Source organism: Falco punctatus (genome assembly GCF_963210335.1).
Source record: "Falco punctatus genome assembly, chromosome: 7".
Taxonomy (NCBI): domain Eukaryota; kingdom Metazoa; phylum Chordata; class Aves; order Falconiformes; family Falconidae; genus Falco; species Falco punctatus.
This window is the reverse complement of record NC_137587.1, coordinates 28,730,275-28,937,322: the sequence shown is the minus strand read 5'-3', so window position 1 is coordinate 28,937,322 and position 207,048 is coordinate 28,730,275. Positions and strand designations below refer to the sequence as shown.

Genomic DNA, 207,048 nt, shown 5'->3' with positions numbered 1-207,048 from the left:
ACCGCAGGAGGTATGTCAGGGAGGCAGCAGCTCAAAACTCCAATTCTCTATTCAGTGGCAGTGAAAGCTTTGAGTTTTCCTGGTGGGGCATCCTGGAGATGTCATTTCCTCTTCTGTGCTTTTCAAAGCCTTGAAACACTTCCATCTTTGTCTGTGGTGGACAAACAAACACAGGAGAACAGCAGAATTTGAACAGTTTGCAGGAATATACTGTTCTGCAACTTACTGTCATAGCTGTACAAGGGCAGCAAAGTGCACAAGAGACCAGAGGTATGTGTATATTGGAGCAAAAGAATGCCACGGTGCACCTGAGAGCTTTCAGATCAGTAAAGGGACTTTTTGTGTCTGTGCACTTAATGTATTGAAGGTGCAGGCTAAATATGGCTCATGAGCAGTTTCCTGTCTCTGAGACAGGGAAGCATGCTGTGACATTTCTTGTCTTGTATCTACACTGTAGATACCTGAAAACCCAAAGACGTCCAAGGCTTTCTAGCTGCAGTCTTTTTTGGCACCAACTTAATTCTAAATGGCACAGTCTTGAAATCATTGAGAATTATTTTTATAGGTTTAACAGAAATGAGAATCATTATCTCTGGACCTGAGTTTGGACAGAGACTTCTGATTCTGGACTCAGCTGTGGCCTAGTTTGGATCCACAAGCTCATAGTTTTCTAACTATGTTTTGCTAGTAAATTTATGTTTCTTTGTGAGTGTAAGGAAGACTACTTAGCTAGTGCTTGATAGTTTTGTTCCCCATGTTGTCAGCTTATCTTTCCTCCACCTCTGAAATTGCCCCATCTATTTGATTCCCAGGATTTAATTTGTAAGACTCCCTATTCTTCTGAACAGACAGGTCATTTCTGTAGCCAAACTCACTGTTGTTAGAAGACCTTTTCAGAGCTCATTTCCAGTTCTGTTACGATGAATTTATGGTGCAGGTTTACTTTACGTTTTATTTCCAATTCCAAGCCCTAACTGATCTCACACAAACCCTTTAGATGCCTAGTTATATGCAAAGCACCTCTGTTTGCGTGCTGATACAAAGGTATGCAATATCACTTAGATTATTCTTAGGGTTCTTATTAATGGAAGGGATCCTCCATTCCTTTGCAGCATTCACTGTCCACAGCTTAGTCTGTGACTCCTCTGCAATGAATGCCTGTCATATGGAGGTGAAATGACCTCTAGCAATTTGACATTTGTTTCCTGTAAGCTTAAACCCTGATTATTCAAAAAGCCCTTGCATTCTTTCCACCCGCATCAAATACTCCTCTCACGTCAGATGAGTTCATTTATTTCCATTAAAGATGAAAGCCCCAGCTTTATGAGGATGTGGTTCAACAAACCCTTTTACTAGCATTTTTTTATCCAATGGGTTTGATATAAATGCATGTTCTACAATAGGTACTATCCCCTTTCCTTTTCCTCCACCTTAGTTGCAACTTACCAAAATGGTACAGATCAACCTTTTGCTGTACTTTTTTTTTCCTCTTTACTTCCTACTCACATAGAAATATGGGGCCATTTAATTTTTTATGCATATATTTATGGACACATTTACTTTCTTAATTAAGCTATTATTTTATTTTAAGAGGATGCCATCACTATAAAAATCATACTAAAATGCTAAAGTTACCAGCTAGTACTGAAAGAATGAAAATGATTTACTTATTATTAGCGGTGTTTGGTTTTTCACTCATCTCAGGATATGCATGCTGAAAATAGACTAGTAAGTTTCACTTCTGCTTAAGACTTCACTTTTTCATACTTTTACATTAGAACAAGGCCGCTTTGAATAGGCTGCAAACACAGCAGAAAACAGTATTTGCCTTAGATTCTCTATGGAATTACAGAGTAAGAGCCAGTTCCAAAAGACTGTTCTGTGTATTTTGGGTTTCACAGAACCAAAGACTTGGTGTTCTACCAGAACACTGAGTTTTAAATTATCATCCAAAAGGTGCATCAAGCTGCTTGTTGATATTTTATTTCATTGTACCAGAGGAAAGAAAACAAAGGTAAAGTGAAATAGATTTTAATATTTTCTGACTTCTTATATGTGCCTGAGTTGTAAGATGTCTATCTGAGAAGTTCCATCCTTTGGATGCTGCTGAGTACAAGTTTGTACTTCATTCAGAATAATCTACGCCTCAATCTGGGTTGGTATTAATTATATCTTCAATTTGGCTTATGAATGCTAAACCTTGGGTAGCAACTTGGCTGTGTAGTAGGGGCTTATCCAGCCAAGTAAACCCAAATGGCAATAACACCTGCGAGTTTTGGGCTATTACAAATGGCTCATTAAATCTCTGTTAGTGTTGAAATGCATTTCTGATCGTAAGAAAAAGATAGGACATAGGCTGTTGTTGCAGATATAGATTTATCTAAAACTGTCAGGGTCTGCCTGGAGCAGCATCTCTTCTCTGATGTCTGTTGGCTGCTCTCTGCATGCTGCGAGGGAAAACTAACAGACCTGCAGGTAAGAGGGGGTGATTACTCCTGAAATCTTTTCCTCTGATTTGTTAGTTTAGCACAATGTCTCGCTTTCTTCCCTGCCTATCCTGCAGCTGGCCTTGTCTTTGTAACAGTTGGTTCCCACCACAAGGACAGCACCACAAAACTATTTTGGATCATCTTCATTTAATGATAGTCACTCTGCCCATGGAATCCAAGGAGCCAAAGTAGCTTTAGAAGCTCTTGCATAGTAAAGCAGCAACTAAACCCCCTGGTGCTAAAAAATTTTTGCTTGTGAGTATAAAAATAACAATCCCTTTGCAAAACTGATTTTGAAACAGATCTGTCTGTGCAAGGACAGTCTTTAATCTCAGCAAGAGCAACAATCTCACATGGCATGTAAACCAGTGATGGAAGTGCTGAAACACTTTTTTTTTTTTTGGTTTTTTTTTTTTTCTGGAAAGATTATGTATTTGCCCTTCTGTATAGGCTACTGGAAGGGTAAACTTCACTTATCTGATCCTCTGATCCATCTTATGAGCTATATGTTCACAAGCACATATAATAAATTAATTCTTCACATCTTTGCACAGAATGGAGACATCACATGCCATATTAGGAGCTTTGTTGATAAGGAAGACAGATGGAAGATTTATTTAACACATGAGAAAACAGTACATGCAAAGGATCTGCCCCTGTCCAGGTATACTTTCAGCAAAGGCATCTTCTGGAAATACAGATCTGAATATTCTTAAGAACAGTCAGTTGTATATTCCCTGAGATCTCTTTTGCTGTGGAAGAACTATTTCAAGTTTGAAAAGGAATTGGTAAGAACTGGTTCCAATTTGGTTGTTTGAAGTGTACCTACCAAGCCTGCAAGAGTTCCAGATTTGCTCTGGAAGAAACTTCTGTTTACCACCAGCTAAAGTTGTAGATATGATGCTGAAGCTACAGGGACATGACTTTCCCATAGAATATAAATAAGGGAGGAAATATGGATTTCTTGAGTAGGATGATAAACAGATCAATACTACATGAAAGAGATATTGATACGTATGAAATTTATGTAGTGAAGCAAGCTCCTTTTATAATTTCAAAATTAACAGAATTTCACATTGGAACTTAAATATATTTTATTTAGCATAAACTGAAATTTTACAAGGATGGTCAGAAGAAAGCAGAGATTTAGAGCACAAACTGGTATGATGTCAGCACTTCAAGGAAGAAATTATTAAGGCAGGCATTTTACTAAAAGAGGAGTGAGTGATTATCCTAGTAGCACAGACAAGAAGTAACTGCTGACTTATAAACTAGCCATCTAGGAAAAAAAAATGTAATCAAATGAGAAGTAGTATTTCATTCCACTTGAAAGGAGCATTCAGATAAGATACAGGGCAATTTAATATGATACATGTAATTGCTTCTGAAGAGAATAAACAAAGAACTGATCTATATTAATGAATACCTGCAAAAATCATAGCAAAATCTGGAGAAGGGGTCTTACTTTGAGAATGATAGAGGAATGTATTTATGGCTAATTGAATTATATTCTAAAGTCATTAAGCTGTGAGAACTGTTGAATGCTGATTTCTGAGATAAAACCAGAATTTGTAAGGCAGGAAAATTGGAAGGTTCTGAGAACTGACAGGGAGCACCAGCTCTCAGCCAGAATTTCAGACATCCAGTAAGATCTGCCGGTTCCAGCACAGCCTTTTCTTGTCAATGTGTCCTCAGAATAATAAGAAAGCTGAGAGAAACATCACTAAAAGAAAACTAAGCATGACAATACAAAATTCAGATTTACTGCTTTGTTGATCTGCAAGATGAATATGGATTTTATTTTGCAAGATATCTCCAAATATTAGGTGTGCACTTAGACATGGAGGAAAAAGAATACACAAAAAATCTTATCTGGCAGATACACCAAATCTTTTAGTCAAACACAGAATTAGAACAAGTTTTTCCAAGAGCTACAGAATAAGTAGAATAAGTCTGATTTCTTATGGTTCGGTATACTTTGTACAACTTCCTCCCCCCAGCAATAGCCCTAGCCATCCCCAAGATCTATGTCTGGTCCAGAGACTGGCTGGCTTTGAGCCATTTGCTAACAAACAGAATGTGTAATGGTTCAGTTCTTCCTGCCTCTCCCTTGGGTTTCTCCTGCCTACCACAAGACATGTAGAAATGTAATTAACCTTGATACTTCCACCATTCTTTTAAATTTATACACCAAATCTGAGTCCCAACTTATATAATACTTTGTGGGAGATGGATTAAAGACAAACAAACAGCTTAGGGAAGGAGTTGAAAAAAATCTTGGATCATCATAAATATTGTAACATCAGCTGTTGTTCCTGTTGTTAATTGAGAACGTCAAGGATTATTAGGTACATGGGGAATAACAATTGATTCCTCAGATTCCTGACTGCAGGAAAAAAACCAGCACCTACTTTGCAAATTCCTGAGATTCTTGGAACAGATTGTAGCAACAGCAGTGAAAATACTTAGTATATAACTGCATAAGTATATGAAAAGCTATAATAAGTGCCAATGGTTTGTGTTTGTCTTTTCACATTCTTGCCAAAGATCAGTTTTCCCTCCAAGGACATTACTGAAAAAAGCTGACTGTGAATGTTAAGGCCCTACAGCTACTGCTTGGAGGAACAGGCAGAGTAGGAAAGAAAGAATTTAACATACTCAGTTGATGCCTTGGCTGTTACTCCTACAGAAATGTAAGGAATTTTGTAGTGGGATGCATGCATCATCCTATCACCCTTTCATAATATTGCTTGACTGACTAAGAACTTGTTCCAATAGGTAGATTTTATGTTGCTTACCTTTCAGTTATACTGAGGACTGTTAGGACTTACATGAATTTTCTGGATGTCAAATACCTTGTTAATAAATTACTTTTCACTGGAGAAGTCTTTTCTATTACTCCTGAATTCCCTAAAAAGAAAAAGATTCAGGATTTACCAGATGAGTCACCAGTGAAAAAAAAAGGACATTCATGACTGGTTAGCATTACACAATGGAAAGCAATCTGCATTTAAAACTTCAGCCATTAGGAGCTTGTATTAATGAAGGGCCCTGATACCCAAGTTGATAAAGGACTGGTCCCAGGCAGATTTTGTAGAGGTGATATATGTACTTTTAAATGTCTTGCCATATATCACAGAGCTAAGCCTTGTATTTCAAGAGCTGGAATTTGACATTGCAATTGTACAGGTGTTAGTAAATCATTGCCTGTCATCTTCAGAGAGAAGTAAAGATGACAGCCACCACGGGATGGGTAGCAGTCTACTTTATGTTATATACAGTGAATGCAAACTGAATTGAAAACTGATTAAATGGTGCAGGGGGTACTTTTCATTCTCTCCTTTTACAAAGCATGGTAGATCTGTAGAAGAAATACAATGAGATGTTCAAATCTATAATATTAGCAATTAATGCAGGGTACCCATGTACTCTGTGTAACAAAGCTAGAAAGCCATTTGGAGCATCCTGAGTTTTCATAGCAGGATACCAGGGCGACATGACAACTGGGGGAGAGACTCCTCTTGGAAATGAAGGCCATTGTGTTGCTCAGAGCCTGAAAATGGGATTCCCCCCGCTGTGGGAAATATCTGCATAGTTACCCTCCCCTCCCCTCCCCCTCAATAATAAATCTCAAATAGTGGTAAAGAGTTGCTATTGTGTTTTTTGTGCAACAGAAAGTTCTGAAAAGTCTCCACACACAAACACTGAAACATTCTGGTGTGGCTTGGCCTGACAGTGAAATACATCTTTGTGGAGTTTCATGTGTCCTTGAGGCATGAAGTTGCAGAAGAGGACAAGAGATCATCTTCAGCAAACATCACCTTCCTACTCTTGTGATCACTTCAGTGCAAAACCCTTAGGAAGCCAAATCAGGGAAGCCAGCCCTTCAGGTTAACATAAAGGTGTGAGATGCCACAGGTGCCATGCCAGCTAAGGCAGATGCAGGAAAGACCCAACAGGGAACATTTTCACTGGAACAGTGCAATCCGGGACTTGCTGGTGAGGGATGAGGGTGGCAGGGTGCTACTGTCAGAAGAGCACAGCAGCTAATGTGGTGTCAGCCCCTGCCATCTGAGACCGAGCTGTGCCTATCTCTGTGGCACTGCCTCGTAGTGGGCCTTTCATATTCCTGCCAGCTTCCAAATTCATTGAGCTTAGGTGGTGCTGTCCCCATGCCTGCTCGGCTCACTTGGCACAGCTGTTCATGATGTGCTGCCAACCCTAGAGCATTTTTGCCTCTCTTCTCCCCATCAGCTGCTTCGGTGTAGGTGGGGTGCCCGGTGTGCCCTGTCCCACTCACTTGCCACCACTGTGGCGGGGCTTCACCCTCCTCAGGCCTGGCTGTAGGCAGAGGGAGGGGGCATAGGCCCTCTTCTCTCGGTCACGCAGCAGTGTGAGGGAAGGAAGAGACAAGGATGAAGAGGCCGTGAGAGGGAGGGAAAAGCCAACTCCTTTTTACCAGAGCAGAGAGAGGGAAGCGCTCCCCTGAGCAACAGGGCAGTTCCGGCTCCCCTTCCCTCATGGCTCAGGTGGAAGTGCTCCTGCACCCCACGGGCCCCAGAACAGGGAGGCAGGGCAGGCCTGGAGCAGACGAAATTCCTGCAGAAATGGTAGGACCACTGTCTAGTTTGTGGGGAGATCTGGAAAAGCATATGTTTGCACTCTGTGCCCCTTCCCTCAGGGGGCAGGGGTGGCCGGAGGGAAGAGGCCATCTCCTGGACCCTCTGTCCAGCCCCTCTGCCTCGCTGAGCCTCCTGACCCCTTTGCTTCCCAACAGATCTGAAATCACCCTTTTCCTTTGCAAAGATCACAGAGAAAGACAGGGATAGAGATAATCAAAACCACAGATGAGGTTTCATTGAAACAAGACGTGCCTCGCCTCCCTCCTGGTTTTCTGAGTGGCTTGCAGATTACTTCTGGGCTCTAGGATTTTCACTTCACAGATTCTAAGGACGTGTCTTTTCATTGCCAACCCTGCAACAGTGTGACCAGAATAGTGCCACTGCTCCTGCTGCCCTTGCATCAGGCCAGCAGTGTCTGACTGAAGCAGGTCACCCTTTCCCGACTACTGCTGAGTGAGCTGGGCCAGGCTTAAATGAGCTCTGTTGATATGGTGTGGCAGGCACCTTTCCCCAGCTATAAGGAAAATAGGAGTATATGTTAAGAGACACTACAGCAGTGGGCGATAATAATTTCTGCTAAGAAAAAACCACTTAGAATGGCCAAAAGTGGGTAGATATTTTGAAATGGACTTGGTTAGGCTATTGCAAATCTGTGAATAAAACCCGGGCCTAGCAAAAGAGTAGTTTCAAATAATGTGAGATCAGGAGAGGTAGCTGCTTCTTACTGAATGAGTCTCTATAAAAAAAGTAATTGTCATCTGTTTTCTGCTGCTTTCCTACAGAGAGGAAAAGATGGCAGTGTTATGGTACAAAGCAAAAAATGTTTCTCGACCAAGCTGAAGGTTTGATTGCAAGCTTTGTGCAGCTGATTGGCACAGACAAGCAAAAACATGCTTAGTGCTGCAGTGGCAAAACCCATGCAATTGATGATTTATGATCCAGATTCAGCCTCTCAGCACAATTTACTTAACTTGCAACCTCATCCCAAATATTTCCTTCCTGAGGACCCCTTGGATACGGCCATGTGCCGCACCTTATGCTACAGAGAGTTGTACCCATTTGGGAAAAACACAAGGACGTGGATGTGAATATTGGTCATGTGAATGGGGTATGTCTGGACTGCTTTCAGTGTGCTGGAGATGTTTATGCTGTGGGAAGACTGGCTTTTAGCCAACAGTGGGAGAGCTTTATATCGATTTCCATTGGTAGAGGCTAGTATTTTCACTATCTGTTTTAGCAAAAAGCCCTGATACTGTTAAGGCATCTTGTGTCTGGATATATAGTGTGAGTCTACATTTGTCTTTGGGTTTCAGCTGTCCTGTCAGCTCAGCTGCAGACAACTAATTAGTTATTTGTGGGGGAGAAGGAAAAATCAAAGGTGACTGGACAAGCTGGTGGCTAAAATAGTCCCTTCTGTGCTGCTGGCTGTAAAACCTGGTGTGTCTCAACTATCACACTGCTTGGGCACAAGATGTGCCTCCAAAGAACAGGAACAAGTAGATTATGACCTCATTTGAGCCTCAGATGGTGGACATTCATGTCTTACACATATGACAATTTAGTCCAGTTTTTAGAATTATCTCAAAAAATGCAGTCTTTGAGTCACTGCGGAGTGAATTGCTTTCTTGCCTCTGAAGCTAGTTATGTCAAATGACAGGTGAGGTTCTCTGTGGGAGGGCAAACTTAGACTCCCGTAGTTCCTGCTGTGCCTAGAAGTCTGCAATTGCAATTATTTTATTCCTGTGTTGTTGATGTCAATAAGGGTGCTCTGTATGAGCACAGGAAGACTTTATTTGCCTTTACTGCTGTAGATACAAATAAGCACTGATCTGGGGCTGCTGTCACCCACACTAAGCTGCCTGCAGGCCTGCAGGAACAGGGAATTACTGTAATAATATCTTCTCTCACCTTGGCCACATTCTGCCTCCCAACCTAGCTCAAGGAAGCTGTTGAAGGTTTAGCAGGCCAGGCTTACACTGGTTGTGGAGACTTGTTATGCAGAAAGCATTTTTGTGGGTTCCTTTTCCACCCATCATTGTGGTCCCACCAAAGATGAGCTGCAGCTGTCAGCAGGTCCCAAAGCTGTAAGAGTAACACTTTCCACCCTTTCTAAGTCTCAGCATGAGAAAGTTTAGAGAAGCAGCGTGGTCTCTTAGACACCATGATATCTAAGAGACATGGATTAATTTTCTGACATTGTTTTCACTTAGGGCAAATTTTGTCTGTGAGATTTTGATTCTATTCCATGTGTCAAAGACTTTTTTTTAATAACGCTTGCAGAGCTGGCACCAGCATAATGGAATGTCTAACTGAAAAGGATCTGTATTTCTCTTCTGCTTTATGTATTTTTAAGGCCTATATGATTCTTGCCTGTTGTGTACAAAGAGACCCCTCTATGCTCAGCTGAAGTAAGACACAAGCACACATGTACCTCGTCATGCCTGCTTGGGAGTAGGTGGTTCATCTTCCTCTGCTGTGCACTGCCGCACCACCTGCCTGCTGGCCCTCAGGGTGGCTCTTGGGGCTGTGGAGCCTTTGGCCCTGGTGCTGGGTGGCCAAGGAGGTAGCACATACAGTGAAAACAAAGCTTGTAGCACCCTATTGACACAGCAATTTAGTGCACTGGAGATATAGGGCATAATTTTACAATATTTAATTTCCATTAGGTGAGTGTGGCAATAGGAGTGTGATCATTGTTCTTTGCCTGACTAATTATCATCTCCATGTGTCAGCAGCCTGTCTTTTATCCATTCTGACAAAAAATAGAACCATTATTTCCAGAACTTTATCAAATGTATTTCTTAAGGGTGAATAACTTGCTGTCATTCACCCTTCTGATACTTGCCTGTTCCATGATTAAAAAAAAAATAATCCAGACTTTTATGCTAGAAAATAATATGTTGTGCAAATCAGAGATCACCTGGACTGACACATATTGCTTGGGAAATTTCTGTTGGAGTTTTCCATGTACGTATCAGGCATTTTGGCTTCCCATTACAGTATTGCCTCCCTTGTATCAGTCTCTTGTCCTCACTTTTTCAAGGTAAAGGACACAAAAGACACTAAAGCTAAGCAGTCTAGAAGATATTAGAGGGTAGAACACTATAGAAATTCTGGCCAAGTAATTGTAAAAAATCTCAATGTATTTTACTGAAAATCTGCATCAAATTCATATTCTTTGTCCTTGCCTTCGAGGCTGTAAACAACTCTGCCCACACATCTTTCTGCCTACAAGTCCACATGTTGTTTTTGCCAATCTTGTCTCTCAGCTGCTCCTTTTGTGTCTCTCCCACACAGGATTTTGTGCCGGGATTCCTCCACACCCTAGGGCTTCCAACATCTGTGATATAGATGTGTGTGTATATATATATATAAAAATATATAAAACATATATTTATGTATTATCATATGCATGTATCAAATATGATCTCCCTTTCAATTGTTCCTTAAAATTGACATCTTTCTCCAAAGGGGAAGGGTCCACTACTCCCTTCACTTACTTTGTGATACATAAATTTATTCCTGAATGAGAACTTTGCATGTCTGCTTTGTAACTCTGGAGAAAGGTTTGCATTTATTTTTTCTAAACCATCAAATATGCTTAAAGTGACATGTATATGATAAGGCATAATAACAGATGCAAGTGAGTTGCTCACAGTCCCTGAACTTGGAAGGACAACTACAAGTAGCCTGAAGCTAAAACTCAAACAGTTTAGTCTACCAGTCAGGGGAAGTCCTTACAGATGTTTCAAAGCTGTATGTAACATTTTGGTAGCACAGAGAACATGCTGGCAATTGCTCCAGGAGGAATTTATAGAATAAGAAATGTGTGGTATAGAGTAAGAATCTGTGGAATGCTTTGCCAGTGACATGCTGATGATGTCAATCCTGATGGGGTATACTGGCAGGGGGACTACCAAGAGGTTATCTATATGATATAGACATTTCCCCACATATATCTCTAGTATGAAGCTGGAAGAACTGCTGGCTGCTCATTAGGTTGTTTTTGTTTGTTTGTTTTTTTGTTTGTTTTTTTTGTGTGGAAGCAAAGTGATCTGGGGTTTCCCACTGCAAGAACATTCAATTATACAATTCTACCTGAATGCTTTCACCTGATGCTAAAAGTACTGCACAAACTGACCAAGAGATTATTACTAAAAAGGACTTCCTCTCACTGATCTTTTCCTCTTCCAGTTTGGTAACACTTCAAATATAATTATCCTTACTGTTTGGCCTATACAATCATTTGTCTTTATAACTTGAAAAAAACCCATTGCTTTTTCATTTATCTGAGCCTCCTAAAGTAGTGAGAAAAATGACAGTAAAGCCAGAAGTTAGACAAGGAGACTGAGAACCAGTGAAATAGCTTGAAGTGCATCTGCTTTTGCAACATGAAGAATCAGGATGACAGTCTCCCTTTAAGGGCATTGAGAAATATTCCAAACACTTTGTGTTAGAGAGGATATTGTGGTTTGGGCTTTTGCAGAACTGTAATTGCTTTTATTTTTTGTGAAATGAAAACCATGTGAAAATTTGGAGCTGAGCTCCTTGGCATCAGTGCCCTCAATTTTTTTGGTAGACTATTTTAAAATTACAGCTTGGGTTTTGTCCCTTTAATTTATTTTTTTACCCTGTCATCATGCTTTACTACAATTTCATGAGATCTGTGCATATTTAATCTTTGTTTTTATGTCAATTTTCCATGAAAAATAATTTTAGAGTTGCAAAGCTAAGCATCCAGAATTAGAAAAAAATAAGATTAAATCAATAAATTATTTTTCCAGAATATGTCTCCTTCTGCTTTCCCTATTTATTTTCAAGATCTCTTGATTTTAAATTATATGCAAAGTATGCTTTGACTCCATGGGGAAAGATGTGCATCCCTGTGGAGCTGCAGTGAGTCATTGTCAAGAAAAACTGTGCATAGGTCTCCCAAAAACTTGACATCTATTTTTGTATAGAGTAGAGAAATTAGAATGAACTGAAAATGTTACTGTGAGAAAGTACATCATGAAAGTTGTGTTGCTCTTTTTGGGAAGTTAGAGGAAATTCTGGGGTGGATAAAATGATCCTTTGCAGTGTTTGCAGAGGACATTATGCAGCAGTGCATGCTGTGTTTGTGGCACAGGGTGGTTTCTGTAGTGATGCTGCAGCTTGGCCCAGTCCAGTCATGATGGTGCACATTGCAGTAGCTGTGTTAGGTAGCAAGGCAACGACTCGGTTTTGTACCTGTTGGTTCTTAGCCCCTTGCATTCAAATGTGATGTTTCATGTTACACTGTGACTTAAGAACAATTTCACTTCAAGAAGCTGTCACGTGCCAAAATGCAGTTAAGGTAGGAAATGTAAAGGACGGCTATCTAACAGCAGCAAGGCTGCTGAACTGGCATATTGGAAAGGTTGGTTCCCTTGCACGTGCCAAAAAGGAGAACAGATAACCCTTCAAAGTACTAAACAGTATTATTAATGATCTGAAAGGACTTACATTTCCTGAAGACCCAGGCAATGGAGACAAGGAAACCCACAACCCACCTGATCAGAGCCATCAGGCATATCAGTTTCTGTAGGGATAGTCAGAAAAGATTGAAATATAACTTCTTCCTGGAGGTTTCAACTATCTTTTAATGAATAAATTTTTCTCCAGCTGGTGGGTGGAAACAGGCTAGTGGAGCTGAGCTTCAGTACTCTCACCAAGAGGTTCCCACAATTTGAAAAGCTGATAACTTAGGAGCTGATACTAATGCACATATTTCACTGTGGTGCAAAGCAGAAAGCAGTCTGCCAAAGGATATGTGGCTTGTCGTACTGGTCTGAAAGCAGTAAAGGAAAGATACACAGGTTCTTGTAAGAACATTTGTTTTCTTTTTGTCTTGGTCCTTGAGTTGACCAGTGATTGCCTGGAAGGCTCAATATTTCAGTGACATTTCTGTAGCTAATCAAATATCTCTTCAGGGCCTGCCTTTGGGGAAAGCATAAACATTGGCTCATAAAGTTACTTTGTATACCTCATAGATAATGCTTTCTTGCCGGTATTTGAAATGTTAGACTGGGGGGTGGCATATGGAGTGAGCCCCTTCAGAGTGGCATGAAGTCTGTCCATCCAAAAACTGCAACAGCCAGCGGTGGTAACTGCGACTATGACCACTGCTGGTGTTAAATCTGACATTAAAGACTTTATATTTTGATACAGATGGATAACCCACATGATGCTACTACTTTACTATGTGTTTACAGACAGTAGTGCCCTGTGCTTCTGTTTTCCAGCTGTGCAATAGGGTTGTTTTGTACATTATCAGCTTGTTGTGAACTGTAATTCATTCTTTGTGTGAAGAACTTTGAGAATCTCTTGGAATAACTGAAGAAATGCCAGGTATTAGAAACACTTAACGTGAATTATTTTATCACATCATTGCACTGCCAATTTGGTCATTACCTTGTAGTCTATGCTTAATGCTTTTGAGAGCAAGGTATAATATCCCTGTTAAACAGGAATGGAGAACGGTGTGAGATCTGAATGCTTTTCTTGCTCAAAATATGTCTGGAAATTATTCAGTTAGTCAATGAATGGTATTGTCAGCTTGCCTTTATGCTAACATACCTTAAATCATTCATTTTTGGTACTCCTTCCTCTCCTTCATCAGGTTTTTCTATAATCAACACTGTCTTAATTGTATTTCTTGCTTCTTACTTGAAATGCCAGTCCTTTTGCCTACTCATTTCTGACCCCGAGGTAAAGGGGAGGCGTCTCAGCTATGAAGCCAGGATCCTCCTATGTAGTGGGTTTGCTGACTTCGTCAGAAAGCCTGGACTTTTGTAACTTATGATCTGTGGTTATGCAGTGAGTTCAAGCTAGCACAGGCCCATGCTTGTCATGGAGAGTGGTAGCCCTCCCATCTTCCATGCTTCTGGAAGTGTTTCTCTGACTCCCTTGATAAGTCACTAGCATTTGTGTGGTCACATAATCTAAATCAGGAAAGTAATCTAGTTTGTCCTTTCCCTCTCCACCCTTTTCCACTCACCCCTCTCTCTTCTCTTCTGTCTCCTTTTCCTCTTCCTTTTTTTTTTTTTTTCCTTGTTGTGATTTTCTTTGTCCCTTTTTCTGCCAGACCAGGTACCTGATCTAGTTCACCATGTACCTGTGTGGGCTCATATACCAAGACAAGGGACATACCAAGACCCCCACACATGGCAGGACCATCTCATTCAGCACTGGCATGCATTTAGGTTACATTAATGTGACTGTGTAATCACAGAGAGAATTGTTATAGGACTAATGCTTTTCCAACCCTGACCTCTTTAGAAGAAGCAGAAAGCTGTAGAAGATGCTGTCACTGGTGATAGGAGTCAAGACGTACTTGCTTTTGAAACCAGGGAGAAGTCTAACACTTGGGGTACTAATCCCCAAATGTTTCAGTGGATTTTTACAAAAGGAATTTATCAACCCTACTTCACTTTGTCTTGTTCCCCAATCATAACATTTACACTCTGAAATTGGAAACAAATACTTGAAATTCTACATAATGCTTAAACAACTAATTGACCTGACACTCTGGACTTCCCATGTGCTTTGCCAAGCTATGCTTTTGAATAATTTACCAAAAGAATGGAAATAAACCATAAAATATTAATCAGGCTTTCTACAGGACATAAGTTGAAGGGTTTTGTTTAAGTTGCAAGTGTGTTAATTTCTCAGACAATCAGTATAACTCTTTCAACATGACTAAACCTGGTTTGCAAGTCTGCCATCTTTCATCTGAAAGGGGCTTTTTGCTGGAATAGTATGTTACGGCATTCCAGCCTTAATGTTGCTCCTGCTCCACCGGCATGGAGCTTGCTGTGTCTGAATATATTGTTGAGTCTAATAAAGTAAATATGAGAACATAAAACCAGCCATACCAGGGTAGTCCAATAGTCCAGATAGGTCAATATCCTGTCTTTAACAGTGGTCACAAATAAGTGCTATTTCAGCAAATGACAAGTTCTGTGATCTTGGAGACAGTAGGTGGCTGGACGACATAAATGGCTTACAGTGATAAATGTAAAAAATTATTTTCTCTATTTAGAGAACTACTTTTGGTAGAGGAGCTTGGCATGTTTTAATGTGTTTTCCTATCAGGGAAAAAACTGTTTTAATTGTCATCCCAAATGAACTGATCATTGAAAATCTGTGCAATTGCTAGTTTACTGGAATGTCCCCCTTCAATTCTTGAATGCGTATGTATCTCCCATTTTATATATAGAGAGTAGTCAACTTCTGTGGTTTGAAATAGCGGCTGGATGCTAAGAACATTTTTTTTTGAGAAATCAGTGAATATTGACTGTTGGGAAAAAGCGCCTTGCAATCCCAACCTCTGAGTAGTCTGCTTTTGTCCAAAAGTATTAAAGATAGATCCTTTTTATGAATTTACTTTTTGTGTGAATTCCCAGGAACAACTACTGTGAGAGGAATGCTTGTGTTTAGTTAAGTCTGACCAACCTTTTGTTTTTCACTTGTCTTGTGAAATATTGAGAAGGGCACCTGTTTATTCTCTTTCTCAGATAGATAACATCTTATGGGTGGCAGTCATCATAACCTCAAAAATCACTACTCTGTTTAGGAGGCTGAATCAACAACCCTTAGTAGGCATCTCCTAAGACTTTTAAAATTGAATTAATGTAAAGAATGTTGAAAGTATTTCTGATTTTATTTAGTCGGTTTATTATTCATGTCCTTTACCTATGTTTGCTTTCACCTTTCATTTTTAGATGGTCAGATACATTGTCCGCGTTCTGTTCTCTGCCCACTCTTTCTCAGACCCCATAGGAGCAGAGCTACAGTAGCAACACTATACTGATTCTGAGCTTAAAACTTACAACCAATAAAAATTTTCACACACGTAGCCTGAAAGCTCAGATTCTCCATCGGTATGTGTAGGGGGACATCAGGAAAGGTGGTGAGAGTTTGAAGTCCCAGTATTCTGTGGATGATACCCCATTCTAGGCTGCCTAATATTAGCTGAAGCTATCATGATCTCATAGCTTTCAGTTGCCCTGAAGAGTTGAGCAGCTGGCTCTGGCTGAAGTTAGATAAAAAAGTAATGAAGCTATGGAGAAGAAGTGCTCAGACAGAAATGCTCTTCCCCAATAACAATCACTCCCATTGAATGCAAGCCTTAGGGTCCTCTTAGCCTGTACTGCACAATCAATAGCTGTGGAGGTGAAAAATGTTAATTATCATCTGTGGCTGGCAAGGAGATTGTGCTGAATCCTATTAATGTAAAACTGGCCAGTGTGACTGATGGAGTTCTAAGATACAGACTGGAACTATTGTAAGTATTAATATATAGGAGCAATTTGTCATGGAATGAAATGGAAAGACTGAAAAGGGCACAAATCTTTGAATATGCAAAAATTTGAAAGAGTGGGAGACTGATTAACTAGACTGTATATCCATTAAAACTGTGATAAAAAGTTATTGTGATGGAAGAACCAGCTTAGAGGGAGATTAGTGATGGAGCTTCCAAAGGAACAGTTTTGGGACCAATCCAATTCGTTGTTTTCCTTATGATATTGACATAAACCCAAAATTATGCTGATGAAATTACTGGTGGCCCAAAGTAGGGAGATACCATCAGATAACAAACTGGGAGATGGTACAGAAAGAATCATATGACCTTAAGGATCTGAGTCTGAGGAACAGGCTGATTTTAAATATTTCTAAGTATTAAGATCATTGCATAGAATTAATATGTTGGGGTCTGCAGCAGGTCTGCAGATAAGTTAGTTGACCTCAAAGACTTAGCTGTGTACCTTTAAGACAGCCACAAATTGTCAGGTATGTAAACAGGATGTGAAAAATCGGAACTTAGAACTGCAGCATACGGGCACCTACAGCAACAGCAAATAGCAAGCAAGAAGAAGGACACAAAAACCTATCAGGGTCTAACACCTGCACTGTCTAAGATATATAAATAGTTTGCATAAACAATAAAGGCCATTTTGTCTGAACCCAGCCACGCAGACATAGTGTTCTTTTAAGTCCACCTCGACTTGTGTCACCACATTAATAACCAGAAATTTTGGGACATGCTCAGAGTCCGTGAGTTGGAAATGACAAAGGGGCAGAAAGATGAAGGATATCTGTCAGCTGTCAGTGTAATAGAAATAAAAAAAGTAAGTGCAATCTTAGGACTGGTATCAAGCAAACAAAAGAAGAAATAAAGTACTAGGAGTAAAGGACAGGGCATGACTGCGTAGACTTCTGAGCAAGCATGTTCAGGAGACAAGAATGAAAGCAAAACAGATGATAATGGGAATGGAGGCTTTATAATACAAAGAGGATTAACAGAGTTTGTCTGGTTTAGCCTCAGTAAGCCAAGGGTGAGAGGGCAGAGGTTCTGGAAACCGATAATGGACTCTAGGGAAGGCAGACATGAGAGAAGAAGAGATCTTCCAGCTAAAGGGCAATGTTTGCATTGGAACAGATAATACAAACCTGCCAAGAAAAACTGAATGTCCTTCTAATTTCCTGACTTCTGACAATCAGAACAGTGACATTCTGGGACAGAATTTCAAATGGACTTGTGGGACAAGAAACACAAATGGTTTTACAGAATCACAGAATCACAGAATGGTTGGGGTTGGAAGGAACCTCTGGAGATCATCTAGTCTAACCCCCTGCTAAAGCAGGTTCACCTAGAGCAGGCTGCACAGAATTGTGTCCAGGCTGGTTTTTCAATGTTTTTAGGGAAGGAGACTCCACAACCTCTCTGTTCCAGTGTTCTGTCGCCCTCAAACTTCCTTCTTCTTTTTGAGTTTTGCCAGAAGCTCCTTGATTACCCATGCAGGCCTCCTGCCCCCTTTGCTTGATTTCTTACTCCTAGGGATGCACTGATCTTGAGCTTGGAGGAAGCGATGCTTGAATATTAATCAGCTCTCTTGGAGCCCCCTACCTTCTAGAGCCCTAATCCATGGGATTCCTCCAAGTAGGTCCTTGAAGAGGCCAAAGTTAGCTCTCCTGAGGTCCAGGGTTGTAATCCAACTTGATGCCCTGCTTCCTCCATGCAGGATCTGTTCAGGTGGGATATAAAAAGGCTGTTAATGATCCCTGTTATTGCAAGAACCATATAATACAACCTTCTCCTAAATGGATCACAGTCCTTCGTAAACTGTACTGTGATCCGTTTAGGAGAAGGCTGTATTATATGGTTCTTGCAATAACAGGGATCATTAACAGCCTTTTTATCTCTCATCTGACATTAAAAGGTCAAATTTGTGTTTCCAGCAGCAGTGGAAGCAATAAAACCTGAGATTTTTGTCTTGGGGTAGGACTCTCCTGTAGACCCTTTGGTGTCTGAAAAGAGGCTACTTCCTGCATTCCTGCATTTCTCTACCTGGCTGCCTAGTTTCACAATCCTAGTAAGGAATCTATACTCTTTGATGGATTTGGTTGAAACTGGCTAACAGGTTTTTGGCAGAGATTTGTAATAGTACGAAGAAAATGACTCATTTCCTTTGAAAAACAGGCCAAACCCCAAAGCTGTTGGGGGAATAGATTTCTTATGTTAGGGGTGATTCAGTTGGAGGGCTTAAACGTCATCAGACCCAATTTGCCTTCCAGTAGAATAAACACCTCACTGCTCTGACAGACTCTCTGGTAATGGGAAATTGTGTAAGCAGCCTACTGCTCACCACTGGATCCCTTGTCCTGTCCACCTGGTTTGCTCTTCAGATGCACAGGAAGAAGCAAACTGTTCCATAATAAAGCTGAGTAGCTTACTTTCTTGTCAGAGGAGGAGTGGTACTCATTGTTCTCTGGATCATGCTTTATCTTCAGGGCTAAGAAACACAAAATCCAGGAAATGCAAGGTGGAAGGAGAAGCAATTAGTAAGTTACTGTACTTGACTCTCTTTATTATTTACAAGCAAAGGCTCATGAATGAAGCTGCCCAGAAGCTGGCTGCATTTTCATTCTGAATGAAAAATATAACCTTTAAAAAACTGATTTTTGGGTTTGTCTTCTCCTAGTCCCCTTTAATTTAAAAATTACTATTTGAAATTTATGGTCATGTGATCCTAGCCTAAATCCCAGGCAGAGGCTGGTTGTCATTTTTTGTGCTTTTAAATGAAGCCTCTGTTATTTTTCGAATCTCCTGAACTTTACACCAAGGGAAGCAGATGGAGAAAACATTACTTCAAAAGCATTGACATCCAGCACAGACACTGAAATACTGAATCCTGAAGAATATGCATTTGTGGCTTTTCAGTTTGCTGCCCAACCTGTCTTCTTGCCTCCCCATCCCTGTGACAAACGCTCTCAACCATAAACCCATAAATGTATGGCTGTTATGTGTGGGAGGGAGCATGGAAGGAAGAAGTAGTTAAAGGAAGTGTTTGAAGGGACCTGGATTTATTCCTTTGTTGGTGTAACTGTGGAATGTAGGAATGATAGATGAATGTCAAATTAGAACGGAAAGAATGCAGGTGGAAAAACAAATGGGTTGGGTAGGATTGGTCATGAATACAGGTATGTGAATACATACCTTCCTGGCTTGGAGATTACCAAGCATCCTGAAGTACTGCTTAGTCAGGTCTTTGTGAGCCTGGAATGCAACTGATCAGCGGTTCTAAGTAGGCAGTGATAACATGCACAGCATGGAGATGCTGTACGCCTGACAACCGGTTTAACTTCTGGTGCTGTTTGTGAGTAAAGCAAAGGAAGTACTTGTGCTCACACAGGAAAGGTGCTACGTGGATGGAGATGATATGCATGGTTTAGGCTGCAGTTTCAGAGTGTCTATGCATAAGATCTGTTTCTGCTGCCAGTATAGTTGTGGTAAAAACTTCACAGGCTTCATTACTATAGGAGCAGCTTCTTTCTGAGAACAATAAGAATTATTAGTAAATTGGCACTCAAGCCAATATAACTAGGTATTATTAATGACTGATTTTGCATGTCATGTTTACAAAGTAGTCCAAAGAGTTTTGAGATTCTAAGCAGCAAAACCAAGCCCTTTAATTATTCTTTTCTGTCATTCACTTAGAATAATGTTGGAATACAGCAGTCTAGTTGTGAAAGACCTTCTAGAAGATACTGCAAAATACTTTAAGGACACAACAGACTACACTGGCTCCAGTTGGTGATGGATTCTGATGCTGTCTGAATGCTTTAGCTAAGGCCTCCTCAAGCGCCTTAATCCTAGTGCCTTTAACAACAACTCCAGCTCTTGAATCAGCCTTGTATCCACATTCCATCCTTGAATATCAGCTCCCCCAGAAATGTGTTTTAATCAAAGCCTCTTCTCAAAATAATAATAAAAAAATTGGTCATTTTTCTATTTTTCTTCCAAAGATAATTGCCTACACGTAGGCTGCAAAATGTCACATTACCATACAAAGACCCTTTAAGAAAACACTGAGCCCTGTGGAAAGCACAGTCTGTTAAGGAATTCAGCTGTCTTCTGTCTTTAATAACATTTAAACCTAGTTCTGGGAGCCTGAAAACACTTAAACAATGCCCAATTTATAAGCCCTGTCTTGAGATGGAAACAGAACACCCTTGTCAGGACTACTTTGTCTCTGCTTTGCAACTGAGAAGCCTGAGATATGGTGAAGTTAAATGGCTTGGTCAAAGTGCTGTGACAGCTCTGGGTAGACAGATTTGGGATACTGCCTGCAAATTCTGTGGTTTTATTGGAGAGACATTCCTTCCTGCTGATTTCTCAGCATTCCTCTGTCTTTCTAGAAGGACTCTGCATGGAAATAAACTATTCTTTTCAAGATCATTCATTCTTGCCACGGGGCACTACCCACTGCCAGAACCTTTCTGGTCACATAATTATCCCTGAAACTTCCAGCAGTCTATTACAGAGGATTATGCAGCAGGAGCAGATGAACTGCTAAACAGATCCTGTTTTCCTATAGATGGTATCAGAAAGGAATAAAGACAAGGAGTAAAATGGGAATATCACAGAAAGAGGCACAGAATCATAGAATCATTTGTTGAGATCATCAAGTCCAACCATTAACCCAGGACTGCCAAGTCCATCGCTAAACCCTGTTCCTAAGCACTGCATCTACACGTTTTTTTAAATGCCTCCAGGGATAGTGATTCAACCACCTCCCTGGGCAGCCTGTTCCAATGCTTCAGCATCCTTTCAGTGAAGAAATTTTTCCTAATATCCAATGTAAACCTCTCCTAATGAAACTTGAGGACGTTTCCTTTTGTCCTGTTGGTTGTTACCTGGGAGATGAGACCTACCCCCACCTGCCTACAGCCTCCTTTCAGGGAGCTGTAGAGAGAGATAAGATTCCCCCTGAGCCTCCTCCAGATTAAACAGCCCCAGTTCCCTCAGCTGCTCCTTGTAAGACTTGTTCTCTAGACCCTTCACCAGCACCTCAGTATCAGTCTTGTAGTGAGGAGACCCAAAATGAACACAGCATTCAAGGTGCGGCCTCACCAGTGCCCAGTACAGGGGGACGATCACCCCCCTAGTCCTGCTGGCCACACTGTGTCTGATACAAGCCAGGATGCTGTTGGCCTTCTTGGCCACCTGGGCACACTGCTGGCTCATGTTCAGCTGGCCACCAGCCAGCACCCCCAGGCCCTTTTCCACCAGGCAGCTTTCCAGCCGCTCTGCCCCCAGCCCGTAGTGCTGTGTGGGGCTGGTGTGACCCACGTGCAGGACCCGGCACTGAGCCTTGCTGAACCTCATACAACTGGCCTTTGTCCATTGGTCCAGCCTGTCCAGATCCCTCTGCAGAGCCTTCCTGCCCTCCAGCAGATCAACACTCCCTACCAACTTGCTGTCATCTGCAAACTCACTGAGGGTGCACTCAATCCCCTCACCCAGATTGTTGATAAAGATATTAAACAGGACTGGCCCCAATACCGAGCCCTAGGGAGCACCACTTGTGACTGGCCACCAGCCAGATGTAACTCCACTTACTACCACTCTTTGGGCTCGGCCGACCAGGCAGCTTTTAACCCAGCGTAGTGTACACACGTCTAAGGCGTGAGCAGCCAGTTTCTCGAGGGGAATGCTGTGGAGATGGTGTCAAAGGCTTTACTAAGGTCCAGGTAGACAACGTCCACAGCCTTTCCCTCATCCACTAGGCACATCATCTTGTCACAGAAGAAGATGAGGTTTGAAAGGCAGGTTTTGCCTTCCATAACCCCATGCTGGCTGGGCCTGAACCTTGTCTGTCCTGCACGTGCCATGTGATGGCACTCAGGCTGATCTGCTCCACAACCTTCCCCGGCACTGAGATCAGGCTGACAGGCCTGTAGTTCCCCAGATCCTCCTTCTTACCCTTCTTGTAGATAGGTGTCACATTGGCTAACTTCCAGTTTGCTGGGACCTCCCCAGTTCACCAGGACTTGATAAATGATGGAGAGTGACTTCGTGAGCTCCTCCATCAACTCCCTCAGCACCCTCTGGTGGATCCCACCTGGCTCCACAGACTTGTGTACATCTAAGTGGAGCAGCAGGTCACTAACCGTTTCCTCCTGGACTGTGGGGACTTCATTCTGCTCCTCCTCATCCACACCTTCCAGCTCAGGGGGCTGGGTACCCAGAGGGAAGCTGGTCTTGCTATTAAAGACTGAGGCAAAGAAGGCATTAATTACCTCAGCCTTTTCCTTATTCTTTGTGGCAACGTTTCCCGCTGCATCCAGTCACGGATGGGGGTTATCCGGGTTATCCTTGGCCCTCCTTTTGTTTCTATGTATTTGTAAAAATATCTTTTGTTATCTTTTACGGCAATGGCCAGCCTGAGTTCTAGCTGGGCTTTCACCTCTCTAATCTTTGCCCTGCACAACCTCACAGCATCCTTATAGTCCTTCAGAGTTTCCTTCCCCTTCTTCCAAAGGTGGTAAACTCTCCTTTTTGCCCTGAGTTCCAGCCAAAGCTGTCTGTTCAGCCAGGCTGGTCTTCTTCCCCACCGGCTTGTCTTTTGGCGTATGGGGACACCCACTCCTGTGCCTTTAAGACTACCTTTCTGAAGAATGCCTGGCCTTCCTGGACCCCTTGGTCCTTCAGAACTATCTCACAAGGGACTCTGTCAATGAGGCTCTAAAACAGGCCAGTGTTGGCCCTCTGGAAGTCCAAGGTAGTGGTTCTGCTGACTCTCCTCCTTACTTCTTTAAGAACCAAAAAATATCATCCCATGATCGCTATGCCCAATACATCCTCTGACCATCACATCACCCACCAGTCCTTCCCTGTTTATAAACAGCAGGTCCAGTGGGACATCTCCCCTAGTTGGCTCACTAAGCACCTGTGTCAAGAAGTTATCTTCAACACACTCCAGGAACCTCCTAGACAGTTTCCTCTGTGCTGTGTTGTATTTCTAGCAGACATCTGGTAAGCTGAAGTCACCCATGAGAACAAGGGCTTAAGCATAGCTGCTCCTCAGCTTGTGTCTTTCCCTGGTTTTGAGTTGATGGCTGCAATGCTGTAGAGGCAGCGCAGAATTGAAATTAACTCTCCAGAGCTGTAAATTAACATTAATTAGAGCTCATTTGCAATGAAATAGGTTATCCTTATTCATCTTAAAACTAGATGAATCAATCCCCAGAAAAAGGAATGAAAATTATTCCTTCTTTGGCCAACATATAGGCAAGATGTCAATTAATAGGGCTTATAATTTTAATGATTCTTTGACAGTGCCCTTCAAACCCCTGCAGGATTAATCAGTAAAAGGCCTGTAGTTCTATTGCTTGGGAGTCTTACAGAATACATTTACTGGGTATGCAGTTGCCAGGAGGAAATGTCCAGACGTGCATGCTTCATCAGCAAGATGTGAATACAGCACTCTTGTTTCTGATTCTACCTCTGGGTTTTCAATTGAGGTCAGTATTTTTCAAGTCAGAAGCTAACATTAAGCAACCTACATTTTGAGAAGTCTCCTGCATGGAAATCTTGCTACGTTTATGTAGAAGCCCTTCACGCAGATTGAAAGACCAACACTAGGTACCTACAAATTATTTTTTCCCACAGACCACTCAGATTAATGATGACATTACTTGAATAATTGCCATTTGGCCAGAGTTAGGGTTTGTGGCAGACAGGAAGGTATTCTTGCCACGCTGAGTATACAGCCTTCCCACTGACTACCACAAATGTCTTCTTCGGATCTCTTTCTCTGCAACAGAAGCCAGTGTATTCTTTTGTGTACAACATTTCTGCAGTGTGATAATCCCTAGTTGTTTTCCTTTCTTTGGATCTGGACTGAGAGCTGAGATGAAGGTGTCTGACTAAATTATACCAAAAGAAAGAGAAAATCCTTCAAAGTTGATGGTAAAAATGAAGAAGATAAGTCTTTCCTTGTAAAGGATTGCACTTATTCTCAAAATGTTGGTTTTGTGTCTTCTACAAAGTAGATTCTGCAATGAATGGGAATAGCGTCCTGAAGGTATTTTCAGACACATTGTATCTGTTACATTGCTATAGCTGCAAAAGAGTTTGGATTTTTGTTACAGTAAATGCTGGAGTTGGTTCTGCCTTGACATACAGTTTAAATGAACATGAAAATCTGGTTCTTGCTTTACATGTGGTGATCATTCAGACATACATGAAGATGAATGCAGATATAATCACTCTTTGCATGATAGTACCAGCCATTTAAAGCCTCCAAAAGGATGACGGTGTGGGAAGCTAGTGTCTGAGAACTTCCCTGTTCTCTGCCTTTTCAGAGACTGGCTGACAGCATATACACTGACACTTCACTTTGTAAGAATTAATGTTTTTTTTAAAAAATAAAGCAGATGGCAACATCAACAGTGTTTATGAAGTGCAGTTTGCAAAGACTACAGTTCCCAGTATGTGGTATCACATACGTGTTCAAGTGGAGGATCCTTAGAGAGTAATAACCAAGCAGGAGCAGCCACATATACCACACATCTAGTACAGAAGCACTTTTTCAGTAACCTCAATGGAAGCTTGCAAGTTGGTTTCCATCTAACCATTTAAATATAAACAGAATATAAACATTCTGTGTGCCAATAGCTTGATGTATTGGTAAAGCAGAATTCCCCTCTGTCTGGTCCTGTCTCCCTGCTGTTCTGATAGCTTAGAAGTTAAGGCCCATATCTAAATAGGATTTTTATAATAGAAACTAGAAATAACAAAATTTATTTTGCTAGAAATAACAAAACAAATCTAGGACTCTAATAGGAAATATGAAAGAGACATCTGATGAAGTAAGAGGTTTTCAGCCAAACAGATTTGCTAAGAGTTTATTTTTGCAGACAACTTCCATTGAGAGGGGAAAAAAACAAACGACTGAACATTTTTTCAAGCAATAAAATGGGTTTAGAAAGTTATTTTCAACCCCTGGATTGGTCTGTCAAACTTGATGGCACCTACACTATGGAAAAGAGCAAGAAGGGAGGTCACCATGCCTCACAAAAGGTGTAGGATGATGGAGAGCTTAGCCTCCAGGGCAGAATGGGCATGAAGCCTGTGCTAGTTTAGGGAATTGTGGTTTGATGTTATGCTGAGACCAAGCAAAATACTCTGCTTCAGTTTTGTGTTTTTGAACTTATGATTTCACTTTGGCAACAGTGAAATGGTTAATATTTTCACCTTTAAGGAAAAAAAAAAAAAAAGCAGGACTATTAGTCTGGCAAGTCTGAAAGTCCCTGTTCTCCATGAAAAAAAAACCACCCCAAACCTCATTATGTAGAAATTTATTCAAAAAAGAAACAATGTTCTGTCCAGCCTTTATTGCAGTAGGAAACTGTTGTTAGCTTGTGTTCAGGAGAGTAAGAGATGTGCTAAAGGTGTTTCAACCTTCAGAAAGTGTTTCTGCAACTTGGAAAAAAGCACTATGGGGAAACATCTAGAACTAACAGGCAGGTATTAGAAAAAAGTCTGGCAATACTGCATCATATTCCCCCCTCCCCTCCTCCTCCTCCAAAAAAAAAAAAAAACCAAAAAAAAAACAAACGCAAAAGGAAGAGGAGGCCTCTAATCAGGTTTTGTCTGCGTAGGATGAAATCTTGTAGACACTGATGGAGCACCAGCATAGTAACCCAAACCCAGTGGGGCTGTTTTTCTCAGAACAAAGCTTCTTTCATCAAGGTATTACTTCTGTTTGAGAATATTGTGCTCTGGCAATGAAATCTTCTTGTGTTTTATGCATTCTGCTGTTTGTCAGTCAAAGTGCTTGATCACACGTTTGTCACCCGGCAGGACTCAGGCCCAGGTCTCCTCTAAGTGGCTAATGCTATCACCTTTCGGTCCGTGTCTGACAAACTCACAATCCTGTATTAGTGTCAGTGTTGTGGGTATGCTGGAGTATTAAAAGCTCTTTCTTGTGCCATCAAAGGAAGAATTAACCTTTTGATTTACTTTGCAGCATTCTGAACCCTGGGTTGTTTGTTTCATGTTAATGAAATTCAATCTCTGTGCAACAGCAGAGGCTTCTTAAGTCTTTACAATTCTTTAGCAGAGGCTGGGAACAGAAACCTGATCTCACAAGTATGGTCTGGAGCCTTGTTGTCAAGGTCATTCAGCCTTTCCTGTACAGAAAGAAACAGCAGGAAAAAGAATGTAAACTGTTTTCTAATTTATTTTTGACCATTTATTGGATAGAAGTTATTTTTTCCCCCTGCATCTTAATATTAGGTCTATACCAGTCCTATATACAACCTCTTGTCAAATAATTGTCTCGCAGCAGTCCTGTGAAACAGTCTTCTATTCTTAACTCTGCATTGGAGAATAGCTGGGAGGTCTGTAATGGATTAATTGTATTAGAGATTATTCTAGGTATTTCTAAGCTATGTATGAATTTGGTCCAGCTCTATGTATCAAGAATGTGTGTAGAATAGGATTACTGGTAGCTTTCTTGAAGAATCCTTATGGATGGTCTTTAGTTTGAGAGTTGAGGATGACAGAGAGGAAAAGTGATGACACTAGATTCCTTATTAACCATTAAAATAGTAGAGCCGGGCAGGAAAGATGCTAGCACACCAGCTGATAGCACAGGGTTGTTTTCCAAAGCATAGTTTGCAGTGCTTTGCCATGAAATATGATGTATGAGGAAAAGACACTGGTTTGCTGTTTGCAGCAATTTTCCAGAGCCGTTTTAACTTGTTTGGGTCCCTTGGGTGGGAGACATGCAATTCTCATGATGTCAGAGCATGTATCTTATTGCTTAAAGCAGATCAGTTCTGTGCTTATGTGGGGAATGCACTATACTTGCAGGATGGTGATCTCATAAACCTTTTTGATTCCTTTTTTATTTTTGGTAAGCTGTACAGAAGGCAACTTGCAGTTTATGGACTCGTAAATCCTTGTGCTTGTAATAAAAATATTGAAACGAAGCTTTCACAAGATACGGTTCAGATAATCCCAGAAGAATTTGGGAGCTTTTTTGGAACTTCCTTTGGCTGTCAGACTTGTGCAGACAGGTGTCTTAGTGTGCATGCATGTGAGTGGGCAAGGGAGGAAGAGAGGGATGGAGTTTCTAATATGATTCTAGGTGTCACCTAATTCTAGACAGGCTGGCAATGCTGAGATTAGCTTTCATCCGTGTATATTGGCACTTGCAGTTCAGACTCTGAGCACAAATACAGAGGCACAGCAGACAGCAAAATTCTTTGAACAGCAGCAAGACAGAAATAGGATTGTTTTGGTGTCTACATGAACAGGCAGCAAGACTCAGTCCCTGCCTTACAATTTAAAATGTAATAAATTGTATGCAGTTGAGTATGACTGTCATATTACTGCTTCTGTACAGACAGAAATTGAGGCCATGAAGAGGGAAAGTGACTTACTCGATGATACAGCAGTTCTTCCGCAGAGGCTGGGAATGGAAACCTGATCTCACAAATATGGTTTGGAGTCTTAATAACAAGGTCACTTGGCCTCATCGGAACAGAAAGAAACTGCAGAAAAGAGAACATACATAAACTATTTCCCACTTAATTTTGAATTGTTTATTGGACAGAACTGCATGTTTGCCTTACCATTAATACTGCTTCTTCAGCAGTACTGTGAAACACAAAATACTTAAAGACATGGAAACTCTGAAATTGGGAACTATTTTTTTTTTCGTTGCCTTGAATCACTATTTTTTCCCCTTCTTTTTGGTTTGTTTCTGTGTGGAAAGATACACTTAAAAGCTGGTATAGATGCTTAATTTGTATACTGTAAAGAAAAGATATTTGGATAGTTACATCGATACTGTGTGGGATTGTGTTATTCCCAGTGCAGTTCATTCTTGCATAGAAATCTAAACTCTGAATGCACAGAGGATACCAATTCCTTGTTTCACTGATGGCAGGATTTTGCAGCCATATAATAGCATGGCATTTAGCCTGCATGGACCTGAGCTGCAGAGCAGAGGTGCCTCACACGTTTTAATGCCTCTTCATGCCTCTTGGAAGCAAATTCACAGGTAGAGAGGCTGGATGTGGTACAACGGGCTTCCACTCACCTCTGCTCTCATTCCAACCCAGGTGTGGACTTTTGCCTCTCTTGACTCAAGCAAGGGAAGATCACAGATGGGAAAGATTGGTTCTAAAATGAGATTTCCAAAAAAATTTAGTAAAAGTTTCTGACAAGTGTGCTTTCTACTGACAGAAGTTAGAGTCCTCTTTCTCCTGGTCACATGTAGCTTTTTAGCCAGGCTGTGTTTGCTTCTTTATTTTCACCTAACAACTCAATTGCTTAAATAATTACAGAAGCTTTACTGACTTGATTTGTACTAGTTACTTTGAAAGTGTATATACAACTGCAGTTTACACCTGCAAACCTTGGAATAAGTAAGGATGTAGTGCCTCTGAAGAGTTTCACCCATGTGATAACCTAGTTCTAAATTAATCTGAGCAGCCAGGGTGCTGGACGAAGAAAGTTGGTTTTGATCTGCCTCACTATGTTAATTTTTCTTTGCATCTCTTTGCATATTAACTGTCTATTGGTCCTCTGTAAATTGAAGCTCTTGAGTAGGAAAATACAACAATGAAACCAAGAAAAGAATGCTTTGGTTGGGAAATTAGAAAAAAAATGTTTTCAAAATAAAAAGTATATAATTTTAGCCATTTGCAATAAACTATCTCCATTGTAGTAACTGTGGCAGGCATTAAGACAACTTTCTAAATGATTAAGAATACCTAACTGTATATTGAGTGTAGATCTTCTGTTTTCAAATTATATGAATACTACCATAACTTGGTATGAATATTTAACCTGTTCTCTTAGCTTTCTGAGACCTTTATTGTGGTGCTGACTATTTGCTAGTATGGAGGAGGTGAAAATGCTTTGGAAGAGAGGCAGTATGGAATATCAGAGAAGGAGGACTATCCAATTAAATTATTTTGCCCTTGGAATGTTCTTTGTTTCTTTTCATTTCACAAGGTTATACTATCTATATAAAAGCTTCCCATAAGCTTAGTATTTCTGCTGTGTCATCTTTTCTTTGCAAGGTATACCACTACTTTTGTCCATTTTGGAGAGTTTGCTTGGCACTATTCTTACAGAATATGTCAAGTCTTCCGTTATTAGATACTGTACTAATAGTTTTTTTCCAGCGATATATAGTGGGAGCTGTTGCCTGGGTCCATGGTTATAAGATTGCTTTTTTTTTCCCCCTACAAAGAACAACAAGACTAGCTTCCCTCTGCCCATCTTAAATCTTCCGAATGGACCAAATCCCAATACACGTGTCTATAAGTCCTGTTCAAGTTCTGTCTCTAGCAATTTTTTATTGCTTTCAAGATGGATTTTCAAAATATTTTTACCATCTAGTATTCCCATATTGTATGTATGAAGGAAAACCAGACTGTTTTGCATTTCATATAGACATCTGGGGCAATATTATATATTTTGTGAGATAACAATGGAGAAATACATGTTCTGTAAACTAGATAGTACTGAATTCTGTGTGATGGTTAGTTTGGGAGCAAGTATTTATCATCTGCATGATCTCGTCTCAGTCTTTTGCTGTTATTTCATATTTACAGTCCAGACTAAATAACTTAATGGTTTTTATGCAGTTTGTCTTTTAAAAGCAGCAATGAATCATATATTCTAGACATAATCTTGATCATGGAAACTTCAGCCTTTGCATTATACTTTCTAATGAAGCTAGCCTACTTTGTTTCTTGTCTGGAAATATTATAAATAACATAAGCAAAGAGCATACATTTATATTGAATATCCCCCTTTCTCCTTCCCTTGCCTCTCCCCTTCCTCCTGGTAGGAAATCATCTATTTACTACACTTTCTTTCAATCAAGATATGAAATTATTTTTATTTTCCTGTTGATTAAGATACATTTCTGAGATCTGTTATAATTTTTATTCAATAGCTTGTCTCTTCTGTGACCAATTAGTAAATACAGTTTTAATTACTAGGTGATATTTCATGGGTGCCAGAATCTTGGAGGAAAAGTCTTGTAATTGTTAAAATGAGAATTAGCTTGTCATTTTATGATCTAGTCATAATTCTCTCTTAATGCCTCATTCCATAGAGTATCTGACACACATGACCCTAACATACTGTTTAAAAGATGCTGCCACTGGATTTTCCATCTTATCCCCTCTCCTTTTATGTGTTCTAGGTTACTATGTTTTATTCTTGGCCATTGGAATCTTTCTGAAAATTGTTTTCTTACTTTTTGGCTTGTTTGGTTTGTTTTGACCAGAGAGAGGCAAGAGTTTCTGGATTTTACCAGATAATTCCACCTGCCTGAGCTACCGCATTAAGAATGGCTTAATACTTCATTTAAGTTCTTCTTACTATAAACAGTGAGATGCTGCTTAAATGTTTCATTTTATTATCGACTACATTCAGTAAGTGTTCACTGTTTTTTAAGCGTTTCATGGACCCAAGGTTAGAGTACTGCAACATATATCTGCTGAGGGTTTTTTGTTCAATTATTACTTACAACCTTTTAAGAATTATTTCTGTGCTCACTGTGCTCATTTCATGATTTTATTCAATATCTCTGAATTTTAATGATAATGTTTGGGTAACCAAATCAAAACAAGGAGATAATAAGGGTCATTTTTATCTTGTTCTACCATACAATGATTTTTGAAAGTTTTTTTGATTTTTTCCCTTCCAGGATAAGTGAGAGGATTTTTATAGATAATTTTGATCCTCATTTGAAAATGTCTCCCAAAATAATTTCTTCAAAATATGAAGCACTTAGCATTGATAGCTAAACTGTTAAAGTTTTCTTCTTCATACTCTAGGTGCTATTCCATATGGAGCAATCCTCTTTTATATTAACCAAAGAGCTTCTTTCTTCTATAAAGCCTTTTGGGTGCTGTTTCAGCTGTGTAAGTATTATTACGTACAAACCTCAACAGCAGCATTTTAGTCTCTCTCATTTACATTAAAGAAGGAGGTCTATAAGACTCTGGATTTTTAAAAAAATCCATGCTTGATTTAAGTTTTAAAACTGCATCTTTGTGACAAGTTGATGATCAGCAAACCTTCTGTCACCAGAGTGAAATGTTCTTACAACCAGGGAGCTGATCGTATCTCAAACATTTTATAACATTTACCAGCATATCTATTTGTTCAAGAGTAACCTCTGTTTTCACAATTTTATTGTCTTGCTGAGATGACCTAGTAGCTCTTTCATTATATTAGAATCAGGACATTTTGAAATCTGTTTCATATTAGCTCTTGCAGCATAACAAAACTTCTTGATTTGTTTGTCCCTAAAATGCTCTAGAGTTGTGAATAGCCTTGCTTTTTTAATATACCATTTTTTTCTTTATAATATGGTTGGCTGGAGACATTTGTTTGAAATCACTCAAACTCGTAATCTCTGTGACTTCTTGCCCACTTAGAGAGTCCTTCTTTGCTAAATAGGTGAGCTGTCTGGGATTTTCCTGATATCAGTGGCTTTTATGTGATCTTCACATTCTTCACCTCTTGCAATAAGTCTGTATCATTCTGTAGTCATCTTGCATTTTTGCACAGCCCATGGTGATGTACCGGGAGGTCTCAGGCAGCACCTGGATCCCAACTAGAGAAACAAAATGGGACAAGACCAAGAAAAGTAATACAAAATAGTGTGAGGTTAAAATTAAGCACTACTGTTTATCTAAGAAAGTGTTGAGTTTTCTTGCATACAGACAATGAAATAATTTTTGTGAATCATTATGTATGATACAGTGGTGAAACTTTATTTAAGTAGAATTTGTGAGCACCGACAGGGAAAAAATGGGTTTATGAATAGGAATCACTTGCGTCCATTGGTATCCAGTATTTTGGAACAAATATCTGGTTTATTGCAATTGACAAAGACCATCAGAATTATTCAGAAGGCTGAAATGAAAATATTTAACATTAATCAGTAATCACTGCAGTGGCAATGAAACACTATTTTGTCTTCAAGTGACAGTTAAATGGACAGGTGGCAAAAGCTGTCCATGATTTTCTTTGTATTAGCTTCTCTATGCCTCTTCACAATAGCTCTTATAAATGAAGAATTTGCTTCCTTAACTAAATATTATTTCAAATGAAAAGTGCAAGCTGCTTTGTTATACAGCTCTGGGCTTGTCAGTCAGCTAGTCAGATTGCTTTGGGAAGTTGAAACACGAAGCACGTTAAGCTTCTAGTAAAGACCGAATCTGGGTAATCAGTTTGCGTAAATCTGCAGAGCCCATTTGACTTCAGTAAAAGTCTTGCTGTCTAGGTCTGATTCTCATCGATGCCCTTGTATTTACATGTCTAAAAACTGGGAGTTGCAGAATCCTACCTCATCACGGTAGTAGTGTTTTTTCCCTGTTAAATGCAAAGCAGTGGAGAATGCACACAGTCCCACCTTCCAGTCAAATTTGGAAAATGGGAACAGCAGTGGGAGACAGCTTTTAAATATATTACAAAGTAAAACAACTATAATGCACTCTTCATTTATTTTTCATCACCTTCCTTGTATGTGTGAATAGTCACACTGAGGCACAACTATATTTAATCCTTTTTTAAGTCAGCTTCTGTCAACGTAAACTGTAGAGCAAGGCCAAGACAGTAAAACCTCATCCAGGATCGGAAGCGACTGTAGCATGAATTGCATCAACTCCCTGGCTTTTCCGGGCACAAAAAGAAAACCAGTGCTGCAGTGCCTGGGACCTGACCAGAACCAGCTCTAGGGCAACCAAGGAGGGCATTCTTCAGTGGGCTTTTGGTTCATAACACAGTGTCCTCTCCCAGCAGAAAGTCAAGTAACAAAGCAACCTCTCACTCTTGTGAGGGCAAAACCCCATTGTGACCAAGGGCACTGTTGACAGAAGGAAGTATGATTCATATTTTGGCCTCAGTAACCTGGAATACCGACAGGGTGTTTCTGTTCCTACCACAGCAAGGACTGAAAGTCTTAGGAACTCTAGGTCTTAGTAGCATTTTTATCTTCATACACCGGTAAATGTAAAAGAGACGTTATGAACTGCAAGTCAGTTAACTCTTGACCTAAATAAGAAAATGGTAAATTATGATGGTATGGAAGCAGTGTAACAGATTCTTAATCATCTGATGTACAGTTATTATGAGATATGTAAAGAATAATTGACTGTCTTAACTTTGTGGCTTTGTTCTTCATGTTCCTCTACATGAAACAGCATGCAAAACAATTAGTGAATGAGACATTAGCAAAAAGAAAACTTCATAGGTCTGAGAGAGATGTTTGAATTGCAGGTCTAATGCTGCTGCATTCATACAGAGCCTCTCACAAATCCTGACTGATGTCATGAGGTAACATCATAGTGGAACATTATACAAAGCTATTTCAAATGTTGTAAAGTCCCAAAGTAGTAGTGCACTAGCTGAGAATAAAACCTCAGGACACCCAGTCATTTTTTTCCACAGACTTCCTGTGGAAAAGATCCCTTCAGCTCTGTTTGCAGCTCTTTAGTTTGCTCTTCTCGTAGTGAGGATAATGTTTTCCCTAGCCCACCATGAGCAGGCAAAAATGTTACTTTGTGTATTAACATAGTTTTGAAGACACAGAATGGTGCATGTTATTATGCTAATATTACTTTGCATCATCTTACTCTTTTATTTTTTTAATTGGTGAGTTTGTCTATTGCAAGACTCTCCCAAAAGAGTTAAAGGCAAGAATGCCTCTGTGCCCTTATGCAATTCTACCATTGTTTCTGTAAAGGTCATCCCATTAAATAGAAGCTGCAGTGATCTTTATGAAGGCAAGAGAACCTGCCTAAAAATGATAAAAGAGCAGCCACACACAGAGCCTTCGGTAACTCTGTCATCCAGCGAATGAGTTCCTTGACCTCTTGGGATTACTTCAGCATATTTTTGCCTTGGAGTGAGGCTTGGTTTAAACCATAAACTAGTTTTGTCAGTGTAGTTACTCAAAATGTAGAAAAAATCAGAAAGATATATCCCAGTCAAAGAAGCATGGCTACTAAAAGCCTTCGTAGCGATACACTTCTGTGTAAGGGACAAGGATGTCAGTTCTACTCAGCTGCTGCTAAAGCTGCTGAGACTGTGGCTGTCTTCCCTGGAAACAGACCAAGGCATAAAACCACTGGGCTCTGCTACTCCTTGTTTGTATGGCTCTCCAGATAGACCAGGACTCCGCAAGACAGGGTATCTCTGGTCTGGCCTGTGAGCCTGCCGTGGAGCCTGTGACACTGACCCATGGCTTCAGGCTTTGGGGGCTATGCCAAGCTCTGGCACAGCTTGCTGCTTCCAAACCTAAGAATCTGGGAGCACTGTGGTCACTTGAAGACCTTCATGAGTCCAGAAATTGATTAATGCCCATCTGTAGAGCCTAAAGGGTTTACAAGCAACTGTTTGGGAATCAATGAATGACTTTTATTTTCAATTTAAATGCTGTTTTGTAAAGAAAATTCTACCCTGCTCAAGGGACAGTCGGTCAGACTGGCATCATTAGGAGCCCTGAGTTGTTCCACGCTGGAGACAGTGCCTAGATCTCAGGTATATCTAGAGCTTGTTTGCTTTCCTGACACCCCACACTGACTGGGTATCAAGAGGCAAGAAGAGACAAGCAGGCAGGAGTAGGTCTGCATCTCATCTTGTCTGCCACTTGCCCTGACATTTAGACTCTTGTTTACCATTTGGTCAGCTTGTGTGCACTATTCAGAGAAGATGTGAAGACTGCATCTCTGTTTCACTTGCAAGGGATACCAAATTTGGAAATCTTTCAAAGACAACACTAATATTGTTAGATTTATGGAATTCCAGGATACGGTTTACTACCACAGAAGGGTACCTACTTCATGCCTCAGTTTACCTCCAGTACAGGTTGTCTACCTCTAAGATGTGTGCTAATGGATGTTTGGAGACATACATCAAATGGTACAGAGCAGAACTGGGACCTTCACCATCTTCAGAGAAGTGTCTGTAGGTAGTAGATGCTCCCCATACCTAGCTTTGAACTTGGCATGAGACAAGAGCTGCTACTAATCATTTGCCTTTAAGAGGCAAAAATGCTGTTGAGCTTCTAGCAACATGCCTAACCTCTAACTTTGGAATAACTGATTTCAATACAGCTAGAAAGCTGAACGAGGACTTCTCCACTTCCATCCACGATGTGACACTTCACATAAGGGTCTGTGAAGTAAAATACCAGAGAAGTCTATAGATGAGGAATTGGCCAGAAAGTGTAATTAGAACAGTTTGGCAGAAAAATATTTCAAAAGAACATTTTTTGTGAACTTACACATTTCAGTAAATACTCCTCTGGAAAACTGAATAAAATGAAAACTAAATAAAATAAAATGAATAAGTTCATTTCAGAATTTCAACATGTCACTTAGCGTAGGATGTTTTTACTTTAACACTTTGGTTGTTTTCTAAGCTTTAACTACTGGTGAAGATTTTATGTTACTACTGCCATGTGCCATGATCTGATAGAAGAGCTGCATTTATTTAAAAAATAATGAATTGAGGTTGCTACTTTGTAATGGTTGAAATATTTTATCTTCTTTCTAGATCAGAGTATTTTCTGTTTGCATCATAATGAAAGGAGTAATGAAAACAGACAGCACTTTGATCTCGAAAAAGTATTTGTTCCAACGAGTAGGAACTTACTGTTATTACAGATTTTTAAAATGCGGGAGTATCTGTGTTTCTCCAGGAAACTTTTCCTGACTTCCTTTAGAATTAAACTGTAAAATAAATACACTATTTTTCTAGCACAGCATAATGTCAGTGAGACAAAGGTTAAGAAGAATTTTGCACTAGTAAAAATGCTGCATTTGCAGCTCATCTCAGCATTTCTGCAAGAAGCAGAGATCAGGGAGATGAAATGCCAGTGTCTTTTTCTGATCAGATGCATGTGACCAAAGCCAGGTGTCTCACGCTTTTGACATCTTGCCTGCTGTTGTGAGAGACAGTGCTTGCTATGCGTCTGACCCAGCTGTACTGCCCCGTTTTCCCCAGCCCCACAGCCGGGTTGTGGAGGGGTGGGGGTTGTTTCTGTTTATGAATCAGCACAACCGGCCAGCCACTGCGTTGGGTAAAAAAGGCTTTTTTCAGAGGCTGCTGCAGAGTGCAACAGACCAAGAGCTGTTCACTCTGTGCTAGTGGACTCTGAACATGGGTTGCTGCAAAATTGGAAAGAAAGCAAGAGGGCTGAACAGGGTAGCAGGAGAAAGGGAGGATGGATTTCTGAACTGCCCCAAACTGGGGTAAGAGGCAAATGTTACTGTTTTTTCAATGAAGGAGGAAGTCATTCTTGAAGCATCAGCTAGCTGAAATGCAAACCAAGCCTCTTGTACGATTCTGGGGAAGAGAATATTGCTAAAGAGAAACTTAGCATTAAAAAGGTTCATGGCTTCTGACAACGATGGCTATAGAGAATGATTAGGAGATCTTGTGTGGAGCTGAATATGAGACCCAACTAAGCAGAACCACATAAAGTGCTGACAGAGAAGATATGTGCAAGATTAAAAGTAAGCACTGCTTTTTTCTGAGTGATTTTTGCCAACTGCTGGGAGTAGCTCCCTATCCCTGCTGGAAAATATTTCAGGATGTTCTCATCTGCTTCGCTTTTTCCCAGCAGGTTAGATTACTAGAAGGCATATATCTGTCTTGGTATATGATTATGCAAGGCATTTTCTAGTGGTTAGAAACTAGTAGTATCAAGATTACATTTGTTAACCAAGGGAAGATGTCAAGGTTTATATGTATGTCTTTCACCCACAGAATTATCTCATGCAGATCAATGTAGAAGAACAACAATGACGAAGTCTGGAGGGAAGCTTGTACAATTGCTGTCACACGTCTGTGGTTATGTTGAAGATTTCAGCCTCAGCAACCACCAACTGTCACCACCACCCTCTCTGCCATTACACAATATATCTTTTTCTTTTGTTCAGACTGGTGTGAGCAAGGTGCTGTTTGCAGAATTCTGTGTACTATTTGTAGGTAAAGGACTTCTACAGTTGAATCTATTCATAGCTAATCCAGTTAGTGTCATCTTGAAAACAAGGAGAAAAGCAATATAGACAGTAGCAGGTGTGACACTAATATATTTAGCAATCATATTCTCTTCTAACATGCTGTTTATTAAATGTCATGGTTGCACACAATTACTCACTTTTTTGTTACTGGCTATTGGTCATCTATTCCTTGTTTAATTTTGCAGACTTGTTAATAGTTACTTGCAACTTCATTCAGGGAGCTTAACCTAGTTTATCCAAATGTCCATAGTCCTGACTCTATTTTCTTGGGGTTTTTATAATGTTCAACCTCCATTTCCTGCACAGCTGTGCACACTTCTTGCAGATGAAAGTTCTGTACCATCCTATCTACTTATTGATTATAAGACTCTCATTGCTTGGGAACAGGAAGGAAAACAGCAGTCAGTGGCAGGTGAAACACTTTTTTCCAGTTACAGTTGAAATGTCTTTGTCATTAGTTCAGTTATACCCACCACATCTCTCTTTCTCTTAGAGCATTCTGGACTGACCTGCCAGCGTAGCTTCCTTGGAAAGTTTTCTCATCCACAGCTGCATACTGAACAAGACTGTGAAGACTGCATACAGCATTATGTGTTCCTCTGAACTGTCTAAACACTTTTCTCCTACATGTATGAAATCAAGAGCTGCAGATTCATTACTGGAATTGACTGTGAGACCCGTGAGAGAAAGCACAAGTGGTTGTTTCAGCAAGTTGATGTCTTTTAGATGACCCTTTCTGAGTAAAGGACTGTATGCTTGGTCATTATTTCTATTTTTCATAGGCCGGAAACTTGCTATAAAACCCTCGTCCCAAAGCTCATCTTTATATAACTCTATACACATAAATAATATAGGGAAAATATTTATATCTCTAAGAATGATTGTATCTTATAGATACCTGAAATGTGAGATAATAATGATAGGCACTAGATGGTACTAGTAAAGATAAGCTTACAGTTACATAGTACTCACATTTAAGGATTGAATATTTTTCCTGTATTTTCCATTTTGTGATTACATCCTAAAAACAGATAAAGAAGGCCATTTTTCCTTGTAATAGAAATATTTCTTTCTAAACTACAACATGTGACGTGATAAGATGACATTTTAGACTTGGTCTATGTCAGAAAGATACTGAAAGAACAGTTAAGAAAACAGCAAGGAGAGATTGTGTTAAAAGCAGCTAACTTCTTTCTGATAAGTAATAAGGAAAGGAGCTCCTGCCAGCTTGTCACTACAAGAAACAAACCCTATGATCTTAAACAGTTTTCAGCTTCTGTGTTTCAGCAGCGGCTGACAGAGAAGCAATCCTGTTTTTATCGTCCTTGTGCAGGCTGCTGTAACATCACTGTGGCTAACCTCTGATTGTGTCAAGGACAGGACATGCCAGTAACCTCAGGACAGAGAAATGCAACAGAGAAAGTCAAATGCTATAAATAGGGAGAGAGAGGAAAGCTTTTAGAAGAAAAGTATCTTTTTAATTTTGTGTTGTCTTTTGCATGCTCAGAAAGTTTGATTTTTAGTCAAGCTGTGTCTGAACAAAGAAGGATTATTTTTCTCCTACATGCTGTTTCCAAGAAAAGACCCATAGGCATTTTCTGACCTATGTATATGTTAAAATTATTGGCATTGCCTCTAGGATTATAGAAGCCTGTTCCCTATTTACAGATGGTCAAACAGAAGTGCAGCAAGTTGTAGGTTGAAAATTTCAAAACTTCCCTTGAATTGAGTTACCAATGTTCACTCACTAAACATCAGTGATGAATGTTTGCAGCTTATTGACTTGGTTTGTAGTTGCATCTGTTCTTCACTTTTGCTGATGTGGCCCAGAGGCAGGCAGAGGGTCTTTCCTCCTTTACATGAAGTTTGTTTCAGAAGACTCAAGTCATGGCAGACTGTTTTTATGTTCATTATCAAATCAGTGATATATGTGGGAGAAAGATGCACAAATTACCAAGTACAAAAACTTTTTAAGAATTCAACATGACTAGGAAACCTATGATCCTGCAAGCAGCAAATTCACATGGCAAGCAAGTTGGCCAAATCTTAGAAATACTGATACATTTTATTCAGACTGGGAAAGACAATATTTTCTGATGTTTTGTGAAAGCTGGAATTTCTGTTGAAAAAGAAAGTCTGCAAATACCAACACATGGGATTTTTGAAATGAAGTATGATCCTGGGCAGCTGCTGGCTGAAACTGATATGGTGATCATCAGGCTCAGTGCTGCCCACCTCCTGAACAGCAGATGTGATTTTCACTTGCGCATTAATTTTGCTCAGTGTCTGCTCCCTTCCCAGGTCTGGATCGCTGGGATGGGTCTGCCCTCTGGGTTGCCCTGTGGTTTCAAAATTTCTAGGTCCCCGAGCCAGCTGGCTCCCTTGCTCGAAGGGGCTGGATACCTGGCAGTCCCCTGGAATTCCACTCCACAGTTCATCAAAGATGCTGATCCCAGTGCTGATACCAGCTTCCTCTGATGAAGCCATGTCTTGCTGGAGAGTTCACAACCAGCTTTGACTCGTACAATGATTAATCGATACTTCCAGAGACACTGACGCACAGGCAAACCATTATTTTTAGTTCCCTTGTTGTATAATTACCAGATGTAATTCAATACTTCTCTGATGAACAAAGCATTTACCAGTTATGCTCCACCTGCCCCTTTGGCAGCATTCACAAAACAAAATAGCTGAGCAGGCATGCCAGCCCCTCTTCCAGCCTTCCTCCTCAAGCTCTGGCATACACAGTTGCAAAGCAGAAGTGATCTAATGCCCATTACTCAATTTTCTTCACACAGTTCATCCTTATGTCAGATTATCCTTTACCCATATCCACATCTCTGTCCTTGGCCGCCTGTGCCCACTGCCTTCTGTCCCTTCAGTCAGATGGCACTGCTGTATTTCCCACTGCTGCATATGCTCACTATTCTTCTCATCTCATTATCTCCTCCTTCAGTTTACTGACCTCTCTCCTGCCTTCAAACATCTTCCTCCGTATTGCCTGTCACTGGGGAGCGGTGGAGAGTGAGAGCAGGAGTGGGAGAGGTTCCTCTTCCTCTTCTTTCTTCAGAACCTGCCAGCCACAGCCTTTTCACATCCTATCCCTTCCTCTCCTGCTTTTCAATAAATTGCTCTCTTCTGCCTTCTTTGTGGTTCTCTTTCTGTTAAACACCATCTCAATATATCTTACCTCCTCTTTTACCATTTTTCCTGAAGCCATGACAATGTCAGCTTTCTCTGTGTCTTGCCTCATTCATCTCCTTTCCACTCAATAACCACAGCTCTTCTTCTGGGATTTGTTCCACCCAATTTGTTTTATTTCTTAAGGCTTATTTGATTCAGCTATGTGTATATTTTGTGAGCATCTAAACCTAATGACCCATTTTTGAACCCATTGGTAAGCTGAAACCTCAGTGATAACAGAGTAAAGGTCTTAAAAATACCAACTTCCTGCAGTTTTCATGAAGATTGATGACTGGTTAAAGAAGAGAGATCTGCACTTGCCTTTACTGCTGGAAAGACTGCAACATGTGCTCTGTCCAGTTAATGCACAATTATTAATTATTATTAATGCTCAACACCAGGAAAATCTTCAATCAGCATTCACATTTTCCTGGACAACAGAAAATGAAATCACAAACCACAAATTTGTAAGAAACCAGACATCAGGAATTCTGTTGCTCACAAAACTGCTGATTTTTCACTCTTTCATATGACCTAATACTCAGCATTTCATTGTTTAACGTTGAGATTTGTCTTTCTTTGTTATTTCAGATTTCCTTTTATCTTGGTTGACTTCCTGAATCAAAATGTCTCATACAAATTTCTAGTCACTCAGGTTTCTGGTTTGACCTCCATTTGTGAATCCATTATTTCTGCATCTTGGCTTCACCTTCCACAAGGAATCACCCTTCAAGTCTCCAAGTCCTCCTTTATACAATGTCTTCTCCTGTAGTGTTTCTTCCTTTTCTCTTGTTTTCTGTTTGACCACTCTTCTCATGAATGTCAGTTCTTTAGTTTTGTAGCTGCTGGTGACCGCCATCATCCCTGAGCACTCTTATTATAATGTGGCCCTCTGTAATTGAGAAAATCGAGATGGGGGAAAAAAAAAAAGAAAACCCCTAGATTTTTTTAGGGAAGGGAAGAATATAGTATCTTTCTGAAACTTCATAAAATTAATTCATAGCCACAGTGAAAATTCAGCTGCCCTTTTATCAGCCTTGATAAATTTTCATATAAATGTTCACATTTCTGTCACATACATAAGAAATATTTCTCTTGTTACAGGTTAAGATGCAAATTTATTTCTGAGCCATGTAAAGTTATTCTGCACTAGAGTTCATGTAATGAAGGGGCTGTATGACTTACAAGTCATACAAATCTGATTTTGGCTTATTTTTTATTATTTGCTCAATGACCTTTCATTGGTAGCTAATATTTTAAAAAAATAGTGGGCAATGATGTTGGGACCTTCTGAATAGAGGAATATCAACACTTCACACGGAAATACCTCTAGCAAAAAATTACAAGAATAGAAATGGGGGGGGGGGGGGGGGGAAGGGGAGAAAGCAGGATGAATTGTTCTTTCACCCTAGACTTTCAGCCAAATTGTTTCAGAAATACCAACAATGAATTAAAGTCAGCATTTCAGAAGCAAGATCCTAAATCAAATATTGGCAGAGAGAATTTCTTACATCCCTAAATAAAAATACAACTGATGCAAGAAATCAAGGAGAGAAGTCTTTTATAATTGAGTGACAGATAATGAAAGGCAGTAGAGAAGAAAAGTGCTCTCTAGCGGGCCTGATTATAAGGGATGCTACTCATTTTCAATCCAGGAGCATATAGAGCCATCTCTCCAGAAGAGTTTTCAATCACTGTATTTCATAAATCCCAGAGACCACTGCCTGCATAGGAGTGAAATTAAGATCCTGTACTAAGTGAGGATTTGATTTTACTCTAAGCAATTTCTGCAGAAAAATTTTGTTATTAATTTTCAGACTGTGAAGCATTACAGGTATAGCACTTCAACAGACAGCTTCATTTCCACAACCAGTAACAGCTCCTGAGTGACAGCAGGTGCAGCACCCAGTTTCAGACCTAAATCAAGCAAAAAGAAATCAAGCAAATAGGAGTAAGGAAATCACAGCTTACTTGCTTACTATCAGATCAGATCATGACTCTTACACTACCATGAGATAAATGGGCACATCATACTTGACAGGCAATAACCCAATAACCTCAGTCCTGACCAACAGGTGATGAGTTTTGAAATACTATTTTTGTTACCTGGATCTTTATACATGTCTTTATGTCATGCCTAGGCTAGAACAAGAAAGCTTCTCAAAAAATGTTATATACCATATGTGTCAAAACCTACTGTGCAGGTAGTAGTTTATGTTTTAAATTTGTAATGGCTGGCTGCCTTGTAGTGTACTACTGTTCATGTAATTGCTATCAAACCCTACTGTTTTGGTCGAACAGTTAATTGCTGTTAAGTCACAATCTGCTTCTTATGTATTGCTTGCAGGGAACTACGAAATTATCGGTCTATGGTAAAACAGCTTATGGAAGTGGATTGCAGTTGAGGCTAATAGTAATAGTGATATAATTGCAGTACAGTCTAGAGAGCTTCATCAGGTCACTATTTTTCTAGAGACTGTACAAACAAGTAGTTAAAAAGTGCCTACTTCAGTTACAAGAAACATTAACTACACGAAACATGCAGGAGAAAGGGAAAGCAATTATCGGTATACTTAAACATAGCTTAAAAAGAAAAACATCTACCTGTTTTGTCAGTGAGAATCTTCCAAATCCAAACGTTTCAAGTGAATTCCACCAGCTGCTGCAGACAGCCTGAATCAACTACTGGGAGAAAAGTATAAATTGCTTCATATTGTCTCAGCAGCATTGATTTTATACCTCAGTTATCACAATGTTCATTCTTTCCTCCAGTCTATTCTAGTGAAAACACTTTAGAAGCACACTTGCCCTATTACCTTAAATTCTTAGGTATCCCCAAAACCTCCCTTGCCCCTGGATTAAATGCCAAACCTTCCCTCACTTGACTTATTTTGCTTTTCTTCATTTGTTTGTTATTGATTCCAATTTGCTAACATTTCTTTTTAAATTTGTGGGATTTTATTCAATGAAAGATCTCCAGGAAAGCAAGTGAAATGCAACCACTTAGGTGGAATATTTTCCCCCAGATCTTCAGTAGAAGAAAATAAAAGCAGTGTAAAACTGCCATTATCTCATTAAAATCTGTTTCTGCTTTCAGCTTATAACCTCACTAAATTAGCATAAGAGGAACAGACCTTTATGTTAAATTCATTGCAAACTTGTGCCAGCAGGACTAGCTGCATTTTAGTGGTCCCTCATTGCCTGTTTGCACAAAATTATAGCAAAAGCCTGAACAGTAAATTAAAATGGAACACAACCTTTTTACGTTGAACTTAGAGTTGAAAGCTTAAGCTTCTGTAGAACTCTATTATTATTGCATAAAGCATGTTTTCCATATTTAAAATTCTGAATGATTGATTAATTAAAAACACTTGCACTCATTAACATGCATGCTACAGGAAAGCCAGAAATTATTTATGCAAAATTGCTTATGGTTTATTTTAGTGTACATAAAAGAAAACTTGAGATACTGACTTTCTTCTAGGACTTCTGACTCCATGAACTAACACTGTCTGGGTGCCTGATTTTAAATTATTCCTTGCAGTAGATTTTTCTCGTACAGGCAGCTTCTTCAAGTAGAGTTCTGCCTTGTATATATTTCATCTCTCCTATTTGTGACCCAGCAGTTTGTGACCATGTTCTCCTCTTGCTTACTACCTCTACCTTTTTTTGGCAATGAGCCCTTCTTTTCCTCCTGACATGTGTTAATGTATTAGTATAATACAATACATTAAGACACGGTAGGAAATATAATGCCTGTCTTATAACTGTTGCTACAAACTACAACGTAACCCAGGTTGTTGAAAAATGTTGCCAATGTGGTGAATGCAATGGCACTTAACAGTAACCCACCCTGTTTGGCTCTCACCTTGTTGCACGCCATGCACTTCCCTCACAACAAGGGTTCTCCAGGCCATAATAAGATGAAGTGTCTATACATAATTTAGGACTACAAATTGCTAAAAGTATATATATAAAAAATCAGTTTTATAGCCCCGCATCCGTGTCAGCTCCTGTTTTACCTGACAGTCTGAGCAAGAGCAAGGGTTACCAAAGGCAATTTAAACAGTAAAGATACAGTGCTGGTTTGTGCAGTGTTTTAACAAAATCTGCTCTGTAAAACTGATTTATTTTGACAGCTAAAGTGCAAATGGACACTGACTGGAAGGTAAGATGTCTGAAATGGCTTTAATTTTTTTTTCTAATTATAAATAAGATTATGGTCTATATAAGCTTGTACCAGAAGAAGGGCAAAGATTTTAATTCACAGTTTGGTTTGTTCTTGCTTGTGTCTGGACTATTCAGGAACATACGATTGTATGGGGACCAGGAAGACCACTGAACCTGCTTCACTATCATCACATCTCTTTGTGTAATCTACATTTTGAGTGGATCAGTTGCTTTTGATGAGACCTGCAAAAGACACTGTACAGTCTGTGGGAGATCAGTTTGTTCAGAGTGCATGTGTCCAAGCACATATGCTAAACGGAGTTTGTCCATGTCATAAAACTGGCAGAAGGCAGATCCTGAGTCTGCAGCTCCCCTGAAAACTCACCCAGAGTTGCAGAGGCAAGTCCACCCGCAAAGACTGCCTTTGTGGATCTGGGCCTTCTACCTATTCCTACTGATGTAAATTCAGTGTAGCGCTGTTAGATGGAAGTTCTTGTTATTCTTCTCCCCCAGATTCCTAACCAAGGAACCACTCTGTGCATGGATATGCTACTTATGGAAGAACAGTCTATAGAAGACAAGCTTGATGACTTTTAAAGATGTTTTAAAGATGTTTGCATTCTTCCAGTTAAACCCAGCACAGCCCCCATGAACTTTACAATTAAGAGTTGTGTAAGTATTTCAAAGGAAAATGTTTCTTCTTTATATGCAGGATTTCCTCTTAAAATTACCTCTGCCGAGTGCCTCATACAGGCAACTATATATATACACATATAGGAAAAAGATTTTATGGGACTAAAGATGATTTTTAGGCAATTGGTCTTTAGCAGTTGGAAAGGAGAGATCATGATGATTCTCCCAGTGTCTGTGACTTATAACTTTGGAGGAGTCTAAGTTGTCAGGTGTAAGATACCGTGACATTGGGTTTTTCCTGCATGTAGAAAAGGACCATAATAGTTATTGCAAGCTGGCTAGTGTGCTTTGAATTTATCTCCTGCTTTATCACGCGCTGATTACCCCTTGCGGACAAGCCCATTAGTCTCTGTTAGTGTGTTTATGGCTTCCCCAGAACACTCTGCAGCGGGACTTGTGATGATGAAGTCGCCTCACTTTACAAGTGAAGCAATTTGAAACATCAGCCCCAGTGCATTTAAAAAACCCAGCCCAACCCAAACCTTTCCTAGAGTAATTACTTATCCCTCCTCAGTCTTTTCTCCTGGAAGTGTATGAAGATGATTTTATACCACATCACCACATAAGTTTCTCTCAATGTTTGCGTAATTGCATAATTCAGTCATGAATAATGTAACCAGGATAAACTCAAGGTGATGATGCCTTGTAATACTAAACTGTTATGTCTTCGATGCATTATGCAAAGTATGATTAACTCCTTGGGGTTATGTAGAAATCAGTTAGCCAGACTGTAAAGGTGTGAGACTACTAGGCTAGGTATTTGCTGGTATTTCAAATTGGCAACTGAGGTTAATTTGTTTGATTAAAAAATTAGCATTTCCAAGTTTTGCTGTGCTGTGATTGTGAGGGCTCATTTAGCAAAAAATTGAGAAACAGGTTTATTTGTAGAGTGTTGCCCTAGAATAGGCAGGGAGAGATGGTTAAGCTTAATATTACATGGAATGGAGGAGGCAAGGCTTCATTTACTCCGAAAGGCATCACTGATGCTTTTCTTTCACCTAAGAATCTGTATTGGATGTACTGGGTCAGACAAAAGCCCAGTTAGCCCAGTGTTTCATGTCCAGTGCTGGCCATAGACACCTAGGGAAGAATAAGAACAAGGCAAACAGGAGTGATACTTCCCCCTAATACATTCCTGCGTTCCAACTGTTTTCAGCTCCAACACTTCTTGGGCTGCATGTGGTTTTGAGGTATAATGCTTAGGAGACTTCTCCTTTGAGCTCAAGTGAGCTTTATGATCTACAATGTCTTTCCAGCAAGAAGTTGCACAGGTCCACCACCTGTCATATGAAAAACCACCTTTCTTGTTTGCTTTGAACCTGGCTGCTGCCAGCTTATTCTCTTTTCCAGACCTATGAGTTCTAGCTAACTTAAATCATTCTCCGAATGGAAACCTTTCCTTTCACCTTTTAACATCACTGCTAAATTAGACCCTTTTGCCCTTTGATAGTACAAATTATTTAGTAGCTTTTCCAACAGTTAACCCCACAACTTCTATTGCATGGAAACATTTCATTTATTTGTATTCCTATATATTCATATATACCTGTCTGTCAGATTCTGAACTGGTGCAAACCTGTCAGTTTGCTATTTCAAAGAAGCTCTATCTGTTTAGACCAAATGAAGCTGTGATCCAAGATTTGTTTTTCTTTTCACAGAAACACAGGTTTGTGATCCAAGATTATATTGCCAGTGATATAAATGTAATAAGCATCTGAAGATTTTTACAACCTTAGTAGCCTATCTTAAAAATAATCAGTGATTTAAGTGTTCAAAATAATCTCCCTACAGAATTAAATGATAAAGAGAAGTTTGTAAAACAAAGTAGAACTGTGTTTTTTCCTGTTTTGAATTTAGACCTACTTCCCAGTTGAATTTAGTCCAGTGTCACTGCTTTGGTGAGAATTAGGATTATGAAGACAGTATATGCGCTAGAAGTGCCTTATGTAGCTTATTCTGTGGAACACTGAATATTTCAATAGTGAATACTTAAATGTGAGTACGTTCGCAATGGCTAGCGTGGACAAGTAACCTCTACAAATGAAAAGTCCCGTAAATTGTGTACACTTAGGAGGAACATTCAGTAGCATTCAAAGTAAATGAACTTTTATGAACTGAGACAAAGAAAGATTGTAAAATAAGCAAAGTGGAGCTAATTAAATGCTTTATACAAGGAGTCTGTGGAAGAAACAGGAAAAGGTGTAGGTGCAGCCTGCCTTTCTAACCACTGTGTTAAAAATCAACATGCAAATTGTTTACGCAGAAGTCAAAACCAAAGCAAGCAAACTGCTTCAGAGCTGGGCAGCATTCCACCCACGTAAGTCTTGTTACATCATGCCTTAAAACTGCCAGTGAGAGCTTCAGGGTATATTAGGATTGCAATGTTGCAATAATCCAAGCACCAGCTAATGAATCAAAACATGGAGCACATAGCTGGGGTTACTTTGCTTTGTAGAGTTGGTCACACTCTTATTGTATGCGCTCACTATATAAATATTAACTTTGATACAGACATATGCAATTTTTTAATAGTTTGATGATTCCTCTGAGTCAATCATGCAATAAAGAGTTTGTTTATGAATTGCAAGCATGATAGCATTTAACAGGAAGTAAGTTACACAGCTGACTTTTGTGTTCAAACCTGCCAGGTGACGAACTGTATTTCACATTTAAGATATTAAACAGCTCTGTCATTCCTGGTAACCTTTGTGCCTTTATGAGAGCGGATTTTAGCTTCTTTTTGGCCTAATAAACTTTGGGCAGAAGGTAGCAAAGTGAAAAATTTGCTGATATAATTTAGTTTCCTCTCCTTCAGAGATCCAGAAGTCCAGTTTCAACCAGCTGATTTTGTTAAAGCAATGAATTTAATGGTTGATCAGTGATATAGAATCATATACTTCACTAACTAAATACCTTTAATTACAGAAAAGTGAATGGCGACACTTGCTGTGGGAGGCAGGTTATTTGGTAACTGTTAGTGGCAGAACCTTCTTAGGCTTTTCTATAAAGTATCTTGTGTACAATTCCTGTGCTCCTGAGAAAGATGAAATATATTTCTGTGTTGCAGAAGCAGAGCAAGTATGTTTCTTTAGAATAGGTCTATTAGTCTCAGCTTACAGGGAACCATAGAGCCCTCAGCATAGCTTTCAGCAGACACAAGGAATGCCGAGACGCTACAGCAAGTCACAGTATGGGCAGAGCACTGGATTGTGGATGGCATGCTTCCAGAACCGTTGCACTGCTTCTGTGCTGTTTCATTGTGCCAGCTTTAGACCTAGGTGCCTCTGCTGCTGTCCACTAGTTACTTAATCAATCAGCTGATTTATCAAATAAGATTGTTTTCTACCAGTTTGCCTCAATTCTGCAGGGCCACAGGGTGCAAAATTTTTCTAAACTATTTATTCCTACCTTCCTTCAGTGTGGATTCTGGGCCATATCTTCCTCTTGATGTCAAGGAATAGGACCAATTCATAGAACCATAGAATGTTTTGTGTTGGAAGGGACCTTAAAGATCACCTAGTTCCAACCCCTGGCCATGGGCAGGGACACCTTCCACTAGACCAGGTTGCCCAAAGCCCCATCCAGCCTGGACTGGAACACCGCCAGGGATGGGGCATCCACAGCTGCTCTGGGCAGCCTGTGCCAGTGCCTCACCACCCTCACAGTAAAGAATTTCTTCCTTATATCTAATCTAAATTTACCCTCTTTCAGTTTAAAGTCATTCCTCCTTGTCCTATTACTTACATGCCCTTGTAAAAGGTCCCTCTCCAGCTTTCTTGTCAGCCCCTTTAGGTACTGGAAGGCTGCTGTAAGGTCTCCCTGGGGCCTCTTCTGCAGGTTGAACAACCCTGACTGCCTCCGCCTATCTTCACAGGAGACGTGCTCCAACCCTATGATCATCTGTGTGGCCCTTCTCTGGACCTGCACCAACAGGTCCATGCCCTTTTTATGTTGGGGGCCCCAGAGCTGAACGCAGTACTCTAGGCGGGGTCTCACAAGAGCAGAGTAGAGGGGGAGAATCACCACCCCGGACCTGCTGGCCATGCTTCTTTTAATGCAGCCCAGGATTTGGTTGGCTTTCTGGGCTGTAAGTGCACCTTGCTGGGCCATGCTGAGCTTCTTGTTAACCATCACCCCCAAGTCCTTCTCCTCAAGGCTTCTCTCAATCCATTCTCTGCCCAGCTGGTATTGATACCAGGGGTTGTCCCGACCCAGGTGCAGGAATTTGTACTTGGCCTTGTTCAACTTCATGAGGTTCGCATAGGCCCACCTCTCAAGCTTGTCAAGGTTCCTCTGGATGCATCCCTTCCCTCCAGCATGTCAACTGTACCACTCAGCTTGGTGTCATCGGCAATTCTGCTGAGGGTGCACTCAGTCCCAATGTCCATGTCAGTGACAAAAATGAGGAGCGTCATTCATCAGTTCTTTATGGAAGTACTGCCAGTAGCATATCGTCAGCTGGAAGTAAGCTAGGTAGCCTCCTGCAATGAACTGCCTTCTGTTCTACATGATCTTTTAATTCGTGAGATCTTATTTTAAATCGCACATGGTGTGCCAGTTGAAAACAGCTGCATGGGGCTCAGCACCCTTCACACTTACATGAACACTGGGATTATATTTACATTATTCTGCATCCACATTCATGCCATTTTCCTTAAGAAAGCTGGTAGCCAGGGAGTTTTCCCTTGGTGTGTACACAGCAGCGTTTTGGGAATTGTAGCTTTGTATTCTCTTTCGACTTCTAAACCAGCTCAGTAGTACCTGAGGTGTATTACACCACACCATCTGTGTAACAGCTAATATTTTCAACTATTCACCCTCCAGGATCCCAGGGCATTTTTCAAAATAATATACAAGTGCCATTTCCTGAGCACTGTATGAGGCTTATTAAATAAATAACATCTGAATCTTACAGCTGAGTAAATACTCCACCCATTCAATAAAGCCTAAAGTGACAGTCTCCATAGGGCGGGTCTCAGTAAGAGTTGAGGAGAGTCAGTATTACCAGAGAATATAAAACCTACTGAAATGAAATTTGAACCAATAGGTCTGTTAACAGCCAGAAAGAACACCCAGGAATAGTGGGTGTGATGAAATCTTATCATAAAAAAGCAGCTCACCTGAATTCACTACCAGTTTGAACTTTAAAACAAAAAACTTCAATGCAATTAACCCCCTGCCACCAAGATACCAAGAAAAGAACAAATTTGTCGTGCCAACAGAGAAACAAAACTTTGCAATGAGTTTTGACAAAAACACGGTAGTGTCCAATATTATTTAAAAAGAAACTATAACATCAGTACTTGTTACATCCCATTGCTTTCCTCTGAAAGCCACCACCTATGTAATGATCTCAGAGCTCTCTTGCAAACGTTGGCTCATTGCCTTTGAGAAAGTTATCTTGCCATTCAGCAGGTAAGGGTGGGAAAGGTAATGATGAACAGACTCATAAAGCTCATCAAAGTTCACACAACAAATCAACAGGAGAGCTTATAGGAGAAACATCTTCATTCCAGTTCATCCACTGTAGCTGTATTCAACTATATTTATAAGGTATTTCTAACACTGAGTTTATCCTGCTAGGTTAATATATACAAAATGTGTTAGGTTTTGAACAGCTGCCCTGCCAGAGGTTTGGGTTAATCCAGCACAGCCACACTTCTATAGGACAGCATTGTGCACTTCTTCAGAGTAATGAAGTTGAATTTTACCATTTACTTTGCACAAAATTTCAACAGTAGCCATAAAATTAATTTAAAATCTGGACAGAATAAACTGGAGAAGAGTAGATTGAAGAAAAGTACCAGGACAGGAAATCCAGATCAGTTTTACTGTGCTGGTGAAGCTGATAGGCACTCGCTGATCTTACTGAAAGACAGATTGCATGATTATCCAACAAAACTAGCAAAACCCACTTCACATGTTTATCTTTCAGCCACTTCCCATATTTCTCTTTCCTGTAGGAAGAAGACTACTGGCACTTAAGAGTAACAAAATAGCTTGAAGGTTTCTCTCCACTATCCACCAATAATAATTTCTGGCAATAGCAGCTATTTGGTTCATGTCAATTGACATTTTGAAACATTTAAAAATATCACAGTAGAGATTTAAAATGTTCTTTTACATGTGTTTTTTCTATCTAAGAATATTTAGAAAGTTGTCTGTTTGTGACAACAGCCCTACCATTTCAAGAGGTGAAATGGTCAAAGGTTTTGTTTGTTTTCTTATAGCTGTATTGATATTGAGAGAATGAGGTATGGCTGGCTGCCATGCAGAACTCAGAGGAAGTCATTGTCAGATGACACATATGACACATGACCTGCATAATTTGTTAGGTGGGAGCAGAAGCTGCTTTGCTCTTCCTGGATGTGCAGAATATAATGTCAATCAAATGGGCACAGGCATTTCTTTCCAATAGGTGCCGTTGGTCAACTTCTAGGACTCTGCCTCTAGAAAATGCTTCTTAGTTGCTTATGCCTCCAAATCTTTTTCAGGTTTTTACACACTGATATGTTTGCAGTATGTAGAAATGCACAAAAATGTACTTCATAATAAAACAATTACGTAATTCTCTAATTCCATTATTTTATCTGTGTAAAGTTTTGTGTTACAGAAGTGTGAAAGAGAGAATAAAAATATAACGCATATAATAATTATTATTATTGAAGCTGTCCTGGATAGTGACTGCTCTTTATGGAGTGGCTATAGAGGAACTCTGGAATGATTAAAAACTGCTATATAAATCCTGCTGCTCCAAGATCTGTGTTGCCATTAACATGCTTTTGACTTCTCCGTGCTTAAGAAGTCTCTACATATGTCAGTTCTCACCAGTTCCCTCTCATGCCATTCCTGTTTCTGTTATCACACATGAACTTGGCTGTAGGACCAACAGGAAACAGAAACATCAAAGGAAATAATAATTTGTTTTAAATTATGTTTGTAAAAGATTATGTAAACTTTTCATGCTTGATGCCTCCAATGACAGAGGATCTAATCCGTCTTCAACCCTTCCCTGGAGGTAACTCTGAGAGTTCAAACAAATAGCAAGTCTCATTTGAACGTAATGTAAATATATAACATACAGACTGTGTAAGATTTCTTTGGTGCACTAACCATGGTAAAGGGTAGTGTAAAATATGTTGCTGCCTATCAGCTGTTCTGTGGCCACCCTGCAAAGGTAAATTCAGTTAGGTGGAATTGATAGAGAAACTTTGCTAATATAAGACTGGATGGGTTATATATAAGATAGATTATATATGAGAGAGATAGGAAACTACTGGAAGGCTTTGAAGATGGCTTTGGGCCTGGAGCATGCCTCTTGTGAGGAAAGGCTGGGAGAGCTGTGCCTGTTTAGGCTGGAGAAGACTGACAGGGGATCTCATCAATGTCTACAAATATCTTAAGGGCGGGTGCCAAGAGGATGGGCCAGGCTCTGTTCAGTGGTGCCCAGTGACCGGACAAGGGGCAATGGGCACAAACTGCAACACAAGAAGTTCCATCTGAGTGTGAGGAAAAACTTTACTTTGAGGGTGCCAGAGCACTGGGACAGGCTGCCCAGAGAGGGTGTGGAGCCTCCTTCTCTGGAGGTGTTCAAAACCCATCGGGACATGACTCTGTGGCACCTGCTCTAGGAGAACCTGCTTTAGCAAGGGGTTGTACTAGGTGGTCTCCAGAGGTCCCTTCCAACCCCAAATGTTCTGTGATTCTGTAACTATTTTGTGATATATGTGTTTCTTGTTTAGTCTACCACCTGCAGTATACATGAGAAGAGAAGAGCAAAAAAAGAGGCTCACCCGTTTTGAGTCCTTATGATAAAGGAATTCTCATATGCTTCATCCTTTTGGCATAACCCTGAAATTAATAAAGCATTTCTCCCTAGATTCTCTGTACAAATAAAAATGTTGTGGTACCATTTAAATAAGATTAAATTTAGTCTCACACATGCACTGGCTTCACATACAAATTTTACTTCAGAACTGAAAAAAGTTTGCCTGCAGTAGATATCTTACGATTACTACAAAAAAACACTACTACAGTAGTTAAGCACAGATTTGCTTAAAAAGAGAAAGTGGGTCTTTTAGCCCTCTTTAGTAATGGCCAAGTCAGTAACTGCCTTTCTAGTAACCAGGTCCTAAACTGGGCAGAGCTCTGCTGATTTTTTTGTTGCTAAAAGGCATTGCAGCAAGTCAGCTTAATCTGGCCCAAGTGGCAGAAGAGAAAGCTGCTGTGAACAATGGTTGAATACTTCATCTAAGAACTATCAGACTTTTCAAAAATAGTAACTGTACATTACAATGTCGAACAAAGTCTGGCTGATTGTCGCAGATACAACATAAATACATTTCAAAATTACTAGAGATGTCTGAATAATTCGGCTTTTCTAACTATATTGAATCGTATTTTCCTTCTTTAAGGTTAGAACTAATTGATTATCAAAAGGATCTAGAGAAAGAAATGAGATAGCCAGTTCCGAAACTTAGTAACAGTGCAGTGACTCTCAGTGTTACTGCCAAAAGCTTTGTTTCTCCCCACTAGCTGACAGTTTCCTGGTTACAGTGGGACACCAAGGGAGCTGCCACCAAGTGGGAATGTTTGTTAGATGTTAGAAGCAAAACCTCAAACAACCTTGGCATTTGGCGGAGAACACACACAGACAGGCATGCCAGAGCAGCGTGCTGACAACAGCCCTTCGTTCCCAACAGCCTTTCGCTTCCAGCAAAGAGCCTGGTATGCTCTGAACCAGCTGGAGTTTTTTCCAGGCGTGGTGGAGTTAAATAAGTAAGAAAGAAAGTCCTGAGTACATCTATCACTGTAGCTGCAAGTAGATGTTTTACCTCAATTGTAAGGGAAAGGCTTGTTCTAGTTTCTGCTGGTGGAAGTGAAGGCTGTATTTCTTTTCTGGTAGATACTTTATGACTGTGGGGAGGTTATTTTATTTCATGAGGTACAAAGTCGCGCTTTATACTTGTTTGTTAGCCAGTCTTTGCTTTGTGCCCATGCTGCTAGAAACAGTAACGAAATTCAGCTGAAGGCCCTGCATAACTTTCTAATTTCCAGGTAGGATACAGTATCTGGTTTATCAGGCACTTGCTAGGGAGGTAGATCCTTTTTCTTAATGTACTTGCTAGTGGAAGGAAAAACTGGTCATTCAAGTTACATGCAGCACATGTGACTTGAGAACAGGCTGATAAGTAAACGGTACTGATAATTGATTTTGCTTGCTTATTAGCTGTTTTTCCATTTGTGGCAAATACTAGTAGATTTAATAACAAAGAAATGCTCTTGGGACATTTAAAGAACTATTTCACCTGTAGCTACTGATGTAATAATAAATTAACAGAAATTAGTCAAAACCAAAATAAAATAAAGTTAATGAAAGCTTCATTGAATAAAATGTGCATGTCTTGTGTGGTTTTGGTTTACAGAAGCATTTATGTTGAGAACTCAGCAGTTTCATGTGACATGCTGGGGCCGGTGCTATGGACTGTCTTTCTCTGGCAGATCTTTTATTAGCTGATCATCCTTTGAAAGCATGTGCATAAACCATTTGCAAAGACAATGCTGAGAAAGAGGACAGCTGGGGTCATTATTTGAAAAGGCGCTAGTATTTTTCCTATGAGCCACATAAAATGTTCCAGATTTCTGTTTCAGGCTGTAAAGCAGACCAGGCTGTTCTTGAGTGTAAGTTTACCTTCACAGGAAATCCATTGTTTGGAAAGCTAATGGAGCCACCACACCCCTGTGTGCACACAGATGGGCTCTCGGATAAGTTCTTGTTCTCTAAGGGACACGAATATCTAGAAATTATCTGATAATGTTATTGTTCAAGTTCCAATAATTGAAAATCCTACAAGAAATGATACATTAATTTGCATGAATTTATTGGAGTAGGGAACTTGATCTGAGTGAGGAAGGGAATTAGCAAGTAGGAATTACAATGTCCAGTCCAATGCAAAGTTCAATCCAAATTCAGTTTCAGATTAGGTCCTACTGAAACAGTAGATCATGTGCAATACATTCAGCATCTTTGGGCAATTCAGTTGGAAAACATAGTTGCGAAACTCAATTTGTTTATATGACACTTCTGATGGTTTGAAAAAGCTAGTTTTCAGTCATACACTTCCCTTGCTCTTTATACAAATAGCCTGGCTAAATACAAGTAGATTTTTAGAGGAAAAGCTAAAGGCACATTCTTACCACCTGCATAATCCTGAAAAATTTGAAACTCTTACCTCAAAATTTAAAGCACATGAAAGAAAAGAGATGAAGCTTTAAAAATGCTGGTTCAAATGGGTGGTAATTTATGAAATCAAATATTTCTGCTATAAGGAACTGAAATGGGTTCTTAAAGTGGGAAGTGATGGGCCGACTTCAGGTGACAGTGTCCATGCTGCAGCTAGCCCAGCTAGTAATGCAGGTTGCATTGTTGGATTTTAATTTTGAAGCAGCTTTTACTATCCATAGTTTTGGATGATCCAAATCACACTTTTGGATAATTTGTATTTTACTGATTCATCTGCAGGGACAAATGATTGTGCTTACATAGCTGTGCTACTTGCAGCACAATTTTTAAAAATATACAGGGAGAAGATCCTTTTGTCTTTGCATTTACAGTGCTGTCTTTCCAATATTATGAACACACCGTCTGTACTCTGCAGAGATGCGCAGACTGCTGCTGTGACAGTGAAGCTGCCCCTGTTTCATTCACTCAGAAGAGATACCACAGTGCAGCAATATTTTCCACATAACCACAGGCATCTCTGATGTTTATTGAACATTCACAATGTGATTTTTTTGACTATGTGACCTGCCCGGCTCATTTTAAGTGTTTGTACTTCGCTCCTTTTGACATTTAAGTCTGCTTGTTACAAAACCAGTGTGTGGACAGAAACAAACTGGTATGACACATTAAACCCCATCATAACTCAAAGGGAAGTGTTGTAAAAGTGGAAGTGTCAAGAAAGTACAGGTTTACACAGATTTGTATAAACACTTTATTCAAATGCTTTGGATACAGATAAACAGTCCTTGTGCAATATTTGTTATGGTTTCACCTGCTTTCAGCTGGAAACTGAAAGTGTTTTGATAAATGGGACAGAAAAGTTTGTTGAGTTGCTCTGCAGCTGCAAGTACTTCTGTACATTATGCCGAAGTGCTATCTTACAATTTGTAACAGCAGTCTTGGTAATACATTTATTTTATTTTATTTTATTTTTTTCCAGAGAGGAGGAACCATTACCTTGTACTGCACTTGTGATGATTGGCTGGACCTGCTGGCATTTCCTGAAAAACGAGAAATAGGGGTTTTGGTGATATTCTTTAATGAGCACAGATGTAAGTCTTAGTTAAGATGTTTTAGAAAGTTTTTTATAATTGAAATCCTATTTTAACTGAAACTGAGACTTAACAAGTACAAGATCAGATTTCAAATGGGTGGAAAAGGCAGGGAAAATTGAGGGCTACAAAATAAATATTTGATGGACCCTTTAAAACATTCTTTGGAATTTAAGAAATTTGGTTTTATATCAAATGGTTGATAATATTCTTAGGCATTTTTTAAAAAGTTATATTCAACTTTGTCAGTTTCTGTAATCTCACTGCTAAATGTGATATGATTTTCCTTTAACCCTCATGACATGTTTTCTTTAATTCTTATTTTCTGGTTGCATTTGTGCAGATAAAAGCATCTGGCTTTCCTGACTGGTACAGTGTCTGGGTACTCATAATGAGTTGACTTCTAAATGGAGGATAAATGAACTCATTTACATGTCTATATTCTTTCCCAGCTCCTCCTCCTCCCCAATATATGCAATTTTTATATAGGAGGGACAATGGTGTAACACCCGCCTACTCCAGTTCCATTTTTTCAAATGTAATTTCTAAATTTGTTTATTAAATATACTGGCTCTAAAGCTGTTCCTACCCATGCCTTATTCCTACTTTATATGAGGAAATAACATTTGGATAAATTATGCTAAAAAGTATATCATTCTTTGTAGCAGCAAGAAAAAAAAATGCCTGTAACCCTCTCCTGTTGTGATTTTGGTTTTAGTGGTACTTGTGCTCTACTCTTTTATAGTGGTTTGCAATAGGTAATATAGAATAGCTGGCATGAAGTAAGCTGGTTTACACGCCCAAGCTGCACATGCAGGAATTCAGATGAATGTGTGGTTTAACTCTGGTGTCACCTGTAGAACTGGAGGTCTTTATAAGTGAAGTATTTGCGAGGTACAGTTATAAATAAATAAAATAAATAAAAAGTGTTTAGAAAACCTATGGAAACCAAAACCCCAAACTGATGCTTAATAAAAATACCCAAATCAATTCCAGAATTAGCTTTTAAAATGCATTCCAGCTCTGTTGATTCCTCCTTTCAAGCATACTCCTACTACTGTGATAGATAAAAATTCAATCTGCTTCTACAGTTTTTGAGGCCATCATACAACTCTATAGGATAAGGATTTAAGAAGTCAGGTATCTTTATAGAAGTTGGTAGTATCCATTAAGGCTGCTGTATGACACTGGGGTCTGGACCTAGTGAAGAAGAGGAGACAGCTAACATTGCATGGAGAAAGAATTTGTTCACAGAAGTAAAGTTTTGTCTCCTGGGAGGGTCAAATGTGGACTCCAGAAGGTGTTCGTGTATTTGGGGGTGGGTGGGTGGGGGTGGAGCTGGGGGTGCAAAGTTAAAATATCTTTTCATTTTAACTCAAATGCTACTCAGAGTAACTTCTGAGACAGGTGGCAGGATGTCTCATCAAAGTGAAACTAAGAGTTGCCCTGCTGAGACTCCACCTGCTATGTAAAAGTACTACCACCTTCTTGCCAAATGGAGAGAATTACCTGACTCCAGCAGACTTTAAGTCTGTGTCAGTTAAAAGTGATTCATTAGGGCTGTGAGATTAAGCACTACAAAATTACAAAAAATCTACTGGACAACTAAACTAGAACCCTCCACCTTGAAACTGCAGAATTAACGTAATCAGTTTCTTAATTATAGGAGTGAAAAGTGTCCCATGTTCTGGTGTAAATTTCCCTTCCCAAGGGTTTCAGAGCATCCACAAACCAAGGCTCTGACCCTTGGCCACCTGATGAAGGAGTTGGTGGAGTCAAGAGTGAGGTTCTACACTTAACAATGAGATTTTTGTGATAAAAAAAAAAAAATAGCTACTGGCCCTTTAGTCTGGTTTGGGAAATGTCCTTCTAAACATTATGTACCTGCTGCATTTAGCATTTGTAAAAAGTTAGTGCTCTGTAAGAGCACGACCCTCTGAAGCTTTTCATCTCTCTCACTAGTCATTTAATTAGTCACTAGTCACTGCTCAGGTCACCAATTCCTCAAAATAAAAATGCGGCTGATAGCAGTAGCTGCTATAGCATGGTTAGAACCAGAACACAAATAAAAATAACTCATAACTGTACAAGTTATGGGCAGATTGACCACATCTCATCCACTGGTATCTCCAGTGGATACTGGGTCAATCCTAGTACTATAATGTTTTCTTTAAGATAATATGCCTATAGCACAGAGTATCATGGACTTGAAAGCAAATAAACCAGCAGTAATATCCTCATTGCATCAAGCAATCACTTGAAATGCATTTAATTTCACACCATGGTAAGTACAACTGAAATCATCACAAGCGTATTAATGAAATAGCCCCTTTTATTTTAGTCCTGATTTTCATTCAGTTTGCGGACATTGTATCTCAGAACTGTTTGCATTGAAAGTACCCTAATATTTTGTGGGTTAGTAGACAGATTAATGTCTATAAAAGTGTTTTCCTGTTAGACAGGGAAGACATATCAGAAGCAGCTCTTCAGTTTTCAGATGATTCCCTGACATTTTATTTTCTTTCAGAATGTTTCTTTAGGTGAGATCCTCCAAGCAAAAGCAACATGCAGTTAAAAGTGTAATTTGGAAAGCTGTGCCTCAGTTATGGTTCATCTTGATGCAGCTTAGAATCATAGAATGGTTTGGGTTGGGAGGGACCTTTAAAGGTCATCTAGTTCCACCTCCTCTACAATGAGCAGGGGACATCTTCAAGTAGAACAGGTTCCTCAGAGTCCGGACCAACCTGACCTTGAGTGTTTCTAGGGATGGGGGCTTCCTTCCCTTACCTGTACTGCATGCACTTTTGGCCTTTTTGCATGTATTTAGACTTTGCAAATGTTTTTGATTTGTGGTACTGTGGTTTCTCCCCCGCCAAGAGATGGTAGGATAGCAAGTTTAATGTTTTTAATAATACTTTAATTTTTCTTACTTTTTTCCTATGCATGCCTTAGCAATAGATCACTAGTGGATTTATATCACAAATGGAAAATGTCTCTAAGCTCTTCTGAAACAATAACTTTTTTTTTCTTTTACCTGTGTAAATATTATACCTAACCCAACGGGTTTCTGAATCCAAATCCCTGACTCTGTTTGAAGGTGTGATCACAATTTAAGTGTTACTTGCAACAACTATGATAGCAATAGGGGCTAGCAGCAGCAACTCAATACTTGACAGCCATTGGCAATCTGCTTACAATTTCAATTTCTAAACTAATCTCTAGTGCTGTTAGTTAGGAATTAAAACCTTAGGGAAAATAGATATATTCATTATTTTTGCATTTCCAGATCTCTCTGGAAGGTTGCTATGGGCACAGAATATTATAATTCTTCTTTCTGTCCCCCAGACGATGCTTGCAGCAGCTGTGCCCCAAGCTCCACGTTAGCAGGTAGCTGACCCATAACACAGAAAGTCAAAAGAAAAACCAAGAAACGCTTGCATAGCCCTTATAAGCACATTTGTGAATGTTTACAGTTCTGGGGAAAAAGAAGAAAGAAAAAAAAAAAAAAAAGAGGGCTTGTGGAACAATCTGGAGAAGACAAGTGTGAACAAATACGTGACAGAGCACTGATTTGCAGGACAGCTCTTCTGAGACTGGTAGGGGGTGTAAGAAGGATGCGATAGTTACAAAAAAATCCATCCCTATCAGGTCTGGCTTTTATACACAAATCGTAGCAGACTGAAACACACTCCTGCTGCGAGTTCCACTCCACATGCTACCTTGCCACCTCTGCCATTTCATCACCCAAGAACACTGGAACATTCCCAGCGCATGTAACAAACTCTGAAAACGTGTATAGTTTTCTCATGTGAATGCTTAGGATATTAAGTTACATTAAATGCCCTGAAATCTTGCATCTACCTCAGTTCACCTGTGCTTATGTGCACTTTCATGAAGTATTCTGATGAGCGACAGGAACAGAGGAAGCCATAGGTGCTAAGGCGGCGGGCAGGCAGGGGTGCCAAGACAGCGCAGGCCTCCTGCTCTCGCCCAGCAGCCGCGGAGCACGCCTTTTACTCTCTTAACACGGCACCGTACCGGATTTCTCTCCTTTGCAGGGACCAGCGGATCAGGAAAAAACCAAACACACCACACTAAGCCGCTCCCGCGGGCAGGGTGCGACGGCACCGCGGGCGGCGATGCGCCTGTTGCGGCGGCCGCTCCGGCGGGGGGCTCCGGGCGGCGCCTGCCACCTCCCCGCCGCGCCCTGCCCTGCGGCCGCGGCCGGCCCTACCCGCCGCCCGGGAGCGAGGCCGGCCCCGGCGGAGGGATGTCTCACGGCAGGGCCCGACCGGCACCGAAGGGCCGCCCCGCCCGCCGGCGCCTCACCCCTCGGCACTGCCTCTCGGGAAGGGGCGCCGCAGCGGCGGCGGCTCAGCCGGGCGCCGCTCCCCTCACACGCCCGTCGCCGGGATGAGCGCCGGCGCTCCCCCCCCGCGCCCCCCCCGCGGGGCCGCGGGGCGGCGGCGAGGGCCCGCGGCCGGCAGGGGAGGCGCGGCGGGCGCCCCCGCCCGGTCCCCGCCGGGGGGTGTGGGGGGGACGGACACGCCAGCCCCGTCCCGCAGGCCCCGGGCCGCCCGCTCCCGCCGGGCCGCGGGGTGCGGGGCGCGCGGCGGCGGGGGCGCTCCGGGAGGCGCTCCCCCCACGCGCATGCGCAGCGCGCGCGCCAGCGCTCCGTGACGAGAGCACTCCGGCGGCACCAGGAGCCCGACGCGCGCGCTCATAGGCTGCCTGGCCCCGGCCGGCGCGCGCCCGCTGCGCGGCTCTTCCTAGTGCGCTCGCGGGGGCGCGCGCGCCGTCGCTGGCGCCGTCGGTTGCTGTCGCCGCTCGCTGCACGGCGTACGCCGCTCCTCGCTGTCAGCTGCTCGCGCGGCGCTCCCCGCCCTCGGCGCGCGCGCTGTCCGCGTCTCGCGCTCCGTCGCCTCAGTCCGCCGGCGGCTCCGTTAAGCGGCGGCGGGTTCCTGCTTCCGTCTCCTCGCCGCGGTGTCCCCCCGCCCTCCCCTCCCCCTCGCCGCCCCGCCGCTCGCCCCGGCGTCTCCCCGCGCCCGGCACCCTCGGCGACGGCAGCGCGGGCCCTGCCAACGGCGCCGGCACTCGGGTAAGGGGATGCGGGGGCAGAGGGGAGCCACGGCGGCGGGGAAGCGGGTGCCGAGCCGAGACCGCGACCGCGCCGCTCCGGGCAGCGCTCCCCATCCCTCCTCCCGGGCCTGGCGCCGCCGCCGCTGCGACTCGGGCGCTGCTCGGCAACGGCTGCCGCCGGGGTGGCCGTGGCGGGGAGGGGGCCGGTGCCCCCGCCCTGTGCCGGGGTCCCCCCGCCCTGTGCCGGGGACCCCGTGGGCTCCCTCGCCTGAGGGGCGCTGGCGGGGCCTGAAGCCGCCGGCGAGCGCGGCGAGGGAAGGGGAGGCCGGGACTCGGTGGGCGGCCGGGGCATCACCATCGGCAGCGGGGCCGGGCCGGGCCCAGGCGGGAGGTGTTGCCCTGGGGAGCGGCGCGGGCAGCGGGGTCCCGCGGCGGGGAGCGCGGCCGCCGCCGTCCTGCGCGTCGCGGCCGCAGGGCGCGGGGGGCGGCCTCCAACTTTCCTTGTCCCGGGAGCTGGGGCCGCCCGGGGGCCGCACGGGTTTGGCAGAAGGAGACGCACGGAAAGCGTGGGCTTCGTGCACGGACCTTACGCTCCAGGGCCGCTCGGTAGCTCGAGGAAGTGCTGGGCTTACAAGGGTGCGGAGCCATCGGTTGTTGCCTGGGGTTTTTCCCACGGCGACCCTTGCAGCATCTCGGCACGTTTAACCGCTTTGGTCTTGGATTCTGTTACTGATAAGGCGCCGGCGATTTTTTCTCTAGACAAGTATGTGCACAATGTATGCTCGGGTCTTTCACACGCATGTGCGGGTGTGTACCTGCTGTGTTGTAGATGCTCTCCAAAGACCATGCTGTGACCCTCTGCTTTCAGAAACTCATGATTGGGGGTACAGGAATAGGTAGACTGTAATGCCGTGGTGGAGGTTTTGACAAAAAGCCTACGGGCATAGACATCTGATGAAAAATTGCTTGTTGAAAGACCGTAAGTTCTTTGGGGCTGTACCTGCTGTCCTTGTGTCCTCAATGCACACATGGTGCACTGTGATACACATGCTGTGCGTGTGTGGATGTGGAAAACCACAGTGTGTTCAGAAGGTTCTTCACTTCCTGTGATCTTGTATTAGCACTTCCCACTGCCTTTGTGTGTGTGTACTGAAATATACAAGTCTGTTGAAATGTGTATGTTTCAGTATAAACATGTATACTGAAACATACAAGTCCACTGAAATGTGTTTCAGTATCTGCATGTACACATGTAATTTCTCTACCCCAAAATGCAGCATTTTAATGTCTAGACCTTAACTGAAAGCTGATAGAATAAATTCTTCAGAAAGGGTGCTTAGGCATGAATTTTTTTTATTATTATTTTATAGTATTAATCTTTTTTTTCCTCTTTTTCTAAGTCATTTTCACTGTAAATTGTCAAAAACTTTAGAATCTGAACTGCAAAAGCAAACAAATGGCCAACATTGCCTGTGCTGCTGGTGCTTGGGGTAGTTTTACAGAAGGCTCTGTTACAGTTCCTTCCATTATTAAAGCAAGCTAGTTAGCAGGAGTTTGTGGCTATGCTTTGATGTATTTCCAGCAGCGTCTTTTTCACTGGTTATTACAGGTATGCCTACTGCCAGACTCTTATTGATACTTGTTAGGGTTTCATGAATTAGGTTACATAGGGTTACATAGGGTTACACTGACAAACTAGTGTACTGCAAAGTTTGCATATTTTCCCATCAACACGTAATGAGACAACCTTTTTTCAGTGGTGAAAATGTAATTAATTATTCATATTTTCTGAGCAAGCAGTTCAGTAATGAGGGAAGGGTAGGAATCAACTTGGAGAGTTGCATCATGCAAATTCACTCTTTTAGTGATGCAGCTGCCAGGACATTTGACAACTGAGTAATACAGGGTCAGATTAGAAGTTGTAGCTTGCTTTCTCTTTTACTCTTGCGTCTTTGTTTAGTATCTTTTAAACTGTCAAGATTTTAGTTCTAGCTAATATTAGAACAAGAAAAAAATGTTAAGTATACTTGCTGGAGTAGAAATGTAGCTAATTCACCTTAAGTGAATTAGTAAGGGTAGTACTAAACCACATAGGGACTTCCTTTTGTTTTGGAACCTGTGGTTTACGATCACTTTATTGGGACTGCAAACAGAGGCTTCATTGTGTAGTGGAATGTTTATATATTACAAATATTGCACACCATTGATAGGATTAAACAGGAAAATTGTAATTTTGGTCCATTCCAGTTTCTCTGTAGCTGTATAGAATTGTTGCTTTATCGGTCAGATCTGTTCTAAACCAAATGATTTTTCCAGTCTTGGAATTTATGTACAGTAAAAAATAATCAACAATAATTTGACTTATACATTATCTGATTAGCCTGTTCATTGACATTTAAGGGGATAAAGATGAGGAAGATTTGGACTTTAGTATTTAAATCTTGTTGGAGAGTCAGAATGTAAAATAAAAAGTAATTACTATAATCTTAGGCTGTCTGGAGGGGGAGCTAGTGTCAAAGCAAAATGTGACCATTTTTTTCCAGAGGTATTCAAAAGCTTGCTGTTTGGTCATAGAGTATGCTTCTACTACAATAACAAAAACAAATGTAGATGATGCATGCTATGTATGATTGCATTAATATGCATCTCTTATATGATAAACATAATCTTCAAGTGAAGTGATGTGTGTGTTTTTTAGGGAAATTGTGCGTATGTTTTGCTACTATGCGACAAAAACTATCTTCAAAGAACTCTGAAGTTGTGAGATCAAGCTCTGATAAATCATCAAATGCCAAAGTAGGGATTCTTTTAAGAACTGTAGCTTGGCCTGTACGTGGCTAAATGTTACACTTTCCCCTACAATGTTTCTTTTAGTATACAGCATGGAATGACATAATTGTGTTCAGTTAGCAATATTGAATCTTTTTCCTTGGTATAGGATGAGGTGTGGCCTTACTATTTGTTATGTGCTGTTCATACTGAACCTTCATCACTTCCTCTTGCTGTTTCATTACCTTCAGTCTCTAGTGCTTGCATGTTTTGCTAGTAATATTTTCACAGAAGTCTCTGGAGATGTTATGTGTCCCTTCATGCTGAATATCCAGTTTAGGGCCTTTATGATACTATTTTTCAAAATAATCTATCAAGTGTTTTAATGATTTGCATGTTCTAAAATGTTTTCTCATAAAGGTCTGTCTCCATATGTAATTTACTCTAAAAATAACCTGGCTTTTTTTTTTTCATTTTTTTTTTTTACAGATCCCTTAACAGGGATCCATGAATGCATATGCTAGAGAAGACCTCATAGTTTTAGTGTTTTAGTATGGTGTCTATTGATTTAGACTGCAAGTATAAATAGTTAGGTTTGCTGCAGCATTAACCCTGAGATACTAAGTCCAAAATTTTGATAAAGAGTGGATTGCCCATTGAAAGTGTGTGTGTGTGTGTGTGGGGGGTTTGTGGTGGTGGTTGTTTTTTTTTTTTTTTTTTTTTTTTTTTTTTTTTAGAGGTGAATTGCTTGCAAGGGACAAGAAGAAAATCAGATTTCTCTGGGACAATATTAATTCCCTTTCTTTTCCTGCAAGACCTGTCTTATTAACAGCATACTTGCCAACATTTGCAGTGTACATAGCAAAGTCCTTTTATATTATAGTGTCATTGTTTAAATATTTTGTAATATCTTGTTCAGTAATACACCAAGAGTACCTTGTGCACAAGGGCACAGAGAACAAGATCAAATAATTTTAAATTTTTACGATGCGGCTATAATTTATTTTTTTAAACCAAGGGCTAGTTTTTTGGTACTTACCTGTTTTAAAAAAATAAAATTCTTTGCGCATAAACAAAATGTTTCAACATGCTAGATCAAAAAATGCAGCAACCCTGATGGACAGGAGGAAGCCTATTAAGTGGGATTGCATTATAGCATGTAAATCTTTAGAAAGGCTGAAATTTGTATGTTTTTCCATGAGACTTATGCCACTTGAGCTAGCAGAGAATGTGGTACTAGTAGTTTCTAATTCATCTGTGGTCCAAGTGCTATGGTCTTGACATGGTTTTCTGAGATTTTCAAGTGTTTCAAGGCAGTGATGAAACTTGGGAATCTTGGGTTCTCTTCCAGGCTCTGGGAATGAACATGTTCTGGTTTTTGCTGACTTTTCTGCTTATTTCTTCTGTGATACCTACTTAAATATCTTCCTGTCCCAGTCTTTTTTGCCCTATTCCAAAATTTTTGTTTCTTGCTAAAGGGCTTCTTATCTGAGATCCAGAACTGTTGTGCAGGAAGAGTCTAACTAGTAAATTGTTTAGCCCAGTGTTCTTCCACTGTTTGAATCCTAACTAGCTATTTGCACTCCTGTCTGCTGGTCTCAGGCTTCAGTCCACTATCCTCAGCTTCACATCCAGTTCTCTTATTATGGCTAGGATCTGTCCTCTCTGTGTTCTGCATTTCCACTGGCTTCTGTTCTATTTTCTGAAGTTTTTCAACTTCAGTGTTGTACTTCATTCTGGTTTTCCGGCCTAGCTGGTCTCTCATCCAAATTTGTTTTTTTCCTTTCTTGCTGGTCTTCTCACCCATATCAGATTTGGTTTGTATCCCAAATTCAAGATTCTGTTCACAGTGTCAACTGTATTGGCTTTTTCCCTGCATTGCAGTTCTTTCTTCAGTCAAGTCCAGTTGGTCCTCCTCTTTTCCACCCTTTTGTTCATGTGTACAGCTTATCTCTTCATGCTTGCTGGGTCCAGCAGGATATCGCTGAGAAGCAATTTAGATGCCAGTGGTCCATCCTGATACTCAGGGAAACAAACAGGCCTATCAAGAGATGAGCTTTGCTCAGCAGGGAACTCATGTCTGAAGCTCCAGTGCAAAAATAGTATATACAAGCAGTGGAAGCTGGGATGGGCTACAGAGGAGAAATTTAGAAACATTGCCCTGGTATTTGGGGACGACATCAATGCCTACCTAGAGATGACACTTGCAGGGGAGGTCAAGGGCAGCAAGAAGAGTTTCTTCTAGTACTTTAGTAGTAAAAACCTGGACTAGTAAAATATGGGCTTCTTTCTGAGTGTGATGTGTCATTTAGTGACAGTGGACATGGGTAAGGCTGAAGTATGCAGTGCCCTTTTTTCCTTAGTGAGTCTTCACTGACAAGGTCTCCCCAGGTCTCTGTGCTTAATGGCAGGGTTTTGAGAAGAGTAGCTACCAGCAGTGGATGAGGATTGAGTCAGGGATTATTGAGAGAACTCAAATCATACAAGTCCAAATGGATTGTGTCTGAGGCTGCTGATTGTGCTGGACAGAGACACAGTGGGATCCCTCCCCATCATCTTTGAAACAACTTGGATATCAGGAGAGCTTCCCGATGACTGGAGAAAGGCATATGTTTTACCTTTCAAAAAAAGCCAAAATACAGTCCAAGGAGGTACAAAGCTGGCTAGCTTCCTTTTCATCCCCGAGAAAATAAAGGCATGGATATTCTTGGAATATGTTTCTGGGTACAAGAAGTAGTTGGGAACAATTGGCATGGATTTATCAAAGGTAAATCATGCATGTCTAGCCTGACTGCCTTCTGTGGTAAAATGGCTGAATTTTTGGATGCGGGGAGAGCGGTGGATTTCCTTTACCTGGACTTTAGCAAGGCTTTCAACTCTGTCTCCAGCAACGTTCTTGTACTCATATTTGGACGTAACAGTCTGAGTGGATGGAACACTAGATGAGTAAAAGACTGGTTGGATGGATAGACTTAGAGAGTAGTGCTTAAATATGTCTTACCGAGAGGTTGGTAACAAGTGGGGTACTGCAGGGGTTCAACCTGAGAAGGTGATAGAGTATGCAGTTGTGCTTGCAGATGACACCAAACTGGGGAGAATAGGTGGTATGCATGAGGATGGGGCTGCTATTCAAGGGGACTTCGGTACTGTGAACAGAAGGCCCATCTGGAGCCTTATGAAATTCAAGGACAAATGCAAAGCTCTGCACCTGGGAAGGAAGAGTACCTTGGAGTGATGCAAGCTGGGGACTGACTGGCTGGGAAGCAGTGCTGCCAGAGAAACCTGGGATCCTGGTGGACAGCACTCTAACTGTGGGCCAGCAGCAGCATGCCCTTGCAGAAAAGAAGGGCAACAACATCCTGGGCTCTATTAACAGGAACATAGCCAGTAGATGGAGGGAAGTGATTATCACTCTTCATTAGACCACATCTAGAGTACTGCACCCAGTTTTGGGACCCTCAATACAGGAAAGACATCAATAAACAGAATTTAATTTGGTGAAGGGCTACCAAGATGGTTAGGGACCTGGAGCACTTGCCCTGTGAGGAAGGCTGAGAGAGCTTCGGTTTTTTTCTGCTGGAGAAGAGGTGGCTTCAGGGGATCTAACAACCACCTCCTGGTGTCTTTGAGATCTCTGAGAACATGGAGTCAGGCTCTTTACTGAGGTGCATGGGAGGACACGAGGCAGTGGTCGTAAATTGAAACAAAGTTAGTTCAGACTGGATATAAAGGAAAACTTTATCAGTGTAAGCATAGTCAAGCTGTGGAAGAGGTTGCCCAGAGAAGCTGTGTAGGCTCTGTATTAGAGGTTTTCAAGACTTTCAAGTGGATAAAGCTCAGAAATCTGGTCTGTTCTCATAGTTGACACTGAGCAGGAGGTTGGAGTGTGGACATCTGGAGGTCCTTTCCAGCCTGTGTTATCCTATTAGTCTACAACTGCAGGTGCTTAGCTTCCAGAAGCCTCATACTGGAATGGAATCAGTACAGACAGAATGTGTAGGTGACTCAGCTATTGTATCTCAAAACAAAATCAATAATAGTAACATTACAGTGAGCTTGACAAAAGCATCATTTGTGTGTCAAGATATGCATTTTACTTCTCTTGGGAAGATGCATGTCGAGCTTAAAACATGCAAGTGATTAAACTTTTTAAAGAAAAAACCAGTCTTTTGTAATGGGGCAAAAGTGTTTTTTTGTGGCTTTCCTCAGAAAGGGGGAAAATATGTTTTGCATACAGTGAAAACATTGAAGTAGTAGCTCAGCTTTGATGTGGATGCCTGGCACAGAATGGGTCATCTTGGAAAGCCTTTGGTAACTTAAAAGAAACTGAAAAATGAATCTTCAACAAGGAAGTATCTGGCAACCTTAAAAATAGGTGATCTTTCTGGGTCATTTGTCATGATATGAATTTAAATTCATATTATGTAGCTCATAATGCATCATTTCAAGGTGGTGATATTCTGACTTAGCTGTAGAATCAGTTGCAATCAATTCTAATTTTCCCCCCTGCCCCAAATACATGATATTCTAGCTCCCTCACATGATTATTGTTTCTTCCTGTTCTTTTCTGCTCTCTTTCCCTCCCTCTCTATGTTTTCAGAGTGGGAATGGAGAATAAATAGAGGAGGAGAAGCAGTCTTAAGATATGAGGAGCCCAGTAACTGTTTTGGAAGACTTTTGGCTACAAGCCAGCAAATCAGAAGAGTTGCCTGTAGCAAAGAGCTACTGTTAAGTGGCAGGCTGGGGACTTTTTTTTCTTTAATTTATTTTTCATTTTTCTTATTCAAGTATGAGATGCTACATGAGGAAATTTTTGAATGACCCTTTTCTGCGGTTTTTGCTCCTTTATTTGTTTTTGCTAACCTGTAGTCTTTAGGGATCTTCCCTAAGACAAGTGGTGATGCCTGTAGCAAATTGTAGTTTCCAGTGAATCAACCATTTTACTTAGTTCCTTCAAATATTGGATATTAAAACCCCATATATTATATTGCTCGTTTTCAGGTGTAATACATTCAAAATGAAATGAAGCACTTCAGGTTTTGGTCATTCTAGAATTTGGTGCAGTTAGTGCTGCTACAGTTGCTTTATGGCAGCAATATTAATTCTGAATGTAAATGCTTTTTAGGAGTTTACTTTCATTTTGTGTTTGTTTCACAACCTTATAGTGGGAAGGTGAATAGTTTTCTGTAGTATCAGGATGTTTCTCCTGTAAGTCAGTTAATAACAATGAGTATCACCATGACATCATTAATAAAAAGATAAAGACTGGGTTTAGAAGTTTGAGGAACATTGCTGTGAATCTCTTATGGTAGTTAATTCTGACTTGCTGTGTTTTAAAATCTTTCTTCAAAGTATTGATCTTCCAAAAGGTTTTGTAAAACGAGTAAGAATTCTGTTCAAACAGCCTCCCAATGTTCATCTTTAGTTATTAAAATGCTTATGTTGAACTTCACCATAATTTGATTAGAACTTGCACAGTGTCATAATAACTTTACGGTAAGTCTGATTTGTATGGGAACATACATTTGTTAAGCTTCTTGGATATTTTTAAAAAAAAAATTGGAGGTGTTTATGTGCATGTATGTAACATTAAAGTGTTTATCTGACATGCTGTTTATTGAACAGTGCATAAAACTTTTTTATTTTTAAATAATTCTTTAAATTGTTAATCTATACAATTACATAGATGTCTTCTTTCACCTCTTTACCTGTAAGGAGATTTCTGTTGACCAAGTGACTTGTTTCAAAATGTGAGCTTTCAGATTGCCTGGAACCTTTGTCTTTAGCTCTGTGCCTCTATTTGTGATGGTAAAATACATCATATACTTGAAACACATATACAGGTTTCTAATATGCTGTACTTAGCTGACATCTTGTCTCTTTTTGGGTGTTTGCTAAGCAACTTCCTCTGTTTGACAATCAGTATGGATATTCACATGTTAAATGATTGTATATGTGACACTGAATGGTTTTTGCCGTTGCAGTGTATGTGACGTGTTGATGGTCTCTTTTTCTTTCTCTCATTTTTCTCCTACCCCAAGTTGTGTGAGCATGGCAGGGCACGTTGTGTCTTTAGCTTTCTCTCAGCTGCCTAGGCAAGCATTTGCTCCTTATTTAAGGCCAGGTTTCAATGCACAGAAGCAATATATTTTTAAATAAAAATATATTGTTTCCCCTACTTAAGGTTTTGTTTCACTGAGGTACCTTTGTGGTGTTGTGCTATCCTTGGATAGTCTCTGTACTTCCTTTTTCTGTGGTCTGGGATTTTTAGCTTTTACAAAGGTTTGGAAAGACTTGCTTACAGTTTACTATCTTCTGGATGCATGTCTTCACATTTCTGTCCATTAAATAAGTCTGTTTCACAGTTCTGTTGGGATTTTTTTTTTTTGTTAATATTACAACTTCTTTTTGATTGGTCTGTTGCTTGGGGTGTTTTTGAATAATAGCAGTTAGGACAGTATGAATTACACCTTTTTCCTGATGTGGCCCACTGTTTAGGACACGATGATGTTGAAAGATGTTCTCCTTGAGTTGTTCTTCATTGTAGATGACTATTCAACACTCTGGATTTTGGGTTGAACTGCTAGACATTGTCTCTACAACTTTTGTTGTCTTTTAACTTCAGTGAGGTAGTGCTGGACTAGATATCAATACTCTTTAAGTTTGCCCTACCAGACTGTAAAGATGGATGTCAATTTGGGTAATGTGACAGCTTACGTTATACCCTAAGACAACATCTTCAAACTGCAGATATGGGCGTGCTTTGTGTACTTCCTAGGGAGCAGGTGATGCTGTCCCTTAACAAGTTGTTGATGTTTTTTTCTGATAAAATTTTTCTCCTTCAGTGGCAGCAAGACTCGTGGAATGCATGTGAGAAATCTCTTTTATCCTTCTTCTCCACTTGATTACAATGGATATTGCTTTTACAGGATGAGGAGTTCGGTATAACCTAGAGCAAAGAAATGATGGTCTCTCGAAGAGCTAGACATACATATGAGATACAGAGAGTGCAGCATAATTTAAGATGCTTGTTTGATTTTCCTGTACAACGTATTGCAGTGTCATGCATAGGTAATGACAGATAATAATTTTGCAGATTCTGTGTCTATGGAAGTGCTGAGAGAACATTCTCTCTATTCAGTGGGTTGCTCTTCAGACCTCTCTGTGGGTGCATAAAGTTACTTGCTTGTAGTTTATCCTTGGGCATGCTGAACACATCTCTGGTATACCCCAGTTGCTTCAAGCTATTGGGCCCAGAGTAGGAAATATCCCAAGTACTGAAATCTGGCAGTAAGGTCATAAAACTGTGTCTTGAGATGTAATGGGACATGCTGGTATCTCTCAGCCAGAGATTTTTTGATTCTAGACTCTCCGCAGAATGAGTTTGATACACCATTTTACAGAGCGTTGATTTTTGCTTACTTCCAAGTCCACTGTTTTCTAAGTCCTACAGGAGATAAGATCCTGCTTTTGTGTGACCAACAATATTTTCAGTTAGAACTTTCAGGACTCTGCCTTTCATGGCATGTTTTCTTATATAGATTGTGAGTGCATATACTATTCGAAGTGTATCGATCTCAGGTTCATGATTTGAATGTTGTGGCTGTTTAGGGTAGGCTTGCTCATTCTTCACAAGTGTAGAAGGGGAACTGTTGGATTTGAATGCTTGCCTAAGTGGGTTAGTTAGCCAGATGCATGTCTCCAGTGCTGGTCTGTTCATAGTCACAGTTGACTCCCTGCTTAAGCAAATGCAAACAATTTTTTTTTTTCAGTGTAACAATTTTTTCTCATTGGTTTTACTTTGTGAGTTTGTCTGTGCCCTCTCACTCTACGGTTCTGGTATTCAAGCAGGTAACATTCATGCCATTTTCCCCATAAAAAAAGCTCCATTTATGGGGATACCAGAGTCTGCTGCCCTTTTATAAAGACGTTTTTTGTGTTTTGGCAACTTGCTCTCTTTCTTCCCTTCCATAAGTTATTTTTTTGGCTACTTGTAGACAGTATGGAGGGTCAACCATTGCAAGGCCACTCTCAGTAATCTTTGAATGATCATGGCAATTGGGAGAAGTGCCTAGGGACTGGAGGAAAGCAAATGTCACTCTGATCTTCAAGAAGGATAAGAAGGATGATAGAGGGAACTACAGGCTGGTCAGCCTTACCTTGGTCCCAGGAAGGGTGATCAAATAACTAATCCAGGAAACCATTTCCAGGCACATAAAGGACAAGAAAGTAATTGGGAGTGGTCAGCATGGAGTCACCAAGGGGAAGTCATGCTTGACCAACTTTAACCTTCTGTGATGAAGTGACTGGCTTGGTAGAGAGTGGGAGAGCAGTGAACATTGTCTGTCTAGACTTCAGTAAGGCTTTTGTCACTGTCTCCCATAAGACTGTCCGAGAAACTGATGAAGTATGGGGCTGGATGAGCAGGTAGTGAGGTAGGTTGAAAACTGGCTTGATGGCTGAGCCTAGAGGGTGGCAATCAGTGGCACAAAGTCTAGTTGAAGGCCAATAACTAGCAGTGTACCCCAGGGTACTGGGTCCAGTCCTGTTTAACTTCTTCATGAATGACTTGGATGTCGGGGATGGAGTGCCCACTTAGCAACTTTGCCGATGACACAAAACTGGGAGGAGTGGCTAATATGCCAGAGGACTGTCCTGCTATTCAGAGGGATCTTGACTGGCTGGAGAAATTATGATGGGAACCTCATGAAGTTGAACAAGTGGAAAGAAATACCAAGTCCTGCACCTGGGGAGGAACAACCCTCTTTGCTGGGCACTGACTGACTTGAATTACCCTTGCAGAAAAGGACCTGGGGTTTCTGGTGGACAAAGTGTGAACATGAGCCATCAATGTGCCCTTGCAGCTAAAAATTTTGGCTAACAGCATCTTGGGCTGCATTGGGATTAGTGTTGCCAGCAGTTTGAGGGAGGTGATCTTTCCCTTCTGCTCAGCACTGGTGCAGCCACACCTGGAGTACTGCATCCAGTTCTGGGCTCCTTGGTGCAATAGAGACAAGAATGTACTGGAGAGAGTCCAGCAAATAGCCACAAAGATAATGAAGGAGCTGGAACTCTCTCCTGTGAGGAAAGACAGAGAGTTGGGGACTGTTTAACCCAGAGAAGAGAGAGCTCACAGGAATCTTACCAATGTATATAAATGCCTGAAAGTGGGTACCAGAGTGGGGGTGAGGTAAGAGAGACAGTGCAGCGTACTTTCTGGATCTTAGTCAGAAAGGTCCAACGACAAATGGCTTAAGATAACTGCAAGTGGCCCTGCTTGAGCAGGGGGTTGGACAAGATGACTTCCAGAGGTCCCTTCCTAGTTCACCCATTCTGTGATTCATTGCAGTGTTGTGGTTTGATGTTTATTTTCTCAAGGGAGGATGCTTTTCTGTTGGCTTTGAACACTTTTCCTTGTAGTTGAGACTGGATTCCAAAAAGGGTTGTGTCAAAACCAATATTGAGACTACTCACCTCATGAGTGTGCAGGGCACTAGTGTTTAAGCTGTGTATGGGTCTTAATTACAAAATAGCTTCTTGGGTTTCAGTTGTGCTTTTGACAAGCATTTTGTTGTTTATTGCATAAGCACTAGGAATGATTCTCTCTTTAACTGAATGTCTTCTGATACCTACCAGCTTCTTTCCATTGTCCTGTCTCTGTCATAGCCTTGCTGCTTTTTTTTTTTTTTTTTTTTTTTTTTTTTTTTTTTTTTTTTAAAAAAAAAAAAAAACAAACCCCAAAACTTACGGAAAGAATCTGAGGATGTTAATGTTCTTTAACTTATGTCAGATGCAGGATGGAAAGCAGTAGACCTGAGAAAGGGTTAAATGAGTTATGAAGGCAGAGGGAGCACAAAATTATTAGTTGAAATGCCTGAAGCATTTAGTTGCTGAAGGTCTGAATGTGTAACAGAATTCTGATTATTGGTTGGCAGTTTTTACTATTATGGTTAGCTTTTGTGAAATAATGTTTGATAAATACATTAACATGTAATAGGACTTGATTTTCCTTTGCTTTTGTCATTAATTGTAATAATTGTAAAGGAGTTTTTATACTAGGTTAGACCTATTGGCAATAGCCACTAGTTCAAGAGCTAGTGACACCTTTGCAAAAGATAGGGAACTGGTAGGCAGCAGTGTGGCATTTCTGTAGGGGTGATGTCATCTTGTTCAGGTAAGTAGAATGATTGAAATTAATTTTTTTAAATAAGAGTCTCATTAGTTTTTGTCTGAAGACATAATTGCAGTGTTTTCTATATTATTACTTGGGAAAGTTCTTTAGTTTTTGAGGGAGTTTTAACTGAATTCGTAGGTTAAGTGCCTGAATTGTTGAAATTAACCCGTGCTAAGTACTTGGGGATACTATTCCTTCTGGACAGTAATTTAGGCAACTAAATATTTTGATTTTATCTGACATTAAGATAGCCTTTAATCAAACTTTTTATGTCACGTTGACATCAGTTGACCAAATATAAATCCTTTTTATCTGCAGTTTTTGTTGATGTGATGTGTTTTCCCTGCTGACCAATGTTTGATCGGTCCTTTAATATAATGTAAATTTTTCTTGTTGTTAACTTTGGGGATCCCTTCTGTAGTACTTTGACCTGATTCAAGGTCAAGGTTCAAGGTTTGCTCTTGGTTAAATAACATCCTGCTTTCTCAGGCAGGGTGCCCTCTCCTTGTAGTAGAGATTTGTGAGAGAATTACGTATTTTGGAAGACAAGCATAAAATTGGCTATGATACAGTGTAGTGAAGCTTTTCAAGTACTATCAAGTCATGCCATGTTGGTTAAGGCATTCATGTGGTATTTTGAGTGTATTTTGCTACAGATTGTTTAGGAAAATAAAAGATTAATCTTGATGGCTTTTTGCTGCGATGGAGAGACGGGACACTGTTTGATGCAAGCAAATGTCGATTTATTGTACAGAAGCACGAGTTTATATATACTTTCAGAAGCTGCGCGTTTTAAACAGATTGGTTCTTGAAGCTAAGCATTGCATCCTAGGCAATCCCCGATTGGTGGTTAACTACCATCAATTAACAGCAGGGTGTGACCTTTCTTTGGCGCCATCCTTGACGCCATCCGTCCCCCACTCCCCTATGCTCTCTCAGCATGACTCTGCATGTTAATTGTTGTGTCTGTACAAGCTCAAGCGCATTCCCCTCAGCTAACTGATTGCCACGCATGGTCCTAATTTCCAGCCCGCTCTTGCAGCTTTCTGTTTTTATGGATTTAAAAACATTAAAAAATTAGTTATATAAGAATATGAGCTAGTAGATGGAGATGTGGTTTAGTTGGCCCATCAGAAATGTTAACCAAGGTGTCAGTTATGTGGTTATTTTTGAAAATAAATGTGAAAAATAGTACACAGAATTGTATCTTGTTCATTTGAGAGTGCTATCTCAAAAGTGCATATTGAACAGCTTTCCTCTTAATGTTTATATAGCTAATATAAACACGGAAACAGTTTTTCACAGTTTTTCAGCATTTATTTAAATGTATTTTCTCATGACACTGATGTGAACTGTTGCAATATGCTCACAGTGTGCTAGACAGCAAAGGTGCATCCTGGGATTTAATGAAGATTATTGTTTCTTGCTGAGAAGTTTGTAAATAATGGCTGTAATTCAGTGGCAACTGCAAGTCAAATGTATTTATCCAATACAGTTTTTTGTTTATTGAGGGGGTTTCCATTGATCTGACTTCTGGGACAGTAAGGAACTACTTGTGTACTTAATGTTTCTCTGTGCCATTTCAGTTCTTCAAGTGCTCCTCAAAGTCATAAACAGAGAAACTTTAGATTAATAACCTTTGTTAGTGGCTTTTCTCCTGAAGTCTCTTAGAAATATAAGGTATTGATGCTCAAACTTCTTACCTTCCCTGGCAGAAGCAACCACAAGGAGACTGATTATTTATCTGGCTTAGACATATTGAAAGAGGTGATAGCTTTAACTGTGTCTTTTGAAATCATGAGTGCTTTGGAATGGAAACACATGGAATGTTCCTTTGGACAGTTCTTTTCTTGATTGTTGCTTGAAAATGTTGTATCAGTGGTGTTTATTAACCTCAGAGCCTTTACGTTATGGTATGCTTATATTTATATGTTAGGTCAAATGTGATGATAGAGGAAAAAAGTGTTGTGAACTGTGGTTTCCTATCTGAGAGTTCTTCAGCTGTGTTTGCATGTGCTGTGTGAAGACTTACTGTTATTTTGAAGGTGGATAGTCCCAAGTGTGCACAGTTGCTATGTACTAACATTAAAAGAACCCCAAAATACAGTGTGACGGTATTTAATAATCAGCGTAAACACTTTTTGTGGTGTATTAGTAGCACATATGTCAGTGTGAAAAGTTTTTGCTGGAATGTAGTAAACCAAAATGGAATATTGTCTTTTGAACTGTGATTTCTAATGGCATTTACAATATTGTGGGGACCCATCTTCAAGCTGCACTTATTACATAGGTGTAATTGGTGGCAGTTACTTGGTCAGCATGTGTAGTGTGTGGAGAAAGATACTTGGAAGGAAGAGTCGTCAGTTCTTGAGGATGCGGTTTGAGCCTCAACAAAACATTTGTCTCTCAGCTATCTTTTATCTTGCTCTTTTTTAGCTTTCCTGATGGAGTTGTATGAAGCATAGTGACAAGTTTGTCCTTCTTTATCCAGTAGGCTCTCTAATGAGTTCAATGATGGGCAGCACTGATTTCAGACCATCTCTGTAAAGATATCTCATGTATAGTGGAAGCTGCTACAAAATGTGCTTTTAAAACAGGCTTAAGGGTACATCTCAATGTTTTTTAACGTTGTCTCAATACTTTTTCTTTCATGCTTCCTGGAGTTCTTACGTATACTGCCTTTTCCTTTCCAGCTGTCCTCTTACTGGGATCAGGGTTTAGCAGAAAACCCAATTTCATGATTCTCTATCCGTTGGTGTTTGAATACTGCCTTGTCTTCCTTGCATGGTGTCTGTCAGCACCTCTTGACTGCTGTGGGAAACTGTGATCTAGGGCTAAATGTAGCTGCTGTTAGGAAGGAAAACAGAAATTGTTTGGTATAATTTGTAAAGTTCTTTGCATATGAAAAGTAGCTTATACATATAGTATAGATTATACATTTCCATATTATATCTATAGATATACATGTATACAAATCTGTATAATTATGCTAGATTATATCTAATACTGGTCACATAGGGTAGCTTGTATCACAGTCATTGGGTAGTGTAGGGAAACCTGAATTGCTACCAGTATATACTTGTTCTGGGAATGAATGAAGAGCTTTAAGTTGTGGAGCCTTTAACCCACAGTAAATTCATTGCAATGAGTCTGTTTGCTTTCTTTCATATATTATAGACTGAAAGAGGTAAAAAGATGAAATTCAGCTTAATTAAACTCAACATCTAACTTTAAAAATGATATTTGCTTTTTATCTCTAAGTGGGGAACACATATGTATGATTTTCTAAAAATTTCCTTTATAAATTAAGCATCAGAGGAACGAGAGAGGAATGCAAGATTGCCTAATGGGTAGTAAAAATGGGAGATATGAAAATAACCACTTCAGGAGGAACCTTCATGCATACGTTTAGCAATAGCATCTTCTTAATATCACACTATTTTAGTCTGTGTGGTGAAGCACGCTTAAGGAAAAGATGCGTCAAAAATTATTCAAATATAAGCAACTTAAAAGACCTGAAACTTCTCTGAAATGAAATGTACCAATGTGTTAGTACATGATTTTCCCCTAACATTTAGGCTCTATAAAGCTTGGTATAAAGTGTAGTATCAAGGAATAGTTTCAAAGGCATTTCCTCGTGTGCTGTGAAATACATAAATTGTGTATTTTTTTGTGTAACATTCATGCTAATGGAATTATAGTCAAAACAAATTTTCAGCTTCCTTTATTGTCAGGCACCACCAGCCATGAACAGACAAATTTCAAAAAGGTCTTTCAGATTTTTCTTATTGAAAATCCCTGACCGCTTCTTTGATCTGAATAGCTAGAATCTCAGCTTTGATAGTCTTCTTGACCTTTGTTTGAAGATCTACCTTTGATTAGCCTGTGTCTGATAAACATGAAAGCTGTAGTGCTGTCTTGCCTCAGGGGAAGTAGTGTTGTGTCTTCCTTTTTTCTCAAGCTTCCAGGATGCTGAACGCTGCTTGCATCTGTTCATAGCCTTCCCATGGAGCAGCAATGGCAGCAGTATGAAGTTGATACCATCTTTGAAATATGCACAACTGCTGATGTGGTTCTGAGTCACAGCAGCGAAGTTGACCACAGTTGTGTTAATGTCACCTTACTGCTATTTGACCAATCAGTTAATAAAAGCAGAATTACTCAAGCTGTTTGAGGATAGACTTTGGACTAAAATGCTATGATTTTTATTTGGTTCTTTGAAAAACTTAAAATAAAAGATGAAATTATGTATGAATTCCTATTGTAATTTCCATAGCGGTATCAAACTGTGTGCTCACTGTGGGCAGGTTTGAAGAATTCACCTTTTCAAGAAGGAAGGAAAAAAAAGAGAAGAAGGAACAGGGTAGGCATCTAAGGCACAATAGAAGGTGCTGTTTCTTTTAATCTGCTACTACATGAATTGTCTCAATACATGCATAAAGGATTCTTAGTAATTCTGTTGGTGTTCCTATTTCTCTTGTGTATTCACTTCTCTTTCAATATAAATTTCTCGAACTAAAAGAATGTGTAATGGTATCTGTAGGAGTAGCTGTTACTTGTAGTGGGTAGTAAGGTATACATTTTTTGATTATTTTAAAAACTTTACCTCCTTTATGTCTGAAGTTTGATAGGCTGAATTAAATCCCGCAGTTTAAAATAATCCCTCATAATTAATAGCAAGGTCCTCTTTTTTTAATATAAATATGAAATAGAAACAAAAAATTGTGGTGGTGTGGTTTTTTCTTTTTTAGCTTACAGCCATGTTCCTTTTTGTTGTGTTTTCAACATCACAATTGTTTTTCAGTGACATCCATAGTACTGTTTTACTTCTTCTGTAAAGCTTACTGATTTAGATATTTTCTTTTGCTGGGACTGTCAAACATTGTATTCATAGCCTTGTCTTTTGATAGGATGGGTTTTCTCTTTTGAACTAATTACTGGAATCACAAAAAAAAAAAACCCAACAAACTATTTCCTTCCTCAAATTCAAACACAGGTTTGTTTCTTACTGGGTTTCAGACCTTATTTCAAGAGAACAGGTTTTGCCAGCATTTCAGCCTTTATTTCTTCTTTGTGTTGTCTGTACTCTCACTTACCACCTTTCTCAATTGGGCTTTTCTGAGAGCTTTTTCAGTTTCTTCTCTCAGTAGCCTGTGTCTAGAGAGAGCGTTCTCTGTGTGTGATTTCCTTGCCTCTAAATGTCCTCATTATTTTGGTTAAATTTCTAAAGACTGTTACTACTTTCCCCTTTTCTTAGTTTTGTGTACTCTTGCAGACTTTATCTACGCTTAGGTTTTGTTTCCTTAAGCTGGTTTGATTTCAAATCCCTTTTGTCTGCATCAACACTGATAAAGTGGACCATTGTCTAATATTGAGGACAACTGGCAGGGATTGAGATTTGTCCTTTATGCTAATCTCCCAGCCTTCAAAACAGGTAGCTACATGCGTGGTAACATTTGGAAGTCTTCCCAACCATGTGATAATGCTCAGACTGTTCCCAGAGGTTGGAAGGGTGCAGATGGCCTTTATCAGAAGTATTTCAGGGCTCGTTCTAACATGATAATTTGCATTTCAGTGTCTGGGAAAGTTTCAGGCATTAGTATATTGATGTAAGCTTTTAGGTTAACTTTTGTAAAGCAATAGTCAAGCTAGTTACCAAACAGAGGTTAACTGAGTTATATCTGTGATCTGCTTCCTGAAAGGCCTATCCTGTGAATTATTAATATTAAATCTTGTGCTTTGAATGATTCTGTTAGCCGTCTAGAAAGAATCCCAGAAACCAAAAGAACCAAAAAGAAAAAACAGGTTCTCTCAACAGTCCCTCCAAACCCTCATCCACTAAAATTTTCTTGTTTAGTAATTTATAGGAGATCTATACTTCCTTCTTACTGTAGCTTTCTCATTTTAATGTTCCGTGGAGTGTTTGGCTTCTGGATCTCAGAACAACTATACAAACCTTAGATATTTAAGACAAGATCTCCTGCTCCGCCACCTGTATCTGTCCTTCCTGAGCCAAGTACACCCTCTAACTTTATGTAGTATCCCACTAAATATGTTGTGGCAGTTGAGTCATATTTTTATTTTCTTTCTGAGATTTGCAGCTCCTCTTGTTTTATTCCTCATAGTTTTTGCATTAGTTTACAGAGATTAAGGAAGCTCTGAAGATAGTCTACTGTTTGCCACCTTTTCCTCCCTGTGACCCTTTAACTAGCCATGCTTGCCACTCGTCACTGTGGAGCCATGATCTAGATTACCATTTCTAAGTCTTGTTATTTTATTAAAGAGGACAGTCTTTACCTTTAATTTGCTCACTGGTGATATAAATGACAGCAGATTTTTAGTTTGCCAGAGAAGCACAGATGGCACTTCACATGGCTGAGAAGAAGTGGGACTCTGGGGAAAAGAAACATAACGTATGTTTTCCTGGATTTGGGAGAGCTAAAAGAGGTGCAGTGCTTGCACTGTTTCCTCAAATTTTACCCAAATTTGCACTACACATGGAAGTGTGTAATGTGTTAGCAATGTCACGGTTGCATACATGAAACTTTGTAAAGGCAAAAATGTAGGGCTGGGGGCACTGAACAACAGTGACCCATCTTCTGGGAATATTGGGTATGTGTCAGCTAGGGTCATGTATTTTTTAAATAAAAGGGAAAAATGAATCAAGTGGTTGGGCCAATGTGTCTTGGAGGAGGGGAGCAGGAAAGAACTTTGAGAACTGTGTTGGTTTTTTACATTCTGGGTGACCTACTTTCTAGCAAGTGAATAGTTTTAAGTATGATTATATTTGGGATGTTATTAAATAATATAATTGTTTGGCCCTTTAATATGTCCATGAAATAAATCAGATTATGTACTGTTCTGTGTATTGTATTGGTTTTGTAGACTGTTCTTGATTTATACCTTGAGAAACCAAAATCACAGTATCACAAAGGGACTTTATACATTATAGCAGCTGTTTTATATTTTCTTCTGGTACTGAATTTTGCTCTTAAATACAATTTGTGCCATTAAAAATGGTCTACTCTTAGAACGAGGTCTAAGTGGCAAAGTCCTATCTGATATGGAAAAAGAAGTGTGAGGAAATCTTTGTCTTTTAGTCTTGTTTTAAGGATTTCTGAGGAATAGTGCTTCCAAATATGTATCTTGTGTGATTAAAGTAGAATTTCATTGAACAATTGTATGTCCTTCTGAAAACTGTGGTAGTCAAAGCTTGTTTGAAGGGGAATCTTCTCTACAAATTTGAACTGCAGAAAGAATCTTGTGCACTTAACTGCAAAACAGCTAATTCCTGAGAGCCTTTCTTCTGTGTGCAGTAGAAGTTAGATAATTTGGCTTTGATCCTTGCATATTATGGATTAAGTATATTCCAGCTTTTCTTTAGCTCTTAGCAGTAAGGAATCTCAAGGTAAAACTAGAAAAAGACATTTTACAATATATAGAATTTATCTATATCTAGATAAATTTTTATTTATATATATATTTATATATATAAGATTATCTTTCCCTCTGTTCCCCTCAGATGTTCGTTCTTCCCATATTTAAGGAAACTTGCTTAGTATTAGCAACTAACAACGATGCCAGACAGATGGATTGATGGGCTTTTCAGCTAAATAACCATTTCTTCATTAGAAAACCACATTCTCTCTTGGCTTAGAACTGGGAAACACTTTTTCTGCACTTCACTTGGCTTACAGAAGGAATTATTTTTCATTTGTTTTTTTTTTTTTTTCTTTACTAATAATGAAAAAACATTCAGTGTAACATTTTAGCTGGTTTTGTTGTTTGTTTGTTTTAAGTGGTTCTGTTGTTTAAACAGATTCTTTTCATATATATTTCCCCTAACATAGGTTCAGGCACTTCTCTGCCAGCTACTTGAAACAGTAGAGCCAGCACTGAAATAAGCAAGTGACTTCACTAAAAAGCTGGTCTGGTTACTTCTGAAATTGCTGATACTGGAGAATGCAGGATTATCACACTTAGTAGTAGAGGATGGTTTATGTGTTTGGAGTTATAGACAATGATTTAAGTTTAATTAAAAAAATAATAATTGCAAATTCACATACTCAAGTGCTGTTAAGAGCTTCTGGTATAACTAGACTGCTAATCAAAGGTAGATTGTTGTTTGACCCAGATCCTGATCTGTTCCCTTCTCAGATCATGTGGCTTTGTGACAGTAACATGATTCTAAGACACACCAGCTGGTTTCTAGCTTTTAAAAAAGGTTGTTAGGACCAGGCAATAAAGCATCGGTTGATTTGCATTTAGGATGGTATATAGCTCTGATTACAGTCATACTCAGAAAAGATTAAGTCATTTGGAAAATAAAGAATTGTTATGTGATTATGTTGAAGTTGAACTTGCCTTCTTAACGGAAAGTGAAAGAATTTGGCATGTAAAGCCTGGGAAGAAATAAGAATAGTCTTTCTTGCGTGTGAGTGCACATATGAGAGAGAAATGACTGAAAATAAATACATCTGAGGGATAAACGTAATACCAAATCTTGTTTGAAAATCAGAGAGTGAGGTCTAGTCTTACAGAATCAGTAATGGGGAGAAAGAAACTTAGTGGTTCAAGACGGTGTTTTATATGTTTATACAAAAGACTGTGTAAGATGATAGGGTTGATCCTGGAGTCAGAAATTAAAAATGAGCATATGAGATTTCTTGGTACTGGAATAAAAGAAATAGCTGAGAAAGAAGATAAAATAGCCAAGAAAATACTTGTTTGTTATTCATCATAAAGTTTACAATTTTACAAATTTTGTTATTCAGGGCTGCTGCTGGTATCCAGTAGAGATCAGAAGGGAATATTTATTTTTTTATTTTTCTGTTCTTGGTGCATAATTTATATTCTTCTGAAGTAGAGGCGATTTGCCAATGACTAAAGGTGGGATTCTGACTGATGTATCTGATTCTTCCTGTGGTATTGGGAAAGTAGTCTTGGCCTGGCATATGGGTCTAGTGTATGTATTCAAAATTAAATCAGTTTGCCCCAGTCAAATGGGGAAGGGAAGGGGGAAGTGTTTCTTTTTTTTTTTTCTCCCCCCTACCTCACCCCTCTGTATTCCTGAGGTGATGTAAGTATTTTCATCTAACACTTCTGTAGTTGAAGGCACTTAGAGTGTGCCTGGTATCCTTGAATTTTATTCTCTTGCTGTTGTGTATTCAAGTTTTGAGTCTCTTTAAAATTCAACTTTAATTACATGAAAAGTGTTGATAAAATGTTTTGGACTTTGTTTTGAATGGGTTCTTGTAATGCAGGAGACTGGATTAAACACACCAGGCGGTATCTGAACCCTTTATAAGGATATATTTATTTCATAAAAAGATTAATTTTTCTAAAAACAAAAGGTAGTGACTAGTCCATGTTCACCCAGCAATTCAAAGTCAGAATTAGGCATATAGCTAAAATTTCCTATCTGCAATAACCTTTCATGATCTCTATTTCCAAAAAGATCTCTGCAAGAGGTGCAGACTTACCTGGAAGGCACCATTGTCTAATTAATCCAGAGATATTTGTAAATGCTGTTGAGGTGGTTGAATAACAAAGGCAAAGATTTTTTTAAATAATTGTAATTTTTACACTATATATAGAATTGCATTGTCAGGGATATATTAGCAATAGTACATTGGAAAATCGTAAGGATTTTCATGGTTTTAAAGTTTTGAATGACTCGGAGTAGGTTGACTGTTTTTTCCCATGGTTCCATAAAAAGATGCTGGGATAGACAGTCACTTTACACTAGTTGTGATGATCTTGAAACAGAGGACTTTATTTCTTTCCTTTTATTAATAATTTGCAGACCAAAAAAATAATTGCTGGTCTCCTGCATCTTTATTTCAGTACAGCATTTCTTCTTTGTGAGTAGTACTCTGAGCAGACTATGTGTTACAAGCAAATATTTGAAAACCAGTGCATAATTGGTTGCAAAACAATACTTGGAATTCAGATTAAATTTTCATTATCATATAGGTGGAATCTGTTGAGTGGAGCTACAGATGACTTGACCAGGCTAGGCTGGACTGGTATGTTAAACCAACATAACGTATCTCACTGTTTGGTTATGTGTATATATATATGTGTGTGTGTGTATATTATATATATATATATTTATTTATTCATGTTGTGGACAAATTTTGCATTGGAACTATGGTTTTTTCCCTTTTACTTTGTCAACAACTGTTAAGTAGCTACTTCACTCTGATGGTACGTTAGTACGGAAAAAAGACCCAAATATTCATGCTTTCTTTTTATTGTTCTGTGTGCTTATATATATTTTAAGATACCACAGTTTAAGATTTTTGGGGAGCTACCTGTAGGGCATGGTGAATTGCCCAGGCTGATAGGACTCTGGCCTTTTTGTACTGTCTGTAATTCTGTTGCTTAAAGATAAATCAACTTGTAAATCTAGCAATAGTTCTTTTCATTACATGAAATGTACACTTCACGTTTGCTAGAGTCAATCTGTCTAAATCTATTTTCCATACATATGACTCGGATAATATGCTGCCTTCTACCTGTTATTGGGGTTGCAAATACAGTTTGTAAGAAGATACAGCGTGATACTTCATATAAATGAAAAGTAACCGTCATTCTAGACTGTGCTTTAATGGATTCACTGTAGGGCTACCGCTTGGAACAGGTGGGCTCCATGTTCAGTTTTGCTTGGCTTTCTGACTCTCTCCTTCAGCTGTTAGTTTCACCTCTCCATGTTTGTGAAACAGGTGGTGTAACTGATTTGATGAGAGGTACAATAAAAGTTTTTTTCGAAAGCTAAACCCCTGATATTACTTTTTATACATGGGGTAACAGTGTTGTATGTTTTTGTTGTTGTTGTTTTGTTTGTATTTCTGAGATGCTTTATCACATGGAAAACTATATCCTTTATATTGAGTGCAACCCTAGCTGAAGTATACCCAAATTACCAATCTAAAATGGAAATAAAAATAGGCTATCTCACTCTGTCCTCAGAAGTTTAAGTTTTGAAAGTTCATGGGCTCTGACCTTGTAGGTGCTGATTATTTTAAATAATTTGTTACATAAAAAAGAAAATACAGAATTTAATCTTTTTTCCATTTTTATCACTGTTGCTTTTGAGATTTTTAGAGTTGCTGGTTCATTTAACAGTACAGCTGCTGAAGCTTCTCTTTGAAATACAGTCACTTATTTTTCATTCAAACATAGTGATTTGGCATAATTCTCATTGCAGTGAAACACAATTATCTAAAGCATTTATAATTTTTAATTCACTCCTATTCCTGGTGCTATTGTTGCTTTAATTGATTTCCTATTTATTTTTCTTCCCCAGTTTTATCCCTTTCCTAGAAATGAGGTTCACAAATTAGCCTTTTCAACATCCAATTTACTGCTGTTTCAGAGTCTGGTATGTGTAGCTTTTGCTTGCTTTTCTGTTAAATGACCAAGAATCAACACTTGGTTCAGTAGTATACAGGCATTCTGAGTTAGTGAGATCAATGTTATAAAATGATGTAACTCCATACCTTGATAACTCAAAAGGAAGAGTTTGTTTAAAACAATCTTTTCTTCACCGAAAGGGTTGTGAAGCATTGGGACAGGCTGCCCAGGGAAGTGGGTCAGTCACCATCCTTGGAGTTACTTGAAAGACGTGTAGATGTGGCGTGGCACTCAGGGACATGATTTAGCACTGGACTTGGCAGTGTTAGGTTTGCGGTTGGACTCAATGATCTTAAGGGTCTTTTCCAATCTTGGATTCTCTGATTCTAGGTCTACTATGTATGTTATGTTGTGTTATGTGTAAACATAAATGTACAAGTGGTACAAACCAAATTAATTTGCTTACATCTATTTGAAAGGTAGAACCTATTCTTTTCCAACTCTGGCAACTATTTCCGTTGGAGGAATTTGCTATTTTAGTTTTTGGCATCTGGTTTTAGGATCTTGATCGTATAAGTTTTCTCAGCTTTTTATTCCTAAACCCTGGCTATATATATATATCCCAGGAATAAATCGACTGCTTTCCCTCCCTGCCCCTTGCTTGCTTTATTTGTTTTCACAGACACCTTGAGGGACCATGCTTAACCTTTGTTGATGTTTTTGGCAGCAAAGCAGGCAGTTTCTATTTCTTTGGACCTCAGTATAAATAGAGGTTGTTTATATATATAAATTTCTGTTTTCATAATGGTTTTGCTACAAGTAATCTAACCACAAATCATAAAATTCTGAACAATATTTTTAATAGAAGTGTTCGCATGCATCTTTTGAGTGCTGCATATAATAGTCAAAGGATGAAAACATGAATAAGATAAAAAAGGATAAAACCTAATGGTTGTTATCTCCTCTTCTACTTTCAGAGAATTTCATAGGCTTCAAAATGAAAGTGAGGAAGAAGAGTCCCCAAAAGTATTAATTTGAAGGATAATTATTGCTGGTAAGTAAGTACTTCTCTTCCTCTGTGATGTTGCCTCCACTGGGATGAAAACTAGATGTAAAGAATCTATATGAAGACCTGTGCTACATAAACAGCAACTGAAAACTGCCCTTCTGTTCATAAATTCTTGTCAGCTGGGTGAAGCAAACTTTGCAAAAGAGAGGTCAGGTCCTTTGCATTTATGTCAGATCACTGACAAAACTGGGTCAATAAACCACCTGTTTCATCTTTCTTTTCTCCTTACACCCATTTCTCTTCCTTCTTCTTTTTGCCTCTTATCTCTAAAAAGAGAAATTATTTGATAGATTCATTATGTGTTCTCTGTCTTATGTACAAAGCCTTTTCCTTGGCACTATTTTTGGGCCCTTTCATCTGTATTGCAGATACTACATGTATTTCTCAGAGGTAAGCGCTGCTTCTCTAGAAGCTGGGTGCAGGCCCTGTTTGATGAAGTTCCTCGTGAGAGAAACTAAACTGTTGTGGCTGAATATTATTGTGTGATCTGGGATATTCTAGATCAAATGCTAGATTTTCTCAAATGGTCACGAGTATTAAAATCCTAATACTACAGATTCTAACAGCTTTGAAGGTCCAAGCAAGTACCATAATACTCAAATAATTAAATGTATCATAAAAGATACATCTTAGAAGAACAGTAACTCTCTTCTTTTTGAGAAGTTGATTAATGAATGAAGAAAACTTCACCGAAACATGAATTCAAGTGTGAATTTGGAAACCAAACATGTTATGATGTTATTCTGTTTTAATGCAACTGCAGGCAAGACTTAGAAGCAGTGTTGTTAGTTATGGTAAGGATAAGAAGGTTGTGAAAGTTTATTGAACTTTCACAGTTAAACAAATTAGACTGTCAGCTCAAGTGAATTTGTTGCAGATGAGATGCTTTTACTGTTCGCCCAGCTTCAGTAATGGTTGTCAAGCTGTAGACATCTAAAGTATTCTCAATTATTATGATTTTTTTATGAAGTTATATCTCTTGAAGTACTTTGTTAGCTTATGAATTTAACTGATGGGTTTTTTTTGTTTTTTAAAAAAAGGGGGGGGGGATTTCAAATTATGTTCTTTCTGAGGACCTCATGGCCAGGACAGAACAAAGAATATGGTGGTAGCTTTCCAAGCATCCAGTTTCCAGTTAGGTTTCTTGGAACTGGGTTAGCTGTTGTAACTGCTTACTGTTGCTGGAAGGGGTTGTTTCCATTTCCCAAACCCTGCTCTCTTCTGTATATGACGTCTGCTGAAACCAGTTAACTGATTTATCTCAGAAATGTGTGGAAAAGATGGCTAGTTTGTTTCTTGATTTCTGGGTTGAATCAACTCAGATAAGCATTCAGAAAGTATTAAAGAGGTGCAGAGGAAGAAATGAGACTCTGCTGGCAGGAGCGAAGAGTGTGGGAGTATGGCCTGACCATTCAGCAGCAGCCAGTCAGTGGATCTGTCCAGCAGTTTGAGGTTAACGCTGTGTTGAAGTTGCCAGACTGGAAATTGATTTGACTTTGGAGAACAGATGGTGGCTTCTGTGAGAGCTTTAGACTGGAAATGGCTAATCTTGCCAGATTCTTCCCAGCTTTTGCTATTAGTAGGAGTGACCTGTCCATACCGAATAGAAATAATGATTTAGAGGGGAAAAAAATCTTATCAGATAACTAGAAATTCTGTAGTAGTCTTCTCTCCAGGTGGTGGAAATGAATGAAAAGTATGTATGAAGAACTTGCACAAATTGTCCAAACCTCACTTCTTATCAGAATTGTCTGGTCTGTTGTGCATGATGTTACATAACACAGCAATTTGTCTTAGTTTACGGTTTTGTAAACTAATTTTTCTTTTTTGGTTTAGGTGTGAGCTTGGATGCATGCATATATGCTTGCTTGTACTTAGTTTTTATCCTTCATTTTGTACTGTGTTCACTCTGCCTTGATTTGTCTGTAAACTGTGGTGATGGTTGCATCTTTTATAGAGTTGCAGTCCTTCCTTTAGCAACAATGACAAAGCACAGTGGTTGAGAACTGCATGAAACCTCTTTTTGCCTTCTCTGTTCAATTTGTGCGGGAGGATCATCAAATGGATTTGTGCAGGTCTGTATGGTTAAGTCAGTGGTTTTTGTATGCATTGCTCAACTATTAAGGGAGATTGAGCAGTGGAGGAAAGCTCATTTGAGCTTAATATCTAGGTGAGATCTAGATAGTGCTGGTAGGTTGAGGCAAGTAACTAAGTAATAGAGCAAAGGCGATACCTTTCCCATATTATTTGATCATGGCTTGTGTTGGATTCCTGCCTCCTGTCAGAGTGTATAACAAACTGCATGTGGAACTATTTTCTGTTATCAAAGTCCAGCTGGGAAAAACTGTATTTAATTTATCTACCTATTAATATGTTTTTCTTGATGCTTCTCACATGTAAAAACTTTCTAGTGGTAGTCGTTCATCCCCCCCCCCCCCCCCCCCCCCTTTTTTTTTTCTTTCTTTTTTTCTCATATCATATTTCACACTTGATCTAATCCATTCCATCTATGAACTGTGGTTTTCTAGTTTACTAAAACAGAAAGATCAACTGAGCATTTTTTATTAGATTCTAAAACACTTTCTTATCCTTTATTGGATATACTGTTAGATTTACCAGTGGTAGGCTTTTGAAGATAAACTATTCTCTGCAGAAGGCTTTTATATTTTTAAAGTTTGTTGTAGGGACACCTGAAACCTTGGATAGTTATTTTTTTATTTCTACATATCGAAATCATTCAACATATGATTCCTGATGGAAAAGGAAAATATTTTTTCAGAAGGGTATGCTGCTGATCTAGCGCTGCCCTTTATATCAGTATCAAAGCTGGACCATCCCTCTGTGTTTCTGGAGTATCTACTATCTTTCATGCTTACTACTTCCCACCTCACCTGAGGATCAGCGAAGTCTGTTTCTTGTTCTAATACAACTTCAGTTCACTGTTTCATTCTGGTAGTCATTTAGCTTGGATTCTTGTTTGAAAGATGGCTTGTTGCTTGGCTGGCTCGCTGAAATACGTTCTTTATTAAAAGTGTGTTCTAAGTCAGTTCTGCTGCAGTAGTACAAACAACAGTCTTTCATGTCTTTTTTTTTTTTTCTCAAGAGAAGAGGTTACTAATGTATCCATTGACTTGCACGTTTGCTGCAGTGAAAAATGATACCAGGCTGAAAGACTGCAGAGAAGTTGGAAGATTGGATAAGAATTTAAAATGAACCAACAAATTAGAATGACCTAAGAAAAATGGGATACAAGCCATTGAGGGCAAGCTCAAAATACTGCTTTTAAATTAAAGAAAATAAGCAAAAGGCTGAGAGTTCTGAAGAAAAAAAGGGTTAAGAGCTGACCTTAGGTCAATGGTATCATACACAAAAAAAGTTCTGAAAATGTAACATCATACCAGGATATATAAATGGAAGCACTGTCAGAAAACACTGTGTAAACGCCTCTGCTCAGCTTAGGGTAGAAATGGAGTCAGCTAGCTGATTGTGTCCAGTTTTGAGCCATGCACTTAATACATGCAAACAAATCAAAATTACCTTGCCAAATTGGGAAGTCCAGAAGACAACAGTGATTGGAACACTGGATCCGTGACCTATGAGGAGAGGCTGAAAAAATTGAGGTTGATTTAATGTAGAGTGTAAGTGCTGTTCTAGGTCTTTTGGAACACACCAAATCTAATAAGCTTAATGTTTTTACCAGCGGAGATTAATGTAGTGTGGCTTGTGAAGTGCTGCCATAGACTGGGAAGTCCATAAAATGTAGTAATACACACGAGTATGTGTGACCTCATCTTAGAAGGGAGGGGTGGTCTAATAACCTTCTGATAACCTTACTACATTTTATGATTTAATGTCTAGTTTCTGGCTGTGTTAGTCTTGCCTTTTTGTTGTTTATTAGAAGAAATTTTAGTTGTCATGGAGAGAACAGGATGTGGATAAGTGCCAAGGGTACATCTACTGTATAGAAATATTCTGCAATTGTTTTGGTTTTACCTTTTTTTTTTTTTTTTTTTAATGTTGTAATCAAGCTACACTGATAACTCAGTACTTCTTTATTGTGTCTATGTTGGGATTATGTTAAATAGTGGCTAATAAACATTTCAGATATCGGCAGAACCTGTTAGCGTAGGGTAATCTTAATTTAATTGTTTTTACAGTTCAGTTGAGGCTTTTTTTTTTATTTTGGCGACCTCTTTTTTTGTTTTTAAACAAATATTGAAATAGCCGAAGTCTAAAGCGAATGAGAAAAATTAGATGTCTTGCCAGTATGTAGAAAAAACAAGAAAAAACCTTGGGTTAATTATAGGGTAATTCCCTTGAAATTGATCCTAATGATACTGTCTTTTAATCAGATTGATTTTTCCTAAAGATATTTGTTGTAACTCATGTTAATTGTATTAAAATCAGTTAATGAAACCTAAAAACTGTCAGCAAACTGGTAACTTTCAAACACTAAGGAAGGGTCCCTTAAGGCTGCATGGCAGGGGGTTCTTGGTCATCGTCTTTGGCTCTTAAGGAGAGTATATTGTTTCTAATAAAGCTCTAAAAGTTGTAGTTTTAAAGATACAGTGATTTTAATGAATCACTACTAGAAAGAGATCACTACCTTAAAGTGCTTGGCAAGTTGAACTTGAATAACTTGTGTTTTGATTGAGCCAAATTATGCCATCCCAGGTCTAGAGACCAGTATTGTAGATGGCACTTACAGGTTAGAGACTAGTTTTGAATGAACTACCAGGAGGAGGGATGTAGGGGAGGTGATATTTCTGCTTTATGCAATATGAATGGACTGTTGTGGGTGTACTATGGTTAGCTTGAAGGTCTAGTCTTCAGAAACCATCTTAGGAAGTAGGGAGGGGTTTAGAAAAGAGCTATAAAAATAATTCAGATTCTGGGAAAGCATCTTATTTTAGTACTTGAGAAAACTTGAGAAGTTTTGAAGATTTGTACTTCAGTCCTATATGAAAAGGCATTGGTAAAAAGCTGAAAAAAAAGTGTTTCATAACTAGTTGAGCCGTTTTTCTGGGATTCATTCATTCTCTCTCATTTAATGTGTTGGAATCACGTGAATGGCTTTAGTAAAAGATGCATTGCTTTGGACAAAATGTATGGTTCTGATAGGAAAAAGTTTTAGTGATCATTTGATTTCAGTGATCAGTTTGTGGGATGTCAGATTATGTTGGAGACAGTATTAATACAGTCTGTATAGACATAATCCCCCCCCTTCCCCCCCACCCCACCCCACCCCCACCCCCCGCTTTTAAAATTAACCCTAATGGTACTTCGTTCATCAGAAAATTCAGAAAGCATAGAGACTACTGCAGCTGGTCTTCATTCATACTATATAAAAATAGGCTTGTAAGTGGTTGAACTTGAATAGGCTTTTTATTAAAATGGCTTCCTTTGTGGTATGGCCATAATTTTTAAACCAATTTATTGCAACTGGAAGAATGTAGATTTGTAGCAAAGCACGGAATTCAACACTTGCCTTTTAGGAATAACAATTATTTATGGTAGCTTTGCATGTCTCAGTTTCAAAATTCAGCTTTTTCTGATAAAGCCTAATCTAGTATTTAAATTGTTTTGTAGATTAAAAAAAGTCTTCTGCTAACATTGTTTCACTCTGTAGATGACACATTCCCTGTCTTGAGAAATAATTGTTCCTTGATGTTCCTCACAGTGTAGTTTGTCAGCAATTGGCTACAACTTCAATTACCTAACGGTGACTGTGACTGGAATCAAGCTGTTGTCTTTAAAATGAACCGATGTGTTTTGGGTAACTTTTTTCATGCTGCAGTCTGTGTAATGTAAACTGCACAGATCTTTTTAGCATGTGTGAATTGTAGAATCGTGCTGGTTGGAAGGGATTTCCATTTAGTCCAGCTTCTCAATAGCAGCTCCAGTTAGAGCAGCTTGCTCAGATCTGGTTTTGTATATTTTTAAGAGTGGAGAGTCCATATCATCTGAGACCTACTCCAGTGTTTGACAATCCTTACAGGTTTGGTTGGTTTGGGTTTTTTCTTCTTTCTTTTATTGAGCTGGAATTTACCGTGTTCCAATTTTTATTTGTTGCCTCTTGTCCTTCCACTGGGCAGAAAAAAAGTGCAACCCCATCTGCTGAGTACTTGCAGGAATACCTCTGTGTATATCATAGTTAAACAAGAGGAGAACCAAGAAAAGGAGGAAAAGTTGGGTGATAAGGTCGCTTCTACCACAAGAGGAAAAAAGAATACTAAAATGTTGGTGCTGCTGTCCATGCTTTTGACTTTCTGATGCAGTTTCATGCTATCCCTGTTTGGAATACATTAGGAACATTACTACTGGAAAGTAGATTTCTTTCAAGACTCAGAAGAGGATACCGTAATAACATCTGTGAAAATTCACTGAAAGGGCGTGTACCAGAGGACACAGGCTCTTAGAGAAAGCAAGGAGACTTTGGATACCAACATGAGGCCTGATGAATGGGTGAAGTGAGTTCAGGTAGGTAGCTTGTGTTTATTGTTTTTATGTTCTTGTGGAAGCTCGACATTCTCCCTTCCCTCCCTGGCAACATCTTATGGTTGTAGCTTTGAGTATATGATAAAGAAAGGAAACAATAGAACTAGGTCTCTAAGCATCTTAAAAACATAGTTGGCCATAAAAAGCGCATGAAACTAAATAAGCTATTGTGTTCTGACAACCAGATAGAGTTTCTGGTTTAATTAATTAAATTAGTCAATTAATTGCAAGCAGAAATATGTTACAACCAAACAATAAAAATAAAATACATCGGAGATGTGAAATACTCTTTGAAAGCAAGATAGTACTTAGTTGGCCAAACTAACTAGTTGGCCAGATTTGGGAGGTAGATTGGAAATATAAATGGTACAAAAGGCATTTCTTATTTTTTTTTCTTTAATTTTTTTCCCTTTCTTATCCTGTTTTCCCTTTTTTATTCTGTTTAAGTTTTGAGCAAATGTCTTTTCCATGCCATAGGATCGTTTAGGTTGGAAAAGACCATTAAGACCGTTGAGTACAACCAATAACCTAGCACTGCCAAGTCTACTACCTAAGCACCACATCTACATGTCTTTCATACCTCCAGGGGTGGTGACTCAACTACTTCCTTGGGTGGCCTGTTCCAATGCTTGCCAACCCTTCTGGTGAAAAAATATCCAATCTAAACCTTCCCTGGCACAACTTGAGGCAGTTTCATCTTGTCCTATCACTTGTTATTCAGGAGAAGGGACCAATATCCACCTCACTACAGCCTCCTTTCAGGTAGTTTGTAAAGAGTGATAAGGTTTCCCCTGAGTTCCTTTTCACCACACTAAATAACCCTAGTTACCTCAGCCGCCTCTTATAGGGCTTATTCTCTTAGACTGTTCACCAGCTTTTTTGCTCTTCTGTGGATGTGCTCCAGCACCTTGGTGTCTGTCTTGTAGTGAGGGGCCCCAAAGTGAACACAGTATTCAAGATGGTGGGCTCACCAGTGCTGAGTGTAATGCTTGCCATGCCTGCCTTCAGTGTCATCCAGCAGCCGTAATCACTCTTGCCTCTGAAATTCAGCCATTTTTAGCGTGCTGTTTCTATGTTGGTATCTTCAGCTACTCAGAAGTTCACCCTGCAGACGTTTGGTATCTTTGAGCTATGATGAGTAATATACAGTTCTCTTGATGGTGGTAACAAACCACTCCTGAAACAACCTGATGTAATTTGGAGAGATTCTCCTAGGAAAAATGCGATGGTACTTGTGTTGTCCCCCACACTCCCCCTTGTTTAATGTGAACAAAATAAATCTGTGCTTTCCATTAGTGGCCTTTGGTTGAGTTGTTGGATACCTGGAAGACTGACTTTGATTAGGAGAAGGGAAAACATAACTTAGGAGATGATTTTATGAGCTTCTCTGGTGGTAAAAAGGCTACTTGGCCAGCAGAGATGGGAGGCACAGTGTATTAGAGGCAATACATCAAGACTAGAAGAATGGCCACATTAGATGGAAAAAAGGAAGAAGGCTTGCCATTGGCTGTGCAGACAGAACTGAGACCTCAATTTATTGCTCAGGGAACAAATATGTTAAGAGTATTGCAGAGGAATCCAAGTTCAGTTCTCAGTCTTTCATACCTTTACCAAAGTCAGCATATTACTGGTAACATTTTTGTCACAAATACTATGTAAAATGGAATGTGTAACAGTAACAGGAATATTAAATTCTGTAAAATCCATTCTTGTCTTAAAGCATTACCAGCTCCTTTTCAGCTCACAAAATGCATATTCAAGGGTCATGTTGTATCTTCTTATGCGGTAGTTCTATCATTCCTTTCTCCTCTTTAGACACCGTGTAGAATTTTACCTGTCAGGCTAAAGGTAGAATCTTTCAAGATAAATGTTGTCATTGTGTTTCTGCCACTGAATATGTGCCTTTCCAGGAAAAATGATCATGTTTTCACAAAGTTCCTATTTTTTGAAGACCACTTTTTGCACCTTACTGCCCAACCAGGTTAATATGGATGGTATGCTTTTTTTTTTTTTTTTTTTTTTTTTTTTTTTTTTTTTTAAACTATAGAAAAGTACTTCTTTCCCTTCTATGTTTAAGACTGGGTGAGGAAAGCAGAACTGCTATATGTCTCTTTCCTCTTGATTGATCACATTTTAGAAATTCCATTGTCTTAAAGTGATCTTTTTCCTTCTCATTACAGTTGCAGTGCTGTGCAGAAGGTCATGTTTTTAGCTATTTACTTTGTGTTTCGCTTGAAGGAGATGATCTGGTGACTGATAGTAGTCTGGGACTGTAATATTCCGAAGGGCATTCATTCCATTTTTGCCCTGTTAAATGCTTTTAATTTTGTTGTCAGTGGTGTTATGTAGCACTTGTGTTTGGCATGAACGTAATTTGAAGGGCGTGAGGAGGTTGCCAATTGTCCTATAACTGTAACACTGAATGATCTTACAACTTGGTGCTTTTTTTCACAGATGCAAAAGCACCACTTGACACTCTGCAGCTGATCAATGAATGCTTGCAGCAGTTGGTGATTTTGCTGCCCCATCTGTATCATGCATCCTTTCATCTTGTCTTAATTTCAGCGTGATTTGGTAGTTGTTGAAATCAAACAACTATGGAAAATTATGTATGCTATTGTTATATGTGGATAACACTCATCTGAGAAGAATTTATGTTTCTTCTGGATGGTGGCAGAATGAAAACTGGTATGGTGAGCTGCAGGTATTATCAAAAGGGGACACTAAAAAGCTACAAATGGAGCTGTGGGAAGTGGACTCTGAGTTTTCATAGTTCCCTGAATGTTTGGGTTAGCATCCTACAGAGCACTATAAAACAGTCCATTAATCGTATCTTAGGCAGTGATAAAGAAGGCTCTGGAATTTCAGCTGTATTGTGCACCTTCCTGTGGTTGCAGGGTTTTGTGAACAGGAGCCAGGATATTTACAAAAACAAATGTATGTATGCTGTGATGTCATACTGCTGCTAACAGTGGCACAACTGATGCTTTCTGGAGTAAAACATTTCTAGTGTAGCAACACTATTAGAATAGGTTCTTAACTTACTTGGTCGAAGTGTTTTATGATGTATGTATTTCTCTGTTACTAAACCATTGCTATTTTAATCCAGATCAAAGATGCTTATGCTAATTTTGTCCCACTGGTTCCATTCAAACAATTCATCTAGTTGTTCTCAGTCTTCTGGTCTCCATGTTTTCTTATTGTTTTATGATGTTGTTTCCTGTTTTTCCTGGGATAGTCCAGAAAACTAATTTGCATATACCTGGAATCTATGTTTTTCAATTCATTATTGTTGCTATTAACTAATACATAATTCTTAAAATGTTTTATGATATGAAAAGATTTGTATGATGAACCTGAATTACTAAGCTCTGTTGGAGGGGAGAAGTTAATTAATGCTGATACTTCTGAAGTTATTATGCAAGGACTGAAAACTGAACATTCATTCTATGTGTAATGTACATTTCTGAAAACTGCTTCTTTTCTGACGCGTACACTTTAAGTCAAAAGTAGTGGCATTTAGATGTACTCTGAACATAGTACAAAATCACCAAATCAGAACTATTCAACTGATCCCAAGATTTTTCAGCTACCAGTTTATATTTAGTTTTGGCTGTTCAGTACAATAGCAGTATTCCAGGGAACACTGCTAGGATGTGACCAGTGCAAAATAATCTCTGCGTTTGGGAGCATTTTACAGCAACATATGTTAGAGCAGATTATTATTTTGATGCCTCATTAGATCAGGGAGCATAGCACACAGCAAGGTCAAGAAAAAGGAAAACTCCAGCTCTGTTTAGTGGAATGCAGATCATACATTTTAATATCTTCAGAGATTATTTAAATATCATGCTCTCCACCCCTCACTCTGCTTTTTTTTTCTTCCATGCACCTTTTTGAAGCAATGATCTTTCAGGCTTGAACGCCACAAATCCCTCAAATTTGGCAGTACTTGTGGGTTTTCCCTGTTTGCCATATATCAAAGGATTGCTTATTGCTTGCATTTCATTTATTCCTTTGCATCAACTTTTTCATAATTTAGTAACAGTTGTAAACATCATCTGGAGATGGAGTTGATGTGATCTTTTCCTAGCCCATGGCAAAAATAATCAGTAAGTTCTGTGGGATTTCCTAAAATCTATGGATTTTCTCCAGCTTTGTATGTACTGAGATTCAAAACAGGCTGTAAAGAAGCATCAGAATTAACTTAGCTGATAATTTGATATAGAAAATAATCAGGACTTTGTTGCAATTTGGTACTTCCATACATGTATGCGTCTTCCAAATCTCCTTTCCCTGTAGACACTCACAAAGTCATTGCCAGCTACTTGTGCTAGTGGCTTGTATTTCAACAGGATCTTAATCTGTGCCATTTCTTTTAGTGACCTTAAAAGGATGTCATGTGCCCATATGCACACAGGAAAAGTGTTTTAGTTCGGTGTGGTTTTTTTTTTTTCATTTTTAATCTATATACTTTTAGCAGGCATAGTATAAATAAATGCTTTTTCCTCTTTTCGTTTTTGTACACACCTACATTATTTTTTGTGAAACACAATTTATTCTGTTACTCTGCTTAATGCTGTAACTTCTTTTGATTTCAGTCTAATTCCTGGCCTGTTATGATGAGTAATCAAGTGTTTCTTTCATCGAGAAAGATTGTTGTGTTTATGAATTGATTATCGTTCTTCAGCAGCTAAATTGCTCAGCGTGACTGCTTGTTCAGAGTTTTTGAAGGCAAGAAGTATTTTGCCATGTTTTTCACCCTGTTCCTTTGGACCAGTTCATGCAGTCACATTGTGGAGAGGATTATAGGTTTTTCTGTAACAACAGTGGTGTTTTTTTTTTTTTTTTTTTTAATCTTTCCCCACCTGTCATTTAAGTATACAAGATTAAGGAATGAACTATAAAAATATGTTTTTCCTCGGCAAGTTATTTTATGACAAGCTAAGAACCAAGTCATTGCTAAAATTTTATTTGTTAATATCAAATATGAGAATTATTTTGGGATAATTTTGGTAGAACTGGTTGCAGTATAAAGTGTTTGAAAGAGTCTAATATTTTTCTTTCTTTATTGTCAGACTAAGTTGATTCCCCCTGCCTCATTTTATTATTGATAATAGTCTCCTGACATTTTTAAATGATCTTAATTTCTAGAATCATCGGAACTATAAATATGTAAAGAATATTTTTATGGTGTGTGATTGTAATGATTTGTTGGGTTTAATGCCTTTTTATTTATATCCTACTGTTCTGCAGTTTTGATCTAGAATATATGTTTTTGTTAAGCAGAGAAAATCTGAGAGAATGGGGCATGAGAGAAAAGCGTAACACTTACAACAGTAAAATGCCCCAAACCAAACAAACAAGCAAACTAACAAGAAAAGCTAAGGAAAAAAGCTTAGGCCAAACTATTCCAAAAGCCTGTATTGCATATGGGAAAGCTTCCTCACCAGAACTGTGACATGATGTGAACCACACTGCTCCTTGGTTATGTGCTTTTGTCATAGGATATAGCTTTATCTTAGTTGACTACAGTTCTATACTAGGACCAAATCCTATTCATATGTGTATATATAGAACTGGCTTTGTTGTGTAACTACAGCTTATGTTGGTCTCTGTACCAGGAAAATAGAAGGTGGTGTATTTAAGAGAACCTTATTTTTAAAGGATTCCAAAGCTGTCTTTGAGGCAAAAGATTTCAAAGTTTAACTTCTGTACCAAGCAAATCTGGAGAGACTGTGAAAATAGAGTTACTGGATATGTGCTTAAGTGTGGGATATTGAAGATGCCAATGCAAAGGTGTGACCTGATCAATAAACTGTAATGAAATTACCTGTTTTTGGCAAGGCTCTTCCACAATCACTTTTAGAAAAATGGAAGTCTGCTGGGAAAAGAGAAAAAGTCTTTTTGCAAATTTGTAACTCAGTAAGGGAATAGAAAAATAGGAATATGTGGTTATTTTTCATAATAGAAACAGCGTAATGCAAGGATTCATCTTATCCTGCTCAGGGGTCTGTGCTGGGTCATGTGTAATTCATCATAAGAATAAATTACCAGGAAAACAGAGTCTCCTGGGATTTTCTGAATAGAATCTGTATGGGGAAACTTTAGCATTATATTTGGTTCTAAATAATCTTGATATAATGTTTACATTTTAAGTGCCAGTTTTTTTCTTCACTTCTCTAACATAGATTAGGAGTGAAGAAAGTTAGAAATGGGTACATATTGAGATTTGGGAAAAGATCTTTCTGTGGTCAGGTAACATGTAAAAAAATAAATAAATCTGAATGGTACTAAACGAACCTTGCATGTATAATTTAAGGAAGATATGACTATTTGTGTTACTCAGTACAGTATGTGGAAGCCTTTTGGAATACTATGTGAAAAGACTAAAAAAAATATTTTGCACTCCTTAAACATAAAGCTGAACTTGGTAGTAAAGAATTTTTTGGGGCCTCCCCCTTGTCTTGTTCTGTATTTGATGGATATTGTTTTATGTGCACTTAAATAGCAACCAGCAGCTTTTTCAGTTTAGTTCAATTTGTTCTGGTTTAGGTTTAACAAGAGTCAGAATACTGCTTTAGGTTAATTTCTGGTTCAAGGAAAACTAAGATTTTGGGTGAGGTTTTTAGATGAAGTTAAATTTAACTGGCTGTATTAAAAGTAAAATTCAAAGCAGTGGCCTTTTTCCTGTATATGATCTTAATATGCATTGCTTAAGAAAAAGAACCAGCAATTGTTGCAGTTTATTGCACACATTTCTTTTTGTATATTGCAATATGAATATACTAAGAATATATTTTTAGAGCTTGTTCTGGCATTTGACAACACAGATTTTTTTTTTCTTGTACTTATAACTGAATTTCTTTGGTAACTTACTATCATTTAGTGGTCTGAAACAGATGGAAACATTCTGCTTGTTTGTAGATCTGGTTGTCAATACACTGTTAATTTTGCTAACATCAGGAATCTCTTTTGCAGTTTGGAAAAGGTTAATAGATCCATTAAAAGCAAATCAGGACAGTGGAGATTTTTAAAAATACTGGAGTTGAATTTTTGATCACCCAATGCTATTGCAGACTTTGTCTACCGTCATTGCTATAAAAAGCAAGGTATACTGGTGTATTTAAAATATGTATTCCATTGTATGTGTGTTTTTAAAAGTTTAACTTCTTGTATACAACTGAAAGATCCCCATACTTAAGACTTTTTGGGCTAATGAGAACTGAATCTGAAATCTTTTATTTCTCTCTGGAGTCATCTATGCAGATCAGTGGCATAAACTCAGTGTACATAATTTCTCTTCCCCCCATATTTGCACAGAGAGTTTTCCCTAGAGAGCTGTCTTATGAAATCTATTACTAAATATTTAGACCATTTCTAAATGATTCTGTATGAAGTATAGTTCTTGCATATGTCAATTAAAGAACTTTTTTGTAATGTTATATATATTTCTGTGAAATAACCAGGGTCATTTTGCAATCATAACTTCCATGCCAATCGCTCCCTTTTTTCTGAAGAAAACCAAAAATACTCTGTGCAATATCTGGTAGTTGTAAATAAGTTTCTGAAAATCATTACCTGGGCTACCAGTAGTAGAGTGACATGATATTGCATGGTTTTTTTCATACAAGCCTGGTTACATTCCTCTTTACTCTCTTGCCCTCAATATTTCTGTCTTTAGTATCGATTTGAAATGTGTTTAGTAAATAGATAACAAAATTAATCTGTCATTTGCAGGTAACTTCTTTTTAGTTTTGTTTATTTAAGAAAGCTTACATCAGTTTTGACCTCCTGATGTATGGACACTGATGTCCATCATCACTTATGCTTCTGAAGGCTGATGATTATAGTGAAGTAGAATATCTTGCTGCCAGTCCTGTAAATATTTAAACTGCTAAAGCATTACACTGACCATAGCAAAAGACTTAACATTCACTTGTGTTGAGCAGATACTGTAGTAGCGAACAGTAAGATAGCAATGACAGAATTGATTAGTAGTGCCACTGAAGTAAAAATGAAAAAGCGCAACATTCTCATTGAACCTAGGCATTATAATTCAGTGAAGGAATTTAGCACTTTTTATTTTGTTCTAAATTTAAAAAGAAGAAAGGTTATCACAAAATTGTGACACATTTTCAGAAAGAAATTCAGTGTGAGTGTTCCTTTTGCCATACAAGATATTTAACTACATAAAGGGAAGGGCTAAGATTCCACTCCAAGTAAATGCAGTGGCAGCTGCTAACAGTCTTGAAGTCATATATGTGGTGTTAATCGACACCTGAAAAGGTGGCCTAAGAAGCAATAAAACTTTTTTAGAGGAACTAATTGTCATAGCACTTGTTATTGCTATGTTAATTGTTAGATGCAATTGTTATTTTTCAGCATCTCAAAAACTGGATCCAATCTACAAGTGTTCAAATTAGTGTTACATTTCATTTCCAGTTGATGCCACCACATGTATGTTGTCCAAGTTTATTTAAGTTTGAATAAACTATGAGCAGAAGAGGCAGGGTTAGAATTCATCTGAGATACTGGAATGATATGCTTTGATATTTTGATTCTGATGTCTTTGCAAGTTGATGTTTACAAGTTATGCAGGTTGAGAACAAGAAGACTGAAATACAGTTCAGTCAGAATTTTGGTGGCTGTTTGATTTAGTCTTTATAAAAGATACATATTGGCAGAAGGCAGAAGCCATTGGAGAACTGGTATATCTGAGAAATTCAGTTGAGCATAAGGAATCCTTTCTAAAGAAAGAATTTCAGTGCTCATTATGTTAATAGCTTTGTGTTAAAACTGTGGTGATGGATGGAGAGTGGGGAGAAAATCAGTTACCACTTCATTAATGTTATTTGTCTAATTTTCAGTTTCTGCTTCTCCATGTACGACACTTCTGGGATATTTGAATAGCAGACATTAAGAATTTTTAGGAACTGAAGCATATAGTGTTCTGTGAACTTTAAAAACAAGTTTTAGTATCTTTACTTTTTTCCCCACTGACAGACTTGAAATGTAATGCTTTATGGTTACTTAAATTTTAAATGAAGCCTGTGGGTTTTGATGTTTTGGCAGTCTCAGTCTTTTACTCTATATAACATGATTAGGAAATAGGCCAGGCACTTCTGCACTGAGAAAGCTGTGTTGGCATTCTGTTGCTTTCCCCCCCACTCTGATAAGTGAATTTAGTGAATGATTTATTTATTTGACATCACTGACACAAATGCATGTAAATAAAAAAAATAAATATAAAAATGAATAGTTCTCTTCCAAACTGGTGACTGAATAGCATTCTGAAAAGATTAGAAATACCTAAGATCAGTTTTGGAAAATGAAAATGTGTGAAATAGTGTAGGTTATCAGGGGTTCTATTTTGTTTGTTTCTGATAATTCTTGTATGTGGATTGCAGCTGACATTTTGGGTATGTATGGATGCTTCTGTGAATGCATCAGGATCTGAGTTAGGGGTGCAAAGCAGGGACAGTAAGTCCTTTGAATATGGTAGGATTAAATTATACCAGCAGCAGCATGTGACACTGAGCACAGTTTTATTTATTACATTGTTTTGAAAAGTGCAGTCTGCCTATGCTTTAAACAGTAAATGTAAACATGAAATGGTGTGATTTGTAAATTAAAACATGAACACAAAGTATTCACATGCACGGATTTCATTAGGATACAAAAATCTCAGAAAAATAAGTTTACCTCTTGTAAGTCAGGAGGCCAACTAATCCATCTTTCCTGCTCAAACATGTAATCGGTTTGTATGTATGCGTACTTTATTACGAAGAAGTATTTGGTTCACCTGCAAGGGCCTGCATGTGTGCAGAAAGGACATTTTGAAGCAGACCATAGGAACTGTTCAGGAAGAAATAGTGATGTTTCAAACATTCAGTATTATATTATAATGTCACTATTTTTTCTGTAGTACTTAATGTTCTCAGATTGCTTCTGTGTTTTAAAGGATATAATTTTTTTGGTAAACTATACTGGTTGGAAATGAACAGTTACAAATTTTATTTGATCTTGTTTTCTGAATAGCCTGCTTTTTGGAGCCCTTAACTGTGTTTGTCCTAGTAATGCCCTATTATTTAGTAGAAAAACATAGTAATTACTGCATTTACAAAACTAATTACTGAGATTTTTCAATCAATTTGCTACGAGGAATGGCTAGCCCTCTGATTAGAACAAAATTGTCAGACAAAATGTCTTTTCCTGTAAGCACAGATACTTAAAAATAAGCCATTTAATAAACTACAGGTAAAAGGTTATGTTTCATGTTTTATTGTACCATCCAAACAACTTTCATAACATTTCTTCTGTAGAAGTGCTTAGGCGGTATGATATCCCCTCATCTTTCTCTGTTTTTGCATGACTGGTCACACATTGTGGCTTCTTTCTATGGCTAGCTGCTGCTTTTCATAAAGAGAAGATTGTGAGAGAAAATGGTCTTATAAGTAAAATTTATTTTTGTGACTAACTTTTAATCTCTATTAGCATTGACACAGCAAGACTTAGTTTTGCAAAAGGCAGCCCTAAATTCTGCAGCAGTGTGGGTTTGTTGTAGATCTGCAGAATTCCACTCGTGCTGCCTACTTCCAAATGCATATACATGGACTATATATCATTCTAGCCAACTCCCTTATAATTACTTTTGAAATTGTTACAACACAAGTAGTCTCCCTAACTTTGGTGCTTCAGAAGTTCATGATCATTATGTTTGGTATCTTGAAAACCCTTAAGAACTATATCACAACTGTATCAGAATGGGCTGAATTCTGTGACCGCGTTGCTTTACTGCTTGTTTTGTTGCAGTTCCCTTCACTTTTATTCTTCACTTATCTGAATAGATTTTCAGTAATGTCCAGGGCTACGTGAGATCCAGACAGAAACAGTCAACTGTAAAATTAATTCGGTATGAACTTTTGTCTGAAAAACTTTAAATCTCAGTAGCAGTTCTCTGTGGAAGAAGTGGAAGCAAGCTGCCATGATCCTTCTATTTTCTGAGCTTCCAGAACCTGGGTTGGTCTAAGACTGGTGCAGTATAATATCCATGGATGGATTTTTCTAGCAAGAATATTTAAGTCTATTTTTTAACATATCCAATTTGTAAAACTCAAACACATTTTACAGTGAATTTCATAATTTAATTGTGCCTTCTGAAAATCCGGATATGTGACATCAACCAGGTCTCCTTTAGTTTCATGCAAATTTAATTGTATGTAAACTTCACCTTCTGAGGCATGACTTCATTCAAAACCCTTGCTGATAATTTCCCAGGATCTGGTGTTTATCCATGTGTCTACTGTTTCTGCTGTGTATTGTAGTTTCCTCTTATTTATCTGTTGTAGACATCTTAGTTACTGATCTGTTGTTTCTCTGATCCTCCTCAGAGCCTTTTTAAAAAACTGATGGTTATATTCTATTCCCTTATCATGGAATCTTAAGTGATAAGACACTGTGAAATTCTTAAAGGTTTGTATTACTTGAGTTCTATTAGAATAGGTATGTGGATACAGTTTGGTCCTGATGGTTTGTTATTGGTCATTTTACTGACATTTCAAGCTGCAAGAATTCTTCTATTGTCTTCTTTGTGAAGAAAAATTTCAGTTTTGATTTAAATCCCTTTCTAGTAACTGGTAGTGCATGTATTTCATTTAGCTTATTGCTGTGGTCCTGTATTTTAAATTGTGCTGTTAAAATTCAAACATCATTTGGCCGTACAGAATCTCTGTCAAGTCTTTTAGTTCTATCATGGTTTTAATAAGTTTTGCTGTAGTTTTATGCATGTAAGAATTTGCTTCTAAAAAATTCTATAGCCTACCAATTTCGTATCTTCCAATTAAGCTTCGTCACCACCTCTGTACTTAGTTTATAAGTGTCACAGGGAGCAAACCCTGAATCATTATAATCTTATGAAGCAGCTTAAGTTGTATTCCAGACTTCTTTTCTGCTGCTTCCTGTGTTGTTTCTCGAGTGGGTGTGGATTTGGTCACCAGCTCCTTCCCAGTGTTTTCTAAAAGACTGTCTCATTCTGTTATAAAATCCTCTGTCTTTGTATTCAGCAGTCATGTCACCACAGAGCCTTCACTCACATTACACAATGTGTTCTCTTACACTGGTGATATTTTAATGCCTCGCTGTTGTAACCTTCCTTCTTCTATCCTTTAGAATCTGTGTCATCAAAAAGTTAATCTCCATGTAAGGATATGTTTGTATCATCTATCATCAGATTTATGGGACCATTTCTGTCTCAGAATTTTCTTTATTCTCATTGCCCCTTGACTTATAAGCCTGGAGATGGAGTTGCTCAAGGTCTTTAAAAGTCTGTTCAGTGCACTTCTGCTGTCTAAAATCTTCTGAATTTAGCAAAACCAACTTCAAAAAAAGGTACTTCACTTCTGAACACCTCAAGGTAGATAATCATATATATATATATATATATGTATATATATGTATATATGTATGTAGTGTTTGGGGTATTACAGGGAAGCCCCTGCCCTCCACTTAGCTTCTGATGCCATTTGTTTTAATTGTAAGTTCGTAATTTTTCAAGGGGCATAGCGGACTGATTTACTTACTGTTTTCTTGATTTTTTTGTTGATTTTTGATTATATGAATAACTTAAGGAGTAGAGATGTAGATCCTTTATCCTCCTCCCTTTCTGCGGAGCTCAACTCAGATGCCATCCAGACTTCACCTTACCTTTCTAGGTTCTGTCCTGAGGCTCACTGTGCTGAAACAAGAATCCACCAGACTGGCACTAGGTTTGTTACCTGTGGCTGGGTCTTAACCAGACTGTTCAGCAAAAGCGTTCCTGGAGTGCTTGACTCCCATGGGAGGCTGCTCAGGACCATGGAGAGCTCTCCCACAGACCGACCTGGGGATAATGGGCATCTTTTGTTTGTTTTCTTGGTATGTTGCTAAAATTAGGTTGAACTATTCAGAAATAAAGGAGGTTGAAGGGAAGGGCTAAACCCCCTGCAATGGGAGCAGGAATACAAATATGTGGCATTAAAAGGGAGTAGATGGAAAAAGCTTAACCTGCAAGTTCAAGAAACTGTGAAACTGCTAAACATAGGAGCAGCTGCCATGATATAGTCACATCCTTATTACAAAGTGTTCACCACAAAGGAAAATATTGCTTTTCTGCCAAATAATGAGTGTATGTACAGTGATTCTGTGAATGCAGTGGCTTTCTTGGTGGAGATAATTGTAAGCTTGCCTAGGAAACAGTAAGAAAAACACATGACGGTAGTTTTTTCCTAGTGCTTGATCTTTTTAAAAAGGCTATTTCAAACGCTGCATTGTATTCCTTATTACCAGTCCAAAATACTTGAATGGGATTTCACTAGAAATACATATGAGAAAAAAAAACAAATTTAGCTTTTAAGTCCTTTTTTACTATACAGTATTCATATTGTTTTAATAATTACAGACTTTATATGACAGTGTAATTGGTCTTATTTTTAGAATGTTTAGCTTATAAAATATTCTTTTTTTAAAAAACAGCGTTCTTTTGTTTCTATTGGTAAAGTTATTTTACATGTATATGCGCACACACACACACACAATCCCCCCATCTTGCATATTAAAGAAAATAGCTCACTAATTAAGGCTGGTATTTTCTAACGCTCGCCATGATTTGACAGCAAATCTATGAATTAGTGGTAATTATTTTATAAATAAAAATGGGAATTCTGATTAACAGTGTAATCTTAAAACTTGACATAAAGTTAAACATAAAGCTAATACCTTCAAAGGTGTTTTAAACTCATCTGTCGTTTTCCCTTAATAATATGTCACAGAAATTTTGAGAGAAAAAGCCATTTGGAAGCTTTATGTGAGGTTTTGACTTGCAGCTTTCACAGTCCTGTTTTATTCATAGCCTTACTACTGTATGAAGTACTTTTGAGTTTTTCAGTTCCTTCAGTTTTAAATAAAAGAATAGATCTTACATCAGCCATGCACTTGAGCTGTGGTGATGGTGAGGGTCAGATACAGGAAGCAATCAAGTTTTGGTGGCATGGAGCTCTATGAAAGCTGTAAACCAATGTAAATTAGACACTACGAACCTATATGCTAATGCACATAAATTGCTTCCCATACTTGAATTAGCTCATTAGATCTCTTTGTTGTGCTTTGTAGTGTGTAAAGTTCTAAAGTAAAAGGTTTTTATCTATGAAAATAGAATAGTGTTTAAAAGAGAACTGGAGTGCCAAGAGACATTTTTACAGGTTAAGATACATAAATGGTGGCACAGTAGAATTAAACTTCAGGCAAATACTTTATCATATGGCAATATTGGTATTTACAGTCTTCAGTAAAATTTGTCTTGTTCCAATAAAAGCACTGCAGAAAACACAGTTCAAGTAAAATTAGAAAATGGTGATACAAAACAAGACTGATTATTTACATAAGGATCACTTCAGACATTCTTTCCCTGATGTGGCCAACTCAAAATTGTATTCTGGCATTTCTGTTACTGGGTTGTCAATTCACCCAGTCTCCAAGCTACCAGTATGTAACAAGGAAGGCTCTTAGCTCAGTTCTGTGACTCTTTTTTCCAGAAGATTTCCTGAATATTGTATAGCCTTGACTGTGCTTTGTTCACAAAACCTCCTGGTTGCAAATAACACTCTGGTTTTCTTATGGCTGCCAAGTGTTGTGCATTTTTGCATAACTATTACAAACTCAGCAGCTCTTTCATCTGCCTGTTTTTCATCTTGATTTATAAACATCCAGCTGAGTTGGGAACAGGCTGATGTTAAGTTTCTTGGTTATTAGATTTTGCATGTTGTTTTCATGCCAGCCAAAAGAAGAAAGATCTTACCTCTTATCTTGCTTCTGATGTTTCCAGCCATTAAGGAATGACATAAGGAAGCTGGTGGAAAAGAAGATTTAGTGGAGAGCTTCAGCACTAACAAGAGTGGAAAGATCAAATATTAGCTAAACGTTGTCCATCTTTTTTGTCCCACTCTGTTCCTTCCCCAAGGATCATGCTACCAATAGGAAACTTCACTTCCCCCACACAGAAGAGACAGCTGTGCTTTGGTCCCAGAAAGCACTGAAACAAAGCAAAACATTTGTATGTCTTATTCTGATGACTTGGACTCTAATGCAAAACTATGGAACAGAGTCACATCTTGGGAGTGGGTGAACATCCTTGTGAATTTCTTGGCTGTGGAACCACATGCAGTATGAAAGATGTTACCTTTAGTGTTGTTTATTCTAAGTGATGTTAGAAAATTAGCTGTTTTCTTATTTAAGCTTCTAATGAGAAGTTCAGTGTGATTTAAAGTGAAATGTCCAGTAAAATGTGGAGAGCATTAGCTTATTTTTAAAATCGGGCTTTTTTTGTCTTTTGGAGAAAAGAAAATGAAAAGTTTGGCTGTTGTGGATAAGAGATTGTCTGAAAGATTTGCCAGATCAGTAAGCATGTTTGAATACTTTTTAACTAGGTCATGCTAGAGTGCCTTGGGGTCCATTCTTCTAGAAAAGTGATGGTAAATCTGTAGCTTACATGCAGTTTGAATGCAACTCATGTTTTAGAATCACATCATGTGACCAGTAGTGGGGTCATGCTGACACGGGCTGTTGGTTAACAGAAATGCCCAGCTATTGGAAGAAGTCCGCCAGGAGCAGTGAAGTTCAGCAGGATGTTCTACTGAGTCTGGTTCAGGGAAGCTTCTGAGCACTTGATCTTTTCAGGATATGTGCTCTGCTGTGTGGCTATTGACCATGTTGAGATTTTGGTATGCAGCTTAGTGGGCTAAGAAGATTAACCTTCTTTTATTCTAGAGGTTTACTGATCTCCAGAAGTATTTCACAGAATTAGGGATATTAAGCTCTGTGCTCTATTAAGGACATAGTAAGTTCTAAGTTCTGTTAAGAAAGGGATGTTCATCAACTCTTATCTGAACTAATGCAGGGCAGGAAACCCAATTCTTTTTAAGCTTTTGATTAAACATACATATATTTGTAAGCATTTTTGGTGCTTTGATTTAAAGGGAATGAGTGGCCAAGAATCTGTTACCACATTAAGTCATGTTTCAATGGCTGAATGCTTTAGCTGTTATACACTTACAGGTTTAGGAACTCTTTTCCCCTTCTTCATGAGCTGAATTTATCTAAGTTAATCCTCAGATTTTGTTATGCCTTGGTTTGCAAGTGTAAGAAGCAATTAACTGTCAGAAATCCATTCGTTTTTAATATGTTATCTCCTGCTAACTTCCATAGTCTGTTCTTTTACTATATTGCTTCCACAGATTTTCAGTCTTCCCATTTTCTTTTGGCAAGAGGTTTCTACAAGGGTTATCAGTAGTTTATTAACTTATTACTCTGGAGGAAGCTCATGCTTGATGTTAGAATTGATATTTGAATTTATATTATTCATTCTTGACTGTGGCTATGTTAGATTAGGGTTGTATGGAGTCAATACAGTAAATAAACAAGAATAAATAAACCTGTACTCTTATATAATTGTCCTGTTTGTTTGCTAAGTTAATTTTTATCTTAGAGACATTTGGTTAGTTCAGATAAGACTAAAGGTAACTTCTCACTTTGCTGTGTTTCTGGTTAATGTATTATCTTAATAGTTAAAAGGGACTAAAACTGAATACTGCTTTATCCGTTGCTTATTGAAATGGGCCTGTATATATAATTGCCGTGGAGGAGTGTATTGTTTCTGCAATTGACTCTTTTTTTTCTTATCTTTCTGAAAGAAGAATCAGCAGTTACTTTTTGTCTAAGTGTTTGACAGAGAATCTTGCATATATTTGACAAGTAAGCTGCTCTTTTCCTTTCAATGTACAATTCCCTCTTTTGTGTAAAATTGCATCAATTGTAAAAAAAAAAATAAAATTACTGTATTATTTTAGGCTTTCTAATGTAATATGTTACAAAAATTGTAAGTACTTGTATTTATTACTGTATCTAAGACAAAGGAGTGCTTAGTATTTTCAGACAGTATTTGTTTTTACGGTTGATGTTTATCTAGTTCAAGAAAGTTCTTAATTGTAAGTAGTTCATAACTCCTGTTAAACTGTTTCAAGGTCAGTGTTCTATGTATATTTTCAGCTTAGAAAACCCAGGTACTGTGGGTATGGATCTCTGAACCACTGCCATTGTGGTAAAGGAACCACTTGGCCGTTCATACAGCATCATTTTGAGAATGTTTGGTCTGTGATGTTAAAATTACTTACATTTTTGGGGTGTTTTGGGGTCCTTATTATTTTTTTGATCTCTAACCAGAAACTATATAGTAGAAGTAGGATTGTAGTAATGCTTTGTTCTCCATTCCTATTTTATTTTATTGTTTTTCTAGAAATTTAATAAGTACAGGGGCATGTTGGACATAATTTTGATGTGGTTCTGCCTAGGCTTTCTCCTTATGATTGACTCCTCAAAGGAGACCAAATGTTTTTTAACTAAAGAAGTACCAAGTTTTATTAGAATAACAGTTAGGATAATTAACATTTTAAGTATTGAAAGCTCAGTGAATAGGGAAAACAGAAGAAAAGTAAATTTTTTTTAAACTGCTTTTTCTCTCTCTGCGTTGTCAGTGTGAGTATACTGTTGTTTCCACTTGCTTACAGTTAATTCAGTGACTATAAGCTGTAAAATGCACAGTGCCTTCTGATCTGGTGGAATTTTTTCCTATCATGTGCAAGGTCAGATATCCTGCTCCCTGCTCCTTACTGCAATTTCATTGCTTGGACTGCAAGCTCCTGTACTGGAATTTTCTCGGCTCCCATACTCTATAGTTTCTTGAACCTCCTGAACCTGAGCATAGTCAGGATATCTCCAAGGAATGCAGATGGTCCCTGTTACTCTGAGAGGCCCTACCTGACCCAGTCATATTACAGAAGCATTAAGATGATTGTGAGCAAGCAACCAGAATGCTTCCTGCCTCCCTAATACTGTCTGTCAAAAAGAATGGAGGGCACTTCTAAAAAGTATGAAGTTATATGCATCTAAAGGTATTACTAGAATTCATAAAAGGCAGGGCTTGGATCAATATATTTGTTGTCGCTAATAAATACTAAAATGAACAGAGAATTTTGTTATGAGAGCTGAAATATGTTTTTACACTCAGAAATTATAAAGAGAGCTTATGTTTTTGCAAGTTGGCAGGAATTTTGTCGAAATTTTGAGAGTTGTATTCTTCTGCTATGGAATCCTTTTAAAGGGCTATTCAATTTATTTGTATTTTGTTTTCCCTACCTCTCAAGTGATATCTCCAGTTAAGTGGTTATTCTAGTGACTTTTAATATTTTGATTAAAATAAAATTCATTTTCTTTGCAAGGTTTTCTTAACATACTTATATTTTTGTAGAAACCATAATGTACATGAAAGAATATACATGAATACTCTTCTATTAATTTTATAAGAGATAGGTTTTAAAATAAATACTCTAACCTTGATTTTTTTTTTTTCCATTTTCAAAGATGTGACTGGTGTTTTGAACAAGTAGTGCTTAAAGATGGGGAAACAATTATTTGACAAAACTGCTAAATGACTGAATGACTTTAATTGATTACACAGATTTGTATCTTCCATTCAAAATATGTAACATCTTTCAGCTGCAAATTTAATAGTATCTGTAAATATTAATGAATTCAATTTCAAAAAACATTTTGAGATTGGCAAATATTAACAAAGGAAACTGGGGCCTGGTGAGACTGGCTTGTACAAATTACTCATTAAATCAATACAGAGCTTGAAATATTCTTTGATGGCTAGATCACATTGTATCTCATCTAGGTACAATGAAAGATGGTAGCTGAAAATATTCAGATTAAGTAAGTGATCTTTGTGGAAAATCCATTATTAGTTAAATAAAAAGTAGGAAATGTGATATTTTAAGATTAATTAGGTTCTCTCTCAGTGTCGTGATTCAAGGGCAAATGAAAAGGAAGATGTTCTTATGTTTTTTCTCTGTTCTTTGAATGTGAAACTAAAGGGAGTTGCTTATTTTAAACAGTTGTTACTTTCACTGGCTACTGGACTAGTGGAATTACTTGTTAGTCTCCAAGCCCATGATGCAGTTGTGTTTATTTCCTCCTGTCATGTAGAGGGTAAACTGTTCTTCAGATATGTTATGAAATTTTGATATTTAAAAATTTACTGCTATTCATGTGAAAGATAATATATGTTGTACACTTGCATGTTATGCCTTTTAGATTTTTTTTTTTCACACCAAAAGCTGTAAAAAAAATGCTGATTAGATTTGATTCCTGAGGAGTTCTGTTATTTCATGGAATCACAGAATAGCTGACTTTGGAAAGTACCTCTGGAGATCTTCTAGTCCAACCCTGCTGCTCAAAGTAGAGTCTACTGGAGCAGGTTGCTCAGGTCTGTGTCTCAGTCTCCAGGGATAAGACACTTTACTGACCTGCCCAGCCTGTTCCAGTGTTTGATGACCCTCACATTAAATAGTATGTTCTTAGGCTTAAATGGAATTTTGTGGTTTAGATTGTACCCATTAAATAGAATAGAGTATTTCAGTTGGAAAGGACCTACAATGATCATCTAGTCCAACTGCCTCACCACTTTAGGGCTGAGCAAAAGCTAAAGCATAGTATTAAGGGCACTGTCCAAGGGGCATCAACCAGCTTTCTAGAAAGGTGGTTCCAGTGTTTGGTGTTTGACCACCCTCTCTATAAAGAAATGCTTCCTAATGTCCAGTCTAAACCTCCCCTGGTGCAGCTTCGAACCATTCCATGCATCCTACCACTGGGTCCCAGGAAGAAGAGATCAGCACCTCCCTCTCTGCTTCCCTTCCTCAGGAAGCTGTGAAGAGTAATGAGGTTGCCCATCAGCCTCTTTTTCTCCAAACCAGACAAGCCCAAAGTCCTTAGCTGCTCATCGCAGGACATTCCTTCCAGCCCTTTCACCAGCTTTGTTGCTCTTCTCTGGATGCATTTAATGACCTTCACATCTTTCTTAAGTTGTGGGACCCAGAAGTGCACACAGTGCTCAAGGTGAGGCTGCAGCCATGCTGGATACAGTGGATTAATCACCTCTTCTGACCGGCTGGTTATACTGTGTTTGATGCACCCCAGGGTGCACATCACCCTCTTGGCTGACAGCAAGCCTAATACAAGTCAGCTGTGTGCCCTGGCAGCCAGTGCCCCCAGATCCCTTTCTGCAGGGCTGCTCTTCAGCCGCTCCTCTTCCAGTTTGTACTTGTGCCTGCCATTACTCCATCCTTGGTGCAGAATCCGGCATTTTGACTTGTTAAATTTCAACTTACTAATGCTCCAATCTAGATCCCTCTGCAAGGCACCTTGTCCTTCAAGAGAATCAACAGCACCTCCCAGTTTGGTATTGTCAGCAAACTTGCTAATGGTACATTCAACTCCTGCATCCAGATCATTGATATGGAACAGAACTGGCCCTAGAATTGAACCCCGCGGAACACCACCGGTGACCGGTCCCCGGCCAGATGTAGCCTAATTCACTGCTGTGCTTTGAGTCCTGCCCTTCAGCCAGTTCTTCACCCAGCACACCATGAACCCGCTCATCCCACAGCCGGACAACTTGTCCAGAAGGATGCTGTGAGGGACAGCATCAAAAGCCTTACTAAAATACAGAAAATCTACATCCAATGCTTCCCCTTTATCCACTAGTCAGGTGAACTTACCATAGAAGGATATCAAATTAGTTAAACGGGACTTTCCCTTTACGAACGCATGTTGACTGCCTGATGATTACACTATTCTTTAAATGCTTTTCAATAGTACCCAGTATATTCTTCTCCATAATTTTCCCAGGAACTGGTGTTAAACCAACAGGTCTGTATTTCCCTGGGTCTTCCCTCACACCCTTTTTGTAAATGGGGATAACGCTGGCTGGCTTCCACTTTGCAGGGACCTCCTCAGACTCCCAAGACCTTTGGCAGATGATCGAGAGGGGTCCTACCATTAACATCTGCTAGTTGAGCTGTTAGCGGGTACCACTGACGAGTCTTACTCTGTTGTCTTTACTTCCTGCCTATCAGGTATTTTTATATCTTGACATATATAAATATTTATATGGAATACATTAATCACATATATGTAATGTATATATATGATATATATCCTGCCCAAACTTTCTCTTCTACTTGCTGAACAATCCCAGCTCTCTCAACCTCTCATTGTATGGGCACATTCTTCAATCTCATAATAATCTTTGTCACCCTTTGCTGCACCTGCTCTAGTACGACCATGTGATGTACTTAAAAAGAACTTCATCCAATATGGCATGTTGTACAGAATAAACTATCACGGGAACTTTTAATAGTGAACTATTTATTTGATCATGAAAAAGAAATAGCTAACAATTTTCTTGTAGTCTTTAGTTTTCTGCATATCCTATTGAATCTATTTTCTCTGTCTTTTACTTTTCACTTTATAGAATACTTTGAATCAAATATTTGTATCTTCTATGAAGAGATTTTTGGAGTTTTTTAGGAAACATTTGCAGTAACGTCTCCTGATTGACATGAAACTTCCTCAGCTTTTCTTGATGGATGATGTTTAGACCTGTGGTAGATAAAAATCCAGAAAGTTTTAAAGATTGTTTTGTTTTGTTTTAAACTTAGCTTAACACTGATGGGCTGAGGGTCTGTCAGTAATTGAGGTCGCTACACAAGATGCTGTATAAGTACTAAAGTAAAATGAGAGTTCATGTCTTGGGGAAGGGCAACCTAGGTAACAACCAAAGGGATACACAGAAGAGAATGAGGAGATACTAAAGCATATTTAATGCAGTAGTATTTAGTCATGGTCCTTGAAACACTGATTTTGAGTTGTTATGACTAAACTTTGAAAGGGAATAAGATAAGCAGTTACAAAGATCTGGTCAGTTTGTTGTCAGCTTAAAAACTCTCATAGATATTTGTAGAAGAGTATTTGCGCTCAGTGCCAAGACAGGATAAATGTTAAAGAATGTCCCTGTCAATGTTAGTAAATTCTTAAAGAAGCTAGATAGCGAGTAGTTTAGTGAAGAACTTTAAATACCACAAAATGATCTTGCTTATGGCATGGGGAGCTGAAACCTCACAGAGAGCCTTACAGAGGTGTTAAAATAGCTGAGGTCATAAAGATGTAGTATGAAACCAGGAGTTTATATTTATTGGTTTCTGTTGAGTGTAAATGAGAGAAGCATGGACAGGTGTCGGTACCAAAGAGAAAAATAAATTCATTTGGATGCAGTTAGATGAAGACCTAGATAATATTTGGTGTTTTGAACACCAAGGAGATAATGTAAAGGAATATAATAAAGTAATATTAGAAATTCTGTTGGGGTGAAAAAATTAAGACCTTGTTTCCGTAATTGTACCAAGATTATTATTCTGGATAACAACTCAGGTATTTGTGGTACGGATCACTGAATGAGAAGGAGGTTTACATGAAATAAAAGTGCTTAGATTCCTTGGCTGCTTTCCTACAGGTTTCTGACTGAACTTAGACTTGTATGGAAGTCTACAAGAAGATAGAAAAATACACTTACTGTTCTCTCAGCTTCAGTTTGTCTGCTATCCATTTCTTCAAAAAAGCAGTAGCAACCTCATTTTGGTGACTTCTGTAGTGTCTTCACTGATCATCAATCATTTTAGGGAATTTATTGCTGCTACTTGGCTTGCAAATACAGCAACTCTGGAACTGTCAGTCAGCTCTCTTTATAATCTACATGTGATCTATCAATCACTACTATTGTAGGATAAAATCAGTTGTACAGAGCAACTACCTCTGTTTGAAGCTGCAAACAAACTGTTAAGTATTGACTTCTGCAAGAAGAATAATTTTGGTACAAGAAGACTGCTGACTGGACATTCTGAATATTTCTTCCTCTACCTTCCTTTCTGAAGGTGTTTTCATTTAAAAATTCTGCAAAGTTGTTTTCAGCTACAAATTTTGATGCAGTTAAATTGTAGAAGAGTCTCTGTATTGCTCAGCATTTTAGAATACACACTAGAAACTCAGAAGTACCAGGATCCTTTATATGGTTCTTTTTTCCTGTTTTCCTCTGTTTCTTGTCTTTATTACAATATGTATTCTGCTGATGCTTCTAATTTAATTTTAAGATTACTCTTCTCAAGTTAATAATGTTGCTTTTAGACTCTAGCTTTAGTTCCTCAACTCCTGGTAACTTACCTTCTTTGTAAGCTTTTTAAGTCTGAAAATTCATCAAACTTCCATGCTCAGTGGCAGAATCTCTCTAACCACATTTCAGGAAGGATAAAGCACATTGCATCTTTCTACTAAGTTTGTTCTTGTTAGTTATTATCTTGTTTTCTAACCAAATTAAATGAATGGGCCTGTAGCTTTCACATAGATATGGAGGTCCTTCAGTGGCATCTCTTCCTGCCAGGGAGTTGTTTGTGGTTAAGATCCAAAATTATAGTATTTGAAGGCTTCAGTACTGAATAGATCTCCACATGCAATGAAATTGAAAAGTGTGTTGAATTCCATTAAGAAAAAGTTTAATTTGAGATTAATCTGCTGGTTTTATCAAATGAGAAATTCATATTTATTTATGTAAAATTATAAGGGAGCATATGAAGAGAAAATCACCCAAATTGCTCAGATAATCCATACAGATACAAAATCAGTCTTTTACTGAAACAGTAGAAAAGACAAAGGTGTGGATGTAGGAGTAAATAGTATTTACTTATGTCCTGTGATAGTTCCTTGTGTCATATCAATAGAAGTTAAGAAGAAAAAAAAATTAAATTTACACAGTAAGTATACATTCAGTATACATTTGGAATGCTACAAAATTTGTGTCCTTGTTCCAGAAAAAGTAGGGAATGGATAGAAAAATAAAATTATATAACCAAAACACTGATCTTGAATAGAAAACTAAAGGAACTTTATTTTGGATACTTCTAGAATGCAAACATTAATACATGTTCTGTGAACAGGTTTCTGTTCTCTGGTTGAAGGAAAGAATATATATAATTTATATAATAATAAAGGTAATTAGAAAGTTATGGATGAATGAAATGCTTTCTAAATAGCTTCCAGTCAATATTCTGAAATGTTTGGAACTAAATTGGATAAATTCTTTTGGGATTGGTATAGATGAATGCTAGTATTGAAATAATTACCAGCACTAGCTTGATCACAGTAGTATGCAAAGCATGGAGACAAATGCAACACAGGTTTGCCAAATATTGTTTGATCTGAATTATTCTAGGTTTACTTATTAACTGTTTCAATGGGGGGAAGTAAATTTCCTAATGAGAAATTGTTTGGGGGAAGCTGTGTGTCTGGACTTCCTTTCAGCATTTTCTTGGCACATAGAAAACTACGTATTGAGTTAGAGAAAATGTGGGTGAAAAGTAGAGTCATTCATTGGAAAAGGAAGTAGCTGAAGGGATGAAGTGACAGTGACTTGTGCTGCAAGGAAGAGTATTAGACTGGAGGAGATATATTATTAGTGCAGTGGATTACATCTATTATCCATCTTGGGTGTTTTCAGTAGAGGAACAGTGTCACAAAGAGATAATAGATTATAATGAAATTTAGGTGAAAAAATAGTGCGGTATGGGTCAGAAAAACGTGCAAGAAGAATTTTTTACTTGGGATACTGGAGTGGTAGAATGGGATAAAGTACAATAACACAAAATTAAAATGATTAAAAATATATATAAATTGTTATAAGATGGGAACTTATCAATTTGAAGAAAGATAGGTGCAAAAACATGTGGATGTATTATGTCCTTGCAAAATGGTTGCTGACTGCCAGAGTAATGTGCGTCATGAGAAAGACAAATCCAGTCCTAGGATATATCACAGAAAGCAGGTCTGAGAGACAAAAGCAACTATTGGTTTCATACAAGACATACACGGGCAACATCTTGTGTGTTATGTATACAATTCTGATTCCTGATGTTCTGAAAAGGCTTAATTGGAATGGGAGCTGGTGTAGGCTGTGGAGAGTTTGTAAGACTCTTGCAGTGAAGTGCTTGTAAGCTAGCAGGTAAGATTCAGCGTAGCATATAAATCTGAGAAGGGATATGGCTGCTTTGTGTAGATACACCACTGCGTACAAAGTAGTAATCAAGCTCTCTAAACTGAGTTTACACTAGTGCAAGAAAACACAAGTATAAGTTAGCAAAATAGAAATTTAGGTTGGAAATTAAAGAAGGTTTTTAAGCATTGGAAGAATGAGTTTTTAAATAGCCTTCCAATAGTGTGGAAAGGAAATATATATATGTATTAGTGGAACTGAAGTGTTTTCTATGACATGGTTACCTGAAATACTAGGACATAGGATTTGACTGAAGAAATCTTGCCCATATGACCTAGTTCAGATTATGAAGATGGTGTTTCATTAATCAAATAATATGCAAGCCTTTGTAAAGAATTCATTGTATACACCATGAACAATATTTGCAATGTTTGCTTATTTGTATCAAACACTACAGAGTAATTTAACTGGGGTTTTTGCCCTTTGAGCCTTAGTTTTATTTTAATACTTTAAAAGGTTTATTTCTTTAGTCTCTAATCCTTTGAACAGAGGCTGTACCATCCCATCATTTGACGTAGGAACTGGGATCGTAAGGTTTTGTTTTGGCTTGGTTTTTTTTTTTTTTTTTTTTTTTTTTTAATTTTATTTTATAAAAGCACAATAGGATAACATTAGAGTAGTATGCTTTCTAAGAAGATGATTTTTGTTAGTGAAATCTTAAAAATACTAAACTAACTTTACTTCACTTTTAGGCAAAACTAACAGTGATGTGCAGGCTCAATCTGAGTTGCGCATACAGTGTAACAAGTTTTTGGAGTGTTTCACATTTAGTGGTAAGTCATTTTGAGTGAATCTAGGTCAGTAGGTGATTGAGCCAAAAGTAGACTTGCTTAGCTTGCTTAGAATGGAATCTAAAATAACTTGAAGCTGTATATTGCCAAGAAAAAGCATAATGCTATTCTGGGGTCATAATTCTGGATAGGAAGCAAAAATATGCATGGAGAAAATCTCCACTCCGTCACTGAATTTGTTACTGAAAGTGTGTTGGGAATAGTAAGTGAATAAGTCATGGAAGATATCCTTTCTTTGAAACGATGGTACTGGGCTATTCAGGTTTCTAATTTCTAAGTACCTTTTACAATAAACAGAAGGCATTATGGGTCAAGATGAGGAAAGATAGTATATATTTATTTTTTCATTGATTATTCATTTTTGCTATAGCAAAATAACTTTGATGGGGATGTACATCATTTGTCCGGATGATGTTGGAGCTACACTTCAGCCGCTCTTTTTATTATCATTTTAATTAAGTTAGTATTCTCTTTACTGTTTCCTTTAGTTGTTTTGTAAACACTGCATTGCATTGCATTGTATTGAAGCAATGGTTTTTAACCAAAACTTCCCTGTTAAGCTGATAAATATTTTTATATGCTTACAATCAATTGTGGCTTACATGTGTAATATACACAGTTTGATTTCCTGATTAAGGCATTGAAGCAGCCCCTTGTTGTTATGTAAATATTCTGTGTTATCTTTAATGGGGTCTAAATAAATCTGTGACACTGACCACATTTTCTGTGCATTGAATTTAGCAGTAAATAAATTTTAATTTGACTTCCTTTCTCATAATATTAGTTTCCATTCAACTGATGCATTAGAGATTGTCTATTCCTAATGATTTATAATAGCAAGTATTTAACAGAACTTTTTTGTTTGATTAAATAATACTGCATATTTTGTATTGAATTTTTATGGTAGAGCTACTGGATTAAATTAAACATGAAAAATAACTTAGTGTAGGTCATATTTTCCTTTCAACTTAGCATTTGCTTTTAAATTACTTTGTTCTTATTTGCAAAACTTTTTCCTGATACTGGTTTGATTTCTTTAGTAGCTGAAACAGAAGTTTGAAATAACAAGTGAATTTATAAGGTGTGATAGAAAATTCCTACATTTAAATACAAAACCCCTTGATGTTAATTACCGCCAACATCTATTTGTTTCTTATTGTTTTGAGAAGGTTTCATAGCTGTCTGTAGTCTCTTTTTTTTCAGTCTCCTATGCAACCAGGAGTCCCTTTGCATTCATATGCACAAGACTTTTTCCATTGTTTCTATGTGCGAACTGCTCTATAGATATAGATAAAAGCAGTGTCTTTACAAGCCTGCATTCAAGAATCCCTGAAGGTTACCAACTTATCTGTGGCATCTGCAGCCCCATGCTGATAGTGGCATTTTTTGCTTCTTTTGCCCCTGTGCTGTTGTGTGCTGCTGCTTCTACTGAACTTTGTGTCTTTCAGTCCACGCCTAGCACCTACATCAGTGCTGTGACTGGGATTTCTGTGGATGTTAACTGGGTTCTTCTGAATGGGAGATGATTTCCCTGAGAGATCAGATTGAAACCCTCCTAACTGGGTGTGGTGATAAAATTTAAAAAGAAAATTAGCTTCAGAAATTGCTGCAGAGATAATTCCAACAGCTGTTGGAGGGAATAGAGGAATACATTCTTTTTCACCCCAAACATCTAGGGTAAGCCCTTCCAAAGAGATAAAAGAGGTATCTTACTACACTATTTTAGAAGGTGACATTATAAAAATGTAGTCAACCATTCTCAGAATCCCCTAGAAGGGAGACAAGAACTAAACTAAAATTGCATGGAAGAAAATGCAAATTAGCTAATTGTCAATACACTGTTTTAATGTGCTTATGCACTGGAAAATACAAGGGTATGGGTAAATCCAATAAAATATAACACAAGAAATCATGGTAAATCTCAAGGGATAATTAGTAAATTAAAATACACGGCTTCCTACGGTAAAAGAAATTAACATAGTATTTTGCATGTGGAGATCTTTCAGAAACTGGATATAAGCTGTAGAAATTGAAAGTTTAAAAAATGTGATAATTTTTCCTTTTCATGTCCCTATTTGTTCTTTTATTTCTGGTAGTCTTATATTTATTATAATTTAATTTATTTTAAAGGTCTCTATGGACTTTGAAATATTGAAGTACTTTGACATCATGCATTCCCAGAACAGTAATGAAACGGAAGAAAAAATGTAAAAGGCACATGACAGTATAAGTCAGTAGTTAAGAGTAGTTAAAACTCATGTATAATTAGAAATACCACATCTGAGATACAGGCTGATTGTTTAATGTTAGTTCAGAATGTTCTTCCTATTTATTCAGTTTGGCATCTTTGTATTTAACTGTACTATGACCTAACTTATAAAAAGAACAATGACATCATTAGAGATTCATAGGAATCAGGTAAAACATGCTATCTTTTGTGTATTATATAAAATGTTTGAGTAGTTTCAGAACTCTGTATTCTGTAATATATGAAGTCCATTAATTTTGACATAATTTTATACATTTTCAGGAAGTAAAAAACAGTTTACTATTAAAGAAAGTTAAATTTAAAGGGTCGGTACTTTAAAATCACTTGTATAAAAGCAATGTGAATGTGCTACAAGAACAATGCACTTGAAAATAATTACTGTACACCATTAATTGCTTGAGATATATGGTGATGTAAATAAAAATATTAGTGATTTTTTCCCCCATATATACTTGAAAATTGTATAAGCTTTTGAGAGTCAGAGGTACTTGACCAATTATATCCTCAGAGCCACAGACAAGTACTTGATGAAGCTATCATTCCATTCTCTTCCTCAAAGATTGTCTGTTAGTTATCCTGTCTGAGTTTCTATTTATCATTTTAAACCAAACACTCAAGAAGTTACTTTTTTTTTTAATAATGAGTTCTAAATTTTTTTTTTAATGAAGTATATATAGGATGCTTTAACCCTTTTAAGATGTGATCTTTTTGTGTTTGATAACACAAACCCTTCAATAATACTTAAAATACTGGGTTTTTAACATTTAGATATTGTCAAAGTATTTGCATCATATCAGATCAAAGGCTTATCTAGCCTGATTTCTCTCCAAGACTGGCTTGTAGTGGATGTCTAGGGAAAACTGTAAGAACCGGGATACTATGGTGATACTACCCTGGTATATTCTCTGGTTTCCAACAATATGTGACTTGGGATTCTGAGAGTATTGGGTGGTATCTTTGTGGCAGTCCTTGAGTTTTAATCTTCCTTGAAATGGTCTAATGGCCTTTTAAATGTAAACTTTTAACACCTACAGTGTTTGATTAAACTGAGTTTCACGCTGGAATTACACAGTTTGAGAAATACCTTCTTTGGTTTTGAATCTATTAAACCAGAATGTTTTATTAATTATCTCCTTGTACTAAAAGTAGCAACAGACAATTATACGCTATTTACTTTCTCATGCCATTGATGATTTTTATAGATTTACCATGTTAATTCCTCAGTTGTCATTTCTAGTAATCTCTTTACTCACACATAGTTACTGAGGGCCATTCTTGTGTTTGTGGGTTTTTGGTTCGTTTGTTTAGTGTGGTTTTCTGTTCGTTGTTGTTTTTTTTTTTTAAAAAAAAAACAAACAACAAAACAACAAACACAAACTGTGAGGACTTTGTTGCTTTTTGCCCAATGTTGAGCTGATATTTTGTAGAATTACCTATCACAGCTAAAATCCATTCCTGATGGATAATGATTCAAAGGTCATCTATACACAACTCTACACACTGATATAAACTGATTTTTAATTTTATTTCTTCACTAGACAGTGTCTTGATATACTTCAGTTCGTTGCTATCACCTGTTGTACTACATGTACAGACTTTGTTACCTCCATTTTCACCTTGTTTTCCAAATAATTTATAAATATATTAAACTGTATGAATTCTGCCATGAGTCCCAGTGAGGTCCATGATCATTCTTTCTACTTTGATTGCCTAGCCTTACTGTACGTTTATTTTTTAATGATGGGGTGACTCACATGATGAATGGCCTTCCAGGCAGTTTAGTTTCTTTGAAAATATCAACTACATAACAATTAGAACTGGTTCTCTCTTGGTTGTGTGTTTATTTGCATCTTCAAAAGGACTTTAATAAATTTATGAAGCACAATTTCTTTTTCCAAAAGCCATCTTAGTACTTTTTTACTTTGGTTACATTCATCCTTACGTCTGCAGTTTTATTTCCTGTTATTTCTACCAGTTTCCCTGGCCTGTAGTTGTTGGGATGTCTGCTGCAGCCCTTACGAAGAATTCAGTTTACTGTTTTCATTTTCCATTCCTTTGGTACAAAGTGATTATAAGTGAGAGGTTAATTATTAAACTATTGCATCCTTTAACTTCTTTAGAACTGTTGGAAGAATACCATCTGTTCCTGACAACTTGCTGTATTAATTTTGTGGATGTGTTTGGTAGCCTGACTAACACTATTGTTTGAGACAGACCAATGCATCCTCTTACAAAGGAGATACCTGATTTGTGAATCTGCTTAAGCTCCTGTGTTATGAAAAAAATGATTGAAAAAAAGAAAGGCAGTATTTTCCTTGCAAAGTACTCTAAACAGTTCTTATATACTTGCATTGTTTGTTGACCTTGGAGACCCTAGTAAGCCATGTGCTTTGGATGAAAGGTTCAGTATTACTTTTTATGTCTTTAATCATTTGGTCATGCTTGTAACTTTTAAAAAGGATACTTTCTTTGCTCATTATAATAGTCACCTTTACCTACTGTTTTAGTTAAGGCCATGATATCTTTCCAGGTGGCATGGAATACACTTCTTTTTTAAAATACTTCCTCTTCTTGAAATTAATCACAGCTGTAGTGAATATTTTACTTTGTTGCTCCTAAAAGGAGATGATATCTGATTATATTATGCAGACTGTTAGGAAGTAGTCCTCCAGTGGAAACTTTTTGATCTAAGTTCTGCAAACTGCTTGTGATTAATTAAGCAGTAATTTTGTGTCTGTAGCATCTATTCTCATCACAATTCCCAGCATAATACTTACCCAATCAGCAGAGGAATATTTGAAGTCCCCTATTATTTTTTCTTTCCTTGCCTTCACAGACTTTGTGATTTCACTTACCCTGTTGCAGCCACAATCAACCATTTTGTGGGTGATTGGTAGTATAGATTTAAGAATACACTTTCCCACTTAAATGTCAGTCCATTGGGGTTTTATATTAATCACTCCTGCAAGTAACTGGGCTTGGTTTGCATATAGCCCCAATCACTTGTGGGTTGTGCATGGCTTATTCTGTTTCATATAATGTGGGTTCTTTTTATTTGTGCTGTGATCTGTAAAGATTGTTGAAGAAACCACTATTTTCTTGAAGGCAGTCCCAAACTTTTTTGAAGCTAAAGCAAAGCTACGTAAAGCTTTCTTAGAAATCTGTAGAAAATGACATGCTCCTAGTGTGGGATTACATTAAAAATCTGCTTATAACACCTTGACACAGATACATTCGATGGAAAAGCCTGAGAGAGGTACTACAAATGTTTTCCATTTCATTAGTAATACTCAGTTTAGAAATAATTTATCTTGTGTATTATCTTACTAGTCTTAAGTGGAATTTTTCTGCCTCTTTCAAAAATATGCAAACAAAACCACTTCTGCAAGATAACTAGAGAAATTTTTCAGCATTTTTAATAGTGGTTTAGATTTTTTGTAACTGGAAGTGTGTGCTCCAGGCATATCTCTGTGACTGGGTGAGTTCTTGCAAGTTGGCAAGTCTTGAAATGAGTTGGAAGAGAATAAAAACCCAAATGAAATAAAAAAGAAGGTGAAAGAAGCATTAACCAGAGAAGAATGACTTGGGAGGAGGTGGGTATGGATAGCATCTCAGAGGAAATATGGTGGATTTTACAGAGTTGAGAATTGAAAATAGGTTATTTTGGAAATTGAGTATAAAGAGCAAATATATGCCTTTTACAGAAGGTAGAAATGTTATATTGCAAAGAAAGAGGAAAAGAGGTGAGAAGTACTTCAGATTTTGGATGTGCTGATCAGTTAAATTTTAAAGTGTGTTCTAGATAGAATGAGGAGACTCTTAACATTCATTGAATGATGTTTTGACAAGTAGAAAAGGAGTTGAGGTGAGTTTGCATTTTTTAAAATGCTGTGGTGTTCTTAGATGAGAGAAAATAATACCTTCAGACCATTTTTTTCCAAATGGGTTTGATAGTTTTTAAAGCAGAAGAAAAATGTTTCTAAAAGCCAGGTTTCTAAAGTCATGCCTGGTTTTCGAATGTGTGAGCATAGCAGTGCCACATAAATTCTACTTGAAATCCCTCTTAAATGTTCAGTGTTCCTGTCTGTTTTAACAAGTACAGTGGAAGGGTAAAGAGAGAAGTTGTGATGCCTTGCAATTTTAATCAAGACATAAAGTTTTGGGTTTAATTTTAGGTGGGCATTTTAGAGGCTACTATAGATTTAAGAGTAAGATACGCCACGGGTTGTTTGTTTAAAAATTATTGCTTAAACTTTTTGCAGTGCTTGGAAGTTGCTTAATTGGTATTACAGCTGCTACTAGGCCAATCTACTTGCAAATAGTAGAATACGTTATTAGAATGGCTGTAACTTCTGTTACAGTGTGGGAGTCATGATAGCAATGGAGAAGAGAGTTCATAAAAGTGGAAAAAAAGGTGAATTTGTGATTGAATAGAAGCTCTTTGTTGGTACTAAAGGAGACTAAGTTTAGCACAGAATGATTTTTGAACTATTTTAATGTGCGAAATGACACATGACTTGGTAAATATTTCTCTTACAAAAAAACGGCCATTTCAAAACCAAAATTAATTGCATATTCCTTAGTGGTTCATACTTGGACTCAGCATATTTTTTGTGGGAAGTTAAAAGCTTTTCTCTTTTTCTCCTTGACAGAAAGTAGTAAAGTTGTCTATTATCATTCTTGAATGTTAATGACAATACATTTAGCTTAATTGCAATCTAATATATTTTTATGTATCAGAATTATAATTTCAGATTTTTTTTTATTCTTTTCACAGAATATAAATGAAGAATGATGCAGTATTAATGCTATCTATGTACAGCCCCATAAGGATCTTCTTTAAGGAGTTGCAGTAAGATAAATATTGCGAATAATTTTTCTCTGGTACAATGTGGTGAAGCAGAGGAACTGAAATTGTCTGCTCTTGTACAGGCTAAGGACTTAAAATGTTTGTTATTTTGTGAGCAGAAGTAGTTCTGGAGTGAATTGAACTTCTGAAAATGCGGCCATGGACTGGTTCCTGGCGTTGGATTATGCTTATCCTCTTTGCTTGGGGAACTTTACTCTTTTATATTGGTGGACACCTGGTACGAGACAGTGAGCACCCAGATCACTCTAGTCGTGAATTATCCAAGATACTTGCTAAACTTGAACGTTTAAAGCAGCAAAATGAAGACTTAAGGAGGATGGCAGAATCTCTCAGGTAGGATCTAAAAGTAATTAAAACTTTTCAGAAAATGGTTGAAATATGAAATACCAGAAATTAAATTGAAAGGGCTGCTTGTGGTTTTTTTTTTGTAAAATCATGTTTAATATTTAAAAGTACAGATACGTGTTTTAATCGGTGCTATAAGTAACTGAAAATACCTTTAAACAAATAATGTACATCTAGTTTTGGTCTAACATAGTTATTTAACAGTCATTATTTAATGGTGTCCAAGCGTTACTGTGTCACAATAACAGAGTTCTGTAGGTGATTAACTTCTCAAGGCCAGCTTCAAACATGTGCAATTATGATGTTCAAACCAATTAGAACAGCTAGTGACTTTTCCACACTTCTGCATGCAGTAGCTGGAAAAACTTGTTTTAAAGGTGCTAAAAACATTTGTACAGCTTGTTGAAGATAAATGTGGACTTGCTGAAGATGAGGTGCAGTAGACTGCTGCATCATATGAATTCTTTTAACTATTTTTTTCCTTGTCTTGCTGCTAAACTTGAAACAATAATTGTAAAGTAGTAGGAACGTCTCCCTTCTTATAATTATTTGTATTGTTATAGATGGGTACAATTATGTGGTATATACAGTTTTATGAGTACGAGTATTTTCAGACAGACATATACTTCTGGTCTTTCCTAAGAACTTGGAAAGGAGAGCTTCTTAGGCAGGGTACGTGCCAGAGTTAGATTGGACCTAAGTATGTGGACATCACCACGTGCGACCTAAAAGTCCTGATGGATCATGGGGACAAGTACAGAGGCTTCATATGTTGTAGGAAGCTAGAGATGAGCAAAACTCAATACAAGATTTTACAGTAATGTGTGGTGATGATTATTGGTCAAAAAGCTCTTAAGTGAGATGAATTCATTTATGGTCTCTTTCACAACTACATGCTCACAAGCACCAGGACGTGTGTGTACCAGTAGACTGGACAGGATCTCCTGTGTAGAACATGGAGAGTGAGGGGCACTGGCAGCTGAGACTTCATCATGTCTCTTGAGTGGTTCTTGCTTGGCAGGGATACACTGATTTTGGACTTGCCTTTTAATACGCTTTAGGAGAAGATGCCGGTTTGGATCTTCTATCTTGCTATTATTCTTCATAAATCATAGGAAGAATGATGGAATTGCAGAAATCTGTTTACCTTATTAGGATGTTTTATGGTTCTAGTCCTGCTCTGGTTGCCTTATCTTTAAGTGAGTTTGTTTCTTCCCTTCATTGAAATGAAATCACACATATGGATGCTGTAGCAGTGAAATTAATACTTTTCCTCTTAACCCCGTTGTGTTGTTTATTCTGGTGCATGCTCTCTCTTTCATGCATAGCCAGGGGTATTTGATCTGGTAGGCTGGCTACCCTGCCTGAAATTTCTTTTCACTGAACTCCATTCCTTGTTTCTGGAATGCACTGTAGGTATGGCTGTGCACTGGTGAGGCTTTTTAGAACAAATATCTTAGTTTTGAACGTGTCAGCCCTGAAGAAGTACCTCAGCATTCATGTGATGCTGCACAGAGGTGGAGAAATGCTGCTGACCCAAGTGCCCTCTACATGACATATAAATAACCTTCACCTTGAGCAGTGTGGCCATTAATTGCTGAATGGGCTGTAGTTTTCTGAGCTCAATTTATTAATACGTGATAGCAACTGCACTGGGAAAAAGCTTAATATGTTTTTGTTGACAGAATGGTGTAATGTAGCATATGCTGCTATGAAGAAACTTAAGCAAGATCCTATATTTGAATGAATACAATATCTTTAAATTCCTTAATTTTAGACAATAATAGTCAACCTTAGGGTTTGTTGCCTTAGAGGGGGAAATAGTTGGCCTTTAATGTAGAGATTACTGCCCTCCATGCTTTCAGCCCCCATGTTTGGCTGACTTGAATAAATGGTAATGTGATGTATTGCACAGTCATTGAAATGTAACCACTTCAAAGTACACAGTGATTAGAAGAGAGTAAACATTCTTGATTTTACTGATGAGGGTACTTTTTTTGGGGGTAGCTTCTTTTTTGTGAATACGTTGCTTAAAAATATTTCTGAGACTTTTCTTCGAAGTCTTGTATGTAACCACAGATGAATGTATGTAACCACAGGAGAATCTGAAACTCTTGCATGAGAAAGCCTGAAATGCCTTTATTAATGATTAAATGCCTATATAAATGACTTTTAAAGCCAATTTTAACAGCAGCACAGCTCCAGGTTCAGTAGTTGGTGCTGGCCAGAAATGAGCCAGCTTGGGACTGGAAGATATTCAGGCATAGTTGTTTTGCTGAAAGTGAGCTGAGATTAGTGAGGTCCTAGACTTTGAGGGAAGTGCTGTATTGCAATGCAGAACCTTTTCATTATTTTTATTGAGCAAAATCCATGATACTGTTATAGAGGCTTCACACATAGGTTTGAGAAATATCCTTGTCAACCTGCATCATTTAAAGTATTAAATGATAAATGTGAGATAGAATTTCTGTATGTCATTTCTTTGTTTGCCAGGTGGAAAAAGGGGTGTTAAAAATAACTGTCAGCTTTAAAATTGTCCCATTCAGAGTTGTATAACAATATGGCTATCTAAAATGAGGCATTAGCCAATAGTCCATGGTTTCAGTATCTGTGTCCTGGAAGAAATCACTGCTTCTATGAATATACATTAAAGAAGCATAAAAGTTAAGAGTGTTTTAACTTCAGAAATTTAATTAGAATTAGACAGAAAAGATTACTTTTGCTCCAGTTAACATCTTAAAGTGAAGACATAATTTATTTTAGGCTTTACTGATCAAAGGCAGAGAGGCTGGAACTATTATCTGAATATTATTGAATTGCTAGAGTTTTTGCTTTTTATGCTGAAAACTCTAATTACTGATACTGGCTGTGAAATTTGAGTGGCTAAGACTACAGTCTTTGTCAGGTTTAGCTTGTAAAGATAAACCCTATTGCCAAGTTGGGTTTTGTTACACTAAGGTAAAAAATTGTTTTTGCTGCCCTTCTCCACTGAGATTTTATTTCTAGAGAACTAGAGTGTTTGGGTTTTTATTTCAACAGAAAAGCAGCACACTTGTTGTGGTAAAGCTATAGAATATATTATGGTATGTGAAAGGGTTAAGCTAATGCACGAATTTAAGCATATTTCAGTAACTAACTTACAGTTAGTTTGGGAAGAGTTTAAAAAAGACCAGAGTGCCTACTTGGAAAATTGTAACAGTAAACAGGCATCTGATTAACTCTGCTAATTAAAGTATTTTGACATAATTGATAAAACTTTTGGATGGTAGAAAGCTCCAAGTTAACAGAATTTATTTTAGTGGGCAAAGGAGCTTTGTAAATGGTAGAATATTAACATAATATCTACCTGTGCCATTAATAATAGCTAGTTAGGGCAGGGACAAAGGGACAAAAAACAGGTATGATTACAAGAATTGAGTAGATGAATAAAGTTGTTGTAACAAATTCCATTTTGAAGTTAAAGAAAATTGGTATTTCATCTTTAATTACCTTGGGGCCTGAGTTAATATGGTAAAATACATTTCAATTGCCTAGCATTTCCCATTATAACGGATTCTCGTGACTTCTCTGACTTCCTTCTCACCTTATAAAAGTGTCAGGCCTCTGGGAATGGTTGAAAATAGGATCTGGGCTCTGCTTAGTTTCGTCCAGGTGTCCATGAATGCCAATGTACAATGACAAGAAATGATCTTTCCACTCCTAGCTTTGAATGCTCTTTGGTTGCCAATTTATATAGCGGCTCCGCGTCCCCAAAGGGAACAGAAAACAAAAATCCCAAACCCATGCCTTATGAAATACGCCTATGTGCATGCAAAGTCAACCATTCAAAAACTGAAAAATGTCCTATCTGTGACAAAGCTTTATAAAATCTTGCTTCGCCCTTTCTTGTTGTATGATACTTAAATCATATTTGATCTTGTAATTTTTTTTTGTCCTGGTTGCTTCTTTTCACACAAGATGCATGAGAAGTAGAATTAAGGTTTCAGGGCAGTAAAGAGGTCTGTAGTGGTGTTTTGGTTTTGATTTCCCCCACCCCCAGCATTTGTTTGATTTCAAGAACTACATCATGTTCTTCTTATTTTTTTTTCTTTTAAATATTTGTAATTTTTTACCCATATTGGTTAAGAATAGTTCGTATTTTTGTAAGGATTTTTGGTGAGGTTATTTTGAGATATGTTTTTTTTTTAATATATGTACCTTCACAACAGTGCAAGTTGGAACAGCCACATATTTTTGAAAATTGCCTGAAATAGAAATATTCCTTTAGGAGCTGAGTACACTTTTGTGGTGCACTTCTGATGACTTGAAATGACTTCAGGCATCACTTAGTTTTTACAGTGCATTTGGGAAGCCTTAGGTGAGAAGCTACTGTAGTTTTTCTTTTGCCAATATGATGCTTTGTAAAAACCTTACTTGTGGGCTGTAAAGAGGCACAGAGGTATATTAATGATGCAGAAGACTAACGAAATTAAAGGTGTTTTGTATTGCCTGAGTTTTAGAAATTATGTGCATGAATATTGTGGTATAATGAGATTTGGAGAGTTACCATAGTCTTTACATGCTTATAAAAAATTTTGTGTGAGCAAATCTGGGTTGATTGTGGAAGTGGCCTAGATCCCATTGGTGCAAAATAGTAATATAACTGATTTTTTTTATAGATTGTTATTTTACTATTCTGTATCCAGTAGGATTGGAAGAGCCCTTTTAAGTAAACTTATTACAGATGTCACAGGTCTCGCAGCAAAAAGGGAAATCTTTACTACAATTTTTTTAGTTATTTAGGGGAAACTCAATAGGGAGTAATAATCGAATCAGAGTATTACGTAATGTTTCATTGTTTGCCTGTAATGTTGTTTTACCAGAAAGTTTTGTTTACTATCAGGATTATGATATGACTGCTACGGGCTGTCACTGTTGGAGCTAGATGATACAAGGCTTTTAGGAGGAGGAGGAGGGCTTAAAATTACTACTCTCATAATGTCTGATTTTCTTAAATGGAAACTGGACAAGTTGTGTGTATGCCTTCATCTGTGTCCTAGACTTCCTTTTTTGCAATACATGAATGGTTCATAGTATTCACGTGCTTCTTTGTGTCCTGCTGGATGATAGTCAAATTTTTATCATTTATGGTATATTAGTGGTATCATCTCCTGGAAGATAAGCCTGGCAGTATAGGAAACAGTGGTTTCGGAGTTCTCTTCAGGAAAAGAGAATCTTATTAAATGCATTCATATTGTGTTCATATTAGTAATACATCACATCCCATATATATTTACATCATAGAGTCTATTAAATATTACGTTTTGTCGAACCTGCAGTTCTTCTAATAAATACAATAACCTGTTTTTTAATCTGAATAGGATCATGCGTTAGAACAGGAATGGAAAAGGGCAAAATGTAATCCAATAAACCCAAGCACCAGTATTTGTAGACATTATTCTCATTGTTCTGTGTGTAGCTTCAGAAAGAAGAGGTAAGATTTTAATTTTGGAAGAGCGCTATAATTGCTTTAATGTAGTTGGTGCTGAGGCTGGTATAGATTCCAAACTCTGGATCAATTAACCATAAGCAAATCTATTGAAGTACTTCTATCAATTTCTGTGGGTAGTTGCTGGGCCCAGTAAGCCTGTAGTAAGCACAGAAAGGGAGTTTGATACAAGAATAGCTTTGGGTTGATAAAAATTTAAATACATATAATAGAAAACTGTACTTTAAAATAATACTTGACGTGTCTTAAGTTTTAAGCTGAGGGTACTGCACAGGCCAATGAGTGAGGGAGGAACTATAAAACTATATGGTCTGCATCTCTGCTCTTACTGGTTTTTGTGCAGTTCTCAAATTAAAGGGAAGGGACACATTTTCAGTGGCTATAAATCAGGACTGATCAGGGCTGTGCTGATTTATTTTAATTAGGGATGCTGCTTGCTCTTTATTTGTGGGTGACATTTTTATGCAGTGTTTTCTTTCAGTTTTATTTACTTAGGAGGTTTTATCTTAGAAGGGTGAAGTGACAACTTACATTCTTTTTGTGTGTGTGTTAGTGGTCATTAATAATTAAACATGATTTTCTTCTTGGGGGAAAAAAAATGTGAAACAAAAGTTAGTCATAGTGTGTCTTTAGTCAATTGTAAACCTTCCAGCCCCATACAAGGAACTCAGGGAGACATTAATGAACGAATGAGAAAATACATGAGTGTGAACTTGTAAAATCTTACATTTTTCCTTTTCCTGATAAATTAGTGTAACCTTTAAAATACAGAATGGGTTTTATAATTTATTTCTTGTTCTAATTTCTTTTACAATTACTTTACACAGTATGGCAATTCTTTCAGCTAAACTGAATGTCACTACAATTAATTTTTGAGTGTTTCTTTTTGCCTTCAGAGAATGAGATTAGAGATCGCTACTTTGCCATTGCCCATCTGTTACCTGAAGGTGATAAGAAAGTGGGCTCAGTGTCATGGCTGATGTACACAGAATTCTTTTTTCTGTCTTCAAGTGTAGATGATTTACTAAACAAGGGACAAAGCAGAAACAGATTATCCCTACAACATAATCTTTTTGATGTTTAAAATTACACAGTATTATCTTTATTTGATGTGAATTCATTATGGAAAATACGATTTATATTTACTATAAAATGGTAGTAAACAGCATGCAAAAATCATGTCTTGTAAATGCTAAGAAAATTAATTCGAACAAAACCACTGTTTGGTCTATTATCATGGCTGCCCCGTAAGTGGATTATGATTTTGTTTATTTTGTATTTATAACTTAATTTACAATGTTTTCATAGCAATAAGTGAAGGATATTCTGTGCTAGATGCTTACTGACATGTTCTTTTATTGTTCATTAGAATGATCATAGCTTAGATGAACTACTTTAAACTCACTTCTCAAATTTTAAGGAGCAAGTCAGTTTTCAGGACTTAATTTGGTTTGAAAACTTACGTATATGTTTTTCAACAGGAATTCTTACTCATAACAGTGCATTTTTCCTAGGATATTCTGCACTAGAAGTTATCTAGATAGATGGATGTCATGAGTGTAGATAAGGATTTTAATTCAGACACTTTTCCCTCAAATATTGCCTTATCTCCAACTCAGATGATATAGAGGGCAGTAACAAGCAAGCTGTGCTGGTTGCAGAAAAGAACCTTTTCCTTAATTTTGAAACTGGATGAAAGTGAGGAAGACAGCAATTCCATATCTGATGAGTTAACAGATGTAGAGACAAAACTGCAAAAAGAATAAGTTATATTAGTTTTATCCTAAAATTATATAATTTTTGGAAGTCCAAACAACTAGATGAGGAGAATGCCTTCCACCCCCATCCTAGCTACTTTTATCTAAGTATGTTATTCCAAAGCATGTTGAATGTTAAATGGGATGTACTTTTCTTTTTTAAAAAAATTAATCATATCAAATGGTCAGAATTATTGTCTTTCATATCATCCACACCCATCCTTCTGTAGAATTCTGTAATTGCTACTTCAACAGACTTTCCTTATGTTCAGAGGCTGAAGATTTCTTATGGTAATTCTTTTGTATCCTTCTACCTTATTGTTATTCACAAATTCTACCTTTAAGCAATGTGACTTATACAAGATAAGCCATTCCATTTTCCTGATAATTTTGTGTTTAGTTGTCCTGTCACAATCGAAATTGAGATACCAAGTTGGCAAATCACGAATATATTTCAACCTTGTGGTTTTAAACTCATGCAAGTGCTTAGATGTGTTTTAATATGATTTTTAAAGTTTTATTGGTACTTTCTTGGACATGGCAATACAGTACCATGTCTCAGTTTGATATCATACTGTGCGTTTGTTGCAGAAGCAAATTCATAAATGGATTGTTCATACAGAGGAAGTGTATTTATGGAGTGCACGTGTTTAAGATTAAAATATTTTCCTCAGTTTTGTTGTGCTTGTTCCTCAGTGTATAAAAGAAAAGATTATATGAGCAATTACTGTTAATTCTTTTTTATTTACCATGGTAGTTTTAAAACACAATAGTTTTGTAATAATTTAATTATTTCTAATTTGCTTTCAATAGAGAGCTTTAAGAATGCAGGATTTTTTACTAAATTTCTGTCAGGCTAGGTAGCTTCCTTTTCCACCTCTCCCACCCACCTCTGAAAAAAAGGGGCTTAAATTCTATGCTTCCTGTTATATACCTTTCTGATGCTCATATTAGGTATTTAGTCTCTTCAAATGGAAATTTCATCAGTTCATGAGGTTTTATTGGTATTTAATTATCCAGATCTGAGAGACATTAAAGACATCTCAGTAGCATCTTTAGAATGCTGTCATTTCATCTTTAGGGTGAAGATACTGCTTCTGACCACTACTTTATGCTAGATGTCTGGCAAGGAGTCTTCCTGTATGGTGCCTTGAATCTCCATGTGTACGCGTGTGGAGAGAATATTCCTTTCTTTTTATGCTCACATTCCATTATGAATGAAGAATCGTCTTCATGGTCTGAAAGAATTCTGTATTCTTTACAGTCCATAAGACTTTTCCTTACACATCTGCTTCCTCTTTTCCATTTCAGGGCCAGGTGTTATAAAAGTCTTAATAAAATGTGGAATAATTTTTAACCCTTGGATCCACCAGAAGTATCATTTCTCTAGATATGAAAGGGGGTTTTATTTTCACTGCATTGATTTTTACTTTGTGAGGCAAATAGAAGATAGCCTCTTATTTCTGTACTTCAATATTTTCAGTTTATTAGTATGTGGTTTCAAGCTGAGATTATGAGCAAACCTCACTTCAGGGCTGATTTATGGCTCATAGATTTCTGGATACATGTTTCCATACTTCTCCTGTGCTCACACAGTTGTTATAGTTGCTGGCGTTGTTTAAGGTGGTCAACGGTTTAGAATACTAGAGTTGTCATAAAAAAAATCATGATTGTATATTTAAGAAGCTAAGATTTTGTTCCGAGTCCAGTAAATAGATTGAAATCATCTTGTGCCAATATGTAGGAAGATTTAACTTGAAAGTGGAGTTCCAGTGCTGGACCTCTGCTTCTCTAAGAATATATGGCCAGCATTCAAGACCAGAATGTATTTCATGTGTGAATATAAAAAGTAGCTAGAACTTGAGTTTTGTGAAGGAACATCCTTCAATTAGGCTTTGCTTGTGTGCCAGTCGGCCCATCAAGTGGTCTCAGTTAAGCTGCTGCAAATACTATTTTCACAAGTGGAGCCTAGGATTGATCTTGTCAATGAGTGGAAGTCTTGTAAACAGCACAGTTTAGCACCAGGTTGAGTCTGTGTGCCGTAACTGTGTTATGCAATGTTTTTCTTCTATGGAATTGCCTTTTAAAAATCTATATTTATGTTAATATGTTTAATATCTTCTGTTTTTTAAAAATTGCCAAGAAAGCCTATCAGCAAAGCAGTGTAGAACAAATATGAGAGGAGAACTGAACTGTTAATGCAAATAATTTATCAAATAACCAATATATTTCTAAGTCATGTAATTTCTTTATTTTCTATTTCCTAGGATACCAGATGGTCCCATTGATCAAGGACCAGCTGCAGGAAAGGTACATGCTTTAGAGGAGCAACTTTTAAAGGCCAAAGAACAGATAGAGAACTATAAGAAGCGGACAGGAGATGGTTGGTGGATAAGTTTTTCTTTTCCTTCTAAACAAGTTTTAGTATTCCGTATCACAAATACATTGGTTTCTTAACAATAATTCAGCTACAAGTGATTATGCTTTTCTGGTGTTGTTTTTTTTTTTTTTGTTGTTGTTGCTTTTTAATAGGAGGCCTTGGAAAAGACCATGAAATACTGAGAAGGAGGATTGAAAATGGTGCTAAGGAACTTTGGTTTTTCCTCCAGAGTGAATTGAAGAAGTTGAAAAATCTAGAAGGAAGTGAACTGCAAAGACGCATTGATGAATTTCTGTCTGATTTGGGTCATCAGGAAAGGTACATGTATTAGTTGATTATGCATATATGTTCTAAGGATTGTGTATTCATTTAAGTAAACTACTGATATACTGCTTAAAAATAAATCTCTTGGGATAAATTACTGGTATGTGGGCTAAAATATCTTGCCTGAAACATGGATATAAAAGTATTACTTGTGTTTCATGGGACATAAAGTTTGTAACCAACTTATGACACTACAGCTTAGAGTATCACCCTTTGACTTGATACATTTTAATTTTTTTTTAATCAGAAGACCTGGGTACTGGATGCTAGTTGCTGCTTTTCAATTGCATCCATCTATATATGTGCATATTTGTACATATAACAAAAGCATTAAAAAATCAAGTTACATTTATCAATGGGCTGTTTTATAATTTGGATTACTTTAAAATTGGATAATATCTTAGTTTCAGGACTAATTTTCATTTGGAAAAGTCACTACTTTTTGTAATCAGAATTTTAACAGAGTATTTCAGATAGAAATGACCTTTAATTACACTGTCAGGTCATTCAAAGATGTATTGGGATTGTATTTTCATTTGTTGTTGGTTGATCTTCTGGCCCCCCATTGTTGAAGTACCTTTTAGTTACACTAAAACATTCAGTATGGGTTTTGTTCATACTGAACAAAATTAATCCTGGCACTGTTAAAAATTCAGTAAAATCTGTCTGTAAGCCTAGTATATTTATAACTCTGTTTCTAACAGAATTGCAATGGCAATTTGTGTCTCTTTAGTAAACAGTCATAAGAAAATAGTTGAATTAACTGAATTACCACCTTAAACAAGTATCTCTTTCCCCAAAAAAGCTGAGATCTGCATGTGTGAACATCAGTAGTAAAGCATCAAGAATAATATTGTAATAAAAGAAAAAAAATATAATTTTCTGTTCTTTGGAAATAATATAAACACTATTTAAAATACAGTTGAAAAATAATATGTATTTTATTATTAATATGGACAAATAATATAGTCCATTAAATTTTGTAATTTAATATGCTACAATTCCAAAGCCCAGTTTGTCACAGATTGATGGAGTTTAAAGTGAGAAGGGACTACTCTGTCAAGAGTTATTATCTATATAAAATAAGCTATTACATTTAATCCAATTATTTCTCTGCTGAGTACAGTTATGTATGTTTGGCTGAAATAAAAGTATGCTTGGCTGAGGCACATTTTTCCAAAAGACAGGTCTTTGGTTAAACAGTGTACTGACAGAGAAGCTGTTACTTCCCTGGACAGTTTCTTTCAATAGTTAACTCAATTTAGAAATACTTTTTCTCCAGAGGAGTTATTTCCGTTTGGGTTTCTTAGACTTCAGGTCATTGATTCCTGATGTACCTTTTAAACTATCTCTGCCAAAACAGGAGCAAGTAGTCTGATGCCAGACTTACTGATGTCCATTATGGGAACAAAATAACTTGTGTACACATGACTGCTCTGTTTATATAGCCAGGATCACATCAGGCAGTTGCCACAGTGGAACCTTGAATGATATTGCATGTTTAATGTGAGAAGTTTTTGTCCCTGCCTCCCAGAATTAATCCATTTCTTCTCCCTTTGCTTCCTACACCAATACTTTTAATTCATTAAGCCCAGCTTGCAAGTGTCTGTATTTTTGACAGCCTTATTATCACATCTGTCTGTACTTTAGGATGAGGTGAAACCCATACTAGAAATGCACACTCCTTTGCATTGAATAATGAAAGTCTGCTGGGTAGACCTCTGGAAGTTATGAGGTGAGCCCCATTGTGAAAGTCTGAAACCACTGTGGTACGCTAAGGAGTTTGTATGATGCAGGCAATCACACATGCTCTTTTTTCCCCCCCTGTACTTAAGAACTTTCTTGTTGAATAAAAGTATTCTTTAGACTGATACAGTGGTTATCAAAAGCAGAATGTCTTGGAGTCTGCTGAGTTTTAGTACTAGTAGATTTGTGTAGACCTTTCTGTGTGGTGAGGTTCCCAAAGAAGTCTGAAGTCATTTAAGTTAAAACCAAACAGCCAGGAGCTAGGTTTTACCAAAATAAAATGTAGACAGGTATTTTTTTTACAGTAGGGAAATTGAAAGGACTTGCATAAAAGAAAACAGATACAAAAATTTCTACAACATTCAGGCTGTGTTCTTGGTGTATTTACAACAGTGGCTTCAAGTAATCGAATAGTCTTATATTGCAGAATGCTCTTCTCTGTTGCCTCTAGTCCCGAGGAGGTTCACTCTTTCATCTTTGAGGTCAGGCTGCCTGCTTCTTTCCCTTTAATCTTTCAGTCTTGCTGAGTGAGTTGCAGGAAAACTCCCAGCTACTTGTGGGCACATCCTTTGACCTTTGGTGTATTGCTGCTTCTGGGGTGTTCTTTTCCCTTAGGATGCACAGTAGCTCCCCAGGGAAGGAGTGGTCTCTTTTTACCTCTGCACGGTCTACCTGAAAGGAAAATAACATAAGTTTAGAATGAGCAAATCAGATGCTCTCATTCACTGTGAGAATCACAGCTTTCTGGAGCGGTGTTTTTGTTATTGCTGTTACGTTTTGTGGGTGGATGGGTTTGCTTGCTTGGTTGGTTTTTTCGTTTTTTAAAGTACATGTGCACTTGTTTCTTTTTTTAAGGGATTTAACAAGTTGCTGAATGCCCTTGTGTTGATGGTGTTGTCTTAAAAAGTTGTTACCTATGTATCTCAGATAAATAGAACACAGCGTGTGAAGCTGGTATTGCTTATTTTTATATATTTTTTATATATATATTATATACATAAACATGCATTTTAAATATTTTAATATATATTATAAACTAATACTTGGATTAGATAGATTAGTGTTAATTATAAGTACTTAAAGCAGTTTGTAATGCCCTCCTTATCTGCTTTCCCACATCAAGTGATGAGATAGTTGTGTAGGGAAAGTGGCTAATATTTTTGTTTGTTGTGAGGGAAGTCTGTTGTATCATAGAGAAGACTTGCTTTTTAAGAGATGATAGACAGTCTCTGTGACTCTGAATAAGTAGTATTAGTCCTTGTACTGTTAGGCAAATGGTCTGCTACTAATATGACAGTACTTCTCTTGCTGGATGCCTTAATTCTGTGTCCTAGGGGTTGTGTGGGTTTTCTCCCAGAGCGTGCTGGTGTTGGCAGATGTTTTTGTCCAGTATTTCACTGCTGATTCTGTTTAAGAAACAATGTAGCCCAAGGCGGAGCTTCTTGCAGTATGGAATATGTAATTGTGTTTTTGTCCTTGCCATAGGGAAGAGGGTTTTTGAGAGTAACTTCATCTTAACTGTGGAAAGACTATTTGATACAAAGTTATCAAAAAAGAACACATTAATTGCCTACTGATCACGGTTGTTTTTTATGTTTGTGTTACATTACTTGCAAACTGGCAGTTACTGGGATAGTTTCATTCCTTCTCCTGCTGGGGAACAGCTGTCTCCAGGGCTTTTGTGGTAGCTGGCCAAGGTTTGAGGCATAGTGTTTGGGTGTATTTTCACATTATTTCCTTTAAATTTGGTGGAACACATCAGCATTTTTTTCCTTCAAGTTTTTATTTGTTGATGTAAAGTTTCTAGGAGGTTTAAATTTAATTTTGTCATATGGCTGGAATAAATGTCTAGACTGATCTTTAAAAATGTGTTAAAAATGCCTGTCCTCCACTCTTTATTTGTGAGTCAAATGCAGGTGAAATACAGGGCCAGATTCTTTACTTCATTCTGCTTTCCAGAAGCAAAATGCTTCTAAGAGCACCTCAAAGATTTAGTTCGTGGTATGAAACAGAAATAACAAGTTGATATTATTGATTAGTAACATAATGAAAGACCAAGTTTGACTTACTAAATTTCCATGAGTGCCACTGTATGAAATTCTTTCTGCCATTTTACTACCCGTAGTAGCCTCTAATAATCCTGTGAGGCTGGTCTTTTGCCTGCATGTTGCTGTCTTGGGCTGGTGGATCGTCAGTCCCTCTACTTTTTAGCTCCCCACATGGACTCTGGTCTTTGGTATTTCTGTGTCTATTCTAAATCTGTATCAGTAAGCCATCATGATGGTCTGTGACACTCAAAAGAAGCTAGCAGATGTAAACCTAAAAAATGCACATTTCCCAGCAGTAGCAATCAAAGAAAGAAGGTGTCTGTGACTGAAAGTGTCTTAAAATTGCACTACCCTGTAACAATTTCTGTGTGATAACACCTGAGAATTTTTCAGTTCCTGGTTTACTTCAGTTTTGTAAGAGTAAATATTTTTTTTAAAAAAAGATTGTGGATACTGTCTGAAAACTCTTTCATTAATTCATAAAATTTCCCACAAATTATTTGTTTTTCTTTATGGTTTGTACTGAGCTAAGCTGCTGCCTTTCCCTGAAGTGTTGAGTCATTCAGGCTGTGTAAGGACTCTCTCATCATTCTTTTTACATCAAAAGTGATGGAGAAGAATTCTATTTCACCTGTTAGGAGGATTATTTAAATTTACCTACTGCCTTTGCTTTGTCATGGTCACCATGGCCAGTAATATAATAAATAAAATTTGGACCGGACTTTTTTTTCCGTAGAAGTAGGAAAAATTAATTAACTGCTGAGAGTTTTGTGGTTTGGGTGGTTTTTGTTTTTGTTTTTTTTTGTTGTTGGTAGGTTTTATATTTTCAGTTATTTTATGCCAACATTTAATAGGAATATATTTCTATGAAGTGAGAGTATACTGATTACTTACAAGTACAGAAAATACTTTTTTAAGACCAGTGAAAGAGTATTTGAAAATTGTTTAAAATGTGGCTGTGGTTGTGAAGCTGCTTTTAATGCTAGTAGAGAATTTTATTTTTTTTTTAATGTTTAGACCTGAATTTTATAGTTTTTCTTTAAACATCCAACATGATTGCATCCTGATTAGGAAGAAAAATATATTTAAACTCCCAAGAAAATGCATGGGTTTCCTTTTTTAATTTGCCTACTAGCCTGTAATGCTTTCTATAAATTGAAAAACACTGCTTTAAGAGGAGCAGACTCTTTTATCTGTTCAGTTATTTGTATATAATACATTGTGCTAGATCTACAGCATCATTAATTTTTAATTTGGTTCTTATTGTCCCTAAACTGTGTTAACATGTTACTTTGAGTATTAAGTGTCTTTAATAGTTTGTCATTTGGATCTAGTTACCTGATGATACTTTAAATTATTTAAATTGTTCGTACAAAGCCAGAATAGTGTGTTTCGAGCTCAGTTACCTTGTAAAAGAAAATTCAACTTATACAACTTGAGATCAGAATGTAAATATGGTACTACCAATTGATTGACAGAAGGTGAACACCAGGGCTGCTGAACAGCTTGGGTATAGTGTTTAATACAGCAACAGTAGATGATACAGTAAGTCATTGTCACTGTGATCCTGTGTAGAAGTATGGGTATGAAAACCAGAATGAGTGTATAAGAGTGGAAAGCTATAGATCCATAGATCGTTATTAGCAAGAGAAGGTTGTCTGATAACTCTGCTGATAAAAGTGGCTCTGCCCGAGTTTTATTTATCTCAGTATTTACTGTTTAAATACCGTGTCAATGGAAATAGTTACCTAGCAGAGATATGTCATCTGCTCCTTTCTCACTTACTAACCTTGTTTTCAGGGGATAAGCTTAGCTAATGGGGTTTGTGGTTCTAGTACTAAGTGCTGACAACAATGGTGTCTTATATTACTTCACTAACAAGACCACTTCAAAGGTTGTTAGGAAATATGCTTATCTTCGCTCACACTCTTTTTTGTCACCTCCCAAATTTCTCTGCTTTTGTTCTGTTGCAGCTCTTCCTAGTGATCAAGCTTTTCAGGCAATAGATTGCAACATCTGAAGTCCGGATGAAAGAATTAAGAAAACTGATTCAAACTTAGAACCTCAGCATTGTTATGGAGAAATGTTTAGCAATTTTAAATATTCTCCATCTGTAAAGCCAACTCTGAAATTATTGGTTCTGAGTTGAACTACTGGTTACTTGTAGACAGCCATTAATGTTTTTATAAATATTTTTAATAGTTTGTCTCTAGTTTTCTTTTTCCTCCCAAAACAATAGATATAAAATCTTTTCCTGGCTGGTACTGTTTGGGCTGTTTTTCATAAAATTCCTGGCTAATCTTAGGAAATATATGTCATATACCATCTTTCTTGTCATGACAAGGAGTTCTTTATCCTCTTATTTGGCCATTGAGATGTGATAACCGGAAGAAAAACAATCTCTAGTGTAGTAGGTAACCTCAATTTAATATTGGATAGTTTCATAAAATTCACATTCTGTAGTCTAGACTTGTAATATGGCCATGAGTCTGTTTTAGATTTTGAATTTTTTTTTCCATGTGGGTATTAGTAGCGTGCAGTGCAGTCATTCTAAGCAGGCAGAAGGCTTATCTTGTTCCAGAGCCAGGAGCTCCATACCGTAGAAAATACTGTTTACTAAATGTAAACCTTGTAATAACGTTCTATAGTTAGCTTTCACTGACAAAAATAGAAGGATTACTGTCGTTGCTGTGCTAAAGACACTTGTAATATTACATTGTATAGAAGCATAGTAAGATGATTGTAGGAGGCAAAGTAATAATGCACTAAAATAGAAACCACTGTAGGAATCACTGTTGCACTTTCATCTGGAGCCACTGGATAATGTATCTAGCACAGAACTATTCTTGCTTTTTAGTTTCCTTTAGTATATACCAGAAACAAATGCTTTATAGCAGGCCCAAGAGTTTTTCTAATTCATCTCCTGTTTAATACTGTAATTGGTGTGGAACATATGTTAAATGGAGGACAGAGTCTTTCTTCGCTGTTGTTTGGATTGTGGGGTGGGAGGTGGCATGAAGAAACTGTTTTTGAAGCTATAATTGAAATACCTGTTTAATTTGTCTTTGTTTTCATCTAATCCAATTTAGTAATGTTAAAATTGTTTCCCATTTTTTTAAGATGGCTTTCCATTGTTGCTTACAGGTCAATAATGACTGACTTGTACTACCTCAGTCAAACAGATGGAGCAGGAGATTGGCGAGAAAAAGAGGCCAAAGATCTAACAGATTTGGTACAGAGGAGAATAACTTATCTACAGGTAAGAGGGTAGAGCTTTTAAATCAAGGTAAACATTTTTTATTTTAGCAATATGCTTGCAATAGAATTGCATGACAATTTTAAGTGAATGTATGTAAATGAATTACAAAAGAAATTAGAACATATGTTTCAAACATTATTTTATATGTATATTGAATGACAGTATTTCAAGCAAATCTTTGGGTTTTGGGTTTTGTTGTTGGTTGATTTTGTTTATTTGTGGGTTTTTGATTGTTGGTTGGTATTGTTTTTTTTTTATCTGTGGTTTTCACTGGGCTGATTTTACCTGTTTGGATTCTTTGTTTTATTATAAAAGATAGGTCTCTGGTTTCTGTTTTTTTATGCTTCAGAGTATCAGAATGCATACATATGTTTGCATAGTGTTAAAAATGAAAATATGAAAGTCCTTGTATGGAACTTCCGAACAAGCAGCCATTTTAAAAAATATGAGTATGCAAAATTGGAGTGCTTGTATAGTATATTGTCCAGTCCTTGACTGTTTCAACAGATGAGTGAGACTTCTCATAGATGCTCATATTAGTGAGTGCATAAAGCCTTTTTAAAAATGTCCTATTGTGTGGCTATAAAATTTAAACAGATGTTGATCTGAAGGTTTTGGGACTTAAATTCATGTATGAATGCATGCACCTATTAATATAGTGATCAAAAATCTTAGATGTAGTCAATTTTATTTTTACTTGGTTTGTTTTTCCTTGCATGTATGCAAGTATTTCCTTGCACCTCTCTACTCTGTTTTGTATGGTCACCCCTAATTCTCTATGTAAATAGCTGAATGAGGTTCTCAGATTTTCATTATTTCACAGTTCAGCTATTGAAACCTCTTCTGTGATCAAGCTGTGTATTTGTTGCTTCTTAAATAAAAAAAGACACCCTTCCATGGAAAAAACTCTCTGTAAATTTTACAGGAGACATCATGTTATTATCTTCCTTCAGCTCCTTGAGAACTGTTCCTTAGTCTTTCATTTTTGATGTCACTGTTTGGCAATGCTTTTCATGCTGATAAATATGGTCTGTCTGTACCTTTTTCTCCTCTTCCATTGCATCCATTTGTTGTCTTATCTAAGTGTGTATATGTCTCTGGAGAGTGATTGTCTTCCTGTTGCACATTTTGCAGTGTTCAGGGCCTTAGTTCAAAACTAGGACCTCCAAGTCTGTACAATGAATAATAAAAGTCAAAGGAGGTTAGGAGAACAAAAGCTCAAAATTAAAGCATTAAATAAATGCTTACATTGTTTTCTAGTGAATTTGAAAAAAAATTACTTACTGAGCGAAGAGCTGAGAGCCTAATTAGCTGCTTCTAAAATTTATTTAGATGCCTGTACTCTGATAAAAGGCTTTCTTTTGTATAGTGGTAATTTATTCTCATTTAAAAAAAGTAGTAGAAACAATATCAAGAATGAAACCAATGCCAGGTCACAACACATATAATCTTAATATTTCATATTTGTAGCACAACCAAATAAAGCCTTTCAGAAACTGTATTATATAGTCAGGCACTTTACCAAGAAAGGTAACTATCTTTATCCCATTCCCTAATAAGGAAACATGATGGTTAATGTGAGCAGGTAATTTACAGAAAGTTGTGGCATTAGGTGCAGAATTAGAACAGGTCTAACATGCTTGGCTCAATTTCCATCATACAGGCCACTTTTGTTTCTGGTTTATTTATAAATTTCAGAAATCAATAAAATAATGTCATGGGAAGAACTGAGCTTTTTTCATATTTATGCATTTAAAATATGAAATTAATCATTATGGGTTCATCCTATCACACTGAGAAACACATAAGAAAATTAGTATTTCCCTCATTATTTATTTATTAAAGTTCTAGTATTTTCTATATTACATTGGAAATTACTTTGATTTTTGTTTTTAATAAGCCATTACTGGTAGATTATAGAAATTAGAAACATATAAATGTATTACTGCTGCACATCAAGTTGCATATGACTGTTTCACATGGAAGGATATAGAAATTATACAGGAAGGACTTGTATTTCCTTAGTAACTATCTCGGAGGTTTAAGTTGAGGAATGGTGATACATATTTTCCAATTCTAGCTTCTATAGTTGTTGACATTTTTAGCATTATAATTGTGCAGGTCATCAAAAACAGCACTAAATTCTTGGGGATAGCAAATATGCAACAACATATTCAAAATTATTTGGGTATTTCATGAACAAATAGTATTACCCTGTCTTTTAAGTCTTTTAAGTTAGTTGAAACATTTTAGCTGTATTGGATGCTCGGTTTTTATTGTAATAAAATATGAAACAGACATAAGTGATGAGCCTTCTCTTGCTAAACTATTATTTCTTTTATATGCTTACAGTGTTTCTTTTTATTAATACCTTTTCAGGCTAAACATACCTAACATTTTCAATCATTCTTTGTGTATGAGAATTTATAATACCTTTAATTTTTTCTTCCTGATGTCTTCCCTTAACACTAATTCTTCACCAGGCTATTAGAAGTGAGCATCCACTAGCTGAGAAATTACAATAGACTATTGATTTATAGAATAGCACCAAAATACATTTTTTTCTTATCTTCCTGGGGGTTTTTTGTTTGGGTTTTTTTTTCAGTCTAAGGTATTAGCTATTAATAGGTCTGTCCCCCTTGAGTTCATGTCACCACGGAGCTATTGAAAATGATGCCCAAAATTTTTAATTCAGCTGAATTTTGAAACTTGAGTATTTTTTTCTTCCACCATGATTACTTTAATTTTAGTTATCAATACAAAATTTCATTTGTCATAAGTCATGCTGTTTACTTTGATTAGTTTCTTCTGGAATTCATGACAATCTTCTCTAGGGTTGACTAATTAAAATGTCTTAGACTTTTAATTTAATGGCTTTGCCTTTTACCAGTTCTTCCATGTTTCATGCAAGGTGCTAGTCCTGCTAAGATAACTAGAAAGAACTTCTCTGTGTATTTGCCACTTCTTGCTCATTTTTTATAATCTGGATTTGATCTTTGTCCCTTACTCCATGACTACTTTGTTTCTTTGAAGGTTGTTAAAAGACCCAAGGAAACCCCAAAAACAAAACCGCAGAAAAATTACACTGTAGCAGGAAATTGGATAGGATGGTTTGATGCCTACGTACGTTTATGGATGCTCATTTACCTCCAGGTGTATACTATTGCCATCAGTCATATAAAAGATTCAGACCTGAAGGTGGTAATTCTCAGTGTGCCACATTACTCAAAGTTGGTTTGGAAACTTAGCCAACTCTTCAAAGATAGAAAATACTCTTTTTTTATGAGCAGTTACAGTCTTTGAGATGGGTCACTCATATATACAATTACTACCATCTATGTTTTCCTTTTTATTATTATTCCTCTTTCTGAAAAAAATGAAGGATCCACTCTTGCCTATATGCCTCTAAGCCAGACATAAGCTTTTGGAGCCCTTCTAAAGACTGAATTATCTCTGTGTTGAATCATAGTTGCAAGTAATCATGCAAAACTAGAATATGTCTGTGACTACACATTTGGAAGCCAAGTTGACTTATTTTCTAGTGTGGGTTTCAGGATGTTGAAGAGTACAGGGCTGACTGCGAGTATGCAATGTAAAGCAGTCCATGGTCTGAAATTAAACATATACACCTCTATTCCTAATGTAACTGTACTATCAAATCAACTAAAATAATAAAAAAATTAATAACCCGTGCCCCACAGTTCCATGCCAAAAAGAACCGTGTGGAACATATTTGTAATTTTTTGTTGTTGTTGTTGTTGTGAAGAATAAAATTACTGTATATCTGGTACATGTTGAACAGTGACAGCTGCTTTATTTTGGGACATCTCCCTGGGAAATCATTTAGCTGAATGATTGTGAATAATGATGACTGCTACTTAATTTAGATAACATTAACATAAAATTGATTTAATGAGACTACATTTGGCTAGTTCCCTGTAGTTAGAGCAACACTTAAAAAGCTAGGACCTTTACATTTAACCAAAAGACCTTATTTTCAGAGATGTTCATTATGAAATGACTGAAGAGAATGTGTAAGAGAAGTCAGACAAGGCCTTCTGTAGTAGTATATGTTCTGGAAGTGGTAGAGTAAGTGATTATGAAGGCAGCAGTTTGTTTTCTTCCCCTTTTGTGCTTATTTTTGTTCTGTTTATTTTAGGAAGTCCGTGATTCAGCATACATTCTCCCAATAGCAGAATATTTTTGCCTCTAATTTTTTTTAAAAAAATCAAACCCATTTTGTTTAACTTAGAAGGTTAAAAATATGAGCAGGTGAGAAAGGTTACTAAGTACTCAACAACATCATGAATTATAATAGTTTGCCATATTCATACTATTTAGTTGGGATTGTATATGTATGCGAGGAAAAGAAAGTTGCTTACAGGACTTTATTCTGAGGTTTCTGGATTTTGCAGTATTTTTGGTGATTTAATATGTCACAATATACTTTAAGACAAAAAAATTTAAATTCTCTCTTCTTTTCTTCCCATCAAAATAAATAATATGTATTTCTAATAAAAGTACTCATACTAAAATAACAACAACAATAAAAGAAGCTCTGGGCATTCTGCATATATGCAAATGACTTCACAACTGTCAGTCTTGAAAAGTGTAAACTTGTATCCTTCAATAATTTAAATCTAATGTATTATATCTTTTCCCAGTAATTGTGTCACTCATGAGGAACAAATTGTAGTGTGTTGTGGCAATTGTAGTGTATTGTTGGTGTTGAGAAATTCAAAATAATTTGAAACAAAGGCAAAAGTAAATTCCAGAGAGGAAAAAATCTCATAGAAAATTCTCCATCAGTATTTACTTTTTTTTTAGGGAGGAGGAAGACACTAGCTGAGGGACTTCAGCTGTATGTCTGTATGGGCACTGTTTTGGGAGAAGAGATGATTTCTTTAATGAGCAGACTTTGCAGACTTTTTTCTATTTTCCTGTGGTAGACTCAGCATCCTCAGGTTTATTTGAAAGCTTTCTGGCTTTTAGTCCAAATACATAGAACCCTAATAAATCACTTACTCAAGGAGAAAAATGTAATTAATGCTAGTTCCAATTTCTGAATACAATTAAGTAGTAGACCTAGGAATAGTGTTGGACTAGGTGACCTTTAAAGGTCCCTTCCAACCCAAACTGTTCTATGATTCTATGAATAGCATACTTTAATAATCTCATCTTGTAATGATAAAAGCAAGATTAGATACTGGCAAGGCAAACGGTTGAAAAACACCATACCCTTAAGCTTAACTGAAGTGTTCCTGGCCACAAGTGCTACTTGCTTAGCTAGGTAGCATAGATCCAGTCAAGATTTATGGTTATGAATTCGTAATATTGACACATTTGGCTATGTCTTCTGATTGTCTTAAACTCGACAACTATGTCTATTAGTAATTTGATTAAACTTCAGTCATTTGACTTTCATACACTCATTCATTTAATTGTAAAAGAATCAGTGCCACTAGTGGTCAACAGAATTGAAAGGAGATAATGACAGTCATGTGGTTGTCTAAGGGGAAGTCACTGAACATAACAATTAATAGATTCTGTCCCAGATCCAGGTTTACTGACAGACTAGTAATGCCTAAAAATGTAGCATCCAGCAGATGGTTATTGTTACCTTGTTACATTCTTTTCTACAGCACCAGTTTAACATTTTCTTAATGCAGTTTTTTCTGTTGAAATCAGTGGGGAAGGTGAAGGTGAGAAACTCCTAGTGCATCAACTAGAGAAGACTGAAGTTTGCACTTGCCTTTCTTTAGGCAGCAAAGAATCCATGTAGGAGGAATCCAGTAGTTAAAAATAAATAGGAAACTTGTTTGATTAGTTTTAGTACTTCCAGAATTACTTGAATTGTCTTGGGAAATGATGTCATTTAAATAGTTAATTAAAAAATGAAACTGTCTTTAAGACACATTTTGTCAAGTAAGGTTACTGTAACTGGCCTACTTCAGGTTTGGATGTGTGGCTTGAACTGAAAATTTCTTACAAAGCCACAGGAGCTCAGTTCACTGGTTGGAGGGCTGTGCCCGGTTCTCCACCCTCCTGTGCAACCCAAAACCTACTTATTGAGAGATTTAGTTATACTTTTGATGGATTCGCAGGAATGTTTGTAATTTAATGTGCATTTTCTTTCTATTTTACTACTTATATTTTAATAGTTCTGAATTACCTACTGAAAGTCTTTGATTATTTTTTTTTTGTAGTTGTGCATCACTGGTGTTTATTCATGTTTTTTGTGAACAGCTTCTTTCATTGTGTATTGAACCATCTTTACTGTTTCATAGTGTAAGCTCATCTGTATTTTGCAGTTCTTTTCCCATTTTTGCCAGGTTTCTGAATTAATTGCCCAGCGCTGGAAGAGTGATTTGATTCCTTCCCAGTAACGCTAGAAAAGAAAATGTAGGCATATGAATGAATCTAAGCATTTAGAAATTTAATCTTTTGGGCAAAATAGATTTAAAAGTAGAATGAACTGAAGAGAAAATAGCAGACAGCAAGCCAATTTTTCTGATTTTTCTGTAAAGGTTTAGAAAGGGACTGAATAGTTTCTATCACATGTCAAAATGCAGAAATTATTTGATTTTTGAATATGTCAAGAAATGTCTTGGGTCATCTTCATTAAGTTACCTAGTAAATTCAGTATCTGAAAGTATGGTATTAGTGTAATAACCACTGAATCAAGTGTGATTGCTGCTGATATCTATATTAGGTTTTCTTTAGCATTTCTATATAGTGGACTGAGGAGTGTAGTGTGGTTAGTCCGTCTGCATGCTGGGATGTTTTACTCATCTGTAAGTTGATAATAATAAGCTGAAGCTTGTGTATTGTAGGAGGGTAGGTGCAAGCTAGAGGAATTAACATTAGAGGCAAGTAAGTTTTCCTCTCTCAAATCAAATACATAATATTTCTGACTAGGGAAGGAAGACCATTATTTTTTTTGTTGATGGTTGGTTGTGTCATTCCCCACCCACCCAGTAGTATTGAGGGGAGCTGGTAAGAAAAGGAACCATTACAAGTGGCATCAAAAAAAAGGGGGATAGAAAATGGTGTGAATTAGATGTGTGACCACTAGAATGAGAAACACCTCTCATTGACACCATTCTCTCAAAAAATGGGATTTTCCACAGAATTCGGGTGGGACTGTCTCCTCCAGCACACTGTGTACCATTAAGGAATAAAATATTTATTGAAAATATAAAAAGTAACACCTTTGTTAGTAAGCATATGCTGAGAGTACATTTCTCTAAACTTTTTAAAATTTGAGGTTCTCCTGCACCTGGGTTGGGGCAACCCCTGGTATTCATAAAGGCTGGGGGATGAAATGATTGAGAGCAGCCCTGCTGAGAAGGACTTGGGGTACAGGTGGATGAAAAGCTGGATGTGAGCCAGCAATGTGTGCTCACAGTCCAGAAGGCCAACCGTATCCTGGGCTGCATCACAAGTAGCATGGCCAGCAGGTCAGGGGAGGTGATTCTGCCCCTCTGCTCTGCTCTGATGAGACCCCACCTTGGAGTACTGTATCCAACATAAAAAGGACATGGACCTGTTTGAGCAGGTCCAGAGGAGGGCCGTGGAGATGGTCACAGGGCTGGAGCACCTCTCCTAGGAAGACAGGCTGAGGCAGTTGGGGTTGTTCATTCTGGAGAAGAGAAAGGGGCCCCAGGGAGACCCTACAGCAGCCTTCCAGTAGCTAAAGGGGCTGACAAGAAAGCTGGAGAGGGATGTTTTACAAGGGTGTGTAGTGATAGGACAAGAGAGAATGGCTTTAAACAGAGAAAGGATAGGTTTAGGTTAGATAGAAGGAAGAAATTCTTCAATGTGAGCATAATGAGGCACTGGCACAGGCTGCCCAGAGAAATTGTGGATGCCCCATCCCTGGCAGCGTTCAAGACCAGGTTGGATGGGGCTTTGAGCAACCTGGTCTAGTGGAAGGTGTCCCTGTCTATGGTGTGGGGGTTGGAACTACATGATCTTTAAGGCCCCTTCTAACCCAAACCATTCTATGATTCTCTGTTATGATTCTATGAAAATTTACAATCACCACAGTCATTTATCTTTTAGTAAAAGTAAAATGTATGTTAAACAGCGGTTTACTTTTGCCATTGTCATGAGTTTTGATGGTTAACTGCACTCTTGAAAACGGTGGAAGATAGACATTTAGGCAGCACTTCTGACATCTTTCCCATCTGGTCCTATTGACTCTTGTAAACAGGCTAATGAATAGCCCTGAAGAAGAAGGTTCTTTGAGCACCAAGAGAAGTAGAAGATGGAGACCTGGAAGTAGTTCTAAGACTATTTGTACTGTAGTCAAACAATGGCAGGGAATGTTCCCAGGCACTGGAACATAATATTCTATACTGTTAAGTTCTTAACTGTAAACAGTTCCTGGCATGGTTTTGACTCACATCAAGTAGCCTTCTCACAAACAATTCTTTGGTTGTGTTTGAGATTTAGCACAATACACTCTTCATAAATCTGCTGTGAGTGGCTACCCTGTTTTAAGAGGTTTAGCAAGTTTAATAGCATGGATGCAGTCATTTCTGTGCCAGCTAGAATAAGTCTTGGGCACATTTGATTTGCTACTAAAAGTTTTGCCTATGTTTATATGTTTCAAATTATCATGTTTCTAACAATTTTGATTTTATTTGATTTTTGTTGCTATTGTTGTATGCTAGTAATCTGAATGTAAAAATACCACATGTAATTTTGAAGCCACACATTACATTAAGAAAGTACTGTGGTGTTTCATTATCTTTCAGTAGCTTATGGAGTTAGTGAAGTGTATTTTACTCAAGAGCCCTTAGTCACCCGATAGGAATAAGAAAGAAGAATGAACTCATGGTACCAATAATTTGCTAGAGAGCATTATACTTATTAACTCTTTTGTTTAATATGTAGAATTATGTGAACAGAGATATGGTCTGTTCTCATGATTCTTGCTGATGGTTCCATTTAAAATGTTGCTATTTACAGGAGAAATAAACACCCACTTTTTAGTAATGGGTATTTCCCACTATAGCTATAATTTACCCTCAAAACTTTTTCCAGGTCTTCAGATCTTTTACAAAAAAGTGCTGATTTATTCTATTACTTCCCAGGATTTCAGTCTCTCTGTTGTTGTTGTTTTCTATTTAATTAGAGGTAGAAAATTAAGACCATAAAATCGTTGCATTTCAAATGAATTATTTGAAATGTCTGTCTTTAATACCGCCAGTATTCTGTAAACTTTCTGCTAAACAGCTTGAGACTAACAGTTGCAGAATTTTATGCTATTAGCTATAACCTCAGTTGTGTTATCTTTGACTGGATATTAATATTGTAGTTTACAGTCATCTGCACCGAATTTTGGGTTATGTACATGGGGGAAGACAGTCTTCAATGCTCAGACACATACACAGTTGATTAATACCATCAATTAACAAGATCTTGGAGTTACCACAGACAATTCTGTGAAAATATAATCTCAGTACTCAACAGTATTTAAACAGTAGATCTGCCTCAAGGGTAGACTGTGCGGTTCTAGTCCCTTACTGTCAGAAAGGCTATAATAAAACTAGAAAACTTGAAGAGGAAAGTAATGTGGATGATCAGATACATGAACTTGATACCTCTGAGAGTTAAAATTAGATGAAGATTTCATTCTGCTAGCAGAAATGAGAAGGGGATGTGATACACAGAGGTCTACAAAAATCTTGAGTGCCCTGGAGAACTTGAGTAGGGAATGACAGTCCTGTATTTTGAAGTATGCCTTCTTTAGAAGAGACAAGGCTCATACTGTGCTGCTTTTGCAGAGTGAAGTTGAAGGTTGAATTTCACAGGGCATACATGTTTGGGGCAGTCAGTTATAATAGCACAGAATCTGCTTCAGTGTCATTAATCTTGTAAAGTTTTATAATGGCAGCATTCCTTTGGCGGACCATAGGTACTAAAAATAACTTGTGAATAATTTTTATTTAAAGGCTAGTGGTTCCTGTTTGGTTAAAATAGTTGTTAAATAGATGCAGGAGAACAATTTTGAATCTTAGGAAGATCAGGTCAGTTATTCAAAATCAGCCATTCCTTCAAACAGGCAAACCAACGAATGTTAATTAAATCCGAGGCTAACACTACTTACTATTTCTCTCATTGCTAATGCAGTTTTGTAGGTCTGCAATATAATAGGTGATTTGCCAGCTCTATTAGTAAAGGAGATGTCAACCGGACTTCTGTAACTCTGCTACAGTCATGTGGCCTGCATACCTCATTACAAAGGTTGTGGTGTACTACAGAAGAATGAGGGAGATACATTCCTTGAAGAGAAAACCTGGATGCACTACTTCCCTTGTAACCTAGGCAGGAGAGGTAATTTGTAGCCTAAAGGACTGTAAAACTTCTTAAGAGGAGGAGCTGGGATCTGCCAGTGCTTAAAAGTAGGAGGGAGTGGCATATTGCATTTATTTGAGACTTTAACTGTATCAATTTAGTGGAAACCCTGAATTTTGTGAGAGCAATGGTGTATGCCCATGGTACTAGTGATGAAAGATGATCAAATCAATTTTGCCTGTTATAAAAATCCACTGTTATTTTAGGTGACATGCAACATTCTCTTCCAGAAAAATACATGATTTTAACCATTTTACAGTTCTAAAAATTTGTTACTGTATTCGGTTGCAGTGTCCATAGAAGTAATTCTGAGAAAAATAAAAAGTGTAACCTCTGGCATGGCTTGATAATCTACAGTTCTGTATATTGAAGTATGTTTTGTGTGCTTCGTTGGGTGTTTGGGGTTTTTTTTTGGTGGGTTTTTGTTAAGTTTTTTAGTGCACTTTTATGGCTGTTACATTACAGGGCTTGACAATCCTGGAGGTCCCTTCCATCCCTCTCTTGATTATGTAGACAACTCAGTTGTGTGTGTGGTGAGCAGTGCAGTTAAGGATGAGAACAGAGTGCACTGCTCATTCAAATCAGAGATTAATAATGCTTTTCTGTGACTTTGTGCCAGGAGGAAAAATCTTGGCAGTCTTCACTGGATTTGAAATTGGCTGTTATTATCCTTTATCAACTCAATACCTTTATGGGTTGCTTTGGTTGGCAATTTTGGCTTACGAACACACAAGCTATTATGATACATGCAATGTGATTGTAATTTGCATTCCTTCTCAACAGTTATTAATTCTACCTTTTTTCAGGAAATGCCAGTTGAAACTGCAGTACATCTAAGTATCTCCACTTTTTTTTTTTTAAGTTCTAAAGAAATGATTTAAGCTCAAATACTGCATTGTCTTAAAATTTCAGTATAGAAATCTGAAAAAAACAGTCATAAAGAAATTACCTTAACTAGCTTTCTATTCAAGTCACAAACTAATATTAATATATATACTTTCTAGTTAAGTCTCCAAGTAGTTAGAACCAAGTGAGTGCATTATATTAGCATTAGTAAGCAGTCATGGTATCAAGTTATGTTTCTTTATGTGATTCCTACTTGATTTCCATAATATTAATAAGCTATTATATGAAACTGCATTTGCATGTAAGAATGTTAGAAGGGCACACCTTACCTAAGTTTACACAACTTCAGATATGGCGTCAACTAAATGCTTTCAGTTTGAAGAGGACACAGGCATTTAAAGGTAATAGAAAGTGTAGACAACATTATTAGTATTTTCTATACATTCTCATAGATTACCCCTTCCAAAATAGTTACAAAAAGATTAGTTTCTGTGACAGTTTTTGCTATGTGGAAAAAAATGGGAAGACAGTCTTAATAAAATGCTTTATGGCTCTGTTGACATCTCTAATGTATCTGTTGTCCCTGTTTATGTGCTTTCTTTAAAAAAAAAAAATCTTGATTTTAAATGTCTCAACAAAATTATATTGCAAAATCATTAATTAATTTTAAAAATAAATAAAATTCTAAGTCAATTGATATCTTGTGACAGGCTTGTATGTCCTGCTTTTTGGTAAATACAGTTTGCTAATGGTTTAGTTTTGTCCATGATAGTTCTTTTTCAATCTGGTTATAGTATGTTACACAAAGGTATTAAAACTCTCCTGAGATAGTCTATATAATGTATGAATTATTTTTAAGTAGCAGTTAAAACATCTAGATACATCTTTCAAAAACAGAAGTAAAACACATAAACACAAAGTACAAATTTTCAACTTCTGCAACTGAATACTTCTGTCTGCTTCTGACAGTTCTCTAAATGACAGAAAGAAGCTTCTTATATTTTTTTATTAGACCATATTTCAGTTGTAAAATTAGCAACATAACAATAGACACCATTTTCTGGGTTTTGAGCTGAAGTATTTTCTGCACAGGAACAGTTAACAGCCGAAAATGACTACTTGCACCTGCTATTATTGCACTTCATTGAGTGGTGGAAATATGTCTGTAGATTTAGGGAGGAGATATTTTTTCATGGAATTCTTGCTTTGTGGACTTGCACACAATACTAGAAAACCCTTTTTCTCTCCTAAAAGACTATGGGAAGTAGATTCGTTATAGTCTCAAAGGTACCTGTTAGGTTTAGTCTCAAGCTACTCATCGGATGTTGTGATAGCAAGAGTACTGGTCTGAGCAACAAAAATTAGGAACAGAAATTTTGATTTATTGCTTTTCATAGCTAATTATACTTTGAATCAATTTTTTTTTCCTTAAAATGAAAAAAAAACCCAAATGTTGAAGTAACATGTTATAGGGTTTGCTTTTTCTTTCTCTTTTTTTTTTTTTTTTTTGGATCTGAACTATTTTCCCCTCTTTTACACACCTGAATGAACAAATTACTATTGTTTTTTAAAGTATTTTACAACTCAGACTATTCAGATGGAGAGATCTCAGTTCTCTAGATGGTGGTTGTTGGTTTTTGGAAAAACCTGATTTGTTGCAAATTTATGAAAAAAATTATTTAAAGTTGCTTAGATGCAAGAGAAACAATTTTTGTTGACACTCAAATATCAGTAGTCTTGCAGCCGAACTGAAAACTGACTTTTCATCCTTGAGATTTTATAGAAAACCTTTCTGGAATGCAGAAGTATGTCTAGAGGCATGCAGGTATGAATGTGTACATCAAAGTACTGTATTTTACAGAAAGAAGAACTTCTGTGGATTCTGTGGTTGTGTTGTCCACATACATTAAAATGTTTATTAGTTTGTACTTTTAAACATAACGTTCACATCATGTAGACATTTACCTCCTTTGTTGTTTCTTGGATTGTGGAAGTGTTGTATATTATTCTATTGAGAGTGCATCCAGATTAAAATACTGTCTTTTTATCAGTCTGCTCAGTTATCTGTTTCATATTCTGTATTTGGTATGTGGTCAGTTAGTCTGGGAAGCAGTCCATTAATAAGCGTTGGCTTTATTCTGTATCTAGTAGACAGGTGGAAATTTTCTTTTGTTGAGTGACATGCATGCTCATTGAAAGAGAACTAACAAACTTGGAAAAATGCCAAAGGAAAAAGCATTGCAACACTGAAAATCATGTTGATGAAATGTGAACCTTGAGTCCAAATGTTAGGTTATTCTGACAGATTTACAAATGAGAATGTAATTTAAAATCTTGAAGGTACTCTATTTTCTGTTAGGATAGTGAAGTATGTTCAATAACTGTTCATGTTCACAGTGAAGAATTCACATAAAATTTTCATGGAGCTGAAGCTTACTCATCCATTTTAATATGAGATGTATTATAGCAGGATGGCTGGTGTGATTTATGACAGTTTTTCAGAAAAAGTATGCCATCGTGTATATCTTCTCTTCAGCTTCACTTTTTCATCCATACTTACAGAACCCGAAGGATTGCAGCAAAGCTAAGAAACTTGTGTGTAATATTAACAAAGGCTGTGGCTATGGCTGTCAACTTCATCATGTAGTCTACTGCTTCATGATTGCTTATGGCACTCAGAGAACACTTATTTTAGAGTCTCAGAATTGGCGCTATGCTACTGGTGGCTGGGAGACTGTATTTAGGCCTGTAAGCGAGACATGTACTGACAGATCAGGCACCACCACTGGACACTGGTCAGGTAAGATTTAATAATTCAAGTATTTTCTCCCTGGTTTTTTTCAGCTTCATTTACAAACTATTTTGATACCTCTTTTTTAATGTTCTGTACTGTGTAATAACTATTGACTGCAATTGTATATGCAAGCCTCTTCTAAATTTTATTTTTGCATTGTATTGAAAACCTATTATTGTTATTAAGATATCTCTGTTTTGGAAGAGACTTTTAAAATATAAAAATTCTGTATTTCAGATTTAAATCATAATCCTTCAGCAGTCTGCCACTGTGTTATGTGCCAGATATGAATTCAATTTTTATGGGAACAAAGTATTAAATACAGACTGTTGTTGGTAAACTTTAAAACAATAAAGCATGTTTCAAATACAAAGCAAAAGAAACACAAAGAAAATGGTATCAAATAGTCATTCACATACCAACAAAATAATGAAATTGAAATAGTTTTTAATGTAAACTGAACTGACTTGAAATTCAGGGTGTAAAAACAGTGGTGATGTTAAATACCTTTTTATTTGTAGATCAGTAAGTTGGTCCATTCTTAAACTAGGCTGAACAATTTTGCTACAATGCTTAGGTGGACATTCATGTTTGGAGGATCAGATAGCTTCGTCTCAAAGTAAATAAGTGTTCATTTTAATGGAATTCTCATGGTCGGCGTGTTGAAAAGTTGTGAACATCTGCATGTTTTTATATTTTTTTCTCTATCTTTTAAACAGTTTTCAGGTATTGGTCAAATTGAGTAGGTATACAGCTCAACTGGAGATGCCTGGCAGTATGCTGACATTTTGCTTTCAATTTATAATTAATACTATGAGTAATGTTTTAAAATTAAATTTCTGCACAGGTAATTCTTATGTGAACAATTGTCAGCTTTTTAAAACACAGATTTTGTTGATTCTTCCTCTGGGTTTAGATATACTTATTTTTTCTAAATCTCTAAGTGGGATTACAGTGGGCATTTATAAACGTTACAATGACTGCAGGGAAGACACAGTTGATCAAAAATTATACAACTGCCTGTTCTTACCCAAGATCAGATGAATTTTAGTGAGAAGTGAGATGTCTTCATTGATAAAAGGAGATTCGTGGAAAAAAGCATAATTAAACAATTGGGTTACAGACAGATGGAATGTTAATTTTAATAATGTTTTTTATTATTGACAGTTATAGTCCATGTAAGTATTGCATGAATAGGTAAGCTAACAATGGGTAGAGAATGGGCTAAGCTATGGACAAGGCAAGTAAGGGGTAAGCTGTGTCAAAGAGAAATTCCTTCAAAGGGTTGGGTTTTCCTGTTTTGATAAACAAGTATGAATCTTCATACGTGCAAGTGAATCTTACGTCTTCCTATGCGGTTGATAGTCAGAACATATCAGAATCTCCAGTCTTTTCAGTAGGATACTGCATACCTGGTGCATGTGGAATCTTCAAGAGTTTCACTGTTAATGTGTTAGAAATCACGAATTAACTTTTCCAGATTTACAAAATCCAATTTACAGATTGGTGTGTAAGCACACTTGTGTGTTTACGCATTGAAACAACATCTGCGCATTGAAGTAATGTCTGTTCTTCAAAGTTTCAAGATGCTGCAGAACTTTTCTTCGAAAATTCTAGAAGTTTTTGTGAATGAGAATATTTTCCAAAAATTAAATTTTAGAAGTGGTTGAATGTTTTCTAAGAATAAGTAGAAATGGAAAACTGATATTTGAAACTCCAGCTGAAGTTTTATTCATGTTTGGCAAAATTAGCAATTGAAACTGCCATCTGGTCATGATTCTGGGCAGACTGCTCTATGTGATCCCAGAATTTAGTTGCAGGCAGTTCTGTGTGCCTTGCATTTAGCATAATAAGCTGTAAACCACTGTTCTGGAGCACTTATGCACACATGCCTTAAAGACTATATATTTTCATGAAAATCTGTTAAAGTAGAACATGATTTCCTGCAATATGGGCTGTTGCTGATAAACGTACAAATAATGTTTGCTTTTAGCTCTCTACAGTTTTGTTTTGTTTTGAGATTAGTTTCTAGATGAGAATGAATGGTTTGAAGGCTGAACTCATGCAATATCTTGATCAACTTTTTAAAAAAAATTAACTAATGCCACTAATTTGCATTTTGATATTCTAGAGATATAAGATATTCAGCTATGAAAGACAGTGTCTATGGTAAGCCTACTGGGTAGCCACACACACTGTAAACGTGTTAAATTCCGGTCTTCTGCAATGGACTGATCACTGAAGGCGGCTACTGATGGTTGATTGCTTTTACTAGCTTCAATGTGGCTTCAGTAGGAGTCTTCACTGGATACTTAATTGCCAGTAAATCTGAAAGACACTCTATCTTGTCAAAGATTTGTATGTGCTTTTTATGTCTTTACAAATTTATACAGATTTTGAATTTTTTTAATTTTGTTTTTATTCCCTGTACCTTTACAGGGACAAATTAAGAAGAGTTTGTGTGCAAACCCACACCTTTAATTTTTTTTTTCTACCGTTTCTGAAATCTGTCTTCTTTTTAATTATATTGCATCTGTTTGACAATTATTTTAGTTGTATGAGCAACATAAAGTTTTGAGGTTTCTGAAGTCTATCTTCAGCAAAATAATTGAGATAATAGTAATCTCTTCTACAAAAGATTGAGGCTTACGTGAGCTGAGAATATATATTATTGGTCCAGTCCTTTCCTAACTAGGCATAAAAGCTAAGCTTGTCTGTTTCAAAAGAAATTAGCATATTTTGAGAATTCGGGAAGTAGGGTGAATTTTAATAAGCAAGCTGACATTAGTCTGATAGCAAAAGATTAGTAAGGCATGTTGTCATCTGTGCAGAGAATTAGGGGTCATCTCATCCCTTGTCATCTCTGGCAGGAGTTGTTCTTTTTGTTTGACACGGTATTCCTACAAGTCAAGTTCAGTTTTTCTAGCTTAAATATGTTAAAAGACTGAGAAATCTGTTTCAGGTTTTGGCAAATACAAGAGTTATTTTACACTGTGGCGTAATTTTTCCTCTTCCTTTCACTTGCTTTCATACTGTCATTCTAAAGGGAAAAAAAATCTTAAGAGATGGTTGTATGCCTGTTCTTTTTCAATTTTAAAGTCGTTCCTTGCCTGTAACTGTAACTTACTCGTAGTTCATTTTTCCTTTATATCTGTGGCCAAACTATTTATGTAATTTAGGTAGGAAGTGTTATAAGAAGCATGTATGACTCCCTAGTAATAAGAACCAAAGTTCAGAGAACTTGTGAAGACATGTTTATCATTAAATTTTTGATTAATTTTCTTTAAAATAGCTATATTGAGCATGAATATTTTTAGTTGCCAGTTCATAATATTCTGTTATCATTGCAACATGCTGAAACAGGTTAGGCCATTTTTTTTGTCATTTTTTACTAGCCGATTTATGGTAACGTGGTGTTATTCCCCACAATACATTGAAGGAGGGCTAGAAAATAACTAGATAAAAAAGCGGGACCATATGATAAATGTGGAAAGAAAACAGATTAATAGAAATCACAGATTAGTATATGGTTAGAAGTCATATCAGCATTACATGATGGGAGAATGAAGGGATATGGAGGTAAAGAAGCCACGTACATGTTTTAAATAACAGCATGTGCTCCTTTCCATGAAGGCTGCAAACCAGTAAAATGAAAGATAACTTGAAAAACCAAACCCGAAATAGTTTCCTGCAGTTACCTTTGAGTATTGACTTTGCCTCTACCTGTGGTTTGAGGAATGAATGCTTTTAAGGCAGATGTATCCAGAGGGGGAAAAACGGCAGAGCTCTTTATTAGGTGGTAGTGCCAGCTTTTAAGTATTGATCGAACCGTAATGTTAAAATACGAATCAACTAATATGTTTATATATATAATTAAAGTGGATGCTGTGGTTTCACAAAATTAATTTTTAATTTATTAAAGCTAATCAGGCCACAGTAATCAAAAAGACTAAATGAAATTTGCAAACCCAAACCATAGAAGTTCTGCAGAATTTATTGCAATAAGTAAGGAAGTTTAATTCCATGAACTAGATCTTCCTTGACAGTAGTTTTTCTTTTATGTAAATCAGATTAATATTTAGTATTATACTAAAAAAAAACTTTAACTTGCATGTGGTTCTGTGAATTATATTTTGCTTCCGTATCTCACTCTTCCTTATAAAGTCCTGCAGAAAAATTTGGTAAATTTGATCCATTTCTGTTTCTAATTCTTAGTATCTTTTTCAATACTCATTTTCATTTATATCTATATGTATCTATCACATTTCGCATATATATATGTATCTTACACATTTATGTGATTGTGAAGCATACTGAGGAATGGTGATTTGAGAGAACAGAGCAGAACAGCAATGCCTGGTATTTGTTTCAGTTGTGTTCATCTTGAAATCAAGTACTGATATTGCATAGAGTTTTTGTTGTGAAGGTGTGTTGTAAGATGCACTATATGAAGACATTTCTGTATGTAAACATGACAAAATATTTAGAAAGTTGTAACTCCTAAAAGGACTATAGAATTCTAATGAGATAGATCTGTGTTTTCAGAGCAATGCAGTAGTCTAAGAGAGCACAGTGTGATCCATATTTCTGCCTACATGGTAGAAAATAGCAGCAAGAAGCTATTTTCACCTTGCAGAGCAATGGCCAGGCTGCAGCACACTGTCTATCGAGTTTTGTTATCTGGCCTTCAGAATGGAAATTGATAAATATGAAAAGATTCTCAGAAAGAACTACATTGATTCAAGGCCAGAAAAGTCTGCTTTACAGTTAGTGATTAAAGAACGTAATTCAATTTAAAAATGAAGCAAGTTTAAAAAGCTCATCCTGCCACATTTTATAGGCATATCTATATGGGAAAATTTTCTACTTTTAGATAAAAGCATGTGGTTGGACAATTCAGATTGGAAATAAGGTCTGTTTTCTGCAGAAAGATTGGCTGGCTACTGTAATTTATTCAGGTGATATGGTACATTCTCCATCAGTAAGTCTTAATTTCATAAAGATTCTGTGTGTTCTTGAAAACTGAGTAGCTATGCCTTGCATGAGGACAAGTAGACTCATTTATTTTAAACAGTCCTTTACCTGCTATTACTCAAGAGATTGGAACAGCAGAAAAACAAAAGGAAAAAGAAGTTGACATGTTTTTTAAAATGTGATTTTACTTTTTTGAGTGAGGTGAGTCAATCCATAAAAGGTATAACTAAAACGTTAGTTGTTATCTTTGAGTGCATGGCAATTTATTTTTTTTTTTTCACTTTCAAATATCAGATCAGCGCTTAACTTCATGAACAAAACTGCTACTGGAATAAAAGAAGCAAAGTCTGAGAAAAATGAAAGTCAAGTTCATTTAACCAGCTGATCTTACACTGAGGGAAAACATGTATTTAGTGTCAGTATTTAGTGTTGTTTTTTATGAAACTTTCATAGTTTATAAATATAAGTTGGTGCTTTCTGGATCTCAGGGAAACAGAACAGCATGCTTTGTTGTAGCTTTACTAGTAATTTAAAAGACGGGTTGTGATCCTGTTTTGACTCATGGATAGAGAAGATTGTAGTTTTTGCTTTACTCTGAACCGATTCTCACTAACATATTCACATAAAAAATAGTTTCTGGAAAGGTGAGTTGTTCTCATGTATGTAAAAAAAAATCTTCAGAATACTGTAAAGAGAGTTGTATTTAGAAGATATCTGGTAATGTAATTGAACTTAGTTCCAACATCCATGTGTAATAAAAAAAATCCTGTTCAATATATTCCTGGGGTTTTTTTTCCCCTTTGCCTTTTAAAAAGGGTTTACTTCTATAGATCATCTCCCCATTGCAGTACAAGGGAAGAGACAGCCTTCCATTAGCCCTAAAATAAGTTAAATTGTAGCCTAAGAGTACATTATTTATTTTTAATTACTTTAAAATTCTTGCTACAGCTTCTTCTTGTTATGAAAATGTGGCTCTCCAAAATCAGGAAAAGAAGTATCTAGAGTTCATCTTAAGAATATATTAGTTATTGTCATAGTTGCATTTATGTAATACAGGTTGTTATCTGAAAATTGGAAAATGATAATTATTGTTGCTGTTACTGAAGCTCCTAAAAGCCTTGTTGCAACAGGTATTTTCCAGGGAGATAGTGTTATAGACTGTAGAATGTTGCAATTGGAATTAGGACCAGTAAGATAGACACAGCAGAAGATATTAGGAGTGTGAGTAATTTTATGCATAGTGAAATTCGCATGAAGACATTTAACTCTGCTTGATTTTTAAATATAGTATGCAGCAAAGTTATTTATGGTTATAATCCTGTCGTGCTGTTTTAGCAGCCTGGCATCATTTCAGACATAGCAGAGAAATGAAGATACCTGCAAAAGTAATTTCTATACCTGGTAGGAAGCAGGATCAAGTACTAAAATAGAGAAGCAGGCTTTAAAAAGAACAGCATTGTTCTGTTCAGAGACCTGAGAATAAAATGAAATCTTGAAAAGGACTTTTAGTTTGGAGGGACTACAGGCAGAAGGAGTAGAAGTGTTACAGTCAGAAAAAGTATAGATGATGTCACAACATTAACTTAAATGTTGTGAGTATTATCATAAAGTTATTAGTTATCTCCTTAACAATTCATAATTAATGCAGTGTACTCAACTTGTCTGGAAGAATATTACTTCGTTAACAGAATAAACAGAACATTACTGTTACGTAGTACCCATTTATTGGATTAAGCTTCGTATGTAAAGAATATTACCAGTTGTAGTTAGCTAATTATTTGTTGATAGTGACAGATGTTGAAAGGTTTTGGTTTTAGCTATGGGTCTAAACCAAAGCTGCTTAGGAAGTCAAGCGTGCTGTAGGAAATTACATTTTGAGGAAGAATACAATTTTAAAATTGTTATTATTTACATCATTAACTTTTCCAAAAATTGTCATAAACCCCAATGTACAATACAAAATACTCAGATATTACTGCAGAATACCTTTATTAATATATTGTATGAATAGATAATAGTTTAATGTTGTAAGAAAATGTTTATTACATAGTTTCATATTTCTTGTCATTACATGTCTGTGAATGCCATCTCATCTAACGTGTTAAATTGCAGTTCCTTATGCAAGTGAAACCCATAATCATGCAAAACAATATGAGATTAGTGTACATGGCAAGACAGGATAGTATCTCTCATGACATGTCTTGCAACGTGCCTTGAAGTTTGGGTTTAATACTCTGCATTCCAATGAACTTTTTAGTTTTGTAATTTTACTTTTTCCCACTATTTGACATAAAAAACAGCTATAGTTATCTTAAATAATGTAAATTAACCCAGTGTGTGCTCTAAAGAGATTATACGCATATTTTAGTTATTTCACAACCTTGATTTTATTTCATTAATGCATCTACATACAGTATCTTGTCAATAGTTGACGTGTTCCAGTGGAAATGTGTTAGGACAGTTGGCTTACTTTATTGGTACACCACTCTTCAACATTTTGTAGCTACAGTGGAAATTTAGTTAGGTAGGAAGACTAAATAAGAGAAACCAGATAAGTGAATTTGGTAGGGGAAAAAAAATCTGAAGTGGCCATCTGCTTATCTAAGAGAAAACAAAACAGTTAACCCTGCATCTCAGAGATTTTGGAAAGCAGCATCCAGGTAAATTAAATTTAGCTTGCATGAAGGTAGGGATTTCTCAGTCCACTACTCTATGTATCATTTGTAAGGTTATATGCTGTGTGTGCATCTCAGCCCTCAGAAACAAAGTTCTGTCTTTCAGGCAGAGGGGCGGAACTGAGGAAAAAAGAGGGTAGAAGCATAATTGAGACTTTCAGTGATATCACAGAGTTGTCCTGCCTTCAGCTTGCAATTCTCGTCTTGGGGAAGAACATTTTCTGCTAGGGTGATAAGGTGCCAGAAGAAACAAGTCTACAAATAGCATGGGGGGCTGAAATTCCTGATTTGAAGTGTGTGCGTGGTCACAACAGTGTACCATAAACTTATAGGATGTTTCAGTACTCACAGTAATTCATGTGAGAATAACAGCTGATATCATGCAGCAGAGGTATAGCTATGTCTGTTTTAAATAACAGTAAATAAGAGGAATCCAAACAATCCACTACAACGTTTCATTGAAAAGAAGAGAGCTACCAAAAAAAAAAGCAAAACAAAAAATGAGAATGCTTACAAGAAAAGACTAAATGCTTGCAAACAGCATGGAGATTGCATAAAACATGGACCAAACTCATACCACCAGTAAACCCCCTTTTTTTCAAAAAGGCAAATGTGATGAACTTGCTCAATATTGTTAAAAGGCATTTAAACTCCACCCCGCCCCCCCCCCCCCAACCAAAAACCCCAAACCAATTTTGTACAAATAAGAAAATAAGCAAGAATATAATCTCTAGCAAACTACATATGAAAGCATGGGAAGAAAGGCCAAAAAAGGTTTTGAGGAGAGGTTTGCTACAGGCAACAAAACCTGATAAGTCCTTTTTAAAATACATCATAATAAGGAAGCCTGCTGGCAAGTCTGGAGAGCCACTAGATGATCGAGGGATGAAAGGACCACTGAAAAAAGTCAAGACTGTAGTACAAACCATAAAAATCTTACATATCTGCATTCATTATAGAAATGCTTAGGGAGGCTTCCGTGCTTTGACCTTTCTTCATAGGGGACACTCTAGATGCTCTTTCTCAAACAAGTGTCATTGAAAGTGTTTTACAAAAAAACATTTTGTTTATAATTGCTATTTTCTTATAATCACTTTTGTTTATAATTGCTATTCTACAGAACAATTGCTGTTCTACAAAAAAGTAGCTGAAGGAATACCGATTTTTAGAAAGGGTTCCAGCAAATCACACATTCTGTATTGGACGAATTGATAGAAATTGTCATGAAGAATCAATTTAGGGAATACACAGAAAGATATGTTACAGTGGAGTAGAGTAAATCAGAGTTTTATAGAAAGAATAAATTTAGTAGCTTTATTTGAAAGAGGCAAAAAATATGTAGGTATGGAAGACTGAGTACACTTAATATCTTGCACTTCAAGAAGGCACTTCAGAAGGCTTCCCCAGATGTAAACTACCATGAGACAGAAGTGAAGCTTCTGATGTATATAAAATTGGGTTAAAAGAAACTTCAGAGGGAAAGGGTAGAAATTAACGGTTAATATTTTAGAGGAGTAAGTCACCAGCAGAGACCAATGCAAACTTTACACTTCAACATACTCGTATGTTACACTTCATTATACTCACATGTCACCTGGCAAAGAGAGAGAACATGAGATGGCAGTATTTCTAATGATAATAAGGTATTTTGGTTAGTGAAGGTGAAAATTCTTTGTGAAGAGTTGCAGAAGATACTTGCAGTAGTAAGTGACTGCAAACTAAAATAGCAGATAGAAGTCTGTGTAGATAAAGACCCAGGTAATGGGGAACAACCTCCCTGAAATATACACTCAGTATTGAGATCTGACTGTATTGCTATTTAGGAACTGTGGAGGGGCATATCCAGTGGTCAGTATACTGTAGTAACATGTTTGCGTAAAAACTTGGGCTTAAACTTAGCACGTGATTAAGATTTGCTTTTCAATATTTCAGCTTCAGGATTACAGAGTCCCTGTTTAAATGGTTGTACTAAAGGAACTGGGTGGCTCAATTGATGTGCAGTGAGATCTTTTTTCAGATCACAAGTTTGTATCTATGGTTCAAAACCAGTCTGACGGGTGTTTTATTGCATCTCTGAAATAAGTATATGGACTTCTTGAGCCACTGCTGCTGTTGACCCCTATTTTGGCAGCCTTTCCAGAAGCAGAAAGCCTTGCATGAACAAAGCAAGTTGAATTCTATTGTCCTCTCTCTCCCAAGTTCAGAGTAAAGTCCTGTTGATGATGTGGTGGTTTTGCCAGTATTTAGCATTTTTTGTGTGTAAATAGTTTTCTGCACAGCTGTTTTCACAAGAATACTATTTTCTTTCCTAAAAATATAAGGAGAAAGTATATACAACAAAACTTTTTCACAAAGCATGTTAGTTGTTCTCAGTATTAAAATCAAGTAACTGTACAATGTCATTCTGCTTATTCCTGAAAGACCTAATGATCTGAAATTAGAGTTATGGGAAATGCAGTTATTTCTTGTAACTAGCTTTATTTCTTTTGTTTCTACATAGAGGAATGTTTGCCTTTGGTCTTTCAGTATGTTTGGTTTGTTTGGGTTTTTTTTCTTTTTTTTTTTTTTAATTTTATTTTTTTGTAGCAATACTTTTAATATCGCTTTACTTGTGACACATAGTTCACTTCTGTAATCCCTAATGTGCCATACTAAACTAAATCCATTTTTATTTTAATTATCTGTGTGCTCTTTCACACTGTATCAGTCAAGCCCACAATATTGAATGCTGATTCTGATTAAGCCATTTGTGTAGGCTAGGTGTATTCTTGGTTCTCATTTAATTGTATGAGGAGTTACATTAAATCTATTCTTGATAAAGGTATGATGTTCTTAGAGGTTGTTTTCCATGTCAGCAGCTTTTTGTAGCAGGATGGATGGTTAATGTGGAATACATTGCTTTTAAATACATCCATTGTTAAGTAAATTTTCCAGTGGCAGAAGTAAGGATGTATATGTTTCTTGAATGTTTGATGTATATAATTGTGCTGTCTATCCAATAACGTTCAAGGGGCAAAAATGCAGATATTTTATACAATGACTTCTCCTTATGTCATTGTTAACTTAGATTACGATTTGACATCTGTATAAAATGCAATTGACTCCTTGATAATAGTTCCATGCATGGGAAGGACTATAAGCAGACTAGCAAACACATTGTTCACTGAGAATTACGTAAGTATGTTGAAGTGAATGAAGGTAACCTAGAACAGGGGATTTTTATTCATGAATAAATGTGTCTACTGAAATAATTATGTTCAAAATAGTAGGGGCTTATTTCCCTACATTTCGTGATTAGGGGAAGCTGAAGCACTGCTGTTACTTTGTAGACATGGAAATCTAAGGAGTGCATGAAGCGGGGAAAAAAGGAGTCCTGGCTCTGTTCTCTGCAGTGGTACCAACAGCTGATCACGTATTTGATCAGATATGTTGTTCATATGTAATATCTTGTGAAGCAAAGCTTTCCCATTTTCCTAAAAGGTTGATGTTGTCTCAATATACTAACAAAACTAGTACTAGTAGTTAAACTTGTACAAACTTTTTTTTAACTTGTAGTTAAAAAAGTACAAATTTTTTTCACGAGCATTGAATCATGGACAATAAATTGTAATTCGTAAATAAATGTCAAGTTTCCATTACAAACTGTAAAGCTTTTACTTAACTTTCAGTCTTCTAAGAATTGTTTCATAAGCAAAAATATAAAAATTGGCCTAATATTAGAGTTTATTTGATGTAAGGTAACTGTTCTGTACTTGAAAAGCTGTACTCTGTGTGTGTGCACACTAGGGAAAAATATAAGTGTGCTTTTTTGTTCAGATGAAAAAACCCTGTGTTTTTGGAATATCAGGAGACAGCATTAGGCAAATTGAGAGTAAAATTGCCTCAGAAGTGTGTTAGGTCTCAAACAATCATTACAAAATTGCATATATTAATCTGAGTCCTTTGTTTGGCTGCATAAATTTCCATCCAAACTGAAACATTCTTAGATTTTGAGGAAATTATCACCTGCATTCAAGTTTTGAGTTACTTCCTAATGTATTGCACTAGTCATTATAATGTCAGCAATGTTAGGGTTAAATAATAATATGTATTTTTAAGTAATATTTAAACAAGGGTAATCTGAACTGGCAGTTGTGGGGTCGAATTCAAGTCATGAAAACTTTTCATCCAAACCCTTCCTATGTCTTGAAAATGGGAATTTATCATCTAGTATGGGCTCATCCTTTCTATTAATACAGATACTATTAATACTGTACAGAAAGGCGGTAGTTCAAGGCTGGATGTTTCATTCATTTCAGTATAATTTTGCCAAATCCTAAAGGGTTCTTGTCTTTTTGCATTTGAGAAATGAATTTAAAAACCCCTAAAAATATCAGCGAATTATTCAAGATCTGTTTCTTTTATAGATTCAGAAGGTCATACTGAAGAAATGCTTTTATTGTTACAGATTTTGTTAGACATGAAGAATCATCTGAGTAGGCAAATAGTACTGAATATTTTTTCCACCATACAAAATAACTGAAAGCTATACCAAGACTTTTAAGGCAGAAATAATTTCTTAGGTTTTATATTTCTGTTTCTCAATTTTCAGACCCTCAGCCCACTGATTTCTTCCTAGTGTTGAGAACAGATAAGAAATTTGAAAACCTGCATTTTGTTACATTGGTCTTCTACCTACATTGGAAGACAACATATTTCTTTTTTTAACATTTCATGAAACAATAAATATTTAATAATCCAAGAAAAAAATCTTTACTATGATCTCATGTTTTTGGCATTACATGTCCATGAATGCCATCTAACACATTTTGTAGAGAAATCATTAGAACCTTTTATGGAGAAAACTTTTGTATTTATATGTGAGTTATCTTGGGAGTTTTTTGATTCTTCCATTACAGTCCCATTATTTTCTTCGGAAAATGCTAAATTCTGTCTTCAGATTATAGACCACTCGAAAATGGGCAGACATGCTATGACCGAAGGCCAGGAAAATTTCCTTTTCTATTATTGCAGGGTTACACTCTTGTTTTTTCCCCTTGTATGTTAGGAGACTATGTGAAGTAGAGTATATCCCTTTTTCTCTCAGTTTCCTTCAGGTGCATTGTTAAGGTGAACTGTGCCTCACTGCTATGAATATCCAACAGCATAGCAGTTTTGTTCTCTGCTGTTTTATTTACGGCTAACTAAAACATCTTTTTTGTCTACATGCACTTTGAGGGTTGTGTTCCATCTGGACTTGCATGTGAAGGTATTTTTACTAATTCATTGAAAGAAGAGTCTTCCAAGTGTTCAAATTAGTACAAGACAGGATTGGGAGCTCAAGTTACAGACTAGTAAGTAGCTCAAAAAGACAGTAAATGTCTAAACTGGGAGCCCTTCTCCGCTAGATGCCTGGACAGACAACTCCGAATATTAAGCTCCATTCTCATAACCTGCTGGAAACTTTTAAGTCGCCTAAAATAGTGTCTTGAGGTTGTCTTGGTTTTTGCATGCTTATACATGCTTGTTAAAGGCTCATGCATATGTCCAGTTAGCATATGCATGCCAGAGATCAGTCCCTGCAGATAAGTCCCTGAAGCTGTTGAAGGATTATTATAAAAGCAAGCTGTTTATCTTGTGTTCCAGCAGACAACCTAATACTCAAAGCAAGTATTTGGAAGTATCTTCAGGTATATAGTAATTAACATTACACTGAACTAGAGAATAAGCTTCAGTGGAAATGTTTCAAATCAACCCCCAAAATAGTTTTTCTTTGATATTGCTGTAAAGATCTTTTCTGTATATTTCCTAAGTTATTCCATCTATCCTTATGTAAGATCTTACTTTTAAATCATCAACTCTGACTACTGTTTGCATGAATGACTAAACCTGGATAACATGGCAAAACCCCTTTCATTTGTAAAAGTGTATTTGTCGTTGCAAATACATTTAATGGTATTTTTTGGTAGCCAGGTAGCTGGAGCTCTTCTTGGACAGGTACCCATTTCATGTAAGGTGTTTAGATGAAATGTGGCATTGTTCAAAAGCATTTTGAGTATATAAAGATAAAAGGAAAAATAAATTACTAGTAAGCACTTGATTTTTACTTAATTGGACAGTCTGCTGAAAAAGCCTTCACTAATTGTTATATGAAGTTAGTTTGTGCAATCACACACTTCATCTGTATACTTTCCAGCTGGCATGCTGGGTATCTAAACAATTCAGGAAGGGAAAAAATCTTTACATTTTAATGTTCTCTGAAGGTGACATGACAATGGACATAAAAAGCTTCTAATAAGTGATGAGTAATTTCCAATACAGCGAAACCGAAATATAGGTCTTTATAAAGCATCTTACCTGAGCTAACTCAAAAGAAAATGCAGTCCCTAAAGGCATCAGCAGATATTACTGTTTTAGTTGTGATAGGCTATTTCAAATGCAGAAATAGATACGCTCAGCTCATGCTTTCATTAGGTCCAAGAGGGATAATATTCACTGACATCTCATTACTTACTAGGACAGTAAGAGCACTGTTTATGTTGTGGTTTTGATTATGAGTAGGATTTTCAAAGAACCAGAATGACATGGGAAAATAAATACTATTGGAAGACGGTGGAACTTGCATTACAAAGACATGTTGGTAGTTGAGCAGCTCTGGAAGTTAGGGGTTTTGATGGAGCAGAAATAAAACTACCGTCAAAGTTTTATTTTGGGGGGAGAGCTGATAAAACTGTGTCTGTGGCAGAGAATTACTTTAGCCGAGTTTCTTGTGAGAACAAAAGTTTCGTCATCATACTGTACCTTTCTATCTGCTCCTTTTTTTCCCCCTAACTTAGTACAAGTTCTGAATATTGGATTAATTTTGGCCAGATTTGACCAAAAGAAATCTAAGAAATTAAGGTCTATCAAAAGTCCTTAAAACAGATAGCCTGGGTATGTGTATACAGCTGCTGAAGTCAATATTCAGGCCTACCAGCAAGTGAGAAGCAGCGGATGATCACAGATGTCACTTTCCAACAGGCAAACAGTACTAGGAGTGGTAAGAGACATGGGAGTATGTGAGGGTAGTTGCAAGAGTTGTGCAGGAGAGGAGAGTAAAGGATGTAGGAAAAAAGCCTTGGGGGCTGCTGGGTTGAGAAAAGTAATAGAAGGCGTGTTGGCATGTTTGCAAACATTTTCAAACAAATAGCACCTGGAGAATCCTGTGAACATTAAACAAGCTATAAATAGAATTACAGAGGCAAATTTTGGCACCCGTAAAAGCAAAATAAATTACATTGGAAGAAGTAGCTTAAAATATTGCTGAAATGTAAATGACATGTAACAACTCTAGAGGTATCATCCAATGTAAATAATGCCATGATTCTGTGATCAAATGTCAAAGTTGGACCTATGCTGAGAGGGAATTGGACCTGATTGCCATGATGGTACTGTGATTTGAGCTACCAACATGAGAAAAAGATAAAAGCGTTAGTATGGATTATTACCTTTTATGGCTTATCTATTAGTTAAGAAAATACAGCTGGGAAGTGGAAAAACAAGTATTTTAAAATTTAGGGAATGCATAGCTAAAAACTGAAGAAATGTGTGGATAAAAAGATCATTCCATATTTATAACCTGACTTCACTGTGTTCAGTTGAACAGCTACAATTCATATCAGTCAAGGATGTGATTTAATGTTTTTGTAATATATGTGCTTGCCTATCAATCAGACTTGAGTTTTGATTATCTACTGTATCATTAATTTTTATTGCAGCTTATTTCTGAGTAAACTAAAACAATATCCTGCTATCTATAATTTCAGTTAAAGATTTTTAAATTATGCCTGTTGAAAATAAGACAAGATCATTGCCTATTAGGAATTTTTCAATGAACACTGAAAAAAATAATAAAAAAAGTGATCAGTTGGATAAGAAAGCTGTCACTTGCCTATATGGCTGTTGCAAAGAGTTGTTTACTCCTTCAGGTTACCAGAGACTTACTCTTCACTGTTTTTATCCAAGCAAACAGTTGCTCTAAGTTTTACTGCATTTGCTACGTCATACTTTTTAAAGTGAGTGAAGACTAACAGGAAGATTTTTTTTCATTGTACAGAATGATAATAAAGGTAATAAAAACTAGAAAGCTGTCAAAAAGTTTCCTAGAATTGTTCACACATCTGCATGTTTGATTACACAGTTGTGCTTAATCGGTGACGTCAAATGGCTGTGCTTTATCAGAAGTTTGTGTGTTTGGATTAAGTAGACTTATGCTCCTTGCCCACTTCTAATTTTATGTAAACTGTTAACAAAATAGAACATTGTTAAAAACATTGATAATCACATTGATTCTTTGGGGTTTTTTTCATTTAAAAAAAAAAAACCCGCAACACTGTGTCTGTCAATTACTTTGTCAACAGTAACTGGCAAAAATCCTGAAGCATGAGGGGCTTCTGTAACCATTTCAAAATTCTAATTATAATAACAAGACATTCTTTGATCTGCATTTGTGAATATTTCACTTGATTTTCCATTTGTTAGCCATACTTTCAGTAGTAGTCCCCTTGTTGGATCTCATATTGTGTAGTTTTACAAAGTAAGGAACTCTTAATCTTCTATATGAAATAACCATGATATTTTCAGTTCCTTTTCAAAAAGTAGTTTTTCATATATCAAAGTGCACTCATTAACACACCTGACAGTTAATTTTGCACAACCATAGAAATTAGGTAGACTCACTGGTATTAATGCAGCATTCTTGGCAATGTATGATGTAATCATGCGATAGTCACAATATTTCTAGGATTTTGTCACAAATATACTGAAATGTCTTTTAATGCATGTGAAAGTGTTCTAACCTTAGGGCTTTACAACTGTTTTTAAAATAAAAATAGTTATCCTTGCACCTCAATGATTTTTTTCAGCCATTAGATTTACTTGATCATCAACAGTTGCATGAGTTTGATTTGCTTGTATTTAAAACAGTTTTCTCTCCTGGCTCTTGAGCATTAAACAGAGAACTAGCCACCTTTGCCAGTAAGCTCTGCAGACAATGAAAATATTCTTTTGGAGGAAATGAGTACACTAGAAATCTTATCTGAAATGTTCAGTTTTTCACAAATGTAATGCTTGATATTATGTTTTCATGTATTATGATTCATTACAGTATATGAAAATAGCTTCAAATTATCAATTATGTAGACATGTTCGTGTAATTTGTAAAAACACTTAAAAATATTGAGTGCCTATTGACCCTTGAATGAAAGTCCCATCTAAAACATCTGTATATTACAGTTTAGTTAGTATTTAAAAGGTGAGAAATTCTTACCTGTATGTAAATCACACGCTTGTATAGTGCTTGGCTGTTTTCCTTGATCTATTTAATTTTATATTTATCTTCATAGTTTAACTTTCAAGACAGGAATTGTTTCTCTTCATGTCCTTTCTCCCCTTCTGTCAGTAGAGTGGCTAATTCAGTGGTTCAAATGATGTCTGAAATGCTGAGATTTACTGCAAGAAAATGTACTCAAAAGAGCAGCAGAGTTGTATATTTTTTAACAACTTCTTATGCCTTAAAATATTTATTTGTTTATTTTTTAAACAAGTAACTGATTTTTAAGCATTTTAGGTAACAAGTCTGTCCAAGTGAGCCTTAGCACATAGTAATGATGTATATAAAAAGGTATGAATATATAACGACGTACACTTTTTATATTTTATTAACTACTAGCTGCTAAGAATTCAAGGACCTTCAACTTCATTCTACTGGAGTAGATTGTTAGATACAGTTTGTACATAAATCTAGTCTAAAACTGATTTTTATTAATTTTTTTAATGCTATTTGAAAAAGTAGAGCAAGGGTTTTTAAGTAGTCCTTTTGAAGTTGAAGATACAGTTTAGCTGATATGTTTGGGATGTTACTTGCCAATGGTAAAAGTAAACTACTTGACTCATCCTAGTATGTATTTTCAAACAGGTGAGGCTAATGATAAGGATGTTCAGGTGGTGGAACTTCCCATTGTTGACAGCTTACACCCACGGCCACCTTATCTACCCTTGGCTATCCCTGAAGACCTGGCTGATAGGCTAATTCGTGTACATGGGGATCCTGCAGTGTGGTGGGTCTCACAGTTTGTGAAATACTTGATTCGTCCACAGCCCTGGTTAGAAAAAGAAATAGAGGAAGCTACAAGGAAACTTGGTTTCAAACATCCAGTGATCGGGTGGGTATTTAGTTTTCTTTTTAACTGCCTGTGCTTTAATATGTGCATATAGTGATTCCTGTTCAGGACAAACTGTTTTACGATGGTTATCCAAGAGCCTCAAACATTTTGTGGGGAGAGAGGATGCTTTCTAGATGAAGCTGTTATTTTTTAACTGTGCATAATACAAGCTGATCACAAGGACTTCTTATGCATACTTGCCTACGTATAGCTGGACAGATGTATGTACAGGGCAGCTCAACAAAAGGTTTTTTTTTCATATGTCCTTCCACACCTAGTAATGTAATACGGAATTCCATTCATGTAATTGCCTTACAGCTTGTAATCCAGATGTTTTTCTGTCTGGGTCTTCTTTTCGAGTGTGTATAGCCTTTGCCTTTGAGGAAAAAAGGCTAAGCCTACATTTTACATGCCACAATCCACAACTAATGTTGTTGTTGGCTGCACTGAACATGGTATGTGCCTTTCCTTTTCCTGCTGATGTTTTCACTATTGTTGTTTCTTACAGTAGCTATGAATTGGAAAGGTCTATATAGGGACATGTGGGGAGAAACAAGGAAAGCACCTATGGGCAGTAAAGAGCAGGTTGTGGAAGAAAGGTTTTACTCTCACGTAATGTGAAAAATATTGCTGCCGCTGTCTGCTTCCCTTGCCAGAATTTTCCTTCAATCCTTAATCTTTCTTTTGTAGGAGTACACAATATATCTGTCTTAAAGTTAGTTGGCTTTTGACCATTCAGTTGGTAGGCTGCTTCACCACTGGCAGATCTGAAGACTTGTTAGGTTTCAAGCATATTTTTAACTACCTTCATTCAAATGCAGCATTGTTGCTGGTGCCCCAATATATCCATGATGCAAATATTCCGATTTTGCTTTTGAGCTATATTGATCAAGCATTATCTAACTACACTGGATAACTTAACCTTCTGCACAAAAGGAATACCTTGTGTGCTATAATTAAATCTCTTTTATTCTTATCTTTCAGTTACCCTTTGACTTCCTTGCAAGTTTATTATATTGCTTTCAAGAACAGGCTGACACCTAACTTCATGTTGTCAGTGTGTCAATGAGTTTAAATCCTTCCTCGTTTTGTGTAGGGATTCAATTTAGTATGTATTCTAAAAGTACAGGCATGAAACTTAAATTTAAAATTTCAGTTGCTAAATTATGTATTGTACTCATAAATTGAATTCCTAGTTTCTGCCTTTTTTCAGTGTTCACGTCCGAAGGACAGACAAAGTAGGGACAGAAGCAGCATTTCATCCCATTGAAGAATATATGGTACATGTTGAAGAGCGGTTTGAACTTCTTGCTCGCAGAATGCATGTTGATAAAAAAAGAGTTTATTTGGCTACAGATGACCCTTCATTATTGCAAGAGGCAAAATCCAAGTAAGATGACTTATGTTTTTATTACAGTTTTTCTCCTTCTGGTTAGCTTTATATTTTCTGACTGTTGTGTATATCTTAGTACCTAAATTTTGTTGTTGTTATTTATACAGTTAGGATTGCATTTCAGCTCTCAGTGATTTTGACTTTTCTATCAGATATTCTCTTTTTTTGGATGATTGTTTTTCCCAAGTATGATTTTCAAACCATAATGTTAGAAATCTAGAAGGTTGAGCAAGATACCTGTGACTAAATAAACCGATTCTGTAAAAGGGAAGTGAAAATACAAATAATTACGTCAAACTTCTTATAGAACATACGTATTGAGAAGAAACTATTCAGAAATAATGTAAAAACTAATGTATTAAGAAGTTTCACCTGTCCAAACAATAATAATCTTCTACTATTTCACTGTATTTTTCTTAGGTTATGATGTTTATGATGTATAAACAATTTCAAAAATGCTTATTGCCATGACTATGGAAACTTGGATGGATATTTCAGATACCTTGAACTTAATCGTATTCATTACTGAGTACAAATCAGCATGTTTTCAATTTCAGTACTGTGTATTTGTCTCCTGAATAACTCCTATTTCTGTTTCCAAAATTTTATATCCCTTGAGCAGAATAATACGTATTTTTTTTCATTTAAGCAAGGAATTTAATACTTTTTAAAAGTAAGGTAACTCAGAAGTGGCAATTTTTTGAGCTGTTTTACTCTTGGTAGACTTGCTTAGAAAAATTGTAAGAGAACATACTGGATTACAAAGTTTCTTTGGCATATATAAGGTAAGCAGAAAAATGTTATTTTGTGGTAGAGGAATTTTCTACAGCATTGCAAACCTGCATATTTCAATTGTGATATTTTTATTTGTCTTTCAGCCTGTAAAGGGCTGCTGTTTAAAATTACGGAGTTTTGAAAAAAACTAAATGAACATACACAACTCCAGATGATGACAATCTAATCCTTCCTTTTTTGTATATGTAGAGACAAGAACAGTAGCAGAAACAATTACGATAACATAATATTTAAAGTGCAAATCTGAACAATGAAAAGACAGGTAATACAAAATTGAGGCTGTAGTATTTAATTTGTTACATTGTCCTAAATAATTTTAATTACTGTTTGTAACATTCAAATTCAATATTGCTTTAACAGCTTTAGTTATGCATTTGTTTTTTATTTATGTTCAATTTATAATCCTTAGCACTGTATACAATAGCTTTGTGAATAATAGAGATGTACTACTTACGTAAATATATCATCCCAAGATTCCAATAGTAACAAAATCTAATAGTCAAATTGTGACTTGCTCAGTAGAACAGTACTGAATTTTATTAAGCATTGCAGTTTCTGTGGCAGTTTGAAGTCCATTCCAAATCATACTTTTATTGAAGTATGATAAGATACAGCTCATTACAGGTTGCCCAGAAAAGTTCTGGATGCCCCTTTCCCTGGAAGTGTTCAAGGATAGGCTGGATGGGGGTTTGAGGAACCTGATCTGGTGGAAGGTGTCCCTGCCCATAGCAGGGGGGTGGAACTAGATGATCTGTAATGTCCATTCAAACCCAAACCTTTCTGTGATTCTGTGATTACTACAGCATTGATTTTTACATATTCTGAAGAAAAGCCATAGAATCTAAGTAGTGAAGAATTTTTATGTGTTGCTGTTGAGTTTTCACATCATAGTTTACACTGACACTAATTTCCTAAATTGCTTGCAGTCTACTGTTGCTTACAATTGAGTAGGTGGCTTTTGAAACTTCCTGTGATTTTGTAGAACACAGGATGCGATTTGTTGCTTCAGCATCGAAGGGCATCTGAAGACAGGTTAAGGTCAGGTTTTGGGGAATAAAGAACATTTTGTTCCTCCTCTTGTGAAGAAAACTACGAATCAGTTTACATTTCTGACAAAGTTCTAGTCACATTGAACTACCAGGCTTTGATAGAAACAGCTGTCACATTGTAGCGCAGTAGCTTATGTTGCATTCAGTATTGGGAGCAGTAATATTAGTAAGTACTAGATATTTTATGTCTCTCTACATGAGAGTGGCTGTCAAGCAACATTGGCATTTAAATAATGAAAAATTAGCCAACATTTGCATGAATAGGCATGTTCTTTCTATTAAGAGAAGTATTTCAAACTATTCATAGTCATGAAAACAGAAATGTTTTGACTTAAGTTTCAGAAATTTCCTTTGCAGTCTGATGTCTACCAACTGCAAGTACAGTAGTAAAGATAGTGGAGTCAGTACTATCAGTTTGTAGAGTATTTTTGTTTGTTTTGTTTTTAAGAAAAAAATAGTGATACGTTTTCAGGATTAGGATGATACAGAACAACATGATTAGAGAGGAGCATGGTTAAGAGTTGAACAGCTGTAATGATTATATGATTGAAGCACTTGACAACTTCTGGTAAGCAGAGGTCATTGTCTTAGATAAGTGATATGTTAGTGATGGTGTAAATTGCTTTTTACTTGATTCATTTAATAGTTTACAAACACAAATTTTTGAATTGCTAGTATATGTGTTTCTTGTCTATAATGTTATTTTAGAATCTTCTCTCTTTAAAGGTAGAGTATTCAAAATAATGTAGCTGAACAACATACACATACATTTTTGAGAAACTGTATTTAATGTCTTTTATGTATGAATCTCTTTAGGTCTTTTTCTCATGTATATTCAAGAAATTACATTCTTCCTTTCAGGATGTTTACCTGTGAAGTCATCTGTATTTATTTATTTTTTTCAGTAATTTGCCTCCTTTATGAGCTTTTTTCCAGCACTTATGAAAGCTTTTTTCTACCCTATTTCACTGTTTACTTCCACAATAGCAAGTTAATGTCTCTTCTCCCTGTGTACTATCTGTAGTTTAGCTGTTGCAACCCTCCTTGCCCCCAAGTCATAGTATATCTGATATATAGAATTCAGTAGTGCTTCAAAATTCTTCAGTCTGATGAACAGCTCATACATTTTCAAATTATTTTTAGAGCAAGATTTGAACAAACATTATTTCTTATTTCATCTGTTTACACATATCCTCACAAGTTCTTTCAGAGGGAAGAAAACTCACATTGCCCATTCTGGACACTTCCCCAGTCCTAGTGAATTGAGTACAGGAGCTTGGGACACATCTTGGTTTGCACCTGCTGCACAGCATAGCAATGAGTTGTAGTTACACAACTAGTTGATCAGCTTCTGAAACCAATTGGAACTTGAAATAGTGTCATAACTGTGATAGGTTTGTATCCTTATCTGAGGCTGGTAGGTGCAGGATGGAAAGATTTTGAGCTATCCCTTCCCCACCTTCTGACTTTTTCTAATCCCCTTTTCCTTGTGGGAAAAAATAAAATCCTTCCTGGCCTGTATATGTGTTTCAAAAATCTGTTAGTAGCTTTAGAAGAATTACATATTGGTTTTAGATATGTGGAGGAGATACTAGGGACAGACTTTTTAGTAGGGCATGTAGTGATAGGACAAGGGGTAATGGCTTTAAAAGAGTGTAGATTTAGATTAGATATGAGGAAGAAATTCTTTACTGTGAGGGTGCTGAGGCGCTGCCACAGGCTGCCCAGAGCAGCTGTGGATGCCCCATCCCTGGCAGTGCTCAAGGCCAGGCTGGATGTGGCTTTGGGCAACCTGGTCTAGTGGCAGGTGTCCCTGTCCATGGCCGGGGACTTGGAACTAGATGATCTTTAAGGTCCCTTTCAGCCCATTCTGTGGTTCTGTTATAATACTACATATACGTAGTCAGATACAAAGAAAACAGTATTCTGCCAGTTTCCATTCTTTGTTTTTATCTTAACACTCTTGTTGCTTCCTGTTATAGGGAAGAGAATGTGTGGGCAATTTCTTTGGAAAGCTAGGAAGGATCCTACAAAATACTGTATTTAGATAATTCTGTCGGTAAGAATATGACATCTTATTATTTATTATTCATTTACCATGCATTCAGGAACCCTAGTAATAGGATCATGCCTGAGTTCTGCTTAAAAAGAAAAAAAAATTCCCCCAAAGCTTACAATGTAAGTATTGCATTAATCATAATATAAATACAAATGGAAAAGGGAATAGAAGGAAGCAAGAGCTAACTATAGAGCTTTAGAAGTTTCATTTCCTTTATTCTTCATATTCGTTGTGGTAAGAATAGGTTTAAATAGAATCTAAAGCACTATAGTGAGTGGGAAGGAGAATTAAACCTTACCTGATGCAGGAAGTTCAGGGGGCCACATATGGCTAAACTTGAGAGGGGTATTGGCTTGGCCTTTTACTGTATTTTTATCTTCTGCTTTCAGACTGTGTTGGAGACAGGATGGTAGACCAGAAGATTTTTGGTCACGCTGGGTATGGCTGCTGTTATACTCACATGTTAGGGTGTTTAAAAGAAACCTCTTTTCCCAGGCATGAATAATGCATTTTGTATGTGGGGCAGTGTAAAAGTACTTGTGCGAAAACTTAAACATGTAAGTAGATAAAAGCTAAGCTTGGATCACTGGTTTGAAGAAATAGGTTCTGAAACTGTTGGTTAGGTGAATTTGGATCAACTTTACAAAGTGGAATTAAAAGCATCTCAAAGACTGTTTCCAGGAAAAAAAGGGGAGGAAGGAGAAAATTGTAAATGTATGCATAAGAAGATGTATAAATCATTTTGATGATTTTTTTTTTTTTTTTTTTTTTACCAGATCCAGTATGACACATTTTGGTGTGCTTCATTTGTTAAGTTATTAGACTGATCTTTTGCTAGTAAGAAACCAGATTCTTCAAGAAGGGTTCTTTTTTCTCTACTCAGGATGTGGATTATGATTTTTGAAGTCTGAAGAAGTGATTCATTTTAGCAGTATTCCTGACGTGATGAACTTGCAAAGGGATATGCAAATATCTTTACTATGTTCACTGTCCCTAGGAGTGACATCTTCTGTTAAACTTTCTTCATGTTGCTTGTTGCCTCCTGCTCGAATTTGTGTCATGGAAATAAGACTGATGCCCATTTCTGTTCCTCAGCTAGTTTTCCCAGCAGAGTATGACAGATGGGTTTGGTCTGTACTTTTTGTTTTTAAAAAGTACTAATGTGCCACGCAATAGAAACAGAAATAGAATGTGTCACTAATATTGTGTTGTCATCTGTTGTATTTTGAGAGCTGGTTAAATATTGAAAAAAACAAACATGAGAAGATAAGAAAGAAAATTATCGTCGTGATAGAGTTTATCTTGAAAAAGTCTTTATTGATCCATATGCTCCTGTAATTTCTCAGAAGAGGTTTTATCAGTTATTCCAGATGAATAATATTTCCGCCTTTTTTTGGCTGGTTTGTTTTGTTTTGTCTAGTTCTTAACTTAACATGAACTTTCCCTGACTTTCATGATCGGATGCACACTTCAAAGTTGTCATGTGATCTCTGGGAAACTTACCATACGTGTATTATTTTTTCTTAGAGCAGGTGTTTCTCTTCGTAAGAAAAATTCTATTAAAATCACTGTGATGATAAATTAAAATTCTTCCTCAGATTTCCAAGTTTTGCACACAACTGCCTGATACGCTCTTGAGATAAATTTCCTGACTTGGTAGTCAGGGCTAGTGAATATTAGATGGAAAAGCCCACTATCTTTTCCCTTTTCACTTTTGAAAACAGTTTTCCCATTGTTTTAACATTAAAATTGAGTAAATTAGGCATATTCTTACAAGACTTTGTCATAGTCATGTCTACCATGTGTCCAGACTGTATCCACGTGCTGCACTGCTGTACTGAAGTGTGTGCTAACTTTTCTAGAACCCGTGAGTGTAAACCTTATTTTGAACAGTGTTCAGTATAGGACTGTCAGGCTTTGAAGCATCCAGTTACAGGTCTAAGTTATTGTTGCTCCAGCATTACAGCCTGCTCTATATTCTGATTAACTTTATTAAACAGTATAAGAAAGTTTAATTCTTACAAATGTAATATTAGCTGCCTTACTATCGTATGTAATATATTGCTTTATAATTGCTCTGGAGTTGTAAATTTGAAAAATATATTTTAATTATTTTATAATTAGTCCTGTGTTGAAATTTTGTAGTTGGCAGGTTAGTCTTGTGAAATGCACTTCATGATTAGATTATCGTTATTGTGTGACAGCAATGTAATTATCACCATTTTTACATCTACCTAGATTTTTTCTTATAAAACTTATTTTTGTTAGGAGGCTGACTGAAAATTTAATGAATTTGTGCTACATTTTATAGTTTATTTCAGTTTTTCAGTAAAGGGGTACAAATGTTTTGAGAAAGATCATTCCTTTTCAGAATTCTAAAAAGTGGGGTTTTTTTCCTTTAAATATCATTGTTTTAAAAAGTGAATTTTATTTTTAAAATAATATAAACCAAAGTTTTGTATTTCAAATAAAACTATTTTGACTTCAAGTATTGCTATTTTATGATACATCAAGAAAGGCATACTGACATGAAATTTTACATTTCTTTTATTTCCTTGTGACCAGTAAATTGCAAAAGTAGTTCTCCATGCAGCCTTAATAACTGTGAAAGACTACTTTTTTTTTTTTAATTTAGCTTAGTTTATTTAATATGTCCCTTTTACAGGTGACTGTTCTCGTACAGTGTCATAATCAGTATGTAACGGAGTATGGTAGTAAGGAAAATGTAGTCTTGTAAAGACACAATTCTGTGTTCTGTTTAGTAGTAGAGAACTTAGTGATCTGAGTATATTTCATCTAAAATCAGTAGTGTTAGCAGAATGTGGTGTATACTTCCTGATACTTTTTCACTTCCTTTACAGTGTTGAATCTCAGACAGACTTACAGCATCTTTTTATTTAATTTTCTTTTTTTCTGGATAAAGGCATCCTTGGAGGCAGCAGAAACATTCTAGGGTGTTCAACAAAATTATAATTAATTCCCTGTGAAGTAGAGACTCACTTAAAACAAATAAACAACCTTGTCTTGCAGCAAACATGATGATGCTTTAAAAAAAAAAAAAAGACAACTTTGCTTTTAACAATTTATTATATTTTTACAGGTATCCAAATTATGAATTTATCAGTGATAACTCCATATCCTGGTCAGCAGGACTTCATAACCGGTACACTGAAAACTCCCTAAGAGGTGTTATTCTGGATATTCACTTTTTGTCTCAGGCAGACTTCCTGGTCTGTACATTTTCATCCCAGGTAAACTGCAATGCAAATACAATATACAGTATATATACCAATTCAAATCTTAGTTTTCTTTCATGCCTCTTTATCTTATTCTCAGTGCACTCTCATGAAAATTTCAGGGAAGGATTAAAGGCTTGGTGTGCTATGTGAAAATTTAGAGGATTGTAAGCAGTGGTTGATTACTTCAGTTGAAGTTACTGGCTTAATTAAGACTTTTGAAATAAGCAGGAAATAATAAACATTTTAAGAGTTCCTTGCTTTGCATAAAGTTAATGTATAACTTGAATCCATCCATTTCTGTGCAGCTTAGTTAAGGCATCTAAAATTTTAAGCATGTTGAACACTTCTAAATTTTGCATAAAATTAATATATGACTTGTGTCCATTCATTTCTACACATCATTTCACTCTAGTGGAGCTCAAACATGTCTGCTATTGCCTTAGTTGATTGTCGGAATGGAAAAGAATGAAAAAAACAGACCTTTAATTTCTCTTAAGTCTGTTGTGTTTATAGCAATCCAGCAGCAGCACAATAAATATGAATTCTGACCACTGTAATCTGTAGAGACTTCTTGTTGCAGATAAATTATATGCTACAAGCTTCCTTTCTTGAGTGATCTGATGAAGCAAGTTGGAGTCCATTAGAAAACTAAATCATGTAATGTCATGGTTGGCATTTTCTTCTTTGTTACATCATATTGTATATTAATAAACTATATAATGTAAAGCTGTTGTAAGATTACAGTAGATCAGAAAGCAGTATTTTGTGACTGATATGCTGATTCACCTGACTGAAGTATGGCAAAATATGACTGAAACCGAAGAGAGTGAATGTTTTTTACCTGCTCTTGTCATACATGCTCTTAGTTGACACTCCTAGTTAGGAAAGCATTCAACTATAGAAGGTGATTATGATCACCCATGATCATACTGTTACACAGAAGTAGACACAAAATGGAAAGTTAAAATTCACTTCAAAAAGACATGTTATCCAGAGTCTCAAACGTCATTACAGTGCAGAAGACAATTTGCAATTAGATAGGTAATAAGCATAATAGTAATGCTAATATATGGTTAATACAGTGATACATTGACCTTGACAGCCAGAATTTGTAGTAACATTACTATTGCAAGAAGACAGGAAAACCAGAAAAAGTATAGAGAAGCCTCTTATCCCTCAATCATGCTTGTGGATACATTCTTTTTTTTTTCACTGTTCACCAAACCCAGTGAAGAAAATTAAATTTTTTAGTATATTTAGAAGTTTATATAATATAAGCTACATCAAGACATGAATAAATTCCAAAGTAAGAAGCCTAAGAAAAGCTTGTGAGGAGCCATCCACTTTTGTAATAATGTTTAATCCAGCTGAAGTATATCCACTGAATGCATATCACAATGAGAGAGGTGATTGTTAGTTAAGACCTAGGGCTGTATATCTTAAATGCAGCACATGCATTGGTGTAGAGACAGTTACTATTCTGAAGGAAGAGTTATGTGCTCTTGGATAAAAGCTTAATAAGAAACCTGTAACATTTTCTCCTGTTATTATATTCAGATAGCTGGTTTAAGTGGTAAATATTTGCTTTAAAGAAAACACTGCATGTAGACATAGAAGAAACATTTAAATATAGGTCAGACTGCTTGGACAGAATATATTTTAAGTGTTGGAGTCATTTCAAAAGAAGAATATATGTTAAAATACATTTACAAATTTAAGGTAATATAGGTTGATGCCCAGAGGTCATCTGGTACAACCCCCTTTGAGGATACTTCTGAGGTACCTGGTATCTCTGAGCTTGTTTCTCATTCTACACCTCCCTGCATTTGACAATAGACATGTTTGCTGGATGACATACTTGGTTTTCCAGAGTTGCAGAAAATTCTACTAAAGTCTAGGAAACCCTGTATTAGACTCTCAATAGCTGGGACTGTGAATTTGGACCAACCATCTCTTAATTTATTCTGGGCAATTTCTTGTACTTTAATAACTCAAATTCTTCAAAAATCATTTTGCACCAGTTTTGCTGGTCATACGGCAATGTGAATCTCTACAGTATCTTCATATATTTGGCTTTTCTAAGGTCTTTTGCAAGTTTTCCCACTGTTCAGAGAGATTTCTCTTTTATGCATTTAAAATTTGATCCTCTGATCTCTAACATTTGAACTACCATCTCCTTTCATCAATGAAATAAACAGCTTGGTAATTACTTTGGCATTGAAGGTAAGCAAAATCAGGCTGTTAATGACAGTCTTTTGTCCAGTCTGTATGAAGACAAAGTAAGGATAAGAGTGTAGTCTAATTTATTTCCAGTGTGATTTTGGACTTTCACATTAATCAATTGTATGCTGACTTCTTTTCCATTTTCTGTTCCTTGCCAAAGTGAGTCAAAACTTCATTACAGAGGTGTTAAGGGAAAATCACAGTATATGTGAATAGAATCAGGCTCTTTAGGAAGACACCTATATTAATTATTACTTTTGCTACCAAAACTAAATGAATACTGATATAAGATGAAGAATAGATATTTCATTAAAATATTGTTGTTAAAGCAATTAGGCCCATCAAGTGATGTGGAGTCAAGGAAACAGTCTACCTTGGCACTGTATTTTGGCAACGTTGCCTTAATTGAGATGCATGGAAAAACCACATGGTAGTTACGCAAATCATGACACAGTAGCAGAATTAAGATTACACATTAAAGCAAAAGAGGTTTTTTGTCTCTTCAGTCTTAATTTAGATGAAATTGTAGCTCCCTCTGCCCAATTTTTCTTCATAATCTCTTTTCCTTCTAGGACTTATTAGTCTTTGTATTTTGCATTGTACATGTAAGTATGCAGGCTGGAAGACAAATGAACCTGTAAATAAAACGGGAGGCTGGCTTTAACTATAGTTCTCTATGTGGATTCTTTGCCTACTGCCTTCAACAGCTTACAGTTTAGTTACTGAGGTTTGGCACTACAAAGGAAACAGTTGCCAAGAGGAGATGATGTATGTTTTGTATCAGTTATGCAGAACACTTACACTCACTAAAAAGTATTTCTAATGAAAAGATTTAAAATTTCTTACGGAGTGTTTGTGTATCCTCCTCCTGGGGTGCACATGCATGCAGAGAAAAAAAACATCAGAAACAGTTGAAGAAGCTATAAAATAAATAAACTCTTGCCAATGTATGGGTAATCAAATTTGTTTCTATATTATGGGGTGTAACAAGTACTTTGAAATAATTAACTTCAACCTTATTTTCTGAAAGCTATTTCTTCAAAGTTATTTCCAAGAATAGGGAGGGTTAAAAGGTATTATTACATTTTTAAAGTAAATGCCTCTCTCGTGCTAGGAAAGTACAAATATGTCTAGTCTGAATGATTAAAATTCTATTCACCATATCTTCAGAGGGAGAAGAGTAAAATAAAGCTTTACTGTATTTACCTAAAGTGAAAATTATGAAAAAGCTCAAATGCTTCTTCATATTAAAGAAGCACCTTCTACTGTACTGTTAGTTTATGAGGCTTACACAAAATCAGAGAAAGATATAGTGATGTAGGTTAGAAGTCAGAAAGTTAACAGTGGCCAAATCAGACACCTTACAGAGAAGAGCTTTCTAGCCAACTGTTGAAAAGCGCTTTGTTTAAAATAGCGGCAGCCTTTTGTATGTCTGGCAGCTCTTAAGAGATACAATGTGATCCTGATGTGGGGTCCTGTTTTCAATCTGAAGAAAATTCCCTTCATAAAATGTGATACAATGGCACTTCAAAATGCATATATCTCCTCACCATCATTATTGTCTTGCTGGAATTCAGTTTCGCTTAGTTGTCTTCCAAGTTGCCAACAGTCATAATTCTATTACTGTTCTAATATTAACAGCATTTTAAAGCCTTGGACTTCTGGAACTGCTTGATTGTGAAAATTGGAGCTTGCTTTAGAAAAGTAAATATAAAGCCTCTTATTGCAGAATAAATTTTGAAAATGTAAGTTCTAAAGTTTTGAAGGAAAGCAAAATACATTTTTTATTAGTAGTAGAAAAGGAAAACAAGTTGCGTTTACATTTGATTTGCTACATATTCATTTTAGAAATCAGGATGGCTAGTGTTCATATAGATGTTACCAGTTTTTACTGAAAAGTAAACTGTTCTAATTATCTGTTTGTTTATTTACCAGATCTGATCACCAGAGTACTAATTGAAATAATGCAAAATTGAATGCCTCTTGTTAGTAAATATGCAGGCTTTTTGTGTGGTTTTTTTTTTCTGGTTGGTTTGGTTTTGGGGGGTTTTGGGTGGTGGTGGAAGGTGTGTGAATCTTTTTTTATTTTAATTCAACTTGATCCTTTTGGGTGTCCCTTTGTTACACACTGGTTGCTGACTTCTGTGGTTTATTGCAGGCATACACAATATTTATAACTTCTCTTTTGTTTTTATTTCTAAGGTTTGTCGAGTTGCCTATGAAATTATGCAGACATTGCATCCAGATGCTTCAGCATATTTCCATTCTTTGGATGATATCTACTACTTTGGGGGACAGAATGCCCACAACCAGATTGCTATTTATGCTCATCATCCACGAACTGCTGATGAAATTCCTATGGAACCTGGAGATATAATTGGAGTAGCTGGAAACCACTGGGATGGTTATTCAAAAGGCATCAATAGGAAATTAGGAAGAACAGGCCTGTACCCATCCTATAAAGTTAAGGAGAAAATTGAGACAGTCAAGTATCCTACATACCCAGAGGCTGACAAGTAGATTAAAAAGAAGACATTTGGTGGTAATTGTCAATTTTGATTGGTTGAAACCAGTCAACACACTAACTAATGGCTTATATGGGATTTCGATTTGCATTTTAACATGCAGTTAAAATCAAAGCCTTTAGCAATGAAACTGGATAAGAAGCTGAGAACAAATGGATGGGCTATTATCTGGACTTACTCTTAAACATTTTTTGTTATATGCACTCTCACACATGCACACACAAACCCACGTACAACAGGAAAACTGTTGTTTTATACTTTTTGTCTCTTTTCAGGATTTGTCCCAGTCATTAGTCTTACATGAGCTTTGGGCTCTTTTCTCTGTCTTTAATTGACAATAATGTTCAGACTTATAACACTGCCACATTGTGTAATTTGAGTGACATGAACATATTTTGTATGTGCAAAATTTAAAACATGGTGCCTATATTTGAAAAAATTGTGACCTTTTTAGAAGAGCCATGCCTATTTCACAGTGGGCAAGAGTCAATCTTCAACTGGTGTTACCGTGACCACTGAACTTGCTTCAGACAACAGATTCAGATTTCAGACTAGATTTCTTTACAAGTTTATTTTTAGCATTCCATTGATTACTTCTCATCATTAATAAAATAAAGGATACATCCAACAATAAAATAGTCACTGTCTGTTAGGAGCTTTTGTAAACAATACCATGAACAGATTCTTTAGTACTGATGGTGTTCTGGACATTGCCTTTGAGGAAAAAACAACCAAGCAAACCACAAAACCTACAGAGAAAAAAATAGCTCAAGTTTCATTGAATTTTTAAACACTTGCTATGTAGTAAACAAATGCTTAGTGACACAGTGGTGCTCAGCTCTCTGGACAGTGCGTTCCAGCAGAATGACTTCAGTTGCTCAGTTCCTTACACTTACTCGCTAGCTCTGTTCTTTTACTTTCTGTGTTTCTTTTCTGAAAATATTTTTTTTAGAGTATGATAGATGTCCATTTATCATTGTGGCATTGAATGTAGTTACTTTTAAGTAAAATACTTAAGGTTATCCCATTTATAGAAGATGCCAATCTAGAGTGCTCTAAAAAATTTGAACAATTTACCCCAAAAATAGTAGGTTCCAAGAAAACATAGGCAAGGAATAATTTTTATGCATGACATAAAATTATTACTAATTCTTAGTTTTTTGAAATGTGTTGCTGGTCTGCTCTTTATTAAGGAAAGAGATAATTTACAAAACAATTTTACAAACACATTTGTAGATTTGGGGGTTGTGTGTATATATACATATTAAAAAATGTATAAGATATGAAGAGATTGTTTCCAAACGGGAAGAATATTAATAGCATTATGCAGATTCCAGTACAATCCAATCTAGAGTACTGGAAGTGCAGAAAATGTTTGATGATCAGATACCAAGAAAATGCCATACGTGTAAAGACTAAAAAAGCATGGCTGGTTGACCTTAACAAACCAAAAGTTATAAGGATATTTAATTATATTTATGAATAGACTAAAGACGGTGTTGACAGAATGAATGGATGCACTTGACCATGAATATATTTTAGACTGAAAAGTGAAAGGAAATCTTTTGCAGTATGAAATTCAGCAACAGTCTTCCAATTGAAATAGTGGTGAGTAAGATGGAATTTGCTGGGTATGTAAAGGAATTAACAAAGTAGTTCTCTCTGACATTACTTGCAGGACTGATCCTGTAGATCCCTTTCACTTTTGTGTTCCTCAACTGAAAACCTATTTTGTGTCTTGCAAAAGAATAACAAAATCAAAGTTAAAAACTGCTGGGGGGGTGGGGGGTGGGGTTGGCGGGGGGGCGGCGGGGAGTTCAGTTGCCTGTTAGTAGTATTAAATAGATGTATCAGTAAAAATGAGCATAGATACCAAATGAGATTTAAAGATGAATTGAAGGATGAAGGCAAATGAGTAAGAGTGGCTGAGAAATGCTAAGGACGAATTTTTGTAACTAAAGATGGCTAGAGTTAACTGGTGGTTCTGTACTTTGGAACTACTAAAGAAACTGTTTGATGTTAGTTTCCTGTCTAAGTGATTCTGATAAATTTTCCACTAACTTAGCCAAACTTCTTGTATTTCAGAGACACCAGTGTAGGATAAATTATAACTTATTTACTTAAATTTGAATTGTACATATAAAGCTATTGTTACTTAATGCATTTTATCTTTGGGAAAACTAATTTAATTATTTCTCCACAAATACTACATTATCTATTTGATATTTATAGATTTTGAAAATGTTTTGGTTTTGAAGCTCTGTACTTACAGCTTCAGAGCTCATAATTTCTTAGCACGTGATGCAGAAATAGTATTCATAAATGAATTAATGTATGAAAATTCCTCCATAGTCAGGTTAACTCAAATGAAGATATCGCTAAAGAAGATAAGTAACAAAACATCTCAGATGAGCCCAAAGGCAAGAGCAGATCTTCTGATGTAGTAATGAGAGACCTGAAAACTCTGATGTTATAGAAGAGATACCTATATAATGTGTCAGTTCCTTGACAGACTATATCTGACAAAACATTGGCAAGGTACATGTGCCTCCTTATATATATTCTAAGTACCTAATAAATAATTACCTTATCATCTTTTTGGAAAATGATCATGAAATGGTATGGAATTATAAAATTATCATTAATAATTAAGAAATGTACTAATGTAGATGCTATGACCTTATTCCCCTGGGCCATATGATCCTCTAGTGTTTATAATGCATTACTTTTCAGAGGAAGAAACATAGCAATAGGCTGCTTGCTAGATGCTTCTGTTTCTAGAGTTTTGTTTCCTTTAAGACTACCAGTTAGTTACATCTTGAAATTCTGGGACCTTGGGACATTAAAACTGGATTTGTTTTATATTAAACAAAATGAATATTAGAGGCTTTATTCTCAGTTACAGTGGAGTCAGTATCCTTCAGTATGGAAGGATCCATGGATAAATGAAAATGAGACCCCCAGATTTTTATTGTAGTTCGCAGAAAAGTGAAATAACAAAAAATTAATACCTGTCTTAAATACCTGAAAGAAAGCTGAATCTTTTAAAAGTTGTGAACTCGTTAAAATACTAGCCAGAATGCTTGCAAGCAAGCAAGTATATATCTTGTTTCTTCCGTCCACCTTGTAGCTCTGCAGCAGTCCAGTCATGTAATTTTTGCCTCATACCAAACCACCGTGTCTGACATCCGTAAAACACTCAGCCTTCATACTCTTTTAAGCAATCTAATATTTAATTAAATTTTTCCTCTTTAAGAAGCATTTGTGTGTGTGTGGGTGTGTGTGTGTGTCCCCGCGTGCTGTGTTCATAGAAAAAGAATATGAACTGTACTCTTCTTTGGTATTTTACATTATCATTATCACGTTCTCTGTAGTAACTGATTTGCCAGGTAAGTGATTTGCCTCTGGAAACTGAACAGTCTACTTGCTTCTTACCAGCTGGGCTAAGAAATTTATTCTGAGTAGTTCAGAGTTAACTAGTCTTCTGTGGCATTGGTGTACCTAGAGACTGGGACCATCTGCTGTGATTACAACAACCTGAGTTATGTCCTTGATTTTCAGTCCAGCCTATGGTCAGATGCATGGGATTCCCAAGCCTCCTCTTCCAACATCCTGTCCCTGTGTACTGCAGGGTATTATGGATTTGTTTGTGAAGGATGATGTTTTATTTCAGATTTTTTTAATATTTAAAATATATTCTTCTTCAGAAGTCTTTTTTCTTTTCTTCAGAGAAGTCTTTTGTCTACCCCTTCTACCACTGAATTTTCAGAAAACTTGGAATTATGAGAAAGATTTCTCTCCTTTACCAGTTTTTCAGAAAAGAGCAATTATGATACCCTCTTATGGAGATACAGTAACATTGTAAAAGTTTCCTGCATAATGGGTGTTACGTTTCTTTGGTATGCAATTAAGGTCTTGTCTTCTGAACTAGGAATTTAATAGAATATAAAATAGAAAATTTTCATTACAAATTCTTGGTAAGGGGAGGGAGATTTTCCTTCATGTCAGTGGAGTAGCAGCTACCATTTGGAACTATTTTGAAACTGTGAACCGAACTTTTGTTTTTCCAGTTCATAAGTTTCTTTGCAATGTAATCTCTGAAATGTTTGAAGAATCCAGGTAAAAATAATTTGCTTAGTTTGGGAGGTGGGAAGGAGAGAATCTAATAAGACATGATATTGTACTTCTAATTTAAGTTGCTGTATCAGTTTATAAAACCACAAACTTTTCAATGCTGGGTTAAGGACCTCTGTCAGCAACATCTTTCTACTGTCTGCCAGAAATACTTAAAATTTGCAACCCCTCTTCTGGTTTTGCCTAATACCAGTCCCAGTCATGTATAAGTAGCATGCTGGTCATAGTCTGATCATTGATTGTTACTGTATTGCAGTTTTGTTCCTATTTGGGTGTCTTGGGAGCAGGCTGTCAAAGGGCACAAACTTTGGTTTTGTTATCGTGTTGAATTAAAATTGCATTTAAAACTTACAAAAACTCAATTTCCCTAAGGCACCATTAGAATTCTAATTGTAGCGTACAGACTTTTGTCAGGTTTCTCTATATGTACCTGCAAGCTTATCAGGAGTAAGACTGAAGCAAAGCAAATTATGTGTAAATATCAACCACAAACAGATTGGGTTGGATTTCATAGTATCCTGTTCATTTCTAAAAAGCGTGAGATGTGGCACTGTACGATACAAATAAGGGATAGTATGAAGTTTCCAAGCCTGGAAAAAAAAATGCTAGTCTACTTGCCTGCGTCGCTCATTGCATTCACTGTGTGTACAGGATTATTTCAGAATCAAAGTACATAAGGTGGAAGTCTTCCAGCATTACTACAGGCATCTGAGAATCCCTTCCATTGATGTGCTTTCTCGTCTTTACCTGTTTGGTACCATGTACAAATGCCTAACAATGTTGATGATTGATACTCAGTGGAACCTTCCTTTTTTTTTTGTATGCTTATTCCCTTTGATTCAACTTAACTTGTCAGCAGAATCCTAATGCCACTGCAATTCAAGCACATGTGGATTGATGCAAAGGCATGCCACTTTGCACCAAAATGCCTCTACTGTTGCTGAAATTAACTTCACGCTCTTAAGCTGAATCCTAATGAGATGCTGGTGAGAGAAGAAGCTATCTCCACTCAGCTATACTGTCCATATTATATAACTGCTGACACATACATGTACTGGCTTTACTTTGAATTTTGCATGATTTTTCCACTTTATAAAGACTCAATAATTTGTTTTTATTTTAGTGTATTTATGAAGGCTTTTCTTGAGCATGGTGAGACTAAGTCCTAACTATACTACATTTTCTTCAAGAAGTATTTCTGACCTCACCCCATTTTCTCCAGTTTTCTTGAAGGCATCCTCCAGTCACACCATTTTGGTAGAATCATCTGGATTGATGTTTACTGAGAACTATGACATTTTAATGCTTTTCTATCAGCCCCACTGCCTACTTATATCTGAGCCTGGTCTACCATGGCTGTATGAACCTTCTTCAAACCTTTCTGCTTAGTGTGTTTTGATTTCCTTGCCTAGTGGCTAGTAATCATTACTTGACCAGGAATCCAAGGGATAGCAAGTGTCTATATTTTCCATGATAACGTATGAAATTCTATTTCTTGCAGGTTATTTTTTTATTTTACAAAATAAATTTTTGTATTTTCACTAACTGATATAGTCAAGGATTCAAAGAGAAAACACTATAATCAGATGTGCCTAGTAAGTTTTTAGGAGGCTTACAAGGCACAGGAGTTCCTTATCTAATAAGATTTACAGCTCACACTGTGGCAAGTTTTTTTGACCAGATGAAAGATGTATTCTCATAGCATTCCCTATCCATTTTGGCTGGCACTTATACGCTGATGCCCACAGCTTAATTTACAAGCAATAGGGACACAATCTGAATACAGTCTTTTTACAAGTCATTTTCTTCTCTTCAGTCTTAGACTCCTTTATTTTAGCTTAGGTTTAGTGTTCCTGTTCTCTTTCTTTGGCAAGTTTTTTCATATAATACAGCTGCGCAATTCTCAGTTACTCCAGTACAAGTGTAGCCACAAGAATATTACATCTCAGCTGTGAGAATCCACTGAATGTAGAGATTGCTGTCCAGTTAGGCTGTCTATAAAAGAGCTGTCTCTTAAAAAGCTGTGTGCTTGCTATCTTTCCAAACAGTAGCAACCTGCAAGAATGGAAGGAGACCAAAAAGCAGGACATCGTACTTCCTTCTTTGTGAATGAGCAGGAATCAGGCATCTGTTATGTCCAACCAAGACACTGGAAAGCAATTGACTAGTTGATGGGTGTAGCTTTCTTCACTACTTCAGTTTATTGCTGGAGAATGAACTGTTACGAGTTTATAATGTTAAATCTGTGGTCACTTTGTAACATCTATAAAATTTTATTTGTTTTCACTTGAGAATAAAAATGTTATATGCAAAGAATAAGTTCAGATTTGTGGGATTAAACTGACAGTTTTTCTTCTTGCCTCAGATGGAGTTCATTGTACACTAGTGTTTCTTAAAAATATTTTTGCTTATGACTAAACTTCAATTATTCAGCAAAGATAGTCAAATCTCATTAGGCTGGCTTGACCACTTTTTTAATTTATGTGTCACTAGACCTTCCACAGAGGCTAGCACTAATGAACCTTCACATAGTAGATTTAGGAATGATCGATTTGTTTAAGTTTTTCTTTTGTTTATATACAACAGAAAAAAATGTTCTGTAAATATTAAAAAATGATGGGATGTACCTGCCTGCTAAAAATGCATTTCCCTAGGGCTGCTGCTATGTTATGACTACTCTTTACTACACTCATTCATACTAGCTCATGTTCTCATGTTGCTGAGTGTGTTGCTCATTTCTTTTGTCCTATGTTTAGATTATAAAATTTATTATCAAGGAGTCTCCTTTTTTGTGTGTTTCCAGCACTCTTGTCACAGTGGGATTCTTGTCATTCAGTAGGATCCTTAGACAATACAGAAATATGAATAATAAATATGGGTTAAACATTTCATCTACAATGCTAAATTCAATATGGTTTTGTAGTGCTTGCTTTTTATTTCTGTTGCATTAATAGTTTTAGTTATAGGTATTGCTTATTTGCCATCATGTGTGTATGAAAAGAAATTCTTACAAAAAAACAACACCAAATCCAATCTCAAATATTAGAAGTCAGATTCAGGAAGTATTCTTAGTTCCTTCCTATGTGCTGATGACCTTTGTTATTGGTATGTTTGGTTCTGAAGCAGCAGATTTAAGAAACTACCTTGTGTACTTTGCCGTCATTCCTTCTCTTGGGTCTTAGTAACTGACCATGCGTATGCTAAATCTACTTGTGTGAGCTGAAATGGTTTCATATCTATGTCACTGCTGATTGGGTTGGTATATATTAGTCAGTGATGAGTTTTGAAAGTAAACATGAATGTATATGCTTCATTTCTGTGGTTTTAAAATTGAATGTAGGAGAGTAAGTGTAAGAACCATCAGAGTAATAGGCGTTTGTCACCTTCTGTTGAACTTCCTAGAGTTTGCTCATGCCCTTTTTCCTTCTCAAGATAACATATTGCAGGAATATGCTATGGAGAGAAATATGGACACCATAGACAATTATGTGTCTAATAGGAAGGGATAAAATCTGTTGAAGAACATGAAGAAACTTCTGGAAGATGAGAATGTTACCAAGGTAATGGTTGGCTTGACATGAAGCTGTTCCAATCTTTGCTTTACCTGCTGATGTGATTGGAGGTTGTTGTCATCGTCGTTGTCTTGTCTTCCTGGGCTGCCCCTTCAGGATTCATTTAACAGACTTACATTATTTTCTCATGGCTTCATGCTGGATGGATGTTTGTTCCAGAACATGCTGTTCCTTTCTAATAAGATGCATCAAGATAACGCAGGTGCCCTGCTGTATTACCTCTGTAGTGAAATGGTCTAGATTTTCTCAGTGCAGTGTTTAGTTGAAGCGTCTCTTCAGAGTTTCCTTTGAAGTCTTTCCTTTCGGTAAAGCCATACACAATGGTCGACAAAAAGAAAATAATACTATTCTTTGCTTATTTGAGTCTGATATCTTATTTGAGGTACCTGTAATTTGCCTTGTTGACCTACAAAACCACAAGGTAGATTTTACGTCCTTTTTTGTGGCAGGTAGCTTACTACTGTTGACTGTAGCCTACAATTTGGTGCTTTAAGCCTCTGCAAATATTTCTGGCTCTCGTTGTCTGTGAAAGAGTGGTGACCCTCCTGACAGTAGATATTGGGCCAATTCTATGTGATACACTTTTTCCTACGAACATTCCCACTCTTTTGCCTAAGTCTGTTTTATCCAACTTGACTTCGTTTTAGAATTTATCTTGCAGTTGCAGGGGTACAGGACAATAGTGCTGTCTGTACCTGAAAAGCAGTTGTAAATGAATTTTCTAAGCATGCTGCTAGTAAAAGGCACAACAGTGTCCATTAATCTCTTCAATTAAGCAATATTTTTTCTAGCAACTTCTCTACCTGTGGTACCAATTAATTTTCTGGTTTCCAACTGATTTCCTCCCTGTCTCTTGTCTTGTAAGTCAAATGGTTGTCTGCTCATTCACATCTCTTGAAAAACTGTGTATGAAGAAAAAATGAAAACAAAATTAAATATAATTAAATTACAAACACATCTGCTTTTTAAATCAAATTTTACCTTCTATATATGGCATTTTTGAATTTTAAGTTCTCAGAAGTTTGAAAATTATTTTTTTATTGTTCAGACTTGTTAATCCTGAAACAATAAATAATAGACAAAAAGGCTTCTAGGAGTAAAGCTTATCCAGAAGCAGTAGGTTGTTTAGGCCTAGTACACACATAATAAAAAATAGAAATCACATTAGATTCCAAAAAGTAGAACTACATGAAAGATCACTCTGAATGACAGAATAAGAAACACACAGGTTTATACTTCTTTTTTACTGATGTTCTGCTGTTGTTTTAACTGGCTCATCTAAGTTGCTGCTTATCTGTGAGGAGTCAGCATTAATTAGCATCTGGTGAACTGAACAGACTCTTCGATGTACAGACTGCCTATCAGAAAAACTGTGAAATTTTATCTCAAGGCATTTTTAATCTTAATGCAAAATCACCTTGATGTTCTGTTATAGCTTTTAATATTTTTGCGTCTTGAGGCTTTCAGAAAACCACTAGTGGGTGGTATATAACATGAATGATAGAACTTTAAGTATATCCATCTGGAAAGGGTAGGAACAGCTTTTATGCATAAGGCAATACGTTAATATGTCATGTTAGTTAATCATTTTAATTTCAGTTACAGGATGTGCAAAGTGTATCACTGTTTACTTCACAGTAGTTAAGTCTAACAAATGATTTGTAAAATCGTTGTCCATTCTGAGATGTCTTTATTGGAGAACAGTAGCTACGACTAACAAAAGGTTTTCATATTGTTTTGGTTTGAGGTCTGTCACTTGTTTATCATGACACACAGTGACTGAATAATTACATTTTAATATTGCAGACAGATTCAAAGGGTAGTTTATTCCCACCCAGCAGCCAAACAAATTGCTTTGGGGAAACTCTCCAAATTACTTAATTTAAGGAAAGAGTAAGTTACTAGATAAAAATGCTCATACTGAGTTGAGAAAAAAGTCTTTGCTCTGGAGTCTTCAAACTTTCCATCTAGGGAAGTTAGTTTTCAAAGAGTGCATCAGAACAGTACACTGTGCCCATGTTTTCTCATTATTACTATTTCTATGATGATCTATTAATTTTATGTTACTTTGACCTTACGCTTTTTCAGAATTCCTTATATTTGTCAAGATTATATTTGTAGATGGCAATATAACAGTATATTACATAAACAAAGGAGAGTTTCCCAAATTTCCAAATGCTTTTTCTTTCTATATACGTTCTTATTAGTGTTCTGGAATTGATGCATGCATGCATCATCAGATTACCATGTCAATACTAGAGTTAACTATCTCTAGCATGCTTACAATTGCAGACAACTTTTTTCCGGGAATCTCAAATGGAAACCCCTTAGATGAGCAATCCTTATTTTCAGTGATAGTATCATTTAGCTGCATGTCTGTTTGCAATGAAAGGAAACAAGCCTTTTTTCAAAGATGGTTGGAATATGTGTTTTCCTGAGGATGCCTTCTTGATTCCAAAGTCAGGTGTACTTGTAGGTGTATTCCTTACAATACTCTTGTTTATGAGACTTCTCAAAAAATTAGGTAAAGCATTTTATACTGGTAATTTCTACATGGAGAAGACAAAGTTTGTTTGCAGTGTTGTTCAAATTCTTTGCCAGTTTTCTGGCAAAAAAAAAAAGTGATTTTTTTGACTAGACAACAAAATATTAGTTTCACACATTAATCTTTTTCAACTGTACCTAGTAAGATTGCTTTCATATGCATCTCTGGACTAAACAGACTATGCTTAATAAAAGGTTAATCTGAATACCCAGAAAGAAATCTACAAAGAAAATTTAGGTATGGAAATAAAATTGGGGGGGTGTTCGGGGTTTTTTTTGGGTGGTGGTGGTTGTTTTTTGGTTTGTTTTTTTTTGTTTGGTTTTTTGTGTTTCTTGTTTTTTTTTTGGGGGGGGGGATGTTTTATTTCAGCTACTGAAAATAATGGGTGTAATTTTCTTTGCAAGCTTTGGGCCACTCCCAGGATTTACTTTGTACTTGCCAGCAATTAATCTTCTGTCCTTTAAAAAGCAGTATCCTTTGTCTTTATATTCTTTAATTAAACTAAATTTTAACCTTGCTGTGTGCTTCATGCATATGTTGCCTTTCTTAATAATGTTGTGGTATGTATGTTTTTTAAGTCTGAAACAGCTGGAACAGACTTTTGAAAGTTTTGGTATCAGAACCCCCCGATACACATGCACATATACTCTGTGTTTCATCATTGCAACGTTTCCATTAAGTCATAATCAAAGCTCTTAAAAATACTGATAAATATACACAGCTCAGGTGACATAATGGTCCTAATACTGACTTGGTTTTGAATTAAGCGGTTCCAAATTTGTCTCTTTTGGGTGACTGACAAATTCCCTAGTATGCACCAGAAATTTTCTAACTAGATACGCAGTAGGGTGCCCTGCTATGGATGGTCAGAGACAGCCATGCTCATAATTCCAGCATGTTCAAAAATTTTCACCAGCTTTGCTCATTGGCAAGTACAAGAAAATAACATGTACTTCTCTATAGTTCTTACACAAAGCATTTTGGACAAGTACTGTTCTGGGTATGTTTTCTAGCTAGTCATTCCTTCCATCAGTACTGAAAAGGGACTGTTTACTTACCTCATTCATTTATTATGTGGGAGAAAATGATGATTGAATAGGAATAAACACATGAAGAAAAAGTTAATTGCCTCTATCTAATAGATTTACTGTTGAAACATGCTGTTCCCATATGTGTTCCACTTTTTTCCATCTTTCCCCTTTGTTTCAGATTTCTGTATACGTCATGAAGTCTGTAATGGAAAAGAAATAAGAGTAGAATGTTTCCTTTACGCTGTGTGTAAATGACTGGTGTATTTATGAACTGAAGGGTCTCAATTCTCTGACCTTAGGTGCAGGAATATATGCCCAGCACCAGTGGAATGCACACAGTGACAATACATCTGGAAAACATAAGCTACCATATGGGTATGTATTCTTTAATTATTAAGGAGTTTATATTGAGAGACTTGTGCATCAGTTTTTCTCTCAATAGTTGTCTTACATATGTATTCTGCACTTCAGTATGTGGTGTCATGGCTGTTATCAGCTGCTACACTCTTGGACTTCAATACCTCTTATGGCTGCTGTTCTTGAGGGTTTAGGGCAAGAAGACTAGACCAGTCCTGTCAGTTCTTTCCCTGACAGTGTTGGTTAAGAGATGGAATAACTAGCAGTGGTTTTCCCCAAATGCATAGTTCCCAAATTCATAGTGACATTTTTCTTTTCTAGAATTATTTATCCATTTTCTAGAAAGTGTATATATATAATTCTATTTTATTTTTAGGCATTTTATTTTAAGACAACATTGTCAGAGCAGATTGAGTGCTTTTATGAGAAACCTTCAAGTCACTCATTTTAGGATTTGTTCCCTTATCGTCCAGGTATTCACAAACCATGATGACCACTCTAGATGTGCAGATGACAGTGTAAATGATGGATCAGATAGCAGTGTAAATGGTGGATCTTCATTACCATTTAGCCCTGATCCTTCTGGTTCCAAGATCCCTATAGTTTCATACTTTTATCTTGCCAGAGCTTGGGGCCGGCTCAATTATTTTCTTGAAAACAGTTAGTTTTTCTTCTTCATTAAATTAGAAGTAATGCTATCATGAGATCCTAAGGAGACCTGAAATGCAGGTCTCAAGATTTTGGACTAGCTGTAAGGTTTAGCTTTTGCTGGTGCTTCGAGTAATTGCAGTGATTCTAGCACTGCTGCAGAATGTAGTCTAATCAGGATCGGCTACATACTAGCTGTAGCTATTATTGCAATGTAGTCCTTTCTCTGAGAGAAGTCACAGAATTCATTCTCTGGCTCAGCAGGATTAAACAATGCATATTAGTGAGACACAAGACAGTTACCTCTGAGCATTTAACTGCTTGGAGGTAAAAATTAGTTTAATCTTAATCCAACTTTTGGGAACATGCTAAATGCCACTCAGCTAGCAATTTGCTTTGTTGTGCAGTAAAATCCACACATTCAGCACAGGTACATATATTCTTTTGGTTAGAGATACCAGATACTTGTTTTCCATGTGGATATATCAGTAGCCTGTGCATACATGCTGCTGGAGTTATAGTCTCTTGATAGATGACTACGCTTAGACAGTATGGTATCTGAAGTAGTAGTTGAAATCTAGCAGTATATTTAATGAGGGTCTTGGGGTTTTGCTTGTATTGTTAAGAGGTTTACAATAAAACACTAGTGTTAAGCAGCCTCACTCAAGTGAAGAAAGGGGATAAAGGAACGGGAGGGAGGTAGAGGGGTCAGTCACTTAGCCATCCCCACCTTTAAACACAAAGATACTGTGCATGGCACTGTGGGGGCTGAGGGTGCATGTGGCTGGAGCAAGCTGTTGATTTTTAGTGAATAAAATGTCTAAAATAAGTTGTGGTTTATGACATCAAGTATGTATAACCTCTATATATGCCAAGCTGTTCCTGTAGGTAGGGTATTAACCATCTGTTGCAGCTTGTTAATTTCTTTACTGAATTTATCACAGTCGCTCTCATATTCAGATTGATTCACCACTTCTCCACTACTATTTATTCAACTGCATTATCATTTATGCATGCTGTGGTTCTCTCTTTATTGCTCCATTTTCAGGAGCCATGTTGGTCTCTAGAAATTGGTACTGATAAAACTATAACAGCTGGGAAATTAGTCTAATTTGAGCATATATATTCTGAACAGGGGCTGTTACTAACTGACCTAAGTGTTACTAATAAAAATGTCATCAGCTGGTGATCTCTGTTTGCTTTTGCCCTGACATAATTTAGATTAGAGCAGTGTCACACCTACCAGTGTGCAATAAAAGCCTTAAAATATGTGGAACATAGGAAACTCATGTTTGAGTTTATACTGTGTCACCATTTATTGACATTAACGATTTAGTAAGTTTTTCTTTAAACAAAATATCGCTGTTTTCAAAGTTTAGTAATGTACATTTAATCTATTTTCAATCCAAATAATTGACAATTTGTTATAAAAATGTGGTAGCATTTCTATATTGGAAATGAGAATAGAAAATCTAGACTGAATTGCACATCTCAAAAAATGGCCCCAAAAAAGCAGAAAACATTTAAACTACTCTGATATATTTGCATTCTGATTTTATAGAAAATGAAACCTGTCAAAGAAAAGAAGGAATTCTGAAACTGAAGATTGACAATACACTTTCTTTCAGATAAAAAACCTTGTCATTTGTTCTTGATCCTTATTCTGAAGGCTTCAAGTGGCTCATCTCATTTAGTTTGAAAGAGAAATTACGTTTACATTTCATCTTCCAAGAGCTGTTAGCTGTTTGGTTTTTTTTTTGTTTTTGTATTGTTACATCTTTCCTTGTTAATTAAAGGCACATATACTCATTCCCATTTCAGCATGTATTAAACCCCTGTTGGAGAGTGATTCCCCACAGCATCACAGCTCAGAGAAGCAGGTGTTTGACTAATGTTCAGTGAAGATGAAAACATTTTGTGACAGATGTTCAGAGAAAAAGAAAACATAATCGTTATTGCTTGGTAATTATAAATTAATTGAGTTTTGCTTTAATTGTGCCTTAGTCCATGGGTGTTGGAACATGGTAAGCTATAGGAGAAGTCCTTATCATCATGTATGTCTGTGTCTGAATGGTCTGCTGCCTGTACTCCAGTGGAATATAGTCAGACATACTTCAGATAGTTTTAATACACCAGTGTGGGTAACAGCAGCAATATAACCATAGTAAAGTGAAACTCATCATAGCCTAATTAAACCAAAGTTTAACCTAAGATTAAACAACCCTACACAATGCGGAAGTCCTAATTGTAGATGCACTTGTGAAAAATTAGGTAAGCTGACTTGGCATTCAAGAGCTTGCTAGTTGCTCTCTTGAGAATATGACTTGAAGAGTAAGAATGATGTAAGATAGTTTTTCTTTTAAACTACTGATGGCTATCAAACCTAATGAAAGCTGTTTGAACCATCCAGATATGGCTACCTAATAGTGCTTTAAATGCTAATTAAACATACTTATCCGGAATGGGGAATGATAGATTTATTAAAATATCGTAACCATGGGGCAGGTTTTTGTTTGCTTTCTTTTCCTGGAGAGAAAAATGACATCTTAGTAGATGAACTTGGCAAGCAACATTGTGTGCTGTGAAAAGATCCTAAGTCAATGTTCTGTTTGAAAATGTGAAGGTTTCTCAAGTCTGTTTACTTGTGACAACTGTCTCTCAGAAATAAATTTTAAGGGAACAGTTAAGGCTGTTTAATGGATGTTGTATTTTGGATTGAGTAGAATCTTTCTCCATATTTGTGCTTCATTCTCCTGTGACTTCTGAAGATAAAGTGTGACAGAATAAAACATTTTCTTTTTGTTTGCTACCTGTCATTTTTGACCTGTTATGCCTTGATGGTAGATCCATTGTAAGATAAAACTTTTCAGCATGTTCTGTTACCCCTGCTTCTTAACTGCTCGGATGCTTGCTATTTGAATAATGTTAATTATGGCTGTTCTGAGAACATGAAAACAATTTCTTCTGCAGAACAGAAACCACTATAGAAGGAATCTCCTCCCCTGCCCTGAGGCAATAGCTGTTTTCTGCTTTGCCAATCCAAAAGGTTCTGGCTTCTGACACACCCTTCATTTTTATCAAGTTTTTAAATACTTATTTATTTTTTATTTAGGCCATACAAGTTTTCTGCAAATACTGCTGTATTATTTCCCTGACAAAGACAAGATTCTTCTTTTACTGATACTACTCTTCATAGCATAAGTGGAAGGCCCACTGAGGTAACATAATTTGACCATGATAATGCTCTCTGCGGTATTTAACACCGAGGATTTAATTCCTGATCGTGATATCCTCAGTCCAGAAGAAACAAAAGTGCTAATCAATTTTCCTTCTTTACTCTCATCCACGGAAATGGTATTGCAATGAACATATTCCAGAAGGTTCACTGAGACTGTGTTTCCTTTTCTGATCATTGTATTTGTCATTCAGGTGAATCTGGTGTAAACAAGACAGGATTAGCAGATTCCCATTCAAGGTTCATTCAGACAGCTAGCATGAGTATTGGTATCTTCAGTCATTGACTGGTTCAAGAAAGTCATACCTTCTTGAATTTTAAATGCAAATGTGTTCTCTGAAACTGGTCTCTCACTGGCCTGAGACTAGTGGGAAGTTTTAGGGCAAGGAAGACTTGCCCTTAGTGGAGGAGAGTTATGTTAGCGAAGATTTAAACAAACTGGGCTTATGCAAGTCTGTGAGTGGACCTGACTCAGTAAGTCCTAATGGAGTTGGCTGATGTCATTGCAAGGTCACTCTTAATTCTTTTTCAACAGTCGTTGTGTTTGGGGGAGGTTCCTAAGGACTACAAGAAAGCAAATGTCAGTCTTATCTTCAGGAAAGGCAAGAAAGAGGATCTTGGTAGCTACAAACTCTTCAGCCTTATATCAGTCCCTGGGAAGCTGTGGAGCAAATAATAATCAGAAACCATTTCAAAACATATTAAAGACAGAAGGGGATTTAGAGTAGTTGGCATGCATTTATGGAAGTCATGCTTGACCAGCCTGACAGCCTTCTGTGAAAGGTTGGCTGGTGCGGTAGATGAGGAGAGCTGTGAATGTTGTTTACCTTGGTAAGGCTTTTGACACAATCTCAGAATTGTATCTTCTAGACAAACTTACAAAGTAAGTTATGACTAGAGAAGTGGACAGTGGGGTGGACTGAAAATTAGCTGAACTTCTGGGTTTAAAGGTTTTTTATCAGCAGTGTGAAGTCCAGCTGGAAGCCAGTCTCTGGTGGTGTATGTAAGCACTGATATTATGATCAACACTGTTTAGCATCTTCATTGCTGACTTGGACGGTGGGGATAGAATGCACCCTCAAGTTTGCAAGTGATACAAAACTGAGAGGAGGGGCTCACGCACCAGATGGTTGTACTGTTATTCAAAGGGACCTTGACAGACTGGAGAAATAGGCTGATGGGAACTTCATGCAGTTCAGCAAAGGGAAGTGCCAAATCCTGCACCTGAGGAGGAACAACCCCAGGCACCAGAGCAGGGCTGGGGACCAACTGGCTGGAAAAGAGTTTGGCAGGAAAGGTCTAGGGGTTCCTGGTGGACAGCAAGCTGAGTATGAGTCAGCTCATACAGCAATAAACATCAACAGCATCCTGAGCTGTATTAGGAAAAGCATTCCCAGCAGGTCAAGACAATCAAAAAAATGTATATAGCCAGGTTGGTCTGATAATTTGTGTAGCCTGATCATACGTTAACTGTACATAGTTACACATTAGGTTGCTTCTGAGTTTAGCTGAATAATGCAGGTGACAAGCTTGCTTATTCTGTGGATCTGCAGCACTTTTTATGACTTCTGATACTCTTGACTACAAGAGTATTGTCCTGAATTTCCTTGTGAACTGAGCATAATGTATCTGGGAGAAAAGATTTAAGCACTTCTGACATTTCTTGTAGCATATTTTTTTGCCTCCCTGAGCCAGAAATTCTAAGCCCTTAAATCATTATCTAAAGTTAGAGCTTCTACAGACTTACGAAGCTGCTTCCTTTCCTTCCACTTCATGAATTTTGCTTCTTTAATGGTATTAACATATGCACTCATCTCGCTATGTTAGTCAGAGTAAATGTTCCATCACTAACTATCTTCTCTCTGTCTGCTTTCAGCTAAAACTTAAACTGATCAGGGAAAAAAATTAGAGAGCTTTTTAGCATGCATTTTAGTGTTTAAGTAATTTTCACTTTAACATATTACTTGGGATTTAATTTGAAAAACTTCAAATGATCTTGTTTTTTTCCTGTAATAGGAGCCAGAGCAATTGCCAGAAAAAGTATAAGTAGAAAATGCAGAATGATATTTTCAATGGATAACTAAAATAACAACTTATTAATAAATGGTGATAATGGCATTTGTGAGATCACTGAAGGGAAATGGAAAAGGCTTTGTGTGATATCCCATTGTGTTTGTAGAGCTCATTGAGTTTAGGCTTTTTAATTTTTTTTTTTACCATTTTAAGGCCATCTAGAAGTTTGCCTTTGGGGTTTTGGGAACTGTGTACACATGCAACAA

At 37.1% G+C, this 207,048-nt stretch overlaps 1 protein-coding gene and 1 long non-coding RNA gene across 14 annotated transcripts; both read left to right on the top strand.

Moving 5' to 3' along the window:
- Window positions 1–552: 552 nt before the first annotated feature.
- FUT8 (fucosyltransferase 8) lies at window positions 553–193,341 on the top strand. Of its 13 annotated transcripts, XM_080396788.1 has the most exons (14): window positions 553–2,014; window positions 45,365–45,523; window positions 56,767–56,878; window positions 87,236–87,312; window positions 93,637–93,807; window positions 126,690–127,115; window positions 136,640–136,755; window positions 136,905–137,070; window positions 144,015–144,129; window positions 157,903–158,140; window positions 175,718–175,964; window positions 177,178–177,354; window positions 184,361–184,511; window positions 188,925–193,341. In XM_080396788.1, exons 6-14 carry the CDS (start codon window positions 126,913–126,915, stop codon window positions 189,240–189,242), a joined length of 1,731 nt encoding a protein of 576 aa, XP_080252914.1. In that variant the 5' UTR covers window positions 553–2,014; window positions 45,365–45,523; window positions 56,767–56,878; window positions 87,236–87,312; window positions 93,637–93,807; window positions 126,690–126,912; the 3' UTR covers window positions 189,243–193,341. The 13 variants fall into 13 exon arrangements, with proteins under 13 accessions (XP_080252914.1, XP_080252913.1, XP_080252915.1 ...); XM_080396787.1 differs by lacking the exon at window positions 93,637–93,807; XM_080396782.1 differs by lacking the exon at window positions 93,637–93,807 and having other exon boundaries at window positions 555–2,014; window positions 126,690–126,764.
- Window positions 177,364–183,885, top strand: LOC308067627. Its single transcript, XR_013929681.1, has 2 exons — window positions 177,364–178,414; window positions 179,650–183,885. It is a non-coding gene; the product is annotated as an uncharacterized lncRNA (long non-coding RNA).
- Window positions 193,342–207,048: the final 13,707 nt, after the last annotated feature.

What these genes read in the sequence shown, in the direction of transcription:
- FUT8 (XM_080396789.1), top strand. Translation starts at nt 126,913, where the DNA reads ATGCGGCCATGGACTGGTTCCTGGCGTTGGATTATGCTTATCCTCTTT. An exon ending in CACCACTGGACACTGGTCAG is followed by an intron (nt 158,141 to 175,717) that starts GTAAGATTTAAT and finishes ATTTTCAAACAG; the next exon opens with GTGAGGCTAATGATAAGGAT. An exon ending in TTCAAACATCCAGTGATCGG is followed by an intron (nt 175,965 to 177,177) that starts GTGGGTATTTAG and finishes GCCTTTTTTCAG; the next exon opens with TGTTCACGTCCGAAGGACAG.